Here is a 258,164-nt window from a genome sequence, read left to right as displayed (position 1 = left end):
CAGGGTCTCACTATGTTGCCTAGGCTGGTCTTGAACTCCTGGGCTCAAGTGATCCGCCTGCCTTGGCCTCCCTAAGTGCTGGTGCTGGATTACAGACATGAGCCACTGCCCTCAGCTCTACAAAAAAAAATTTTTTTTTTTGAGTCGGAGTCTTGCTCTGTCACCTAGGCTGGAGTGCAGTGGCACAATCTCGGCTCACTGCCACCTCCACCTCCCGGGTTCAAGCAATTCTCCCTGCCTCAGCCTCCTGAGTAGCTGGGATTGCAAGCACCCGCCACCATGCCCAGCTAATTTTTATATTTTTAGTAGAGATGGGGTTTTGCCATGTTGGCCAGGCTCATCTTGAACTCCTGACCTCAGGTGATCCTCCCAGAGTGCTGGGATTACAGGCATGAGCCACCATGCCCGGCCAACAAAAATTTTTTTAAAAAGGTTAGCCAGGCACCTATGGAGGAGACCGAGGTGGCTATGGAAGCAAAATTGGAGGAAGAAATGACTACAGAAATGATCAGTGCAATCGACCATACTGATGACTGTTTTGAATGTTCGTTTGTCTCTGACATGATCCATAGTGAAATTGCCAGAGTTTTGCCTGCTGCTTTCCTCGTGGCCTCTTCTTGGGTAGTGAAATTAAGTGACATTTGGAATTTTTTTTTTTGAGACGGAGTTTTGCTCTTGTTGCCCAGGCTGGAGTGCAATGGCGCCAGCTCGGCTCACCGCAACCTCAGTCTCCCAAGTTCAAGCGATTCTCCTGCCTCAGCCTCCCAAGTAGCTGGGATTACAGGCATGCACCACCACCCCGGCTAATTTTGTATTTTTAGTAGAGACGGGGTTTCTCCATGGTGGTCAGGCTGGTCTTGAACTCCCAACCTCAGGTGGTCCACCCGCCTCGGCCTCCCAAAGTGTTGAGATTACAGGCATGAGCCACCGCACCCGGCCGTGACATTTGGATTTTTATTTGAGTGGGAGGGCTGGGACAATTTTTCTTTTAGAAATGTTAATTGAGATTTCCCCTTTTAGTTTCCAACCTTCTCCTCCTCAACCCTTAGAGCTAAATGTGTTGTAAAATATTGCCAAAATGAAAAGTGTTTTGTAATACTGCAATAATGGCTGCTTGTTTTTGTGGAAAAAAGAAATGGTTAGCTGGTGACATGTGCCTGTAGTTTCAGCTACTCAGGAGGCTGAGGTGGGAGGATCCCTTGAGCCCAGGGGTTGGAGGTTGCAGTGAGCTATGATCGTGCCATTGCATTCCAGCCTGGGCAACAGAGCAAGACCCCATCTCAATAAATGAGTGAATAAATAAATAAAAATTTAAACATAAATAAATAAAATTTAGCAATTTACATTTCAAAGAACAACCATCAGTTTGGGAAAAGGCCAATTTTCTCCAAATAATTATTTTACAGTATGGGCAATTGTTTCTCATCCTGCTTCAGTGTTTATCATGACAAAAATAGTTTTACAAAAGATGTAGAGATTTGTATTTTTAGTAGAGACAGGGTTTCACCGTATTGGCCAGGCTGGTCTCGAACTCCTGACCTCAGGTGATCCACCCACCTCAGCCTCCCAAAGCGCTAGAATTACAGGCATGGGCCACCGTGCCTGGCCCATTCTCCATTTCTTCTGATCTCCTTAATAAACATTGCTGTGAACATACCTCTTTCAGTTGATTTCATCATTTCACCAACCTGAACACAAAATCCATTAGGCTGGTATTACAATAATATCCTCTGACAGATAGCACAGTGCCACTGAGCAGATGTGTTGGGTTGTGTGGGAGGCAGAAGATGTACCTTGGTCGGGGTAGGAGAGGGCTGTGCATAACAAAATCAGAAATGAAAATGAACTGAAAGGGGTGTCAAGTGCAACTAGTCTAAAACACAACGCGCAACCAAATCCTTGACAATAGTAGGAAATTACTTACAGGGAGAACGTTCAATTAAGCCACTATTTTCAGGAACTAGTTGAAAAAGGACTAATAAGCATCCAACTGCTGAACATCATCTTGAGAAACAGCTAAATGACAGGTGCATCACCAAAGTGGGTAATGAACACATGAATAAAGATGTAAGTGTTTTGTGTGTCTGAAGTTATATTGCTGTGAGTAAATTATTAAAGAGTTTTATACTTTAAGGCTCAGCAAGAAGAAACTCTTGTTAAGTAGCTCTTTAGGGGACAGTGGGTTTCTACTGATCATGTAGTCGATCAACATGGCTATGTTCTTTTTTTTTTTAATTTGTGTGTGTGTGTGTGTGTGTGTGAGACATAGTTTTGCTCTTGTTGCCCAGGCCAGAGTGCAGTGGCACGATCTCAGCTCACTGCAACCTCCACCACCTGGGTTCAAGTGATTCTCCACAGCCTCCCGAGTAGCTGGGATTACAGGCGCCCATCACGATGCCTGGCTAATTTTTTGTATTTTTAGTAGAAACAAGGTTTCATCATGTTGGCCAGGCTGGTCTAGGACTCCTGACCTCAGATGATCCACCCACCTTGGCCTCCCATAGTGCTAGGATTACAGGCATGAGCCACCGGGGCTGGCCAAGGCTCTCTATGTTCTATGGTGCCTGCGCTGCTACAGTTGCTGAAATCCTTGTCTTACTTGCCTGGGGCACACACAGTCCCCACATACCAAGCATATATGTACACACAGTACCTCACCTCTTACTGTAAAGAACAGCACAAAATCCAGCTCAAGGCATGTTGCATGATTGGAACACCTGAAAGCTTGCTGCTTCTTCTTCCTGGATTGACTTTATTAAAGTCAGCCTCCCTGGGCTACCTTTAATTCTGCAGCTTGTTTAGACCCAGAGATCTGACAAGACTTTCCGTAAATCCAGCTGCTTTGGTGCTTCCCAGGGGTCAGCCTGTGTGGGCCTGGTACACAGGTGGCCATGCTTGTGAGATCGATTGAACTTATCTTTAAAAAAAAAATTGTCTTTTTCATTTATGCTTCTATAGGGGAGAAAAGTAATATCTTTCCTCACTCATTGCTAGGTTCATGGCTGACCCCCCTATAACAAAAGATAGATTAACAAGAAAAGGGAGATAATCTTTTCTGTTCTATTTTACCAGGTCCTTAGGAGAATGTAGGAGGTTTGCGATAGAAATGCAAGGAGGAGAGAAGGAAAAGTTTCAAGAGTTTTACGGAAGTGTCTTTAAGAAAATTGAAGGGGGCCAGGTGCTGTAGCTCACGCCCATAGTCCCAATATTTGGGAGGCCAAGGAGGATGGATCACTTGAGGCTAGGGCACCTGTAATCCCAGCTACTCAGGAGGCTGAGGCAGGAGAATTGCTTGACCCCAGGAGGCGGAGGTTGCAATGAGCCGAGATGGCGCCACTGCACTCCAGCCTGGGCAACAGAGTGAGACTGCATCTCAAAAAAAAAAAAAGAAAGTTGAAGGGAACATATTTCCTTCAGTCTTGGCTTCCTGGCAGGGCCCCAAGGAGGTGGCAAAGCCAAAGGGCCCCAAGGAGGTGGCAAAGCCAAAGAGAGGAAAGGAATTGGGGCCCTCAATCTTGCAAACAAGTCTCATGTCCCAGGTGGGCGTAGAAACGAAGGTGTCAGCAGATCTGAAGGGGCTACTGGGAAAGGGACAATGTCTCCGCAGGGATCTTCAACAGCCAGGCAGGACTCAGTGTCAGAAGGCCACATTCAACTTGGAATTGGGTAAGATTGTGGAATCTTTACCTGATTGCAAAGTGCCAAACATTAGGAATGACCAAAGTTAAATATTTGCCTGCCTGTGCGACTAGGGCACAGAGGCAGAAACTCAATTGATATGGAAAACAAAATACCTGTTCTGCAGGTCTGGCCCTGGGTACTGAGACTGGTTTTCTCTGTGCATTCATCAGTGAAGTTATGTAGATATAGCTCAACTGGAACTACATTTCCCAGAATTCCCTCCCACATAGTGTATGAGTTAGGCTTGGCTACAAGTGAAAGATTCCATGCAATTTGGACGGCAGAAGTGAAGCAGTGGCCATAATGCTCTGAAAGCCTCACATACATCGTGACTGCCCTGCTGACTTCCCTTGTTGGTGTGGGGCAGCAACTTGGCCCACCATTCCTCCAGTTCCCATCTCAGGGATGCTTCCTGGGATGCTTCCCAAATAAACTACTTGCATTCAAATCCCCCCCGCTCCTTTTTTTTTTTGAGACAGGGTCTCTCTCTGTCGCCCAGGCTGGAGTGCAGTGGCCGGATCATGGCTCACTGCAGCCTCGACCTCCCGGGCTCAAGCAATCCTCCTGCCTCCGCATCCCAAATAGCTCGGACTATGGGCATGAGCCACTACACCTGGCTGATTAAAAAAAAAAAAATTGTAGAGACAGGGTCTCCCTATGTTGCCCTGGCTGAGTCTCAAACTCCTGGGTTCAATCAATCCTCCAGCCTCAGCCTCCCAAAGTGCTGGGATCAAATCCTTATCTCAGGGCTGGCTTCTGAGAAAACCCAAACTAAAACAGACCTCATAAGATGGAACAATGGACTGAACTTGATTAAGTTAAATTTATTTATTTATATTTTATTTTATTTTTTGAGACAGGGGCTGGAATGTCAGTGATGTCACCCAGGCTGGAGTACAGTGGCGTGATCTCGGCTCACTGCAACCTCCGCCTCCTGGGATTACAGGTGCCCACCACCACGCCTAGCTAATTTTTGTATTTTTAGTGGAGACGGGCTTTTGCCATGTTGGCCAGGCTGGTCTTAAACCCCTGACCTCAGGTGACTGATCCGCCCACCTGGGCCTCCCAAAGTGCTGGGATTACAGGTGTGAGCCACCGCACCTGGCTGGATAAAGTTAAATTTAAAGATCTGACCAGCTGGGTGTGGTGGCTCACGCCTGTAATCCTAGCACTTTGGGAGGCCGAGGTGGGCAGATCACAAGGTCAAGAGATTGAGATCATCTTGGCCAACATGGTGAAACCCCGTCTCTACTAAAAATACAAAAATTAGCTGGGCATGGTGGCACGTGCCTGTAGTCCCAGCTACTTAGGAGGCTGAGGCAGGAGAATTGCTTAAACCCAGGAGGCAGAGGTTGCAATGAGCCGAGATTGCGCCACTGCACTCCAGCCTGGCAACAGAGTGAGACTCTGTCTCAAAAAAAAAATAAGATCTACCCTTAGATTCAAAAACTAACTTCACGTATAACAAGGAGATACTCACACCCGAGCAGTTGCCGGTCTTAGAGTTGGAGCAGGCCTCTGGCTGTGCCTGTGGGGAAGCTCAGGGGTGGTCCCAAGGGTCCCAGGTTTTCAATAACTTTACATCCTGTTCAGCTATACCAGATGAATAATTGTTGTTTGTGTTTAAGATGATGCTGAGCAGATAAAGAGACGCACACCAGTGTCACCCTAATACATCTGAGCCCCCATCTCCTTCCCAAAGCCTACATCAGTGCTGCATCTTGGTCAAAAGAAACGCCAAACAACTTTGAAAGTAACAAAGCCTGTACTAAATCTCTTTCAGGCTGGGCGTGGTGGCTCCCTCTGTAATCCCAGCACTTTGGGAGGCCGAGGCAGGCAGATCTGTTGAGCCCAGGAGTTCAAGACCAGCCTGGGCAACATGGCGAAACCCTCTCTCTACCAAAAACAAACAAGCAAAAAAAACCATATATATATAACCATCCATTTATATATATATATAAAAATTAGCCAGGTGTGATGGCATGTGCCTGTAGTCTCAGCTACTTGGAGGCGGAAGAATCACTTGAGCCCAGGAGGTTGAGGCTGCAGTGAGCGTTGATGGCACCACTGCACTTCAGCCTGGGTAACAGAGTGAGACCCTGTCTCAAATAAAATAAAAATAAATCTCTTTCAGAAGGTTGATTGATGAAATTGAGAAAGGAGCTACCTTACTGAACCAACAGCAAGTTCTCTAGCTTCAAAATTCCACCCTTAAGGAAATTGTTTAAATCTTTCTTCAGTTCCCCAAAGGCTCCAGCGCCCCTGTGGGTGCATGCCCCCAAGTCCCAACCCCAAGTCCGCACTGGTCCACAAATGTTGGAGTCTCAATGACTCACAAACCAAGAGTTTCCTCAAGAGGTTGGGGTTGGGGAAAGAATGGGATTGGGAGGGGACAGGGAGAAACTGACTAATTATACCTCAAAAATTATTGTCCCTGTCATATGCAAAAATTAATAGTTTAAATGATCATAAATTCAGGATCCACCACTCCCTCCTTACCAGCTAAGCCTCCTCTCAGGGAGAATTAGCATAGGGTAATAGGAATGGACTATTAGAAACAACTCAGTTACCCCTCACTTCCTGCTGGGAGCCAGTCCCTTATTCAGATAGGTATTTTAGGCAGGGTTGCTAATGACCTCCAAGCCCATTAGTGACATTCTTTATGTTGGCTTCACATGCTGATGCAGGTGATGTGACTGCCCCTGGCAAGATGAGAACTCCTCTCTCTGCCCTGGCACAGCTGCATTAATGTTCTTAGGTAGCCTCTACTATTGTGTTGTAGACTTAAAATCCAGGCTAGTAAAAAGGGCTTCAGAAATTGGCCGACCACGCAGTCCTTTCCTATTTTGTTCTTTTCTGCACTGATGTATGAGTAAAAGTTTACGTGGTTGACACAGCGCCCAAACTCCATTTTCTCTGCTAATGGAAGAGAGTAGAAGGGAAGAAAACACAAAACAGGCCCTGTGTGCACAGCACACACACTGTCATTCTCACAGGGGCCTCCCTGGCTTCCTGGGCAGCTTGCCTCTTGAGGGGAGAGCAGGGCCCCTGGTCGTGGTGCCAGGAATTCCTAGTTGCGTCAGAAAGGGCAGCCGCTGTCCATGAAGGCTGAGCAAATTCCCCGAGGCACCCAAACAGTGGGCAAAGGAAGTCGGAGGTGGTGGGCCCCTGCTGCCTCCACCCCTCCCACTTATAAAAACACAGGCAACAAGCCATCAAAAAGACATTTTCAACCAGCAAAGCCCTAATATCCAAAATGCATACTCCAATGAATCAATAGGAAAAAAAAAGCAACCCACTAGAAAAAAATAGACACTTCACAAAAGAGGAAAAATATATTTAAAAGACGCTCAACTTCATTAATTAGCAGGAAAATGCAACTTAAAACAATAAGATGTCTTTACGCCTGATGATATCAAATGATAAAGAGGATGTGTAACAATGGGAACTCATACATGGTTGGGGAGGGAATACACTGGATTCAGTCACTTGGAAAACTATTTGGCAGTATCTAGCAAAGTTGATTATTCACAGATGCTATGTGCCATTTGTCCCAAAAACCTGACCACTTCTCTTCCAGGTCTCCCAGAACCTTATCTGGATTAGCTATACAAACAAATGAGGTCTGGATCGAGGAGCTGGCATTCCTTTCCTTCCTTCCTTTTGTCAATCCCTCTTTCTTTCTCCCTTTTCTTCCTTCCTTTCTTTCTTTTTACCTTTTGCCTTCCCTCCTTTTCTTTCTTCCTTTATTTTTGCTTTTCAAAATAGTAAAATACAACATACATATAGAAAAATACATATAGAAAAATGCATAGAAAACTTTGAGCACTTTGGGAGGCCTAGCTGGGTGGATCACCTGAGGTCAGGAGTTTGAGACCAGCCTGGCCAACATGGTGAAACCCTGTCTCTACTAAAAATACAAAAAAATTAGCCAGGCATGTTGGTGCACACCTGTAGTCCCAGCTGCTCGAGAGGCTGAGGCAGGAGAATTGCTTGAACCCTGGAGGCAGAGGTTGCGTGAGCTGAGATGGAGCTACTGCACTCAAGCCTGGGTGACAGAGCGAGACTCTGTCTCAAAAAAAAAGAGAAAAAAGAAAAATGAATAGAATATATTTGGACAGTTTAAAAAATAATTACAAAGCAGTCCCCTGTGTAACCAACACTCAAGTCCAGAAATAATAATGGCCAAACATGGTGGCTTATACCTGTAATCCCAGCACAATGGGAAGCCGAGGCCAGAGGACTGCTTGAGCCCAGAAGTTCAAGACCAGACTGGGCAACAAAGTGATGTCCCATCTCTATGAAAAATTTTAAAATTAGCTGGGCATGGTGGCACACGCCTATAGTCCTAGCTACTTGGGGGGCTAAGGTGAGAGGATCACTTGAGCCCGGAAGGTCAAGGCTACAATGACTTGTGATTGTGCCATTGCACACAAGCCTGGGTAACAGAGCAAGACCCTGTCTCAAAAAGAAAAAAAAATAAAAGAAAATAAAAGAAATAGTAATAATCAGCACCCAAGAATTTCCCTGTGCATCCCCTGAGTGATCACAACCATCTCCCTCCTATCAGAATTACTATTATCCTAACTTTCATGATGTTAATCCCTTCTCGTTCTTTATAATCTACCACCTGTATTTGAATTTTATATGTGTGGATTCCCATTGTGTACATTCTTCTGTATCATGCTTCTTTCCCTCAATGTTATGTTTGTGGGATTCAAACAACTAACTCACTGGTTGTCACCGTAGCTCACTCATTTTCATTGCTGTATTGTATGAATCCACTACGATGCATCTCTTTCATTCTTTTTCTACTTTTTTTGGGACGTAGTCTCTCTCTGTCACCCAGGCTGGAGTGCAGTGGCTCGATCTCGGCTCACTGCAACCTCCGCCTCCCGAGTTCAAGCAATTCTCTGCCTCAGCCTCCCAAGTAGCTGGGATTACAGGCACCCGCCACCATGCCCAGCTCATTTTTTTTTTTGTATTTTTAGTAGAGACAGGGTTTCACCATCTTGGCCAGGCTAGTCTTGAACTCTTGACCTCGTGGTCCACCCGCCTCAGCCTCCCAAAGTGCTGGGATTGGTGGCAGGCGCCTGTAGTCCCAGCTACTGCAGGGGCTGAGGCAGCAGAATCACTTGAACCTGGGAGGCGGAGGTTGCAGTGAGCTGAGATTGCGCCACTGCACTCCAGCCTGGTGACAGAGCGAGACTCCGTCTCAAAAAAAAAAAAAAAAAAAAGATAGATAGGATTGTTTCTGTTTTGAGTCTATTATGAACAATGCTGCCAAGAACATTCTTGCACCTAAATCCTGATACCCTTGTGCAAGAGCTTTTGTAAGGTGATGGCATTGGGGGCTTCCCTTTAATCAGGGCTTAGTGCATTCACGCTTTTCCCCTGTCTCCTCTTCCAAAACCACCTCTCAGGAAAGGATTAGAAATTCACTCATGTTAAGGTATAAATGGCTGAGAAGGATTAATATGTAGTCTCTCCCATATAACTGTGAGGTGGGGACAAAGGAATTAATTTCTAGTTGTGGAATTTTAGTATCAAGCCGGGCACGGTAGCTCATGCCTGTAATCTTGGCACTTTGGGAGGCCGAAGCGGGCGGATCACAAGGTCAGGAGATTGAGACCATCCTGGCTAACACAGTGAAACTCCGTCTCTACTAAAAATACAAAAAAATTAGCTGAGTGTGGTGGCACGTGCCTGTAGTCCCAGCTACTTGGGAGGCTGAGGCAGGAGAATGGAGTGATCCCAGGAGGCGGAGCTTGCGGTGAGCCAAGATTGGCCACTGCACTCCAGCCTGGGCGACAGAGCAAGATTCCGTCTCAAAAAAAAAAAAAAAAGAATTTTAGTATCAAGAGATTGGTGGAGAGAAATCCATTACAGTTAGCCCTAAAAAAAGCATCACATGGTTGTAATACCACGAACCAAGAAAATGAAAAAGAGAAAATCCACATAGACAACAACAGCAAACCAGCCAAGGTGTTATACTCTACTTGAAAGGCCAAAACCCACATACAAGAAACGAAGTCCTGCTGGGCACGGTGGCTCATGCCTGTAATCCCAGCACTTTGGGAGGCTGAGGTGGGTGTATCACCTGAGGTCAGGGGTTCGAGACCAGCCTGACCAACATGGTGATACCCCATCTCTACTAAATATACAAAATTAGCTGGGCGGGTGGTGCGTGCCTGTAATCCCAGCTACTTGAGAGGCTGAGGCAGGAGAATCGCTTGAACCTGGGAGGCAGAGGTTACAGTGAGCGAAGATCACACCATTGCACTCCAGCCCGGGCAACAAGAGCTAAACTTCGTCTCAAAAAAAAAGAAGAAGAAATGAGGTCCTGTCTCCGAGGATCAGTTGGTAGTTAATGGCTAAGCTAACTGGTGATAGAGTGGTCAAAAGTAAGTCCTCAAGGCCAGATACCTGCACTTGAACCTCAGCTCCATCAGCTAGATGAGTCACGTTCTCCCAGCCGCAGTTCCTCTTCTGAGAAATCGACATAATGAGAGTACTGACCTCATCAGGCTGTTGTGAAAATAAAATAATGACTGAATCACATTTCACACAGCGCTTTCTGTTTAGTAAGTGCTCAAATAGTATTGGGCATCCTTCTTATTTGTATTATTTGATGCTGAGTGCAGGCACTTTCTGTGTGTCAGGGTAAGCCAATGATCTCAGTAGGGCTTGATGATGCCATTGGAGAGTCTGACAAGATCAAAGCGTAAATGGGAGAGAAGAGGAAAAGAAGGAAAGAAATGGAGCCACATATCTGCTGGGCAAGAGGAAAAGTGCAAAATTTCCAGGGGCAGGCTGCTGAAGGCCTGCCAGAGCGGGTAAGTGGAGAGGCTGGGCCAGAGAGGCAGAGGGGCTGCTCACCTAGATCGGGCCCAAGAAGCGGTTTGAGTGGGTCTCACTGCGTCAGGATAGAGAGGTCAGGTGTAGCCAATAGATGAATAGGAAGGTGCAGGGCAAGAAGTAGGTAGACAACAGCAAAGGTGTGCATCCCCACAGGATTGCTGTCGATCAACTGGAACTGAGGCCTGTGGCTTGTGATGCAGCTGTGGCTAACAGCTCCTATGCATGCTGATGGCTTCACGTCTCAAGCACCAGTGGAGTCTCTCAGCTTTTCTGCCTCAGAATTTTCTCCTCAGCTTGGAAGCTTGCTCAGTCCTACTTGCAGGTACAGCCACAGAAGAAAGGGGCAGGAGCTGGGTGGTAGGGAGCGGGAGATTGGCAATGGAAGATGAAGGTTGCTGGATAAATGTCCCAACCTCTCACACTTCAGCAGGACAATTTTGGGTGGTTTCTATATGGTTCTTCAAAGGTGTGCAGGGAGATTGAGCCAATTGTCCACAGTGACAACCCAGCTCAGTAACGTACCTTTCATTGGCTTTCTGTCCTTCCTGTATCACTCTCTCCCTCCCTGTCTTCCTTGGATATCTTCCCAAGTAAACTATTGTCACCCAAGTTCTTGTCTCAGGGTCTGCTTTAGGAGGCATCAAACCTAAGTTGTTTTATTACTAACACAAATCTGAAGCTGAGATTCCAAAAACTGAAGCAAAAACTAACTTAAATAGAATGTAGTCTTGATGTGGAGGCTCACACCTGTAATCCCAGCACTTTGTGAGGCCAAGGCGGATGGATCACTTGAGTCCAAGAGTTCAAGACCAGCCTGGGCAACATGGCGAAACCTCATCTCTATAAAAAAATAGAAAAATTAGCCAGGTGTGGTGGTGCAGGCTTGTAGTCCCAGCTACTTGGGAGGCTGAGGTGGGAGGATTGCTTGAGCCTAGGAGGGTGAGACTGCAGTGAGCCGCCATCTTGCCTCTGCACTCCAGCCTGGAAGACAGAGCAAGACACTGTCTCAAAAAAATAATTAATAATAAACTAAAAATAAATATAATAGAATGTTGAAGAAACATGGTCTAAATGGAAATTAGGAGTGTTTTTGCCAATGGAAAATTTCAAGAACTAATAGATCCTGTTCCAGCAGGTGTAACCAGAGAAAGAGGGGAAAAAAAAGAATAGAGTAAAAATCATTGCATAAGCTAGATGTGCTCAGATAAACCAAATGTGGGCAGGCATATGAATAGAAAAAACAAACTGCAGGAGTATTAGAAGAAAATGTAAGCAATCCTGGGAAAATAGTCCTCAGAAATTCTCACAAAGGACCATACGTGAGGTTGTTCATTACAGGGCTGTTTGTGGTAAGGGGAGTTGAAAGCTCCAGGGGCTCAATGCTGGGGGAAGGGATGAGGGTAGCAGTTAGAATCAAGAAACTGAGGGTACTATGGCTATGGGGAAGGGCTGTAAAACAGTGTTGAGAGAAGACAGAATAAGGCCTGTGGCACAATATCATTTACCTAAATACATATATATAAAAAATATTTTATTTATTTATTTATATGCATATATATGTATATGTATATGTATATATTTTTGAGATGGAGTCTCGCTCTCTCGCTGAGGCTGGAGTGCAGTGGCATGATCTCAGCTCACTGCAACCTTCACCTCCTGGGTACAAGTGATTCTCCTGCCTCAGCCTCCTGAGGAGCTGGGACTACAGGCACGTGCCACCACACTCAGCTAAGTTTTGTATTTTTAGTAGAGATGGGGTTTCACCCTGTTGGCCAGGATCGTATCGATCTCTTAACCTCATGATCTGGCCTCCTTGGCCTCCCAAAGTGCTGGGATTACAAGCATGAGCCACCGTGCCCGGCCCGAGAGCCACCGTGCCCAGCCACATATTTTATAAGGAAACATGCAAATGCTATAAAACCTATCAAATGCATTACTGTGTTGTGTATGGTGTATTGGGGGGATGGGAATGGGAAATGGGATAAAAGGGAATAAACAGACAAAGATATGTCTCACACGGACCAATGCTGACCATGAGGAATGTGAGCTGAGGAGCTGAGGAGCAGATGAACTCGACTGAGGTCCAAAATGAAAGAAAAAAAAAATACAGGGAGATAGTATTATAACCTTAAAGTATGGAAGGCCTCAAACCAGGTATAAAATGCTAAATACAGCTGGGCGCAGCTACTCATGCCGGTAATCCCAGCACTTTGGGAGGCTGAGGCGAGAGGATCGCTTGAGCTCAGGAGTTCAAGACCAGCCTGGGCGATTTATTGAGACCTAATCTTTAGTAAAAAAAATAAAAAAAATTAGCCAGGTGTCGTGGTGTAAACCTGTAGTCCCAGCTATTCGGAGGCTGAGGTGGGAGGATTGCTTGAGCTGGGGAAGTCAAGGCTGCAGTGAGCCATGACTGCATCACTGCACTCCAGCCTGGTGAGGGAGCAAGACCCACTCTCCATTTTAAAAAAGTAAAATAAAATGTATACATGCTAAAGTAAAAATTATAACTACTACATGCATAAAAAGACATCTGGCTGGGTGCAGTGGCTCACGCCTGTAATCCCAGCACTTTAGGAGGCCAAGGCGGGAGGATCACTTGAGGTCAGGAATTTGAGATCAGCCTGGCCAACATGGTGAAACCCTCTCTCTACCAAAAATATAAAAAATTAGCCAGGTGTGGTGGCGTGCACCTGTAATCCCAGCTACTCAGGAGGCTGGGGCAGGAGAATTGCTTGAACCCGGGGGGTGGAGGTTGCAGTGAGCTGAGATTATGCCACTACACTCCAGCCTGGGCGATAGAGTGAGACTCCGTCTCAAAAAAAAAACCAAAAAGACATCTATTAGGGTATCAACACAGCATTTTAGTAACAGCTAGAAATTGAAAACGAAATGGTTAGCAGTGTTCCATTTCTACCATAAAATACTATGCAGGAGTAACAAGAATGAGGTGGACCTGCATGTACCGAGAAAGGGTACAGAGTGCTAGGAGGCCATTCTCAGGGTCACAGAGGGTTCTGCTTGCCTCATCCTGGTCCTGACCCTGCCAGGGTATATCTATAGAGGAAGAAGCAAGTCAAAGAATAAAAAAAGTGACCAGGCGCAGTGGCTCACGCCTATAATCCCAGCACTTTGGGAGCCCAAGACAGGTAGATCACCTGAGGTCAGGAGTTCAAGACCAGCCTGACCAACATGGCAAAACCCCATCTCTACTAAAAATACGAAAATTAGCTGAGCATGGTGTGCACGCCTGTAATCCCAGCTACCCGGGAGGCTGAGACAGGACAATTGCTCGAACCCGGGGTGGGGAGGCCAGAGGTTGCAGTGAGCTGAGATCACGCTACTGCATTCCAGCCTAGGTGACAGAGCAAGATTCCATCTAAAATAAAATAAAAATAAAAGAATAACAAAAGTCTGGGCAACATAGGGAGATTTTAAAAATACAAAAATTAGCTGGGCATGGTGGCACATGCCTATGGTCCCAGCTACTCGGGAGGCATAGGCAGGAGAATCACTTGAGCCCAGGAGGTGGAAGCTGCAGTAAGCTGTCATCGTGCCACTGCGCTCCAGCCTGGGTGACAAAGTGAAACTCTCTCTCAAATAAAATAAAATTAAAAAAAATAAAAGTACAATTAGTACAATACAATATAATTAGTACAATACAATATAATTTGTACTATAAAAATGGCAGGGATATACCTACTATGTATCCACAGTTTTTTTTTTTTTTTAATGGCAGGGAGACACAAAAAGAAATTTATAATTTGATCTGTACATTCTACACATACATCAGTGTCTAGAACGAAGTGTGCAAATTAAAATAAATAAATATATGTGTTGAAAACGAGTGTAGGGAGTATGAAAGGATTGCTGCATGATTAGTTGCTCCATTTTAAGATCTTCCAGAACAGTTTTGAGCAGTGAGGCCAGTTTTTCCAAATGTCTCTGGGTTCTGAAATACTCATCTCTCCAGGGTCCCATCCCTGGAGAAACGCTCAGGCCAGAGCCTGCACTTTCCAGAGCTGCCCATTGGGGGGCAGAAGCACCTATGAGCCGGCTGCCCTGGCAAACTACCCTGTGACCTGGAATTTAGGGCTGGGCCCCGCCTGCTTCATGGCCATTAAGGCTGATTATTAAGTTTTTCTGCAGAGCAGCAGATTCAAATATGTGCTCTTGGCTGCATGTTTTCAAAATTCTGAACATGCATTTGAGTTAAAAGTAACGACCTAATTTTTTTTTTTCAAAATAGAATTACCCTACTTTCTTTCTTTATGATTATAAAAGTAAAAATATACTTACTATAAAAACTTTTTTGGAAAAGTATAAAATGAGAAAAACACATTTTTATTACCTGGATAAAACATTTTAATGTATTTCTTTTTGTATACAAACACTTTACTAAAAGATTTATTCATACTACACATATCATTTTATAGCTGCTTCATTTCAACTGGATCAATAAGATCTCATGGGTATCTTTTAAGGGCTCAATGGTAAATAAAATTTACATACATGTTATTAACCTAGTTATTTCCATTAAAGCATCCTAATACTCACTGAGATGGGCCAAGGCCAAGACCCATGCCACTGTTTGGGCTTTAGATCTGGTAATGCTATTCTGACCAGAGGGCCTGGCATTTCTGTGAACAAATCAACAGTGAAGGGACCAAGTGCTTCCCTGGATCCACACTTCTGAATGGCTGTGGAGTTTTGACAGCCAAGTGCTTTGTGGTCTTTTGTAGGTTCCCTCACACAGTGACTTTCTTTTTTTTTTTTTTTTTTTTTGAGACAGTCTCACTCTCTGTTGCCCAGGCTGGAGTGCAGTGGCGCGATCTCGGCTCACTGCAACATCTGCCCCCGGGTTCAAGCAAGTCTCATGCTTCAGCCTCCCTAGTACCTGGGACTACAGGCGCCAGCCACCACACCTAGATAATTTTTGTATTTTTAGTAGAGATGAGGTTTCACCACGTTGGCCAGGCTGGTCTCAAACTCCTGACCTCAAGTGGTCTGCCTGCCTTGGCCTCCCAAAGTGCTGTGACTGCAGACATGAGCCACCGCGCCCGACCACACAGTCACGACTTTTTGAATAATGAATGTTATTTCAATTTATTAGATAACAGAAAATAGATGCACATCAGCTTCAAAAATCTCCCTTGAAAAAGTGATCAAGCTGTCTATGTATTGTGTGGAGAGATTTACTAGAAAATTAAGTCTTTGGATTGCCAGATTTTAACTGCTTCTCCCTTAGGGGAAGTGATTATCTCATTATAGAAATGTATAAATGTAGCTCTTGCTAACTACATTGTTTGGGGAGGTTTGATTCAAAAAAGAATAAAGCAATGGCTTCATATGCAAAGACATGTCAGATTTAAACTGTCTTTCTTTCTGGCCCTGTTCTTCCAGGAGTGCCTAGAAAACTTAACCAGATAAAAAATAGTTCGGGCTGGGCACAGTGACTCACACGTGTAATCCCAGCATTTTGGGAGGCCAAGGCGGGCATATCCTTGAGCCCAGGAGTTCGAGCAACATGGCAAAACCCTGTCTCTAAAAACAAATACAAAATACAAAAAAATTAGCCAGGCATGGTGGCATGCACCTGTAGTCCCAGCTACTCAGGAGGCTGAGGTCAAGGCTGCACTGAGCTGTGATCATGCCACTGCTTTTCAGTTTGGGCGACAGAGTGAGACACTGTCTCAAAAAAAAAAAGAAGTCTGATTTTTTTTTTTTTTTAAAGTGAATTGTTTCTTGTTTTGGAAGGGGTTCAGAGAAATAAAAAGTTAAAAGATTTGCCAACAAATATGAGAACAAATACACCATTTGGAGGGGATCAACTACCATACATATCCAATGCCCAAGGAAACAAAAACTAATTTTGCCACCAACTTACAAAGATCAATGAATACAGAATTCAGCGAGAAAGTGTGATATTATTTTCTCAAAGGCATAATGAAAAATTTCCAAACCCAAACATCTTGGCAAACAATGGCTGAACTGAATAATCAAAACCCCAGGAACAATGGGCCACAGATGCAGAAAGGGCCCTGGGTGGTCAGGCTTGTGGTGGGGTGACAGCTTGCCAAGCAGCAAGGGCCCCTCTGAAGAGTTCTGCAGTTGTATTCCTTCTTCCTCAGGATTTAGGTCACAGGAGATTGTCCTGCTTTAAACCACCAACCTTCAAACCACCTCCAAAGTTGTCAATGCCTGGAGGAACTCCAGTCTTTGTCTGTGGTAGGGCAGACAAAGCTGACTGGAAGTTGGAAAGCATATTTTATTACATATGTGTTTGTTTTTTGACAGGACGGAAGGAAAAGGTTGTTGAAGTTATGAATGTCTGTTTCACAGAACTAAATATGAACAGCTTTATTAAGGACATGGCTCATCCCAGGGTAAAGATGGCAACAGATGATATAGAGATTACACCAAACAAACCTGCTGCAAACTGCATTTACCCTTAGGAGATGATAAACTAAAAATGAACGGAAGGGATAATGAATGAATGTTAAGAGCTAAAAACTATAAAATTCTTAGAAGAAAATATAGCAGTAAATCAACAAAACCTTGGATTATGCAACAGTTTCTCAGATATCTCATCAAAACACAAGTGACAAAATAAAAAAAATAGATAAATTGGACTTCATCAAAGTAAAACTTTTGCATTCCAAAGAATACCATCAAGAAAGTAAAAAGACAACCCACAGAATAGAAGAAAATATTTGCAAATCATATATCTTAAGAGAATTGTAGCCAGAATATAAAAACTCTCACAACTCAACAATAAAAAAACAAATAACTCAATTTTGAAAGTGGACAAAGGGATAGACCTACAAATGCTCAATAAACACATGAAAAGATACTCAGTATCATTAGCCATCAGGGAAATGCCAATCAAAACCACAATAGATACCACTTTATGCCCACTAGAATGGCTATAATAAGAAAGATAGATAATACTAAATTTTGTCAAAGATTTGGAGAAATCAAACCCTTACACATTGTTGATGAGAATGTAAAATGGTACAGAATTTTTGGAAAACAATCTGGCAGTTCTTCAGAGTTAAAACAAAAAGTTACCTTGTGACCTAGCAATCCCATTTGAAGAGAGTTAAAAACATACATTCCAACAAAAGCTTGTACATGAATGTTTATAGCAACATTATTCATTATGGCCAAAAAGTGGAAACAACCCAAATAAATGTTCCTCAGCTGATGAGTGGGTAAATAAACATGGTATGAACTTATGTTTTATTTATTCATTAAATCATAAAAAGCAATGAAGTATTGATACAGGCTACAACACAGATGAACCTTGAAAACATTATGCCAGCCTGGGCAACATGGTGAAACCCCGTCTCTGTCAAAAAAATACAAAAGTTAGCTGGGTGTGGTGGTGTGTGCCTGTAGTCCCAGTTACTCAGGAGGCTGAGGTGGGAGGATCGCTTGAGCCTGGAAGGCAGAGGTTACAGTGAGCCGAGATCACACCACTGCACTCCAGCCTGGGCGACAGAGTGAGACTCTGTCTCAAAAATAAAAAGAAAAAAAAAAAAGAGAGAGAGAGAAAACAGTATGCTAGCTGGGTGCAGTGGCTCATCCCTGCAATCCCAGAGCTCTGGAATCCCAGATGGGAGAATCAGTTAAGCACAGGAGTTTGAAGCTTCAGTGAGCTGTGATCACTCCACTGCACTCCAGCCTGGATGACAGAGACTCTGTCTCAAAAAAAAAAGAAAAGAAAAAAGAAAGAAAGAAGAGAGAGAGAGAGAGAGAGACAGAAAGAAAGAAAGAAAGAGAGAGAGAGAGAGACAGAAAGAAAGAAAGAAGGAAAGAAAGAAAGAAAGAAAGAAACAAACAAAGGAAAAGAAAGAAAACTTTATGCTAAGTGGCTAAGTGAAAGAACCCAGGCTGGATGTGGTGGCTCATGCCTGTAATCCTAGCACTTTGGGAAGCTGAGGTGGGTGGACCGTTTAAGCCCCGGAGTTCAAGACCAGCCTGGACAACATGGTGAGACCCCATCTCTATTAAAAATTTAAAATCTGGGTGAGCATGGTGATGTGTGCCTGTAGTGCCAACTACTCAGGAGGCTGAGGTGGGAGGATCGCTTGAGCCTGGGAGGTTGAGGCTGCAGTGAGTTGTGTTTGTACCACTCTACTCCAGCCTAGGCAGGCTAGGCGACAGAGCGAGAGACCCCGTCTCAAAAAGAAAGAAAGAAACCATACATAAAAGGCCACATATTGTATTATTCCATTCATATAAAATATCTAGAATAGGCAAATCCACAAAGACGGAAAGTAGATTAGTGGTAGCCAAGGCCTAAGGGGAAGTGGGAATGGAGAGTGACTGCTAATGGATATGGGGTTTCTCCTAGGGGGTGATGAAAATGCTCTGGAGTTAGGAAATGCTGATGGTTGCACAGCTCTGTGCATACACTAAAGCTACTATATTGCACACTTTAAAAAGGGAGATTTTATGGATATTTGAACCATATCTCAATAAAGCCATCAAAATAAATACATAAATTAGGAGGACTTCAATAAATAAAAAAATAAAGGGAGGTCACAGACTGTCTGATCCCATCTCTCAGCTGAGCAGGAGCCCGGAGTGCTGAGTAGTGAGTTGGGTGGGGTGACCAGGCCTGGCTCATGCACCAGCTGCCAAGGTAGGAGTGAGGACAGTCAGGAGGAGGCACCCACGGGCAGAAATGGAACCAACACCCATTGTCACTGTTCACTGGGAAAACTCCCGGTAGGTGGCAACCCAGGGAAACTGAGGCAACTGGAATTGAGCAAGAAGGATGGGCAGGAAGGTGGGAGCCAAGGTATTTCCCGAATTAAAGAGCACAGCCAATTCTATAGGTTGCCTGGAACAAGGTGTGAGCAGACAGGAGCTATTAAGGGCACTAAAGCAGAAATTGTGTAGCTTTTAAGGAGACTGACTTGTGTAAGTAGTCATCGACTATCTCCAAAGTGATTCATGATATGACATTCATTTTATTCAGTAAGCTTGCGTGCCTACTGTGGTGCTAGACTGAGGCAATAAAAAGGAAAGTAAGGCCAGGAGTGGTGGCTCACGCCTGTAATCCCAGCAATGTGGAAGGCCAACGAGGGCGGATCACTTGAGGTCAAGAGTTCAAGACTAGCCTGGCCAACATGGTGAAACCCCATCTCTACTAAAAATAGAAAAATTAGCCGGGCGTGGTAGCATGTGCCTGTGGTCCCAGCTACTCCAGAGGTTGAGGCAGGAGAATCGCTTGAACCCAGCAGACGGAGGTTGCAGTGAGCCGAGAACCTGCCATCACATTCCAGCCTGGATGACAGAACAAGACTCCATCTCAAAAAAAAAAAAAAAAAAAAAAAAAAAGTAAAGTAAGAGCCAAGACTCGCAGCCTGATAAAAATGACAGATGGTAAGTTACTCTATAGTATGACAGGTGCTATGATGAAAGTAGGTACCAGAGTACAGAAAAGGGTCATCAGATTCAGGTGGAACACAGTGACCAAGCAGGTAACAATTTGATTCTCTTTGTCAATTGAGACACTGAATTCAACTCAGTTTTAAATGGAGCATGTTCCTCCAAATGTCTCTTGTTATGAATTAAGTTATGATCCCCTCAAAAAGATATGTTAGACCAGGCGCGGTGGCTCACGCCACTGCAGGCAAGGCTGGCAGATAACCTGAAGTTAGGAGTTTGAGACCAGACTGACCAACGTGGCAAAAAGCCATCTCTACTTTTTTTTTTTTTTTTTTTTGAGACAAAGTCTTGCTCTGTCACCCAGGCTGGAGTGCAATGGCGTTATCTCGGCTCACTGCAACCTCTGCCTCCCGGGTTCAAGTGATTCTTCTGCCTCAGCCTCCCGAGTAGCTGGAATTACAGGTGCCCACCACCACGCCCAGCTAATTTTTTGTATTTTTAGTAGAGACGGGGTTTCACTCTGTTGGCCAGGCTGGTCTTGAACTCCTGACCTTGTGATCTGCCCGTCTCGGCCTCCTAAAGTGCTGGGATTACAGGCGTGAGTCACCACGCCCAACCTGTCTCTACTTAAAAATACAAAAATTAGTTGAGCGTGGTGGTGCAAGCCTGTAATCCCAGCTACTTGGGAGGCTGAAGCAGGAGAATCGCTTGAACCTGGGAGATGGACGTTGCAGTGAGCCGGGGAGATTGCACCACTGCACCCTAGCCTGGGCAACAGAGCAAGACTCTGTCTCAAAAAAAAAAAAAAAAGATATATTGAAGTTTTAACTCCTTGACCCAGTACCTCAGAGTCTGACCGTATTTGGAAATAGGTCACTGCAGATGTAATGAGGTAAGGTTAGGTCACACTGGAGTAGGATGGACCCCTAATCCAATGTGACTGGTGTCATAAGACGATGGCCATGTGAAGACAGAGACCCACAGGGAGAACGGGACGCGGGGAGCCTGGACTGCTTCTGCAGCAAGCCAAGGCAAACTACCAGCAGCTAGGAAGAGGCAAGGGAGGGTTCCGTGACCTCTATCAGAGGAAACACAACCTTGCCAACACCCTGATTTTGGACCTGTAGCCTCTAGAACTGCAAGACAATGAATTTCTGTTGTTTTACGCCACCCAGTTTGTTGTATTTTGTTATGGCAGCCCAGGAAAACTAACACAGCCTCCCAAAGCTGAGGCTCTATCAGCTTGCACACAAAAAAAGTTTGTAGTCTTTACTTGAAGGGTTGTTTCCATTAAGAACAACAACAACAACAACAACAACAATAATAATAATAATAATAATAATAATAATAATAATAATACCTTCAAATCCCCTGGGATTCCAATGCTGTTCCCGAGAGTGCTGGTTTCCTGATGGAGTCTGGTGCTGGCTCTAGTACCTCTTACTCTGGTGAAATGGACTCAGCTTCCTTGAGAAGCACCTGGAAATGTCATTTTCAGGTCCTATGTGAGACTGAAATAATGGATGAATTGGGCTTCCTTTTTCTAGGGTTTTGTTTTTTTTTACTTTTTTTTTAGAGACGGAGTCTCGCTCTGTCTCCCAGGCAGGAGTGCAGTGGCACAATCTCGGCTCACTGCAACCTCTGTCTGCTGGGTTCAAGCAATTCTCCTGCTTCAGCCTCCTGAGTAGCTGGGATTACAGGCGCACGCTGCCACGCTTGGCTAGTTTTTTGTATTTTAGTAGAGACGGGGTTTCACTGTGTTGCTCAGGCTGGTCTCAAACTCCTGAGCTTAGTTAATCTGCCTGCCTCGGCCTCCCAAAGTGCTGGAATTACAGGCGTGAGCCACCATGCCTGGCCTGTTTTTTTTACTTTGTTAAGAAATAAATTATTATTATTTTTTTGGGGGGGGGGTGGTGCCTGGGCGCCATGGCTCATGCCTGTAATCCCAGCACTGTGAGAGGCCAAGGCCGGCGGATCACTTGAGGTCAAGAGTTCGAGACCATCCTGGCCAACGTGGTGAAACCCCGTCTCTACTAAAAACATAAAAATTAGCCAGGCATGGCGGCGGGTGCCTGTAATCCCAGCTACTCTGGAGGCTGAGGCAGGAGAATCACTTGAACCTGGGAGACGGAGGTTGCGGTGAGCTGAGATCACGCCACTGCACTCCAGCCTGGGTGACAGAGGGAGACTCAGTCTCAGAAAAAAAAAAAAAAGAAAGAAAGAATTTTATTTTTTTTAAATAGAAATAGAGACAGGGTCTCAATATGTTGCCCAGGCTGGTTTTGAACTCTTGGGCTCAAGCAATCCTTCTGTCTCAGCCTCCCAAAGCCTCCCAAAGTGTTGGGATTACAGGCGTGAACCACTGCAGCCAGTATATATATACACACACACATACACACACATATACACACATATACATATATATATATACACATATATATATTTTGGAGATAAGGTTTCAGTCTGTCCACCCAGGCTTGGGTATAGTGAGGTGATTACAGCTCATTGCAGTGTCAAACTTGTGGGCTCGAGTGATCCTCCCACCTCAGCCTCTCGAGTAGCTGGCTGGGACTACAAATGTGCACCACCACACCCAGCTAATTTTTTATTTTTTTTATAGAGATGGGTCTCAATTTTTTGCCCATGCTGGTCTTGAGCTCCTGGCCTCAAGCAATCCTCCTGTTAAAGGAGATTATAGGCGTAAGCCACTGCACCCAGCCCTTTTTTCTAGTTTTTAAAAGACACTGAAGAACTTACACTTCCATATATGTGATGGTCTTTCTCTTTCTTTCATTTATTCATTCAACAAACTTTACAGCACACCTACTGTGTGTCAAGGTGGATGGTCTCTGCCCTCACGGAGTCTGCAGCCTGGGGCGCCTTCTCACTCCTGCACCTGTGCTGCTGCTGCCTCTATGCCTTTCTAGGCCTCCTCACTGAATAATGCCTGCCTAACTCATAGCATGTCCCCGGTGGTTACAACCTCCACCTTTGCAGGCGAATATGAGTTTTTGGACCATCCAGAGTCCTTCAGAACCATGTCTGGGGAATAAAATGTATGATTAAGCAGGAAAAAAAAAGATTAAGTCTTGATTTTTCCTCTAAAAACCTCAGGAAAAAAAAACCCAAAATATTTTAATGGCAGTATCAATGGGATACATTTATAGATCATAAGATGATGCTGTAGAAGAACAATGTCATTCAGATATAAAAAATGACTTATTACATCATGGTCATAGAACGAGAACCTTTTAAGTCAAGCCCAGAGTTCTCACAAGGCAGCCTTTCTCTCATGTTTTTTTTTCTTTGTGTTATTCTTTCCTCCAGATAGAGGTGTGGAGTGAAGGGAGCGGTATCTTTCATCTCTTCTTTCTTTCTCTTGAGTACATAGATGGTGACTGGTGCATGGCTCAAACCTTTCATAGCTGCCAGGGCTTTCCAGACTCTTGATTGCCCTCATTATTTTTCCTGCCTTGTCCAGGGTTCTCCTTCCAAGGTCATCTTCTGGTTGTGATGTGAGCGTCATCACAGCTCCCACAACACATCACAAGACACGTACACTGCAGACACTCACAAAGCTGAACTGCAAGAGAAAACAGGACGCAGGCTGGGCTTTCCATTCACAGAGGAAAGCGTCTCAAGATGCCTGGGAAAGTGACTCCAGGGCTTCTGACCCAGTGAACTGAACCTTCTTTTCTTTTCTTTTTCTTCTCTTCTCTTTTCTTTTCTTTCTCTTTCTTTTCTTGAGACAGGGTCTCACTCTGCCACCCAGGCTGGAGTGCAGTGGTGCAATCATAACTCACTGCAGTCTTTAACTCCTGGGCTCAAGCAATCCTCCCACTTCAGCCTCCCCAAGTGTTGGGATAACAGGCGGGAACTGCCACACCCGGTCATTACTGTTTCTTCACTCAAGTGTTGTTACACAGAGAGCTGCTTTGTAAGTATTTGTTAAATTGTCCAAATATGTTCTATGCATTTTTTCTTTTCTTTTCTTTCTTTTCTTTCTCTTTCTTTCTTTTCCTTTCCTTCTCTTTCCTTCTTCTTCCTTCCCCTTCCTTCCTTCCTTTCCTTTCTTTCTTCTTCTTTTTTTTTTTTTTTGAGACAGGGTCTTGCCCTATTGCCCAGGCAGGAGTGCAGTGGCACAACCACGACTCACTGCAGCTTCAACCTCCCAGACTCAAGCCATCCTCCCACCTCAGCCTCCCAAGTTTCTGGGACTACAGGCACATGACACCACACCCGGTTAATTTTTTATTTTTTGTAGAGACAGGGTCTTGCCATGTGGCCCACGCTGGTCTCAAACTCCTGGGCTCAAGTGATTCTCCCATCCCAGCTTCTGCGAGTGCTGGGATTACAAGTGTGAGCCACCATGCCCAGCCCGAGCCTAGTTGCTAAGTCTAGAATATTCCTTCCTGGTGTGTGGACATAGCAAAGGTTAAATTCAGTGTTCCATAAGTCAATTGTATATCTGATGACCACAATTTGTTATATCAGAAGACCACCATCTCTGCAAATGAGGAGGCTTCATTCACTCATTCATTCATTCATTTATTCACCAGATATGTATGAAGTGACAGACACTTTAATAGGCAGTAGGAAATCTAAAGCTGGAAACACAGTCTGTGCCCTTGAGGGGTTCATGACAGGGAGACAGATCTAAATAGAATCCGGCGTGATATGGCCTGAAGGTAGCCATGACTTCTTCGTCCACCCTTCTTATTGTTTTTTTTTTTTTTGATTGAGTCGGAGTCTCGCTCTGTTGCCCAGGCTGGAGTGTAATGGCACGATCTCGGCCCACTGCAAACTCTGCCTCCTGGGTTCAAGCAATTCTCCTGCCTCAGCCTCCCAAGTAGCTGGGATTACAGGCGCCCGCCACCATGCTCAGCTAATTTTTGTATTTTTAGTAGAGACGGGGTTTCACCATGTTAGCTAGGCTAGTCTCAAATTCTTGACCTCAAGTGAGCCACCTACCTTGGCCTCCCAAAGCACTAGAATTACAGGCGTGAGCCACCACACTCGGCCTTCAACCACACTTCTGAGCCCTGTAGATCCAGCCCAGCATCCAAATTACCTGCTCCAAAGGCATGAGCAGGAAAAGGAGGGGCAGACATCACACATCACCAACAAAACTTCCCAATCACCGCCTTTTAAAAACATCTCTGCTCCTTCCCCAAAGTGCCCTCTTGCATTGCAGTTGCTGCACCTCAGCTCTCATCTCATCCTACCCCAAAAACTAGGATCTTAGCTTTTTCTCCCCTCCTTACATCACCCCTCCACTTGTAATCTGGTTTAGTGAAACAAGACTTGGCCCCAAGCATCTCTCAAGATTGCCTCTAAGGGGCCTCAATTTAAAGTGGTTTGGTGTTGCTGCACTATGATGTGAAAGCCCAGGGGAAGCCTGGAGTCAGAGGAAGAGGGATTCTCAGAAGCCAGACTGATTTTTGTAGTGGCTGCACCTACCCTTGATTTACTGAATCAGAATCTAAACAAAATTCAGTCTCTTTTTCTCTCTCTCTTTTTCTACTTGTTGAAAAAGTTGAGTGGTCTGTTCTGCAGGACAAAGTTTCTCACAGTCTGAATGTTGCTGATTACAACATTGCTATATTTCCTAGTAGTTAGATTTTGAGGTTAAAGTGGGTTCACGTGTGATTATTTTGGCCACACTACTTCTAGGGTTGCCAGGCTTAGTAAATAAAAATACAAGATGCCCAGTTAAGTTTTAATTTCAGATAATGAGCTTTTTTTTTTTTTTTTTTTAATAGAGTCTTGCTGTGTTACCCAGGCAGGAATGCAGTGGCGATCTTGGCTCACCACAACCTCCACCTCCCAGGCTCAAGCGATCCTCCCACCTCAGCCTCCCAGGGAGCTGGGAACACAGGTGTGCACCACCTCACCTGGCTAATTTTTTAATTTTTTGTAAAAATGAGGTCTTGGTATGTTGCCCAGGCTGGTCTTGAACTCCTGGGCTCAAGCAATCTGCCTGCTTCAACCTCCCAAAATGCTGGGATTATAGGTGTGAGTCACCGCGCCCGGTCCCTGAACTATTTTTTTTTTTGTGGAGGGGGGGCAAAGTCTCACTCTGTTGCCCAGGCTGGAGTGCAGTGGCGTGATCTCAGCTCACTGCAACCTCCAACTCCCTGGTTCAAGCGATTCTCCTGTCTCAGCCTCCTGAGTAGCTGGGATTACAGGCACGCGCCACTACACCCAGCTAATTTTTGTATTTTTAGTAGAGACGGGGTTTCACCATGTTGGCCAGGATGGTCTCAATCTCCTGACCTCGTGATCCGCCCGCCTCAGACTCCCAAAGTGCTAGGATTACAGGTGTGTGCCACCATGCCCAGCCTGGTCCTTGAACATTTTTCAGCATATGTATGTCTCATGGAACGTTTGGGATATATTTATACTAAAATTTATTTGATATTTATTTGAAATCCAAATTTAACTGGACATTGTGTATTTTATCTGGAAACCCAAACTACTTCACAAGATGTATTGTGTCCATTCGTCAGGAGCTGAATATCTGGCCCTCGCTCTTTTTGCGATGTTAGAAGCTGTTGATGATCATGGCCTAGACTGATTATTTCCCTAGAGGATGTAAAATGATGATATTCTAATTCTATCTTTTTTCTTCATTTCTTAGCTGGAATATGTCTATAAAGAGGAACTTTTCCTCGTCAACTATTTGGTTTCCTTGGTTATTTTCATATAGAGAGCAGGCTACATGCTTAACTCTGTCCTTTTCTTTACCAGTTTTCAGAATAATTAATCGGTTCCTTAGAACTTGCCAAAGGTGACCAATGGGTTGTGTTCTTGACTTTAAAAGTATCATTATGATCTCAGATTTTTTTCATTCTTTTTTTTGAGATGGAGTCTCACTCTGTCGCCCAGGCTGGAGTGCAGTGGTGCGATCTCGGCTCACTGCAACCTCTGCCTTCCGGGTTCACACCATTCTGTAGTCCCAAGTAGCTGGGACTACAGGTGCCAGCCACCATGCCTGGCTAATTTTTGTATTTGTAGTAGAGATGGGGTTTCACTATGTTAGCCAGGATGGTCTCAATCTCCTGACCTGGTGATCTGCCTGCCTCAGCCTCCCAAAGTGCTGGGATTACAGGTGTGAGCCACCGTGCCAGGCCGAACTCAGGTATTTTGACATGTATATATTTTGACCCACTGCAGTTGTTATTCTTTCAGACACTCAAATTGTTCCATATCTGGCCAATGAGAGTCTCCTGAACTTGGCTACTGGGTCCTTTTGATGCCACCCTAACGGTCTTTGTTAGGTTCTTTGCTTTCTGGTGTAACAAGATATTCCAGAATCATCTTACGCATTTCTTAGCTCTGGCATGGAATTAGACATTTCTCTTAGGAACTCTTTTAGTAGGAAATGATATTTAGAGATCAAACATTTCCTACTCCCCTATTTAAAATTACAACCCCCTGCAACAAACACATAGACCTATGTTCCCTGAGATCCCCTTACCTGATCTACTTTTTTCCATACGGTTATTACCTTCTAACATATGAATTTAATTATGTTTATTGCTTGTCTCTCACCATGAGACTGTAAGCTTCTCAAGAGCAGAGACTTGTTCACTGTCTGATACGTAGCACAATAGCAGACACTCAATAAATACTCCTTTAATGAGACAATGACTATATATCACCAAATTACTTTTTTTTTTGAGACAGAGCCTCGTTCTGTTGCCTGGGCTGGGGTGCAGTGGTGCGATCTTGGCTCACTGCAACCTCCGCCTCCCGGGTTCAAGTGATTCTCGTGCCTCAGTCTCCTGAGTAGCTGGGATTGCCACCATGCCCCGCAATTTTTTGTATTTTTAGTAGAGACAGGGTTTCGCCATGTTGGCCAGGCTGGTTTGGAACTCCTGACTTCAAGTGATCTGCCTGCCTCGGCCTCCCAAAGTGCTGGGATGACACGCATAAGCCACCGCACCTGGCCCCAAATTACATTTTTGAAGTGTTCACTCTCACTTCTGGTGGAGAATGTATTTGGGAGGGACTGTTGTGAAGCAGGGAGGCCACTAAAGAGGCTTTTTCAGTTGTCCAGGGGAAAAATGAGGGTGGCTTAGACTAAGAATGTGTCTGCGGAAATGGAAAGAAAAGTGAGGTAGAGACAAGAGGTATTTAATAGAACTGACTAAACATGGTGATGGGCTGGATGTGTGGGATGAGGGAAAAGAAGAATGAAAGATGACTTCTAGAATTTGCCCGGTGCAAATAGACGGATAAAGAAGCTAAAGGGGTGAAGGGGAGGGGAGAGGAGAGGGAGAGATTTTGAGGATAAAGAGAATGAAGAGCTCCATTGTGGAAATGCATGATTTGAAGTGCCTGTTAGCCAGGTGGAGACATAAAGCAAGAGGAGGATGCATGAGTCTGGGCTCAGGCATGGAAATGTAACATTGGGCGTCATCAGTATTTTGGTGGTATTTAGAGCTCTGGAGTAGATGAGATCATTCTGAGAGCTTTAGACAGCGACTAGATGCTATTTCAGAACCAAGCCCTAAAGTACCCCAACACTAATGGTCAGGTAAAGGAGAAGCCTGCCAAAGAGACCGAGAAGAGTCTACCTCTATAGCCATAGAGGTAGAGGAAAACCAGGAGAGAGTATCATCGTTCAAACGAAGAAGGAAGAATGCCTCAAGAAGGAGGAAGTGGTCAACTGTGTCAAATGCTACTGAAGGGTCAAGTTTTATGATGGCAGAGGTAGACCCATTAGATTTTGCAACATGTAAGTTGCTGGTGACCTTTACACGGGAAGTTTCAGTGGAACAGTAGGGACAGATGAGTGAACAGGAAGAATGAAACCAGAGAGAGCAGACTCTTTTCCTTTTTTTGAGACAGGGTCTCGCGCTGTCACCCAGGCTGGAATGCAGTGGCAGAATCATAGCTCATTGCAGCCTTGAACCCCTGGGCTGAAGTGATCCTCCCACCTCAGCCTCCAGAGTTACTGGGGGTACAGGTGTGCGCCACCACGCTGGGCTAATTTTTAATTTTTTTTTGTGAAGACAGTGTCCAACTATGTTGCCCTGGCTGGCCGCCAACTCCTGGCCTCAAACGATCCTTCTGCCTCAGCCTACCAAAGCATTAGGATTACAGGCGTGAGCCTCCGCACCTGGCCCTGTCTACTATTTCAAGAAGTTGGAAAGAGATGCAGAGGCGAGGAATGGGTATAGTCAAGATGGGAGATGCTGTGTAATAACGAGACGCCCCTGTGTAGTAGGAGAGCCTACTGACATAGGACTGAGAAGAAACCGAAGACTGTTGGCAACATCCATGCAAGAAATAAGAAGGACCTTCACGCCTGTAATCCCAGCACTTTGGGAGGCCGAGGCGGGCAGATCACGAGGTCAAGAGATCGAGATCATCCTGGATAACACGGTGAAACCCTGTCTCTACTAAAAATAGAAAAAAAAATTAGCTGGGCGTGGTGATGGGCTTCTGTAGTCCCAGCTACTCAGAAGGCTGAAGCAGGAGAATGGCGTGAACCCGGGAGGCGGAGCTTGCGGTGAGCCGAGATTGCGCCACTGTACTCCAGCCCGGGCGACAGAGCGAGACTCCGTCTCAAAAAAAAAAAAAAAAAAAAAGAAAGAAATAAGAAAGACCTGAACCAGGACAGGGAAAAACAGCTAATGGAATTTATGAAGCAGGTTGACCTCGGAGTCCCCCAATTCCAGGCCAGGAGGCAAATGCCAGGGTACATCGTTTCTCGGGATCCAAACCTACCTGCCGAACAGACTATCTCTCCCCACTGTCACCCCAAATCAACACACAGACAGAAACGCCTACCCTTTCAAAAAGCACAGAAAGCAGGATGCACACTAGGATCCTGAACAAATGCCCAGCTCCACATAGGGTGGCCTGATTTGGGTTCAAAGGCAAGAAAGCACACGGGGTTTCCTTGCTCCCCCACTAGATTTAAGTAGGGTTTTAAAGCACTCTTCTCTGGCTACCCAGGGATTAACCATGTGTTTCAGCAAGTAATTTAAAATTACTCGTCTCCTTTGGTTGAACCCCAGACGTTTGAAATGTACACAGCTTGGCAGGCTGGACAGTGCAGCTGAGCATCAAGAGGCCATGTCCCAACCATCTGTTGCCCCACTTAATTCCAGCTTTCTGCCCTTCCCGCGGCTGGGGAGCGCTGGGCTTGACAGGCAGATACAGGACAAAGACAACTGCAGCCTTGGCTTCGAACAGTTGCTCATACAGTGTCTTGGGTGGTGGTGGGAGGGATGGGGAAATCATTGAGTTGATTTTAAGTGCTTTGCCTTGACATATGGAGTTTTTCCTCCACCTTAGAGATCCAGAGAGTTTTAGAGACAAAGACTAAGGACCTTATCTTTTCTTTCCCTTCCATCAGGGTGGATCAGTGGATTTCAAACTGTGCTCAGCTACTCTGAGGTCATTCAGCAGTGCCAATGGAAAGATTAGAATCTCATTACAATTATATTTAATTGTTTTCTTTTTTCTTTTCTTTTTTTTTTTTCTGAGACAGGGTCTCACTCTGTCACTCAGGCTGGAGTGCAGTGGCATGATCTTGGCTCATTGCAGCCTTGACCTCCCCTAGGTCCCATCTCAGCCTCCAGAGTAGCTGAGAATATGAGCGCATGCCACCATGCCCAGCTAATTTTTTTCGTATTTTTTTATTCCTTAAATATGGGCTTTTGCCATGTTATTCAGGCTGCTCTCAAACTCCTGGGGCTCAAGCAATCCTCCTGCCTTGGCCTCCCAAAGTGCTGAGATTACAGACGTGAGCCACCACATCTGGCCCTATTAAATACGTTTTAAAACAGCTACTAAAACGTTTAGGGGACAGGTTTGGTGGCTCACACCTGTAATCCCAGCACTTTGGCAGGCTGAGGCGGGAGGATAGCTTGAGTTCAAGACCAGCCTGGGCAACATAGCAAGACCTTGTCTCTATAAAAAAATGTGAAAAATTAGTCAAGTATGGTGCCATGTGCCTATAGTCTCAGCTACTTGGGAGGCTGAGGTGGGAGGATCACTTGAGCCCAGGAGTTTGGGGTTTTAATACACTGTGATCATACCTGTGAATAGCCACTGCACTCTATCCAGCCTGGGCATCATAGCAAGACTCTGTCTCTATAAAAGTATATGAAAAAGTTTAGTCCATAACAATATAAATGCATTAAATACTTACTTTTATCATGTCAAGACCTTGGTGATTTAAGTTGCATCACCAGGTAAACTAATTTTTTAAGAGGGCAGCCATTTTTTTTATTAATAGATTTTATATTTTAGAAAAATTTTAGGCCGGGCGCAGTGGCTCACACCTGTAATCCCAGCACTTTGGGAGGCAGGGGCGGGTGGATCACGAGGTCAGGAGATCAAGACCATCCTGGCTAACACAGTGAAACCCCGTCTCTACTAAAAATACAAAAAATTAGCCAGGCGTGATGGCACCTGCTTGTAATCCCAGCTACTCAGGAGGCTGAGGCAGGAGAATCGCTTGAACCAGGGAGGTGGAGGGTGCAGTGAGCCTAGATCACGCCACTGCACTCCAGCCTGGGTGACAGAGTGAGACTCCATCTCGAAAAAAAGAAAAAAGGAAAGAAAAATTGTAGATTTGCAGAAACACTGAGCAAATAATAGAGTTCCCATGTTACCTTCCAGCAGCCACTTTCTCCTATTATTAACATCTTAAATTGATAGGGTACATTTGTCACAATTGATATACCATGTTGACACGTTATTAACTAAAGTCCATAATTTATTCATATTTCCTTAGTTTTTACCTAAAGGCCTTTTTCTGTCCCCAGATCCTGTTTAAGATAATACCTTACATTTTGCTGTCGTATCTCCTTAGGCTTCTCTTGGTTGTGACAATTTTTCAGACTTTCCTTGTTTTTGATGACCTTCTGAGTTTTGAAGAGTACTAGCAGAGAATTTTGTAGGATGGCCCTCTAGTGAGATTTATCTAATGGTTTTCTCACAAGTAGACTGGAGTTAAGAGACTTGGGAAGGAAGATCACAGAGATAAAGGTGTCATTTTCATGATATCATATCAAGGGTATGTACTATCAACGTGACTTATGAGTGCTGATGTTGACCTTGATCACCTAGCTGAAATAGTGTTTGTTTTTATTCTTTCTTTCTTTTTTTTTTTTTTGAGATGGAGTCTCACTCTATCACCCAGGCTGGAGTCCAATGGCACGATCTCAGCTCACTGCAACCTTCGCCTCCCTGGTTCAAGCAATTCTCCTGCCTCAGCCACCCAGGTAGCTGGGATTACAGGCACCTGCCACCCCACCTGGCTAATTTTTGTATTTTTAGTAGAGATGGGGGTTTCACCATGTTGGCCAGGCTGGTCTTGAACTCCTGACCTCAAATGATCCCCCCGCCTTGGCCTCCCAAAGTGCTGGGATTACAGGTGTGAGCCACCACACACAGCCTGGTGGTTTATGGGTCATTTATTCTTTTTTAAATTAAAAATTATTTAAGTATGGATTCACAGATATTTATTCTACACTTTGGGTTGTAATCCAATACTACTTTATTTTGTTGGTGACATTGTTCCAACTTTGACCACTGGGACAGAGTTAACTCCTGTGCCTCTCTGACATACTCCCATCTGTGTAATATTTTTTTCTTATTGTTTTAGATGGAGTTTCGCTCTTGTTGCCCAGGCTGGAGTGCAATGGCATGATTTTAGCTCACCACAACCTCTGCCTCCCAGGTTCAAGCAAGTCTCCTGCCTCAGCCTCCCAAGTAGCCGGGATTACAGGCATGTGCCACCATGCCTGGCTAATTTTGTATTTTTAGTAGAGACGGGGTTTCTCCATGTTGGTCAGGCTGGTCTCGAACTCCCAACCTCAGGTGATCTGCCCGCCTCAGCCTCCCAAAGTGCTGGGATTACAGGCGTGAGCCACCGCGCCCGGCAGTAATTTTTTCTAAACTCAATTTTGTGCAGACTTTGGCACAAGCTCCTCCCAGCATCTCTGAGCCCAGCTGGCGCCGAGATGGGTATGTCAAGCAGATGTTGCAGTGCTGTGCCAGCCTGGGCACGTCTGCTTGTGAAGAGCAAAGCAATGAAGAGCCAAGAGCTTCCTGCAGTTGGGTGTACCAGGCTCCATAAACCACCAGGCCTATAACAGGGAACACCACCGGCAGAGTGATGAAATTGTCTTGTTTGTTTAATATTTGTCATAAGTTTTAGTTGTTTATTGCCTGATTTTTATGTTTATGATGACGAAAAGCAGTTGTTTAATATTTTGATAGTTACTCAGTTTTTTTTTTTTTTTTTTTTTTTTTTTTTTTTGAGACAGAGTCTGGCTCTGTCACCCAGGCTGGAGTGCAGTGGTGCGGATCTGGGCTCACTGCAAGCTCCGCCTCCCGGATTCACGCCATTCTCCTGCCTCAGCCTCCCCAGTAGGTGGGACTACAGGCGTCTGCTACCGTGCCCAGCTAATTTTTTGTATTTTTAGTAGAGATGGAGTTTCACCGTGGTCTCCATCTCCTGACCTCATGATCCGCCCGCCTCCACCTCCCAAAGTGCTGGGATTACAGGCATAAGCCACTGTGCCTGGCCTCAACTTTGAAACAAATACTTCTACTACTTCTCTTTCTAGCTTCTAGATTGGTTTAATTGAAGACATTCTAATCTCAAAAGATAATCTGAAAAAAAATCCTTTAGCAGGAGTTAAGAGCACAAATCCTGGATTGGGACTGCCTAAATTTAAGTCCTTGACCTCGGACAAATCACTCCTCTGTCCTTCAGTTTTCTCATTTACAAAAGGGGGATGTTAATGATAGACTCACTTCAAAAGGTTTGTTAAGTGAATTAATATATGCAAAGTGATTAGGACAGGGCCTGGCATATAGTGAGTGCTATGTAATAGTTTTTTTGTGGTTGTCGCTGTTGTGTCTCACTCTGTCACTCAGGTTGGAGTGCAGTGGTGCAATCACGGCTCACTACAGTCTCAATTTCTTCCTGGGCTCAAGCAATCCTCCCACCTCAGTCTCCCAAGTAGCTGGAACTACAGACATGCACCACCATGCCTGGCAATTTTTAAAATTTTTTTTTGTAGGGATGGGGTCTCGCTATGTTGCCCAGGCTGGTCTTGAACTCCTGGGCTCAAGTGATCCTCCTGCCCTAGCCTCCCAAAGTGCTGGGATGACAGGCATAAGGCACCATGCCCAGCTAGTAATAGTTGTTATCATTATTATTTATAACCATCCATCTGTATGATTAGAATTTTCTCAGAACTGTGTGTACCAAAGCAAAATACAAAAATAAGTTGGATGCGGAGACTGAAATAAGACTGTGAATTGGTCCGAACTCTGACTTAAAAATGCAACAGAAACTGGCTCTGGATGATTTTAAGCAGAAGAGGGATTTTTGGGAAGGATGCTGGGCTGCTGGGCAGCCCACAGAGTCTCTGGGAAGGCTGAAGACCCAGGTTCAGGGCATGAATGACAACAAAGGTTGCCAGACAGCAGCCAGGAGCATGGCCAGAACTGTGGTGCACAAGCTATCCAGAGAGTCCTGCTCTGTTCTCAGAGCCCTGGGCAGCTGTGCCACAACCATGGCTGGGGTCTGAACCATGACCCTGCTGCTGTTGCCCTGGAATCTAGACAAGGCTGCAGTAGCCATGGCCACTTCCACCAGAAAAGTTTCTGTGCTGGGCTCTGGCTTGGTCCAGGCTCCTCAGTCCACGGCACCTGATTGGCCCAGCCCAGATCACATGACTAAGCCCTGCAGCTAAAGGAGGCTGAGAAGCATCTGACATTTTCAGCCTCTATGTTGACAGCTAAGCAATAGGCTCCAGCTTCCATGAAGACTCCTAAGATGGCATCTTCCACAAGCCTGGGAAGGGACTCCAAAACTGGGTAGCCAAAAAGGAACAAATATTACTCATCACCCTGCTTTCAAATTTTGTTCCATAATATTGGCATCATTTATGGACTTTATTTTTTTATTTTTTATGTTATTTTATTTTTTTGAAACGGAGTTTTGCTCTTTTCACTCAGGCTGGAGTGCAGTGGCGTGATCTCGGCTCACTGAAACCTCTGCCGCCGGGGTTCAAAGGATTCTCCTGCCTCAGCCTCCCAAGTAGCTGGGATTACAGGTGCCCACCACTATGCCCAGCTAATTTTACAAAAAACTACCAAGTTTTAGTAGAGACGGGGTTTCACCATGTTGGCCAGACTGGTCTCGAACTCCTGACCTCATGATTCACCCACTTCGGCTTCCCAAAGTGTTGGGATTACAGGCGTGAGCCACCGCGCCTGGCCCATTGATGGACTTTATAACAAGCACTGGCCCGGTGCTCTGGTATCCCTTGTATTTTTCCTTTTTAAAAAAATAGAGATGGGATCTCTCTACGTTGCCCAAGCTGGAGGACAGTGGTATGATCTTGGCTTACTGCAACCTCTGCCTCCTGGGTTCAAGCAATTCTCCTGCTTCAGCCTCGTGAGTAGCTAGGATTACAGGCGTGTGCCACCACACCCAGCTAATTTTTGTATTTTTAGTAGAGATGGGTTCCGCCATGTTGGCCAAGCTGGTCTCTACCTCCTGACCTCAGGTGATCCTCTCTCCTCAACCTCCCGAAGTGCTAGGATTACAAGCATGAATCACCGTGCCCAGCCGTATTTTTCCTTTTTTTAAAGACTAGAGATGGAGTCTTGCTATGTTGCCCAAGCTGGACTGCAGCAGCTATTCACAGGCAGACCACAGCTCACTGCAAACTCAAGCTCCTGAGCTCAAGTGATCCTCCCGCCTTAGCCTCTCAAATAGATGGGACTACAGATGAACACCACCATGCCTAATTTTCTATATTTGTTTTTAATGGAGTCTTGCCCTGTTGCCCAGGCTGGGGTGCAGTGGTACAATCTCAGCTCACTGCAACCTCTGCCTCCCAGGTTCAAATGATTCTCCTGCCTCAGCCTCCCGAGTAGCTGGGATTAAAGGCATGTGCCACCAAGCCCAGCTAATTTTTGTATTTTTGGTAGTGATGGAGTTCCACCATGTTGGCCAGGCTGGTCTCGAACTCCTGACTTCAGGTGATCCTCCTGCCTTGGCCTCCCAAAGTGCTGGAATTACAGGCGTGAGCGACTATACCCAGCCTAATTTTGTATTTGTTAAATCAACAGATGCCAAAATGAACACTACTGTCATGTGGACTCTTTGAAATGTTTTGCTTTTAAAAATAAGTCTTCAAGTTAGAAGGTTGCAAACCCTTAACATCGTCCCAGCACTGCTTTCCAAAGTGGAGAAATGGAGGCCTGAGGGATTAAGTGACTATACAAGTCCACACAGTTGGTTTAGTAGCAGGACTGGGCCTCGTGTCACAGTTCTCAATGTTGCCTCATTGCTGTGCTGCCAGCAGCCAGCTCAGGAACAGGCCCAGCCCTCCAGCCCCACAGCCACCTCCTTCTCAAAGCAGGTCTTGACAGGAACCCGAAGCTGCTCTGGAATACTGGCCTGTGGCTGCTGCTGCTGCTTTCCTCACCTTTATCTTCTGGGATGGGAAGTCCTGAGTGGCTTTCTCTCTGCCTTCTAGCTCCTCCCTGGAGACAGGAAGAAAAAAAAAAAGAGCAAGTCCGACAACAACCCCTGCACTGGGAGCGCTCTCCTTCCTGATGGTGCTGGGCCTGGGAGGACCTCGCCTAATAGACTCTGACCTCTGCCGGTCTCCACTCAGCCTCCTCTCAGAGCCGCTCACCTCCTGCCCTCACCTTTGACTTGCTCTAGATCCTACAAACCAGAGTTCCTGGTCTTGCCTTCCTGCCCTGGTTCCCGGTCCCATGCTTTGGTCACATCCTGACATGGGCTGTGTGTGTCCAGCACTGGGACTGCCTGTCTCCTTGCCTGGCCAGCCCGATCTGGAGCCAGCCACTCCTCAGGAAGTTCCAGAAACAGGGCTCATACCCTACCTTCCCTGGCATCCTCAGCACCCAACAGGGCCTGGCCCTGCAAACCCTCATTGAAAGGAGGAATGACCTGTTCTGTGTGAGTGCTGCCCATGCCTCATCATGACAAATTAGAGCAAAGGGAGGTGGAGGTGCTGAGAGGGCATTTCTACCAAACTATGAGTGACTTCTCTTATACACTACCTGCGGGGATGTCTGTCTTGTGTTGAGACCAGTTATTTAGATCTGAAATCAAAATGTCATAAACAAGATCTGGGCTGTGACCTGCCCAGGCCAGAGCAAGGAAAACTGGTCTTGGGAATCCAGAAAGAACTTCAGGATTAGGCAAAGTCTGCTGAGCTAAACCAAGAAGTGAGATATTCATTCATTCATTCATCCATTCAATAAATATGTATTGAGCACCATGTGTGTCAGGTTCTAAGAGAGGCACCCAGAGATTCAATGCTAAATGAGATATACTCTCTGCCTGCAAGGAGCTTAGAATGAGGAAGACAAAGCAGGGAACTGGTATCTACCATAGATTATGATGTAGGCTAGAATAATAATAGCTAACATTTATGGAGTGTTCACTATATGCCAGAAGCTGCACTAAGCTGTTGAGGCTGCATTGTTTCATATAATCCTTACAGAAACCGTATTAGTAGATATTATTACGATTCCATCTTACAGATGAGGAAATGGAGGCACAGAGAAGTTAAGTGACTTGCCCAATGTCACACAGCTGGGGCACGTAGCATACCAAGAGTTTAAATCCAGGCTGGGTGCGGTGGCTCATGCCTGTAATCCCAGCACTTCGAGAGGCCAAGGCAGGCAGATTGCTTGAGGCCAGGAGTTCAAGACCAGCCTGGGCAATATGGTGAGACCCTGTCCCTACAAAAAATACAAAAAATTAGTTGAGCATAGTGGTGCACCCCTGTAGTCCCAGCTACTTGGGAGGCTGAGGTGGGAGGATCGCTTGAGCCCAGGAGGCAGAGGTTGCAGTGAGCCCTGATTATGTCACTGCATTTCAGCCTGGGTGACAGAGTGAGACCCTGTCTCAAAAATAAACAAATAAGTAAGTAAATCCAGGAAGCAAGACTCCAGGGCCTGTGCTTCCAGAGGAAAGCACAGTGTATTATTGTAGCACAGAGAGATGTACCCGACATGGGAGGGCAAGGAAGGCTTCCTTGAGATCATATGTGAGCAGAGTCCAAAACAATCAGGCAGAATTGGGAGAACAGGGGAGGAAAGGGCATTCCAGACTGAGGGAACAGCACGTACAAAGACGGGCGGCAAGAGGCCATAGTGCGTTAATTACTATTTAGTGAGTACCAACTGTGTGTCAAGGACATCTAGAAGCCTTCAGGGACTGTAATCAGTATCAAATGACTGGCTTGTCTGGGATGAAGAGAAGACTGGGGAGAGAAGCAGCTGGAAGGTATAGGAAGTACCGGTTCACAAAGGTCTTAAAAATCCAGGCTAAGGAGTCAAGACTTTATCCACAGGACAGTGGGGAGATGCTAAAGGATAAGCAGAGAGTTTCCTAATCAAGTTGTACCTCGGTAAACTCACTTTGAACCATACTAGTTAAAGGAATGGAGGCACGGAAGGCTGGAGGGCACACTAGGTGCCCAGTCAGGAGATGATGGTGGCCTGAAGTGGGGATTGGCAGTGGCAGGAGAGAGAAGTAGCCTAGGTTTGATTACTTCATTGGAGGGGAGCTCACCATCAAACCAGAAGACTGGTGGGGACCAAGATACTAGCTGAGCCTCAGAGGGTCAAGGGTCAGCAATGGCCCAATGCCAAGCAGTTGGCCAAAGTCTGAACAGGTGAGTAGATGGGAGGAGAAAAACCCAGCAGGAGTTGGCAGGGACCCTGCAGCAGGAAAGGACTCCAGCCCCTGGGGGACTGATGAAGAAAGAGAATTTTCCACCAGACAGCTGGAGACAGGGGAGACAATGGAAAACCAGAACCAGGAAGGTGGGTCCCTCGGGCTGGCAGCCAGACTGAGGATGCTCAGCTTTGAGAAAGGGATGGAGTTCCTTTTGTGTGCCTCCTCCTCCCTGGTCCTAAACACCCCCTTCCATGGCAGGTGGATTCTGTTGTTTTTTTTTTTTCTTTTTTGAGATGGGGTCTCACTCTGTCACCCAGGCTGGAGTGCAGCGGCACGATCTCAGCTCACTGCAACCTCCACCTCCCAGACTCAAGTAATCCTCCCTCCTCAGCCTCCTGAGAAGCTAGGTCCACAGGCATGCACCACCACGCCTGGCTACTTTTTGTATTTTTGGTAGAGACGGGGTTTTTCCATGTTGCCCAGGCTGGACAGGTAGATTGTTTAATCAGGTCGGGTGAAGAGGGGGCAATGTGGTAAAAGGGAAAGAGCAGGAGCTTTGAAGTCAGAGTCTGAGTTGAACCTCATCCTTGAGCCACTCACTAGCTCTGTGACTTCAGGCAAGTTACTTAACCTCTCTGAGCCATAGCTCATCTGTAAAAGGAGAATAAACAACAACTACTCCCCAGGGCTTGCTGAATGGGAACAGCACCACTAGCTCCTGCAGTGGAGTTATTGTGAGGATGCAGAGTTAACATTTGAAAGCCCAGGGCCTGGCACCAGGGTGGGAGCTCAGTCAATTCATCAACCATCCCTTCATCAGAAGCCATCCATGTGCAGGACCTTGGGCTGAGGGTTCCCCGTACTATGTTATCTCCCTTTTAACAAATCCAGGGAGATATCACCATTTCATTTGGTAGGCCAGGAATCAGGGTCAGAGACTTAAGAAACATGTCCAACATCACATTGCATTGTTTCTCCAAACTTTAGTCTTGCATCTTCCGCACAACTTTTTCGATATCAACTGACCATCTACACTATTTTTTGCTTAATATTTTATTCAAATTAGTCCCTTTTTACATTAATCAATGTACTCTTTTATTTAAGAGATGGGGCTAGACACAGTGGCTCACGCCTGTCATCCCAGCACTTTGGGAGGCCAAGGCGGGCAGATCACTTGAGGTCAGGAGTTTGAGACCACCCTGGTCAACATGGTGAAACCCTGTCTCTACCAAAAATACAAAAATTAGCTGGGTGTGGTGGTGCATGCCTGTAATCCCAGCTACTAGGGAGGCTGAGGCACAAGAATCGCTTGAACCCGGGAGGCAGAGGTTGCAATGAGCCAAGATTGCGCCACTGCACTCCTGCCTGGGTGACAGAGCAAAACTCTGCCTCAAAAAAAAAAAAAAAAAAAAAAAAAAAAAAAAAAAAAAAAAAAAAAAAAGATGGGGTCTCACTATGTTGCTCAGGCTAGAGTGCAATGGCTAGTATTTACAGATGTGATCATAGCACATTACAGCCTTTTCAAGAGACCCACCTGCCTCAGGCTCCCAAGTAGCTAGGACTACAGGCACATATCTGGTTCCAATGTATGTTTTACTTTTTCTTTTTTTTTTTTCCACATCAGATAGGTAACGTGCTGACAATACAACAAGGTTTGAGTGAGGCACATCTCACACATGAAAGTGAAAAGCCAATCGTCATGCTTATGAACTACAAAAGGATACCAATTTAATTTTTTTTTTTTTTTTTTGAGACAGGGTCTCACTCTGTTACCCAGGCTGGAGTGCAGTGGTGCAATCATAGCTCACAGCAGCCTAGACCTCCCAGGCTCTAAGTAAGCCTCCTGCCTCAGTTTCCTGAGTAGCTGGGACTAGAAGAGTATGCCACCATGCCTGGCTAATTTTTTTGACTTTTTGTAGAGCCAGGATCTCACTATGTTGCCCAGGCTGGTCTCAAACTCCTGGGCTAAAACGATCTTCCCACCTCAGCCTCCCAAAGTGCTGGGATTATAGGCGTGAGCCACCGTGCCTGGCCTCAATTTACTTTTTAAAATGGCTTTTTTGGGATGTAATTCACATACCATCCAACTCACCCATATAAAGTTTACAATTCAGTGGGCCTTATTTTTTTTTTTAAGGTATATTCACAGAATTGTGCAACATTACCACAATCAATTTTAGAACATTTTCATAATTAATTTACTTTTAAAGGAAACTTTGCATCATTCTCATAAGTGGAAAACTTGAATTATTTGCCACAAATGGAAGGCAAAACAAAAATAAAGCAAAGAGAGCTGGGCAATGTTATTAAATGCTATCTAGCTAGCGCTGCCTGTGAAGTATCTGAGCTTGAGACTTCTCTCTTTGCCAAAAAGGGAGGATGGGAGGTATTGAAGAGTTGTTGAAGACACACCAGCACTAAACTGAGACTCTCTCTTTGACATAATCAGAAAAACAAAAAGAGAACTGAAAAGAAAAATTACTTTTTCAATATATAATTTAATGCCACATCTCTGAGCCATCCAAAATCATCTTAAGTCTACGTCCCCACCTGCCTCCTCCAGGTAATTTAAGTGGGTTGCCCAGTGTCACACAGCTAGGTAGTGGCAGACTAAGCCTAGAATTCAGGCTTCTTAACTGCTAATGCTATGTCCTTTCCACTACGTCATAGTCCTCTTTGCAATCATTATTTTAAATTAGGTCAAGTGCCTAATGTGCATGCTAGGCAGCCCTGTTACAGATTTATAAAGCACAAATTTTACAGCACATCAGAAACAATCTAATCTAACTCATTTCACTTTACAGATGAGAAAACCAATAAGTTTGTTCTCTTAAGCATGTTTAGAATTGCCTGTCAGTCAATTGGCTGGAACATACAACCAACAATATAGCTATAAACAGCCCAGAATTACAATGATCTTTCTCTGGTCTCAGCCTTAAACCAAACTTCCGGATATCTCAGCCCTGTCACCAGGTCCTGGTTTAGCTTCAGTCTTGCTCCTTAATTTGGTCTGTTCTCACTTCTACATGAGTAGTTTCCCCTTGACCTAAACTGCCTAGGTGGCTTTAAGGATCACAGGGGTGAGGGGAATTCGTTGGTGGATTGAAGGAGTGTGTTATATGAGAAAGAAATGAGAGCTTGTCAGGAACTGCGGAGGGTTTAAGATTTTATCCTACTTGCAAGCTAACAAGTGAGCCTGTCGCAGTTTCATGGATGCTGGCAGAAGACACAAGACTAATAGGTGTGTCTGAAACAAAAGGTCTTATTTGCTCATAGCAATAGCAATAGCAAAAATACTGACATTTTCTTGTGCTCATTTCCTGAGTCCCAGTTCCCAAAGACAATGCAAAGGGGGCCAGGTGACATCTGTACACACAGCAAAGCATATCACAAGAGAGCACAGCTTTAAGCTTGGGGAACCAGAATCTTTTTTTTTTTTTTTTTTGAGTCAGCATATTGCTCTATTGCCCAGGCAATCACAGCTCACTGCAACCTCAAACTCCTGGGCTCAAGCAATCCTCCCACCTCTGCCTAGGTGTGAGCTGAAGCACCCTGCTCGGAATCTTAGCTAATGGACAGTAAGCATGCTTTACTTTGCTCTGGGAAAGCAGCTGTGTTAAAAAGTTGGTCTGAAACAAAGGGCAGTGACTCTGCTCGCAAGGCATGCAGACATGGGAGAGACCCAAGGAGAACTGTCTTCCAACAAGCGTTATGTACGTGCAGTCTATGGAAAGTGAGCTCACGGTTCTCTGCCATACTGGAAGGCACAGGGTGAGGAAGATGGAGAACCAGAAGCCCAAGTCCACTAGTGCTTTCTGTTCTTTATTGATTCTTATCGGTTTCAGTTATGGAAAGAGCATTTGGAGGCTTGCTTGTGGATTTTGGCACATGCCTTATTTTTTGATGTATACAGCCCTCAATTCACAGCCTTGACTGGGTTTAGACAATTCAAATCATTCCTTCGCATAGCTATTAGAAAACCCTAGAAGCTCCATACATTCACAATTGGGAGAAAGAATATAACCTTCCAAATGTTATCTGCTTCCGGAAAATAATGCATGCTGGGAGAACCCAGGGTGGCCACACTGCAGTTGGTTTTGGAATGTTCACTCATCTCTTGCATCATGTTTATCAATACCTAAATTAAATGTGGTAAGATCTAACAGTCACTATGATGCAGTCACCAAGATTCCTGACTTCATCTAGTCTCTCATCTGAAATGACGACTACATGAGCCATGAAGTAAGATGTTATTTGTTATGTGGGGTCCACATCTGAGGCAGATATTTTGCGTCTATAACCAAGACCTTGAATCCAGGCCTCTGGCTGTCAGGAATAATGGCTGTTTGTTTTATTCCTCTGCCTGGAGAAGAATAAATTCCTAGGCTAAAGAAAGGCCAAAGCAACTGAGGACAGGAGCTCATACTGCTGGAACCATACCAGGACCTGGGATGTGGTCCACAGAGGAATTCTATGGCATTCCATGGGTCCTCAGGCTCTTTGCAACCAACTCAGATGGGAGTTGACCTGTTGACTGGACTCAGGCAATGAGTTCCTGGCAGGTGAGTCAGTGGCCACACCCTCCAACTGGGGGCAAAGGGCAAAAATTATGTCAGTAAAACAAGGCCAAGCACAATGGTACAGGGCAAAGGCCATTCGAGTGGGATATCTTTAGCTGGTGATTCTAAAAGAGTGATATGGGAACCACAGATGTTCCCGCAGATGTGGTGGGCTGCTCTAGATATAAATATAAATATAAATATAAATATAAATATAAATATAGAACTGGCTATCCAAAGAGGTCCTTCTAGCTCATTGCTTCCTGGAGAACTCTATTTGGAATTGGGAAGTAAAAGGGGATAAATTAGAGGGATCATGGAGTCTTTTGCTCTGTCCAAGCAATCCATAAACTACTGCTTTTATGCACCATTCCTTGGTGCTATCATGAAGAATTTCAGTTCATGAAGATCCCTGAAGATCTGCAGCCCCTTATGGACTCTATATACTGCCACACACCTGGTTCTGTAATCCCCAGATATTACCACACCCAGAAGAGGAAGAAGACTTCCTTCTTCCTGGAAGAAGCTGTGGGCCCTAAAGTAATCTCATGAATGCCCAGCAACCTCTTGGCCTATGAACCCAAATGACACCTCCCACATTATGCTAAGACTGATGTCCAAGGACCAACATTTATTACTAGCAGAGAACTGTGAAAATACTTCCTCCCCACTGTGTGGTGGGCTCTAACCTTTGAGCTGTGCCTGCCAATAAATATTCACCTATCTCAGACAGGAAAGAAAGCACCCTGTGTGGGGTGAAAGAACTGGGATCCGTGGCCAACCTGGGTCCCAGAAATGCCATGCAGGTTGCGTTGATGCTTGGGTTTGTGTTTTTCTATCCATTGTGAAACACTGGTTTACAAACTCTGGGTGGTTGTACAGGCTTGCTGGGCTCCTGTGGTCGTCGAATGCACAGAATTTCCACAGCAGCTTTGGACAGCTGACTCCGCTTTAGTTTTGTTAACTATTTCTACACTTGGCCTCCACATGGTGGCCTGTGAGGCTAACAAGTCTGAGAAGAAGCTTCAAGAAAGAATGTGTGAATTGGAGTTCATCCCTAAGCCAGGGGCCCGCAATCGGATTGTACTTTCAAGATACTGTCTCAGGGCCAGGCACGGTGGCTCACGCCTGTAATCCCAGTGCTTTGGGAGGCCAAGGCAGGCAGATCACTCAAGGTCAGTTCGAGAGCAGCCTGGCCAACAGTATGAAACCCTGTCTCTACTAAACAAACAAACAAAAAAAACTAAAAAAATTAGCTGAGGCAGGAGAAGCACTTGAACCCAGGAGGCAGAGGTTGCAGTAAGCCAAGATTGCATCACTGCACTGCAGCCTGGGTGACAGAGTGAGACTCTGTCTCAAAAAAAAAAAAAAAAAAGGAAACTGTCTCAGAGTTTGGGACTCAAGCCATTGACTTTCTAGTGGCTTGTTACTTTGGAAACCTTCTGGTGACCCAGCATCCTGGGACATTGCTTGGCCCACCTAATTTGACTTTCTGCTCAGGCTCTTATATGAAACCCAGGGCTTCTAATACCTGGCATAAACACTTCACAGAGAACACCACATTTAGAAGACATCCCTGCATTAGTTTTCTATGGCTACTGTAACAAATTACCACCAACTTGTCAGCTTAAAACAACACAGACTTTTTACCTTACATTTCTGTAGGTCAAAAATCCAATGCAGGTTTACCAGGCTAACATCAAGGTGCTGGCTAGATCGTGTTCCTTTCTGGGGCTCCAGGGAATTTGTTTCCTTGCCTTTTCTGGCTTCCAGAAACTATCTGCATTTCTTGGGTCATGACCCCTTTTCTCTGTCTTCAAAGCCAGCAATGCTGTATGTCTTCAACCATTCATTCTTCCATAATCACATCTCCCTCTGACTCTGATTCCTCTTCTGCCTCTTGGTTCCAATTTTAAGGACCCTTGTGATTACGATGAACCTACTTCGATAATCCAAGATAATCGCTTTATTTTTTATGCATTTATTTTTTGGGGAAGGGAAGTCTGGTTGAATAACTGCCTTATTTTAAGGTCAGCTGATTAGCAAATCTTAACTGCCTCTGCAACCTTAATTTCCCTTTTGTCATGAAACCTAACATATTCATTAGGATATGAACATTTGGGGGAAGATCTTTATTCTGCCTACTGCAGTTCCCTTCTGAATTACTTTTGGACAATTGGAGGTAAGTAAATGTAAAGACTTGCTGTGTCTGTCTTCCCAGCCGGACTGTGTTTGGGGAGGGTCAAGCCTTTTAATTTAGATTATATATATATTTTTGAGATGGAGTTTCACTCTTGTTGCCCAGGCTGGAGTGCAATGGCATGATCTCGGCTCACTGTAACCTCTGCCTCCCAGGTTCAGGTGATTTCTCCTGCCTCAGCCTCCCAAGTAGCTGGGATTACAGGCATGCACCACCACACCCAGCTAATTTTTTGTATTTTTAATAGAGTTGCGGTTTCTCCGTGTTGGTCAGGCTGATCTCCAACTCCTGACCTCAGGTGATCCACCCGCCTCAGCCTCCCAAAGTGCTGAGATTACAGGCACGAGCCACTGCGCCCGGTCATAATGTAGACCACATCTTAAATGTGCAGTCTATAACTGATCCAGTCCTCCCCATGAGCTGAGCTGATGACGGCTGGGAGAATTTTTTTCTTTTTTTTTTTTTGAGATGGAGTCTTGCTCTGTCACCCAGGCTGGAGTGCAGTGGAGCAATTTTGGCTCACTGCAACCTCCGCCTCTCAGGTTCAAGCGATTCTACTGCCTCAGTCTCCCAAGTAGCTGGGATTACAGGCGCCCACCACTACGCCCAGCTCATTTTTTGTATTTTTAGTAGAGACAGGGTTTCACCATGTTGGCCAGGCTGGTCTCAAACTCCTGACCTTGTGATTCGCCTGCCTCGGCCGCCCAGAGTGCTGGCGTGAGCCACCGTGCCCAGCTAGTTGTGGGAATTTTTAACTGACAGTCCAATTTGAGGGTGTGGGAGACGTGATGTTGCTATCCATGTAGAATCCTATTGTCTGGTGAATGATTTACTTGTTTGATGCTTATAGAATGCTTATATGTAAGAACTTTACAAACTAATTTAATTATCATAACAACCTTATCATATATGTACAACTGTTACTATCATCCTTGTTTTACAGATAAGGAAACTTAGGCATAAAAAGATTAGTAACCTGTCCAAGGTCACACAGATAGTATGTGGCAGAGATGGGCCTTGCAGCCAGGCAGCCTGTGGGCCATCCTGAATCCTTGTTCCTACACCCCCATACCCTGCCTTGTCCTCTTGGTTTCTGCTTACTCTTCAGGCCTCACTGCTCTGGTAGGCAAACTTGCGGTCCATTCTTTAGCAAAGCCGACCCCCTCCCTCCAACACTGGTTCCTCCCCCTTGCAACTTGATGCTCATTTCTCCCTCTGTTCTCAGTGGCACAGACCCCTGACCTCCTCTGAGCTTGCTGTAGGGTCACCTTGCCCCATCAGGGCCATCCCACACACAGCAGGCTGCTGGCTCCCAACATGATATCCATGCCATGCAAGAATCAGGGGGACTCAGGAGAGCTCAGCCTCAGAGCTTCTCTCTGCCTACTCAGGTTTTTTCACTGCCAGGTTCACTTTGGTATGGCTGCCCTGGTTGGGCATAAAACAGCCTTGGATACAGGTTCCTCCCAGAGTCCCTAGTGGGGAGCTGGGTGAGAGCCCCCTCTGTGTACGGAGTACCACTCATTAGGTAGTGCACCTGTCCAGACCCCATCCAAGACCTGGAGAAGAGGAACAAGCATGAGATCCTTCTGACCCTCTTCTCTCTCCTTACCCTTCCTACCCCCCAGCAGGCCAGAAAGGGAGTGGGGCTTTCTCTATCTTAGGTTCTCTCTATCTATCTTAGGGTTTTCTCTGTCTTTACATTAGAGTTGGCCTTGCTGTTCTGGTGGAAACGGCCTCTGCTTTGCTAAGAGAAGACTCCATGAGCTAGTCATTCAGGCATGGCCTTTGCTTTACTAAGGAGGGAGAATCTGGAAAGATTTGGAAAATCTCTTAAGTCATAGCTGACCTCTTCAGCTATACAGTGGGACACCAACACCCTGATGCCTGGCCTATCAAAGGTGTTCAGTGTGTGGTAGTTATTTATCACTTTATCTTTCTCTCTCCCTTTTTTTTTTTTTTCCTTGAGATGGAGTCTTGCTCTTGTCGCCCAGGCTGGAGTGCAATGGCGTGATCTCAGCTCACTGAAACCTCTGCCTCCTGGGTTCAAGCAATTCTCCTGCCTCAGCCTCCTGAACAGCTGGGATTATAGGCATGTGCCAATACGGCCAGCTAATTTTTGTATTTTTAGTAGAGACAAGGTTTCACCATGTTGGCCAGGCTGGTCTCCAACTCCTGACCTCAGGTGATCCACCCGCCTTGGCCTCCCAAAGTGCTGGGATTACAGGCATGAGCCACAGCACCCGGCCTTCTTTATCACTCTCTAAACCCAGAACTTTCACACTTCTTTGTCTGAATGTAGGAAATCTGTTTTACATTCTGACACTGCACGAATGTATACATATAGTACATAACTGAAACAAATGCTACACAAAACAATACTTATTATTACCTAATGCAATACATCCAGTTAATTTTTAATATATTCTCTTTTTGTCAAAAGAAACACCCTGGTGGTGACCCATAACCCCTCTCCTCAGACTTACTTTCCCCCTTCTCTGAGATCTCATAGTGCTCTCTGCAAAGCTCAACTCGAATACTTCTCATACTGCATTGCAATGTATGTCATTCTCTCCCACTAGGGACTTTGTCCTTTTCATCTCTGCATCCCTAGCATATGCAGTAATAGACACCCAGCGAGTGTTAACTGAAGGAGTGAGTGGAAAACACCTCTCTGGGCTGAGCGCGGTGGCTCACGCCTGTAATCCCAGCACTTTGGGAAGCTGAGGTGGGCAGATCACCTGAGGTCAGGGGTTCAAGACCAGCCTGACCAACATGGTGAAACCCCGTCTCTACTAAAAATACAAAAATTAGCTGGGCGTAGTGGCGGGCACCTGCAATCCCAGTTACTTGGGAGGCTGAGGAAGGAGAATTGCTTGAACTCAGGAGGCAGAGGTTCCAGTGAGCTGAGATCATGCCATTGCACTCCAGCCTGGGTGACAGAGTGAGACTCCGTCTCAAAAAAAAATAAATAAATAAAGACAATGCCTGTCTGTGTGCTCAACACAACAGGAAAGGATGGTGCTTCCTTCTATGGTGGCACACGACGCCTAGTGTGATGCTGGAGAGCTCAGACCTTGGCAGTGAGCAACCTGGGCTCAGGGAGGAGTATATATACCTTCTGCAGAGAGGACCTAAATGCATAAAGAATTAGGACCAACGACTTTAACCAGTTCCCCCTCCTTGGTTTTTTTCCCTGAAACGATGTGTTTGCATCCCCATGCTAGAATGCCTTTCTGTCCTCCACAGTAATTTAATTATATAAAACTGACTGTGCAGACTCAAAATTTGGGGCATTTGGCATTCTTGCAAAGCCAGACTCTAGGAAACATGCCCATTGCTGAACACATTGGATGTGGTTTAGGGAGCAAAGCAAATGACCTAACAAGGAATATATGTGCTGAGCCTAGTTCCTGTTAAATTAATAGATTCACATTCTGGCACATCTACAACCTCACAAGTCATAGCAACCGGATGACGGCATGGCAACACAGCAGCTGTGGCCACTGCACATGAGAAAAATCAGAGCTTAGTGTCTCTGGAGGGAAAACAGAAACGGCCTCTACAATTGCTGGCTTGTACTTGATTGACTGAAGGGAGGGAGCCATGGGGGCAATCACAAGTAGATGCCTGCCCTGGTCAGGGATAGAGTATGACATCTCTCCTGCTTCCTGAAACTTTGTTTTATATTTTAAAAGTAAATAATTTGTTCCAGCCAGAGAGGAAATGATGCTGAGAGAAAGACCACATCACGTGGACAGAATGTTCTCCCTCGCCCTGGCAGCAGTGTGGAGGTGATCCTTATCAGAGATAGTCCACAACTTGCTCTTCAACAGCAGGACCACAAGCCTTTCTTCCTAGTTTTTTGACCCTCCACCCCAACCAAAATCGCCTACCCCTTCTGGCTGCCAGGGTTGAAGGCCCTTCTTGCCAACTGTCCTTCTAGGACGAAGCCCTGACTCCACAGCCACTGTTTGGGCCAAGCCCTCAGGGATCAGGGTAAATGCCTGGAGGAGGAGGAAGAGGATGCCTAGACAGATGTCAATTCTGGTGACACAAAGACATCTGCATGTGCTGTCAGGTAGGTGACACCCAATACCAGGGCTGCCTGGGACCAAGCAGGAGTCCACACCCCCTGACCTACTTTAAATTCAAGAATGACCCTTGCTCTGCAAAAGGACTGAGAGCCCAGCCTTCTGTTCTTGGGGTTTGTGTCTTACGCTTAGATCTGGCTCTGGCCCCTGCTTTCCTTTCCATGGCCGTGCAGGGTTGTCACTGGATCCCCACGAATTTTCTACTGGTCTCTGTGTTATTTGTGGCCATGTAATGAATTCCTCAAAACACAGCAGCTTAAGAAAACATTTATTATCTTATAGTTTCTGTGGGTCAGGAATCCAGGCAGCTTAGCTGGGTGCCTCTGCCTGAAGGGACCGAGGGAGGTCCTTCAGCTGTTGGCTGGGGTTGGAGGTCTTATCTGAAGTCTTGATTAACATGGGGGGAAGGAGAAGCATCCCTTTCCAAGCTCCCTCAAATGGCGGTTGGCAGGCCTAGCTCCCTTTCTACCAGGCTGCCTTATAGGACGTGGCAGTTAGCTTCCCCTACAGTGAGTGTTCCGAGAGAGTGAAAGGCATAGACAGGACCCAGTATGGAAGCCGCAGTTTTTTTTAATAACCTAGTCTCAGAAGCAACATCACATCACTGGCCATATTCTATTTGTCAGAACTCAGTCAATGGATTCAGCCTACACTTAAGGAGAGAGGATTATACAAGGGTATGAATACCTGGAGGCAGAGATCATTGGCAGGGGGCACATCTTAGAGGCTGTCTACCACATCCTCCACTTGGTGCCCTGGTACTCCAGCAACTGCCACCCTATATAGAGAAAAAAGCAATGTATGTGTAAGTGTCAGGACTTCACACATTTACACTGTCTGCTAATTACTCCTGGGCATGCAGAAATACTGAATATTCATGAAATTGTGACTGAAAATTTGGAATTGCATACGGAACAAAAAAATATTCAGCTCTTGTTTTAGCAAATATGGAGTATCACATGATTGCCTTTAGAAGCCTGGCTAACATATTCTCTCATTGGTTGCCTTAAGCAGAATGCACTGAGGAATTACTTCTATTTATTCCAAAATTGAAATGGGCAATCCCTTCACCATCTCCCCACAATAGCGTGATGTAAGAAGAATTTCAGGGAAGTTTAATTATTGAGTCTAATGATGCACTTATTTCTCAAAGCAGTATTATTTTTCTTGCATTGCACATTTTGTATTTATAATGTGCTATTAATGTCTTAGTAAAAATCAGAACTAGGGCGTAGCAGCTGCAACGTGGAGGATTTCATGTTGCTAGGAGAGCTTCGATCTTCATACTGCCTATCTTTGGGTGAGTCTGTGGCTTTCCATGAGGGATTAACACAGACCTGGGGATCATTTCCCAAATGTCATTTTCCATCAGTCTTACATCCACCTTTCTGAACAAAGCCTTCACTCAAGTTTATGGTTTCCTGTGTTTTCATAAAAAGATGAAGCATTGAAAGGGGGAAGGTTTTATCTGGCCAATGTGCTAGGAGAAGCAGTATTTGGGGAAAAAAGGAAAATTGTTGAGCCCTAACTGATGCTTTTGAACCACCTATTAAAAGGTCCCTGTTTTCCACGACAAGCTACAATGAAGCTAATGTTTCTGTTATGAAAGCCCTTCACTGCAGTTTCGAATATCTTTTTTTTTTTTTCACCAGCAAAGGCTAACCCCGTTTTTTCTCCAGGCTTGTGAGATCAGGAGTTCTTCCTTGAAGGCTGCTGTTTAACGACTTGGTTGCTACTTATCCTAAAGGTGGCTTTCCGTTGCACTTTTTAATAAGGTGAGCACATTTATTTTGAGCAATGATAAATTTCAGGATTACTATTGCCTGAAGCTGCCCTTCTCAGGCCTCCACCCTACCCTCAAAGTCACTTTTGACCGGTGATGAAACACAGAATGCATCAGACTCCATTCTCTGAGTTGAGTGTAAAGGAAGAGGTGGAAATCGCGGGGGTGGATTAGAACAGAAACCATTCTGCAGCCCCAGCTTGGGCGCTGAAATAGCCCCCAGAAATGTGATACGTGGTAAACGTCTTGCTCACTTATAACCCGTAGAAATGACGAGGGACATCATGCAGACTTTTAGAGATAACGTGGGGACAGGGACCCTTGTTTTAAGGCCCACTTTAGGCATTAAGAACACACAGAGCACACTGCTTTCTGACATGACCGTTTTAGCCCCAACACCAAACGGAAAAACTTTTTCTTTCCCCTCCCCCACCGCTTTATTTGTGTACTGGTGTTTACCCTGGAACCCCAGCTTTCTGGGGACCCTGAACCCCACCACCACCTTCCAGACCAGCCTGAGAGCAGGGGACTCCAGCGCGGGGCCCCGGATCGCACTTCGGCGCTGAAACGACGCGGCTGGAGCGAGCCTTCCCTCCCGGGGCGGGGGGTGCAGGCTAGGCGGCCGGCAGCGCAGGGCTGCCCGCTACCCCGCAGCCGAGGGCACGCAGAGCGGGGAGACGGCGCCTGGGGCCAGGGGCGCGCGGAGCCGGGGGCGCGGGCGGGGCGGGCGGCTGCAGGGCCCGGCGCGCCACCGCGCGAGCGGCTGGGTCACAGCCCGGGCCGCGCCGCCCGCTCCGCGAGGAAGTGACGACTGCGCCGTCCCGAGAGCAACAAAGTTTGAGTCTGCGGGCCGCACTCGCCTGCGCCCCACACCCCTCCGAGCAGCCCGGGGATCCAGCACGCAGGTGAGCCGCGGGCTCGGCGCCCCCTCCCGCCACCGGGCGCTGGCGTGGGGCTCGGAATCGTTCTAGGGCTCGGGCTGGGCCGCGCGGACGCGGATGTGGCGGGCCGGGTTGGGCCGGGCGCTGGGGTGCGGGGGTGCTGCAGGGAGGGAGCTCGGCGGCCGGGATCGGGGCGCCGGGCTGCGCCGGTGTTGTCCCCGCTTTGCCGCGGGACTTCAAACAGCAAGGGCTGCAGCGGGGCCAGCTCCTGGCGCCGTTGGCCTGAGGTGGGGTGGGGGGAAGGGGCTTTCCGGGGCCTACGTCTGCAGCCAGGCCTCCGCCCAGCGCCTCCATCCCTGCAGGCTGGGCGCAGCTCTCGGCCCCCGCCCGGTGCTTCCCTGGGAAATGACCTCTTCCTCTTCGCAGCCCTTGTCGAGGGCGCAGGAAGGAAGTTAAAGGAACTTTCGCCGGACTTATATTTGCTTGGCCTTCCTGGGACGAAGAGCAGAGCAGCTCGGAAGTTTGGGAAAACAACCCTACGCATTTCCAGAAAACCAAACCCGAATTTGCCCCAAGCCCCCTTGAAATGAATCGCTCCTGGCTCCCGCTCTACCCTCCCCAACCATGTCCCAAACCTGACAGTGATCGCTAAGGCCTAACACTTTGCAATTTAGCCATAAAAACTGTCAGCACACCCACGTACATATGTGAGTGTTTTCTATATAAAACTCAGAAACCCGCTTCCAGCGGACTCTGTGGCATCTCGTTCTTTTCTGTTTCCTAAAACTGCAAGGGCTGCAGCAATGTGCTGCAGGAACTTTGACGGTGGTTCCCGCCGCCCTCGGTAGCCTCGTGGCGCAGGGTTTTTTAAAGAACAGCTGAGAAGTTTGGGACGTCCCTGCAGAGTAACTCGGGGCTGGCGGCCCGGGCCAGTGGCGAGACTGCAACTGTAGCGGCGGCGGCGGGGACACGTTGGTGTGTGCAGGAAAGTGCGTCCGAGCCGTGGAGACTCGAGATGGGGTGTCCTAGAGGTTGAATGGTGCAGTTCCTAGCAGCAGCTTCCTGCCGGCCTGTAATTACAGCGTGATTGCACAGTCAGGCATTGTTGGCGTGGATGTTTATACACAGGCTATTGTGCAAGACCTCGGTGGTGGCGAACAAAACGCGGCTTTGCATTGCAAATGCCCAGGATAGATCTGGGTCTGAGCTGCGGTCTCCAAATTCTTTTTGCCCTTTAACCCTAGCTGGCTGATTTATTTCTTTACCTCTCTCTCACTTTTGACGACTTGTCCAAAGCCTGAGATGTGGGGTGGACTTGGGAGGCCACTACACTCCTATCTTAGGCAGCCTGAAAAGTATCCCAGGAACTGTACCCTTATTTGTCTCCGGAGAAAATGTGGGATGACGTCAGTAGGAAAAGGAGATGGGAGATGGCTATCAATCTCTCTAAACGGGAAAGCTGTTTGAATTAGCAAAATTGCACGGGTGGCTGGGTTGGGGCTGAGTTGCAAAGAGGACTCGTCAGACCATGTGTGACTGAGCTGGCGTGCTAGACTTTAAGCCTGGAAGTGTCAGCTGCAGAAACTTAGTAGGTGGTGGGTCCTAATTCCTTTATTGTGTTCTGGGCAAAGAGGAAACGTGCAAGTGCCGACACTTTTGTCTGTGCTGGTGGTCTGGGTCTGGGAGGGGCAGAGGAGTGACTCCTCCTTCTCCAGAGGAGCCCTAGGCCCACTTTCTTAGCAGGGACTGTGGCACATACCAGAGCAGGGATCCTTCCATCTGCCATGCTGCCTTGCAGGAAGGGAGCCAAGCCTGCAAGTATGGAAAGAAGGCAAACAGTTTCTTGTTGAGGGCCTTACAGGGGGATAATTGTATAGAGAGATTTAAAACACAGTAAAAAAAGGCGTGTATTGGATTTGTGCAGGGCCATCGTTTTCACATTCTAAATCTCAACCTGATAACTCCCTGTCCTAGGCAGAAGACATGGGGAGCACTCAGCCCAGGTAGGTTGCTGTGTGGCTAGGTGGTACCACCTTATGCCGGGCATGGGCAGCCTCTCTGCTCAGAGTGGCAGGTACTGATGATTCCAGTGCACTGGAGTTTCTCCATGCTTGGCCTTCTTTCCAGCCAAGTATCAGGTTCACCTGGAGGAAAAATGCTGTTTTGCAGCCTCGTGCCAGGTGTGTGTCACGGGCACAGTGACCGTTTGTCAAACCAAAAGATTAGGGCACAGTCCCTGGCAGGTACCTGTGTGCTTCCAGAAACTCGAGGACAAACATGTAAAATCAGGACAGTTCTGGAAAGTCTGGCATGTATGGTTACAGTTGCCACAGGGGAATGAGGTTTGAGCAAAAGCAGCACTATGGTAGGAGTCACCACAGGTTGCACAACCCTCTTTTCTAGAGACATTTGGTTTTTACTGATCTTGACTGTGAAGGTCCTGGTTAGCTGGATCACCTGACCAGGACTGCCATAATGAAGGCCTGCTGGTGCCTGGCGCTAGTCTTGAGGGGCAGGAGAGGGAATCGTTCCCTTCTGACCCCAAAGCTTTGAGTTTTCAGTCCTTTGTGTTCGTGTAGAATTTACAGAGACTAAGAGTGCCCCAAAGCCCTCCAGAGTGTGGCTGGGAGAGTGGAGGGGAGGGGCCTCTTGTAAAGGCCAGAGAAAGAAGGAAGCCAGGCTCCAGGGAGCTGCGGAGCCACATGCAGGCCCCGCACCTTCAGTTCCCTCTGGCAGATTTTGGTGCATAACTCAGGCCCTTTCCCTGGCTTGCTCAGCTTTGCCTCTGCATTCAGGGAGCTTGCCCCGAAGTTGTTACACAGAGACAGAATCGTAACCCTGACTTCCTCCTTCACCTTAACTAAATGGTGGTTTATAACTTCAAGTTGCTGCCTAGTTCACGGCTCCAGAGCAGCTCTGCCTGCTGCCTCGCCATGCACAACTAGGAACAACAGTGAAAAAGCTCTGATTCAAAACTTGACAAGAGATTTTAAAAACAGTTTTATTGTTCTAAGAGGAAAAAATATTGGACGTAATTAGGGAACCCAGCAACTCTGGCAGAAACCCCGAGGTGCCACTGAGAGAAGCCCATGGAGGAGTCTCCTGGAGAGGGTGGTCTTCAAAGGGAGGCTGCCCAGGCCCAGCATTGCTATTTCCATTCATCTGCCCCTTCCTAGCTGCCCCACTTCCTATACCACAACCCAGTGTTTTGACATCACAACTCACCTCCAAAAAAGGAGGCTGAACACCCCCAGCTAAAGAGAGCATTCCAGTCGTGTAAGAACGCACTACAGTTTTCCAGACACCACGGCTGGCAGTTCTGTCCTGCAGATTTGTTTCCGTCTTTAAAATGTGCCCCTCTTCATTTCTTGTTCTCACTGAAGCATCTCTTTGTGAGCCCCTTAAACCTTCTTTTTTCTCGTCTGCATGACACAGGGCAAATGCTTTACGACTTTCTGTCTCAAGTGCCACTTGAAATACACACAGGGCTTTGAATAAGCTTCGGATAAAGGCCTGCTCTGTAATCTCACTTAAAATGCCTCTTTGCAAGGGTCACCTTCCTGCTCAGCAACCTTCAATGGCTCCCCACTGTCTGCATGGTAAGGATCAAACTTCTAGGCCGGCAGTTAGGGCCCTTCTCCACAGGGGTCTGACCTTTGCTGCTCTCCCATCCTAACCCTCGGCTCTGACCCGGTGACCCACTCTGTGTGTTTGTCCAAACCACTGGTGGCAAGAATTCCTACCTCCCATGCTTCCCCAGAGGACTGGAATGCCTCCTTCCTCTCATCTACTTGGCTCAGTCCTGCTCCCTTCCAGTCCTGTTCGTGTCCTCCTCCTTGAGAATTTCTCCCTGTCTCACCCTGTGGGCCTCCCCCTGGGACTCCAGCAACATCACCCTGGGCCCTGTGCTGAGGAAAACCTTGAGTCCTGGTCTAAGAATTTTCACTTTCTGTTTTGGGCCATGACTTTGATCATATCCCCTGTTCAGCAAATTAAATGAGCCTCTGGGTGAATAAATATTACGATTCTTCAACTAAACTGGAAGCCCTGTTTTATATATCTTTGTATGCCCAGGCCTGGTGCCCCACTCATAACAAGTCTCAATAAATGTTTTATGATGCTGATACAAAGAGCAGCGGCCATCAGATTTCATCCACTTGGACACCCAAGCCAAGCACCAAAGGCCGTGGTTCCTGGTCTGAATTCTGAACATTAAGCCAAGCCTGCCTTCTCTGCCTGTTAGCCACCCTCAGGCTCCTCCTGGCTTTGCACCTCATTGTTTTGCTCCATTTCCAGCATCTCTTTCCTGACTGTCAGTATCTTCCCAGCTTTGGCCCTGGCTCCTTTTGTCCCAGTCAGCCTGCCCTGTGATGCCCTGCGCCTCTGCTCTGGCTCTGAGGTGGGATGGTTTGTTACTAGGGTTGGCCTGACCTTCTGAGGAACCAGTTTGATAGAAGGAGGTAGGACCAACTTGCAGGCAAGACTTGTGAAGACAGCCAGGCGCAGTGGCTTACGCCAATAATCCCAGCACATTTGGAAGCTGAGGCGGAAGGATCGCTTGAGCCTAGAAGTTCAAGACCAGCCTAGGCAATGTGGCAAGACCCCTTCTCTGTAAAAAAGTGCAAAAAATTAGGCATGTTGGCGTGTGCCTGTAGTCCCAGTTACTTGGGAGGCTGAGGTAGGAGGATTGTATGCCACTGCACTCCAGCTTGGGTGACAGAGATTCTCTCTCTCTCTTCATATGTCTATATATATATATATATATATATAGACTGTGAGGAGGGCAAAGTGAGGCTTCCTGGTTGGCCGGATGCTTGTTTTGCCCAAATAGGTGTTGAACTTACAAAACCAGGCTAAACTATAAAACTGAGTTTTTGGGGAGATCCTGGCTGAACTCTAGCATTGGACTTGGCTAAGAGGACTGTGTTGCCTTTAGCCAGTCCTCATGCTGTTAATCACAACCTTGCCTCATAAGCCAGATTCTTTCTTTTTTGAAAAATAATTCACATACTATAAAATACACGTATAAGCTAGATTCTTTTAAAGTTTTGTTTTATTTAAAAATAGAATCTGGTAGATTCTTGTTTTTTATTCCACCCAAGCTGGTGTGAAGTGGTGTGATCTTGGCTCACTGCAACCTCCACACCCCAGGTTCAAGCGATTCTCCTGCCTCAGCTTCCTGAGTAGTTGGGATTATGGACGCCTGCCACCACGCCTGGCTAATTTTTGTGTTTTTAGTAGAGACAAGGTTTCCCCATGTTGGCCAGGCTGGTCTTGAACTCTTGACTTCAGGTGATCCACCCGCCTTGGCCTCCCTAACCTCAAAAAGTGTTGAGATTACAGGTGTGCGCCACCATGCCTGGCCTGAAGTCAGTTTTTTTTTTTGTTTTGTTTTTTGTTTTTTTTTGAGACAGAGTTTCGCTCTTGTTGCCCAGGCTGGAGTGCAATGGCACGACCTTGGCTCATCATAATCTCTGCCTGCCGGGTTCAAGTGATTCTCCTACCTCGGCCTCCCGAGTAGCTGGGATTACAGGCATGTGCCACCACACCTGGCTAATTTTGTATTTTTAGTAGAGACAGGGTTTCTCCATGTTGGTCAGGCTGGTCTCGAATTTCCGACTTCAGGTGATCTGCCCTCCTTGGCCTCCCAAAGTGCTGGGATTACAGGCATGAGCCACCGCAGCCGGCCTGAAGTCAGTTTTAATTGAAAGTTCTTAATAAACATAAAAGGGTGAAACTGGGATTTACGTATTTCTGAAAAGTTATGTACGAACTGAATTTAATAAATCAACATTTTTTCAGATATGCTATTTTACAAAATAATCAACTTTTAGAACTGGATAGGATCTTATGGACTATTATCATCCAGCCCCAGTTTTATAGTAACTGTAGTAACAGCATCTCCAATAATCCCATGGTTAAGGATTTAAAGCTTGGAAGGAAACCTGTGCTAACTCTCATTTTAACTGAGGCTTCGAGAGGATAAGTTCCTTCTCCCAAGTTCCCACAGCTGTTGAATGGAAGAGTCAGGCACAAACCCCATTCTCCATTTCCACTGGCCATCCTGCATTGATAATTAGTCATCATAATCGTCAGTTTCAGCAGGTCTCTTTGTAAACCAAGGACTCCATCTTCTCAGTTTCCCTAAGGCAGTACTCAAAGATTTAAAAAGATGAAACTTCAACAACAACAACAACAACAACAACAAAAAAAAAAAGGGGGTGAAGAAGAGGTCTTTAAGAAGAGAGTGGGATGCGTATTTAATAGCTTTTACCATTGTATTATCTCATTGTAGTCTTAGTGGATCTTAATTGCTATCAAAGCCCCCAGAGTTTCCTACCCAGGCTCAGTTGGCCAACAAGATTACTTATTGTTTTCTAAGTGCAGAACATGGGTTGAACAACACCAAGAAGACAGAGGAATGCTCCCAGTTCCCAAGATACAGGCAGGAGAAGGCCCAGGAACACAGACATGGCACTCTTTGAACAGCCAGTTAATGCAGGGCCAACTGTCCTCACTGGCCATTTGTGGAACAGCTGCAGTGCTGTCAACCATGTGTGTGGCACAGTGAGTGTGCAAAGCAGAGTGCCACATGCTCCTTACCCCCAGGAGGCTTCAAGCCTAGCTCCTGAGATAGGTCATACCCATGCTGAGTGAGTGAAAGAATGAAGAACCCAAGGAAAAGTCCCCTATAAATCATGACAGGGAAGGTCACTACTGTTATGGCTATGGCCACTTTTCTTTTTCTCCGTAACTGGGGAAGTCAGATCCTCAATGCATGTGGTCAGCACAGCTTCCTTGGAGAGATGGAGGAAGAAATCCTGAGCCTTTCCACCACCTCTAGAGCAAGTGGAAGAGGGTGGGATGGGGGAAGAACTGAGAGTGGATCTGTCACTGGGAGAGTATAATTTGATGGAGTGGTGTTTTCTGAGGTTCAGATTCTAAAGTCAGTGTGCAATATGAAATATAAGTATATAATCGGCGGGGCGCAGTAGCTCACGCCTGCAATCCCAGCACTTTGGGAGGCAGAGGCTGGTGGATCATGAGGTCGGGAGATCGAGACCATCCTGGCTAACACGGTGAAACCCCGTCTCTACTAAAAAATACAAAAAAATTAGCCGGGCGTGGTGGCAGGCACCTGTAGTCCCAGCTACTCGGGAGGCTGAGGCAGGAGAATGGTGTGAACCTGGGAGGTGGAGCTTGCAGTGAGCTGACATGGTGCTGCTGCACTCCAGCCTGGGCGACAGAGCGAGACTCCGTCTCAAAAAAAATAAAAAATAAAAAAATTAAAAAAAAAATAAAAGAATATAATCAAGATTAACCTTGATTATATATTAGGAGGGCACCAGGTAGGCAACAGACACACTGGCTCTTGATGCGTCAATTCACCTTAGCCTGCTCCTCTAGTTCTGGAAAAAGTTGCACTTTTTTTCTTTGAGATGGAATCGTGCTCTGTCGCCCAGGCTGGAGTGCAGTGGTGCAATCTAGGCTCACTGCAACCTCAGTCTCCCTGGTTCAAGTGATTCTCCTGCCTTACACTCCTGAGTAGCTGGGACTACAGGCACCCGCCACCACACCCGGCTAATTTTTTAGCTTTTTTATTTTTAGTAGACACGGGGTTTCACCATGTTGGCCAGGCTGGTCTCGAACTCCTAACCTCAAGTACTCCACCTGCCTCAGCCTCCCAAAGAGCTGGGATTACAGGCATGTGCCAACCATGCCCAGCTATTTCTTCTTGTTCTATTCTGTTTTTTTGTTTGTTTTCTTTTTCCTCCTACCTCCCTAACTTCCTCCTTCCTCCTGTCTTCCTTTGTCTTCTGTCTTCTGCTAAGCTTGACCATTTGAATTTGCATAAGTTAAATGAACATGTGGACAGATTCCATTGTCCTGTGTCTCATGAGAAGGTCATGGGTGCTGTAAGTTAGGAAATCATCATATGAGATTGAGCATGAAAGGCTCTTAGACTAAATGGGCAGAGTGTGATGGAGAGGAGATCCATGGAGTAGGTTTTAAACTGCAGTTATATCATCCAGGGTTGCAGATGAAAAACTTGTGCTTGGGTTGACCCAGCCCTGGTGTGGGGCTGGGAGAGGGCAGTGCCCATGTGCAGCAGACACTTTACACTAAGGGCCTAGCCCTCCATGTCCCCTCCTCAGCCTCCCCATTGCAGGCCACTATAAGGAGCTTGCAAGGAATCGACCAGCAAGATGTATCTGCTTCCTCTGTGGCCTCCCCATAGCACATGCTCTGGAACAACTTAGAAGCCAATAGCCACTCCGTGACTCCCTCTTCCACTTGCACTAGAGGTGGTGGAAAGGCTTAAGATTTCTTCCACCATCTCTCCAGGGAGGCTGTGCTGACACGTGGCATTTAGGATCTGACTTCTCCAGTTATGGAGGAAAAGAAAAGTAGCTGTAACCACAACAGTGGTGACCTTCCCTATCACGGGTTTTTTTTTTTTTTTCGAGACAGAGTCTCGCTCTGTCGCCCAGGCTGGAGTGCAGTGGCGCAATCTCAGCTCACTGCAACCTCCGCCTCCCAGGTTCAAGTGATTCTCCTGTTCTCCTGCCTCAGCCTCCGGAGTAGCTGGGATTACAGGTGTGTGCTGCCGCGCCCAACTACTTTTTGTATTTTTAGTAGAAATGGGGTTTCACTATGTTGGCCAGGCTGCTCTTGAACTCCTGACCTCAGGTGATCCACCTGCCTCGGCCTCCCAAAGTGCTGGGATTACAGGTGTGAGCCACCACGCCCGGCCCCATCATGGTTTATAAGGTGCGTTCTGTCAGGTTCTTCATTCTTTCACTCACTCATGCATTTATTGAGCCCTTACTGTGTACTTGGCTCTGTGCTTGGTACTGATACAAAGATAAAGAAGCTTCAGGTCCCCACTTTAAGGTGCTCATGGTCTGTGAGGGAGACAAACATCTACAAAAGTCAAGAGCAGTTAAGTGCTGCAGGTATCAATGTCAAGGTGTTCAGGGGGCTCCTGTGCTCAGAGGAGAGGACTGGCCACTTATACCACGGCCAGGGGAGAGAGGCATGTCAGGAAAGGTTTAGGACAACCCCAGTGCCTTGCACGGTACTTGTGCCTGGTGAATGCTGTGGAATTAACGAATGAGAGGCGTCCTGGAGAAGCTGTTTGAGCTGAGTGCTGAGAAACGAGTAGGCATCCACCAGGTGGCAAAGGGAGTCAGGGCATTCTAGGTACAGGGAGCAGCTCAGACAAGGCCTGGAGGCACAACATGACACCATTTGCTGAGGGGACTGCAAGTGGTGGGGCAGTGGAGCACGGCTGAGAGGGGTGCAGAAAGGGGCAGGCAAGGCTGGGCTGTGAGCCAGAGGAGCCCGTGTGCAGGTAGAAGGAGATGCTAGCATAGTTCAGGTCTCAGGTCTCAGGTCTCAGGCCCACAGCAGAAGCTGACTGTAGCTAAATTGAGGAGAAAAGAAATGTATTGGAAGGCTATCTGGTGGCTCACTGAATGTCCAAGAAGGCTGGAGAATGAGGCTCAGAAATTGATCAGGACTTGTGGAAAGTTGGGTGGCTGGAACCAAAGCCATGGTGACGATGCTGCTGACCTGGCATCACTGCTGCCTGCAGACCTGGATGCTGCCACTCCTTCCAGAATGGGTACTGAACTCTCCCCACTTTTTTGTGCCACTCGCTCCAGAGGCAAAGCCTAGGCTGAGCGTGTGGTTGACCCTGCTTAGGTCATGTTCTTGCTGTTATGGTTCTGAACTTTTTTAAATTTTTTTTATTTTTGAGACAGTCTTGCTCTGTTGCCCAGGCTGGAGTGCAGTGGCGCGATATTGGCTCACTGCAACCTCCGCCTCCCGGGTTCAAGCTATTCACTGCCTCAGCCTCCCGAGTAGCTGGGACTACAGGCACCCGCCACCACGCCAGGCTAATTTTTGTATTTTTAGTAGAGATGGGGTTTCACCATCTTGGCCATGCTTGTCTTGAACTCCTGACCCCGTGATCCACCCGCCTCAGCCTCCCAAAGTGCAGGGATTACAGGCGTGAGCCACCACGCCTGGCTGATGTTATGGTTCTGCAGAGCAAGGCTCTGGAGGCTGCAGCCTCCCCAGCAGAGAGTGGAACTCTGCCTCCTGTCAGGACTCACAACCACAGGTGCCTGAAACCAGGGGAGGGGTGCGTATGCCAGGTGGACAGGTGTCTCCCATAGAGCTTGGAGCCCATTCTAGCCTTCAAACTGGGATGATGGGGCCGTTCTGGATGTGGGAAGAGGAGACAGGGCATCCCCCTTGGGCCACTGAAAACATCCACATCTTTTTTTTTTTTTTTAAATTTAAACAGAGATGGGGTTTTGCCATGTTGCCCAGGCTGGTCTTGAATTCCTGGGCTTAAGCCAGCCTCCCACCTTGGCCCCCCAAAATGTTGGGATGACAGGCATGAGCCGCCATACCTGGCCAACATCCACATCTTGAGCTTAATCTGTTTGAACATCTTTCTGAATCCTTAGCCTCCCGCTGAGCTTTAGGAATGTTATATGCCCAGAAGATCTGAGTGTTTCATTAGTAATTGGAATTCTCCTCTGGAATCTGACTATTCCAGTGGAAAAGGGAGATCATCCCGGCATCTGGATCCTCCCTGCACATTTGATTCCACTTGGAAAACTTCGGTGCTGCCTTTCGAGGACAGAGACCAAGGGTTGGCTCTCTCCAACAGGCAGTTACAGCTTGAATTCTGTTTCTTCCCCAAGGTTGGGTGAGACTCTCGGGGCCACAGGGTGTTTGCGAGGTGCCACTTGGCTTTTCAGACTAGAAGTTGGAGTTCTGGTTTCAGGCTTGGTTTGTGGAACAATTGAGGCCCCTGGTGTCTAAGCTGCCCAGGTGATCTCTCCAGTTCTGAAGATGTCACCCTGGTTGAGATGTTCTACATATCTCCTTTCTGAGAGCACTAAAGGAGCTACAGCTTTGTTTGCCTGGGGCTGTCAGCCTCACCTGGTCACATCCTGCCCAGTTTCCTCATCCAGAAAAAACAAGAGGTGTCAGATAAGGTGAGCTCCAGCTCCCGTCTTGCCCTCAGATCTTCTGGGTATAACTCTTTGAAGCAGGGGCACCTTGACTGGAATCTTGGTCATTCAGTTCCATTAATCTTAGACAAAGGAATTAATTTTCTTTAAAAAGAAAAATGCAGTTTTGAACTTACTGGCTGTTTTATGCCAGTGTTCCAAGACTTCCCTGGGAAAGCGGGAAGCCGCTGCCCCCAGGAAGCTGGGAGTGTCATGAGCTGGGCTCTGGACTGGAAGCGATTCCTGATCCTGAGGCTTGGTAAGCAATGCATGGCCAGGTTGGCTCCCTGAGGGAGGGAGCAGGGGCCTTCCTAGTTCCTGGCCAGTGTTGGTTCTAGCCTAGTTTACACTGAACTTGCTCATTTTTGTCCAGATGAAATGAAATTGTGCTAAAAGCAGCCTTAAAGTGGAAAAGAAGTCTTGAAGAACCTGAATTATTTTACTAAAACACAGCTTTGGTCATATCACTCCCTCTTAATCTTTGAGAACTGCCCAAGTTCTGCAGAAGGAGCCCCACACTCCTCAGAATGGCACTTGTACCCTTGTTTGAGCCCTGGCCCACCTTTCTGGCCTTTTTCTTAGCACTACCCCTTCCCTAGCATGGCCCTTTTTGTTCCAGCTGGCCTCTCGTTGCTCCTGGACGCACTTCTCTCGCCTTGTTCTATGCTCTTGGCCTTTGCTTATTGTTGTCTCTTCCACCTGGAATGCCCTCCCTGGCCTTTTCCTCCTGGCCAATGCCCACAGGGTCAGCATGGAGTCACCTGCTCCATGCTGCCTTCCTGAGTTGCCACCATGGCATTTCTGCAATTGAACATCCTCGCTGCAGGACGCTGGGGTCAGTTACAGGAGTGCCTGGCTCCCCACCACCTTGGACCTGTGGCTGGCACACAGTAGGTGCCCTGTGACAGGAACGAGAAGGGCTACCTGAGGGGCTGTGAGGGAGCATCGGGCAGGCCCAGGACCTGGCCTATGTCTGGTGGACTGTGTGCTTGGTGAGCTGGCTGTCTGCATGACATCCCCAGCCTCCCTTAGCGCCTGCTGGTGGGGTTGCCACCTTGGTGCCTCTGCTGTTTGCTTGGGCCTGTCAGCAAGACCCTGGTGAGAGTAGGAAGGGGATTTGGGGGTATAAAACCTGTATCAGGGCCCCACTCACCCTGAAGAAGCCTTTGAGGGGACACTGAGGAGATGTCTGTGGTGAGGAGCTGGTTTAGAGGTGGCAGAAGCATCTCTTCCTACTGGCCCTCCTTGAAGAAGGATAAATATTAATACCAGCTGCTCTTAGAGGACCCTTTTGTTTCTCATGCTCAGCACTGTCTGTTGGCTTCATACAGAGACAGAGCTGGGGAAAGCAAGTCTGCAGACCATGGCAGCAGAGACTGGGGCTCTTTAAAATGAAAGTCCTGTCCCACCTGGTCATGAGGCAGTCAGGACAGGCTGTGGCACTTCCTGTTCCTGTGAGGAAGAACGCATCCTCCTAACAGTGATTGCAGGATTGCAGGGTGCAGTGGGAGCCCCAAAGCAGGGATTGCAGTCTCCGTTTGTCTATGAAATGAGGGGATTAGACTACAGGGGGACCTTTCCTGTTCGAAAATTCCTGTGAATGGAGCCTGGCAGGCGGTGTCTTTATGGTGCCTTATAGTGGGACCCAGGGTTGTCACTCAGAGGCTTCCTGTCGTTATCCCAGGTCTATGTGCCACTCAGAGAGACCTGTGGAAGAGCGGCTTTCTCGCCATGGCTGATTAGTTGGACTTGCTTTTCTTTTCTTTTTTTTTTTGAGATGGAGTCTCACACTGTCACCCAGGCTGGAGTGCAGTGGTGTGATATCAGCTCACTGCAGCCTCTGCCTCCCAGGTTCAAGTGATTGTCCTGCTTCAGCCTCCTGAGTAGCTGGGACTACAGGCGCCCGCCACCACGCCCAGCTCATTTTTGTATTTCAGTAGAGACAGGGTTTCACCATATTGGCCAGGCTGGTCTCGAACTCCTGACCTCAACTGATCCACCCGCCTCAGCCTCCCAAAGTGCTGAGATTACAGGCGTGAGCCATTGTGCCTGGCCTCTCTCTTTCTTAAAGACTTTTCTTTCTTGAAGTTGAGCCACCCTTAGGGCTGAGCCTGCATGCACATGGGCCTGTGGGACCACTGGTGAGCACAGGGCTTATATTGTTTGCAGAGTATGTTTCTAGAACCTAGAAGCACATGGTATTTCCAGAATCCCCTTTAGGAACCCATGAATGTGTGTGTTTGTTCCGGGCCCCTGGAAGATCAGCTTGGAGAAACCTGAGTGGTGGAGGGAGTGGGTTGATGTCCAGGGAGGGGTGGGCTCATTTTGGAAAGGACAGAATGTGGGATCTGTCTTTGTTTCTGACTCCACAAGGCCTGCTCTCCCCTCCTTACTCATCCCAGTCTCTACCTTCCTACCCACACCTCTCTGTCCTCCTTCCTCGTCCCTCCCCGGCAAATCAATTGTATTACCTCCAACATCCACCAGTCATAGGGTATGTATTCCGAATACCAGGGATGCTGAGGAGTTGGGAAAAGTGCATTATAAGAGTAGACCCTGATTGGTGGGATTGAGAGGTGTTGCTAGGAAAACTACTTTGGAAAATAGATAATCCGGGTGACTCACAAAGAACAAATATACATTTAAAATGTATGAGAAGCCAGACGTGGTGGCTTACACCTGTAATCCCAGCACTTTGGGAGGCCGAGGTGGGTGGATCATCTAAGGTCAGGAGTTTGAGACCAGCCTGGCCAACATGGAGAAACCCCATCTCTACTAAAATTAACAAAATTAGCTGGGTATGGTGGTGCGCACCTGTAGTCCCAGCTACTCAGGAAGCTGAGGCAGGAAAATCACTTGAACTGGGAGGTAGAGGTTGCAGTGAGCCGAGATGGCACCATTGCACTCCAGCCTGGGCGACAGAGCGAGACTCTGTCTCAAAAACAACAACAACAACAACAAAATATACACACACACACACACACACACACACACACACACAAGAACTTGAAGCTGTAAGAAAATGTTAATTTCCTTTGATCTATTAGTGTTGCTCTTGAGAATTTAAGAATAAAGAATTTATTCTAAAAAGGAAAAGAGCTCTAAGTACAAAGATATCTATTTATTATTATTTTTTTAATCTCATACCTTCCTGCACACCGAACAAAGATATTTATAGCAACATTGCTTAAAATAGAAAAAAAAAAAAACCAAAACTGTAAACAGCCTCAGTGTTTCATGTGGCTGTATAATTCATGATACCTAGAGTCAGTGAGTATTTTGTCACTGTTATGTTAATATGAAGATAATGTTGATTCTTGGGAAAACGTTGATGAATTTAGATGAAAAAAGTAAAACACAGAATTGCATGATAAGTGCATAAAAACTGATTACACTGCCCATAGTAAAAACTGACATAATGCTGATAACTGGATTTGGGCAAAGAAGTTATGGGTAGAACATGTGTGTGTGTTTGAAATTGCTTTAATAATTTATATAGCATCTTTTTTTTTTTTTAATAAGACAAGGCCTTAACTTCAAAGACTTTGGATTTGGGTGGGAAGGAAGCCAGGGGGAGGGACTCCCATCTGTTACTACCAGGAAGACCAAACAGCTCTGTCTTTATCAGCTACCGGCACTGCATGCAGGGGCTGGATGATTCAGATGGGCCTGACTTCATAGACTGGCTGAGTAACTCTGGGGTTCACAGCGTGGACTCTCCCTCCAGCTCCCAGCTGGCTCAGGGCCCCAGACGATTTTCACACCTGCGTTTTCATGGAACCAGCCCAGTGAGCACGTGAGGCTTTCAGCCACCCGCCCACTCACCTCTGGGCTGCCTTGTGCTGCAGGCCCTTGCCACAGCAGGAGGAAGCTGAGTCTTCTGCAGTTCCAACTGGCAGCAGGGAGGGTGTGCTTTGCTAATTGACCTCCTGCAGCCTTTTCTAACCCAGGTGGGGCCCTAGTGAGGTAGTGTCTTGCGCACTTACGTTGTTGCACATATTAATTGAAGTGTTGAATTTAGTTGCTCTTCAGTGCTAGCCACATCCATCCAGTTCACATCTGACCTAGCAGGCAGGGCCGTCTGACCCCACGTCTTGCCGTGAGATCCGCTGTGACGTGCAGCTGCAGGTATGGGAGTGGTGCTGAGCAGCTGACTGTCTTCTGAGCACCTTCTCATATCTCTGTGGCATCTCAGAATCTCTGGACATCTGGTGAATGGCCTTCTCACCCACCACTCCCCTTGTGTGTAGTAGCCTTTTCTTCTGAGTGGGGAGCCTTATTTTCTTAACACGTGGAGTTGTCTATTTGGAGGGCCCATGATCATCCCCTCACTGTGACCAGCCCAGGAATGTGACCAGGGCAGGACAGGGAGACTCCTTGGTGTTGTGCAGAGTCCCCAGGTGGGTGGTAGCTGGAGAGCCCCCGGCGTACCTTGAGTTCGCAGGTTGGAGCCTGCTGAAGCTCCGCCTGACAGAATGCGTGTGGAGGGACGCCCAGACCCAGCTGGGGCCCTGGTTATCTCCAGTGTATATTTGCTAAAACCAAATTCCAGAACTGTGAAAGACTGGAGTTTGTTGTTCTGTGATCAGATTGAAGTAGGACTTTGTGGCTAGAGGTGTGCCAGGGTCAGAGGGAAAATGGAGAGTATGGGCTCAGGGCACGCCTGGATGCTCATTAGGGGTACTCAGGCCAGCTTCATGTGTTCCATGACAAACGGTGGCTGTGTGTGTGTGTGTTTGGAGGTGGGGGTGGGGACTGTCTCTCTGCTTTTCTAGAATATTGTGTTTATTCCTAGATGCCCCAGCCTCATCTTCACGCCCTACAGTGGCATTGAGCCTGGTTCTGATCATTGCTGGTCATGTGAATATTAAGTGCCATAGTGTCTAAGGAACAAGCTGCCTTCTCGAGCCCAGGCCCCAGCAATAACTGTTCCTCTCAGTTCCCTAATTTAGAGACCACGTGTGTGCCCCAGGGTTGTCAGCAGCTCGGGTTTTTGAAGCTTGAAACACATTTCCATAGAAACAATGCTATAAATGGTGGTTGGGTACCTAGGCTAGCCCACAAAGAGCCCTGGTGTCACCTCAGAAGTTGCTGAAATAAGGTATTAGTGAAATTGAGAGCCCAAATGCAGCAGTCAGAGTTAGTACCCAGGACGCTGGAGGTTAATTGGTGTGGGTTTATTTGTGTAATTTTCTTTCTTTGGTGAGAGGTGTTTCAAAGCTCTCCAGATAAGGGATGCTCTGGAGGCACTCCCCCGCACCGTCCCCACCCAGTCACAATCCCTCCTCTCTCAGTTTACATTCCTTCTTCTTTCCTCATCAAGCCAGGGGCCTGGGCCTACCTGCCCTCTGGTATGTTTATGATGAGGAAATTCTTTTCAGTGGCCCTTACATCATCATCGTCATCATCATCACCATCATCATAATCGTCATCATCATCATCACCATCATCGTTATTGTTATATAAATCATCTCGATCAACTTAACAGAATAAACATGACACCTATTTAGAATTCTCTTCTGATTGCTTCTAATGTTCCTTTGCAGTTTTAACACAGCTTATAAGTTCACCTGACATATTTTTTGGTGCTGATTTTGTCACTTAACATGACTTCACCAAATGGTTTCATCAGATAGTTTCCCTCTGTCCATCCTTTCATATTTCATTCTGTTGCTCTTCCTTACCATACCATAATCTGAATGGGCTCTATATACAGGTGCTGTGGAGCATCTTTTGTAAAAACTTCCTTGTGGTGACATTTTAGATTATTTTTATGGGATATAGTCCACCAACCATAATTACCTGGTCAGTGTTTTAAACTCTTGCAACACTAAATATATACACCTACGATATACCCGCAAAAAAGAAAAAAAAAAAAAAAAAAGAAAAAAACCCAGCCGGGCACAGTGGCTCACACCTGTAATCCCAGCACTTTGGGAGGCCGAGGCAGGCAGACCACCAGGTCAGGAGTTTGAGACCAGCCTGGCCAATATGGTGAAACCCCGTCTCTACTAAAAATACAAAAATTAGCTGGGCGTGGTGGTGCGTGCCTGCAGTCCCAGTTGCTCGGGAGGCTGAGGCAGAAGAATTGCTTGAACCCGGGAGGCAGAGGTTGCAGTGAGCCAAGATCGCACCACTGCACTCCAGCCTGGGCAATAGAGCAAGACACCATCTCAAAACAAAACAAAACAAAAACCCTCTTGCAACACAATGCCAAATCACATTCTAGAAAGATTTAAACTGTTGATGGTAGCACAGCAACGTATATGCAACTGCCCTGCCAACAGCAGCTTTCCTGTTTTATTTATTTACTTATTTTCATGTTGGGGTGGGCCATAATGGGGCCTTAATGATATTCCAATTTGCATATCCTAAATTGCTGCTGATGTAGGTTTTTCCTCTCAATGATTTACTGATGTGTTTCCTCATGTGTCAAACCCTGCTCATGTCCTGTGACTGCAGAGCCTCCCACTTCATTTATCTCCCTGAACCACTTTCCTGTTGGGAAACGGCAAGTCCTCTCTTCCTCACTGGCCCCACCCCTCACCTTGTCTCACTCATCTCCACACCTGCCCAGCTCACCACCTCAGTGACTCTGGGGAGGGAGTGAGAGGGACAGACCCTGGAAGCCCTTGTGATGGAGGGCACAGGGCAGGAGGTAGATGCGAGGGAGACCCTGGGAGGAGCCACAGGCTGTTAGAGCTGGATTGGGCACTGGAATGCATCTGGCCCAGGAGTTACGCACTAGAGGCCAGCAGGGAACAGAAGGGATGAAATGACAGAGGCTGGCAGAGTGTGATGATAAATGACAGTGACTTGTGGCCTAGGAAGGGGTGGGATCTTTGGAAAATTGGAAAGTCTGTCCCACCTAAGCAACCCTCCCTGGCAGTGCTACTCAGCTCCACCTCCAAGAAGGAGGTTTCCAATTTTTTTTCCACGACAAGCTGGAAGTTCTGATTTTTAGTTTGTTTTCTGATTAAAAAAATATTGGCAATAGGCTGGGTGTAGTGGCTCACGCCTGTAATTCCAAAACTTTGGGAGCTGACACTGGCAGATCACCTGAGGTCAGGAGTTCGAGACCAGCCTGGCCAACATAGTGAAACCCCATCTCTACTAAAAATATAAAATATTAGCCAGGCGTGGTGGTGCACACCTGTAGTCCCAGCTACTCGGGAGGCTGAGGCGGGAGAATCGCTTGAACCCGGGAGGTGGAAGTTGTAGTGAGCAACAGAGTAAGACTGTGTCTCAAAAAAAAAAAAAAGTTGGCAATAAATTCAGTTAAAATAAAACATAATATGTGAGTCAAATAAAACACATCTGTGAGGGAGAATGGCCCATGAGGCTCCAGTCTGTAATCCCTCATTTTATTAAACTTCTTATTGGGAAACACAGGCCCAGAGAGGTATCCTCATGTAGCAGAGAGAAAGCTTCAGAGGGTCCAGAGGTCAAATGCCATCTGTATGACCTTGGCAGAGCTGTTTAACCTTCTTGAACCTCAGCTTCCTTATCTATAAAATGGGGAAAATGGCTTCCTTCCAGGGTGCTGGGGTGGACTCAGTAGGCTCATATCATCTCAAGCACGTATTTTTTATTTTTTAATTTTTTTGAGACAGGGTCTCTCTCTGTCACCCAGGCTAGAGTGCTGAGTGCAGCGGTGTGATCTCGGCTCACTGCAACCTCTGCCTCCCGGGGTCAAGCGATTCTCCCACCTCAGCCCCCCAAGTAGCTGGGACTACAGGCACACACCACCATGCCCGGCTAATTTTTGTATTTTTTGTGGAGATGGGGGTTTCACCATGTGGCCCAGGCTGGTCTTGAACTCCTGAGCTCAAGCAATCCACCCACCTTGGCCTCCCAGAGTGCTGGGATTACAGGCGTGAGCCACTGTGCCAGGCCAATGTCAAGCATGTAGTAGCTGCTCCACAGATGGGAGAAAAATCCTGTGTAGGTCATCCAGAAAATTAGAGGAAGAACTAGGCTTAGAACTTTTCTCTCGTGACTCCCAGTGCAGAGCTTGTTCCATATTACATGGGCCTACTTTCATGGGAGTTTCCAGAGGTGTCTGGACACAGGGGTCCTTCTTAACTGTGGGAAATTGTAGGTTATTTTATGAGAGCCTTTTTTTTTCTCCCCCCTTGAGACAGAGTTTCCTTCTGTTGCTCAGGCTGGAGTGCAGTGGTGCAGTCATAGCTCACTGTAGCCTCAAACTCCTGGGCTCAAGCAATCCTCCCACCTCAGCCTCCCAAGTAGCTGGGACTACAAGTGCATACCACCACACCTGGCTAATTTTTTTTATTTTTTTTTGAGACAGGTCTTGCCGTGTTGCCCAGGCTGGTCTCAAACTCCTGGCATCAAGCACAGTCCTCCTGCCTTAGCCTCCCAAAGCGCTGGGATTACAGGCATGAGCCACCATGCCCAGCCCCTATGACAGCTTGTTTGCCCGACAGCTACTGAGCTCAGATAATGGGCATCATAGCTCTGTGGGCTTTGCAGTGCAGGCCTCAGAATTTAGGAGACTGAGCCTCAATAGTTATTGATAATACTAATACCATACACCACTGAACCTAAGAAGCCATTGATTAGAAGATGTAGTGTTATTTTATATACAGCTAAGAAAGAGGCCAGGAGTGGTGGCTCACGCCTGTAATTACAGGCTCACGCCTGTAATCCCTGCACTTTGGGAGGCTGAGGCCAGCGGATCACTTAAGTTCAGGGGTTTGCGACCAGCCTAGCCAACATGACGAAACCCCGTCTCTACTAAAAATACGAAAATTAGCTGGGTGTGGTGGCGAGGCCTGTAATCCCAGCTACTTGTGAGGCTGAGGCAGAAGAATCACTTGAACCCAGGAGGTGGAGGTTGCAGTGAGCTGAGATCATGACGCTGCACTCCAGCCTGGGCGACAGAGTGAGACTCCATCTCAAAAAAAAAAAAAAAAAAAAAAGCCGGGTGCAGTGGCACACGCCTGTAAACCCCGCACTTTGGGAGGCTGAGATGGGCAGATCATGAGGTCAGGAGATCGAGATGACCATCCTGGCTAACACGGTGAAACCCCATCTCTACTAAAAATACAAAAAATTAGCTGGGCGTGGTGACAGCCGCCTGTAGTCCCAGCTACTGGGGAGGCTGAGGCAGGAGAATGGCATGAACCTGGGAGGCAGAGCTTGCAATGAGCCGAGATTGTACCACCGCACTCCAGCCGGGGCAACAGAGCTAGACTCCGTCTCAAAAAAAAAGAAAAGAAAAGGAAGAGGAAGTGCTGCTAATTAAACTATACAGGCTATCAATTGTAAGATGCATCCTGATTTCAGAGATGTTAAAATGGAGGAAACGTGTATCTTAGAATCAATGAAATAGAACAGTAATAAAAGTAACAGCAATCTGTTACATTGTATTGCTTACTTTAAATATTCACATATACTGTTTTATTCATGCATTTATCAACAGGCATTCACTGAGCACCCACCATGTGCAGGCACTGTATAGATACCAGGGATACTAAGGTGAGGAAGATCTAGGCTGTGCCCTTCAGGAGCTCCCATCCTAGTAGATGGCACTCTGATTCCAGATATGCTGCAATAAGCAGGTGTAGAACAATGTGTAGGTGATGGAGTAAAGATAAACAGAGGATGCCATGGGAGTTTAGGGAACAGTGGCTGTCTGGTCCTTAGGAGCAAAAACAGAAGTTTGGGTGCATGGGATTTATTTAAGAAATGGTCTCTGGAGGAAGGGAGGAAGGGACAGGGTAGAGCTGGGGAAGAAGCCAAGTAAGGAGGTGTGTGTTGCTGCTGGAGCATGAATTGCACTACTATTGAATTGGTCCCACCAAAGGCCCCTTTTGAGAAGGGGGTAGCTGTGAGTCCTTGAAAGCCAACACTCAGAGCACCTGGGGGACATTGCACCAACTTTACAAAGTAGATCTGGGAGGGCTCCAACAGTATACACTCCAGTGTCCTTCCTCTGCTTGGAGGAGTCAATGAAGGCTTCCTGGAAGAGCTGCCATTAAGGTCAAGTCTGGTGGGAGATCTAGGTGTGGGATAATGTGGGGATCAAGGTGGCGAGAGAAGGAGCATGTGTGAAGATATGAGGGTGAGAATGCAGGAATCTTGGAGAACTTCAGGTTGTTTAGCCATGTGGGCTGAGGCTGGGAAGTGGGGCAGAGCCAGATCGTGTGGGAAAGGTGCCTAACAGTCTAGCTAACAGTCTCAGCTTTATGCAGTAGATGATGGGAGCTACTGAAGAGAGGTGTGATCACTCTGATGGCAGTGTGGATGGTAAAGTGTGCAAAACTAGAAGCAAGGAAATAGATGAGAAAAAATGATAGCCAACACTTATAAAAGACTTAGTGTGTGCCAGACACTGTTTAAGTAAGGTCTTACTATCATTCCGATTTTGCAGATGAGTGGTTGAGCAACTCGCTGAAGGTCATCAAGCTAGTGTGAGCCAAGGTCTGGACTCAGGTCTCAGCCTGTGCTCTTAACCTGTACAACCGCATGAGCGTGAATGTTGGATTCTAGTCCGTGATGTATCAGTATTTGTTTTCATTTAAAATCAATGCTTTAAAGCATGCCCTGTTGCACACATTGGGTCTCTGGAGTTCCTGTTTCTCCTGGCGAATTGCCACAACACAGGGAAGCCAAGCTCCAGTGAACAGCCAGTGAGGAAGTCTGTCCGGGACTAGTTCTGCAGAGGGCATGGAACTGTGCTGAAGGGAGGCCTTTGAGAAGTTGGCAGCTCTTGGTCTGTGAAGAAAGGGCGTTTCTGTCCTGTGGCTCTGCTGGCCTGCCCTCCCTGGCAGCCACACCTGTTTTGTCCTTCTCCCTACACCCGGCCAGACGTCTCTCCCAGAGTGACAGCAGCAACTGGGGACACGTACAGAGGCTCCCTCTCAGGCCTGACAAAGGCACTCAGGACCTGGCCCAGGCCTGCAGGGCAGGGAGGCTGGGGAGGGGGCAGGTGGGAGGGCCAGGGACACAGACAGCTGTGGGCTGGTGTGGCAAGCATGGCCCTGCCCCAGAACAGGTGAAGTCAATGTGAGTGGAGGAGGAGGGTCTCCTGGGGTTTTTTCCAAGGATAAAAGAGAAGACAGTACAGAGACATCTCAGCACACAGTGGCTTAACTTCATGACTGGGGTGGTTGTGAACTCCCGGTTTGCTCAGAAAAGACCTGGCAAAAAGGGCTGAGAAGACACAGCTGTTGGAGGGGTGTTCCTACTCAGGCTGGGAGGACAGCCCTGTGGAAAAGTGTGGTGGAAAGGACACAAAGAACAGGCTGGGAGAGAAGCGTTGGAGGACACCCTGGATGAGACACTGAGTCAATGCTGGAAAAAGTCTCTCTAGGCAGAGCCCATGAGAGGGTTACCTGAGGCCCATGGGGTCTTTTCAGGGAAAAGAACTAGGTGTTTTTGTTTGTTTGTTTTTTTGAGACAGGGTCTCCCTCTGTCGCCCAGGCTAGAGTACAGTGGTGCAATCTGGGCTCACTGCAACCTCCACCACCTGGGTTCAAGCAATTCTCATGCCTCAGCCTCCCGAGTAGCTGGGACTACAGACGTGCGCCACCACACCTGGCTAATTTTTGTATTTTTGGTGGAGACACGGTTTTACTATGTTAGCCAGGCTGGTCTCGAACTCCTGGACTCAGATGATCTGCCCACTTTGGCCTCCCAAAGTGCTAGGATTACAGGCGTGAGCCACGATGCTGGGGCTGGAACTAGGTTCTTAAGAAGGGATAAGCTAGGTTGGGGAGGAGATACAGGGTAAAACAGTAAAAATAATAATTGTAGCCTCATATATACATAGCATGATTGAGTTATAAAGCAGTTTTTTGTCCTTTTGATCCTCTCAAACCCCTGGAAGGTGGGCATCCTTTCATTTTTCATGCAATGAACACTTAAACAGTGCATCTGTTATGGGCCTAAAAAGTGAGGCTCAGGGAAGGTCAGTGGCAGTTTTCCTAAGTTCCCTGTGTTTTCTACGCCCTTCTTTTTTTTCTGTCGTAATTGTAGGTAATGAGGTCCTCGAGGTTGTACTTTAGTTCTCTAGAGGGAAACCACAATAGGGACACAAGAACACAAGGGACATAGGGACCTGGCTGGCATCGTGGACTTGGGATGCTCTCAACAATATTTGCACTCCCAGTTCCCCAGGCTCTGGTAAAGGTTGGTTGTTTACTTAAACACACCATGTGTGCTGGCCTCATTGGAGGAGGAACAGTGGGAAAAGGACAGCAATGCAGTATGGAGCCTGGGGAGAAAGACACTTCTCTTTTAAATAGTGATGATGGCTGCAGACTTATTGGAGGAAGGTGGCTGGGAGGTGAGAACCTGGCTTCCTTGGAAGCTTTCCCCTAACTTCGTAACAGCTTTATTGAGATATACTTCACACACCGTAAAATCCACCTTTGGAAGATTTTCTTTTTTCTTGAGACAAAGTCTCACCCTGTCACCCAGGATGGAGTGCAGTGGCGTGAACACAACTCACTGCAGCCTTGACCTCAACTCACTGCAGCCTTGACCTCATGGGCTCAAGCAGTCCTCCTACCTCAGCCTCTTGAGTAGCTGGGACCACAGGCATGTGCCACCACACCTGGCTAATTTTTGTATTTTTTTGTAGAGACTGGGTTTTGCCACGTTGCCTAGGCTGGTCTCTAAACTCCTGCACTCAAGCAGTCCTCCTGCCTCAGCCGCCTAAAGTTCTGGGATTACAGGTGTGAACCACTGTGCCTGGCCTCACCCTTGGAAGACTTTAATGGTCTAGATACTGCTGATGAAACACAGGGCAGTGACAGACCGTTCTGAGTGGAGTCCAGAGAGCTGATGTGGCCCTAGGAAGCCTCTCAAATTTGCCATATTCTACCTTCATTGGGAATCACAGTTTAGGATTCTGTCTAGGGTGCTTTATTTCCTGGAGTGTTTCTCTCTTGTCACACTCCCTGGCAACTGGAGCTCTGTACTCCTTTTTCCTGCAGTTTGTAAAGAGGGTCGAGGGTGGAGAAAATCCCACTCTGTGGATAAGGTCTCCAGAACACCTCCCCATCTCCCTGAAAGGTCAGCCTTCTTGGGTGCCCCAGAGACTTGTAGCAGGGGCTGGAGCTTCTAAAACCAAAACTTTCACTTCACACGTCAGTGATTCTGCACCGTCATATCTGCAGCAAAACTGACCTCCAGGGCTTTCCCAGAAGCGCTGCAGCTTTCTTTACATAGCCTCATCTGCCCGCCTTTTCGAGGTAGACTTCTCCTGCCAAGCGGGGGCTATTTGGTATAGTCTTGAGCCCTCCTCCCCTGCACACATGTGTGCCCCTTTTCTTCTCTCTCCTTTCTTAGATGGCCTGAATTTGGAAGTTTAGCTGTAGTGAAGGGCGGTGCCGCTCCAAGGTGAGCAAGGCTCCTTCAGGGCCACTGACTTCTCTGTTTCCCCTGCCACCTGCCTCCACTATGTGTGCTGCTTCCTGGGCCACTCCTTTGGAGTGGCTTTCACCTGTTCCCTGAAGGCTGGGCCCTGGCTCCATGGTGGCAGGCTCTTCTAGGAATGTGCTTCCCAGCCAGGTTTTCTGGTTGGTTGGGAACATCCCTGGGCTGGTCTGCACAAGCTCCTAGGGGCTCACTCTGGGCTGGCCTAAGGCCAACTGTTGGGGCTGGGCTGTCAGGGGAGGTGAGGATGACCGCAGATCTACAGAGGAACTTGTCAGCAGTGGGCACTGGAGACCAAATGGCTTTGCTTTTGCTTCCCTCACTTGGATGTGTTGTCAGTGGGAGGGAAGAAATTAGGCAAATGAAAAAAGTAAAAAGGCTCTACCCTGATCCTTTGCCAGGAGCCCTGAGAGTCTGGCCTCTGCTTGGGGGTCTGCAGGCCTGAGCACTGCAGTTCCTCAATTGCTCACTGCCTTCCTCTGGGGGGGGGGGGGGGAGCAAAGAGGTCACAGATGCTTGGCTTGCCCTGTGGCCTGGTGCAATTCACTTAACCTCTCTGAACCTCAGTATTCTCATCCACAGATTGAGAGGGATAAAACTCACATGCAGGGCTCTTCAGGAGACTGTATGGAGAAGTGCTCCGAGAGCTGCCAGGAACAATACTGTCATCACAGATGCTAAATCGGGGAGCCTGGGCTTTTTTTTGGTAGAAGGTGGTTTCCCTAGCTCCTCTATTCACTTACTGTAATCACAGAATCATGGATCTTGAACTGGAAGGGATTTCAAGAGGTCCTCTGGTCCAATCCTGTGGCATAATTATCTGTATCTTGTAGATAAGATTGTTTTAAGTGTTCCTTATTTTGACATATCTATCATAACATGGTGCAAATAAGCCCTTCTCCTCTTGGGGAGGTGTGACTTCCAGGTGTACATGTACGCAGGTGCTCCAGCCAGCAAAGAGGTGGAAGAGGACAGGAAAGCCATGCCCCCTTAGAAGCAAGTGCAGGTTTGGCAGGATTTCTGGGCAGAAGATCCAAGGCAGAAGATCCAAGTTTTGCCTGTGTCCTCCACACCCCACCCTGGCCCTGTAGGCCCAGTGAGTGTGTGAGAATCATATTCTGCTGCCCCTCCCTCCTCTTCTCCCTGAGAAAGTGAGGGATGCACCTGGTTCTCAGGTCTGGCCACAGTGTTTTGATAAGTGGCTGCCAGGACACACGGTATTCTTCCGTGGTTTTTCTTTCAAAGGAAAATCTCCTTCTGACCCATCTCCTTGAAAAACAGCCACCGCCACCACCGCCGCCACCACCACCACCGCACCACCAGCAAAAAACTTGGAAGGAAGAATAGGACACACTCCCCTGAACTTCCCCTGGCCCTAGAGCCCCATTGAATGTGGGGGCCAGAACCAATCTCTTGAGCTGCAAAAATGTTTTCCATCTTCCCACCAGTCAGGCAAGGAGGCATCAAGACTTGGACCTGAGAATTGATCAGGGGGATATTTGGGGAAGGCAGGGGAAAATGTGAGTATGGAATGAAAAGCCGCTCAACTCTGGCCTGAGTTGCTAGAATTAAATCCAGGAGATTTTCCTCACCTAAGTAATGGAGATGGTGGGTCCTTTTTAGGGACTGAGGCCAGTTTCTCAATAACCTTTACACGCACCAGGACGCTGTTGAGCCAGAAAGTGAAACCCGGAGGGTCTGTTAATAAAGTGCCATGGAGAGGATTGTGCATGATTTACCGTATCCAAAACCAGAGAAAGTTTCTTTGTGGAAGCAAGCGACTTGTGCCTTCCCCAGCATCACACACACACTTTCCTGGCAGGCTCGATGGGTTTCCAAACATTTCGTCACCGTCTCCTCCTGACCTTGGTGTGAAAGGAACTAGCAGCGTGGCCCGCCAGCAAAGCCATCGGGGGCGCCACCCTGGGCGGGGGATGGGGACGGCGACCGACTCGTGAGTGGAGGTGAGGTCTGCTGGAAATCCCCAGCCCCGGCCGCCGCCTGAGGTTTAAAGACGCCTTCCCCGGCCTTATTTGGTCGCAGGAAGTGGGCGGCGCCGGGCCTGCTGGCTGAGGCCGCCCCGAGACAGTTGTGCTGATGAAGTGGTAGAGCTGGTTCCTGCTCGCCGCGGTGCCGCGCGCGCCGGCCGGCCGCTGGGCGCTCCGCGCTCCCAGCCTCGAGTTGTGCAATCCTTTGTAGCACGCCAGAGTCCTCCTCCTTCGCTGTTGCCTCTCGCCCTCTCTCTCTCTTTTTTTTTTTCAAGCTGTGAGCTCAACCGATGAGTCAGAGCCGTGCAATCCTGACACTGCATCGCAGGACTGGGGGTGACACGGAGGGAGGCAGAGCGCTCGCGAGGCGGACGGCACGGGTGCGGGGCGCGCCGAGGCTCCTGCATCGCAAGCCGGGGGTGACAGCCCGCGCGTCCCGCCCGGGCCCTGCCAGCAAACTTCTCAGCCTCGGGAGGCGCGGGCTGGCGGAAGCCCCGTGAGCGCCGCGGGGAGGCGACGGCGCCTGTTTGTTTTTAAAATCGGGAGTGCGTGCAGGCGGCTGGAGTCCCGGAGGCGACCGAAGGCGGCGGCCCGCGGCGGAAGGGGGACAGTCGAGCCCGGAGCCCGGGCAGGAGCTGGGTAAGTGGGGCTGCCCGGCCGGCGGCCGAGGCCTGCACGCGGCGGGGCCGGCTAGGGGACCCCAGGCGGCGCGCGAGCTGTGGCTGCTCGCACGGCGGGTTGCAGCTCTGCAGGCGCGGCCCGGAGGGGGGGCCGCGGGGGCCGCTGCGCTGGAACTTCTGCGGCCTGGGCGGCGGTGGAGCGGGCGCGTGTGTCCGTGCGGGGGCCGCCTGCAGCCCGCCGCCCCCTCCCCCGCGGCCCGCGCCCTCGGCCCGCAGCTGCGTGTGCAGCGCAGCCCCGCGGTGTTTGTGCAGCTACGCAGCTTGCGCGCGGCCCCCGCCCACCCGGGCGCGGCCCCGCCAGGAAAGCCCTCCCCACCCGGCGGCCCGCGGCGGCTCGGGAATCCGGCTGCTCCTCCTCCGATGGAGAGAAACGTGGTGTCCGTGGGGACCGGCTGACGTGACGGAGCCCAGGCCCGGAAGGCGCTGCGAGGGGCTCGCCAGCTGAGGGAACTTGGCGCGGGAGCCCCTTCCCCTGCCAGCGTGCACGGGAAAGTGGGCCTGGACGCGGCGTCCACGCCGGGAGTTTGGGGGACAGAGGTGCAGGGGCGGCGGGGAACTGGGGCAAATGCAGTCAGCAGAGGCCTAGGCTGGAGCGCTTCGCGTGGGCGGGCGGGCGCACCTCAGACCTGTCATCCTCCCGCGCGCCCCCGCACGCCCGCGCCGCCGCAGCCCTCCCAGCCCGCGCGGTGCCTCGCGGGGAGCTGTGTTCCCTGGTGCCTGGCGGCAGCGCCGAAACCCGGGATTCAGCCGGGCCCTGCATATGGCCGGCTTGGTGGAGCTGGTCACGTCGCCTCCCAAGTCGCACATGCAGGAGCATGTGTGTCAGGTTGCCCCCAAGGCCTCTGGGTAAAGGTCTAGGGGAGAGAGGGGAACCTCGTGTGCCCTGGGGCCTTCAGGCTTCAGCCCCAAGGCGGGCCGACATGGAGGAGGTACCTGCCACCCAAAGTGGAGGCCGGGTGTCCGTCCCAGCCCAGCCTCCAACGAGAGCTGGTGAGAAGATGAAAGGGGAAGTTATATGCCCCATTTAAAACTTTGTTGGTCACAACTACGGTGGCTGCTTCCTGTTTCCACCATCCCACGTGGGACCTGTGTGCCAGCCTGTGGAGCCTCGCGCGGGGGGCGGTGGGATGGGAGAAGAGAGGCTGGCCACGGAGGCCCCGGTGGCACGAGTATGGAGGGGATCCCTGTTGGCAGCTGCGGCTGGGGGAGGGGATGTCTGGCTTGCCCCAGCAGGGGGAGCCTGGCCGGGTGGTCTGGGATCTTCTTGTTCCTGTAGCTTCAGGGTTGAGACTGAAGGTCTGGTGAAGGTGGACTGAGAAGCCAGTCCTCCCTAGGGGGCCTCAGCTGAGGGGAGAAACCACCCTGTCTTGCTCCGGAGCCTCCCACCAAAGGTGTGGTACACGCCCCTTTTCGATCAGAGAAATGCACCCTTTCCTCGGGTGTTAAGTGGCTTCAGAACCCAGGGAAAAGGAGAAGCCTTCCTGGGTTGAGAATTCGTAGGTCTTCCTTTTCCAACTGCTCTGGACAGTGAATAATAGGAGCGTAAACATTCAATTACTGTGATAAACCATCTCGTTGCATGGCCCTGGTCCAGTCTCCACTCTAATTGGATTGGCCTCTGGCTGGTTACTCTGGTCTGTGTAGCTCCCGGGGGGACAAGGGGGTGAAGAACCTGGAGGATGCCCCCAGGTCATACAGCTTGCCAGCTTGCTCTGGAACAGCCTACCCACTGCCAGTGTGGCCTCTCCAAGTGCCAGCAGAACCCCCACTCCCGTGACTCTGTCAGCTCCTCACCCCACCCCAGGAAAGAGCACCCTGGAGTGCCCATGGGGATGAGAATTTAATTTTTACATGTGGGATTTTAAAATAGCCGCAGTGTTTGACCCTGTGTGCTGCTGCTTTCAATAAGTGGAACACAAGAAAAGACAACATGCAGTTGTGGATTCAGCTGAGGGCCTTCTGTGGCTAGAGTCCCCAGAGAAAGGCTGCCCAGGGGTGCCAAGACCTCCGACAGAAGAGGGGAAGGGGAATGGGCCCAGTCCAGGAGTCTTCAGCCTTGAGAGCCCCTCTCTTGCAGTTGGGTCTCCCAGAAGAAAACCTTGCTCATGCTGGGGTGGGGACAGCCACAAAGTGGCTGGGGGTTTCCAGCTTATCCTTTTAGTCCTGTTTCAAATGCCACTTCTGAAGGCTGTAGCCATGTTCTGAACACTCATTTCCACCTTATGTACTTGTGTACATACTGTAGTATGGTGGTCAAAAACAAAGACTCTGAGCTAGAGTTCCTATACAGTATCTCCTTCATAGAGCTGCTGTGAGGATTCTGTGAGTTAGTATACGTAAAACGCTTAAAGCACATTTCAGTATTTGGTAGCCTCTGCTTGAAGGGGTCCCACAATGCTTGGCATCTAGTAAGTGTTTAGTGTTTTGTTTTTTTTTTTTTTTTTTGGTTGTTAGAGACAGGGTCTTTCTCTTTCGCCCAGGCTGGAGTGCAGTAGTGCGATCTCAGGTCACTGCAAGCTCAGCCTCCTGGGCTCAAGCAATCCTCCCACCTCAGCCTCCCAAGTAGCTGGGACTACAGGTACACATCACCACACCTGGCTAATTTTTGTATTTTTGTAGATACAGGGTTTTGCCATGTTGCCCAGGCTGGTCTTGAACTCTTGGGCTCAAGAAATCCACCCGCTTTGGCCTCCCAAAGTGCTGGGATTACAGTCTTGAACTACCTCACCTGGCCTTAGTGCATGTTAGTTGAACAAATTAGTGAAAGATCTCCATCAAAAAAAATCTGTACTTGTCATGTGTTGGGCCCAGTGAGTTCCTGCTCCTGGAACCTCCTCGCATTGCATCACTGGTTTCAAAAATGTCAGTCCACTGTGGGTGATTCTGGGGCTGGTGAACCCAGTTTCCTGGCACTGCCCTGTAGCTGGCCTTGTGGAGTGCATGTGTTGGTCATCCTGACCCTAAGGGGACCTCAGGGTGAAAGAGTTGTGGAGCCATCTCCCTAGGGATCTGCTAGCCTGGGCACTTCCTTTGGTCAGCCCAGGTTGGCACCCTTCCTGTGTGTGTGCAGGCGCGCATGCATCAGTACAGAAGCAGCCTGGGGCTCCGTTCTTCCCTGACTCACTGCAGGTGGCAGGAAGCAGAGCCAGTGGCCGCATTCTGTTGGAGGAATTGCTTCTTTCTGCACATGAGAACTCTTGACTCTGGGACTGAAAAATTGCCTGCTGGGCCGGGGCTAGGGTGGAGTATGCTGAAATCCCCAGTTCTTACTAAGGGACCTGCATTTGCATTTGAAGCAACATTCAGGATACTGTGAGACTATGAGCTCATTTTATGAATCAGAAGCATTACAGCATAACTTTAATGTTGGAAACTGCAATTTGGAATCCAGATCACCCTCCCTCCACCTCAGTGCGCGCGCGTGTACACACACACACACACACACACACACACACACACACACACACACACACACACACGGGCTCTCGCAGTCACACACTTGGGAGCAATAATAGTCGGAGCATCAGTTCAGATTCTGGAGCCCTCCAGCAAAATTCGTCCACACTGACTTCTGCTTCCACACTCAGAACGCCGTTCCTGGGTGGTGTGTGGACGGTCACTTGGGCAGTGACTGAAGGAAGTCTGATGGGTGCGTGGGAATGAGGCCTGGGCAGACCTGAGTTCATACCCCAGCATCTCCTCTTGCTGTGTGGTTTTGGGCATTGCTTAACTTCTTGGGCCTCAGTTTCCTCACCTGTAAAATGTGGATGATATTAGTACTTCATAGGCTGTAAAGGTTAGACAGGATTATGCATGCAGAGTGACTGACAACACACTAGGTATTCAATAGATGGCAACTCTCATTTCACCAGTTCCCACTGGATCCAGTGTGTTTGCCTTTGGCTCCTATCAAGGAAGAGAAAATGAAGGGTGTCCTGTTTATAGTAGGAAAGCAATCTACCAGGCCACTGAAGCTTGTATAAATGAAGTTCATTGTGCCCTGGAAACAACTGCTTGATCCACTCCGCCCTAGACCCGATGTCTGTGTGCCTTTGAGAGGGACTGTGGCCCTGCAGCTGAGGGTTGAGGGCCCAGCTTCCCAGAGATCAGATTGTGCTCTCAGGAACCTACCCGCCCAGGCCCCAGGCTGAGCTGCTCACGTGGGTGGGCAGGAGGAAGGCTGCTTTCTCAGCCAAGGAAAAAAAGTCCCCTGTTTGCTTCACCTGAAGCCTCGCACTGTGACCTCACCGGAGGTTTGGGTAGAGCCAAGGGTGGGAGTTTTTCCTTAAAGACTGCTTTGGCTCTTTTACCCATTAAAATTATGTGCAACGGTGAAGGAAACACCAAGAATTATATAAGAAGAAAGTTGCCACTGTCAGAGGAGAGCCGGAGTTGTGCTGGGGTGGAGCTGGGGGTCTCCCTGAGGGTTGCAGTTGCTGGCTGTCATTCTCGGCTGGTGGGGAAGAGCTGGTGGGGAAGAGCCGGGGCTTGGGGCTGAGGCTTCCCTGGCAGCCGCCCTTGCTGTTGCTCTTCCTGGAACACAGCCTCGTGCTGTGGCCAGCCAGGGAAGGTGCTCCCTGTTCCCTCTGCCTTTCTCCCAGCCGCAGGGAGCTTTCGTGGTGAGAGCATTTTTTCCAGGCAGTGCTTCTTCCTCCAGGAGTCCTGGAAAGGAAGGAGAGTGGGGAAAGCACAGGGCAAGGTTTATCCCGGTTAAAGCTTGGATGGAGAGAGTGAGCTATAGTAAGTAGGCTTGTAGCTGGCCAGAAGGGGCTTCTCTCTAAAGCCGCTCAGCTTCTCTGGGGAATTGGAATCCAGACAAGAAGGAAAATGGTGAGAGATTTTGATCCCCCACTTTTCCCAGTAGTTGGGCAGACAGAGGACCCTATCCAGCTTACTGTTGCCAGAACTTGCCATTTCTTTAGTAGGTAAGGCCCCCATAGCTCAGAAACGGGCTTAAGTGATAACTTGCAACCCCGAGACTGCATGTGAGCTGGCAGCTCCTGGCTGTGGCACAGATCCTCCTCCCAACCTGGCCTTCCTCTGTCTGAGGCCCCAGCTGGTCTCGGGTCATAGTCCTAATTCCAGAGCTGGGAAACCATTTGGGACATCTAGTCCGAATCCTTCATTTTCAAATGGGGAAGCCGAGAGGTGGTGAGATGCTTGAGGTTCTGAAGACTGTCTCCACTTTCACTTTGGGAGGGTAGAAAAGGGACTGCTCATGTGTCCTGCGCCTGGTCGCTGCTCCTCCCAGTTTGGAAGCTGGGAGGGCAGCTTGAGTGCAGGAAGAATCCAAAGGAATACTGTCTTGGCTTCTGGGTGTGGCTCAGTCCTCAGCTGGCTCCATAGTTATTTATTTGTTTGCGTGTGCGTGAGTGAGTCCTGTGGTTGGGAGGCTGGATCTGAGTGAAAGCAGAAGTACCCACACTGTCAGCTGTGCAGCGCACAACGGGGGACAGTTGGGAGGGGAAAAACGGGGCAGAGGCCTGTCTGCATGGAGGCTGCTAGTTGTGCTTTCTGTCCCTGTTGCAGTGCTTGCACACTTGAGTGTAAACAGCCCTTCCATGTTGCTAGCAGCTGCCTTTCCTTGCTGGCTTTGGGCAGAAGAGGCGCCAAAAATAACCAGGCGGGCACTTCCACTTGTGGGACATTTACTGTGGTGGCCTCTGGGCAGGCTTGCTTGCTTTCTGCAGGCCCTGTGTCTCTGCCACACTGGAGTCCCTTCTACTTCCTGCAGCCCTTCCTCAGCCTCCCTCTGGCCATTGCACCTTCCCCTTTATTGCTCTTCTTAGAGTGAGTCCAGAAGGGTGGCGGCTCATGCTTTGGGCCTGGAAGCTCTGCCGGTATTATCTGGGAAATACCCTCATCCCCCTGTATCCCTATAGGCAGGCCCTGCTGGCATAGCTGAGTTTAAAGGAGGCCTGTGCTGGGTGCCCTCTGGACTTTCTGGCCAGACCTCTCTCTCCTGGGTCTGTAGGCCAGAAGCTCTGCGTGCCTGCAGAGCCCCACACTGTTGCTAGGACTTTGAGTCTCCCTGTCCCGCCCCTGCCTGGCCAGCCCTGCTCTCAGCCAGCTGTGGAACTGGAAGAGTTGGACTATTCATTTCCTCCAAGGTGTTAAAGACTGATAACGATGTCTGAGCCACCCCTACCCAGCAAGGGAGACAGGAATCACATGTATTGAGTGCGTACCCTGTGCCAGGTGGCACTTCATCTATGTATCACCTCATTGAATCCCATAATAATTAAGATGAAACTGTTGTGCCCATTCACCAATAGGGAACCCCAGGCTCACCGAGGCTGGTGATTGGAGAAGCCAGCACACATTGCCCCTGACTACTTTTACCCTGCAGCTCCTACACTTTCTCCGGCTATTTTCACGTGCACAAGGAACAACGCTTTGATCCTTGGTATGAAGTGCTGATAGTAGGAATTCGGGCACCGTTAGACTGGCTGATAGGGGAGATATTTTGGGCTGGGAAGGGTGGGGAAGACCTCCCTGCTGCCTCCTTCTCCAGATGCTTCACAGGGCAGCCAGGAGCCCAGCCTTGAGCCCTGAGGCCCTTCTGTGGAGGACTAAGCTGTGGGCCTGGGGACTGCCCGGCCAGGCACATGCACAGGAAGAGGGGAAAGGCTTGGTTTCAGCTTAGTGTGGGCTTCCTGGGGACCTCCCAAGTGTCTCCTCCCCCCTTAAAGATATCCCAGCCTCTGAGGTACTAAGAACAGCTCTGGGGATCAAAGGCTGGGGCTAGGTGGGATATTTGGTCTGCCTTCTTGGCTGCTGGGTCTGACCTGGGGCCCATCATTCCAGCTGGCTTGGCCCACGTCCCAGAGAGTCTGGTTGGTGTGTACTTGGGGCTTGGGCTGGATGCTCTGCTGTGCCCGCATGCTGTGCCAAAGGCCTCTGGGTGTATTTCAGGAACAATAAAGAATAAATCAACATAGGAGAAAAGGCCCTGCAGCAGCTGCTCAGAGACTGGAGAAATGCAAAGAATGTGTGAGCCTTTGGCAAAAGTCTTGCATCTTGACCAGGGCCTGAGGAAGGGCGTGAGGCTGATGTGATGGCTCTGGAGTCAAATGGGTGTCTCTCTGTGCCCACTTTGCAGCCCTTCTAGGAGGCCCCAGGCAGCCACACTGAGACTCCCCCCTCTGCTGGTGGCAAATTTTTGTGCTTCCTGGTCACTAGCATGTACTAGGGAGCCATATTGCCCCCATTCTTTGCTCTCACACCACACTGCCAGACACCGACCCATCCAACCCCCAGGCACCAGGTGGGTCTTGGCCCTTTCCAGCCCTGACCAGTCAGGAGAGCCTGGGTTGATGAAGACTTGGTAGGCTTGACACACATGCTACATCCCCTGCTTTACCTCCCCCAGGCGAATGTCAAGGACCTGGCAATGCCAGGTCTGAGGGGTGCTAAGTGGGAGAACATCTACCTGGGAGGCCGTCACTATAGCTCCGCTCAGGTAGTCAGCCACGTGTCCTTAGGCAGGTCATTTTACCTTTGAGGTCTTGGTTCTATGAGCCATGAAATTGAGGTTTGAACAAATGATCTTTGGAGTGAGTGGGCACCTCTGTCTCCTCTACTGGGGATGTGCGATGAATAGATTTTATTTAGGAAGTTAAGTTATTGGGAGAAGCAACACTCTGAGAGCACCATGCAGAGATGTGGGTGGCTGTGGCTGGGGGCTAATGCTCAGTGTCCTGAGTGGGGGAACCCAAGCAGAGACCTGATTTGACCCAGAGCTCAGGGTGCCAGAAGGGATAGGAGCCTGGACTCCATGGGGACTCAGGTTATCTGACAAGCAGGGGAGAGGCAAGACTTTATTTATTTTTTTGAGACAGAGTTTTGCTCTTGTCGCCCAGGCTGGAGTGCAGTGGTACGATCTTGGCTCACTGCAACCTCTGCCTCCTGGGTTCAAGTGATTCTTCTGCCTCAGCCTCCCGAGTAGCTGAGATTACAGGCGCCCGCCACCATGCCTAGCTAATTTTTATATTTTGAGTAGAGACGGGGTTTCACCATGTTGGCCAGGCTGGTCTTAAACTCCTGCCCTCAAGTGATCCCCCCGCCTCGGCCTCCCAAAGTGCTGGGATTACAGGCGTGAGCCACCGTGCCCGGCCGAAGGCTTTATTTATTTATTTATTTATTTATTTATTTATTTTTGAGATGGAGTTTTGCTCTTGTTGCCCAGGCTGGAGTGCAATGGCACAATCTTGGCTCACCGCAACCTCCACCTCATGGGTTCAAATAATTCTCCTGCCTCAGCCTCCCGAGTAGCTGGGATTACAGGCATGTGCTGGGTTCAAGTGATTCTCCTGCCTCTGCCTCCCGAGTAGCTGGGATTACAGGTGTGCGCCACCATGCCTGGATAATTTTGTATTTTTAGTAGAGACAGAGTTTCTCCATGTTGGTCAGGCTGGTCTCATAAACTCCTGACCTCAGGTGGTCCACCTGCTTTGGCCTCCCAAAGTGTTGGGATTACAAACGGGAGCCACTGCATCCGGCCTGGCTTTATTTTTAAAGAGCTGTTGGCTAACCTCAGTTGTGGGGTTGGAGGGTGTGGAAGGGGTGTGACTTCCTCTTAGGCAAAGATGCCGAGCCCTCCACAGGTTGGCCCACTGGAGGTAATCACCCGTAGCCTCTTCACCTTCAAAGCCACTCACCTGCCCGACCACCACATCTCAGAACATCATGGTGGTTTTCAGGGGCTGAAGCTGCTCTCCAGGGAGCAGACGTGAGCAACCCAGAGGCTGCTGCTGTCTATCCCAGGCAGCCTGGTGTGATGTCCAAGTCTGAAATCTTGGGGGAGGAAGTTTGCAGAACAGGCAGGTCTAGGTGCCAGTCCTGGCCTTGCCTCTATACTGCTGTGACCTTAGGCAAGTGATTTGACCTCAGGTCTTCTCAAATTTCTTGTTTAGAAAGGAGGAGTAATAATACCTACCTTGATAGCCTGGTGTGGTGGCTCACGCCTGTAATCTCAGCATTTTGGAAGGTTGAGTTGGGAGGATCCCTTGAGGCCAGGAGTTCAAGACCAGCCTGAGCAACAAAGTGAGACTCCATCTCTACAAAAATAATAATGATAATATCTACCTTTCTGTGAGACGATTACACAGGATACTGTGTGTAGTGTGCTTAGCACCATGCCTGGCACATAGTAGCACCTTCAATGGAAATGTTGGAGGTACTGATGAAGCCTTGTTTATGTGATGTTGGGATAAACCTCAGCTCCATGCTTTGCCCAGTGTCTTGCCAAGTGGTGGGGCCTGCCTAAATGGAGGCATGAAGCATTGTTACTGGAGTCCTTGATTTTGCTCCTGGCTGTGTGTCCTCGGGCGAGTTTATTTCCTTCTCTGGACTGCTCTGTGGAACGAGGAATTGGAGTAGGTAAACATTGACATCCCTTGATATTTGGAATCTGTTCAGCTTTGCCAGCTGGGCCCTGCTTTGCCAGTTGGCTCTGAAGAGAGGCCCAAGCCACCCTTCTCCATGTGGCATGGAGGCTTTTATTCCAGAGTGAGATGGTGCTGAGCCTGCAGCCTCCAGCTCACCTCTACATTCCCCCACACCTCAACACCCTTTGGGCTCTCTTGGCTTCCAGGGGCTTTTACAGATACCCCAAGTCTGGAGGGGAAACTGTTTCTGGCTGACTGGGGCCAGGATTATTTCTTAAGAGGAGTGTTAATAGACCATGCTGTGCTTGGAAATGCCCCCAGGGAAGAGCAGCAGCTCCGGGAAGGAGCTGGCTTTGTGAAGTTCTCAAGTGTAGCATTCCTTCTGAGGCCCGCAGGTGTAGATTTCAGATTTTTCTGGGAGGGTGGTGGAAAGAGCAAGGACTTGGAAGACACAAGATAAAGATTTGAATCTTGCTTCTGGCTCTGTGACAGCAGAGCCTCAACTTCCCTCTGGAGAATGGGGACATAAGACTCCTCCATAGGAGGTTTATAAGCCTGGATTCGAATTTGTAAAGGACCCAGCCCAGGGAAGTACTCGTTAGCTCCCTTCTTTTGGGAAGGATCTGTCTTTTGGATATTTTATAGATTGCCCATGGAAGTGGAAATATTCGCCTGTGGCCATTTTTCCTAGGGAAAAGCAGGGCTGCCTGACAAGCTGTTGCAATCCCAAAGGCCTCTCCATCCCCTAGTTGTTTTGATGTCGGGATCAAGCTTGGGGTCAGGTTCAATGTGTGTCTGGGAGAGGGGCTACCCAGGCCTTTGCAAGTCTGAGCTCTGCGGCTGCCTAGGACTGTGACACCGAAGGTGTGGAGAACATGGGCTGAGGAGGGAGGGGCCTTTCTGAGCTGTGAGAACTTGGCAAGTTACTTTTAACCTTTGTTTCCTGTAAGTTTCCCAAATTTCCTTCGGTTATTGATTTCCAATTTCAACCCGTTTTGATTGGAGAACATACTTTGAGTGATTTTAGTCCCTTTAAATTTGTTGAGACTTGTCTTATGGCCTAATGATGATCTATTGTAGAGAATGTTCCTTGTGCTATAAATATATTTATATTTTATATATATTTATATATTATATTATATACATAAATATATATATTTTATATATATTTATATGTTATATATATTATATATTTATATATTATATTATATATATAAATATATAAAAAATGTATACTTTTTTTATTTTTTCTGAGACTGGATCTTGGTCTTTCACGCACGCTGGATTGCAGAGGCATGAACATGGCTTACTGCCTCAACCTCCTGGGCCCAAGCAATCCTCCTGCCTCAGCTTCCTGAGTAGCTGGGACTATAGCGGCCACCACACCCAGCTAATTTTTTTTTTTTTTTTTTTTTTTTTTTTTTTGTAGAGACATGGTCTTGTTTTGTTGCCCAGGCTGGTCTCGAGCTCCTGGGCTCAAGTGATCCTCCTGCCTTGGCCTCCCAAAATTTTGGGATTACAGGCGTGAACCACTGTGCCGGGCCTGCTCTTTTTTAAAAAGAAACAAAAAAAAAACAGTTCACCTACAGCTGCAGTATCTGTGTGCTCTTGAGAAGAGTGTGTATTCGTGTGTATTTTGCTGTTGTTAGGTGGAGTGTTCTATATAGGTCTTCTAGGTCTAATTGGTTTATAGTGTCTAAATCTTCTATTTCCTTGTCGATCTTCTATTTAGTCGTACTGTTCGTTGTTGAAAGTTGAGTGTTTTCTCTCTCTCATGTGTATGTATAAAATAAAATGAAAAAAAGTAGAGTATTGAAGTTTCCTACTATTATTTGAGTTGTTTATTTTTTCCTTTCAATTCTGACAGTTTTTGCTTCATGTATTTTGGGGCTCTGTTGTTAGGTACATGCATGTCTATAACTGGTATAGCCTCCTGAGGGATGGACACTTTGTTCATTATAAAATATTCTTTGTCTATAATAACAGTTTTTGTCTTAAAGTCTATTTTGTCTGATTTTTTTTTTTTTTTTTTTTTGAGACGGAGTCTAGCTCTGTTGCCCAGGCTGGAGTGCAGCGGTGCGATCTTGGCTCACTGCAGCCTCCACCTCCCAGGTTCAAATAATTCTCCTGTCTCAGCCTCCTGAGTAGCTGCGATTACAGGCGCCTGCCACCACATATTTTGTCTGATATTAGTGTAGCCATTCTAGCTGTCTTTTGGTTACTGTTTACAATGGTATCTCTTTTTCCATCCCTTGCTTTATTTTTTCTTTTTTGGTACAGAGTCTCACTGTGTTGCCCAGGCTGAAGTGCAGTGGCACAATCTGGGCTCACTGCAACCTCCACCTCTTGGGTTCAAGCGATTCTCCTACCTCAGCCTCCCGAGTAGCTGGGACTGCAGGCGTGTGTCACCATGCCCTGCTAATTACTTTCAACCTATTTGTATCTCTGAATGTAAAGGGTGTTTCTTTTTTTAACGAAATTGCATCTTTTTTTAAAAAGTCTGTTCTGCCATATAATTGCATATTTTTTTAAAAAGTCCATTCTGCCAACCTCTGCCTTTTAGATATTTAATCCATTCACATTTAAAGTAATTATGGATAAGGTAGGATCTATGCTGCCATTTTGTGATTTGATTTCTGTATGTCTTATGTCTTTTTTCTTTTGTTCTTCTATTACTGTCTTCTTTTATGTTAAATAGATATTTTTGAGTATACCATTCCTGGCCTGTAAATAATGAGATACAGAACAGTAAGGGCTAAATAAAACGCTGCCTGCAATGGACTTAGCACAGTGCCTGGCAAATAGTAAGTGCTCAGTAAACATGGGCACTCAGTTGGGTCCCAGGCGTGGTAAGAGCCACAGTTAACCCTAGGACTGGCTGAGAGCAAAGTCCCCTCAGGGCTGTGTGCGACCCCTCATGTCTCCTGGGCAGGCCACAGCACTCTGACAGGTAGTGCCTTTGGGGAATGGGGAGTGGTGGGTCCTGGGAAACTTCACTATGCCAGGCTGTGGCCCTTTAGCCCTTCCCCTGCTCCAGTGCCTGGGCACCACCTGGCTGCTTATGAAGCATTCTAGATTCCCCATCGTACTCTTCCCACCCCCGACCCCCACCCCACCAGACCCATGAACTAGTCTCTCAGGGTGGGTTTTATTGCATACACTGAGGTTTAAGAAGCACTGCTTGACATCCACACAGACAGGTACTGACACAGTGACAGAGAGAGACCTGGTTTGGGGTCAGGAGGCTTAGATTTGAATCTTAACTCCTCAGTCATGAGTTCTGTGAACTGGGACAAGTTACTTTCAGAGCCAGCCTTTCTCGTTTCTCAGTTGGAAATAAGTGGTTATGCAGATAACCAGTACTCTCGCACATTTGGCATGCAGCTAGTCCTGGTGGTTGCTGTTCCAGCGTGGCACTTGCTTTTTACAAAGGTGTTTCTTTGGTCCCTGGATGCAGGTCTCTTCCCGCCCCAGGCTCTTAAGCTCCTCAAAGGCAGGAACCAGTGAGTGGCAGCTCCTGGACCAGACATCTGGTTGGTTACCTGACAAACAGTCCACTGCCCTCCGTCTTGGATCATGTTGTCTTCAGGCCCTGCTGCTCCCAGGCTCTGTGCAGGAACAGAAGGGAATTGAAGAAGCATTATTGGATAGTGGTATAAGAGCATGAAGATTCAGAATGGGTGACAACAATATGTGCTGGAGGGCCAGCTGGAGGAGGTAGGCCTTGAGGGAAAGCAGATTGTGAGAGTGGAGGCAGAGCTTCCAGGCAGAAGGAACAGCTCTAGGGGAGGCTCAAAGTCAGGGAGCTCCCCCAGGGGTTGCCTGTCCCCAGGGGTCGCTTACCCCTAGTCCCTGCACGGGCTTCTTTGCATTATAATTAGCATGTGTTTCTGTGTCTCTGTCTCCCCATCAGCCTGGAAGCTCTGTGTCTCCTGTGTCTCCCAGAGCCTGGCTTGCAGCAAGTACTCAGGAAATGCTTGTGGAGCGGATGAAGGGGCAGCAGGCCCACCTGCAGAGCTGCAGCAGGGAGGGTGTGTGGTGGGGGAGTGGGCAGGACAAGGCAATGGCAAGGGAGGCCCCTGTGAGTGGCCTCATCTCTTGGCCCAGGGCAGAGTCTGGCACTGGAGTGCTCAGGCACAGACTTCAGAGAGCCCTGCTCTAGCCCTGCTGGGGAGCCAGGCCCTTCCAGAAGGGGAAGGAGGAACTGCAGCAGCCTCCAGTTGTGGGAGCTGTATAGGGCATAGAGACCATTTTGAGGAGACAGACCAGGGACCCCCGCGGTCCCAGGAGGCCCTCACCAGAGGGCCTCAGGAACATCTGTTGAGTCTCCCGTGGAGGAAGCCTAAACCTGCCTGCTTCTACCCTACTCCTGCTGGGATCCCTGGATCCTGTTGGAAGGGGTTTTCCAGGGCTGACTGTGATTCTTCATGGCCTTTGCCTAGGAGGAAGGCAGGCAGTCCCTTCAGCGCAGGCAAAAGCTGAGCCTGGAGGCTTAATCCTTTTCCGGCTTTGCTCATGACTGTTTTCTCTCTGCATTAGCAGCCCCCCACCTCCCCCACCCCTGGCAAAACAAACCTGGCTATCCCAGCTTCCCATGGACACCCTGTGGGCATTTGTGGGGCTATGGGGGAGGGAGGCAATCAAGGTGGAAGCCTGGATGGAGCCCTGAGAGTGCCTCATAAGCCCTGAAAGGATTCCTGTCTTACACATCCCTTTAAAAGCATCTCAGTGTTGGCATTTTTACTGTGTAAGCTCAAACTTCAGGTAGCTTGAACCAACCTGGCCAAGCTTCTGATCCTGAGCAGCTTGATGGCTGAGACCCCTGGGACTCGTGACTCTCTGGCCTGTTGGCCTGGGCTCTGCTTTTCAGAGCTGAAGTTCAGTCCTGAGAAGTGATGGTCCAGGGACTGTCTGGATTGGGAGTGGGCCGACCATAGGGCCTCTTGCCTGCTCTCTCATGCTCCCAGGGAAAATGACGCTTGTGGGAGTCAGATCCACGTCTGTTGTATCAGAGCCTCCTTGTTTGCAAACTCCTTGAGAATAGTGCTTATGTGTCCAGTGGCTTGCAGAAATGGGGTACACTGGCCTGTGTGTGAAGTCCCGGTTGGTGGGGGTGCATGTAGCATTGCAGATGGGCTCCAGAGGGAAGGTTTGTCTAGGGCCTGGGCAACTCTAGCTGGCCCGAGATGGCAGTTCCAGGCCACTTACCCAGTCTGGCTGTAGCTGGAGACCCCAGAATGTCTGAGAGAGCTTTTCAGGATGTGAGCCCAGATGAGGGAGCCAGCTGGGCCATGCTGTGCTCTTCTGGTGGGGGTGGCAGGGACTTGTTATGGCTCCCTGACATCCTGGCCAGACCTTAGCGTCTTGGGGTCCAGCCATGTCAGGGCATGAGGTAAACAGACCCACAGGCTTGTGTCCCTGGCCACTGTCTAGGTGGGGGTAGAAGCCTAGAAAAGTGGGGTGGAGGGCAACAGTGGAGCTGGCACTTTTCCAGTTGGCCTGCATGTGTTGTGGGGCAGCAGGTGACAGTCAAGGGCAGGTGGCTTGTGGGCCAGCAGGGAGAAGGACTTGTGTTCCACATAGGTGTAGAGGGCCTGGGGCCAGGGGTAGGGTGGGATCGTGGGCTGGGCCTTTTCACTTCATCCCAGCATCTTGAGGAGCTCTCATGTGCACCAGAGAGCCCAGAAGTCAAAAGCAGGCAGGAGCCCAGGGCAGGAATGCGGGCTGTGTCGCCTCTGCCCAGGTGTGGCTGTGACTCACCTTGGGCGCAGTCTTGAATGAGCATCCTGACAGGCAGATACAAACCAAGTGCCAAGGTACAACGGTCTGCCAACCCTGCCCCGTGGAGCCTGCTGTCTGCTGGGGATGACGAAGCAGGCACCTGGGATTTAGTGTGCCATACACAGTGTGTTATAGGGGCTTGTAGTTCAGCTCCTGTCTCAGCTCTGGGGTCAGGTTTCCCGGTGGGAGCAGTGTCTGCAACCTGGAGGATGAATAGGACCTGGCCTGATGAAAAGAGTGAGAAGGTGTCCTAGGAAGGGGTACAGCCTGGCCAAAGACCTGGAAGCAAAGCGAGAAGAGCACGTTGGAGGCCCTGGCTCAAGCACAGACTGTCGAGAGAGGTGGCAGGAGTCAAGGTCTGCAGGGACTTGTGGACAGGGCAGGGAGTTTAGACTTTGTCCTAAGACAGCTCAGCGAACTGACTCGCCTGGAGACTCAGTTTGGGCCTGTCTTGCCCTTGGGTGACAGACACATGTTCTTTGACTCCCCTCTTCCTAGTGCTGAGCTTGTGGGGCCTGCCCAGGCTATAAGAGTGGGAGCTTGGAGCATTAGCCTCCAAGGGCAGGGGGCCCTCGGGTCAGCTGTCACCCCCAGGTCAGAGCTGAGCCCCTGCAGCTGCTGAGATCAACTTGGCATCTCCTCCCTGGCCTGTGTGGCCTCGACTCACAACAGTCTTGTTTCTCAAGTGGACACACTGATTGCCCCAAGCAGACTGGTGAGTGGCCCTGGTCCTGCAGTGGCCACAGTCTGGCCCCTTGCCCTGTGGTGATAGCTCACTGGCTTCTCCTGGGGTCGGCCAGCCAGTGTTGGGTGTGCAGCTGGGCTGCCGATGGCATTTGGGGAGCAGTGTGTGTTTGAGCTGACATCCCAGGAGAGCTGGTGTCACCATCAGCACTGAACACCCAAAGGCCTTTCCAGCACCTTCCCCTCATGTGTCTGCAAAACATATATGTGGGGTCAGCACTGTTTTTTTTTTTTTTTTTTTTTTCTTGGTGCGCACTGCTTTCTTCTATAGAGAGTAAGTGCTACTCACCATAGAACTAACTGAAAGTCTGCTAGGTCCCAGGCCTTGGTCTTGACTGTTGCCTTGTCTTTGGCCCAGGGGTACCTGTCGGTCTGGTCAAGGATTGGTTGCTGCAGAGAGGAGCCTGGAGGAAGGGAAAAGTGAATAGAGCGTGACAGTCAAAGAGACTGACAGGGCGGGTTGCAGTGTCTGGGGCCCCGTGGTGACTGTGGGTTTCCTTTTGCAGTGTTCCTGCATCCGTTGTCAGAGGCCCTGCAGCTGGTCCCAGGGCTGAGCTGCTGGCAGGAGTTCCTCATTACATCCTCTTCCCTGCAATCTCAGGGACTAGGCCCACAGGTCAGCAGCCTTTGGAGGTGTCGTCCTTCCTCTTCCTCACTGTGAGGAAGGGCAGTCTGATTTCCATCTGAGGGACAGGGCAGTGGGGGTGGGGTAGAAGAAATGAGAGGAAGTGGCGCAGTCCTGACCCCGAGTTGCAGGCTGGGAGGAGCCCATGGGGTCTGAGAGCTGGAGGCACCACCAGCAGCAACTGAGCCTGGGGTGGGGTTGCAGGAGCTGGAGAGTCCAGGCCCAGATCGGGGGATAGAATGGCCAGTGCAGGAGGAAGTGTTTCAGGCCTCCCTGCAGGTAGACCTCACACATCTGCTGACCCCTCTGTGGTGAGACCCTTTCCTGCCCTCCCTTCCTGGAGGGTCAAGGGTCTCAGCTGTATTTGGGGAGAATGGGAGAGAGTACCCGCCAAAGGTTCAGGCGGGGGTAAGGGGCTTCCCAGTGCCAATGAGAAGGGATATCTGATATCTGTGTCTAGAAAATCCTTGCTTGGAGGTGGTGTGGAGTGTGCTGTGGAAGGGAGGTGTATGAAGAGGGGTCTGGGGTCTTAGTGGCATATCTTGGGGATAAGGAAGAAGAGCTTGATCTTAGAGTCAGACAGACCTGGGTTCCAGTCTTGGCTCTGCAACATAATGACTGTGTGACCGTAGGCAACTTACTTAGCTCCTCTGAGCCTCATTTAGCTAACCTGTAAATAGAGGTTAAAATCACAACTCCTGCCTTATAAGGCCGTGGTGGGAATTTAAAGGACATAAAGCACGTAGGATCTGCCTGGCACGGGTGCACCATCACCATCATCATTACTCCTATGACTACTTAGTGCCCTGCTGCCTAGGTGTGCCCCTTCACCCTTCCTCCCAGGCTGCCAGTATCTTCCACTCTTCTCCCCACCCCCAGCCGATGACCTTTCTTCTCTGAGGGTCCCAGGCCTGAGTGTCTGTGCCCCTGGCACCCTTAGCTCTTCGGTGAGGGTGACAGGGAGGCCTCTGCAGCAAGAAGCTTCTGGGGTGATTCAGCCTTCCCCAAACCAGGCCCCTTGATTTCTTCAAAGCAAGTCCCTGTCTGAGCTTCGGAGGCTGCTGTGGTGTCCTGAATGATGGCCCTCCTTGATGTGCAGGGTGGCAGTGGGGGGCTTCCCAGCTGAGCTCAGCTCCTCCAGGGCTGACCATACAGCTGTGGGTAAGCCCCTGTAAGACCTGCATCTGGCCTCTGGCCCCTGCCCTGGGCAGAAGCAGGTTTGTCCTGGAGCCGCAGGCCCCACCTCATCTCCTTCTGAGCAGCCATCCCCATGGAGGGGGCGCAACCCTCCATCAGGTTCACACTGGCACGTGCATCCGGGCCCACCCGCCACGTGGACCTTCCCTTGCTCCAGGCCTCAAGCCCGTGCTGTGGCTCACAAGGAGACAGGGCTGTGATGAAGGGAGGCGTGAGTGTGTGTGAGCGCCCACTGGAGGGGCTCGCAGCCCCCTGGAGGCAGGTGGGCCTGCCAGGCTGGCGCACATTCTTCCTTCCTCTGTCTTGCTTCTGCAGACACGCACTTCTAGTTCTGTGGGCTTGATGTTCCCTCGGAGAGGCGGAGCCAGACGGTCCCACCCTGCAGCTTCATGGGGGTGCCCAGGGTGATTTTCAGTGTAGAGGTTAGCTTTTGGGTTCCTGCTCTGAATTAGGTTGGCTGTCAGGGAATGCGGGTTTAAAAGCAAGAGAAAGGTTGTTTCTCCAGCCCCCAGCTCTCCACTTCTTGTCCAAATCCCCCCACTCCCCTCTTGCTGGGGGTCAGGGTGACTTGGATGCCGTCCTAGTCTCTGTGCCTCTCCCTCCCTCCGGCTTCATATGTGAAAAGACAAAGGCTGCACACGAGGAGGGTCTTTTACTCTCTTCAAGGCCCAGGAGCTGAGGAAGGAAATGGAGGAGGAAGTTACTCCCCTTCTGGGTGCTGGGTGAAAGTGAAAGATAGGGAGGGGGCCCTCAGTGAGTCACGCAGGCGGGCAGGAGGCAGGCAGGCTCCAGGAGCACAGGGGCTGGGGAGCTGCGGAAGCCTGCAGAGGAGCGATAGCCTGGGAGGGGCATTCCTGGTGCTGGGGGCGGGCCAAACTGCGAACTGGGTGTAGTCGGGACTCTGTGCCCGCCCAGCCCTGCCCTCCGCTGCTGCTGGCTGGTTTCCTGGGAGCTGCTGGGGTTGCTAACAATGACCTGTAGCATCTAGGGCCTGAGATTTCCTCTTCAGAGCCGCCCAAGCTGTTTTCCCCTCTTCCTAGGGACCAGAATCTTACTGGGGAAAGAGGTGGGCCATGTAGCTCCCACCCCCACCAACTTCCCAGGAAAAAACAAAACCCAAACAGCACTCTGAGGGAAGGGAAAAGTCTTGAAAAATATATGCAAGCAGCTATGTTGTAAAATACAGGTCTAGATTCTGTTTTGTAGCGATTGTTTTAAAAAATCAAGTTACGAAACAAAAACGGAAAAACTGTGTACTTTAGTCATGACATTATCATGGAGAAACCTTCTGGAACTGAGTTCTAGCAATCCGCACCCTCTACGATCTGAGTTACACTATTTGCCAGGGGGCTCTTCGGCAGTGGAAGGGGCAGGGGTCAGGCAGGGGCGGGGTCAGCTGCTGACCAGCTCTTGGCCTGGATCCTGCCTCCACCCTGCCAGGGTTGCAAAACAGGTTCTGTGCTAGTTTGGGAAAGACTCTGGCAGCCACAGCCCCACCCAGCAGCTCTTCCCAGGGGTGGGGCTAGGACTCCATACACCCTTCTGGGGCCTTACCTGCAGGCCTTGGTGAGCCTGACCCTGGGCCCCTGACTCTACAAGGGTCTGTTGGGGCTCCCGACTCTGGGGCTGCACAGGAGGAGTGGCCATATTGGGAATGACCCTGTCCTCTCCACTTCCCGAGCCTGAGATGTGCTTCGAGTGTCAGAGGAGGCACTAGCTGGACAAAGATCCTTCTGGGTCTGGTGGGAGGCTCCTGCATAGACAGATGTGTGCCAGAAGGACTAGGCCTGGCTGCCCAGGGGGCTGGGGCCTGGGTAAGAGGAGAGGGGAGCCAATGTGGCTTTTGCTGCCCCTTTTTTCAGCTGGGCCGGAGGGGCTTGGGCTGGATGTCAGCTCCACCTGTGCCTTAGAATGTGCCTATGCAGTGCACAAATAACACAGCCAGATGCAGGCAGTCCTGGAGCCGAACCAGGAGGGTGAGGTGATGGGACAGGAGAGTCACAGTGCCCTGGGAGATGCAGCTGATTCTCCTGCCCTCCTGGCAGCTCCCCAAAAGTCCTGGCTCCTGCCTCACCAATGCTGCTCTGTGACTTGGGGCCTGTCCCTGTGATATGAGGTGGTGGGACCGAAGGCCCTTGGAGCCCCTTTTCTTACACTTGTGCTGATGTTCGGGGCATCCTGGGAGGCTGTGGCTAACACTGTCACTGCTCTTTCCTCTGCAGGTGCCAGGACCCTGTGGAGCATCATGAACTGGGAAGAGTAGCTGAGCCCCAGAGCCTCTCTGGAAGAGAAAGGAAGAGCCAGCAGTTATTTCTCCCAGTGCCCGACCTCACCGTCTGGCGTCTTCCTCTGCCCCTGCTCTGCCCTGCCCGGCTCCTGGACTAGAGCCCGGCTTCCAGCAGGACGTTTCCCCAGGGGATGGGCGACTGTTGAAGGGGATCTCACCGCCAGGGCTCAGTTGGCCACATCATGAACCTCCAGGCCCAGCCCAAAGCTCAGAACAAGCGGAAGCGTTGCCTCTTCGGGGGCCAGGAACCAGCTCCCAAGGAGCAGCCCCCTCCCCTGCAGCCCCCCCAGCAGTCCATCAGAGTGAAGGAGGAGCAGTACGTCGGGCACGAGGGTCCAGGAGGGGCAGTCTCCACCTCTCAGCCTGTGGAACTGCCCCCTCCCAGCAGCCTGGCCCTGCTGAACTCTGTGGTGTATGGGCCTGAGCGGACCTCAGCAGCCATGCTGTCCCAGCAGGTGGCTTCAGTAAAGTGGCCCAACTCTGTGATGGCTCCAGGGCGGGGCCCGGAGCGCGGAGGAGGTGGGGGTGTCAGTGACAGCAGCTGGCAGCAGCAGCCAGGCCAGCCTCCACCCCATTCAACATGGAACTGCCACAGTCTGTCCCTCTACAGTGCACCCAAGGGGAGCCCGCATCCTGGAGTGGGAGTCCCGACTTACTATAACCACCCCGAGGCATTGAAGCGGGAGAAAGCGGGGGGCCCACAGCTGGACCGCTATGTGCGGCCAATGATGCCACAGAAGATGCAGCTGGAGGTAGGGCGGCCCCAGGCACCCCTGAATTCTTTCCACGCAGCCAAGAAACCCCCAAACCAGTCACTGCCCCTGCAACCCTTCCAGCTGGCATTCGGCCACCAGGTGAACCGGCAGGTCTTCCGGCAGGGCCCACCGCCCCCAAACCCGGTGGCTGCCTTCCCTCCACAGAAGCAGCAACAGCAGCAGCAACCACAACAGCAGCAGCAGCAGCAGCAGGCAGCCCTACCCCAGATGCCGCTCTTTGAGAACTTCTACTCCATGTCACAGCAACCCTCGCAGCAACCCCAGGACTTTGGCCTGCAGCCAGCTGGGCCACTGGGACAGTCCCACCTGGCTCACCACAGCATGGCACCCTACCCCTTCCCCTCCAACCCAGATATGAACCCAGAACTGCGCAAGGCCCTCCTGCAGGAGTCAGCCCCGCAGCCGGCGCTACCTCAGGTCCAGATCCCCTTCCCCCGCCGCTCCCGCCGCCTCTCTAAGGAGGGTATCCTGCCTCCCACCGCCTTGGATGGGGCTGGCACCCAGCCTGGGCAGGAACCCACTGGCAACCTGTTCCTACATCACTGGCCCCTGCAGCAGCCGCCACCTGGCTCCCTGGGGCAGCCCCATCCTGAAGCTCTGGGATTCCCGCTGGAGCTGAGGGAGTCACAGCTACTGCCTGATGGGGAGAGACTAGCACCCAATGGCCGGGAGCGAGAGGCTCCTGCCATGGGCAACGAGGAGGGCATGAGGGCAGTGAGCACAGGAGACTGTGGGCAGGTGCTACGGGGCGGAGTGATCCAGAGCACGCGACGGAGGCGCCGGGCATCCCAGGAGGCCAATTTGCTGACCCTGGCCCAGAAGGCTGTGGAGCTGGCCTCGCTGCAGAATGCAAAGGTGAGAGTGGCATGCGGTGGAGCCAGACCTGGCAGAGGGCATCAGGCTGATAGGTGGAAGGCTGCAGGATTTGCTTCTTGCAAATCCTGCCAGACTTTGCCCTAGCCAGCTGCCTGTGGGAAAATAGTACAAAGACCACCCTTTACCTTGCCACAGGGTTCTTGCTTACTTTCTTTTGCAGAGATATTTTTTGAATAATTAGATACTATTTCAGATACAGATAGATACAGATCACTGAGTTGAAGTGATTCTCCAGCCTCAGCCTCCCCAAGTAGCTGGGATTACAGGTGCCTGCCACCATGCCTGGCTAATTTTTGTATTTTTAGTAGAGACAGGGTTTCACCACGTTGGTCAGGTTGGTCTCAAACTCCTGACCTCGTGATCTGCCTGCCTCAGTCCCCCAGAGTGCTAGGATTACAGGCGTGAGCCACCGCGCCCAGCCAGAAGCACTGTCTGTAGAAGAGAGGAGTGTGAGGCTGGGCGTGGTGGCTCATGCCTATAATCCCAGCGCTTTGGGAGGCCAAGGTGGGTGGATCACTTGAGGTCAGGAGTTGGAGACCAGCCTGGCCAACACAGAAAAACCCTATCTCTACCAAAAAACACAAAAATTAGCCAGGCGTGGTGCTGCACGCCTGTAATCCCAGCTACTGGGGAGGCTGAGGCGGGAGAATCGTTTGAACTCGGGAGGCAGAGATTGCAGTGAACCAAGATCGTGCCACTGCACTACAACCTGGGTGACAGAGTGAGACCCCCGTCTCCAAAAAAAAAAAAAAAAAAGTAGTAGGAGAAAAGATGGTCAGGGAAAGGTCAAGTTGTGAGCCACTGTGGGTGTTTGAGTCCCGTGACTAAATGGGAATGAGGGTCCTAGATCAAATCAGAATTTATCTTTTATTTGTTTGTTTATTTATTATTGAGACAGGGTCTCACTCTGTCACCGAGGTGGGAGTGCAGTGATTCGATCTCGGCTCACTGCAGCCTCAACTTCCTGGGCTCAGGCAATCCTCCCACCTCCGCCTCCTGAGTAGCTGGGACCACAGGAGTTTGCCACCATGCCCAGCTAATTTTCTTTTATTTTCTGTAGAGATGGGGTGTCACTGTGTTGCCCAGGCTGGTCTTGAACTTGTGGCCTCAAGTGATCCTTTCATCTTGTCCTCCCAAAGTGCAGGAATTACAGGCATGAGCCACTGCGCCTGGCTATGACTTATCTTTTAAATTGCACTTCTGTTCCCATCTTGTCCAGGATGGCAGTGGCTCTGAAGAGAAGCGGAAAAGTGTACTGGCCTCAACTACCAAGTGTGGGGTGGAGTTTTCTGAGCCTTCCTTAGCCACCAAGCGAGCACGAGAAGACAGTGGGATGGTACCCCTCATCATCCCAGTGTCTGTGCCTGTGCGGACTGTGGACCCAACTGAGGCAGCCCAGGCTGGAGGTCTTGATGAGGACGGGAAGGGTCCTGAACAGAACCCTGCTGAGCACAAGCCATCAGTCATCGTCACCCGCAGGCGGTCCACCCGAATCCCTGGGACAGATGCTCCAGCTCAGGTATGAGAGGCGCCCCTTCTAAACACCTCCAGCACCTGAGTGCTCCTGGGGCCCAGGACCCTATGGGGAAAGGAGAATATGGCAATGTAGGAAGGTATCAGGGAACCTGTGGAGATACTATTTTTATTTTCCAAACCAAACTTCTGGACAGATGTCCAGAAGGGGCATTTGGGGATGTCCCCCTCCTAATGGGGGATGAGACAGTTTTATACTTGAAATTGAAACTGCCTGGGAAATTCTAGGATGTGTACATCTCTTTTTCCAGATCAGCAAATTTTGATTTGGCCCGTGCTGGGTGCTGGGAATTAGAGATGTTTGCTTGTACTGTCACTACTGAGATCTTGACATCTCTTTCTTTTTTTTTTTTTTTTTTTTTGAGGCAGAGTCTCGCTCTGTCGCCCAGGGTGAAGTGCAGTGGCGCGATCTCGGCTCACTGCAACCTCTGCCTCCCAGATTCACACCATTCTCCTGCCTCAGCCTCCCAAGTAGCTGGGACTACAGGCGCCCGCCACTGTGCCTGGCTAATTTTTTGTATTTTTAGTAGACACGGGGTTTCACCATGTTAGCCAGGATGGTCTCGATCTCCTGACCTTGTGATCCGGCCGCCTCGGCCTCCCAAAGTTTTGGGATTACAGGTGGGAGCCACCACACCCGGCCAACATCTCCTTCTAAGATTGAGGTTTTGTCTACTTTTTCTTTAAGTTCTGTCATCATTTGTTTTATACATTTTGATGCAATGTTATTAGGTGCTCATTTAGAGCTAGGTTAGATACTTTACAAAGTTTCTGTTTATCTTAAATATTCTTTTTGCCTTTTATTATTATTTTATTCTTATTTATTTTATTTTATTTTTTTGAGACAGAGTTTCGCTCTTGTCCTCCAGGCTGGAGTGCAATGGCGAGATCTCAGCTCACTGCAACCTCATGGGTTCAAGAGATTCTTCTGCCTCAGCCTCCTTAGTAGCTGGGATTACAGGCATGCATCCCAGCTACTAAAATTAGCCCGGCTAATTTTCGTATTTTTAGTAGAGACGGGGTTTCACCATGTTGGCCAGGTTAGTCTTGAACTCCTGACCTCAAGTGACCTGCCTGCCTTGGCCTCCCAAAGTGTTAGGATTACAGAGGTGGGCCACTGCACCCGGCCAATTCTTACTTTACATGAGTAAAGTTATGAGATACAAGTGTGATTTTGTAACATGCATAGATGGTATAGTGAAGTCAGGGCTGTCAGGGTATCCATATCTATTCCCCAAATAATGCAGATTGTACCCATTAAGTAATTTCTCATCATCCACCCTTTTTGCCTTTTAAAGTCAGCTTTGTCTGATATCTTGCTTGCTTTTGGTTAGAATCTGCAGGGTGCATCTTCTCCCATCATTTACTATTATTTTTTCTGTATCCTTCTACTTAAGGTGTATGTTTCAAGTGGCATACATTGGGATTTGTTATTATCCAGTCTTTTAGAGAATTGATACAGTTTATATCTTTCTATTTATTTAAAAATTAACATAAAGTCTGGGCACAGTGGCTCACACCTGTAATCCCAGCACTTTGGGAAGCCGGGGCAGGTGGATCACTTGAGGCCAGCAGTTCAAGACCAGCCTGACCAACATGGCCAAACCTCGTTTGTACAAAAATAGAATAAAATAAAATTAACATAAAAAGAATACATATTTATGGCATACAACATGATGTTTTGATATAATCAAGCTAATTAACATACCCATTACCTCAAATACTTATTTTTTTGTGGTGAGAACATTTAAAATCTGCTCTTTTAGCTATTTTGAAGTGTATAATACACTGTTACTAATGATAGTCATCATGTTATACAATAGATTTCCTGAACTTATTATTTTTTACTAACTGAAATTATGTATCGTTTGACCAGCATCTCCCCAGTCCTCGCCCCATCCCCTAACCCTTGGTAACCACCATTCTACTTTATGCTTCTTTGAATTCAACTTTTTAAGATTCCACTGATAAAGTTTGCATTTAATGTAATTACTTAAATACTTGGGTTAAAAGTTGCCATCTACTGTTAGCTGTTTCCCATCTTGCCTTTCCCATGTTCTCCTTTGGATTGATTTGATTTGTTATCCCATTTCCCCATTTTGTTGATTTATTAGTTATATCCTTGCATATTGCTCTTTTCATGATTACCCCAGCATTCTTCTTACCTGTATTTCTTCAAGAAAACTAAGCCCTATGTAGAAAGGGATTTGAGCAACTATTTCCTCGATTATCTGAAGGATGGGACATAGCTAGTACCATTTAAAAATGCACAGGAGGCCAGGTGCAGTGGGTTATGCCTGCAATCCCAGCACTTTGGGAGGCCAAGGCAGGAGGATCGCTTGAGCCCAGGAGTTCGGGACCAGCCTGGGCAACACAAGGAGAGACCCCCATCTCTACAAAAAAAACAAAAAACAAAACAACAACAACAAAAAATTAGCTGGGTGTGGTGGTGCACACCTGTAGTCCCAGTTTCTCAGGAGGCTGAGGTGGGAGGATCGCTTGAGCCCAAGATGTCAAGGCTGCAGGGAGCTGTGATTGTGCCACTGCACTCCAGCCTGGGTGACAAAGTGAGACACCTTTTCAAAACAAAACAAAAAGCAAAAACAGAAACAAAAAACCCAAACCCTATTAAATGCATAGGAAAGAATTTAACTTATTATGTATAGTGAATGCCTTATGACATCAGGATTTAGCTCTTTGGTCAAGAAGGGTTGCTAGATATTAAAACATGTATCCTGGGCCAGGGGTGGTGGCTCATGCCTGTAATCCCAGCACTTTGGGAGGCCAAGGTGGGCGGATCACGAGGTCAAGAGATAGAGACCATCCTGGCCAACGTGGTGAAACCCCATCTCTACTAAAAATACAAAAATTAGCTGGGCGTGGTGGTGGGCGCCTGTAATCCCAGCTACTCGGGAGGCCGAGGCAGGAGAATTGCTTGAACCCGGGAGGCAGAGGTTGCAGTGAGCCAAGATCATGCCACTGCACTCCAGCCTGGACAACAGAGCGAGACTCCGTCTCACACAAAACAAAACAAAACATGTATCCTGCCTCACGCCTGTAATCCCAGCACTTTTGAAGGCCAAGGCAGGTGGATCACAAGGCCAGGAGTTCAAGACCAGCCTGGCCAACATAGTGAAACCCCATCTCTACTAAAAATACAAAAATTAGCCGGGCATGATGGTGTGTGCCTGTAATCCCAGCTACTCAGGAAGCTGAGGCAAGAGAATCGCTTGAACCTGGGAGGTGGAGATTGTAGTGAGCCAAGATCGCACCACTGCACTCCAGCTTGGGCAACAGAGTGAGACTTCGTCTCAAACAAAAACAAAAACAGAAAAAACATGCATCCTTGGCTTTTTGAAATCTGTTAGTACTTTTAGCTCTTCCTGGACAATGCAAAGTTCTTGTTTTTGTTTCTGAATTTTTTGGGCGGGGGCGGGGGTTTGAGATGGAGTCTCACTCTGTTGTGCAGGCTGGAGTACAGTGGCATGATCTCAGCTCACTGCAGCCTCCGCCTCCGGGGTTCAAGTGATTCTTCTGCCTCGGCCTCCTGAGTAGCTGGGACTACAGGTGCAGGCCACCATGCCAGCTGATTTTTTTGTATTTTTAGTAGAGATGGGGTTTCACCATGTTGGCCTGGCTGGTCTCGAACTTGTGACCTCAGGTGATCCACCCGCCTTGGCCTCCCAAAGTGCTGGGATTACAGGTGTAAGCCACCACACCCAGCCCTGAATTACTTTAATCAGAGGTTGAAATGAGATGATTTGAAGCTAGGCTTTATTCCATATAGGGACCAGCCTATTTCTGATTCATCTTTATTCTGAATGAAAGTGAGTATCAGCCCTTTTTGGAGTCCCAATCCAAAGCCTGGGGGTTTGCCAAGCTCTCCTTCCTTGGCGAGCCCTAAACTTCAGCTTTGTTTTTTATTTCCTTTTTTTTTTTTGAGATGGAGTTTCGCCCTTGTGGCCCAGGCTGGAGTGCAATGGCTCAATCTCAGCTCACTGCAACCTCCGCCTCCTGGGTTCAAGCAATTCTCCTGCCTCAGCCTCCCGAGTAGCTGGGATTACAGGCGCTCATCATCACGCCCAGCTAATTTTTTGTATATTTAATAGAGACGGGGTTTCACTATGTTGGCCAGGCTGGTCTTGAACTCCTGACCTCAGGCGTTCCACCCACCTCGGCCTCCCAAAGTGCTGGGATTATAGGCATGAGCCACCGCACCCAGCATTTTTTTTTTTTTTTTTTTTGAGAGGGAGTCTCACTCTGTCACCCAGGCTAGAGTGCAGTGGCGTGTTCTCCACTCATTGCAACCTCCGTTTTCTGGGTTCAAGGAATTTTTCTGCCTCAGCCTCCTGAGTTGCTGGGATTACAGGTGCCCGCCACCATGCCCGGCTAATTTTTGTATCTTTAATAGAGATGGGGTTTTGCTGTGTTCGCCAGGCTGGTCTCCAACTCCTGACCTCAGGTGATCCACCCACCTTGGCCTCCCAAAGTGCTGAGATTACAGGTGTGAGCCACCGCACCTGGACAAACCTCAGTTTTTATTGTGTCAGTTCCTTAAATTTCTTAAAAGCTCTGCTCAGTTTCTCAGCCTCTCAGTTGCCTTTTCCAGTAATAGCATTCACCTCTAGGGAAAATGCAGCTTCAAATACTGGGCTCACCTCTTTAGCTTTCTTTTTTTCCCCCTAGATCTTGGCTCTTTAATTCTTTGCCAACCTATTTGCTCTCTGATATCTTCAGAAATGTGTTTTGCACATCGAGTCCAGATTTTCTGGTTATTCTCAGCTGGAGAGTTGGCCTGCATGCCTCTGTAATAGGCAAGGGAGCGCCACAGTCTCTGCTCTCTGGGTTCCTGTTCTCTGGTTGAGGAAAAGTTTGTGGTAGAGGCTGGAGGCCTGGGCAGCTTGTTCTGAGACAGGAAGGAGCCTGAGCAGCTACACAGCTCAATGCCCCTATTTTATAGATGAGGAACTAGGTCCAGAAAAGACAAGAGACTGACCTGAGGTCATATAGCCAAGTAATGGTAGAGCTAGCCCTAGAATTTGGATCTCCTGAATCCCTGCCTGTGAGTACTTGTACTACACCAGGCTTTGGGGGGAGGTTTGTGTTTTGTTGTTTATTTCATTCATTATTTATTATTCTTTGTACTACAGATACTTTCTTTCATGCATAAAAGTAGAGAGGGGTATAATGAATGCCAGTGTTTAGCCATCACCCAGATTTCACAGTTATCAAAACATAGCCAATCTTATTTCACCTGTACCTCTGCTTCTCCATGCCACTGGGTTATTTTGAAGCAAATCCTGAACATCGTATCATTCCATCCATATACTTCAGTTTGTATCTGAAATACGTAAGGACTCTTTCTTCTTCAACATTATCTCAATAGCACTACCACACCTAAAAAATGAACATGACTATTTTTGTCAAATATTCAGAATAGTTTAAATCCCTTATTATAAAATTACAAATCATTACAGCTAGCTGATTTTTTGTGAGATTTCTTGTCAAGAAAGTTTGGGGGGCCTTTGGCTCCTGCATTTTTTTTTTTCTGTGCAATCATATTGTCTTCCTAAGGGAAGAAGAATGAACAGTTTCATTTCATCCCAATTTGTAGAAGGGAAAAGAGGGCACAGATGGGTGAAGGACATGGCCAGAGCCTTAGAGGGTGTCAGGGCCCTCTGCTGGAAGGTGTTTATGGGAGCCAGAACCTTGGCAGGGAGACAGCTCATTATTCTAAGGCCCACTCGGTCAACATCGCCAACCTTACCTGTTATACTGAGTACGCAGAGGGATAAACTGGGTGCTGCTCACCCTGTAGGGCTCCATTCTCTGCCTTTGAGATTATAGGAATCCAGCAAGAGAAGGCCTCTGTTCTCTTACAGTCCTGCTTTCTATTCTAGATAGAGGCCCATGAGGCATACCTAGCAGGGAGAAGTAGGAGGGCTAACCTTTGCCAGCGGGCATGGGCTAGACTTTCCTAATAGGATTAATACTATGAGAACAAAAGTTCTGCAAGGACAAGGATTGTCCATTCGATTTTTTTTTTTTTTCTTTTTCCTTTTTGTTTTTTGAGACGGAATCCAGTTCTGTTGCCCAGGCTAGAGTGCAGTGGCACGACCTTGGCTCACTGCAACCTCCACCTCCCGGGTTCAAGTGATTCTCATGCCTCAGCCTCCTGAGTAGCTGAAATTACAGGCACCCGCCACCATGCCCAGCTAATTTTTGTGTTTTAGTAGAGGCAGGGTTTTGCCATGTTGGCCAGGCTGGTCTCGAACTCCTGACCTCAAGTGATCCCCCCACCGCGACCTCCCAAAGTGCTGAGATTACCACGCCCGGCCTTGTCCATTCCATTTTGTAGTCCCAAGCCCAGCTCAGGTCTTAGCACGCAGCAGGAGCTTTCATCTAACACAGAGCCTGGAGTTTAAGTAGTGATAACAGCCAATATTTACTGAGGTACCAGGTAATGTTCTCAGTGATTTCCTCGTATTAATTCATGTAGTCCTCATAGTTACCCCATAAAGTAGACACTTACTAGGTAGGCACCATGTTAAAAATGAAGATGCACAGAAAAATTGAGTAATTTTCAGTGGCAACAAAGGTGGTAGGTCCCAACCCAAGCAGTCCAGCTCCAGAGCCTGGGCCCTGAACTACTGCACTCTCCTGCCCTATCACACACTTTACAGCAGAGGTGGGGAACTGTGGTCTGGGGGCCAAATCCGGAGCTAAGAATGGTGTTACAATTTTATATGATTAGTTTTAAAAAGAAAAAGGGAAAGAAGAGGAATATGTAACAGAAATCACATGTGGCCCACAAAGCCTAAAATATTTACTCTCTGGCCCCTTACAGAAAAAGTTTGCTGACCTCTGCCCTAGAGGAGACGATAAGAAGGGCTTTTGGACCTGCTCCTTTTTTCAGGCTTGCCTTGGTGGGTGTGGTGGGCAGACTAAGTTCCAAAGGTGAGACTGGCAAGCTGTGGTTAAGACTTCACTTTCCCTGGGACGCGGGGGGCTGAGCCATCTTTGTTTTCTTTCCTTCTCCAGGCGGAGGACATGAATGTCAAGTTGGAGGGGGAGCCTTCCGTGCGGAAACCAAAGCAGCGGCCCAGGCCCGAGCCCCTCATCATCCCCACCAAGGCGGGCACTTTCATCGCCCCTCCCGTCTACTCCAACATCACCCCATACCAGAGCCACCTGCGCTCTCCTGTGCGCCTAGCTGACCACCCCTCTGAGCGGAGCTTTGAGCTGCCTCCCTACACGCCACCCCCGATCCTCAGCCCTGTGCGGGAAGGCTCTGGCCTCTACTTCAATGCCATTATATCAACCAGCACCATCCCTGCTCCTCCTCCCATCACGCCTAAGAGTGCCCATCGCACGCTGCTCCGGACTAGTGAGTGACCTCTCTCCACGGCCCTGGCAGGAGCGGGGCTGGGGCACTGGGCAGGGAGGCATCTCAGCCTATGGGGCTGCTGGGGATTGGGCTGGAACACTCTGGGAGAAGGAGCTCTGCTCTGTCTTCTCTGAGATTGAGAAGGAGGTTGTCCTGTTTCAACAAGGAGGTGGGGGGTGGCCTGCCCAGCTGCTTGGATTCAAATCTCAATTCTACCATTTACTATTACATCCACTTTTGCAAGTCACTTCAACTCCCTGGGCCTCAGTTTTTTCAGTATTAGATGGGGATATTAGTATTACTTGGTTGATGATGAAATTGCCAATATTCAACTATTTCTGGATTCACAAATAGTAGTTTCCTTTGGTTCAACCTAATAGCCACTTCCTAGGCTCATGTGCATTAGCACACATAAAGCTGGAACATCATGCCCAGGCCATCCTGTTTGCTCATAGTCCTTTGTGGCAGATCTGGTCTCTGGGGCTCTCGAACAGTCTTTTTGGCCAAAAGCAGACATTCTGGAAATATTGGGCTGGCTTTGGGTGATGTACTGTTGAAAAGTGTTGCCCACTCCATAAAGAGATCCATTTCCTCTGCAAAATGGGATAATCCAATCCCTTAGGGTGGTAGAAAGGATTAAGTGGAAGTAGCTAGCTCATAGATGCCTTTGGCCAATTAACCTTTGACTGCGATCTCACCCATGGTGTAGCTCTCTGGTGCCCCCTGGTGTCTGTGGATGCAAAATGTTTGCCCTAGGCTGGCCAGCCTTCTGTCCTGCTTCCTGGGGAGGCTTCTCCCTGGCTAGGCTGTGTAGGAAGAGGAAGTCGTTGTACAGATCAGACAGGCAGCCAGCGAGAGGTCAGTCGGTCCACGAGTATTTACCGAACACTCGGGCGTAAGGCCTTGAACTGGGTCCTGTGAGGGCTCCAAGAATGTACAGGACACCATGGTCTGTTCTATAGAGAATGCAAGGTCATTAGGGAGTTGACATGAAAGCCTGGGAGTTGAACAAATAGAGGTTCCCGGCAGTGTGGGATCTGCAGCCAGTGAGTGAAGCCCCAGCAGCTAGCCCGGGATGGTGAGGACTGTATTCAAGAGGGGTGGGGCCAGAGCTGAGCCCCAGCGATGGAGGAGGGCGGGGGCAGGGAGGACACACCAGGCGGAGGAAATGACTGGTGCAAAGGCCTGTAGATGGGACCGTGCAGGGAGAGTGAGGGGTCGGGAGGTAAGCAGTCAGCTAGGATGCAAGTCCAGGCACATGGGTGGTGGGAGGTACAAATGGAAGTGGAACTGCCTTGAACCCTGAGGGGAGGGTTGCAGATTTTATTTCACATTGCAGGAGGGAGTCAGTAAAGAGCAAAGATTTTTTTTTTTTTTTAAGCAAAGGAGTGTTTTGATCATTTGGGGCCTTAAGAAGACCAGCTTGGGGCTGGGCACAGTGACTCACACCTGTAATCCCAGCTACTTGGGAGGCTGAGGGAGGAGAATCGCTTGAACTTGGAGGTTCACCTCCTTGAGCCAAGATCACACCACTGCACTCCAGCCTGGGCGGAGACAGAGTGAGACTTTGTCTCAAAAAAACAAAAACAAACAAACAGAAAAAGCAAAAAAAAACAACAAAAAACTAGCTTGGGAGAAACTGAGGCAGAAAATCCAAAGAGGAAGTGAGACAATAACTATAAAACAGCGATCCCCTTCACCACCTCCCTAGTGTGCTCAAAGTTTCAGTCTCTTTACTAGAAAACCACAGCTTTATGTTGGAGTTAGTGCTGGAGCTTCTGGGGGCGAGGATATGGCTTTAGTAGTAGAAGCAGTAATAATCTTTATCGAGTGCCAGGCTCTGTGCGTTATTTTATCCAGTTCTCACATTAACCGTAGGAGACAGGTAGTGATAGCTAGCCCCTTTTGGTGAGTGTGAAAACCGAGGCACCCAAATATTTAGTGAAGGGCCTGCGTTTTCATAGGTGACAGGCTGCAGAGCCAGGACTCGGGTGCCTGTGTTCCCTGCGTGAGCTCTGTGTGTCACCACTGTGACTCTTGCACATACAGGGCAGCCACTAGGATTGGGGGTGCTTTGCTGAAAGGAGGGTACTGTTTATCAACCTGCTCTTTGTCCCATAGACAGTGCTGAAGTAACCCCGCCTGTCCTCTCTGTGATGGGGGAGGCCACCCCAGTGAGCATCGAGCCGTAAGTGCAGCCCTGCCCCTGGCTGAGGGGTGTGGGTGGCCACCCTGGTGCAGTGTGTGCAGGTGGGCCCTGGGAGCAACAGGAGGGTTCCGTGGGGCCTGCAGAGGGCTGAGAGGGCCTCCTTGCGCTTCTGTATTTGGCCCTGGGCTTTGCTGTCCCCGCCCTGCCTCTGTGTGGAAGTTGCAGGGAAGGGCAAGGACCGGCTCAGCTTGAACTTATCTCTAGGAGAGTTGGAAGGGGGATCCAGAGGCTCTTTCCCATCTGTAAACCTGCAGCTGCTTCTCCCCTCTCCAGCCTCTGGACCTTGCCTTTCTGGTGGTGCCAGGTCAGGCTGTCCTCCCAAGCTCCTAGAACCCAGACTCCCTACACCTAGCTGAGGCCTTGGTCTGCCAGCTCCCCCTCATCTTCTTCCCACCCTGAGGGATCATCAAGTTCTCCGTCCCCGCAAGGTGAGGCCTCACTTCCTGCCTTTTTCACTCCTCTAGACGGATCAACGTGGGCTCCCGGTTCCAGGCAGAAATCCCCTTGATGAGGGACCGTGCCCTGGCAGCTGCAGATCCCCACAAGGCTGACTTGGTGTGGCAGCCATGGGAGGACCTAGAGAGCAGCCGGGAGAAGCAGAGGCAAGGTGAGGAGGGCCCTGGGGGCAGCAAGTGAGGGCAGGCACATGGGTGGGCCAGGCCTCACCCGGGCCAGGCCTCACCCTGCCCAGCCCCGCCCTGAACGTGGTTTCCTCCCCTCCCTCCTCACGCTCCTGTGGATCCAGTGGAAGACCTGCTGACAGCTGCCTGCTCCAGCATTTTCCCTGGTGCTGGCACCAACCAGGAGCTGGCCCTGCACTGTCTGCACGAGTCCAGGGGAGACATCCTGGTGAGAAGGCACCCCCAGCAGAGGGAGGGCCCCTCAGTGGGGGCTGGCTTGGATCCATGTCTGCTGCTCAGGAGCTAGGGCTGCTGGCATGCACATTTGAGGCCAGTAGGAGGGTCTGACTAAGGAAGGGGCTGTAGGGGCTTGACCCAAGGGAGCCCTAGTTTCAGACCCAACGTTTTGCTGTGCAGTGTCCTCCTGTCCATTCCCATCCCTGATTCTGGGTCAGTGGACTCAGACTGGACGGTTGCTGAGAGCCTTCTCCAGCAGTGCTGCTTCCCTTGGGGCCATGGTCTCTCCTAAGAGGACCTGAGGCCTGTTTTCTGGGCAGCCCCACCCCCTGTGATCTCACCACCCCACCGGCCCCATTATCTCTCAGCAGTTAAGGGGAGCAAGAGTAAGTGCCCACCCTACTCGGGATTTTATCAGGGCCTAGAATGCTCCGTCCACCACCAATACTCCTGTGAGTGCCCTGACCCTTCCCTCACTTCCCCTCCAGGAAACGCTGAATAAGCTGCTACTGAAGAAGCCCCTGCGGCCCCACAACCATCCGCTGGCAACTTATCACTACACAGGTGGGCCTGGCTGTGGTGGGCATGGTGCCTGGAGCCTCGAGAGGTCTCCAGCATCCATGGGGCCCTGCTCAGTGCTGAGTCACAGCCCTGGGTGGGGGTGGGAGGAGGAGGGTAGATAAGCCAAGAGTCAGAGTGAGGGAACTGCCACCAAAGCTGGGGTAGCTCTCCAGGGGTTTCCTGTGCCCTGGAGGGGAGGGGAGAAGGGAGTGGGCAGGTGGGAGACCATCCAGGCAAAAAAGCCCAGGCCACAAGGACAGGAACCCATGGAGAGCCATCCAGATTGGCATTAGGTACCTGGAACTTAGCCCCAGGAGTGCATGTCCTGTTCTGGGCACTTTAAGAAGGACATGGACCGAGTCACATAATCCTAGCAGCCAATGTTTTCCATCCACGTTAGTGCTACATTTCATCTGCACCAGGCAGAGCACCAAGGGTTTCACATGCATTATCTTATTTAATCCTCACCACAGCTGGTGAGCTAGGTGATCGATATTAGTTTCCATTTCACAAGCAAGGGAGCGAGGCTGTGAGCGACATGGAAGTGGGACGAGGAGCCGGCTCTGAGGCCTGCAGAGACCATGGGCGGATGGCCTCACACTTTTTTGCTGGTCGGAATTGCCCCGCAGTGGCCAGGGCCCTGCCCACCTCACTCCCTGGCTGCCTCTTTGCCCCATAGGCTCTGACCAGTGGAAGATGGCCGAGAGGAAGCTGTTCAACAAAGGCATTGCCATCTACAAGAAGGATTTCTTCCTGGTGCAGAAGCTGGTGAGCTGGGCTCTGTTTCAGGGTCAAATGAGGGCCAGGAGCTGCCTGTGTGACTTTGGGGCTCCCTCTGCCAGTGACCAAGCCCTCTTAAAAAGCAGTCAGGTCAATGCTACTGAGTAGCCTCAGAGAGAATTTCCTAAAAAATACAAGAAAGAGAAAGATTAGGTCTCTTTTCCCTGTTGGTTCTAAGCATCCTTTCCTCACTTCAGGGTAGTGTGGCCAAGCTCTGGGGTCTCAATCCAGAAGGAGGCCTAAGTGGGCATCAGACTTAAAATAGGCAGGAGGAAGATGGGGAGGAGGGTGGCAAGTAGAGGTGAGCCATTCCCCAGAGGAAGATGCAGGGGGAGGGTACCCTGGGGTGAGGGCAACTGAGAGCCAGCAAGTGCCTGCAGAGCTGACCTGGGGGCCTCTGCCCACTTCCTTTGACCCAGAGTTGCCTTCCAGTAACTCAGCTGTTCAAGTCCACATTCCCTAGATTTATCTTGTCCTTTCTCCATATTCTTCTGGAAAAGCAGATGCTTTGCTAATCCAAGGAGTTGCATCTTTCCAGCCCTGTCTCACAAAATCTGGGCTGTGGGGAGAGAGAATTGTGTGGACTGCCAAGGCAAAAGAGTTTTTAAAAAGAGCATGCCCTTTCCTCTTGGGATTGTAGATTGTATTGGGAACAGCCCTGGGGACTAGACAAAGTGCTGATGATGAATTCCCCTACAAGGGCCCTGTTGTGAGGAGTCCTTTGCTGTGTTTTAGTAACACTTTGTTCCCTGATTGGGCAATACTGACGGGAAGTACACGCCCGTGAAATTCACTGAGGCGCCCCTAATGCCTAATGAAATGAGCAGACCTTTAGTCAGTCAAACAAAGGGTCAGAGAGAATTGACAGTAAATGTGTAAATGGCCTAATTAATACATGTGTGACTTGGCCATTTCTGTGAGATGAAACATGTCTGTTTCCTCCTCAGACACAAAGGGCCCACACTGACCCCTGGCCTCTCTGGACAGATGCTCCCAGCCCAGCGATGGCTGAGCAATGTGGGAGCCTGTGTGGTGGTGTCAGAGAAAACAGCCTCTGCGTGTGGGAAAGTTGCCCAAAAACTAAACCCAGTGGCCAAATAGATTTATGCAATGGGAGAGCTAGAATTTCAGAGCTTGAGAGGCAGGTCCCTGGAGATCATCTAGTCTTACTTAACCCCGTTTGCTATTTACAAATGAAAAACTTGAAATTAGAAATGTGAGTGACTTGCCTAAGCTCGAATAGCTGTGCGGTAGCAGAGGCAGGACGAAGACTTAGGCCTTTCGCTTCCTCCTCAGGTTTTCCAGGGCTTTCTTGTGAGTTTCCCTTGAGTTCCTCCCCCGACAGGGAACACTGTGACATTTCTGTATGCTCACTTGTCAGCCACTGCTCCCTGGAGATAAATGAAATTGTTTGCCTGGATTAATGAAAAGCGTCTGTGTTGCCAGGTCAGGGCTGGCTTTGGATGTAAATGGTGCCCAGACCTTTTCTCTCAACTTTTCAGTTTGAAAAATGTCAAACTTAGAGGAAAAGGGAAAGAACAGTAGAATGAACACCCATCTACCCCTGACTTAGATTTAGCAATAGTTAACATTGGCTATATTTGCTTTCTGTTTCTCTATGTCTAAACATAGACACACACATATACAGCTCTTTCTTGTTCTCTGATTCAGCTAATCATTAAAAGTAAGTTACAGTCATCCTGTCACATGACTAAAACCTTTCAGCACGTATCTCCTAAAAACCAAGATATTCTACAAAACCACAGTACCATTAGCATGCCGAAGAAATTTAACCTGATAAAATAATTCAGGCCAGGCAAGGTGGCTCACCCCTGTAATTCCAGCACTTTGGGAGGCAGAGGCAGACGGATCACTTGAGGCCAGGAGTTTGAGACCAGGCTGGCCAACATGGCAAAACCCCGTGTCTACTAAAAATACAAAAAAAAAAACTAGCCGGTTGTGGTGGCACACACCTGTAATCCCAGCTACTCAGGAAGCTGAGGCACGAGAATTATTTGAACCTGGGAGGCGGAGGTTGCAGTGAGCCGAGATTGCATCACTGCACTCCAGCCTGGGTGACAGAGCGAGACTCTGTCTCCAAAAAAAAGAAAAAAAAATACAGTAATGCCCTCTGATATGCAATCCATGTTGCCATCTCCCGGGTGGTTCCGACATTGTCCTTTATAGCTTGTTTTATTTATTTACTTATTTTAAATAGTGCTGAAGCATTGATTAATTGATCAGTGGTTTGTTGCAGAGCAGGCATTGGAAAAATGCTTGTATTTCCTGGGTTGGCTGGGATTCATTTTGGCTTGAAGTTAAGGGAAAGATGCAGGGATGAGAAAGGCTGGATTCTCCCCAGGCAGATGAGCCAAACCAGAGGGTTCTGACCTCAGTTTTGACTTCAAACCAGATCCAGACCAAGACCGTGGCCCAGTGCGTGGAGTTCTACTACACCTACAAGAAGCAGGTGAAAATCGGCCGCAATGGGACTCTAACCTTTGGGGATGTGGATACAAGTGATGAGAAGTCGGCCCAGGAAGACGTTGAAGTGGATATTAAGGTGACTCCTTTTCCAACCTCAGCTGCATAGAGCCTGGGCTGAGTCTGGGACCAGGCCTGAGCTGGGAGCCCGAGCCCAAGCTCTCCAGGAGCCTGCAGAGGGCAGGTTGAGGAAGACCGTGTCCCTGACAGCTGCAAGGAGCCCTGGACCGCTGGGTTCTCCTCTCTATACTGCTGGTGTCATAGTAATAATACATTGTGTTGATACACAGGGTAATTTTCCCACAAGATTCACACCAGCATCATCTTCCTATCTCCGCATAGCAGACCTCTAACACTGTTTCTCAAACCTCAGTCATTCTTGTATCACCTTTTTGATTTCTGCTCTATCTGCATCCTACCATGTGTCGCCATTAGAATTTTTGTCATATTCACGTACTACTTGTGCCATTACTTAATATTTTCCTTTAAATCAACTCATTTTTTACTCAGAAGGGAAGTTTTATATCACAGTCATAAATCGAAAACCAAGGTTGTGTGCTATAAATAGAAGGTACTGGTAAAAATATATGTGAAAACCAGTGTTACTGAATTCTAGCTAGATGCTGTGTTACCTGCCAAGGCTGAGACTGAGGCCTGATCTTGCTTTGTTAAAGAGATTATCAAGTCTAGAGAAGTATAAAAGACACATTAGTAGCAACCAGAGACTGAGTCCTTGGCATAATCAGGATTGAAAGAGAATGAAAAGGGAAGGTTACTTAATTCTATGTCCATGTATCCACCTAGCATCATTTTTGGGATTGCAGATCCATGCTTGGTGACATGCTACTGTAAGACAGGGAGTGGTTTGCTGCCCATTTTGCAGGCAGGAAGGTAGTAGAGCTACAGAAAGCATTACAAAGATAGTTTGCAATCGGAACTCAAGGCTCCTGCCTGGCTCACCACATCATTGCCGACGATGCCTTCTGGTCATCTGTCCAGGAGGATGGGTGGCAATGGGGAGCGACTGGTATGTACCCTCCCTGCCCCTTGCTCTCTCTCAGGTGCTCCCAGGGCTTGAGACTCTCTTCTGTCCCCATGGCTACTATGCCATGGGGACAGAGTCCAGAGTCCTAGTACAGAAGGCTATGCTGGGCCAACCAGGCGAGCAGGACTAGCTGGGGCTGGTGAACCCCCTGGCCGGGTCAGAATCTGTGCTACAGCAGTGAGACAGAGCTCTAGGCTTACTGCCCTTGTTCTTGTTCCCCATAGACTTCCCAAAAGTTCCCAAGGGTGCCTCTTCCCAGAAGAGAGTCCCCAAGTGAAGAGAGGCTGGAGCCCAAGAGGGAGGTGAAGGAGTCCAGGAAGGAAGGGGAGGAGGAGGTGCCAGAGACCCAGGAGAAGGAGGAGCAGGAAGAGGGGCGAGAGCGCAGCAGGCGGGCAGCGGCAGTCAAAGCCACGCAGACACTACAGGCCAATGAGTCGGTGAGTGTGACCGCCGTGGGCTGAGCCCAGGGCAAGCAGGGTGGAGCTGGGCCTGGGGGCGTGGGAGGGAGGGTAGAGCCAGGACTGTGATCCTCATTATAATCATAATAGCAGGAAATGTGTGAAGTACTTTGTGCTGTTAACTCATTTAATCCTCACTACCCTATGTGGTTAGGTATTACTGTTATTCCCATTTTATAGACGGGGAAATTGAGGCCCAAGATAACACAGCTAGGAGGCAACCTGAATCCAGAGTCTGCGATAATTTTTATACTCTACTGCTTCTGTATCTGAGATTCAGAGGGAAAAAGGTTTTGTGAAAACCCAGTAGGTATGTGGATCACTGAGGGAGCATTGGTAGGTTGCAGACAGGGCTCCCCTAAGAGGGCCAGAGTCCCTGACAAGAATGAGACTGAGCTAAGACCATGGGAATGACAATCATAGGCCCTCAGGCATGATCTCTGCAAAGTGCTTTCATTTCCGTTATCTCATTAGTTCCTCACACTGCAGAGTTAACCTCTACTCTGCAGATGAGGGAAAGCAGTTCAGAGATGCTAAGTGACTTGCCCCAGGTCCTTGGACTCCTAGTGCAGTGCTCTGTCCACCATATCACAGGCGAAGAAGCAAGACTACCGGCCATAGTTGCTCCTTACCAGGGAGAGTTCCCCCAGAAAGGGGTAAGGAGGGGAAGGGGTTTATTGGGGAGCTGCTGCTTTTTTAGAGTCTTTTTTTTAGAAATGTGTGTAGTAGGCCAGGCGCAGTGGCTCACACCTGTAATCCCAGCACTTTGGGAGGCCAAGGTGAGTGGATCACCTGAGGTCAGGAGTCGAGACCAGCCTGGCCAACAAAGAGAAACCTCATCTCTATTAAAAATACAAAAACTAGCTGGGCATAGTGGTGCACGCCTGTAATCCCAGCTACTCCACAGGCTGAGGCAGGAGAATTGCTTGAACCCAGGAGACGGAGGTTGCAGTGAGCCAAGATCGTGCCACTGCACTCCAACCTGGGTGACACAGCAAGACTCCATCTCAAAAAAAAAAAAAAGGAATGTATGTAGTACACTCATGCTCCCATAAACTGTAAACACACGGCTGTGTGCCCACTTCTGAGCCTCGACCACCTGCACCGAGAGCTGTGCTCTGTGTAACGCTCTGCAGAGTTCTTCTGACTTTTGTGAACACTTTCCCATGAGGGTGCCACTTCTGATGGCCACCCGGGGCTTCCCCAGCCGAGGTCCCCTCTGCTCCCTCTGCTCTGCACTCTGACCCCTGCCCTTGCCCTGTTTGGTGTCCCTGCAGTGCGCTGTCCTGAGGTAGCTAGCTACCTGCGCATCTGTCCCTTCCACCAGATCCTCAGCTCTGAGGGCAGGGATGCCTGCGTCAAGCTCTCTGTCCCCAGCACCTGGCCCATCACAGGGGCCTGAATCTCATTTATAGAACAGGACATGAGCGGACTAAATGGCAGAAAACATCAACAGGTGCTTCATTAACCCAGAGACCAAGATCCCCTGTCAGGCGCATCAAGGCCTCTAGCAGCTCGGGCTGCCCCACAGAATTACTCTAGCAGCAACTTTGTAAACGATGGAGCTGACCAGAGATGCAGAGTTGGAGGAGGCAATGGTCGTCCTATCCCTGGAAGGACCCAAGTGCATGCTACGTGACTGGCAGGAGTATATATGACTTTTCAGGCCCCCGGTTCCCTGCGATTCTGGAATTCCAGATCTGCGCACGCTCAGATTACTCAACTCTCCTTGTTTGATTTTCTTCAGGCCAGTGACATCCTCATCCTCCGGAGCCACGAGTCCAACGCCCCTGGGTCTGCCGGTGGCCAGGCCTCGGAGAAGCCAAGGGAAGGGACAGGAAAGTCACGAAGGGCACTACCTTTTTCAGAGAAGAAGAAAAAAACAGAGACATTCAGTAAGACCCAGAATCAGGAGAACACTTTCCCCTGTAAAAAATGTGGCAGGTAAGGTGGGCAGCCCTGTCCCCGCTGGGACCCCGCGGGCGGGTGCGCGGCGGGGGCGGGGGCGAGGGTGGGGGGGAGGGGGAAGAGGTACAGGCGGTGTCCGCCTCGTTTCTGGTTGGCTCAGCGGGTTTCTAGGGCTGTGACGTCATGGGACAGCTTTCGGAAAATGACGCGAGCTGGCCAGCCCCGGCTGTGCAGCGTGGGGGAGAAGGTGAAGGCTGGGGCTCCTCGCGCACCCGCGCTGGGGTCCCCGGGGTGGGCTAGGCCGGTCCTGAGCAACCCCCACCCGGCCGCAGGGTGTTTTACAAGGTGAAGAGCCGCAGTGCGCACATGAAGAGCCACGCAGAGCAGGAGAAGAAGGCTGCAGCGCTGAGGCTGAAGGAGAAGGAGGCTGCTGCCGCCGCCGCTGCCGCCCACCAGCAGGCCCTGCGGGAGGAGAGCGGTGTGGGTGCGGGCGACAAGGGCTGAGCGCGGGAGCCAGGCTGGCCCAGTCCTGAGCCCCGGCCCTTCCCGCACCGCCGCCAGCGCCCGCAGACCCTGGCATCTCAAGAGGGAGTGAGGAGAGGATTGCAGGGATTTTTCCTTGCGAAACAAATGAGACAATGAAATAAATGGCTCTTATTTATGAAGGCCCTGGGAGCAGCGTTAAGGGCTCCAGGATCCAGCTCTTTTTGCATTTGGTCTGTCGGAAGCTGTCCTCGTGCTTTCCTGGACCGGGAGAGTCCCGGTCCCCTTGGGAGGGGCTCCACCGCCTCTCACACTCCGATTTCTGCTGCTCTGCTGCCCCGCAGTCTCTTCCCTTTATTTGCTTCCCCCTCCTCCCCTCGGCCTCCAGGAAGCCACCGTGGCCGGCCAAGCACAAGCTCACCCACTTTGGAGCAGCATTCCCCCTCCCCAGAGGACCTCGAAGGCTGCAACGGCCCGGCCCCAAGCCCCAAGCCCCAGAAAAAGGAACTCTCGGAGGGAGTCTGCGGGCTTCTCTGAGAAGGGGCGCAGCCTGACACCTGTGCTGTCCCTGCAGTCTCCAGGCCTGCCTGAGCTGCTCCCGTGACCGTGTCCTGAGTGGCCACCTCCTCCTTGGGAGGGAGGCTGCGACAGGTACTCTCCCTTTGCTGCTTGCTGGCGGCGCTGCTAGGGCTAGAAAGTTTTCTCAGCGTTGGGGGAGGGGCTAGTGTTCTTGTCCAAAGCACTCATCCTGCTGCAGGGAAGGGGGCTGTACGGAGGCTGGAAGCTGCAGGGTTAGGCCCGAGAGAGCTTTTGACAAGCCTGGCTCTTCCTGCTTCCCACCTTTTTGGCCAAATACCTTTGGGTCCTGGAGGCTGCCAAGGGCGCTCCGCCTTGAGCAGGTCCCGGAGAGGCTCAGCCTGCCCCTCCTGGCGGCCAGCCTCCTTGCCTCTGCCCTGACCTCAGCAGCTATACCTAACCCCACCGCACCCCACCCAGTGTCGATATCCACAACCCAGCCCCCAGGCCTGCACGTTGGAGATTTCTGGATCCTTCCCTGGGAGGGAGAGGTCTCCTAACTCTATTGGACAGGATCCTTTATTCCTTGACTCGTGTCATTTGGGAGCTATTTATTTATTCTTAGTATTTAATTTTTAACATCCTCTCAGGGACCAGGGGCCTCCTGCTTTTCAGAGGCCCAAGTGCATTTATCCCAAAACGAGGCGTCTTGACATCCCCTATCCCCACCCTCTGAATTCCCAAGGCCCTAAGGTCCCTCACCTGGTTGCTCTGGAAGCTCTTGCCGATAGGAATGATAGCAACACTGAAAGAGGGTGGGAAGGTGGAGGGTGTCACCAGACCCACACAGAGCAAGGGAGATCAAAGGCCGTTCTTGCTGCCCCTTCTCTGGCTGTGCTTTGCCTGAGGGAATTGGCAAGAGGCCAGAATTCTAGTTTGGTTTATGGGGCCTGGATTCTGGCTTGAAGAGGCCATATTCGGCATGGGTGAAGTGAAAGGGCCAGGAGGTTCTGGAGGCTCCTTCACTTCCAGTCCCATAGCGGGGCTCAGCTATTTTTCTGATCTTATTCAACTTTAGTTGTGCAAAAGAAATTCTAAGTGAATGCGCGTATGACAGGTCAACGTATTAGGAAGGAGCCAGAAAGTATTCATACTGCTACTCCTTATGAGATAGCCAAGAAGCATCATGTCAGTAACTGGGAGTGGAGAGGGAGTTTTGTTTTGAAACTATGCACTGTCAGGTATTTTTCAGCATCCATTTATACATTAGTATGGTTCTACAGGACCCCGGCTGTGGAAGTAACAAATTTCTTCTCCCTCCAGACTCTTGGATGACTACCTAGATCCCCAGCTTACTGGTTAGTTTCCTCCACAGGCTTCCATGAGCTCAGTGTCCCAAGACAGCAAAAATCTGGTATACCCTGTAGAAGCAGGGGGGTAGCAAATTTAGGCTCTCTTCGAAATTACTTGTATAATACGAGTGCCTTCGCAGCTTAGCCCCAAAGTGCTACTTATGTTTCCCAAGGTTTTTTCTATTCAAACCATATTTGGTTTCAGGCCCCTTTATGGACATACGGTAACAGAAACCTCCGTCATTCACATGAGACCCTTTTGTCAGTGGTAACATCTTGTACTTGGAAAAAAAATTTTTTTTTTTTTTTTTTTTTTTTTGAGACAGAGTCTCATTCTGTCGCCCAGGCTGGAGTGCAGTGGTGTGATCTTGGCTCACTGCAACCTCCGCCTCTTGGGTTAAAAGGATTCTCCTGCCTCAGCCTCCCGAGAAGCTGGGATTATAGACACAACCACCACACCCAGCTGATCTTTTTGTATTTTTTTTTTTTTAGTAGAGACGGAGTTTCGCCATGTTGGCCAGGCTGGTCTTGAACTCCTGACCTCAGGTGGTCCACCCGCCTCAGCCCCCCAAAGTGCTGGCATTACAGGCGTGAACCACTGCGCCTGACCAGAAGTTTTTAAACAATAAAGTGATTCTACTCTTCTAAGCTTACAGAGACCAGACCAGGTGAATGTAACTGGGGAAAATCAAGATGGTACCTCTCTGCATTATCCCGCCAGACACCGTATTTTATGCATTCATGTCTAGGATACAGTGTGAAAATTAAAAAGTTTAGAGGGCAGATGCAATCGTGGCAAGTGACCTGCCAATAAAGCAGGTGCAGCTATAGAAGCTGGCATAGGTATATCCTTAATGGTGCTTTCTCCCTGGGCTTGTCTTTTTGTTATTTTTTTCCCCTATATTCAGAGCTCCTTGAGAAGTGATAAACACCTCCAGCTTTCTAACATCCTCCCCACACCATCTCACTATATCCATCTCCCAGCATCCATCTGCATTCCGCTAAGGGCGGGAAACTGACCTAGTGCCTGTGTTGCAGACCATTTCTGAGGTCTCCACCCATCCAAGGAGGCACAGCTGTCATTACTGTCCTCCATGCCTTCAGCAGCCCCCCTCACAGCTAAGGTACATACCACCCCTTCTGCCGCGTCTCCACCCCTGGCACCAAGGTCTTTTGCTGCTTATGTCTAAAGGGATCACCTATATTTAACTGCCTCAGTGACCTAACCTTTCTTCTCATGTGCCAGATGTTAAGATGAAGGAGGAATACAACACATACTCAAGCCTCAGCTGTTTAGTTGTTTTCACTGGGGCTCGCTTTTCTGGGACGGTATTTATTATCAGACTGGCAAGCCTAACTCCATAGGGTTACAGGAAGTAGGGATATTTTTGTAAAACAATTGTGTCCTCCCCACATTTTGCTATGTTAATATTTGCCTCTAACAATTTGCAGCTGTTTCACTTTTTCCTCATTTGTCTCTAAGTTGAAGGCCTTGTTGGAGGGGACAGAGCACAGGAACAGCCTTGACAGTCTGTAATTATTGTACAAATATTTTAATAGCATATAAATAAGTATATTCCTTTTATTTTGAAACAAAAATGATCAGACACTGCCTTTTGTGTGTTTGCTGCCTGTGGCACCCTTTTTTAAAAAGACTGTTACATATTAAAATAGTGTACATATATATAAATATTACCTCTTTTGCTGTACAGTTGTGATAGAGACTGAAGATTTTATTTTTTGTGTGCTTTTTATAAGAAAAAAATTAATACACTAAAGAATCTTGCTGATGTGATTGTAATGTACCTATGTAACTTATTTACTTTTGAATGTTCTTCTGTATCTTTAAACCTTTTATTAAATAAGGTTTTAAAAATTCAGAGTCGAATGCTTTGTTCTCTTGGGATTTTCACCATTTGGGGTTGATGTAAGTGCGCCTTGTCTTGCTTGCAGGGAGATTACTTGACATTTTTGAACCATAAGGATTCTCTTTTAGCAGCCTATTGTCAATGATGCCAGTCAGGAAAAGGAAAATAATACACTAATGTTTGCCTGGCTAAAAGATGACTCAGTAGACACAGACAGATTTTTACAAAATTTTAGACAAGAAAAAGTCTAAACTCAGTATCTCACACAAATACACATAAATGGCGCACTCCGACATTTTGGCTTCATTGGGATGAAATATGCAGGGTGCACAGTGTGGTCAGGGGCAACGGGAAGCCAGGGTTCTGAGGAGAGTATTTTCACGTGGAGGGTGGACTGGCTGAGCAACCCGAGTAGACGAGTCCACCATGAGGGATGCATTTCCAACAATATCATCTTAAATCCACTCCAGGATTGGGTTATTTTTAAAACACGGTGCTTAGCAGTATTTGTTTACCGTTAAAATGCAAAATTATGAAAAAGGAAATGCGCCATCAGAGAAACAAATGCCCGAGCCCCTCGCTGGCTCCATGGCAACCGCTCGACCCCCGCGGGCCGCCGGAGCAGTTGTGCCTCGCGCCGGCTGGGACACCGTTGCCATGGCGACGCCCGAGCGGCTCCGCCGCGGGGCGGTACGGGGCGGGGCGGACGCCGCTCGCCGGCTGGCCCCATCCTCCACTGCAGCAGTAACGTCGCGGCGGGTAGCGGGTAGGACCGGACGCCAGGGCAGCCGCGCAGCGCCTGAGCCGCTGCGGGCCGCCGCGGCCGCGCCTGCCCACCCTCGCCTCTGCTGTCGTCTCCAGCCTCGCTTCTCCGGCTTTCCTGCTCCTCTGCTGCCTTCGTTTCTGGTCCTCGGCCGTCCTCGCCGCCCGCCCAGAGGAGTCCCCGCGCCCGCCAAGAAGCCGCTCTCCGCTGGCCCGCAGCCGCCGCGACTTCGGCACAGTCTCTCCCTCTGGGTAGTCTCCCAAACGGCCGCTCCTCGCCCGCGGGAAGACCAGGCTGCGACCGCGAACGCCCGGTCCTCCGAGCGCCCGGCGGCCACGCCCCGCGACCACACCCCGGCGGCTCTCGGCCCAGCGCGCCTACCTTCGCCGCCCGCCGTCGCTCCTCGCCCGCTGCACGACTACGCGACGCGCCTGCTGCAGGCGGCGGACCCGACCGGACCCGGACCCAGACGCAAGATGGCGACGGCCGCGTGACTGCCTCAGCGTCCCCGAACTCGGCTCCGAGTGCACCTACGGACTGACTGTGGGGGCAGAGAAGGGCGAGATCAGGACTCTGTGTCTTTGTTAATCGTGACTGCATGAAGGTCGCCTCCCTCGGGCCTACTTGCTGGGAGTGTCTGGTATTGTTCTAAGGCCAGGAGCACGGTGAGGCACAGTCTGTCGGTAGAATTGGCGTCTTGATAGTTGAGAAAATGGCGATGACACTGTTGGAAGACTGGTGCCGGGGGATGGATGTGAACTCCCAGAGAGCTCTGTTGGTCTGGGGCATCCCAGTGAACTGTGATGAGGCTGAAATCGAAGAGACCCTCCAGGCTGCGATGCCCCAGGTCTCCTACCGAATGCTTGGGAGAATGTTCTGGAGGGAAGAAAATGCGAAAGCAGCCTTATTAGAGCTCACTGGCGCTGTAGATTACGCCGCGATCCCCAGGGAGATGCCGGGCAAAGGAGGGGTCTGGAAAGTGTTATTTAAGCCCCCAACTTCTGATGCTGAATTTTTAGAAAGATTGCACCTCTTCCTAGCTAGAGAGGGGTGGACCGTGCAAGATGTTGCCCGTGTCCTTGGGTTTCAGAACCCTACTCCGACCCCGGGCCCAGAGATGCCAGCAGAGATGCTAAACTATATTTTGGATAATGTTATTCAGCCTCTTGTTGAGTCCATATGGTACAAGAGGCTGACACTTTTCTCGGGGAGGGACATCCCAGGGCCTGGAGAGGAAACCTTTGATCCCTGGCTGGAGCACACTAATGAGGTCCTAGAGGAGTGGCAGGTGTCCGATGTAGAAAAGAGGCGGCGGTTGATGGAGAGTCTTAGAGGCCCCGCCGCTGATGTCATTCGCATCCTCAAGTCCAACAACCCCGCGATAACCACTGCCGAATGCCTGAAGGCGCTTGAGCAGGTGTTTGGGAGCGTTGAGAGCTCTAGGGATGCCCAGATCAAATTTCTGAACACTTATCAGAACCCGGGAGAAAAATTGTCTGCTTATGTCATTCGTCTGGAGCCTCTGCTACAGAAGGTGGTAGAGAAGGGGGCCATTGATAAAGATAATGTGAACCAGGCCCGCCTAGAGCAGGTCATTGCCGGGGCCAACCACAGCGGGGCCATCCGAAGGCAGCTGTGGCTTACCGGGGCTGGGGAAGGGCCAGCCCCAAACCTCTTTCAGTTGCTGGTGCAGATCCGTGAGGAGGAAGCCAAGGAAGAGGAGGAGGAGGCTGAGGCCACCCTTCTGCAGTTAGGCCTGGAAGGGCACTTCTGAGTGCCAGGAAAGGCAGCTTTAGTGCAGACCTAGATCACAGCTACTTTTCTTGTCCCTGTGGGGTCTTACAGATGTGTCTCTGAGTAGTAAAGGCTTAGCCCTGTTCCGTTGTGTTGTTTTTTGGAGGGGAAGGTTAGTCAGGCCTGAGTATACATGTAACATTCTAAAATTGTGCAAGCGAGCACCGTGAGCTACTACAATGCAAGCGGGTCTTGCTGGCTAAAATGCCAGGTACAGGGTTGGTTGGACACAGCGCTCAGTGCACGCTGTCATCATGGACATCATAGTCAGTTGTGAAAAACGCGAACCCATGACACTTCCTATTCCACACTGAATGTGAAATTGCATGTTCAGATGTTTACTCACAGGAAGTGTTCAGTAAAAGTATGAACTGTTAGATTACTGATAACGCGGATAGATTTTTGTTTACCATAAATTGTTCCAGATTTATATTAATGGAAGGAAATGTGCATTTATTAGCTATTACTCAACTTTACAATGCAAACATCTTATTTCTCATCTTTAAACATGTTGACCAGTTTAACTGAAAAGTATGAGACTGCAAAATGGGGTGTTAAAAAATACTGCAGTTATGGAGCTGTGTAAACCAGTTTCTCATTGCATTAAGATACAGATGTAAATTGCATGGAGAGGTTGATAAGCACCTGTACAGTAATTCACTCCCCCATTTCAAATCTTTGTCAGAGAATAGTTCTTGTTCATACTGAGTGTTCTAAATTTGAAGTTATATATACAAATTAAAGTATTTTAAAAATTCTGTTGTCTTCTCATTTTTCTGGCATGTATAAACATTTTTAGCCTAAGTAAACTCTGTCCTTTTTTCTTATGAAGACTTTGTCATTAAATCAAACCATTTATTTTACTTTTAAGCTTTGTATGATACTATGTGAATTTAAATGGCAGGTCCTTTTTTTCCTTCCCCTCTTGCTGTCATCTTAACAGTTTTTTGTTTTGTTTTTTAACTTTTAAAATTTTTTTATTTTTATTAGGGGCAGAGAGGGTGTTGCTCTGTTGCCCAGGCTGGAGTGCAATGGAGCGATCTCAGCTCACTGCAACCTCTGCCTCCCGGGTTCAAGTGATTCTCCTGCTTCAGCCTCCTGAGTAGCTGGGATTACAGACATGTGCCACCACGCCTAGCTAATTTTGTATTAAGTAGAGACGGGTTTCACCATGTTGGTCAGGCTGGTCTGGAACTCCTGACCTGAAGTGATCCACCCACCTTGGCCTCCCAAAGTGCTGGGATTACAGGCATGAGCCACCTTGCCATGTCTACTAAAAATACAAAAATTAGCCGGGTGTGGTGGTGCGTGCCTGTAATTCCAGCTACTTGGGAAGCTGAGGCAGGAGAATTGCTTTGGGAGGTGAAAGTTGCAGTGAGTCGAGATTGCGCCACTGCACTGCAGCCTGGGCAACAGAGACTCCATCTCAAAAAGAAAAAAAAATTTAGAGACCAGATTTGGCTCACACTTGTAATCCCAGCACTTAGGGAGGATTGCCTGAAGCCAAGATTTTGAGACCAGCCTGGGCAACATAGACCCAATCTCCACCCAAACTTAAAAATTAGCCAGGCATGGTGGTACACGCCTGTGGTCCCAGCACTAACGTGGCCACCCAGCGGCTAAGGTGGGAGATCGCTTGAGCTCAGGAGGTTGAGGCTGCAGTGAGCCATGATCGCCCCACCGCACTCCAGCCTGGTGATAGAGTGAGACCCTGTTTCTCAAAAATTTTTTTTTAGAAAATCTTGAAATGGGTTCAGGAGGTTATCTGGCAGTGTTTTTCTCTTAAGATCACTTTTCAGCTAAACATTTTGTTTCACTGAAGAAATAACTATAATTCATCACACCTGTGTAAAATGAAGGCTTATTTTACAGCAGCCATTTTACAGCAGGAAGATATAAAAAGGGAAATACAACTTTAAAACATGTTTATTTTGCTGCAAAGTTTCAGTGATTGAAGATGTCCATCTTTTGAGATCCTCAGTGAATCTAAAGTTATTACATGAATAGTGTGTTCAGTGAGCTTTTCCCTGATAAGGTTTTAAAATTATAGCTGAGCCATTCGACAAGTCTATAAGGGGTAATGTATGTTCTTCCAGATTTTTCGGTACACGTATTCGCTTCATGTCTGTACATCCCTTTCCTCCTGTCACAAACACATCTCCACATACTTGCCTTGGTTCCCAACAGATATGCTCAGCTTCACTTACCACAAACACTCGGCATGTCTTCACCTGTTACCCATCATTCACATAACTTTCCCCTCCATTCCCACCAGCATCAGGCACACACTCACCCCACCTCTTACACTCTTGACACACTGTCATCTCCCCGTCAGTACTCCCATCATAACATACACCCTCCTCCTGCTCCACATGTACACGATGTCAGTCTCCCACCCCCAACATATATTCCCATTTCTCCTCACACCAACATACACTCCCACCCACCACCAAACACCAACCAGCCACCACATATATGTCCACACTCCCACTCCACACATATACACACATAACTACATTTTTTTTTGAGATGGAGTCTCGCTGTGTTGCCCAGGCTGGAGTGCAGTGGCGTAATCTCAGCTCACTGCAACCTCTGTCTCTTGGGCTCAAGTGATCCTCCTGCCTCAGCCTCCCAAGTAGCTGGGATTACAGGTGTGTGCCACTACGCCTGGCTAATTTTTGTATTTTTAGTAGAGACGGTTTCACCACGTTGGCCAGGCTGGTCTCAAACTCCTGACCTCATGCTTTGAAAGTACTCCAAAAGTGCTGGGATTACAGGCGTAAGCCACCACAACTGGCCCACATACTACATTTTTAAAAACGGGCCAGGTGCAGTGGCTCACACCTGTAATCCCAGCACTTTGGGATGCTGAGGTGGGAGGATCGCTTAAGGACAGGAGTTTAAGACCAGCCTGAGCAAAATAGTGAGACCCTGTCTCGACAAAAATAAGTAAACTTAAAAATTAGCCAGGCTATTTAGGAGGCTGATGCAGGAGGATTGCTTGAGCCCAGGAGTTCAAGGTTGCAGTGATCTATGAACATGCCACTGCACTCCAATCTGGGGTGATGGAACAAGACCCTGTCTCGAAAAAAACAAAACAAAACAAAACAAAATAAAAAACAAAAGACCACGCACACAGATGCACCAAAAAAACAGGTATATAAGGATTCTTTGGGGGGGGGGGTTGTTTGTTTTGTTTTTTTGGTGTGTGCTTGGGGTTTTATTTTTGGCCCAATATGTTATGGACATCCTTCTATAGTTGAAACATAGGGATATACCTTCTTTTCATAGATGCAGAGTTGGCTGCATTCTTAGGAGGGAAGTTATCACCTAAGATTCTGACTTTTAATTATATATAACAATTGTATATATCTACATGCATACATATATATTCAATGCAATACATATATATGACATAAATCAATGTCAGGATCCTAAATGTCCATCCTTTGTTCTAGGAAACAATGAACTAAAAATGACAATGGGATATTTATGATCTGAATTAAGGCTTTCTTTTTATAAGCTCAGAAATTGAAATTTGTCTTTTGTTTTTCCTTTTTTTAGGGACAGGGTCTTGCAGTGACATGATCATAGCTCACTGTAACCTCAAACTTCTGGGTTCAAGCAATCCTGCCTCAGCCTCTCCAGTAGCTAGGACCACAGGCGGCATTGCCATGCCCAACTGATTTTTTTTTTGGCAGAGATGGGGTCTCACGATGTTGCCTAGGCTGGTCTCAAACTCCTGCCTTGGCCTCCCAAAGCACTGGGATTACAGGCATGAGCCACCACACCTGGCAAATTGTCTGCTGTTTAGTGGAGGACAGCAGCAAGAAAGGTATCTTCATAATCAAACAACTGGAATAAGAAGTAGAAACTACACTACAGCCCTATTTTGTGACCAAAATTACGTTTTAGCTGATAGCACAGAAAATGTGCTGGCAAAATGTGTAATGTTACTGATATTGCTTGGTGATTCCTTTTTCTCAATTCAGGGCCTATCAGCTAACCTTTACCTTGCATACCTTCTGGTAATCAGGTGAGGACTAGGAATGGTCAAATGCAGTAGTAACTCGCTGTCCCTGGAAGCACTCTTTCCAGGAGCCTAATAATTTGAAATAGTGCCCAAAGAACTGAGGAAGAGTTACAAGCCTGGGAGAAAAAAACCTACTAAATAAAAAAAACTTAGCTAAAGAAATGAACGCCTCTGGCCGTGCACGGTGGCTCATGCCTGTAATCCTAGCTCTTTGGGAGGCCGTGGCGGGCAGATCACGAGGTCAAGAGTTCAAGACCAGCCTGGCCAGCATGGTGAAACTTCGTCTCTACTAAAAATACAAAAATTAGCCAGGCATGGTGGTGTGCGCCTGTAGTCTCAGCTACTCGGGAGGCTGAGGCAGGAGACTCGCTTGAACACGGGAGGTGGAGGTTGCAGTAAGCCGAGATTGTGCCACTGCACTCCAGCCTGGGCAACAGAGTGAGACTCCGTCTCAAAACAAACAAACAAACAAAAACACCTCTCTCGCTCTCTCTCACGCACGTGCACACACACACACCCCACACAAACTGCATGGTATATGTTATCCAAAGGCTGAATTTCTTTGGACTGAATATCACTAGAAGTTTATATAATTGCTCTATATTAGCTAAAACTAATAATCATGTACCAAAAATATACTTTTTTTTACAAAATAACACAATTTATTACTATTTTAAAAAAAATCTCACAAAATAACATTCAGAAACTCAACATTTCTAAATAACTTAATTCACAATAAGTTTAGTCATAAAGCCATGCTACAAAACTCCTGTGTATAAAAGATTATTACCAAAGTATTCATAGATGTTAAAATGTTCTTCAGAATGGAGTTGGTTCTAGAAGCCAAAGATTCTGGAATGATGCTCGTAATCATGACTGCCAGCCTGGGAGAGGAGCTGGCTATGCGCATGTGCTCTTAGCTTCCAACTCACCAGTCTTTTGATGGGAGTGATCCCTCTAGGCAGTAGCACCTCAGAGGCAGGTACCCTACTGATCACAGAGGCAAAGAGCCTCCCACCCATATAATGTTAGACAACTCTACATTCATTTAAAATCTAGAGGTGGGAATGATAATTCGCAAAGCTTCTATTCTGAGTAGGAGAACTACTTGACACATCCCCCAGAGGGATGATCTTGGATGTAACAGACATGGAAGACGACTCAAGTAGGGAAAAAGGGAAATCCTGACTCTGATTATGTCAAAAGACAGTAACTACTCATGTGGGTTTAGAACGAGCAAGGGTGAGGTTTGATTCTCTAACATCCAAGTGCAGGCTAGATATTTACCCATCTGCCCTATGGAAGTCCTTTCCACCAACATCCAGTTCCTAAGTTTAAAGTGCAAATCTACTGAAAAATAGTTTACTATCCCTCTTCCCCCATGTTAAATTTGCTAGATCGTAATTTGGTTGGCTGGGTCTCCTCTAAACTGCCCAATATGGGAAATTAACTGGAATCCAGTTAATGAGTTCTCCAAATACCAAGTAAAAAGTTTTATCAGTTTATCTTAGGTCAGAGAAAGGTAAGACTCAGTCTAGTTCTTCCTTTCAGTTTTCTTCCTTTACAGATTTATAAAATGCAGGAATAGAGATACAGATATGGTATTTCTAAAAGTTCCATGATTTTAAAATATGACCCTTGATTTTTGGAAGTTCACCCATTTTATGGTTTACAAAAAGAAAACAATATGACACATGTTAGAGCAAAGATAAAGAAATATGGTCAAGTTAGCTTGTCAGAAGCAGCACCAACTCTGCTACACTGAATCTTGCTTTTATATTTCATTATTTACAGACACATTAAACAGCCCCAAATAAATAAAATCTGTGCCAAAGTAATGAATTTCTAGTAAAGGGTAACATGCAATTTAGCAGTTTTCTTCCTTTACCAACACTTACAGTGTATAAGGTCTTAGTGAATTGATGGTCTGACTGTAGTCAGAGAGACACAATCTATTCACGACTGATGCTTTGACACTTCCTCCTAATGCTTTTAAGTGAATGATTAACTCCAACATTTCTGGGCCCTATGCTTTTCCATTTAGCCCTGAGAAAAACCCAGGTAGAAGATTCCAACTCTCTTTACATATCACCAATTCTCAGAATAAGTCAACAGTCAAGATTCATTTTTTATTCTTCCTTATTCTGCTTCAGACCACTGGTAAAAGGTGTCAAAAGAAGTGCTTATTCAAGTTCAAATTCCTCTTTCCACAAAAGAACCACATTTTTTTTTCTTTTTGAGACGGAGACTCCCTCTGTCGCCCAGGCTGGAGTACAGTCACACGATCTCGGCTCACTGAAGCCTCTGCCTCCCGGGTTCAAGCAATTCTCCTGCCTCAGCCTCCCGAGTAGCTGGGATTACAGGCATGCGCTACCACACCCGGCTAACTTTTTATATTTTTGGTAGACACGGGGTTTCACCATGTTGTCCAGGCTGGTCTCGAACTCCTGACCTCAAGTGATCTGCCCACCACGGCCTCCCAAAGTGCTGGGATTACAGCCATGAGCCACAGTGCCCAACCAGGAAACACATTTAAGTGCCTTATACCACCATATGTGGAATGAATCCAGTAACCATACCAAGTTATTGACCAGTTATCTTAAGCAGACATTCTTCTGATCACATCCAAAATTGATGTCTACATCAGCTAATTTTCCTACAAGATTATCAAATTTTACACAGTATTTTTCTGGATTTAATGACTGCCATGGTCTGCAAAATTATGTGCATTATTAGACAATGAATGACGCTTAAAGAATGATGACCTATTTTCTAAAGTACACTCAAAATATTAAACTTTTAGAGACAAAGCAAAATCTATCATAAAGTTGGCTTCTGTTGATAGAAACAGAGAGGTAGGTTAATAATCACTGTCCTAAGATAAGCAAGAATGCTTAGAAATAAAAGTTGAGACCCTGCTTCAAAAAAGAGAAGTTGAACCTTCCAGCCCTGAGTTTCTAATATTACATGAAAATTATAAAAATGAGCATTACAGCTGGTCGCAGTGGCTCACATCTGTAATCCCAGCACTTTGGGAAGCTGAGGCAGGCGGATCACGAGGTCAGGAGTTTGAGACCAGCCTGGCCAATATGGTGAAATGCCATCTCTACTAAAAATACAAAAATTAGCCAGGCATGGTGGTGCGTGCCTGTATTCCCAGCTACTTGGGAGGCTGAGGCAGAAGAATTGCTTGAACCCAGGAGGCAGAGGTTGTGGTGAGCCGAGATTGCGCCACTGCACTCCAGCCTAGGTGACAGAGCAAGACTCTGTCTCCAAAAAAAAAAAAAAAAAAAGAGCATTACAAAAAATACCAGTGACCATTTCTTTCCATCCATGATTATTGAATACATCACCTTCTCTCATATAACAATTCAAGTGGCACACGGCTACAGGCTGAAAATAAATGGACCCTGGACACAAGTGATGTTGGTATAAAAAGTACAACTAAGGGAGAATTTGTTCCCACCCTCCTACCCAAGGGACAGATGGCAATGTCTGGAGATATCTTTGCTGTCATGGCTGAGGAGGGGGTCTACTGGAATCTAGTGGGTAGAGGCCAGGGCTGCAGCTGAACATCCTAAGTACACAGGACAGCCCCCAACAACAATGAATTATCAATCTCCAAATGTTAATAGTTCCAAGGTTGATCCTCTGGTTTAAAGGAACAAATTCTTATTAACAGAGAACACCACAAAAACCTTTTTAAGGCCTGTCTAGGTAATACAGCCCTAATCTTAGAGTTAGGGAACATAGAAAAGTTAAACTCCTTGGTAGACTAAAATCAAATTTGCTGTGAAAAACTAAAATACTGGACTGATTCCAGAGTTTTACCATCACTTACAAGAATAGAAGAAATTTGGCCAGGCACAGTGGCTCATGCCTGTAATCCCAGCACTTTGGGAGGCCGATGTGGGCAGGTCACCTGAAGTTAGGAGTTCAAGACAAGCCTGGCCAACATGGTGAAACCCCATCTCTACTAAAAATACAAAAATAGGCCAGGCATGATGGCACGTGCCTGTGGTCCCAGCTACTCGGGAGTGAGACTCTGTTTAAAAAAAAAACAAAAAAAACAGAATAGAAAAAATTTAAATGATCTACTAAAATGGCTTAATGTCTTAAACCAGAAGCACAGAGATAAACAGAGATAATCTATTCCACATAGGTCAAATAACTGATCCAAGAGGCATAAACCAAAGGCATTTATATCAGCTAAATTTGCAGCAGTAAAGGATAATTTAGGGAATGATTTGAGAGAATATCCTACATTTCTTCATACATCCCAACTCCCATTTTCTAATGGCATGGGTTCCATGAACAGGGATGCATAGAAGTCATTCAAAGATTTGTTGAATGATACTGAATATTAATTTTGCATGAAATGGACAGAGAAAAGTATCTTACATTTGTCTGAGAACTACTTGTAATTACAAGTCATTGAGAAACAAGGAGAAAGAGAACCAGTTTCTATATTACAGAATTCAGAAAAAACAAACACCAAAACTCTAAGCCATTTTACAAACAAATTCAATATGAAATCATTTACTTCCTGTTATATTCACTTCCAGGGTTACTTTTAGAAAACATATCCATATCAACATGGCTTCAAGCTTGCCTACTGGAGGAAGTGCAAACTTTAAGAAGATCATCTTCCCTCTCAGTTTATGGAACTTAAACATCACCAAGGAGAATGAAGGCTCATTGCCTATGGTTCATAAAAGAAATGTCCAAAAGCTTTGAATGCATAAACCAGCTAGAGTAGAATAAGGTTTCTTCCTATCAGATTGAAAAGAAGAGAGAAAAGAAAACTAAAAGGGTGTTAGACCAAGTTTTCCTCTTTTTTTTTTTTTTTTTATATGGAGTCTCGCTCTGTTGCCCAGGCTGAAGTGCAGTGGCGCAATCTCGGCTCACTGCAACCTCCGCCTCCTGGGTTCAAATGATTCTCCTGCCTCAGCCTCCCGAGAAGTTGGGACTACAGATGCCCACCACTACGCCCGGCTAATTTTTGTATTTTTACTAGAGATGGGGTTTCCCCATGTTGGTCAGGCTGGTCTTGAACTCCTGATCTCAGATGATCCGCCCGCCTCGGCCTCCCAAAGTGCTGGGATGACAGGCATGAGCCACCGCGCCTGGCCTCTCTTGTTTGTATTTAGAGTTGATTGTCAAAGCAGTGGTCCCTTTTGATCAGAGTGACTTAGAAAAATCAAGTAATTCCTATATAAATGATAGCTGAAATCTTCTGAAACCCAGGACTACTTATGCAATCACTTTTTAAAGATGATTCTTCCCTCTTTCACTGTGATTTTATGCAAGTAAAATCACACAAGTAGATGGGGAAACCAGAATCAACAGTCTCTGAGGGACTTTAGGCACAATTTGGCAGAGGGTCCCTGACTTCTTTTCTGCAATCTAATAGTGATTCAGCCATGGCCTCCTATGACTTCATCTGCTTACTGACTACAATGTCTTACATTTTCCTGAAAGATTTTTTGTTTACATGATAAATTCTAACCTCTGCATCTAACTATTGCTTTGCAATTTTGAGGTTAAATCACCTACACTGCTTTATGTAGGAGACAATCCTCAAACATATTGCCATTTGCCTGGGATCTCATAATGAAACATCTCCCTTCCCTCCACAACCACGTACATAATACATTTTAAGAGCTGTTTAACTTAGAACTTCTCAAAAAATATATTTTGAAATACTAAGTTTCATTATACCCTTACTTATAGCCATGATAGTCACTTTTCCCAACAATGAGGGTCACCAGACCAAATCATTAGGGTAAATTTTGACATATATATCAATGGCCAGCATTTAGTCTAGGAATTCAAATATAACTAATGCTTTAAACACATAAGAAACTATAAAACCAAAGTGTGTGCTTAAGGCTAGGTCCACATGAGTAACATGGCCACATTATCAGTCAAAGAAATGCTCACGCCAGTCATTTTAACCACTGACTGAGATAACAGAATGACGGACTGTGCACAATGACTCAAGTGGCTATGCATATAAAAACAACCTAAATTCCAGTTGACAATGTGCACATTTTTGGAAGAACAAATAAGTACAATATAGACTAGAAGGTCTCTGAGATACTACTTTTTGCTTTTTTCACCATATCTTTTCCAATGGAACTTTGGAGTCTTGGTTCCGGACCTGCTGTATTTCTAAGAGGAACTCTTCCCATCACCATGCTGCCTTCTGAGCTAAAGGCAAGATATATTTGTGCTTCTGAATTGTACAGAGACAGACCTTCAGGAAAAATGTTCTAAATTTTCAAATGTACATCTTTTAAAATGTCTAACCTAAAAAAAATGAACAAACTGAAAAAAACATTTGTTCCTTTGTTATTAAAAATGACTGGTCTACAAAGGTTTTGTTTTCGTAGATGGGGCTACACAGTACGTAACTGAGACTGAAGACAAAAATTGAAAATTTGTGGTTTCTAAAAAGAGGAATAGGATATATAAGGTTGGCATTACCAGTTTTGGGGAGAAACACTGAATAAGTTAAGGGAAAAAAAAAAAGATGAGAATGAGTGATCTGTTTTATCTTAAGAAACTTTTGTTCCATACAGAATCTTTAAAATAGACAATTATATAAAATTTATCTATTATTCTTATGACATTTAAATAAGTTAACACACAGTGGAAAGAGTGGCATTAGTTATCTTCTTCCTCATCCCCTTTAATTACTGGAGCACCTAAAATGAAAAAGAAAATTATTACTGGTTATTCTCAAAAAATTGCTAAAATTCTAGATGAAAATATTTTCCTGGCAGGGCATGGTGGCTCATGCCTGTAATCCCAGCACTTTGGGAGGCTGAGGCAGGTGGATCACCTGAGGTCAGGAGTTCGAGACCATCCTGGCCAACATGGTGAAACCCCGTCTCTATAAAAATACAAAAATTAGCTGGGCATGGTGGCGGGTGGTAGTAATCCTAGTTACTCGGGAGGCTGAGGCAGGAGAATTGCTTGAACCTGGGAAGCAGAGGTTGCAGTGAGCCAAGATTACACCATTGCACTACAGCCTGGGTGACAATAGCAAAACTCCAACTCAGAAAAAAGAAAAACCTGAGAAGCTCTGAGATACTATGAAGTGTGCCATAATAAAAATAATTTCACAAAATAATATCTTTAATTTCAAATTATCTGAAAAGCTTCTCAGGAGAATTCTCAAATGGTTTAGTATACATACTTATGAATATTAAGCCCCCTAACTGCTAAATCACAAATAAAAATGCCTATGGCCAGGCATGGTGGCTCACTGCCTCTAATTCCAGCACTCTGGGAGGCCAGATGAGAGAAGCGCTTAAGCCTAGGAGTTGGAGACCAGCCTGGGCAACATAGCGAGACCCCATCTCTACAAAAAATAAAAAAAATTAGCCAGGCATGGTGGTGTGAGCCTGTAGTCTTCAACTACTTTGGAGGCTGAGGTGGGAGGATCACTTGCGCCTGGGAGGTCCAGGTTGTGGTGAGCTGTAATTATGCCACTGCACTCCAGCCTGGGTGGCAGAGTAAGACCCTGTCTCAAAAAAAAAAAAAAAAAAAAAAGCCAAGAAGTACCAAGTAGAAAAATAAAGTAAGTTCTGTACACGTTAAAAGCTTTCTATGGGCCGGGTGCGGTGGCTCACACCTGTAATCCCACCACTTTGGGAGGCCGAGGCGGGTGGATCACTTGAAGTCAGGGGTTCAAGACCAGCCTGGCGAACATGGTGAAACCCTGTCTCTACTAAAAATACAAAATTGGCTGACCATTGTGGCGCATGCCTGTAATCCCATCTACTCAGAAGGCTGAGGCAGGAGAATCGCTTGAACCCGGGAGGTGGAGGTTGCAGTGAGCCAAGATTGTGCCATTGCACTCCAGCCTGGGTGACAGAGCAAGACTCCATCTCAAAAAAAAAGCTTTGTATGTTAAGCATAAAGAAATATTCCTCATTTCCCACAATGAAATGTGTAATCACAGTACTGCCAAAAATCTGAACTCCTCTAATTGTCGTTTTATATGACCTCCCCCAATTGCTGAACATTGGGGATACACTGAAAAAAAAAATCACTGTAGAGGAAACAAAGCACATCTCTGGCTCTCACTGGGCCAAGGGCTACCCAACTGAGCTTTAACATTTGAAGCCAGTCTGACCCCAGCTGAGTATTCAGTCTTAACTCTTCAGCCATTTACCCTGCACTCCAGCTAACCTGATCAGTCCATTGTCTCCCAAACTCATCTCGCACACTTTTACCTCTGGCCTACTGGTTAACAAAGTTCCTTCATTTTTCCTTCCCTTTTCTTTTCTCTCCCCTTCTCTGAAGACTTTCTTTCTTCTTCTTTTATTTATTTATTTATTTATTTTTAGACAGGGCTTGCTATGTTGCCCAGGCTGGACTTGAACTCCCGGGCTCAAAGGATCTTCATGCCTCAGCCTCCCAAGTAGCTGGATCTACAGGTGCATGCCACCGTGCCCTGCTTAAAGTTCCTTCATTTTGTAATGTCCTCCTCAACTCTCCTCCCATCTAAACCCTACCCTTTATGAAGAACAAACCCCAGTGCCTCTCTTCCTCAGTAATGCCTTCCAAGAGGGACATGTTCTTTATGGCAGTGAGCATAGTTTGACCTCTCTGTACACCCCCAAGCATTTGCTTGTGGGACAAGTGAACTTTTTGTTGACACGCAACATACAAAGTGTACAAATTATAATGTACAGATTGATAAATGTTTATAAAGTGAACATGAGCTAGTTACCAGCACCCCGATTTAAGAAAGAAAAGATTATCAGAACCCCCAAAACTGCCTCAGGCCCCCTGCCAGTCACTATACCCACAAAAGATATATTCTATCCTAATATCTAACACCATAGCTTATTTTCCTTGTTTTTTGTTTGTTTTTTTAAAGACAAGGTCTTGCTCTGTTACCCAGGCTGGAATGCAGTGGTGTGATCACAGCTCATTACAGCCTCAAACTCCCAGACTCAAGCAATCTTCCTGCCTCAGCCTCCCAAATAGGACCACAGGAATGATACAGTATGTTCCCTGTGTCTGGCTTCTTTTATTCAACATTATGTTTGTATGATTCATCCATGTTGTGTAAAATTGTAATTCATTCATTTTTACTGCTGTTTAATATTCCATTGTATGATTATGCCATATTTTATCTATCTATTCTATTGTTTGTGAACATTTAAGTGGTTTCTAATTTTTAGCTATTAATATACTGCTACTATGAACATCCTCATATGTGTCTTTTGGTAAACATTCATACCCTTTTCTTTGGGGTATGTAGTTAGGAGGGAAATTGCTGGGTCACAAGAAATGTACATGTAGAGCTTTTGTAGATGACGCCAATTTCCCAAAGTGGTTAATACCAAGTTACATTACCATCCTACAGGGTATAAGAGTTGCTTCACATCCTCACTAGCATTTGGTATTGTCCGTCTTTTTTATTTTAGATTTTTAACATCCCTCAGCTTTAGGCTGGGCGTGGTGGCTCACACCTGTAATTCCAGCACTTAGGGAGGCTGAGGTGGGTGGATCATGAGGTCAGGAGTTCAAGACCAGCCCGGTCAAGATGATGAGACCCCCGTCTCTACTAAAAATACAAAAATTAGCCGGGCGTGGTGGCGGGTGCCTGTAATCCCAGCTCCTCAGGAGGCTAAGGCAGAGAATTGCTTGAACCTGGGAGGTGGTGGCTGCAGTGAGCTGAGATCGCGCCACTGCACTCCAGCCTGGGTGACAGAGTGAGACTCCGTCTCAAAAAAAAAAAAAAAGATCCCTCAGTTTTGCTTATGAGCAACAGAAGAGAAACAAAAACGGGCAAGTTTGCAGCTGTGGCCATCTCTGTTCTGGTCTATCCCACTGGTTTAGAATAGACTAAGGTGTTCTTCTAGGGGCTGTTCAGATTGACATGAAGTCAATACATGGTCCAAAAGGCCATAATGTAGCTTTGTCTATTCAAGTTCTACATTGGTGGTTCTATTTTATTCTTTTTTTTTTTTTTTTTTTTGAGACAGAGTTTCACTCTTGTTACCCAGGCTGGAGTGCAATGTTGTGAGCTCGGCTCACTGCAACCTCCGCCTCCTGGGTTCAAGCGATTCTCCTGCTCTAGTCTCCCAAATAGCTGGGATTACAGGCATGTGCCACCATGCCTGGCTAATTTTATATTTTTAGTAGAGACGGGGTTTCTCCACGTTGGTCAGGCTGGTCTCGAACTGCTGACCTCAGGTGATCTGCCCGCCTCGGCCTCCCAAAGTGGTGGGATTATAGGTGTGAGCCACTGTGCCCGGCCTATTTTTTTTTCTTTCTTTCTTTTTTTTTTTTTTTTTTTTTTGAGCCAGTCTTGTTCTGTTGCCCAGGCTGGAGTGCAGTGGCACAATCTCAGCTCACTGCAACCTCCGCCTCCCGGGTTCAAGTGATTCTCCTGCCTCAGTCTCCCAAGTAGCTGGGATTATAGGCGCCTGCCACCACACCCAGCTAATTTTTGTGTTTTTAGTAGAGACGGGGTTTCACCAGGTGGGCCAGGCTGGTCTCAAACTCCTGACCTCAGGTGATCCACCCACCTCGGCCTCCCAAAGTGCTGGGATTACAGGCTTGAGCCACTACACCCGGCCTCTATTTTATTAAGGGAAGAGGTTCGCTTTCTACGTACAACCCTGAAGGAAGTAAAGACAAATGATTTGAAATCAGGAGGCTGAGGCAGGAGAATCACTTGAACTTGGGAGGCGGAGCTTGCAGTGAGTTGCGATGGCACCACTGCATTCTAGCCTGGGTGACAGAGCAAGGCTCTGTCTCAAAAAAAATAAAATAAAATAAAGGCTGGGCACAGTGGCTCACACCTATAATCCCAGCATTTTAGGAGGCCGAGGTGGGCGGATCACGAGGTCAAGAGATCAAAACCATCCTGGCCAACATGGTGAAACCCCATCTCTACTAAAAATACAAAAATTAGCTGGGGGTGGTGGCACGCGCCTGTAGTTCCAGCTACTCGGGTGGCTGAGGCAGGAGAATTGCTTGAACCTGGGAGGCGGAGGTTGCAGTGAGCCAAGATTGCACCACTGTACTCCAGCCTGGGCAACAGAGCCAGACTCTAAAAAAAAAGAATGACAGACTGAATTTCTTAACAGCCCAGCTGAATTGAATTGGGGAGGTAGTGTTCAAAGTCAAAATGAGGTCGATTTATACTGAAATATTTCTTATACACTTGCATTTTGGGATTGAGTTAAAATCTAAAATAATTATAACTCTTTATTTTGTTTCTGAGACAGAGTCTCGCTCTGTTGCCCAGGCTGGAGTGCAGTGGCATCATCTTGGCTCACTGCAACCACCGCCTCCCAGGTTCAAGCAATTCTCCTGCCTTAGCCTCCTGAATAACTGAGATTACAGGCGCCCACTACCAGGTCCAGCTAATTTTGTATTTTTAGTGGAGATGGGGTTTCACCATGTTGGCCAGGCTGGTCTGGAACTCCTGACCTCAAGTGATCCTCCCACTTCGGCCTCCCAAAGTGCTAGGATTACAGGTGTGAGCCACCACACCCAGCTAATAACATATATTTTGAATACTTACTTTATGTTAAGCACAACATTTAGCATAGATTATCTCCATGTGTTCAGTGTTTCACATAGATTATTTCAATTAATCCTCATAATAATACTCTGATATATGTTCTAAAATGATTACTAATGATACTATTATCATCTCCAGTTTTTAGATTACAAATGAACAAGGTTTGGTGAGATTAATTAATTAGCACAATTTCACAGACTATTAAGTGGAGGAGCTGGGACTTGATACAGTTAATCAGGGTTATCTACTGATGCTGACACTGATCTTAAGATATTGGGAAACTAAGACTGGGGATGAGGGGAGAGACAGAGAGAGAGAACACCACAATTTTGATCAAATTGTAAAAAAGCAACTGCTTACCATGTATTTCTGATTATTCTGCAGAATCAGAATTTTTGATTCTGATCAAAATTTGTGACCTTTGTGTCACCTTTCTGACTTGAGAATAAGCCTAACTTTTCTTTTTTTAACTTGCTTAAATGAGCCAGAAGTTTATTTTCCTTTTACATAAAAGTACAAGTAGATAGTAGATAGACATGGAACTTTATGTTGTCTGGAAGTGAAGATCCTTCTCTCTCTCTTTTTTTTTTTGAGATGGAGTTTCACTCTCGTTGCCCAGGCTGGAGTGTAGTGCCACAATCATGGCTCACCACAACCTCCGCCTCCCAGATTCAAGCGATTCTCCTGCCTCAGCCTCCCGAGTAGATGGGGTTACAGGCATGCACCACCACATCCGTTAATTTTGTATTTTTGGTAGAGATGGGGTTTCTCCATGTTGGTCAGGCTGGTCTCGAACTCCCAACCTCAGGTGATCTGCCCGCCTCGGCCTCCCAAAGTGCTAGGATTACAGGCGTGAGCCACTGCACCTGGCCAGGATCCTTCTCTCTTACTGCTTGCATGGGTGACCTCTTTGTGATACAGGGAAGAGTGAGAAAAGGAGGAGGCTCAGCACCAAACCCTGAATAATTCCAGCTTTAATCCAACATAACAGAAGGAAATTTATATTAGGAAAAAATAAATATACAATTTTAAAAAAATAAATACAGGGTTTTTCTCACTATATTGCGAAGGCTGGACTCAAACTCCTGACCTCAAGCAATTTTCCTGCCTCATTGAATAGCTTGGGACTACAGAAACGTGCCACTGTGACTGGCTCCACGTAGATTTATAAGGTCTAGCTTTCTTTCCTTTTTTTTTGAGATGGAATTTCACTCTTTTTTGCCCAGGCTGGAGTGCAATGGCACAATCTCAGCTCACTGCAACCTCCGCCCGCCGAGTTCAAGCGATTCTCCTGCCTCAGCCTCCCGAGTAGCTGGGATTACAGGTGCCCGCCACCACGCCTGGCTAATTTTTGTATTTTTAGTAGAGATGGGGTTTCACCATGTTGGCCAGGCTGGTCTCAGACTCCTGACTTTCGGTGATCCACCTGCCTCAGCCTCCCAAAGTGCTAGGATTACAGGCGTGAGCCACTGTGCCCGGCCAGGCCTAGCTTTCTTATAAGCTTTTGGTCTAGGGAGAATCTTGTACCGGTCTAAATATCCTAGCAGTTTTTCATCTCACCTTGGCTCAAACCTAGACCATTCAATTTTATATAGATAGAAATGACCTGGAAGATCAGAGGTATTTTTTCCTTAGTTTTTCTCCTCTTCATGATTCCATGCCACAAATTCCATTTTTATGCCTAGAAGACATGTCTAAGCCAGCTCAGAATCACTCACCATCCAGCTTTTTCAGTTTGGGCACTCTCTTGGTTGCTTCTTCAATCCAGTTATTCTCAGCAGAATGTTTCTCTTCCAAGGGATTGCCTACAAACACCAGGTCTTCCAGGCATGGCAGTTCTGCCAGCTTCACAAACTCAGCTACAAGTAAAAGAATATTTTCCATATTAAAACAGCAAGTTTTGGCCAGGTGTGGTGGCTCACGCCTGTAATCCCAGAATTTTGGGAGGACAAGGCGGGCGGATCACGAGGTCAGGAGATCGAGACCATCCTGGCTAACACAGTGAAACCCCATCTCTACTAAAAATACAAAAATAAGCCAGGCGTGGTGGCGGGCGCCTGTAGTCCCAGCTACTCAGGAGGCTGAGGCAGGAGAATTGCTTGAACCCGGGAGACAGAGGTTGCAGTGAGCCGAGATTGCACCAATGCACTCCAGACTGGGCAACAGAGCAAGACTCCGTCTCAAAAAAAAAAAAAAAAAAAACCAGCAAGTTTTACTGTTACAATTTTGGGGATTAAAATCCAATATCATTAACCCTCAGTTTGTGACTATTGATGACAATTAGTTGTTTAAGATTTTGAAGGAAGCTAGGAAAGTTATACCACATAAAGTCATTCTCAGAAGACATTACAGGATGGGAGGGTAAAAGAAGACATACCTCTCTACTTTAAATGCTAGCATAAGGATAAAGTAAGACGAGATGAGATTCAGTCAAAAAGAACAAATCACTCTCCAGTGACAGGTCTTCTTCATGCTGTGCTGCATCAGTGTAGGTTAAGCCAACCTGCCTTTGTCTGTACCCATTCCCTCATCTTTGAATTCTTAAAACAACTCATTCAAATCTCTATTGCAGAACTTATCACACAGTTTTGCTTTTTTTTGTTTTGAGAAAGAGTCTCCTTCTGTCACCCAGGCTGGAGTGCAACGGCATGATCTCCACTCACTGCAACCTCTGCCTCCCAGGTTAAAGCAACTCTCATGCCTCAGCCTCCCAAGTAGCTGGGACTACAGGCATGTACCACCACACCTGGCTATGTTTTTGTATTTTTGTATTTTTACAAAAAAAATTTTGGGTTTTGCTATGTTGGCCAGGCTAGTCTCAAACTCCTGACCTCAGGTGATCTGCCCACCTTGGCCTCCCTAATTGTTGGGATTACCAACAAGAGCCACTGCGCCTGGCCTCTTATCACACAGTTTTATAATTATCAGCTTACAAACTAATTTTCCCGACTAAGCTGTGAACTCCTTGAGGGCAGGGATAATGTCCTATTCAACTATGTATCCAAAGAGACTGGTATAGTTCATCGCATATAACTGAATGAATTATGTACAATAAAAAGCGAAGTAACATAGATATCAAATAAGTCTTCTACCTATGAAGTATTAAATTTAAACTGATTACTTCAGCCTTTGGATAATAGCTTAAATTTTTTTCATGACTAATAGGACGAGGACCTATCAGATTATATTCATCCTAATTTTTTTTTCAAGTTCTTTCACTTTTTTTATTTTTATTATACTTTAAGTTTTAGGGTACTTGTGCACAACGTGCAGGTTTGTTATATATGTATACATGTGCCATGTTGGTATGCTGTACCCATTAACTCGTCATTTAACGTTAGGTATTTGAGACGGAGTCTCGCTCTGTTGCCCAGGCTGGAGTGCAGCGGCGCGATCTCGGCTCACTGCAAGCTCCGATTCCCGGGTTCACGCCATTCTCCTGCCTCAGCCTCCCGAGTAGCTGGGACTCCCGAGTACGCCCGGCTAATTTTTTTGTATTTTTAGTAGAGACGGGGTTTCACTGTGTTAGCCAGGATGGTCTCGATCTCCTGACCTCGTGATCCACCCACCTCGGCCTCCCAAAGTTCTGGGATTACAGGTGTGAGCCACCGCGCCCGGCCCATCCTAAGTAAATATTTAAATATAAATGTTAACCATTTAAAATTTAGAAACTCCTATAGCTATTTCTCTCTGAGCTTAGACATAAATGTTCCCACTTTCTCTCTGTGCTTAGAAATAAACGTTCTCGTTTTGCATCTTTTCCCTCTCGGACTATTTTCTATAAACAGGCGGTAGAAGGTTAGCAAAGGGCCACTCTCAGCTTACCCCAGTCTTTTACCAGGTTATTAGACATGTAGAGAATCTTCAACTTCTTCATTACGTGGATTCCTTTCAACTTCTCAATAAAATTGTAGGAGATCCACAGTTCTTCTAACGTGTCCCCTACTGCCTCCTGAAAAAGAACAAAATTTGATTTATGTTTATGTTTAACCTTTTCTGTCTCCTTCTTTATAAAGATATACATAATGACTTTCAAAGTGAACTTAGACCCTGCCTGTCTACTTGTAGAAGAGCTAGTAGTTGTGTGGGAGTTTTTTTTTTCTCATTGAGGGAGCTAAGTAGAACATTCCATTCCCTTCTTCAAACCAATCTGAACTCTTCCTTCTCTGATTGCTCCACTAAAAAAAAAAAATAATAATAATACGTTACTAAGAATAGCTACTGAAATTACCAAGAGGGGAAATAATGGCACTATCTTATCACATTCATTAATGGTACGGTTTTCAAATTACATTCCTATAGAGTATATTACTTGGTCCTTACAACATCTGCTTTAAAGCAGATAAGGCAGGTTATTTGATTTCTATTATAGGGGGATTAAGGGCTTTTTCTAAGAACACACTGCTATTAAATAATAGAGCTAGGTCTAAAATTCAGGGTCTTCTCCAACATTTATTATGATAATTTTCAAACATAAAAAAGTTGTTTTTTGTTTTGTTTTGTTTGAGACAGGGTCTCGCTCTGTCACCCAGACTGGGGTGCAGTGGCACACTCACAGCTAACTGCAGCCTCAACCTCCCCTGGACTCAAGGAATCCTCTCACCTCAGCCTCCCTAGTAGCTGGGACGACAGGGGCACACTACCACATCTGGCTAATTTTTGTCTTTTTGGTAGAGATGGGTTTTGTAGAGATGTTGTCCAGGCTGGTCTTGAACTCCTGGACTCAAGGGATCTGCCCGCCTCGGCCTCCCAAAGTGCTGGGATTAAGGCATGAGCCATTGTGCCCAGCCAATAATACAATTTCCTGTAAGTATTTGTTAAGTAGATAATAAAGACAAGATTTTTGTGAAGCAGTCTAGTGAATATCAACGAGGAAAACCTGGCAAAGTTTGAGTGAATCAATTCAGTGAAATCTGTCATTAAATAAGCTGACTCTTTCGAGAATTGGATAATAACTGAACAGTCATTTAGCAAACTGGTCAGCTTCTGCATGTAAACAAGCCATTTCTCCCCTCAGTTTCTTACTCTGTAAAATGAGGAGATTGGAGCAATGAAATACCATCTGATACCCATTAGGATAGCTACTATCAAAATCACAGAAAATAGTAAGTATTAGTGAGGATGTGGAGAAATTGGAACCCTGTACACGGTTGGCAGGGAGGTAAAATGGTGCAGCTGCTATGGAAAACAATTTGGCAGTTCCTTAAAAAATTAAAACAATTATCATATGATAATTGATATCACTTAACAAGGGATCCAGCCATTCCACTTCTCGGCACGTATTCAGAAGAAATGAAAGTGGGATCTCGAGATATTGGTACACCCATGTTCACAGTAGCAAATTCACAATAGCCAAAAGATGGACGTGACCCAAGTGTCCACTGATAGACAAACGGAAAAACAAAATATGGTATATACATACCGTAATAGAATATCATTTAATATTAAGCAGGAACGGGCTGGGTGCAGTGGCTCACATCTGTAATCCCAACACTTTGGGAAGCCAAGGCGGGCGGCTCACCTGAGGTCAGGAGTTTGAGACCAGCCTGGCCAACATGGTAAAATCCCATCTCCACTAAAAATATTAAAAAATTAGCCGGGCATGGTGGCACATGCCTGTAGTCCCAGCTACTTTGGTGGCTGAGGCAGAAGAATCACTTGAACCTGGGAGGTGGAGGTTGGAATGAGCCGAAAATGCGCAACTGCACTCCAGCCTCAGCGATACAGCGAGACTCAGTCTCAAAAAAAAAAAAAAAACAAAAAAAAAAAAACTAAGCAGAAAGGAAATTCTGACACATGCTACAACATGGATGAAACTTGAGGATATTACACTAAGTTAAATAAGCCAGTCACAAAAAGATAAATGCTGTATGATACTACTTATATGAAATACCTAGAGTAGTTAAATTCGTAAAGACGGAAAGTGGAATGGTGGGTGCCAGGGATGGGGGAAGAGGCAGTAGGAAGCTATTGTATGCTTACAGAGATTCAGACACGCAAGATGAAGAGAGTTCTGGAGATGGATGGTGATGGTTGTGCAAGTCTACTTACTACCACTGAACTATACACTTAAAAATGCTTTAGATGGTAAACTTTATGTTATGTATATTTCACCACCATAAAAAACATTGGAAAAAATAAGGAAGTTGGACAAGTTCTTTAAGGTTCCTCTCAGCTATTAGAATTTGATTTTTTAAGGTCAACAAACCATTGTAAGTATTGAAAACAAAAAAGTAAATGTCTACTCTGTAAATAATATGTTGGAGGTTACAGAAGTGGGAGAGCTTTATGAAATGCCATAAAATCTCTCTATTTTTTAAATTTGTTTTTTAATTTAGAGACAGGGTCTCGATCTGTTACCCAGGCTGCAGTACAGGGCACAATCAGCTCACTGCAGCCTTGAACTCCTGGGCTCAAGTGATCCTCCTGCCTCAGCCCCCTGAGTAGTTAGAACAGGCACATGCCACCATGCTTGGCTAATTAAAAAAAAATTTTTTTTTTTGTAGAGACAAGGGTCTCACTATGTTGTCTAGGCTGGTCTCAAACTCCTGGCCTCAAGCAATCCTGCCTCGACCTCCCAAAGTGCTAGGACTATAGGCGTGAGCCACCATGCCCAGCTGACCTCTATTTTGGACTATATGTAATGATGAATGATGATGATGATTATTGCTCTGTATAAAGTAATGAATCCAGGTAACACAATGTTGCTTGAAAATTCTTGTGGGGATGTGATTTGTAAACAGTTAAGAATTGTTGGTAGGTAGTTGATTACATGTTAAGTATGCAAAAATAAATGGCTTTTATATTATTTAATATAAACAGGAAGGGTGTTAAAGAGAAATGCATCATAGCAACAAAAACTATAAATTACCCAGGAAATTAAAAATAGAACTACCATATGATTCAGCAATCTCACTACAGGGTATATAGCCAAAAGAAATGAAAATAGTATGTCAAAGAGATAGCTATCAGCACTCCCATGTTTACTGCAGCACTATTCACAATAGCCAAAATATGGAATCAACCTAAGTGTCCAATAATGAATGAATGGATAAGGAAAATATGGTATATCACACAATGGAATACTATTCAGCCATAAAAAAGCATGAAATCCTGTCATTTGCTACAATGTGAATGAACCTGGAGAACATTATGTTAAGTGACACATCAGACACAGAATGACACGGCATGATCTCACTCATATGTGGAATCTAAAAAAGTTGATCTCAGCCAGGTGCGGTAGCTCACGTCTGTAATCCCAGCACTTTGGGAGGCCGAGGTGGGTGGATCACTTGAGGTCAGCAATTTGAGACCAGCCTGACCAACATGGTGAAACCCCGTCTCTACTAAATATATAAAATTAGCCAGGCGTGGTGGTGGCCACCTGTAATCCCAGCTACCTGGGAGGAAGAGGCAAGAGAATCGCTTGAACCTGGAAGGTGGGGGTTGCAGTGAGCCAAGATCACACCATTGCACTCCAGCCTGGGTAACAAGGGTGAACTTGTTATTCTCAAAATAATAATAATAATAATAATAATAATAATAATAATAAAAAATAAAAAAAGTTGATCTCATGGAAGTAGAGAGCAAAACAGTAGTTACCAGAGACTGGAGAGGGGGGTGGTGGGCTGAGGGGAGGATGGGAATAAGTTGGTAAATGAGTACCAAGTTACAATTATATAGGAGAATAAGCTCTGGTGTTCTATTGCACAGCAGGTTAACTATAGTTAACAATAATGTATACGGTCATGCAATGTACAACATTTCAATCAATGATTGACTCTATACACAATGTGGTCCCATAAGATTATAATAGGGCTGAAAAATTCCTATTGCCTAGTGATATCACAGCAGTCATAATGTGGTAGCACAAGGCATTCATGTTTGTGGTGATACTAGTGTAAACAAACCTACTGAGCCACCAGCCATACACACACATAACACATACACTTATGTATAGTACATAATAATGATAGTAAATGACAATATTACTGGTTTATGTATTTACTATACTTTTTATAGTTATTTTAGATATACCCCTTCTACTTATTAAAAAAAGTTAACTGTAGGCTGGGCACGGTGGCTCACGCCTGCAATCCCAGCACTTTGGGAGGCCGAGGTGGGTGGATCACCTAAGGTAGGGAGTTCGAGACCAGCCTGACCAACATGGAGAAACCGTCTCTACTAAAAATACATTAGCTGGGCGTGGTGGCACACGCCTGTAATCCCAGCTACTCGGAAGGCTGAGGCAGAAGAATCGCTTGACCCTGGGAGGCGGAGGTTGCGGTGAGCCGAGATTGTGCTGTTGCACTCTGGCCTGGGCAACAAGAGCGAAACTCCGACTCAAAAAAAAAAAAAAAAAAAAACTAACTGTAAAACAGCCTCAGGCAGGTCCTTAAGGAGGTATTCTAGAAAGAAGGCACTGTTGTCGTAGGAAATGGTGGCTCCATGTGTGTTACTGCCCCTGAAGACTTTCCAGTGGGACAAGATGTGGAGGTGGAAGACAGTGATATTGACTCTGGGTAGGCCTAGGCTAATGTATGTGTTTGTGTCTTCATTTTTAACAAAAATGTGTAAAAAAGATTTAAAAATTTAAAGATAGGAAAAAGCTTATAGAAAGCTTATAGAATAATGAAATAAAGAAAATATTTTTGTACTGCTATACAATGTGTTTGTGTTTCCAGCTGTTATTACAAAAAAGTCAAAAATTTAAAAAAATATTGAAAAGTTTTTAAAATTAAAAAAGTTGGCCGGGCGCAGTGGCTCATGCCTGTAATCCCAGCACTTTGGGTGGCCGAGGCGGGCAGATCACTTGAGGCCAGGAGTTCGAGACTAGCCTAGCCAACACAGAGAAACCCTATCTGTACTAAAAAAAAAAAAAAAAAAAAAAAATTAGCCAGGCATGGTGGTGAGCACCTGTGATCCCAGCTACTCGGGAGGCTGAGGCAGGAGAATAGCTTGAACCTGGGAGGCAGAGATTGCAGTGAACTGAGATTGAGCCACTGCACTCTAGCCTGGGCAACAGAGCGAGACTCCATCTCAAAAAAAAAAAAAGTTACAGTAAGCTAAGGTTAATTTCTTATTGAAGAAATAAAAACATATTAATATTATTATTTTTGAGACAGAGTTTTGCTCTTGTTGCCGCTGAAGTACAAAGGTGGGATCTCGACTCACTGCAACCTCCACCTCCCAGGTTCAAGCGATTCTCCTGCCTCAGCCTTCCAAGTAACTGGAATTACAGGCATGCACCACCACGCCTCGCTAATTTTGTATTTTTAGTAGAGATGGGGTTTATCCATGCTGGTCAGGCTGGTCTCGAACTCCCAACCTGAGGTCATCCGCCTGCCTCAGTCTCCCAAAGTGCTGGGATTACACACATGAGCCACCACACCCGGCTAGACATATTATTTTTATTTATTTATTCATTTATTTAGAGGCAGGGTCTTGCTCTGTTGTCCAGGCTGGAGTGCAGTAGTGTGATCACAGCGCACTGCAAACTCTAACTCCTGGGCTCAAGCAATCCTCAGTTTCCTGATACCTAGGACTACAGTGTGCATCACCACACCCAACTAATATATATATATATATATATATATTTTTTTTTTTTTTTGTAGAGATGGGGTCTCGCTATGTTGTCCATGCTTGACTCCAACTACTGGCCTTAAGTGATCCCACCACCTCAGCCTCCTCAAGTGCTGGCATTACAGATGTGTGCCACTGTGCCCAGCTAAAACATTGTTTATAAATTAAGTGTAGCCTGTGTACAGTGTTTTATAAAATCTACAGTTGTGGACCGGGCGCGGTGGCTCATGCCTGTAATCCCAGCACTTTGGGAGGCCAAGGCGGGTAGATCACCTGAGGTCAGGAGTTCGAGACCAGCCTGGCCAACATGGTGAAACCCCACCTCTAGTAAAAAATATAAAAACTAGCCGGGCATGGTGGTGGGCTCCTGCAATCCCAGCTATTCAGGAGGCTAAGGCAGGAGAATTGCTTGAACCCAGGAGATGGAGGTTGCAGTGAGCCGACAGGGTGCCACTGCACTCCAGCCTCAGTGACAGAGTGAGACTCCGTCTCAAAAAACAACAACAACAACAACAAACCAACAACAACAAAAACCAACAACAAAAAAAATCTACAGTTGTGTACGGTAATGTCCTAGGCCTTCACATTCACTCATCACTCACTCCCTGACTCATCCAGAGAAACTTGCAGTCCTGCAAGCTCCATTTATGATAAATGCTCTATACACCTGTATCATTTCTCGTATTTTACACTGTATTTTTACTGTACTTTTTCTATGTTTAGATATACAAATACTTACCATTGTGTTCCAACTGCCTGCAGCACTCAGTACAGTGATATGCTGAGCAGGTTTGTGGCCTAGGAGCAATAGGCTAAACCATATAGCTTATGTATGTAGTAGGCTATACCATCTAGGTTTGTGTAAGCACACTCGGTGATGTTCACACAACAAGATTGCCTAATGTTGCATTTCTCAGAATATATCCCAGTCATTATGTGATGCATGACTGTATTTCAAAATAGCTAGAAGATTTTTAATGTTCTCACTACAAATAAATAATAAGTGTTTGAGTGATTGATATGCTAATCACCTTGGTTTGATCATTATACAACGTATATATACGTATCAAAACATTGCATTGTACCCCATGAATAAGTATAATTATAATGTGTCAATTTAAGAATTACTCAGAAATAAATCTTTGTATATGAAATATACAAGGTCTTATAGGAATTAAAACTATGGAATTCTACTGAAGGACATAAAAAATATGAATACATCTTTTCATAAGATTCATTATTATAAAGATATAACTTCTCTCCAAATCAACCCACAAATTTAATATTTAGGAGTTTTTTCATACATGGACAAAGATGGTAGAGCAACACAGCTTGTACAAAAGACTGCAACAACCTAAGTGTCTGTCAGCTGTGGACTAGCTAAATATATTAATACTATGCATTGAGGAAAACAACAAGGTGGAACTTACCTGTATGTGCTGAAATGGAATAATTTGCAAGATATATTAAGATAATTTGATAAAATGATTCTCAAGTTTCTCTGAAGAGTAAATGCCCATAAATATTTTGAAAAAGGAGAGAAGATTTTTCTTGATATCAAAATAAATTCTAAAGTTAAAGAAAATTAAAGCAGCATGATATTGAAGCTGAAATTTATAGAAAGAACAACAAACAGAAAGAAACTGACCATCCAGGAACCTACCCATGCATATCCAGGAGTTTAGCAGGTGGCATTTCCAAACAGTAGGAAAAAGAGACTTTTCAATAAATGGCTAACCAATTAAAGAAAGAAAAAAAAGAGACATGATACCTGCACCTCGTGATACATGTAAAAATAAACTCCAGATGAATTAAGAGTATAGACTTAAAATTTTTAATTAAAAAAGAGAAGATAAGACTATTTTTACAATCTAGTACCTAGGACCTTCTATGTAAAATACAAAACACTGAAATCATAAAGATTTGACTAACAAAAATTTTTAAATACCATTTGGCAACCACGAATAAGGTAAAAAGACAAGAAACAAACTAAGAGAAAATATATTAGTAGTTTTGAAAACTGCATTAAATTTCAATATGGAAACTAAGATCAGATTGCCAGGGTCTGACTAGCAATCTTCCTCTTCTCTGCCTCCCCTTTCCTTCTGCCCTTCTCCTCTCCTTCATTAGCTTCTTTTTTGTTTGTTTATCCAATTATCTCTCAGTGAACACTTAGGTTGCTTCCACCTTTTGGCTATTATAAATAATGCTGCTACAAACATGAGTGCATTTTTTTGTTTGTATTTTTTTAAGGAGAAGATAATCAGTATTTTAACAGAAAGAGTATTAATAATGTACACAAGATTTTAAAAAATCAACAAGTATAAAAAGAAAAGTCTTGGCCGGGCACGGTGGCTCACGCCTGTAATGCCAGCACTTTGGGAGGGCGAGGCAGGTGGATCACAAGGTCAGGAGTCCAGACCAGCACGGCCAATATGGTGAAACCCCATCTCTACTAAAAATAGAAAAATTAGCCGGGCGTGGTGGTGGGTGCCTGTAGTCCCAGCTTCTTGGGAGGCTGAGGCAGGAGAATCGCTTGAACCCAGGAGGCCGAGGTTGCAGTGAGCTGAGATCCAGCCACTGCGCTCCAGCCTGGGGGATGCAGCGAGACTCTGTCTCAAAAAAAATAAAATAAAATAAAAATAAAAAAGAAAAGTCTTTCTCACCCTATACCCCAGGTCCCTTGCCCAGAAGTAACAACTATCACCAGAAATACTCTATGCATATATGTACATATAAATATTCACTTTGCTTTTTCTATACTTAATATATCTTGCAAATTATTCCATATCAACACAGAGGGAAGTTCCACCTCATTGTTTTTCCTCAATGCATAGTATTTATTAATATATTTAGACGTCCGCTGCTGATAGACACTTAGATTGTTGCAGTCTTTTGTATAAGCTATGTTGCAGTGAAATACTTGCTCCACCATCTTTGTCCATGTATGAAAAACTCCTAAATATAGAATAGATGGGACAAAGAAATACACATTGAATATTGTGATAGCTATTGACAAACTGCCTGTCTCAGCAACAGTGTTTAAGAATGCCTGTTCACAATTGCTACTCCAGGAACACTGCCTATGGGGTAGCACTGCTCAAAAAAAAAAAAAGAATACCTGCTCACTATATTCGAAAACTTTACATAACTGAGCCTCAGTTTCTTTACCTTAAAATACAGATAATAACATTATCTACTTGTGAGCTGGAAATGAGATAATGCATGTAAAGAGCCTACTGTGTGGTTAATAAATGATAATTACAACAACAATATAATAACATTTTCAATAATCGATAATTATTAGGAATATTAAAGAGTACCTATAATTCAGTAAGAAAAAGATAAATCTAGTAGAAAAACGGGTTAAAAATGTGTTTGGTCAATTTCCAAAAGACGAAACCTAAATGACTAGTATATAAAAAGATGTTCAGCGGGGCCCAGTGGCTCATGCCTGTAGTCCTAAGCACTTTGGGAGGCTGACATGGGCAGATTGCTTGAGCTCAGGAGTTCAAGACCAGCCTGGGCAACATGGCGAAACCATGTCTCTACAAAAAATAAAAAATATTAGCCAGGTGTGGTGGTGCGTGCCTGTAGTCCTAGGTACTTGGAAGGCTGAGGTGGGAGGATCACTTAAGCCCAGGAGGTCGAGGTGGCAGTGAGTTGAGATTGTGTCACTGCACTCCAGCCTGGGTGACAAAGTCAGACCGCCATCTCACACACACACACACAAATATATATATATATATATATGTTTATATATATGTTTACAAAGAAAAGACATTCAAAGTCAGAACTGAATAGATAATGGAAATTAAAACAACATGGTACTTGCCGCGAACAGTGGCCTGTAGTCCCAGCTACTCAGGAGACTTGAGGCAAGAGGGTCACTTGAGCCCAGGAGTTTGAGTTCAGCCTGGACAACATAGCAAGACCCTGCCTCTAAAAAAAAAAAAAAATCAACACCACCACCAGACTCCATTTTGCCTATCATACTGACAAATGTTAAAGATATGAATACCACTGGCTGGGCGCGGTGGCTCACGCCTGTAATCCCAGCACTTTGGGAGGCCGAGGCAGGCAGATCACGAGGTCAGGAGATCGAGACCATCCTGGCTAGCAAGGTGAAACCCAGTCTCTACTAAAAATACAAAAAATTAGCCAGGCGTGGGGGCAGGCGCCTGTAGTCCCAGCTACTTGGGAGGCTAAGGCAGGAGAATGGCGTGAACCCGGGAGGCAGAGCTTGCAGTGAGCCGAGATCGTGCCACTGCACTCCAGCCTGGGAGACAGAGCGAGACTCCGTCTCAAAAAAAAAAAAAAAAAAAAAAAAAAAATGAATACTACTCACTGATGTTGAGGGTGGAGGGGATAATCTTCATCCATGTGCCAGTGACGGAAATAGAAACTAGCATTAGCCTTGTGGGAACAATTTGAGGTACCTATCAAAAATTTAAATGCACAAAAATATCCTCAGCTTTTCTACTTTTAGAAATCTATCCCATCATATGTAAATACACAAATAACTGCTGCGGGACATGTGTGCAAAGATGTTCACTGCAACATGATTTGTAATAGCAAGAAAAGAAAGAGGAAGAAATCGAGAGAGAGAGAGAGAGAAAACCCACACTCCTCACCCAAGGAAAAAAACCCTGGAAATAATCAAAATGCCCAGCAGTATAGGAATAGTTAAACACATGATTGTATACTGATACTGTGGAAAACTACGCAGCTATTTTTAATGTATTAAATCTGCATGTATTGACATTGAAGGATATTATTGATATATTGTTGAGAGAAAAAGTTAAATTACAGGAAAAACTGCCTTGTACACTATCAGAACAAACAATATGACACACATACACATATACACAGAGCTATTTATTTGTATATCCACAGAAAATATTTTAAAGTGCACAAAACAATAAAATTTGTGTTACTTTATGGAGCTGGTAGGGAATAGGAGGTAGAAAGACCAAAGATTTTCACAGCATATTTCATACATTTATAAATTGCTTGATTTGTTTTTGCAATGAACATATGGTACTTATAGAATTTAAAAAAAAATTTTTTTTTTTGAGACAGAGTCTTGCTCTGTCACCCAGGCTGGAGTACACTGGCGTGATCTCGACTCACTGCAACCTCGGCCTCCCAGGTTCAAGTGATTGTGCCTCAGCCTCCCTAGTAGCTGGGATTACAGGTAAGTGCCACCACGCCTGGCCTAGAATTAAAATTTTGACTCCATCTCAAAAAAAAAAAAATTATTTTATTTTATTATTTATTTATTTATTGAGACAAAGTCTCACTCTGTTGCCCAGGTTGGAGTGCAGTGGCGCGATCTCGGCTCCTGCAACCTCTGCCTCCCGGATTCAAGCGATTCTCCTGTCTCAGCCTCCTGAGTAGTTGGGATTAGAGGCGCGTGCCACCAGGACTGGCTAATTTTTGTATTTTTAGTAGAGACGGGGTTTCAACATGTTGGTCAGGCTGGTCTCGAACTCCTGACCTCATGATCTGCCCGCCTCGGCCTCCCAAAGAGCTGGGATTACAGGCGTGAGCCGCCGCGCCCAGACTAAAATTTTAACTTAATAGTTGTGTAACTGTAATAAAACATGTTGAGTCACTGAATAAACACTTACAGAGTGTCTACTATATATATCAAGCACTATTGTAGATGCTAATTAACAAAACTGAAATGGCCAGGCCATCACAGTGGCTCATGCTTGTAATTCCAGCACTTTGGGAGGATGAGGCAAGAGGATCACTTGAGGCCGGGAGTTCAAGACCAGCCTGTACAACATAGTAAGACTCCACCACTACAAAAAAAAAATTTTTTTTTTAATTAGCTGGGCGAGGTGGTGCACACCTGTAATCCCAGCTATCCACCTGTAGTGCCAGCTTCTTAGGAGGCTGAGGAGCAAGGATTGCTGGAGCCCAGGAGTTCAAGATTACAGTAAACTATACTAGTCTGAGATTACAGTGAGCTGTAATCATGCCACTGCACTCCAGCCTGGGTGACAGAGTGAGACCCTGTCTCTAAGCAAACAAAAATCAAAACTGAATGGTCATTAGGATTTGTGTGTGTGTGTGTGTGTGTGTGTGTGTGTGTGTGTGTATGTGAGAGAGAGAGAACAAGAATAAAGAATTTCAGGTAATAATGAGTAACGTGAAAAAATAAAATTACGACTGGTAAGAGTTACTTAGCCGGGCGTGGTGGCTCAGGCTTGTAATCCTAGCACTTTGGGAGGTCGAGGCACGTGGATTGCTTGAGCCCAGGAGTTCAAGACCAGCCTGGGCAACATGGCGAGACCCCTACTAAAAATACAAAAAAATTAGCTGAGTGTGATGACGTGTGTCTTTAGTCACAGATACTTGGGAGGCTGAAGCAGGAGGATTGCTTGAGCCCAGGAGACACTCCAGCCTGGGCGACACAGTGAGACCCTGGCTCAAAAATATAAAGAGTTACTCCACCGGGCATGGTGGCTCACGCCTGTAATTCCAGCACTTTGGGAGGCTGAGGACAGAGCATTACTTAAGCCCAGGAGTTTGAGATCAGCCTGGGCAACACAGTGGGACCCTGTCTCTACAAAAATTAAAATATTAGCTGGGTATGATGGCACACACCTGTGGCCCCAGCTACTCAGGAGGCTGAGGTGGGAGGATGGCCTGAGCCCAGAAGGTCAAGGTTGCAATGAGCTGTGATTGTACCACTGCACTCTAGCCTGGGTGACAGAGTGAGACCTCGTCTAAAACAAAAACAAAAAGAATTACTGCTTAGAGAGCTGCTTTAGATATACGGTGATTGAGTCACCTTTGAGGAGGCAACATCTGAGCTGAGGTGTGAAGATTAAGAAGGAGCCCGCATCGTGATTGGGTCACCTTTGAGGAGGTGACGTCTGAGCTGAGGTGTGAGGATTAAGAAGGGCCCGCATTGTGGAAATCCATGGCAACAGAGTTTTTAAGACACAGGGAACAGCCAAGTACAAAGATTCTCAGGTGAGAATGAATTGTGCATGTTCAAGGAACAGAAGGAAAGCCAGTCACTAGAGATTACCAACTAGGAGAAGAGAAACATGAAATGAGATCAGAAAGGAAGGCAAAGGCCAGATCATATACACAAATGGGCTTATAATGTACCTCAACAGTTTTCCTGAGTAGTTATAAATAAACCCCTTTCCTTCAACTTAACATTCCATGTTTCACACATTACAGTAATCATTTGTAATTTATTGAGACAGCTATTTAAATCATGCTATGAGGCAGGTGTGTCTAGATGAATAAGTCATCTAGTATGTGAACCTATTTGAAGCCCAGTATCTGCATCCCAATGCAGCTTTCTTTTTCTTTTCTTTTTTCCCCTCTGTCACCCAGGCTGCAGTGCTATGGCACAATCATAGTTCACTGTAAACTCAAACTCCTAGGCTCAAGCAATCCTTCCACCTCAGCCTCCCCGAGTAGCTGGGACTATAGGCATGTACCACCATGCCTGGCTAATTTCTTTTTAAATTTTCAGTAGAGATGAAGTCTTGATATGTTGCCCAGGTAAACTCCTGGCCTCAAGGGATCCTCCCACCTTGGCCTTCTAAGTGCCTGATTACCGGCATGAACCACTGTGCCCAGCCATAGCTTTGTTTTTCTTTATTCTGCACATAAGCAATAAAGCTTTTGGACAAAACCCCACATTACACCCCGGAAAGAAAAACAACTATTGGGTATCATTGATAGGAGTGTACAGAAAGTGAAGATATCTAAAACAAGTGATAGTCCAGCCAGATAGCATCTTAATACACAATACATGCCTTTAATCCTATATTTATAATTTATTTGTGGTCTCTGGGTATTTATTACATTTTATGGAAGAAATTACATACTATAGTAATACTTGAGAATTCGGGACTCTATAAGGGATTCTATAAATACATGGGGGAACATCAAGTATATTGACACTAAAAATTCTGGAGTACATTTATCTGCAAACTATTCCTTTAGAGATAACTCAAAGTTACATTTAGCCTGAAATATAATAATTCTGAATTTCTGTATTACAATTTAATATTTTACCCATTATGCACAATGTCTCTATATTTGAAATTTTTACCATCTAAGACTCAGAAACTGGACAGAAGGTTAAATATCCTTAAACTTAACAATTTATTTAGAACATCAAAAATATCAAATTTTGCCCAGGTGTGGTAGCTCACGCCTGTAATCCCAGCACTTTGGGAGGCCAACGCAGGTGGAGCACTCTAGGCCAGGAGTTCGAGACCAGCCTGGCCAACATGGTGAAACCCCATCTCTACTAAAACAACAAAAATTAGCTGTGCACGGTGGCTCGTGCCTGTAATCCCAGCTATTCAGGAGGCTGAGGAGGGAGAATCACTTGAATCTGGGAGGCGGAGGTTGCAGTGAGCTGATATTACGTCACTGCACCCTAGCCTGGGCGACAGAGCAAGACTCCCTCTCAAAAAAAAAAAAAAAAAATCAAATTTTTATAGATCATTAAGAATTTTACTCACCATATCCAATTAGAAAACAAATAATTCATCTGATGGTTATTATTTTGGGTGAGGAAACTTCCTTTATTTAATCCCAGAATCTGACCCTTAAGAATTTCTTTTTTTTTTTTTTTGAGACGGAGTCTCACTCTGTCACCCAGGCTGGAGTGCAGTGGTGCAATCTCAGCTCACTGCAAGCTCCGCCTCCCGGGTTCATGCCATTCTCCTGCCTCAGCCTCCCGAGTAGCTGGGACTACAGGCGCCCACCACCACACCCGGCTAATTTTTTTGTATTTTTTTAATAGAGACGGGGTTTCACCGTGTTAGCCAGGATGGTCTCGATCTCCTGACCTCGTGATCCGCCCGCCTCGGCTTCCCAAAGCGCTGGGATTACAGGCGTGAGCCACTGTGCCCGGCCTGACCCTTAAGAATTTCCAAGCATTTTATAAACTCATCAGTACCTCTTTATGCGGGTAAATAGAATCACAGAGGTGGAAATATAATTCAGAGTTTGGCTAACAAATTTGAGATAATTCCAAAATGGCACCTCTGAACATGACTCCTATTCAGGGTTACCACTGTTTCTGTACTGGGGATGGTCATATTAGCCTGTTTGGTCTTGGGAGGTTACTGTTGGAAACCACTGCAATTTCAGTTCCCCACTGCCTCTTACGAAGCACAAGCTAGATTTATTGGGAGGGGAAAAGGATCCAGGGCCATACAAAATTTCAGTATGTTTATGAATTATTTAACAATAAACATATCAAAAATTATTGTCTTTTTGGGAACAGATAGAAGAAATATTCACTTCATCTTTCCTGAAATTGCCTAGTTTTACGTTATTGTTCCATCTCACCTTCTTTGGAAGGAAATTCAAATGGCCAATAAACATAGAAATAAGACATGTCAAAAAAATTTTAAATGCCCAAGGCTGGTATGGGAAATTGGGAAACCTCACACATTACTGGTGGGAGTACACGTTGTTGCTAACTTATTGAAGGGCAACTTGAGAATATGTCACAAAAGTCTTAAAAGAAACTGATACCTTTTGACCTAGTAATTCCATTTCAAGGAATTTATCCAAGAAATTATTCATGGATGTGTGCAAATTAAATAAATAAAATAATAATAAATAACAACATACCAGTCCATTTAAGTTCTTTATGTTGTTTCTTCCTAAAGATAATATCCTCAAGTTTTCTGTAGTGAAAAGAAAACATTTTTTTGTTTACTAGAATCATATTACACAATTGTTGTAAATCTACTATAATAAAGCTTTAATAAGTTTTATATAATAGATATCCTTATACAATGAGTAAGAAAGGTTGTGTTAACAAAAATGGGTAATCAAGTAGAAAATAACATTGACCTATCATCTAAAGTAAACACTACAGATATAATTTCATAACATATCAATATTAAATTTAAAAATGGCTAGCTATCTGGAACACATGGTCTTAAATTGCTGGCTAATAAAAATATTACAGGATAAAATAGCAGTAGAGAATATTTTGAGTTTGGGAACATATATATTTCAAATCTCTTATGAGAACTCATACTAGAAAATAAGAACATATATTTATATATTGTCCACCTCACTCCATGAAGGATGAGAAGTGAAAAAAAATAAATTTGGTATTTAAAAAATCATTTGCTTTCAAGTTTTTAAATAATTAGACTGTGATTTGGTTAAAAAATAAAATGCCTGGCCGGGCGCGGTGGCTCACACCTGTAATCCCAGCACTTTGGGAGGCTGAGGTGGGCGGATCATGAAGTCAGGAGATCGAGATCATCCTGGCTAACATGGTGAAACCCTGTCTCTACTAAAAATACAAAAAATTAGCCGGGCATGGTGGTGGGCGCCTGTAATCCCAGCACTTTGGGAGGCTGAGGCGAGTGGATCATGAGGTCAGGAGATCGAGACCATCCTGGCTAACACGGTGAAACCCCGTCTCTACTAAAAATACAAAAAATTAGCCGGGCATGGTGGCGGGTGCCTGTAGTCCCAGCTACTCATGGAGAATGAGGCAGGAGAATGGCGTGAACCCAGGAGGCGGAGCTTGCAGTGAGCTGAGATCTCACCACTGCACTCCAGCCTGGGCGACAGAGCGAGACTCCGTCTGAAAAAAAATAAAAATAAAAATAAAAATAAAATAAAAAAAATAAAATGCCTATCTTTATTTTTTAAAGGTTATTTCTATTTGTATATCTATAGGCTATTTCTGGAAGAGAAAAAAGAAAGTAGAAACCGTGGTTGTCTTTGGGGAGGAACTAACAGTCTATGGTTAGAAGTAGACATTTCCCATTGTAACCTCTTTTGAACCATTTGAATAAAACCAGGTACATATATTATTTTTCCAAATTAAAAATAAATTTATTTTTTAAACACCCAGGAAACCTCATTTCTGTTCCAAGAAACTACTGTGATTACTTTTGCTTATTACTATATTTAATTTTCATAACTTAAACATCTATAACTTCTTTGACTAATATGGTGGTCACTAGCCACATGTGGCTCTTCAATTCAAATTAATTACAATTTAAAATTCAGTTTCTCAGTCACATTAGCCACATTTCATAGTGCTTAATAACTATATGTAGCTAGTAGCAACTGTATTGGGACAGTGCTGACAGTTCTGTTGGTTGACATTGTTCTATAACATCCATAATTGAATAGTAAGAACTCAAATCCAATTAACTGAGTTTCAATCCCAACTCTCTAGGGAAGCAGCCAAACCTCTTTGAATCTGTTTTACCATATATAAAATGGGGAAATATAATTTCTATCTTATAGGAATTTAAGGATGAAATGAGGTAATTACCTAAAACATTCAGTGAAATGTGTAACCCATGGTAAGTACACAATATATGATGTGTGTGTGAATGTGTGTGTGTGTGTGTGAATCAGGCATATATAACTTCGACTTTAATTTATTTAATAAATTATTTTAAATTGTCTTATAAGAAACAATTAGCTTTTAGAGCAAGGTATTTTAAGAGTGGTCTAATTCACACAAAATGATTTAACTGTTGAAGCAAGACCCCATGTTATGGGCTGAACTGTGTCCCCCGGAAAATTCATATCTTTAAATCCTAATCCCTAGTATCAGAACGTGACTACATTTGGAGACAGAGCCTGTAAAGAGGTAATTGGGCCAGGCATTGTAGCTTATGCCAATTATCCCAGCACTTTGAGAAGGTGAAGTGGGAGGATCACTTGATGCCAGAAGTTCGAGACCAGCCTGGGCAACATAGAAAGACTCTGCCTTTACAGAAATAAAAATAAAAAATAAAAAATAAAAAATGTAGGCCGGGCGTGGTGGCTTATGTCTGTAATCCCAGCACTTTGGGAGGCCGAGGTGGGTGGATCACGAGGTCAGAAGATCAAGACCATCCTGGCCAACATGGTGAAACCCCATCTCTACTAAAAATACAAAAATTAGCTGGGCATGGCAGCACATGCCTGTAATCCCAGCTACTTGGGAGGCTGAGGAAGAAGAATCGCTTGAACTCAGGAGGCGGAGGTCACAATGAGCCAAGATTGTGCCACTGCACTCCAGCCTGGTGACAGAGCAAGATTCCCTCTCAAAAAAAAGTTTAGCTAGGCATGGTGGCACATGCCTGTAAGCCTAGCTACTCAGGGAGGCTGAGGCAGGAGGATGGTTTCAGCACAGGAGTTTGCACCACTGCACTCTAGCCTGGGTAACAGAGTGAGACCCTGTCTAAAAGAAAAAAAGAAAAAGGTAATTAATTGGGCCATTTAGACACTTAAAAAAAAAAGGGGGTAATTAAGGTAAAATGAGGTCATTTGGATGGGCCCTAATCCAACGTGATCGGTATCCTTGTAACAAGAGGCAATTTGGACATAGACACAGAGAAAAGAACATGTAAAGAGAGAGGGAGGGGCCAGGTGTGGAGGCTCACACCTGTAATCCCACCACTTTGGGAGGCCGAGGCAGGTGGATCACTTGAGGCCAGGAATTCGAGACCAGCCTGGCCAACATGGCAAAACCCTGTCTCTACTAAAAATAAAAAAATTAGCTGGGCTAATGGTGGTGTGTGCCTGTAATCCCAGCTACTCGGAAAGCTGAGGCAGGAGAATTGCTTGAACCCAGGAGGCAGAGGTTGCAGTGAGCCAAGATTGTGCCATTGTACCCTAGCCTGGGTGATAGAACAAGACTCTGTCTCAAAAAAAAAAAAAAAAAAAAAAAAAAGACAGAGGGAGAAGACGGCCATCTACAAGCCAAGCAGAGCGGCCTCAGAAGAGAACAACCACGCTGACATCTTGATCACAGCTACAGGACTTTTACCCTCCAGAACTGTGAGAAAATTTCTATTGTTTAAGCCACCCAATCTGTGGGACTTTGTTACGGCAACCTAGCAAACTAATATATCCCATATAACTATAAATTTATGAAAATTAAATATTTAAGAAAATCACATAATTATTCTTTAAAGCTTCTTGATATGAAAAAACACCATTTTCTTTTTTCTATTTCATGAAGAATTAAATGTTTATTCAATAATTTATTCACTCAACATATAAGTTATTGATCATCTACTATACACCAGGAACAGCAATAAGCACTTGCAATATTACAGCAAATAATACAGATAAAAATTCCTGCTATCAAGGAGCTAACATTTGGCAGATAAACAAAATAAGTAAGTATATTAGATAGTGAAAAATGTGAAGGAGAAAAGAAATAAGCAGGTAAAAGGAATGAAATATCAGGAGGTTGAGAACAGTTGATTTTTTGATAGGACATGATGTTAGGGAAAGACCCAAAGGAAGTTAGTAAGGGAGTTCACCGTGCAGATATCTGGAGGAAAAACATTTACAGGCAACAGAACTTCAAGTACAAAGGCTTTGAGGCAGGACCACATAAGCTGAGAGAATGAAGGAAGAGTAATAGGACATGAAATTAGAGGAAATATTCTTGGTTGTAAGTCCATATGTATAATATGAAAGAAATTAGAGGAAATAATAGGCTTTAGAGAGGATGTGAGAGAGAGGAGTCAAGAAATTGCCAAGAGGTTTGGCTTGAACAACTGGAAAAATGGACTTGTCGCTATCTGAGATAAATATGGCGCAGCAGTGGCTCACTCACGCCTATAATCCCAGAACTTTGGGAGGCCAAGGCAGGCGACTGCTTGAGCCCAGTAATTCGAGACCAGCCTGGGCAACATGGGGAGACCCCAACTCTATAAAAATACCAAAAAAAAAAATTAGTCGGGCTTGGTGGTGCACACCTGTAGTCCCAGCTACTCAGGAGGCTGAGGTGGGAGGATCGCTTGAGCCCAGGAGGTAGAGGTTGCAGTGAGCCGAGATGGCATCATTGCACTCCAGCCTGGGTGACAGAGCAAGATCCTGTAAAAAGAAAAGAAACACACAAGGAGTTGGTTTATCTGGGGCTAGGGGGAAGATATCAAGACTCAGTTTTGGACATGTTAAGTGTGAGATGTTGGCCAGTCACTGTGGCTCATGCCTGTAATCCCAGCACTTTGATTCACACTTGATTCAAGAGATCCTCCCACCTCAGCCTCCCAAGTAGCTGGGATTATAGGCGCATGCCACCACGCCCGGCTAATTTTTTTGTATTTTTAGTAGAGACGAGGTTTCACCATGTTGGCCAGGCTGGTCTTGAAGTCCTGGCCTCAAGTGATCCACCTGTCTGGGCATCCTAAAGTGCTGGGGTTACAGGTGTGAGCCACCGTCCCCAGCCATAAAATTAAATTAAAAAAAAAGAAAAGAAAAATCAATTAAAAAAAAGTATGAGATGTCTGTTAGATATCCCGTGGAAATACCACCCAATGGAATGTATGAATCTGCAATTCAGAGGACACAGTTGTTCTAGAGATCTAAATGTGGGAGCCATCAGCATACTGATGGTGAGGCCATGACTCTAGATGAGATAATCTAGGGAGTAAATGAAGAAAAAAAAGAGAAGGGATACAAGAACTGAGTCGTGGGGCCTTGCAATATTTAAAGGTTATGGATGTGAAACTGGGGAAAAAGTGGCCAAAAAGACAGGAGGAAATCAAGGGGGACAGTATCCTAAAGCCAAATACTGAAAATGCTTTAAAGAGGGAAGAGAAATCATCTGTATCAAAAAATACGCTGATTCATCAACTAAGATGAGGACTGAGAAATGACCTCAGCAATTGGAGATAACAAATATATGCAACTTTTCCTAAGATAATCTCTAACTCCTTTTTGAAAAACTGCACAATGAAAATGGTAACAAATGGCTAAAAAGACCATATTTATTACTGTATAAGGAAATAAATTATGATATCCAAAATTAATAGATTAAGTGTTCTAACATAGCACAATATATATTTTCCATATTTTGTGTGCTGCATAAGTAGGGTACCACTAGAAGAAAAGTACTATTGTTTTCTTCATACAGTATCCTGATGAAAATCAAAACTGTGCTTTCAAGTTTTATGCTTATTTGTAACCTGTAACCTGAAGGAGTAAAGTATACTTTTTCACCAAAGATAAATGGCAACAAAATTTATTTTCTAATATTTAAGATTATTATTCATATTATACAGCTTTTTAGTCGTGATTTGAACATAGTCATATCAAGCAATTTTCTAGTCACAATTCTGGTACAATAAATATAAATTGCTATTAGGGTTGTTCTGCCTGATAAATCACCTGTTAAATAGGAATACCTATTTATTTCAGATCGTCTCATGATGACATAATAGGTAAGACTATAGTGTTCATGAAAGGAGATGGGTAGGAGGCAAGCTAAAACATAACTTAAATCCTCATATGGATCAATTGGCTTCTTTTTGCTTCATAGTCACAGATAAAATGTATTCGCTAGCCACAGACTGCATAAATTGTATTTGTTACTAGCAGAACTAAAATGAAATGAGCCAAATATAGCAAATACCTATACTCTCTGATTTCGTGTCTACAGCAGACATGAATAATTGATCAGGGTATTTGTTCCACTAAGTTTTTGGAACTCTTATTATTATAATTTTCCTGAGAGTCTCTACCAACTGACCCAAGTTAGAAAGTGATTTAAAACCCATTGCCAGCCCTACATAGAAGGTCATCCATTTTCACTATTATCATAGTCATTTTTTTTTTTTGAGATGACTCTCACTCTGTCACCCAGGCTGGAGTACAGTAGTGTGATGTCAGCTCACTGCAACCTCCGCCTCTCAGGTTCCAGCTATTCTCCCGCCTCAGCCTCCCGGGTAGCTGGGATTACAGGCGCATGCCACCACACCTGGCTAATTTTTGTATTTTTAGTAGAGACGGGGTTTCACCACATTGGCCAGGCTGATCTCAAACTCCTGACCTCAGGTGATCCACCCACCTCGGCCTCCCAAAGTGCTGGGATTACAGGTGTGAGCCACCGTGTCCAGCCCATAGTCATGTTTTTATATAAAGAAAACCATGTAATCTGTCATGATAAATAATATGTTATCAACTTGCTTAGTCACATTTAAGCAAGTTACTTCAATTACAGAGAAAAAAACTGAGGCAGACAATAAAATGTAATAGCTTAAATTGTTTAATGAGTGAGTCAGCAAAAAATTAGAATAGACAGGCATCTCACACACAACTCTACTAGTTAACACTATGTAAATACTGAAGGCCAACTTTCCAGCACCGTGTAAGTACTGAATGCCAACTTTGAGTAAGGTACGAGGGGTGGGGGTACTGAAATAGAAGATTAAAAGATTAATAAGATGATGCTTTTCCTCAAGGAATTCACCACCTAAAAAGCAGAACATATTCCCAAGTAACTATAATAATGGTTACTGAGCATTTTATATGCACCAGGCACAATTCTAAGTACTCTATATATACTAATTCAATCTTCACAATAATTATATGAGATAGGTAATTATTATTATAATCCAAGTAGACTGTTATGAATATTTCCAAAGGAGCAATTAATTTTGACAATGGAGATGAGGGAAGTCTTTAAGGAGGGGGTGACATTCACACGTGGCATTCGTAATTTTTTTTTTTTTTTTTTTTAGACAAGGTCTTGCTCTGTTGCACAGGCTGGAGTGCAGTAGCACCATCATAGCTTGCTGCAGACTCACTCTCCTGAGCTCAAGCAATCCTCCTCCTAAGTAGCTGGGACTACAGGCAAACATCACCATGCCCAGATAATTTTTAAAATTTTTAGTAGAGACGGGGTCTCGCTATGTTGCCCAGGCTGGTCTTGAACTCCTGAGCTTAAGTGATCCACCTGCCTCAGCCTCCCAAAGTGCTGGGATTATAGGCGTGAGCCATGGTACCTGGCTGCATTCTTAATCTTAATTTGTTATAGGATTTTCCTGTTACAGGAAGAAGCTGTTCTCTGTGAAAATTATTGCATTAATAAATGCTACAAAGTCATTTTTAAAATAGTATATTTGGGTGTAAATTGGATAGTAAAAGCTTTTAGATGACTTTTAATGCGACATCAAGGCATTTGGTCTTTACTAGGCAAAGAGGTACCATTAAAAGGTCTCTGATATAATGATATTCAAATGATATTTTTAGAAAGAAAACTCTGTTATCAGTGATGAAGGTCACCTGAAGGGCAGAAAGACAGGAGGAAAGGAGATCAATTAGGAGGCTATTGAGGGAGAAGAAAAGGAGAAATCAGTTAAGTAAACAGTTAAGGCTAGTCCTTGGAAAAGCAGCCTGCCTGAAAAATCACAGCTACAGGCAAAAATATAACAGTCTGTGGAAAACTCAGGCTGCACCTGCACGGATAAGTATGTAGGGTCCAGCATAGATTGTTCTTTGTGTAATTGGCGGGCTCCCAGGAAAGTTTCTTCCCCTTTTCAGATATGTACACAGTAGGCTCCCTGGGAACCTGTACAGGGAGGAGAGGGACTTACCTAAAACAAACCCACAATTATACAAAGAAGAGAAGCAGTGCTTTGATGCTTGCCTAGAGATACACCCACAACTACATAGATAAGGGGGAGTTGTGCAGACAGCTTTTCAAATAAGAGAAGTTACTCAAACAGCTACAGAGGTGAAGAGTTTCTTATAAAAATTTTTGAATTCAACTGTAAAAACAGCAACTCAGTTGGGGTTCCCTCTCCACTGCAGAGAGCTTTCTTTTTTCACTCATTAAACTTTCACTGCAACCTCACCCTTTGCATCCACATTCCTTAATTTTCTCAGTCATGAGGCAATGAACTCGGAAAACACCTTAGAAAATGAGACCAGTGACCCTGACCTGTTTGACTATCACAAAAGTTGTAAGATAGTGTTTTTCAAACTATGGGTCATGAGCCTAAATTAATAGGTTATGAAATCAATTTAGTGTGTTGTGATCAGCATTTAAAAAAAAGAAATAAAAATTTAAAAATACATACTGGAACTGGCCAGCTGTGGTGGCTCACACCTATTAATCCCAGCACTTTGGGAGGCTGAGGTGGGTGGATCACTTTAGGTCAGAAGTTCGAGACCAGCCTGGCCAACATGGTGAAACCCTGTCTCCACTAAAAATACAAAAATTAGCCAGGCGTGGCGGTGGGCACCTGTAATCCCAGCTACTCAGAAGACTGAGGCAGGAGAATTGCTTGAACCCAGGAGGCGGAGGTTGTAGTGAGCTGAGATTGCACCACTGAAATCCAGCCTGGGCAACAGAGTGAGACTCCATTTCAAAAAAAAAAAAAAAAATTACTGGGACCTATGCTATATAAGGGTAAATACTATCTTGCAAATTTTATTCAAGTTTATATGTGTATGTATATATTTGATATGCATATTCATATGAATGTATAATACATTCAGATGTATTTCTTACAATGGAAAGTGGTCAAAATGTTTGAAGAACATGACCTAAGGGGAAGATGATGAGGGTCTAAAAAGTTGTAACTCCTGGAAATGGAAAAGCAACACTTTATTTGAGAGCTCGTTCAAAGAGTAGAGTTAACAGGATTTAGTGATAAATTTGCATATAGGGCTTGAAGAGAGACTGTGGTAGGCTAAACAATGGCTTCCCCAAAGATACCTACATTCTAATGCCTGGAACCTGTGAATGTTAACTTATATGGCAAAAAAAAAAAAAGTGCTTTGCAGATATGATTAAGGATCTTGAGAGATAGGGAGATTATCCTCAAGATCAGGGTGTGCCCTAATGCAATCACATGTATCCTCATAAGAGGGAGGCAGACAGAGATTTGACATAGAAGGAGAAGCCAGTGTGACTACAGGCAGAGACTGGAGTGATGAGTCACAAGCCAAGGAATGCAGCAGCCACCAGAAGCTGGAAGAGGCTAGAAAAAGATTCTCCTCCAGCCTCCAGAGGGAGCATGGCTTGATTTTCTCCAGATGAAAGTGATCTCAGACTTCTGGTCTCCAGAACCATAAGAGAATACATATCCATCATTTTAAGCCATCAAGTTACAGCAGCCGTAGGAAACTAATACAGAATCAGAGGCCTTGGCAACTGGGAGAGAGGGAGGCAATGTCATTAACAAGGATAAGGAGCACAGGAAAAACAGGGATGATGAATTAAAATTTAAATATAACAAGTTTGAAATACAGACAATACAAATCTGAACAAAGAAATACACAATTAAAAATCTGATATTCTATTTAAGACATCTCAATTCTAACTCTATAAAAGCTTTTAAATGTCTTTAAAATGTCCAGAGCTCATGCTATCTCTACTTTTCTTTGGATAATCAAACTTAAGACATAGTTTATGTATTCTACTATCTGACAACAAGTATGGCTAAAACAGGTGCCAGCTTCTGGAATTACATATTGTCTCTGGAATGTTTATTAAAATAACTAGGAAATCCATGAACCATCTGTTACTGTGAATCACTTACTTAAGCCATTCAGGTTGGCAATTTTTTCAATGCAGTTTGTAGACAGTGAAAGCTTCCTTTAAAAGAACAAAGAAAAAATTTAAATTAATGTGAAAAACGTAAATGGCAAATCAGAAATTATTCCTTAACACTAGTGCCCATGAAAGATAATATTTAAGTAATATTTTCCCCACTCAATCATAGCATTTATTACTTCATTTTGAAATCATTGTTTTTCTCTGATCACCTAAGTTTAACACTCATTGAAAATTTGAAAAAATCTTCTTGAGGGCAATATAGTATTAACAATTTTTTTTTCTTCTTAAGACAGAGTCTCACTCTGTCACCCAAGCTGGAGTGCAGTGGCACCATTTCAGTTCACTGCAACTTCCACCTCCCCAGTTCAAGCAATTCTCCTGCCTCAGCCACCCAAGTAGCTGGGATTACAGGTGCCTGCTACCATGCCTGGCTAATTTTTGTATTTTTAGTGGAGACAGGGTTTCACCATGTTGGCCAAGCTGGTCTTGAACTCCTGACCTCAAATGATCCACTTGCTTGGGCCTCCCAAAGTGCTGGGATTAGAGGTGTGAGCCACTGCACGTGGCCCTGGTATTATCAAATTTTTTAATGCGTACATTTCTTGATCAAGTTTTTCACTTCTAGAAATACATCCTACTGAAATATTAATATAAATGCCAAAAGATATATGAACTAGATTATATGTATTACTGGAATAGCAGAAAAATTGAAAAAATCTATAAACACCTGTTAACTGAGGAACAAATAGTGAAATACTAAGCTGCCACTAAAACAAAGGAGATTGGGCTATAGATACTGACTTGGGAAGATGTCTATGATACATAGTTTAAAAACCATCTAGCAGAACAATACTTTTTTTTTTTTTTTTGGGACAGAGTCTCGCTCTGTGGCCCAGGCTGGAGTGCAGTGGCACGATCTCAGTTCACTGCGACCTCCGCCTCCCGGGTTGAAGCAATTTTCATGCCTCAGCCACCCAAGTAGCTGGGATTATGTGTGTGCGAGTCATGTAAACGACTGGCCAAATCTGTATATTTTCTAGTCATCCCCCACTCCTGAGAACTCCCAGTGAATAATGGAGTGCCTTTAAATCTAGGAATATGGTTGGGAAATAATTCTTTAATTCTTGTTAAGGCAGCTAGCACAAAGAAACTGTCAGCAAAATACGAACAGATTGACTCGAGGTGATATACAAGGTGCTTTAGTATGAGGTATAAAACTTTCTCAAATTTGTTTGCCTTTGAGACAGCTTTATGATAAAAAGATATTTGACCACTTTGAAATCATGCTTGATGCCAAAAAAGCATGTGGTGGTGGATTTTTATGTGACACACTGTGTTCTCATCACAAAGAACAAGCTGCATACAAAAGCTAAATATGTTTGCTCTCCCCTTTGATCCCACAGATGGATATTAGTCTAATGCATGGGTTCACAAATATGTGTCCTAGAATTACCCAACTTGCTTACTGTAAATGCAGATTCCTAGGTTTCATCAGCAAATATTCTGTTTCTATAAATTTGGGATGGGGCTGATCTCCTGCATAAAGTGCAGATGATCAAGGAATCACACTTAGACAAACACAGGGTGAAGAAATCAGAAAAAAACCCAGTGATTCTATGGTATACTATAGCCCTGATGAGAGACACTTGTAGTCTAAAAACATGGTTTCAAGGCAACGTGGTATAATTGCCTCAACTTAGCCACAGAATCCTGATAAAATACATGTATTGAGAAAATAAATTAAAAGAAATTACTATAGATCTGATATTTAAAGTCACAGGAGATAGGATTACAAAATAAGTAGGCCAGGCATAATGGCTCATGCCTGTAGTCCCAGCACTTTGGGAGGCTGAGGTGGGTGGGTCACTTGAGGTCAGGAGTTCAAGACCAGCCTGGCCAACATGGTGAAACCCCATCTCTACTAAAAATTCAAAAAAAATTAGACGGGTGTGGTGGCAAGCGCCTGTAGCCCCAGCTACTTGGGAGGCTGAGGCAGGAGAATTGCTTGAACCCGGGAGGCAGAGGTTCCAATGAGCCGAGATCATAGCACTGCACTGCAGCCTGGGTGACAAAGAGTTTCTCAAAAAAATAAAGTATAATTTGATCCCAATTAGAATTTGTTTTTAAAAGTTAGAAGGCTCTACAAAAATGCTAGCACTGGTTCTCACACAGTGCTGTGATTTTGGTTGATGTTAATTCCTTTCCTTTTTGCTGCTTATATTTTCCAGATGTTTTACAATGTGTCTTTTATAATTTTAAACGTTTTTTTTTTAAGGGGTATCTCTTAGGCATGTAGTAAGAAAATACAGTTCTGACTTTGTGGATAATTTTACAAGAGAAAGTAGTAGATTTCATAAGAGTCATAGTTTATTGTGGTGCTCACTTCAGCAGCACATGTACTAAACTGGAACAATAGATTAGCACGGCCCCTGCACAGGGATGACATACAATCATGATGCATTCCATATTTAAAAAATATATAGTTTATTGTGTTATTTAGCTTCTCCCAAAAGACTAGATGTATATTTTCAAACACATTATAAAAACTGTACTAAAAATATTGTACTGATCGGCTGGGCGTGGTGGCTCATGCTGGTAATCTCAGCACTTTGGGAGGCCGAGGCGGGCGGATCACAAGGTCAGGAGATCAAGATCATCCTGGCTAACATGGTGAAACCCTATCTCTACTAAAAATACAAAAAAATTGCTGGACGTGGTGGCATGTGCCTGTAGTCTCAGCTACCCGGGAGGCTGAGGCAGGAGAATTGCTTGAACCCGGGAGGCGTAGGTTGCAGTGAGCCGAGATCGTGCCATTGCACTCCAGCCTGGGCAACAGAGCCAGACCCCACCTCAAAAAAAGAAAAAAAAATTGTACTATATTGTTCAATATTTTCTATTAATAATCCTATAAATCAGTCATTTTTCATGTTTGACCTTGCCAAAGAGAGAATTACACTAAGCAAACAAAAAATAAATGAAGACCACAGAAAACAAACATATTTTCCTACTTTGTGTGTTTAAGAAAAGAAAGGGAAACCTAACAGCAATACTGGAATGATGAAAAGAGAACTTACTCGCAATTAGCAAGCATGGACAAGGATGCATCCATCTTCTCTATAGGGGGAATCTGGGCATAAAGTTTTATCTCTTTGGCTTCAGATGGCCTCTGGCCAGTTTTCTCTTCCTATGAGAAAAATACATTTGGAAGAAATAACCCATGATTGTAACGTGGAACCAAAAGAGGCCAGAATTTCCCAAGGCTTTTCCATGTTTATTTCAAGACAATTGCTAGAATTTAGCAAACTGTTTAATAATTCTTTACCATTAACTTATTGAAAACATTTACCTACTCACCCTGATAATCAGATTTATATGTGGCTGAATCAGATAACTATTAGGTTCCTACCAAATGAAAATGAGGAGAAAATAAAAAAACTTTTATTTTTGTGGTATTTAAAATTTGAAAAGGACACAAACAAATGCAAAGATATCTCATATTTATGGATCAGAAGAATATAATTAAAATGACCATACTTCCCAATGCAAGCTACAGATTCAATGTAATTCCTATCAAAATACCAATGTCATTTTTCACAGAAATAGAAAAAAAATCCTACAATTTATATGGAACCAAAAAAGAACACAAATAGCCTAAACAATCCTGAGCAAAAAGAACAAAATTGGATGTTATCACACTACCTGATTTCAAGATATATTATAAGGCAAACACAACCCAAACAGCACGGTATTGGTATAAAAGCAGATACACAGACCAATAGAATGGAATGGAGAATCCAGAAATAAGTCCATGTATTTACAGTCAACTGATTTTTGACAAAGGCACCAAGAAAATACATTGGGAAAAGGATACCCTCTTCAATAAATGGTGCTGGAAAAATTGGATATCCAAATGCAGACAAATAAAACTGGACCCCTTTCTCTCACCATACGCAAAAATCAACCATGATGAATTAAAGGCTTAAAGGTAAGACTCAAAACTATAAAGCCACTAGAAGAAAATACAGGGAAAACACTTCAGGACATTGGTCTAGGAGAAGATTTTATGGCTAAGACCTCAAAAGCACAGGCAACAAAAACAAAAATAAACAATGGAACTAAAACTAAAAAGCTTCTGGGCAGGTGTGGTGGTGCACGCCTGTAATCCCAGCACTTCGGGAGGCCGAGGCGGGTGGATCACCTGAGGTCAGGAGTTTAAGACCAGCCTGGCTGACATGGTGAAACACTGTCTCTACTAAAAATACAAAAAAGTAGCCTGGTGTGGTGGCACGTGCCTGTAATCCCAGCTATGTGGGAGGCTGAGGCAGGAGAATTGCTTGAACCCGGGAGGCAGAGGTTGCAGTGAGCTGAGATCGTGCCATTGTACTCCAGCCTGGGCAAGAGAGCGAGACTCCATCTCAAAACGTAAAAATAAAAATAAAAAGCTTCTGCACAGCAGAGGAAACAATCAACAGAGTGAGGAGAAAACCTGTTGAATGGGAGAAAATATTTGCAAACTATTCATCTGACGCAGGAACTCAACACAATGGTAAAATGACAAATAGGCACAGTGGCTCATGCCTGTAATACCAGCAATTTGGGAGGCCAAAGTGGGAGGACTGCTTGAGCCCAAGAGTTGGAAACCAGCCTGAGCAACATAGCAAGACCTCATTTCTATAAATAATTTAAAAATCAGCTAGATGTGGTGGCACATGACTGTGGTCCACCTACTTGGGAGGTGGAGGCTGAGGTGGGAGGATCACTTGAGCTCACTGCACTCCAGCCTGGAGGAACAGAGACCCTGTCCCCAGAAAAACAAACTAATTAACAAAACAAAACTAGAAGCTCAGGAGCCATTTCCTTTGTTTTCCTATGTTTTTTATAACCTACTGCAGTGTAAGACACACAAAACTCCTTTAAAAAACTTAGATCACCACATGTCAATAATAGAAAATAGACTGGGCACAATGGCTCATGCCTATAATCCTAGCACTTTGGGAGGCTGAGCGGGGAGGATCACTTGAGCTCAGGAGTTTGAGACCAGCCTGGGCAATATAGTGAGATGCCGTCCATACTTTAACAAAATTAAATTCAAAGAAAAATAAAATATATTCAAATAATAATAATGATAGAAAATATACAATCAGTTGTAAGATTTAATACACATCCACTCAGTGCTTATTTTTATGACATATATTTGTAGGTTAGAGGAGGAGAAATTGACATCTAGTAGATCCTCAATAAATGTTGGGTAAAATCAATGAAAAAGTGAGACTGATGTCTTTGAATAATCTTAAAGTCAAAAATGCATGGGCCAGGCACAGTGGCTCATGCTTGTAATCCCAGCACCATGGGAGGCTGAGGCAAGAGGATCACTTGAGCTCAGGAGTTCAAGACCACCCTGGGCAACATAATGAGACTCTGTATCTACAACAACAGCAACAACAACAAATTAGCCAGGTGTGGTGATGCACACCTGTAGTCCCAGCTACTCAGGTGTTTGAGCCTAGGACACTGAGGCTGCAGTGAGCTATGATTGTGCCACTGCACTCCAGCCTGGGTGACAGAGCGAAACACTGTCTCAAAAAAAAAAAAAAAAAAAAGTCAAAAATGTATGGCCATAATGTAATCTAGAAATAGACTCTACCAGCCAAAACAAACAAAAAAAACCACTAGTTATTGTAAGTAAAATAAAATCTCAAAATCCAATTCAAGGAAAATGAAATCTGGTACTAAGTCTACTCCATATTCTTTTTTTTCTTAAGATTTTTCATTAAATATTTAACAAAACAAATAAATTATAAAAATACATTTAAAGTAAATGAGAGATTTATAAGCACTAAAACAAGAATTCAAGTATTTCATTATTTTATTGACTTTTGTCTATTTTCCTCAGACACCAAAGCTTCTGAAAGCCTTTTTATTCAAAGCCTACTTACAAAAGCAAAAGGTACATTATTATGCAAAAAAACTACACTAGATCTTAGCCAAAAGGCCAAGAAGTAATGCAAAAAAACTACTGATAACATAGACAAATAAGTTTATGGGCACAGAAATTCAGGAGCCATCTCTGTACTCTATAGAAATTCTGTCTATAATGCTGAATTATAACTGTTCAAACTTTATAGAATGTTATATAATACTGAAAATATAATTTATATATAATGCATGTCTTTTACAATGTAGTTTCCTTTCTAGTATTGCTGCTTGAGTATTCAGGGTTTTTTTCAGTTGTCTATGCATGATTTACATTGTCCACAATGATTGCCTCTGTACTAACCTCCACAAGGCTAAAACCATCTTCTGAAGCCTAGATAATCCACAACTCATATGACTCCAGCATATGAAAATGGTATGTAGCTTAGTGATGATAACAGTTGAAAAAGAAAATGTAGGCCGGGCGCGGTGGTTCACTCCTGTAATCCCAGCACTTTGGGAGGCCAAGGCAGGTGGATCACCTGAGGTCAGGAGTTCGAGACCAGCCTGACCAACATGATGAAACCCCATCTCTACTAAAAATACAAAAAAAATTAGCCAGGCGTTGTGGTGCGTGCCTGTAATCCAGCTACTCGGGAGGCTGAGGCAGGAGAATCACTTGAACCCGGGAGGCGGAGGTTGCAGTGAGACAAGGTCACACCACTGCACTCCAGCCTGGGCGACAAGAGCGAAACTCCATCTCAAAAAAAAAAAAAAGAAAAGAAAAGAAAAAGAAAATGTACTAACAGAGAAATTCCAGCAATTTTATAGCAATAGGTAAAATCGGCCTTCCAGTGGTCAGATTTTTTTAATTGAAATATTTATTATGATATTTAAAGTTTGTCCAGTTCCCCCAAGGGTAACATTTTATGACTACAGTATAATATAACTATGGTATTGCTACTGATACAATCCACTGATTTTATTCAGATTTTCCCAAGTTTGCTTGTGCTCATGTGCATGTATGACTGTGTGTATGTGTGTATTAAGTTTTACACAATTTTATCATCTGTGTAAGTTCATGCATCCACCACCATAGCCAAGATAGCTGAATAGTTCCAATACCAAAAGGATCCTTTGTATTAAATAGCTAGATTTGAATAACTATCTGAAATTTTTCCTTGTACAGTTTCTAAAAGAAGGAAAAAGTCATGTACTCACCCATCTTGCTAAGGCTTCTTTGATTGTTGTTGCTTTGGCCTTTAAAAAAAAAAAAAAAGAAAGAAAAGAAAAAACAAAGTTGTTTATATGTATGTATGTATTTATTCTGAGACAGAATCTTGCTCTGTCGCCCAGGCTGGAGTGCAATGGCATGATCTCCGCTCACCGCAACCTCTGCCTCCTGGGTTCAAGCGATTCTCTTGCCTTTGTCTCCCAAGTAGCTGGGACTACAGATGCGTGCCACCACTCCTGGCTAATTTTTTGTATTTTTAGTAGAGATGGGGTTTCACTATGTTGGCCAGGGTGGTCTCGAACCCCTGACCTCATGATCTGCCTCCCTTGGCCTCCTAAAGTGCTGGGATTACAGGCGTGAGCCACCGTGCCCAGCCCCAATTTGTCTTTATTGGTGTAATTTGTTGATCAACTTTTCAAGCAATAACTATTAGCCTTGGTTTCTACCATTAAAATGATTTCTTTCTTTGAGACTTTATATGCAAAGAGGATGTTTTAATTTCCTGAAATCAGAATGATTTAAATATCTCTGAGAAAAAATAAAGAAATCATTATGTAACACCCATACACTTCCCTCCCACTTGGTTTACAAAAAATATGTAGCTTTCAATACTTGATATTAAAATACATCTTATTTGATTCTAAGGATCTACATCTTTCTTACATTTTAATATTGAAATTTGGATACATCTTATAATCAAGAACAATTTACAATTGCTGTGGGTAGGTGGCAGTGGTGAAATTTTAGAAAAATATTAACCACTTTATTTCATATCATATATTCCTTTTTATGTTTGCAAAGGATGAGGATAAAGGATAGGATAAAAATCTGTATGTCTACATACATTTAAAAGAACTCTATCAATAAGTACAAAATAAAAATTTTAAATGATAAAGTATTTGTCATAGTTCAATTCAAACCATGTTTTTCTTAGTAAAACATAAAATAATGTTGCACCTTATAATTAACAGCAGCTTAGATTCAATTTAATATATTTAAAACTCTAAAGGTACCCAACGGAAGATATCCTTAATGAATTATTGCTGGTGCTCTTTTTTTAAAAAAGAACCCCAAAGAATAATAAAAGAAAAGTTTTTAAACTATGTGAACAAATGTGAACCTGAAAGAATCAATTCTTCAAGACGAATCCTGAGTAGTTAACTGGGCCTAAATTTAAAACAGGGCCTAAGCTAGGCACAGTGTCTCACATCTGTAATCCCAGCACTTTGGGAGGCCAAGGTGGGAGGATCACTTGAGGCCAGGAGTTCAATACCAGCCTGGGCAACATAGAGAGACTCCATCTCTACAAAACAAAATTAAAAAAAAATTAGCCTGGCATGGTGGTGCATGCCTATAGTCCTAGCTATTTGGGAGGCTAAGGTGGGATGATTGATTGAACCCAAGAGATTACAGTGAGGGATAATCGCACCACCACATTCCAGCCTGGGCAACAGGGCAAGCCTGTCTCTAAAAAAATTAAATTAGATTAAATCAAATTAATTAGAGCCAAGCAGCCATTTGCTTACTAAAGGTCACACGCATACTATGAGTTCCCCCCAAAAACACACCTCTGTTCAACTTTGGGACTTCCAGAGTTCATATGAACCAACCAATCAGAACTCACCTGAATCAACCAATCAGCTCACTTGACTCAACCAATCAAGGCCCAGCTGTATCAACAAACCAGAACTGAATGAGTTTGAATCCTTCATTTGCATAAACAGACCTGACTGAGAAGGTGGGCAGGAACTTTTGCTATAAAACTCAAGCCCTCCCTTTGTTCTCTGGAACACACCTTCCTTCTATATCTAAGGCTGCATCTAGCCATATGCAAACTGTTCATTGAAATAAAGTCTCTTCCCTCCATTTCCTTTTGAGAGAATTTTTGTTCACAAATATATACCATTATATCTAGAAAGTAAAGACATACTAATAAGCAACCCTTGGGTTAAAAAGAAAATTATAAAATAATAAAAGAAAAAAGTCAAAATTTGGGGAATATAACACTAAGAAGGAAACTTACAGATTCAAATACATTTGTCAAAAAATAAGAGATAGAAAACAAATGAGATAGGTGTTCACACATTTCGCAAAGTACATCATTACAAACCCAAAGAAGGTAGAAGGAAATACAAAGGAAAAAGTCAATGAAAAACAGTATGGGGGGATAAACTAATTAACAAACTAAAAGTTGGTTCTTAAATCCCTGGCAAGCCTGATTGAGCAAAAAAGAAGGCAATACAAATTGAAAATATAGAATGATCCAGGCATGGTGGTTCATGCCTGTAATCCCAGCGCTTTGGGAGGCTGAAGTGGGAGGACTGCTTGAGCCCAGGAGTTTGAGACCAGCCTGGGCAAGGCAGTGAGACTTTGTCTCTACAAAAAATAAAAAAAAATTAGAGCGTGGTGGCACTGGGTGTGATGGCACATGACTGTGGTGCCAGCTACTCTGGAGGCTGAGGTGGGAAGATCACTTGACCCAGGGAGAGAGGGTGCAGTGAGCCAAGATTGCACCACTACACTCCATCCTGGGCAACAGAGCAAGACCCTGTCTCAAAAAATGTATATAACCTGGACAACATAGCAAGACCCCATCTCCATAAAAAAATACAAATATTAGTCAGGCATAATGGAAGGCACCTGTAGTTCCAGCTACTGGGGGGCTGGGGAACTGGGCAGGGGCTGAGGCGGGAGGACCACTTGAGCCCAGGAGGTCAGGGCTGCATGAGCCTAAATGGTGCCACTGCACTCCAGCCTGGGTGACAAAGCGAGATCTTGTCTCAAAAAACAAACAAACAAACAAAAACCACACAAACACATATACAGAAAAAGAGAGAGAATACAGAGAAATAACTATAGACACCACAGAGATTTTAAAAATAAAATATCATGGCTGGGCACAGCGGCTCACGCCTGTAATCCTAGCACTTTGGGAGGCTGAGGTGGGTAGATCACTTGAGGTCAGGAGTTTGAGACCAGGCTGGCCAACATGGTGAACCCCCATCTCTACTAAAAATACAAAAATTAGCTGGGCATGGTGGTGTGCACCTGTAGTTCCAGCTACCTGGGCGGCTGAGGCAGAAGAATTGTTTAAATCCAGGAGGTGGAGGTTGCAATGAGCCGAGATTGCGCCATTGCACTCCAGCCTGGGTGACAGAGCAAGACTCTGTCTCCAAAATAAAAAATAAATATCGTAAGCAAACATATGGCAATAAGATTTAAAACCTAGACAAGGCATGTATTTCTATAAAAAACATAAAAGTGTCAAAACTGTCATAAGAATCAAGAAAATTTGAATAGACCAATACTATTTAAAATATTAAAATGATAGATTTACCCTTATCCTCCTCCCACAATACTCCAAGCCTAGACACTTTTACAATTGAGTTCTACTAAGCTGTCAAGGGTATTCCCTGTAACAAGTTGTTTCAGAAACCAGAAAAAGAGGGAAAGCTGCCAACTTATTTTAAGAGGCTAGTATAACCTTGATGCCATAACCACATAAGGAGCCCAATTTACTTTTCAACATGGATTTGAAAATCCTAGATACAATATTATATCTTCAAGCTGGACATGGTGGCTCATGCCTGCAATCCCAGCACTATGGGAAGCCAAAGCTGGAGGATCGCTTGAGGCCAGGAGTTTGAGACCAGCCTGGACAACACAGCAAGACCCCATCTCTACAAAAAAAAAAGAAACAGAAAAAAAAAATATTAGATTGTCAAAGCCAATGGTGTTTATTGAACCATGATCAAGAATAGATTATCCCAAGAGTACAAGGAACACAACAAAAGAATCTATAAATATAACTAATTAATGGATTAGAGGGGAAAGTCACATTTATTTCAATAAGCATGGAAAAAGTACTTGATAAAGTTCTACATCTGATGTTAAAAGCTCTTAGCAGCTGGGTTTGGTGACACATGCCTGTAGTCCCAGCTACCCAAGAGGCTGAGGCAGAAGGATTGCTGGAGCCCCATAATTGAAGGCCAGTCTAGGCAATATAGTAAGACCCCAGCTCTTTGAAAAATAAAATAAAAGCTCTCAGCTAAAAATTAAAGGGAAATTGCCTGGTCAGGCACAGTGGCTCACACCTGTAATCCCAGGACTTTCAGAGGCTGAGGTGGGAGGATTTCTTGAGGTCAGGAGTTTGAGAACTGCCTGGGCACCACAGCAAGACTCCCGTCTCCAAAAATAAAATAAAAAATAAATAAAAAGAAAGGGAAATTCCTTGATAAAAGCTATATACCAAAACTCTATAACAAACACCATACTTACTGGAGAAATGCATTTATTTCAGCAAATATTAATTGTCTATTATCTACCAAGCACTCCTCTGTGTTTAGGATATATCAATGAACAAAACAGAGATTCCTGCCTTCATGGAGCTTACATCTATTAGAAGGAACAGATGATAAAAATATATACAGTTGGCCCTCCATATACTCAGGTTCCACATCTGCAGATTCAACCCACCACGGATAGAAAACATGTGAAAAAAATCCACTAAAAAGTAACAATAACAACAATAAAAAATAATACAAATTGTAAAAACAATGGCCAGGTGCAGTGGCTCATGCCTATAATCCCAGCACTTTGGGAGGCTAAGGTCAGAGGATCACTTGAGGCCAAGAGTTGAAACCAGCCTGGACAATACAGTGACACCCCATCTCTACAAAAAATAAAGATAAAAAAATTAGCCAGGCAAGGTGGCATGTACCTGTAGTCCTAGGTACTCAGGAGGCTGAGGCAGGGGGACTATTTGAGTCCAGGAGTTCAAGGTTGCAGTGAGCCATGATTATGCTACTATACTCCAGCCTGGGCTACAGAGTTAGACCCTATCTCAAAACAAAACAAAATAAAAATACAGTATAACAACTATTTAAATAATATTTACATTGTATTGGGTAGTATAAGTAACTTAGAGATGATTTAAAGTATACTGGAGAATGTATGTAAGTTATATGCAAATACCACACCATTATATGTAAGGGACTTGAATGTCCATAGATTTCAGTATCCTAGGGAGTCCTGGAACCAATCCCACATGAATACCAAGGGAGAACTGCATATAATAAGAAAATTATATAGTATATTAGAAGGTAACAATTACTAAGGAAAAAGAAAACACTGGAGATGAGTAAAGGGTATCAGAATGTATGTAAATGTGTGTGGAGGATGTTAGTTTCAAATAAAATGGACAAAGTGGGCCTAACTGGGAAGGTAACATTAAATGTATTCCCTTTAAAAATCTCAAACAGGTGGGGCACGGTGGCTCACGCCTGAAATCCCAGCACTTTGGGAGGCTGAGGCGGGCGGATCAAGAGGTCAGGAGATCAAGACCATCCTGGCTAACACAGTGAAACCCCGTCTCTACTAAAAAATACAAAAAATTAGCCGGGCATGGTGGCAGGCGCCTGTAGTCCCAGCTACTCAGGAGGCTGAGGCAGGAGAATGGCGTGAACCCGGGAGGCGGAGCTTGCAGTGAGCCGAGATCGCGCCACTGCACTCCAGCCTGGGTGACAGAGCGAGACTCTGTTTCAAAAAAAAAAAAATCTCAAACACATCGGCTGGGCGCGGTGGCTCATGCCTGTAATCCCAGCACTTCGGGAGGCTGAGCTGGGTGGATCCTGAGGTCAAGAGTTCAAGACCAGCCTGGTCAACATGGTGAGACCCCCGTCTCTACAAAAAATATGCAAATTAGCCAGGCGTGGTGGCAGGTGCCTGTAATTCCAGCTACTCGGGAGGCTGACGAGGAGAACTGCTTGAACCCGGGTGGTGGAGGATGCAGTGAGCCAAGATTGCACCACTGCACTCCAGCCTGGGCAACAGAGTGAGACTCTGTCTCAAAAAAACAAAAACAAAAAGAAATCTCAAACACATCAAGGATCACTTCTAATCACCACTATGAATAATAATTATTTATAATAATTAATATATATATATTTATTATCCTTCTCCTGGCCGAGAGAAGATATTTTCAATATGAAACCAATGAGGACCAATATTTAGAATACACAAGGAATGCCTAAAATTCAAAAACAAAAAGAAAAATGGAAAAATTGGTAAAAATATGAAGAGAAAATCCACAGAAACTGAAACCCAGATGACTAATAAGAATATCAAGAAGGCTGGGCATGATGACTCACGCTTGTAATCCCAGCATTTTGGGAGGCCGAGGCGGCCATATCGCCTGAGTCCAGGAATTCAAAACCAGCTTGGGCAACACGGAGAACCCTCTCTCTACTAAAAACACAAAAAAATTAGCCAGGCGTGGTGGTGCAGGCCTGTAGTCCCAGCTACTCGCAGGGGCTGAGGTGGGAGGATCCCGGAAAGTGGAGGAGCCCTGATGCAGCCACTGCACTCCAGACCAGGCAACAGAGCGAGATCTTATCACCCCAAAAAACAAAAACAAACAACAAATATATATATATATTTGTTATATATATATATATATATACACATATATATACATGTGTATATACATATATATATGAAATGAGGTGTTGCAACACATCGAGAATCAGAAAAATGCAAAGTAAAACAATGGAATACTAAAACACACCCTCGGATTGGCAAAAGTTAGAAAGTTGGTGAGCACATAAAGAAAGGGGAACTCTTGGCCAGGCACAGTGGCTCATGCCTGCAATCCCACCATTTTGGGAGGCCTGGGTGGACAGATCACTTGAGGTCAAGAGTTTGAGACCAGCCTGGCCAACATAGGGAAACTCCATCTCTACCGAAAATACAAAAATTAGCCGGGCGTGGTGGTGAGCGCCTGTAATCCCAGCTACTCGGGAGGCTGAAGCAGAAGAATCGCTTGAGCCCTGGGGGCAGAGGCTGCAGTGAGCCGAGATTGTGCCACTGCACTCCAGCTTGGGCGACAGAACGAGACTCTGCATGAAAACAAAACAAAACAAACAAACAAGAAGAAATGGGAACTCTCCTGCACTGCTGAAGGAAGTAAACACTGGTCAAGCCATTCTGGAAAGCAGCCTGAAAAGTGCCTAGGCAAATTAAGTATACATAGACCCTATGACAGTACAATCCCACTCCTGGGTGTGTTTCCAAGAGAAATCTTTTGCATGGGTCCATAAAAAGGTATTTTCACAACACAGTTTGTAGAAAAAGAATTGAAGCCATCTAGCTGTTTATTGCGGCAATATAAATTGGTATAAGGTTTAACTGGTTTCCCTATAGATAGAAGGAGTCAAAAACTCAAGTGCCTGAAGGTCCTCATGGACATAACTAATAGGTAAAACTGGCCAACTAAGGACAGGACTAGTGTAAAGAAGATAACCTCTGCTCAGCTCCAGACAACTGTTAGCAGGTGGGACTGGGGAAAAGAGCTACCCTAATACACCATACTTCTTCAAATTTAAAAACTCCATTGAGTAACACCTTTATTTTATGTATCATTAAGTAAGAAAAGATGCTGCCAGTTATAACATACTATATCTCAGTAATACGAAAATGTGAAAAAAAAGTGTCCATTGGTGAAACACGATATTTATTTTTCTTTTTCTTTTTTTTTTTTTTTTTGAGACAGAGTCTTGCTCTGTCGCCCAGGCTGGAGTGCAGTGGCACGATCTCAGCTCACTGCAAGCTCTGCCTCCCAGGTTCACGCCATTCTCCTGCCTCAGCCTCCCGAGTAGCTAGGACTATAGGCGCCTACCACCACGCCTGGTTAATTTCTTTTTTTTTCTATTTTTAGTAGTGATGGGGTTTCACCATGTTAGCCAGGATGGTCTCGATCTTCTGACCTTATGATCCGCCCACCTCGGCCTCCCAAGGTGCTGGAATTACAGGAGTGAGCCACTGCGACCCGCCCTAATATTTATTTTTCAAGAGAAATTGGAAATCTTGGTTTTAATGTGAAATATCATCATTTGAAGACACTGTCCTGAAGTGGCAGGTCATAAGGGGAAAAAAAAGACACTGAAGGATATATTTTTTTAAACTGAAATACTATGTGGGCCAATATTTCTGGAGGGACCCAGGTCTGCTAGTTTGCAGACTAAGCTAGTTCTAAATAGTCATGAGCTGCATAACAAGTTTCAGTTAACAACCAACCACATATAAGACAGTGGTTACATAAGATTGTAATACTGTATTTTTACTGTAACTTTTCTATGTTTGTTTGTTTATTTGAGACAGGGTCTTGCTCTATTGCTCAGGCTGGAGTGCAGTGGTGCGATCTCAGCTCACTGCAACCTCCACCTCCCAGGTTCAAGAGATTCTCATGCCTCAGCCTCCTGAGTAGCTGGGATTACAGGCACTCGCCACCATGCCCGGCTAATTTTTGTATTTTTAGTAGAGGCGGAGTTTCACCATGTTGGCCAGGTGGATCTTGAACTCCTGACCTCAGGTGATCTGCCCGCCTCGGCCTCCCAAAGTGCTGGGATTACAGGCCTCTGGGATTACAGGTGTGAGCCACCACACCCTGGCCACTTTTCTGTGTTTAAATACACAAATACATTGTGTCAACTGCCTACAGTATTCAGTACAGTAAAATGCTGTAAAACTTTGTAGCCTAGGAGCAATAGCCTACATCATCTGGCTTTTGTAAGCATATTCTATGATGTTTGCAAGGCAAAACTGACAATAATGTGTTTGTTAGAATGTATCCCTGTCATCATTAAGTGACTTATAACTGTACTGGTTCTGATTCTCTATTTGAAGATTTTCAACAATCACCATGGTTCATACTTTCATAAATATTTAGGTCTGAGCCTTTCTTCACCTGAATATAAACCTAGGTTCCAGAACTTTTAACTTTCCTTGGCAGTGGTTTTCAGCTAACTGCTTGGGGAACAAAGTAAGGAAAGCAGGGGGGAAACTACTTTTTAAAGAGTGGTATTTCATCTTGTTGAGGGCAGGCATGACTTCCTCATCATTTCCATCTCCTGGGCTCAATTTCTGCCCACTTATATAGCACTGGAATCACCAAAAGAAGACAAGTAATTATGCTTCTTCTTCATAAACATCTCTATCCAGTAGGACATTACATACTTTGCTCAATAGCTCTGGCTGGGTCTGTAATCCTTTTCAAACGACTAGTTAGAACTATCAAGTAAGTAAGCAAGAGAGTGAACACTTCAAGTAAGAGTTGAGGAGCATCTCTAGGTAAAACCATTACTTCATAAAGAGCTCTGATTGGATATACAGCTTGTAGATTTCAAACCTAAGGCAACAGCATTTCTTAGTGTGGTGGGATGCCCCCCAATTTTATAATCACTTGAGGTGTGTTGTCGAAATGCACATTCCTGAAACCCCCAATCATATTAAAAATTCATAATCTGCATTCCAACAAGCCCATACCTATGCATATTGAAATTTGAGAATCACTGCTCTAATATATCCATCAGAGTGTGTTTTACAGTGTCACCTAATAACTGCACTCGTAGTCATTCAGAAGGCAACCTGGGTACATCACAGGTTGTGAAAACTGCTGCAATCCGTGTTATACAGCACCCTCTGGTAACCAGCCCCTCCCTGCATCTCGACGGGGGGGTCACTAAAATTACTTCTATGTAAAGAGATATCTTTATCTACACTCTCCTTCCCATCACCCTTCCCACTCCAATACGCTCTTTTTAGAGAATTTCCTGCTCTTCGCCCTCCCTTTTCTCCTGTCTGAGTCCCTCCACCTTAACCCAACCTCCGATCCACTCCAGGCCGCCCTCACCACAGACCACCCCCAGCCAGGGCTTCTCTTTCGCCTCGGGCCCCTGACTCCACAGGGCTAGCGTCAGCTACCGGCTCCCTTCCGCTGTTCAAGGACCCCCAGACCCTCAACACTCCACAGTCACCCTTTTCCACTCCCAATCTTCTCTCAGCTTTGGCTACGCGGCCCGAAAGGTACTCACCATTCCGGCGGTTGCTACTGTCACTGCTCTGGTTGCTAGGGCCCGCGGGGTCAGTGCGCGTGCGCACTTCTCCGCGCTCTCCGCGGAAGCCCCATCCCCGGCAGCGGTCCTTTCTCTCCGCCCTCAGGGTGGTGCGAGCGGGGCATTGTGGGACTGCGTGGCGGCCGCCGGGGTCCTCCCGTCCGGCTGTTGCTGGCTGCCCTTTTGCTTCCTTAGGTCTTAACCCCGCACAGGAGTGGTCAGGACCGAAAGCAATTTCAGCTGATCTGTAGTGACTTGCCCGCCTAAAGTTAAAAACCTTAAAACGTCCCCCTAACAACTGCCCTTTTCATAAAATAATGTTCTTAATTCCTTTGCCCTACCGATGGCCTTTCCCACCCTTTTCCGGACGAGGGGAGAATAAGCGGCTTGCTGTAATTTATCTCTCCATCCCACTGAGAATACTAGAGCCAAACTCCACCGATTTTATGTTTCTTTACCCCGGATCCTCCAGGGAGCCAGAGGCAGCTGAAAGCTCGGTTCCACATTTTAAATATCACAAATTGTTGGTTTTAATCACCAGGGTGTCTTTTTTTCCCCACCTACCAAATGAGCTAAAAATTATTAACAATAATAATAATTCATAGAGTTGCTAGGGGTATGGAGAAGTAGGGACACACAAATACGCTGCTGTTTATAATTGGTACAGCCTTTCTGGAAGGCTGTTGGCTGTTCAAAAACTTTTGCACCCTTTGTGATCCAGCAGTTCCACTTCCAGGACTTTATCCTGAGCACAGAGATGTATGTTCAAAGCTTTAATAGCAAAAAAAAAAAAAAAAAAAAAAAAAAAATCAACTCAATTATTAACAAAAGAGAATTGGTGGCCGGGACTGGTGGCTCACGCCTGTAATCCCAGCACTTTAGGAGGCTGAGGCGGGCAGACCACTTGACCACTTGAGACCAGCCTGGCCAACATGGTGAAACCCCGTCTCTACTAAAAATACAAAAATTAGCCGGGCGTGGTGGCACGCGCCTGTAGTCCCAGCAATTCCGGAGCCTGAGGCACGAGAATTGCTTGAACCTGGGAGGCGGAGGTTGCAGTGAGCCGAGATCGCGCCGTTGCACTCCAGTCTGGGCAACAAGAGTGACACTCCGTCTCAAAACAAACAAACAAAAAAAAAGAGAGAGAAAATTGTTTAGTAGTATTGAACATCCAATGCAATAATGTACTTCCACTAAAAAAGTACAATTTACTTGCTGAAAGGTATCTAATCACATCCAAAGATAGTCATATTTTAAGTAAAAATAGAAGTTACCAAACAAAATAGTTGGTACGATTTTCTTTTAAAATTATACATAGTGGCCTGGTGCAGTTTGTTCATGCCTGTAATCCCAGAAATTTGGGAGGCCAAAGTAAGAGGATCCCTTGAACCCAGGAGTTCGAGACCAGCCTGGGCAACGTAACAAGACCCTGGCTCTGTAAAAAAATAAAAATTAGCGAGGCGTGGTGGTACACACCCATAGTCCCAGCTACTGGGGAGGCTGAAGCAGGAGGATCATTTGAGGAGTTTGAGGCTTAAGTGAGCTCTAATTGTGCCATTGCACTCCACCCTGGGCAACAGAGCCAGACCCTGTCTCCAAAACAAAAAACAAAACAAAAAAATGGAAAAGTTATACATAGTACACACACGTATATAAACATATATCTAAAAGGATATTATGAGGGTTTAATGTTTGTTGTGGACTGAGTGGTGGTACACCAAAATTCATATGTAGTGATCTGGTGAGTTTAAGTTCTTTGATACTTTCTGAGAGGTCTGGGGGATACCTAAATTTTAAGCTTTAAAACTGGAACGGTCAATTTCTATGTTTATTTAAAAAAAAAAACTGCCTATGGGACTATTGGATAGGTTTCAAAATCTTGGTACACTTCACATAAAGAACATTTTGAGTTCCAGATTCTCAAAGGTTAAAAACATTCACACAGAAAATAAAAGAATTATATAACTTGGACCCTTCTTTTGTTCTTTCCTATCCTACAAAATGACAAAATAGATTCCAAAACCTGTTCACCAGAGAATGTGTGGGTCTGCTTGCTCTTATTTCAGGCCTGGATAAAAGAAGTTGAAAGAAAGTTTAAAAATAGTATTGAAGGCCAGGCACGGTGGCTCACGCCTGTAATCCCAGCACTTTGGGAAGCCGAGGCAGGCAGATCACCTGAAGCCAGGAGTTCCAGACCAGCCTGACCAACATGGAGAAACTCCGTCTCTACTAAAAATACAAAATTAGTCGGGCGTGGTGGTGCATACCTGTAATCCCAGTTACTCTGGAGGCTGAGGCAGGAGAATCGCTTGAACCCTGGAGGCGGAGGTTACAGTGAGCCAAGATCGCACCATTGCACTCCAGCCTGGGCAACAAGAGTGAAACTCTGTCTCAAAAATAAATAAATAAATAAATAAATAAATAAATAGTATTGAAACAGTGTCCCCTAATTCAGAATATCTAGCAGACCCTTTGAAAAGTATAAGTAAAATAGTGTTAAATGATACAAAATGGAATCAAATACAATATGTTAAGAAATCTTTAACTTTTAGGGCCGGGCACAGTGGCTCACACCTGTAATCCTAGCACTTTGGGAGGCCGAGGCGGGCAGATCACTTGAGGTCAGGAGTTCGAGACCAGCCTGTCCAACATAGCAAAACCCCGTCTCCACTAAAAACACAAAAATTAGCAGAGCATGGTGGCTCATGCCTGTACTCCCAGCTACTCGAGTGGCTGAGGCAGGAGAATTGCCTGAACCCAGAAGGCAGAGGTTGCAGTGAGCCAAGATCGCGCCACTGTACTCTAGCATGGGCGACAGAACGAGAACCTGTCTCAAAACAAAACAAGAAATCTTTAATTTTTAAACAAAAATGTGGACCAAACAAAAGAGAAGAAAAAATTGTCACATTTAAGAAATGAGTTAGAGATTAAGCAAAATAGTTAAAGTTACATACTTTAAAATTTTGAAAAAAGAACTTAAACCCTAGGATAGGCACTAATTCTTAAGGTTGTTTATATAATAGAGAAGTTTATCAATTCAAATTAGAATTAGCTGACTGGGTACAGTGGCTCATACCTGTAATCCCAGCACTTTGGGAGGCCAAGGCAGGAGGATGGCTTGAAGCTGGGAGTTCAAGACCAGGCAGGGTAACATAGCGAGACCCCATATTTAACAAAAAAGAAAAGAAAAGAAAAGAAAAATTAGCTGGGCATGGCGGCATGAGCCTGTAGTACCAGCTACTCAGGAGGCTGAAGTGGAAGAATCACTTGAGCCCGAGAGGTCAAGGCTGTAGTGAGCCATGCTCATGCCAGTGCATTCCAGCCTGGGCAACAGAGCGAGACTCCGTCTCAAAAAAAATAAATAAATAAATAATAAAAATAAAATAAAATAAACCTTGACCAGGCATGATGGCTTGTGCACTGCATTGCAGCCTGGGCAACAATAAACCTCTTTTTAAAATCTTACACAAGGGCCGGGTGTGGTGGCTCACGCCTGTAATCCCAGCACTTTGGGAGACCAAGGCAGGTGGATCACAGGAGGTCAGGAGTTTGAGACCAGCCCGGCCAACGTGGTGAAACCCTGTCTCTACTAAAAATACAAAAATTAGCCGGGCATGGTGGTGCATGCCTGTAGTTCCAGCTATTCAGGAGGCTGAGGCAAGGTAATCGCTTGAACCCGGGAGGTGGAGGTTGCAGTGAGCCGAGATCGCGCCACTGCATTCCACCCTGGGTGACAAAAGCAAGACTCAGACTCAAAAAAACAAAAAACAAAAAACAAAAAACTTACACAAAAACCCCTGAAATCAGGAAGTGGTGTGTGTGAGTTTATACACACACACACACACACACACACACACACACACACACACCTTTTTTTCATTTTTTGGAGACAATGTCTCACTTGCCCAGGCTAGATAGGCTGGCATGTAGTGGTGTGATCACAGCTCACTGTAGCCTCAACCCCGCAGGCTCAGACGATCCTCCTGCCTCAGCCTCCCAAATAGCTAGGACTATAGGCATGTGTTACCACCCCCAGCTAAATTTTAAATTTTTTTTGTAGAGACTGGGGTCTTGCTAGGTTGTCCAGGCTGGTCTTGAACTCCTGAGCTCAAGCAATCCTTCCACCTTGGCCTCCCAAAGTGCTGGGATTACAGGACTAAACCACCTCACCAAAGCCTGTATTTTTTCTTGATGTTAATAATTTGAAACTTGTATTCAATTTTAAAAATAATGTTAATTTGGGGGAAACTATTTAATAATACTATAAATTAGGGCAACAACTCTTCAACCTCTGCCAACAAGACCCCTCGCAAACCACTTTTTTTTTTTTTAGATAAGAGTCTCACTCTATCACCCAGGCTGGAATGCAGTAGACCAATCACAGCTCACTGCAACCTTGGCCTCCCAGGTTCAAGCGATCCTCCCACCTCAGCCCCTCAAGTAGCTGGAACCACAGAAGTGTGCCACCACGCCTGGCTAATTTTTTGTATTTTTGGTAGAGACGAGGTTTTGCCATGATCCCCAGGCTGGTTTTGAACTGCTGAGCTCAAGCGATCTGCCTGCCTCGGCCTCCCAAAGTGCTGGGATTACAGGCGTGAGCCACCATGCCCAGCTGCAAACCAGTCGTAAGCACAAGATTACTGATCAATCAAAATCAAAGTCTAGTAATTAATATCGTTACCTTTCCCTTCAAATACGTGAAAACAAATGGCAACTGCAAAACTAAAACTAAATTATAATGAGGACCAGAACTTTTAACATGTTTCAATCCTATACATTTTAAGTGTTTAGAATAAAAACTCATAACTTCATCTAAGATTATTCTAACAAGTTAAAGCTCACCCACAAACTGTTATTAAGTTTTTGGTGGAGAAGGTGGAAGGTGGAAGGGATAAACTCTGTCTTTCCCTCAGATAATTACATTGTCTACATGTGTAATTATCAATTTGCAACTAGAACCTAGAACCTGCCTGTTTTAAAATATAATTTTAAACAAAAGTGTGAAAGTTTTTAAAATTATACCGAGATAAGGGAACTTTGGAGAATCAAAGCAAGTGTTTCTCAGTAATTAGTTGCCATTCTAAAGACAAATATCTTAGAGTTCTCAACTTTCTCTAAAGATCCTGGAACAGGGTGCAGCTAGACACATATCAAAATCTGATTAACAGCAGAAACTATTCTGTGACTTCGGTCCACCACCAACTAGCCTCTGAGTCATCCTATTAGAATTCACTCTAGCCTCTGACTATTATGAGAAAATTATCATAACCCAATGGTTCCTCATCACAAAACCAGGGGCCTATATGCATGTATTCACCCCTGGTCAAAACATATCTAAAACGGCTAGGCGCGATGGCTCACACCTGTAATCCCAACACTTTGGGAGGTGGGTGGATCATTTGAGGTCAGGAGTTTGAGACCAGCCTGGCCAACATGGTGAAACCCCATCTCTACTAAAATACAAAAATTAGCTGGGCATGGTGGAAGGCACCTGTAATCCCAGCTACTTGGGAGGCTGAGGCAGGAGAATCACTTCAACTCGGGAGGTGGAGGTTTCAGTGAGCCAAGATCAAGCCACTGCACTCCGGCCTGGGCATCAGAGCGAGACTCTATCTCAAAAGAAAGAAAGAAAGAAACACGTATCTAAAACTTCTGGGACAGATATAGCAAACAAATAGTCATACACCGGTTTTTTAGATCTTTGGATGTACAGAAGGTGGCAGGAAGAGTAGGTGGGAAAGGTGGGTAAGTGGCAGCTTGAAAGCTGGCTTTCAGTTAGCAATCACCTTGAGTTAAAGCTCAAACAAACCAAACATGGAGAAATATGGATAGTTCCAAAGCTGCAGGCTGTGATGAACTTAAATTTAGCATTTTTATTTCTTTTAAAAGCTTGCAGATGACCATGAAAAGTTCAGATCTCAGTCATTTTTTGATAAAAATATTCAGTCTGTCTCTGAATTTGCTCTGAAGCATAACTAAATTTAAGTGTCTAGCCCAGCGAGGCTGCACATTCCTTTAATCTTAGCACTTTGGAAGGGTGAGGTGGGAGGACTGCTTGAGGCCAGGAGTTCAAGACCAGCCTGGGCAACAGAGCAAGACCCCCCTGCCTCTTAAATAAATGAATAATAAATTTAATTGTCTAGTTAGCCTTTACCCTAAGTGCAACTGCAAAAACTCCAAGATCTTCCAAGACTCAATCTGAGCAATAGCATGAGCTTTGAGCTGCCCCCACTCCCAAAATAGGCACCCTCAATACAGGATCCAGGGCTACAGAGAAAAAAGGACTACAAGGGGGAATCTATTCTGTGGCCAGCATTGGAATAGCTTAAAAGAGTAAAATTTGTCTTCCCATGTTCTTTGAGACACTTCACAGCTATGTCAGTATAAACAGAGCTCTTCCAATGCCTGTTATCCTCTCCAACACTAAAAAGGAAATGGGCATTGGCTTTTTCTTTTTTCTTCTTTTTTTTTTTTTTTTTTTTTTTTTTTGAGACAGAGTCTCGCACTGTAGGCCAGGCTGGAGTGCAGTGGCACCATCTCGGCTCACTGCAACCTCCACCTCCCAGGCTCAAGCAATTCTCCTGCCTCAGCCTCCCGAGTAGCTGGGATTACAGGCATATGCCACCATGCCCGGCTAATTTTTGTATTTTTAATAGAGACAGGGTTTCACCACGTTGGCCAGGTTGGTCTCAAACTCCTGACCTCAGGTAATCCACCCATCTCGGCCTCCCAAAGTACTAGGATTACAGACATGAGCCACTGCGCCCAGCCGGCACTGGCTTTTTTGAGGGATACAGCTTTTTTGATAGGCTTGTCCAAGGGGTCTTCCAGTGCTTCTTTAACCGTATACTCCTCAATCAGTGGCAGAGATTCTGTCTAGGTTAAAAGGCAGTCCTAGCAGGATCAAGCTACCACAGGTAGGGCGTAGTTGTGTTTGAGATGCAGCCACTGATGGTCACGACCACAGCTATATTTGGGAGAAAGCTAGCCATGGAAAATGCCAACTCTGCCCCTTTACCTGAGCCAATCACTCCAATGTTTGGACCTTTGACCTGCAGATTGAAGAAAAAGAAGGCAAACACGGAAAGAGACAAAGGAAAAATGAAGTATAATTGTTAATGGGATCACCAAAGTCCTCAATAAAGGAAAGTCTTTTTTTTTGAGATGGAGTTTCGCTCTTGTTGCCCAGGCCGGAGTGCAATGGCGCAATCTGGGCTCACTGCAACCTCTGCCTCCCAGGTTCAAGCGATTTTCCTGCCTCAGCCTCCCAAATAGCTGGGATTACAGGCATGCGCCACCAAGCCGGCTAATTTTGTATTTTTAGTAGAGATGGGGTTTCTCCATGTTGGTCAGGCTGGTCTTGAACTTCCGACTTCAAATGATCCGCCCGCCTCGGCCTCCCAAAGTGCTGGGATTACAGGCGTGAGCCACTGTGTCTGGCCAGAAAGTCTTTTATGAAGTTATCAGACAGTTCTAGTATTTATTTATTAATTCAACAGGTATTTGTTACAGGTATTTTCCAACCCATTAGTAACACTTCCTTTATTCACTCTCTTCTGGAGTAATTCGTTCATTTCTCTACCACTCACCTTTGGGTGACTTTGCACAAATTTAACTGCCTCTTCAAAGTAATCTAAGTTTAAGTCTTTCATGACTGGAGGTAGATCTTCATAGCCAAAAAATGGCAAAGCAGAGTAGCAAAACCTCAACAAGCCAAGAGACTTGCTCGAGATTCACTTAATCCTCCATCACCAAATATATCAATGAGACCAGCAAAAGGACCATCACCTCTAACCCAGGAAAGGGAATGAATCTTGGGTTAGATGATAGAACATTTAATGGACTATAGTACCTAGCCAACATTTTCTAAATAAAAATTCGATTGTATAATTTATCTTTTTTTAAAAAAACTACCTACTTGCTTTGAAAAGAAAACAACTGTTTTGGTGGAAATGGATTTATTATTGTGGTTGAAATAGACATTTATTTGAGCTATTTTGATGCTATAAATGTAAAAATATTTTTATATTTTTTTCCCTGTGAGTTAATCACTGGTAAATGGAAAAAAAGAAAGAAAGAAAAATCGCACCAAATATATGGAAAGTGTTTTGGTTTGAAGTACAAGTCCTGATAAGTCTAAGCAAATAGTTCTGCAAGCTTTGAGTTATGTAAGAATAAAAATCTCCTTTTTTTTTTTCTTTTTTTTCTTTTTTGAGACAGGGTTTCACTCCCATAGCCCAGGCTGGAGTGCAGTGGCATGGTCTAGACTCACTGCAACCTCCACACCTCCTGGGCTCAAGCAATTCTTGTGCCCCACCGCACCCTGCTAATTTTTGTAGAGACAAGGTTTCTGCCATGTTGGCCAGGCTAGTCTTGAACTCCTGACCTCAGGCGATCCACCCACCTCAGCCTCCGAAAGTGCTGGGATTACAGGGGTAAGCCACCATGCTGGCCGGATGTCTGCTTTTGTTTGTTCATTTGTTTGTTTGAGAGACGGAGTCTTGCTCTGTTGCGCAGGCTGAGGTACAGTGGCGCGATCTCAGCTCACTACAACCTCCGCCTGCCAGGTTCAAGCGATTCTCCTGCCTCAGCTTCCCAAGTAGCTAGGACTACAGGCGTGTGCCACCACGCCCAGCTAATTTTTGTATTTTTTAGTAGAGACGGGGTTTCACTACATGTTGGCCAGGCTGGTCTCAAACTGCTGACCTCAGGTGATCTGCCCGCCTCGGCCTCTCGAAGTGCTGAGATTACAGGCGTGAGCCACTGCACCCGGCTGGATGTCTGGTTTTTAGAATGAGATTTTTAAAGCCAGGTGCAGTGGCTCATGCCTGTAATCCCAGCACTTTGGGAGGCCGAGGTGAGCAGATCATTTGAGGTCAGGAGTTCGAGACCAGCCTGGTCATAAAGGTGAAACCCCAAAAACCTGTCTCTACTAAAAATACAAAAAACTAGCTGGTTATGGTGGTGTATGCCTGTGATCCCAGCTAGTCGGGAGGTTGAGGTGGGAGAACCGCTTGAACCTGGGAGACGGAGGTTGCAGTGAGCTGAGATTGCACCAATGCACTCTAGCCTGGGCAACAGAGTGAGACTACGTCTCAAAAAACAAACAAATAATCAAAAAACAAAAACAAACCCAGACATCCAAATTTAAAGGGCCCTTTGATTTCTCAATAAATTTGAGATATAGTCAGAGTCACCAAAATCCATAATTCGATAGGGATTAAACTATTTTAAAGGTCTAATGAAGGTGTACTATAAAATGAACTACATGTGTGAAGAGACAGTAAAATGTCAAACTAATATCCTCCCAACGTTGTTCTATTATTTCTCTTTCAACATTCCTGTTGGGGATGTTTTATTCCTTCACTATTCCAAAAGAAGAATTTATCGGCCGATTGTTTCCTGGTATTTTTCAGATATATTCCTTTGTTATTCCAATTAAAGTAAAAGTGGCTGGGAAGGGTGGTGAGATCCTGTAGTCCCAGCTACTTGGGAGGCTGAGGTGGGAGAATCGCTTCAGCCCTGGAAGGGAGGTTGCAGTGAGCCGTGACAGTGCCACTGCACTCCAGCCAGGGTGACAGAGTGAGACCCTGTCTCAAATAATAATAATAATAATAATAATAATAATAATAATAATAGTAATAAAGCCAGGCTCAGTTGTGTGTGTCTGTAATCCCAGTACTTTGAGAAGTTGAGGTGGGAGGACTGCTTAAGGCCAGGAATTCAAGACCAGTCTGGGCAGCATAGCAAGACCCTATCTCTAAAAAAACAAAAAGGTTAAAATGAGGCCATGTACGCCTGTAATCCCAGCACTTTGAGAAGATGAGGTGGAAGGATCACTTGAGCCCAGAAGGTCGAGGCTGCAATAAGCTATCATGATGCCATTGCACTCCAGCCTGGGTGACAGAGCAAGACCTAGTCTCTAAAAAAATAAGAATTTAAAAAAGAAAGATGGCTGGGTGTGGTGGCTCACACCTGTAATCCCAACACTTGGGGAGGCCGAGGTGGGAGGATCGCTGGAGCCCACTAGTTCAAGACCAGCCTGGGCAACGTAGGGAAACCCTGTCTCTACAAAAAATAAAAAAAAAAATTTACCTGGGTGGCACATGCCTGCTATCCCAGCTACTCTACTCTGAAGGCTGAGGTGGGAGGATCGCTTGGGCTCAGGAGGTTGAGACTGCTGTAAGCAAACAAAAGCATTTAATGCTATAAACTTTGCAGCAATTTTATGCTTAATATAGCAAACACGCAGGATGTATGCTCCTAAGGAATAGCGTATGCAGCACGAGGACTCTGGTGGGTGAGCAGCTGGCAGAAGAAAGGTGCATGAGCAGATGAAATTTAGATCCTAGCCACCATTTAGGGGAATGAATGTTCCACTTGAAGTCTAGGAGACAAAATAAAGGGATTAAGGAGCTCGCTTTGTTTTCAGATGACAAACCAGCTAGCAAAGCAAGCCAGTCGATTCCCTCACTCTGCTGTCAGGCACTCTGCGGAAAAGGGCCCCGCAGCTGATGGCAGAAGGAAGACCCCCGGCAGGCGGCCGGCTCGCAGGCGCGCGGCGCAGCTCGTGGGTGGAGAACCAGCGCTGCACCTGGGCCGAGGCCAGCGCCGGACTCAGCGGCGCCGCCTGCTGCAGCGGCGTTAGGTGGATGGTCACCTCCACCTGAAGGGATTTTTCAAGGCGGCCCTGGGCATTCGACTGAGGCATGGATCCTTCGAAGCGGCCGCCATGAGGCTCCACAGGAGGCCCATGGGCCCCACGCCCGTGAAGTGGCCGCCCAGAGCCAGGTCCCTGGCCAGGTCCAGCCCCCCGCCGCTGTCCACCTCGTAGTGGGCAAGGGAGTGGAAGAGGCGGCCTCGGTGGCTGACGCCCGACACCTGCAGGGTCACCCGCTCCCCCGAGCCCAAGCCTTCTGCTTTCATATCCAGGCACTTGTCGGCCAGCCCAGTCTTGGGTGTGACGGTCAGGATCGCGGCCTTTGGGGAGAAAAAGGACGATGTGGATATCGGCCTCCAGGCCTGGAGGGGGACCCCAGAGACTCGGAGCGCTGCCCGGGCCGCCGGCCACATGGTCCGGGACTGCCGCGGCTTTGACCTCTGCCAGGGTCGAGGCGGCCTGGCACTGGCGGCCGAGGTTCCGCGCTGAAGAGGAGGGACAGGGGGGCCCGGCCTGGCAGGGCGTGGCCCTGTGGGGCAAAACTCTGCAGGGCCACGTGATGGGACCTGGGCTGGTCCCTGCGGCGCCACTTAGCAACGGGCTGCAAGAAGAGACGACTTCGGAGGGCCCAGGGTCCTTTGAGCTCCTAGAGGTCCCGTGTGGAAACATCTGGAAGAGGTAGGATCCCCTCGCGAGTTTACCCTGGACGTGTGGCGAATAAAGTTAAGCATTTTTAACAGAAAGTGCCGGCCTCTGGCCTCCTCTGAATTCCCTCACTGGCCACCAGGGGTCACTATTCCCTAAGCCTGATTGAAGGAGGCCAAGTGTGCTAGGGTCCTAACAAATTCCTTTCCTCCGTTTTAAGTAATCTTTGTCCTTGATTAAGAAAGACTATCAAAGTTAAAGTTTAAACGTTTCCGATGAGATACTGAATTGAACATAAAATAGTAGAGAAACTGGTGGAGAGACACTTCCCCAACTTGAATGCCAGCAAAGACCTAAAACGAGCCCAGCGGGGACATAGGGGATGAGCGCAGGAGGGAGCATAAATTTTGCTTTTTCATTCAGAAAATGGAACTACACGGCAGCCCGCAGTGGCTCACGCCTGTAATCCCAGCACTTTAGGAGGCCGAAGCGGGTGGACCACGTGAGGTCAGGAGTTCGAGACCAGCCTGGCCAACATGGTGAAACCCAATCTCTACTAAAAATACAAAAATTAGCCAGGCGTGGTGGCAGGCACCTGTAATCCCAGCTACTCAGGAGGCTGAGGCGAGAGAATCGCATGAAACCGGGAGGCGGAGGCTGCAGTGAGCCGATATTGTGCCATTGCACTCCAGCTAGGGGGACAGAATGAGACCCCATCTCAAAAAAAAAAAAAAAAAAAAAAAGAGAGACAGAGAGGGAAAGCTGACTACAGATATATACCCTAAGGAAATAAGTTCTATTGTCCTGTGGCCTGGAACAAGTGTTAACAATGTATATTTTTTGTATGCAGAAAAAAAGCTTACAAGTATATTACATTTCTTCTTTTTTTTTTTTTTTTTTTTTGAGACGGAGTCTCACTCTGTCGCCCAGGCTGGAGTGCAATGGCGTGATCTCGGCTCACTGCAACCTCCACTTCCCGGGTTCAAGTGATTCTCCTGCCTCAGCCTCCCTAGTAGCTGGGATTATAGGCGCAAACCACTGCATCTGGCTAATTTTTGTATTTTTAGTAGAGATAGGGTTTCACCATGTTGGCCAGGCTGGTCTTGAACTTCCAACTTCAAATGGTCTGCCCGCCTCGGCCTCCCAAAGTGCTGGGATTACAGGCATGAGCCACTGCCCCCAGCCAAGTATATTACATTTCTGTTTTTTTAAGAGAGAGAAAAGGCCTTGAACCCACAAAATAAAACCATAGTTTTTCATTCATACATATGAATATTGTATTTTGTATATATATACAAAATGGTTCTGGAATGGTTCTGGAAGGAAACACTTCAAATTGGTAATAGTAACTACCCTTGGGAGAAGACTGAGATTGGGTACTGAGTTAAGAGGACCTTTTATTTTATCTGTATTACTTGAATCTTTCACAGAGAAGAAAGTATTGATATATGTAATTTAAAATTTGTTTTCTGGCTAGGCATGGTGGCTCATGCCTGTAACCCCAGCATTTTGGGAGACAGAGGCAGAAGGATCAATTTGAGACCAGGAGTTCAAGACCACCCTGGGCAACATAACAAGACCCCCATCTCTACAAATTTTCTTTTCTTTTCTTTTTTTCTTTAAACCACCACAGCACTGAGCTTTATTAGGGATTTCATTAAGGTTAAATTTCTAGGAATGAGGGAGTCCTAGTTAGAGGGCACAAAAGCCCACAGAGCCTCCTCGTATCTCATAGTCAACCACTGGCTCAGGTTCTTTGGAGGGATCGCCACCTTGTTCCAGGTACAGATTATTGCAAGGACACTGTTTTGGTCCCACAGGCTGATAGACAGGGTAAATCACCCCCACCCAGAACATGAACATCATGAAAGCCACAGAGCCGAAGAGCTGTATACACATGATATTCCAAGAAACAGGTGCGGGGGACATATCTACATAGTTCCTGATATACATGTCTAGGTGTCATTGTGTCCCCAGTTCAACCTCAGGCCAGGTGGTCTCAGTTATACCACAGATCCCTCTTCTGCTATAAGTGGTCAGAGAGCTTCAGGTAGTCCCCATACCCCATGCCATCATCCAAATAAGGCTCATAGTCTTCCACACGCATATTATACTTCTTGGTGGCAGTGACCCGTTCTTCTGGGGTCTTAGGTTAGGGCCCCAGGAGCATGCCCTTGGTAATGTGGGAGGCTGTCTGTGCACCCAGTGGCATCACATTCTGGGATGCCCTTTGCGGCCACTGGAGTCCCAGGACCCCAGCCCTGGCCGCCACTATCTTCACCTACTACAAAATTTTTTCAAATAGCTGGCCGTGGTGGCTCATGCCTGTTGTCCTAGCTACTCAGGAGGCTGAAGCGGGAGGATCACTTGAGCCCAGGAGTTAAAGGTTGCAGTGAGCTATGGATGGCACCACTGCACCCCAGCCTGGGTGACAGAGCAAGACCTGGTCTCTAAAAATTAAAAAAAAAAAAAATCGTTTTCTACTATTCTATCTTAATTAAAACGCATGTGTAAAATGAGGTGAATTAACCCAGGTGAACGTATTTTATTAAACTGCTTGTCAAGGAAGAGGGGTATGTATATAAATCCTAAATTTGGGGAGAAACAATCCCATTTTCAAATCTTATCCCACTTACCTATAAATAATTGTCATGTGTCATATTTCTGGATAGAATGTATTTGCCACTGAAAACACATGGCCATTGGACCAAGAGTTTCTGGTTTAGAGCCATCCAACAACCCTGTTTTCTTTGAAAAGTAAGTACCTGCGAGGTACTTTTCTCTGAAAAGCAAGGACTTGTTAAAGTCCTGTCTTTGGTCTTTTAGCCATAAATATTGTTGGGGCTCAGAGAACAATACCCCAAAATGAAGGCCTCAGAAGTAAAAGTTTTTCTTTGACCTTCTCCTGCCACCCTGCTCTGAGTCCCATTCTTCCCTGAGGCTAGCCATAAAAACTAGAATCCCTTTTCTTCCAGGCAGATCATAGAAACCAGAACTCCTTTTCCCTAAAGCCAGTGATAAAACCTCAAAATATTACTGTAATTTTCCCTGTGCCTTTCTGTGTAAAAATTGGCCATAAACAAATGATCTGATCTACCTTATTTGACTGTAAGTCATGCTTCCCATTCTGAAGAGGGACCTGCCCCACACCCAGAAGGAAGGAATGAAGCTCAGAGAAGCCAAGAAGAATCTAGACAGACAGGCCTTGCTGGGTTTCCCCACTCAGCTTAGTAGCATTTTATTGGGGGAGCACACTACCCAGGTCGGTGGCATGGGGTAAAAGAATTTACCAAGACAGTTGTAGGGAAAGAAAGGCAGATTTATTAGAGAAAGTAGGAAAATACGTTGCGAGAACGTTGCAATAGGCAGGCCAGCAGAAGAGAAGTTGAGTGCAAAGAAACAAAGGCTTGCTGGGGACTTTATAGAATAATGTTTATGCTGTCTGTTGAAGAGGGATTTGTGCAGTAGCGATAACACCAAGGTTGCAGTGAGCTAACTTGGAGGGGTCTGGTGATAGTTGGGCGGAGGAAGATTATGAGTTATTTGTGCAGGAGGGCTGTGTCCTGGACCATGAAGAAAGGCAGACTTGTAGCTTCCCTGCATCTTCTTTTTGCTCTCCCCTGCTCCCACGAGCCTGACTCCCTTTGTCTAATTAGGACTCCATGTACCCTTTTTGTCCAATCATATTTCTCTTTTTTTAAATTTTATTTATTTATTTATTATTTTTTTTTTTTGAGATGGTGTCTCACTCTGTTGCTCAGGCTGTAATGCAGTGGAGCCGATTTAAAATGATAAGAAATAAGTAATCTGGGGCCGGGCGCGGTGGCTCACGTCTGTAATCGCAGCACTTTGGGAGGCCAAGGCGGGCGGATGACGAGGTCAGGAGATCGAAACCATCCTGGCTAACACGGTGAAACCCCGTCTCTACTAAAAAAATACAAAAAATTAGCCGGGCGTGGTGGTGGGTGCCTGTAGTCCCAGCTACTCGGGAGGCTGAGGCAGGAGAATGGCATGAACCCGGGAGGTGGAGCTTGCAGCGAGCCAATATCGCACCACTGCCCTCCAGCCTGGGTGACAGAGAGAGACTCTGTCTCAAAAAAAAAAAAAAAAAAATCTAAACTTTTCACCTTGGGTTATGAAGCCTGCATCATGTGACCCTAACATACCATTAACTTTCTTGTAGTCCCCTTCATGCAGCTCTGCACTCTTCCAGTCTCTCCTCAAGCTGGAAGGCACTAGAACCAAGTGGTCAGTGAAGGCATGGGCTTTGGCCTTGGACTGACTTAGCTCTCCCACTAACCAGGCATGTTTCTTAATTCTCTTGGATCTCTGAAATAATAATTGTTAATACAGGGATACCTGGGAGATATTGCAGATATGCTTCCAGACCACTGCAATAAAGCACATATCGCGATAAAGTGAGTCACATGAATTTTTGGTTTCCCAGTGCATATAAAAGTTGTATAATATACTGTAGTCTATTAAGTTGCGATAGCATTATGTCTAAAAAAAGTACATACCTTAATGAAAAAACACACCTCTGCTAAATAATGCTAATGATTATCTGAGACTTCAGTGGGTCGTAATCTTTTTGCTGATAGTTTTGCCTCCATTTGAAGGCCACAGATTCACTAGGGTGGTGATTGCAGAAGGTTGCTGTGGCTGTGGCAATTTTTTTTTTCTTTTCTTTTTTTTTTTTTTTGAAACGTAGTCTCACTCTTGTTGCTCAGGCTGGAGTACAGTGGGGTGATCTTGGCTCACTGCATCCTCCGCCTCCCGGGTACAAGGAATTCTCCTGCCTCAGCCTCCCAAGTAGCTGGGATTACGGGCACCCACCACCATGCCTGGGTAACTTTTTTGTATTTTTAGTAGAGACGGGGGTTTCACCATGTTGACCAGGCTGGTCTCAAACTCCTGACCTCAGGTCATCCACCAGCCTCGGCTTCCCAAAGTGCTAGGATTACAGGCATGAGCCACCGCTGTGGCAATTTTTTTTGTTGTTGTTGTTGAGATGGAGTTTCACTCTTGTTGCCCAGGCTGGAGTGCAATGGCCCTGTCTCAGCTCATCGAAACCTCCACCTCCCAGGTTCAAGTGATTCTCCTGCCTCAGCCTCCCAAGTAGGTGGGATTACAGGCATGCGCCACCACGCCTGGCTAATTTTGTATTTTTAGTAGAGACAGAGTTTCTCCATGTTGGTCAGGCTGGTCTAGAACTCCTGACCTCAGATGATCCACCCACCTCAGCCTCCCAAAGTGCTGGGATTACAGGTGTGAACCACCACACTCAGCGGCTGTGGCAATTTTTAAAACTAAGACTATAGACTGGGCACAGTGGCTCATGCCTGTAATCCTAGTATTTTGGGAGGCTGAGGTGGGAGGATTGCTTGAGGCTGAGTTCAAGACCAACCTGGCCATCCTAGCAAGATCCCATCTCTATCAATTTTGTTTAAATTTTAAAAAAATGACTATGTGATATTGTGAAATATATATTTGGTCGTAATCTCGTTTTGCGACATACAACTCCTAAAAGATTTAGAATCTCCAACATGTTGTCTTTTGTGTGCTAATGAGTTGATTTATGGCTGGCAGCCCCTAAGTAGCTTCAGTATGGGGGCTGGTAACCAGAAACACCAAGGCAGGATTAAAGAGTTGAAGGTCAGACACAGTGGCTCATGCCTGTAATCCCAGCACTTTGGGAGGCCAAGGCGGGCAGATCACTTGAAGTCAGGAGTTTGAGACTAGCCTGGCTAACATAGCAAGACTCTGTCTCTACTAAAAAAAAACAAAAATTAGCCAGGCTTGGTGGCACCCACCTGTAATCCCAGCTACTCAGGAGGCTGAGGCAGGAGAATCGCTTGAACCCAGGAGACGGAGGTTGCAGTGAGCAACACTGCCCTCCAGCCTAGGCAATGGAAAGTAAGATTCCGTCTCAAAAAAAAAAAAAAAAGATTGTTGGGACTTTCAGCCCCACTGTAACCCTACCAAACCTTGGGGAGGAGGGAAAGCGTTAAGGTTAAGCTGATCACCAATGGCCAATGATTTAATCAATCGTGCCTAGATGATGAGGCTTCCATAAAAACCCAGAAATGGGTTCAGAGATCTTCTGGATAGCTGAACACATGGAGGTTCCTGGAGAGTGACATGCCTGGGGAGGACATGGAAGCTCTGTGTCTCTTCCCCCTATGCATCTCCTTATCGGTATCACTTGTAATATCCTTTATAGTAAACCATTAAGTGGAAGTAAGTGTTTCCCAAGTTCTGTGAGTCACGCCAGCAAATCAAACCCAACGAGGAGGTCATTGGAACCCCAATGTGAAGCCAGTTGATCAGAAGTTCCGAAAACCTAGACTAAAGACTGGTGGGAAGAGACTGGTCTTGTGGGACTTACACCTCAACTTGTGGGATCTGATGTTATTTCCAGGTAGACTGTGTCATAGTTGAATTGGAGGACACCCAGCTGGTGTCTGCTGCAGAACTGTTTGCTTGCCTGGTGTGTGGGGAGAAACCTCCCACATTTGGTCACAGAAGTATTCTGTGTTGATTGCTGTGTTGAGTGAGAGAATTGCACCAGGGATAGATTTCTCCTTACTAACTATGAAAGTCCTAGATGACTGGGACTTTCATAGCTAGTGAGGAGAAGTCTACGCCTGGTGCAGTTCTCCCAATAAAAGGCTATTTTGGCTGGGTATGGTGGCTCACACCTGTAATCCCAGCACTTCGGGAGGCCGAGGCGGGTGGATCACCTGAGGTCAGGAGTTCGAGACCAGCCTCACCAACATGGCTAAACTCTGTCTCTACTAAAAATATAAAAATTAGCGGGGTGTGGTGGCGCATGCCTGTAATCCCAGCTACTCGGGGAGCTAAGGCAGGAGAATCACTTGGAAGCAGAGGTTGCCGTGAGCCGAGATCGTGCCCTTGCACTCTAGCCTGGGCAACAATAGCAAAACTCTGTCTCAAAAAAAAAAAAAAAAAAAAGGTGGTTTGTCTGTTGTTTAGTGGTTTAGCGTAGCCACCTTCATCAGTTTTCTCAGCTAGGTTTTCTGGATAACTTGCTGCAGCTTCTACATCAGCGTTTGCTGCTTCACCTTGAACTTTTTTTTTTAAGACAGGGTCTCACTATGTTGCCCAGGCTAGTTTTGAACCTCTGGACTCAAGTGATCCTTCTTCCTCAGCCTCCAGAGTAGCTGTGACTACAGGCATGCACCATCACACCTGGCAAACTTGCACTTTAACGTTATGGAGATGGCTTCTTTCCTTAAATTTCATAAGCCAACATATGCTAGCTTCAAACTTTTCTACTGCAGCTTCCTAACTTCTCCCAGCCTTCATAGAATTGAAGAGAATTAGGGCCTTGCTCTGGATTAGGCTTTAGTTTAAGCTTGTCCACTCTACAGCTTGTGAGCTCCATGCAGCCCAGGATGGCTTTGAATGTGGCCCAACCCAAAATTGTAAACTTTCTCAAAACATTATGAGATTTTTTTCTGCGATTTTCTTAAAGCTCATCAGCTATTATTAGCATTGTTGTATATTATGTGTGACCCAAGACAATTCTTCTTCTTCCAGTGTGGCCTAGGAAAGCCAAAAGATTGGACACCCCTGCTGTTTAGCTTAAGGGAATGTTGTGGCTAGTTTGATCTTCTATCCAGACCACTAAAACTTTCTCCAAATCAGCCATAAGGATGTTTTACTGTGTTCACTTAAGTAGGACTTTTAATTGCCTTCAAGAACTTTTCCTTTGCACTCACAACTTGGCTAACTGCCTAGGGGAAGAGGCCTGGCTTTCAGCCTATCTTGGCTTTCTATATGCTTCATCATTTCTAGCTTTTGATTTAAAGTGAGAGACCTGAGACTCTTCCTTTCACTTGAACATTTAGAGGCCATTGTAGGGTTATTAATTGGCATAATTCCAATATTGTTTTATCTCAGGGAACAGGGAGGCCTGAGGAGAGGGAAACAGATGGGAAAGGCCAGTTGGTGGAGCAGTCAGAACACACACAACATTTATTAAATTCACCATCTTATGTGGGTGCAATTCTTGGAGCCCCAAAACAATTACAGTGGTAACATCAAAGATCACCGTAACAGATATAATAATAATGAAAAAGGCTGTACATGGTGGCTCATGCCTGTAATCCCAGCACTTTGGGAGACCGAGGCTGGTGGATCACCTAAGGTCAGGAGTTCGAGACCAGCCTGGCCAACATGGTGAAACCTCGTCTCTACTAAAAATACAAAAATTAGCTGAGCATGGTGGCGTGCACCTGTAATCCCAGCTACTTGGGAGGCTGAGGCAGTAGAATTGCTTGAACCTGGGAGGCAGAGGTTGCCGTGAGTCGAGATTGTGCCACTGCACTCCAGCCTGGGCAACAAGAGTGAAACTCTGTCTAAAAAATAAAATAAATAAAATAGGTTGGGCGCGGTGGCTCACACCTGTAATCCTAGCACTTTGAGAGGCCAAGGAGGGTGGATCATGAGGTCAAGAGATCGAGACCATCCTGGCCAACATGGTGAAACCCTGTCTCTACTAAAAACACAAAAATTAGCTGGGTGCGGTGGTGCGCACCTGTAAGTCCCAGCTATTCAGGAGGCTGAGGCAGGAGAATCGCTTGAATCCAGGAGGTGGAGGTTGCAGTGAGCCGAGATCACACCACTGCACTCCAGCCTAGCAACAGAGCAAGACTCCATCTCATAAATAAATAAATAAATAAATAAAATAATGAAAAGACCGAAATATTGTAAGAATTACCAAATGTGACACACAGACACAAAGTGAGCACATGCTGTTGAAAATGGTGCTGATAGACTCTCTTGACACAGGGTTGTCACAGACCTTTAACTTGTGGAAAATTTAATAAAGCAAAGCCCAATAAAACAAAGTATACCTGTATTTGAAAATTAAAATATGTTAAGTACTTTACACAGATTATCTAATTTAATCACAATAGCCCCATGAAGTAGTTACTATTATTATGCCCATTTCATAGATGAGGCATATAGACAGAAACCCCAGGCTGCACTACTTACTAAACTGTGTGAGCCTGGATTAGGCTGGGATTTACGTCTACTATATAAGCATCCTTGAAGATATTACCTGTCTTAGTGCATTTGTGTTGCTATAAAGAAGAGTTATTAAAAAGAGGTTTTTTTTGTTGGGGTGGAGGGGAGCAGTCTTGCTCTGTCACCCAGGCTGGATGGAGTGCAGTGGTGTGATCGTGGTTCACTGTAGCCTTGTCCTCCTACACTAAAGTTATCCTCCCACCTCAGCATCCTGAGTAGATGGGACTACAAGTGGGTACCACTGAACCCGGCTAATTTTTATTTAAAAAAATTTTTTTGGGCGGGGCGTGTTGGCTCACGCCTGTAATCCCAGCAGTTTGGAAGGCCGAGGCAGGTGGATCACCTGAGGTTAGGAGTTTGAGACCAGCCTGGGCAACATGGCGAAACCCCATCCCTACTTAAAAAAAAATACAAAAAGATTAGCTGGGTGTGGTGGTGTGTGCCTGTAATCCCAGCTATTCGGGATGCTGAGGCAGGAGAATCGCTTGAATCTGGGAGGCGGAGGTTGCAGTGAGCCAAGATTGTGCCACTGCACTCCAGCCTGGGCAACAGAGCAAGACGCTGTATCAAAAAAAAAAAAAAATTTGTAGAAATGGGGTTTCACTATGTTGTCTAGGCTGGTCTTAAACTCCAGGTTCCAAGCAATCCTCCCACCTCAGCCTCCCAAAATGTTGGGATTACAGGCATGAGCCACTGGCCCTGGCCAAAAAGAGGTTTATTTGGCTCACGGTTCTGCAGGCTGTACAAGAAGCACAGTGCCAGCATCTGCTTGTGGTGAGGGCCTGAGACTGCTTCCACTCACTGCAGAAGGGACAGAGGCCTAGCGTGTGCAGATCACATGGTGAGAGAGAAGCAGGAAAGAGGGGAAAGAAGTGCCAGGCTCTTTTTCACAACCAGCTCTCAGGGGAACTCTTGTGGGAACTCACAGAGAGGACTGCACCAAGACATTCCTGAGGGGTTGGCCCTCATGACCCAAACACCACCCATTAGGCCCCACCTCCAACATTGGGATGCAAATTTCTCTTTATTTTTTAGAGACAGGATCTTGCTCTGTCACCTAGGCTGGAATGCAGTGGCATCATCATAGCTAGAATTCCTGGACTCAACCAATCCTCCTGCCTCAGCCTCCCAAGTAGCTGGGACTACAGCTGCTCGTTACCATGCCTGGTTAATTTTAAAAACATTTTTAGTAGAAACAGGGTCCTGCTACTTTGCTCAAGCTGGTCTCAAACTCCTGGCCTTGAGCAATCCTCCTACCTGGGCCTCTCAAAGTGTTGGGCTTACAGGCATGAGCCACCATGCCCACCTGGGGATCAAATTTCAACATGGGATTTGGAGAGGACAACATCTAAACTATAGCACTACCCTGTATATCACTTAATGTTTCTTAGTACGACTATCTTTGGAAGAAACTGACTTCAAAGTTTGGCTTTTAGTTTATGAAAGTTGTAAATTTTGTGTAACTAATTAGGTTTCCTTCTTTGCATAAACCACTATAAGACTGGGCGTGGTGGCTCATGCCTGTAATCCCAGCACTTTGGGAGGCTGAGGCAGGTGGATCACCTGAGGTCAGGAGTTCGAGATCAGCTTGACCAACATGGTGAAGCCCCATCTCTAATAAAAAAATACAAAATTAGCCGGGCACGGTGGTGCATGCCTGTATTCCCAGCTACAGGGAGGCTGAGGCAGGAGAATCGCTTGAACCTGGGAGGCGGAAGTTGCAGTGAGCCAAAGTTGCACCATTGCACTCCAGCCCAGGCAACAAGAGCAAAACTCCGTCTCAAAAAAAAACCAAAAACTAAACAAAAAAAACCACTATAAAATACATGACTGAATGAGTGGTCAATCCAGGCAAGGGCATAGGATTCCATAATAAACACTATTATATTAGCCTCATTTCTGGCTCAACTTTATGGATAACTTTTCTCTTTCTCCCTTCTACTTCATATTGCTCTACTCCATTTCAAATGGCTTGATAACAACCTGAGATTCTTTTTGAAATAAAAATCTCAAGCCAGGCGCGGTGGCTCATGGCTGTAATCCCAGCACTTTGGGAGGCCAAGGCAGGCGGATCACCTGAGGTCAGGAGTTCGAGACCAGCCTGACCAACATGGAGAAACCCTTTCTCTACTAAAAATACAAAATTAGCCAGGTGTGGTGGTACGCCTATAATCCCAGCTACTAGGGAGGCTGAGGCAGGAGAATCACTTGAACCTGGGAGGTGGAGGTTGCGGTGAGCCGAGATCGCACCACTGAACTCTAGGCTAGGCAACAAGAGCGAAATTCTGTGTCAAAAAAAAAAAAAAAAATATATATATATATATATATATATATATATATAGGAGACAGGTGGCCACATACAGTCACCTCTCAGGGAAAAGCAAGCAAATATCTTCAGTCAGTGTATGCCATTTCTAGGTTGCTTTATCTGTAAGGAAGAAATCGAGGTCTAGGGCTGTCCTGCCCTAGTGCTTTAATACATATAGATGTGGAGTCATTCTCCTGCATGACTTCTGGGACTACCTTTTTGGCCTTCGCTTTCTCATCCTCCCTGCCACTTTCCTCATAACTTCCTCCTGTGGTCTCCCACCCCAAGAGCATCTCCACAGTAGCAGGTCCACCTGGGAGTGAGTTAAAGCACAGGCTCCCAGAATTCACATCATAGAAAATTATACTACACAGGCCAGGCGCAGTGATTCACGCCTGTAATCCCAGCATTTTGGGAGGCCAGGGGGCAGTTCCCTTGAGCCCAGGAGTTGGAGACCAGCCTGGGCAACGTAATGAGACCTCATCTCTACAAAAAATAAAAAGTTAGCCAGGTGTGGTGGTACATGCCTATAGTCCCAGTCACTTGGGAAGTTGAGGTGAGAGGATCACTTGAGCCCAGGGAGGTTGAGGCTGCAGTAAGCCATGATCGTGCCACTATACTCCAGCCAGGATGACAGAGTGAGACTGTCTCAAAAAAAAAAAAAAAGAAAGAAAGAAAGAAAAAAGGAAAATTATACTACATGGTGAATGACTATGCTCAACACAGAGTTTAACAACTGATCAAAATTAAGTTACCTCTAAGGAACTTTTCATTGTTAAGATCTAATGGGCACTTGCTTGGATAGATTAAAATTGGTGAAGGATTTTGTACGTACTCAGAAAATCATGGGATGTGCCGTGACATCACAGAAAAACTTTCTTATGCTCAAGGAAGACTCTCTGCTCTGGTCTGTTATGACTCTAGATAGTGCCCAGTATATTGCAGTAGGTTGAGGCAGACAGGTCCCAGTCCTCAGTAGGAGGGTAATTGGACTAGATGGTTGTGGGAGGAAGTCCGATTTGGTAGGTATAACATGACATCAGAGATGAAGGCCATGGCGTACAAGGTGTTGCCCTGAAAATCTTGGCATCAAGGCATTCCTCCAGGCAGGCAATGACCATATAGTGACTGGGAATCCCCTGGCAAACATAAAGTATATCCACAGATATAATGCTCCTGGTCCTCAGATTGGGGTTCAGAGACAAGTGTTTTTTGAGACACAGTTTTGCTCTTGTTGCCCAGGCTGGAATGCAGTGGCACGATCTCGGCTCACTGCAACCTCCACCTCCTGAGTTCAAGCAATCCTCCTGTCTCAGCCTCACAAGTAGCTGGGATTACAGGTGCCTGCCACCTTGCCTGGCTAATTTTTTTGTATTTTTAGTAGACACTAGGTTTCATCATTTCATCATGTTGGTCAGGCTGGTCTCAAACTCCTGACCTCAGGTGATCCACACGCCTAGGCCTTCCAAAGTGCTGGGACTACAGGCGTGAGCCACCGCGCCCGGCCCAGGGAGAAGTCTTGAATAAACGTTCAGCAATGTGTATGGGCAAGAATGAGGTAGAGCCAGGCATGGTGGCTCAGGCCTGTAATCCCAGCACTTTGGGAGGCTGAGGTGGGTGGATCACCTGACATCAGGAGTTCGAGACTAGCCTGGCCAACATGGTGAAACCCCGTCTCTACTAAAAAAACAAATTAGCTGGGCATGGTGGCGCGAGCCTGTAGTCCCAGATACTCAGATGGCTGAGCCAGGAGAATTGCTTGAACCTGGGAGGCGGAGGTTGCAGTGAGCCGAGCTCGTACCATTGCACTCCAGCCTGGGCAACAAAAGCGAGACTCCGTCTCAACAACAACAACAAAAAAGAATGAGGCAGAGTCCATTCCTTAAGGCAATCAAGTGGGCAGGTTCCCAAGACTCAGACGTGGTTAGTTAGGGCCAAAGGGGAGAAGAGACTCCAGAGCAATACCAAAGGTCAGTCCTCAGAAAGGGGACACGAGGCCAAAGCTGGGCCAGCAACTAAGTTGGGAAAGCACTTCTTACATTTCTCTTGCTAAAGGTGAAGACCGGTCCTACAAATAAGATCAAGGTTAAGCCTATGTGGACCCAGCGGTGAAGAAAGGCAGGTTGCAAAAGTTGAGAATCAGGGAGGACCTGACAAAGAAGCTGAGCCGGTTGCTTTGTCACAAAAAAGGTTGCTACGGGCTCTGGGAAACCCAACACAGGCTGGGTGTGGTGGCTAACACCTGTAATCCCAGCACTCTGGGAGGCTGAGGTAGGCAGATCACCTGAGGCCAGGAGTTCAAGACCAGACCTGGCCAACACGGCGAAACCTTGTCTCTACTAAAAATACAAAAATTAGCTGGGTGCCGTGGCGTGCGCCGGTAATCCCAGATACTCGGGAGGCTGAGGTCGGAGAATAGCTTGGACCTGGGAGGCAGAGGTTACAGTGAGCCGAGGTTACAGTGAGCCAAGATTACGCCACTGCACTCCAGCCTATGTGACAGAGTGAGACAGAAAAAAAAAGAAAAGAAACAAAGAAAACCCAACACAAGTTGTATGAATAGGATTTTTATTAATGGTATCTGGTCTGTGGCTACAATGTTATATTTTGCTGTGCTTGACAGATTTTTTACCATTGAGATGTTTATGGAAGACAGTTTGAATTTGCTGCCAGGCATCTACCTGTGCCTTTGAGTGAGCCTTTGGCTCACCTCCATAGAATATTGCCTCACCCAGAACAGCATGCACAGAGGCTCTAGAAGGAGGAAAATAAGGTGGGTCAATACAGTGACCAGTTTCTGGGTAACAGATTATCTGGGGTCTTTCTTTCCCATGAGCTTGTAGCCTTTCAGAGGCTATCTGAGCGTAGAATTCACTCTTCCAGCTTTGATCATCCATGCCAACAATAAACAAGAAGGGCCCCTGGGCCTTTTCCAATGGAATAAGACTTTGGTGATTGCGTTCCTCCAGTGGATTGCTCCAAGTGTCCATAAAAGTGAGAAATCCTGACTTAGTGATTTTTACTTTTCCTACATCATCGACAAGTTTAGGAATAATCATATCCTTGTAATGTAGAGGAGCTACTGTGTTGGCTACACAGGCATTGATAAGTACAGTGGCTGTGATGCCCTTCAAGAAAGAAGCCATTGAGAGACACAGGTCACCTCCTTTGGAAAATCCAAGAAGCCCAATACTAGGACCTTTCACCTGTTGAGGAAAAAGAGAAGGAAAACAAGCTTAGAATTCATAAATGGAGGACACAGACAGTGATTTTACATTCTCCAAGTAGCTTTCCTTTTTTTTCTTTTTTGAAATGGAGTCTCACTCTGTCACCCAGGCTGGAGTGCAGTGGTGCAATCTTGGCTCACTGCAACCTCCACCTCCCGGGTTCAAGCGATTCTCGTGCCTCAGCCTCCCGAGTAGCTGGGATTACAGGCGCCCACCACCACGCCCGGCTAATGTTTGTATTTTTAGTAGAGACAGGGTTTCACCATGTTGGCCAGGCTGGTCTCAAACTTCTGACCTCAAGTGATCTGCCTGCCTTGGCCTCCCAAAGTGCTGGGATTATAGGCATGAGCCACTGTGCCCCGCCAGTAGCTTTCTTAACTATCATTTGCTTTCCTTCCTTATCCAACAATCTGCAAAGTTCAAATATGTCTTCTAATAAGCAAATCAACCGATTTCCTAGTAATGGGTCATCCCCTAATATTTATGAGGACTGGGTCAGGAGTATACACAGAGGCCCAGACACCCTATACCTAAATATTTCAAAATTATAAGTCAAATGAACAAACTGTTAAATACAGTATATTATTTTCTCCTGCCTTGATAAATATAGCACCATAACAATTCATAAGGTCAGGCTCAAATTTAAAATCTTGGAATCCACTGGAGTTCTGTACTGGAACGTGACATAGGGGAGAGGCCAGCCCCTGGGCCCTGCACCACACTCCTTCTCTTCCATCACTGGCTCCTTCATGGACCTTAAGGGGCCTCTCACACATGTGTGTGGACACCCCAGCCTGCATGTTTAAGGCCTAGGTATATATACACTGACGAACCCAGAAAAGAGGCTTAGGGCCTGGAAGCAGGATCAGAGCTGTTTGGCAGAGAATTCTGGGGTGCCGGATCCCAAGAGCACTAGGGGTTGTGGGGGAGAGAACCCTGCAGAACATCTTATATCTTAACATTAGAATGTCTGGGTCTCTTTAAACCTGGATGATAACAAAGAGTGTATATCATTCCATTTTTAATTATACCAAAATTTGTTGTTGTTGTTGTTGTTGGGTTTTTTTTTGAGATGGGGTTTCACTCTTGTTGCCCAGTCTGGAGTGCAATGGTGTAATCTCGACTCACTGCAACCTCTGCCTCCTGAGTTCAAGCAATTCTCCTGCCTCAGCCTCCCGAGTAGCTGGGATTACAGGTGTGTACCACCACGCCCAGCTAATTTTTGTATTTTTAGTAGAGACAGGGTTTCACCATGTTGGCCAGGCTGGTCTCAAACTCCTGACCTCAGGTGATCTGCCCGCCTCGGCCTCCCAAAGTGCTGGGATTACAGACGTGAGCCACCGCACCTGGCCAAAATGTTTTAATTAATTAATTATTTCTGTTATCAGATAAGGACTTTCTTTACAAAACCATAATACCATTATCATACCCAACAAAATTAATGATTACTTCATATAATCAAATACACCATTCTTATTCAAATGTCTCCAGTTGTCTCAAAAAATATCTCTTTATAGTCATTTTCTCTATATACATTTATGTTAATCTTATTAAGGAGGAAAATTGAACTCCGGAGAGAGTAACTGCCTTATTCAGAATCATAAGGCCACTCTGGTAGACGCAGAGCCAGAACTTTTTTTAGTCCTGTGCTCTTTGAATTTTGGTCCACAATTACAAAGACAACTAAATAGTCAAGTCTTAAGGGATTAGAGAGAGATGGGAGAAAATGGAAATAATAATCCTAGTATAAAAACTTTTTTTGAGACAGGGGTCTCACTAAATGTTGCCCAGGCTGGTCTTGAACTCCTGGGGTCAAGCAATCCCCCAGCCTCAGCCTCCCAGGTAGCTGGGACTACAGGTGCACATCACCATGTCCAGCTTCCATCCTAGTAACTTTTGAAGGAGATTCGGTATCTCCTGGCATGTTTCTAGTTCCCAGTGTTCTGGCAGGGCTTTTGGATTCAGCCCTGCGTCAGCTCTATCCCCTCTCTTCTGCACTAAGGTGATCACCAGAACCCACCTTTGGATGCTGCAGCATAAAGTCCACGGCTTCTTCAAAGTACTCCAGATGTACACCATTCAGATCTTCGGGGAGGTCTTCAAATCTGAAATAAGCCAGGGCAAGCACAGCAAAACCATGTCCGGCCAGGAGGCTGGCCCTGTATTCACAAAGGCCCCCGCCGCTCCCAAACAGATCAATGATCCCAGGAAAGGGCCCCTTGCCTGGAGAACATCACAAATCACAAGGAGCTTTAGATTCCCAAAAGACAGTAAGCAAACAAGTTTTTGAAGCCAAGGAGATTGGGGGTAGAGAGATTGGCAGAGAAAGAACAAAATGTCTTATTTTCTCAAACAATAATAATAATATAGAGGGATAAAAAACTACATATTGGGTGCAATGTATACTACTCAGGTGACAAGTGCACTAAAATCTCAGTGTTCATCACTGTATAGTTCATCCGTGTAACCCCAAACCACTTGTACACCAAAAGGTATTGAAATTAAAAAAAAATTTTTTTTTTTTTGACAGTCTCACTCTGTCGCCCAGGCTGAAGTGCAGTGGCACAATCTCGGCTCACTGCAACCTCTGCCTCCTGGGTTCAAGCAATTCTCCTGCCTTAGCCCCCCAAGTATCTGGAATTACAGACATGCACCAGACACCCGGCTAATTTTTTTGTATTTTTAGTAGAGACGGGGTTTTGCCATGCTGGCCAGGCTGGTCTTGAACTCCTGATCTCAGGTGATCTGCCCACCTTGGCCTCCCAAAGTGCTGGGATTACAGGCGTGAGCCACTGCAACCGGCCTAAAACTTTTTAATGATATAAATTATTATCACACCACTGCACTCCAGCCTGGGTGACAGAGCGAGACTCCATCTCAAAAATAATAATAATAATAATATAAATTATTTTCACAAACAAAAATAAACCAAGTTCGAAATAACATAATGAGGCCAGGCGTGGTGGTTCATGCCTATAATCCCAGTGCTTTGGGAGGTCAAGATAAGAGGACCACTTGAAGCCAGGAATTCACGACCAGCCTGGGCAACATAACAAGACCCCTGTCTCTACAAAAAAGCTTAAAAAACTAGCTGGGCATGATGGCACATGCCTAGAGTCTTAGCTACTCAGGAGGCAGAGGCGGGAGGATCATCTGAGCCCAAGAGTTCCAGTTTGTGGTGACCTGTGATCACACCACTGCACTGTAGCCTGTAGATCACTGTAACCTTGAATCTCTGGGCTCAAGTGACCCTCCAGCCTCAAGTAGCCACCCTCCCAAGTAGCTAGGCCCCTATGCTTGGCTAATTTTTAACTTTTTGTAGAAATAGGGTCTCACTATGCTGCCTGGGCTAGTCTCAAACTCCCGGCCTCAAGCAATCCTCCCACCGCAATGCTCCCACCTTGGCCTCTTCAAGTGCTTGGATTTTAAGTGCGAGCCACTGCAATCAGCCTGTTTGTTTGTTTGTTTGTTTTTTGAGACAGGGTTTCACTCTTGTTGCCCAGGCTGCAGTGCAATGGTGCGATCTCGGCTCACTGCAACCTTCGTCTCCCCCCAGGTTCAAGCGATTCTTCTGCCTCAGCCTCCCGAGTAGTTGGGATTACAGGCATGTGCCACCACACCTGGCTAATTTTGTATTTTTAGTAGAGATGGGGTTTTACCATGTTGGTGAGGCTGGTCTCAAACTCCCGACCTCAGGCGATCCGCCCACCTTGGCCTCCCGAAGTGTTGGGATTATAGGCATAAGCCACTGCGCCCAGTCTTGTTTGTTTTTTTTTCGTTGTTGCTGTTTTTTTTTGTTTTTTTATCAGACAGAGTCTCTCTCTGTTGCCCAGGCTGGAGTGATGTGGCGTGGTCTTGGCTTACTGCAACCTCCGCCTCCTGGGTTCAAGCAATTCTCCTGCCTCAGCCTCCTGAGTAGCTGGGATTACAGGCGCCCGCCACCATGCCCGGCTAATTGTTTGTATTTTTAGTAGAGACAGGGTTTCACCATCTTGGCCAGGCTGGTCTTGAACTCCTGACCTCGTGATCCACCCACCTTGGCCTCCCAAAGTGCTGGGATTAGAGGCGTGAGCCACCGCGCCTGGCCGCCTTGTTTTTTTTTTGAGATGGAGTCTTTCTCTGTCCCCCAGGCTGGAGTGCAATGGTGCAATCTTGGCTCACTGCAACCTCTGCCTCCTGGGTTCAAGAGATTCTCCTGCCTCAGCCTCCTGAGATTACAGGCACCCACCACCATGCCTGGCTAATTTTTGTATTTTTAGTAGAGATGGGGTTTCACCATGTTGGTCAGGCTGGTCTCAAACTCCTGACCTCAGGTGATCCACCCGCCTCGGCCTCCCAAAGTGCTGGGATTACAGGCATGAGCCACTGCGCCTGCCTCCTTGTTTGTTTTTAATGAAAGGTTTTAGTTGATTCTTAGGCAGTATGATTTTTTTTTTTTTTTTTTTGAGACAGGGTCTTGCTCTGTCGCCTAGGCTGAAGTGTAGTGGTGCAATCTTGGCTCACTGCAACCTCAGCCTCCCAGGTTCAAGCGATTCTCCCACCTCAGCCTCCCTAGTAGCTGGGACTACATGTGTGAGCCACTATGCCTGGCTAATTTTTTTGTATTATATTATTAGTAGAGGTAGGGTTTTGCCATGTTGGCCAGGCTAGTCTTGAACTCCTGGCCTCGAGTGATCCACCCACCTCAGCCTCCCAAAGTACTAGGATTACAGGTGTGAGCCACTGCACCTGGCCCAGTCAGTATGATTTATTGAGCTCCTACTATATCCTTGCGAAAGCCTCTAGGAACATGGATATTTAGAAATCTGTAAGACCCAATTCCAGCCCCAGGAATTCACAGTGTAGTGGGAAGCCACGAGTTAAGGCTAAGAATTGCTGAAGAGCTGTAAAAATAAAGCAAGTTTTCTTGTTTTGGAGAATAATCACAGAATTCAGTTTAAGGATTCTGTGTGCTGTTGCAACTCTAGAATTTGTTGTTGTTGTTGTTTGAGGCAGGGTTTCACTCTGTTGTCCAGGCTGGAATGCAGTGGCGTGATTTCAGCTCACTGCAACCTCTACTTCCTGATATCAAACAATCCTCCCACCTCAGCCTCCCAAGCAGCTGGGACTACAGGCATGCACCATCATGCCTGCCTAATTTTTTTTTTTTTTTTTTTTTGTAGAGACAGAGTTTCACCATGTTGCCCAGGCTGGTCTTGAACTCCTGGACTCAAGTGATCTGCCCACCTCAGCCTCCCAAAGTGCTGGGATTACAGGCCTGAGCCACTGTGCCCGGCTCATCATTTTTATATGGTAGAGGTTTAAGTCGGGAATTTAGTTAGAAGGGATTAATCAGGAGTCTTCTTTCTGGGCTACCTTTACCTAGCAAACAGCCTGTGTTTACTTAGACTAGGGTTCCTCAACCTCAGTAGTACAGACATTTTGAGCAAAATAATTCTTTGTTCTGGCGGTTGTCCTGTGCATTGTGGAATGTTTAGCAGCATCTCTGGCCTCTGCCTGCTAGATGCCAATAGCACCTCTCCCTTCAGATATGACAACCACAAATGTCTCCAGATATTGCCACATATCCCCCAGGGAGGGCGGCTAATCACTGCAGGTTGAGAACCAAGTACAGCATGTTTATGATAGAAGGGAGAGGATTGTCAGGCAGTTTTGTGTGTGTTTTTAAACAATTAAAGGGCATTGCCAATACTGTGGATTTTAGCTTCTTTGGAAGTTTGATGTGAAAGGAGGCAAAAATCATTCTTGCACATCAGCTTAAGGTTTTGCCCATATCGTATTCAAACAAAACCACATGGCTGGCACATAGCGGCTCTCAATAAATATATAATAAGTTGAATGCACTATTCAGCACATAGCTAAAGTGGTAGTGCCTCCAGGGAGGGACGTGAAACTTAAAAAGGAAAGACTGGAGTAGCTACTCAGGAGGCTGAGGCAAGAGGACTTGAGCCCAGGAGTTCGAGGCTGCAGTGTGAGCTACGATCCAGCCACGGCACTCCAGCCTGGGCAACAGCGGACACCCAGAGACTCAGAATCCATGACAGACTCTGGAGCGAAGGAACAAGTTCAGGGATGTTCCACAATCACGCGATTCCCAGGACAGGCAAGGGGCCGGTGGGGGTCGCAGAGCTCGACCAAATTCTGGGCAGACTACTCACCCGGCGGCAGGAAGAGCGCGGCGCGCACCGGGCCCGCGCGCACCGGCTCGCGCCGCACCCCCGGCCGGAGGAAGACGCGCTGGTTCTGCGCCCGGCACAGCAGCCGCCCGGGCTCGGGGTCGTGGCCGTCCAGTACTTCCAGCTCCACGGCGAAGGGCGTCCGCACGTCGCGCTTCACCAGCCGCACCAAGGCTTTCTCGGGCTCCAACGCCCAGAGCAGCCCCATGGGCTCGAGCCCAGCGAAGCTGCCTCCCAGCGCGGGCGCGCGCTCCAGGTCCAGCTCGCCGCGGGCGTCGGCGCGGTAGCGCGCGTGGGCCTGGAAGAGCGCGCCCTTTTCGTCGCGCAGGGACGTGCGCAGCGTGACCGGCTGCTTCGGGGCCAGGCCGCGCACGGCGATACGCACCGGCTCGTCCCAGCAGCAGCGGCCCGCGGGCTCCAGGATCAGCGTCGCTGCCATCCCGATCTGGGTAGAACAGGGGCGACCCAGCTCCGCGGAGTCAGTGGGCGGGCCTGGCGGCTTTGCCCAGCGCTGGAAAGTAGTCGAGGGCGGAGCCCTTAACACTACTCCCATTGGTTGGACTTGGGGACAGGCTCCAGGCCGCTGCGTGGGGCGCCTAGAATTTGTGCAAATACACCAGTGTCCCAAATGAAAGAGTATCTGCTGAAATAAGAGTTAATGACCAATCCGGCCGGGCGCGGTGGATCACGCCTGTGATCCTAGAACTTTAGGAGGCCAAGGTGGGTGGATCACACCTGAGGTTAGGAGTTCGAGACCAGCCTGACCAACACAGTGAAACCTCATCTCTACTAAAAATACAAAATAGCCAGGTGTGGTGGCGCATGCCTGTAATCTCGGCTACTTGGGAGGCTGAGGCAGAAGAATTGCTTGAACCCAGGAGGCAGAGGTTGCATTGAGCCAAGATTGCACCGTACTCCAGCCTAGGCAACAAGGGCAAAACTCCGTCTAAAAAAAAAAAAGAGTTAATGACTATTACTGCAATCCAGTGTGGTGAGTGTCGAAATAGAGGCACAAAAACCACTGAGAGCTAAAGGATTGAGAGAGATACAGTCCAACAATCTAGATTTTGAAAAAGCATCCCAGGTGATTGTACTCAGGTGACCCCTTGGAGAAACATGGTCTTAATCCGTCCTTTACCCCTCAGTCCCTTACCAAGCCTTTTTTCCAGGGCTAATGGTACCTGGAGCAAAGCAGATGTTTAGGGAGGCAGACCTAGCCGAGTTCCAATCTGACCCTGATCCTTAATATTAATACCTGGTGATCTTTAGCAAGAAACATAACCCTCTAAATTCAGTTTTCTTATCTGAAAAGGCTTATTGTGACCATTAAATGGGCTAACGTGTAAAAACACTACACTGACACACCTGTAGGTTAGTACCCAGTGAAAGTTTTGTTTTGTTTCTTACCTCACAAATCTAATCACTGGCAGAGTCCCTTTTGGGTTGTATGCATACAGAGTTCTGGCAGTAAGCAAGTGGCACTCTCAGCCTGTGTAATTGAGGAGAGTTTTATAAAGGTATTATCTACCAAGGCATGGGCAAGATTTAAAAACAAAAACAATGAAACAAGATTCGGTGTAGAACCTTGAATCTGAAGGTTCAAGGGAAGGGGGCAGTCTGATAGGAGTTGTACCTTTTCTAGAAGGAACCTATGGTTTGTGGCAGGAAGGAGGAGACTATAAGTCCCTTGACTCTCCTCTTGTTTTTCAGTATCTTGCTAATGCCTCTCTTTGGCCAAACCCAACCACACAGCTCAACCCTAGCTGGGAACATAGCAGGATGGAGAAGGCAGAAGAGCATATAGTGATGCCCAGCTCAGTAAACATGTATAAACTGAACAAAAAGGTATTAGACTCTATGAAGCAAGTTCACTGTATGCTGGTTACCAACTTGTCTGAGTCCAGTGAGAAAACACATTCATATATTTAATACAACAATTTACATGAACTGGATTTATTACTTACAGATAGACAGCAAAGAATGACAGAAGCCTAAGAATCATTGGAAACCAGTCCCCCAAGGCTCAGGAATGCTGCATGGGTGATGGAGTCTCATGTGCGTGTGCCCCACTTGCACTGCAGCTGCCCTGAGTTTTGTACTCTGGGGTCATGTGACTGCTGGGCTAAAGCATTGGAAGACATCCTGTTTGTAGGGAGGGGCTGGAATAGAGCCAGGGCTATTCCAGCCAGTCTGTCCCTATCTCAGGATGTTACATTCCCAGCACATTCTATGCTTGAGAACTACTAGTGAGAAAGAGGGGAGAACTGAGTCAGTCCAAGGCCAACCAGAGAACTGCCCTGCAGTCCATCCCCAACCCAGATACCTCCTTTAGTAAGCCTAGTACGTTTCATATGCCCTCCAGACCCCCAGGATCTGGAGGCAGAGGTTTGTCTGATCATATTAATACGGCACCTTGGTCGGGCACGGTGGCTCATGCCTGTAATCCCAGCGCTTTGGGAGGCCGAGTGGGGGCGGATGACTTGGGGTCAGGAGTTGGAGACCAGCCTGGCCAACATGGTGAAACCCTGTCTCTATTAAAAATACAAAAATTAGCTGAACGTGGTGGCACGCGCCTGTAATCCCAGCTATTCAGAAGGCCGAGGCAGGAGAATTGCTCGAACCCGGGAGGTGGCGATTGCAGTGAGCTGAGATCTCGCCACTGCTCTCCAGCCTGAGTGACAGAGCAAGACTCCGTCTAAAAGAAAAAAAAAAAAAGCGACACTTGACTGACACAATCTCGGTGCAACATTGTTAAGCCATGGCCAGAATATATTGCATTAGGCCCAGGAGACTACTATAATAAGCGGGATGATCAGGCTTGCTTGGAGCTGTGGCCTACCCCCAAGTCCTAGTGATCCAGGTAAGAAGTTTTGAGGTCCAAGAAAGATTCTTTAGGTAGCCACTCTGACTGCAGCCAGTAGACCTGCTTCCAGATCCTCTACCTATGTCTCCACCATGCCTGAGGTGTTTATCCAGGTACACCAGGAGGTGTTGGCAGTGGCACACACTCCTCCCAATTAGTCTAAAAAAAAAAAAAAGGCTAGAGGAATTCTGTTGTTTAAAACAACCCGGCCAGGCGCGGTGGCTTATGCCTGTAATCTCAGCACTTTGGGAGGCCGAGGTGAGTGGATCACGAACGAGGTCAGGAGTTTGAGACCAGTCTGGCCAACATGGTGAAACCCCGTCTCTACTAAAAATACAAAAATTAGCTGGGCATAGTGGTGCGTGCCTGTAGTCCCAGCTACTCGGGAGGCTGAGGCAGGAGAATTGCTTGAACCCGGGAGGCAGAGGTTGTGGTGAGCTGAGATCACACCACTGCATTCCAGCCTGGGTAACAGAGTGAGATTCTGTCTCAAAAAAATAAAAATAAAAATAAAAATAAAATAAATAATAGAACAGCCTTCCTCCCAAGGGAGTAGAAGGATGTCCCTGTGCTGCCAAGGCAGTGGCACTGGAAGCAGCAATATCAGGCACAGTTTTCTTATTTTTTTCATGAGCACTGACTCCTATGTATGGTACCAAAAATTTCACAGAGGACCTAAACCTAGAATCAGCCACGACCTGGCGGGTTCCTAATAAGCATGGCGCATACTTTTAGGTTACTGGACCAATAATGTTTCCTGTACCCAGGTGTGATATGCAGGAGCACCCCCAGCATGCCCAATGTCCAGGATCCCATCATCTGCCAGCTTTCCAGGTATGACATTGTCCATCCCATGTTTGGCTCACTCCCAGATCACCCACAGAGGAAGAGGCAGCTTTTGGATGCACACTGCATCATTTTATTCAGCGACCCAGTCATGGCTATGGAGGATTGGTATTCACCAGCCAGTTCTCATTGATGGCACAGTGACATGAGCTCAGTCTCCCCCATACAATCAATATCGTTCACGAAACCTGTACACAGAGGGTTAGCATTACACCCGATATGGTTTGGCTGTATCCCCACCCAAATCTCATCTTGAATTGTAGTTCCCACAATCCCCATATGTCCTGGGAGGGACCTGGTGGGAGGAAATTGAATCATGGGGGTGGTTAGTCTCATGCTGTTCTGGTGATAGTGAGTGAGTTCTCATGCGATCTGATGGTTTTATAAAGGCTTCCCCCTGTTGCTCAGCACTTTTTGTTGCCGCCATGTGAAGAAGGGCATGTTTGCTTCCCCTTCTGCCATGATTGTAAGTTTCCTGAGGCCTCCTCAGCCATGCTGAACTGTGAGTCAATTAATCTCTTTCCTTTGTAAATTATCCCATCTCAGGTAGGTCTTTATTAGCAGTGTGAGAACAGACTAATACAGTAAGTTAGTACCACAGAGAGTGAGGCACTGCTGGAAAGATACCCAAAAATGTGGAAGTGACTTTGGAACTGGGTAACAGGCAGCGGTTGGCACCATTTAGAGGGCTCAGAAGAAGACAGGAAAGCGTGGGAAAGTTTAGAACTGCCTACAGACTTGGAGGGCTCAGAAGACAGAAAGATGTGAGAAAGTTTGGAACTTCCTAGAGACTCATTAAATGGCTTTCACCAAAATGCTGATAGTGATATGAACAATGAAGTCCAGGCTGAGGTGGTCTCAGATGGAGATGGGGAACTTGTTGGGAACTGAAGTAAAGGTCACTCTTGCTATGCAAGGAGGCTGGTGGCATTTTGCCCCTGCCCCAGAGATCTGTGGAACTTTGAACTTGAGAGAGATGATTTAGGGTAACTGGCAGAAGAAATATGTAAGCAGCAAAGCGTTCAAGAGGAAGCAGAGCATAAAAGTTTGGAAAATTTGCAGACTGACTATGCTATAGAAAAGAAAAACCCTGGCTGGGAACAGTGGCTCATGCCTGTAATCCCAGCACTTTGGGAGGCCAAGGCAGGTGGGTCACAAGGTCGGGAGTTTAAGATCAGCCTGGCCAAGATGGTGAAACCCCATCTCTACTAAAAATACAAAAATTAGCCAGGCACAGTGGCAGGTGCCTGTAATCCCAGCTACTCGGGAGGCTGAGGCAGGCGAATCGCTTGAACCCAGGAGGTGGAGCTTGCAGTGAGCCGAGATTGCGCCACTGTACTTCAGCCTGGGCAACAGAGCAAGACTCCATCTCAAAAGAAAAAAGAAAACCCTGCTGGGCATGGTGGCTCATGCCTATAATCCCAGCACTTTGGGAGGCTGAGGTGGGTGGATCACCTGAGTTCAGGAGTTCGAGACCAGCCTGGCAAACATGGTGAAACCCCATCTCTACAAATAATACAAAAATTAGCCAGGTGTGGTGGTGCATGCCTGTAATCCCAGCTACTTGGGAGGCTGAGGCAGGAGAATTGCTTGAACCCGGGAGGCAGAGGTTGCAGTGAGCCCAGATCGCACCATTGCACTCCAGCCTTTGTGACAAGAGCGAAACTCTTCCTCCAAAAAAAAAAAGAAAGAAAAGAAAACCCTGTTTTCTGGGGAGAAAATCAAGCCGGCTGCAGAAACTTGCACAAGTAACAAGGAGCCTAATGATGATCACCAAGACAATGGGGAAAATGTCTCCAGGGCATGTCACAGACCTTCATGGCAGCCCCTCCCATCACAGGCCTGGAGGCCTAGAAGGGAAAAATGATTTCTTGGTCTGGGTCCAGAGCCCCCCTGCTGTGTGCAGCCTTGTGACTTGGTGCCCTGTGTCCCAGCCACCCCAACCCTGGCTAAAAGGGGCCAAGGTACAGTTCAGGACATTTCTTTTTTTTTTTTTTTTTTTGAGACTGAGTCTCTGTCACCCAGATTGGAGTGCAGTGGTGCAATCTTGGCTCACTGCAATCTCTGCTTCCCGGGTTCAAGCAATTCTCCTGCATCAGCCTCCCGAGTAGCTGGGATTACAGGCATGTGCTGCGACACCCAGCTAATTTTTGTATTTTTAGTAGAGACAGGGTTTCACCATGTTGGCCAGGCTGGTCTCAAACTCCTGGCCTTGTGATCCACCCACCTCGGCCTCCCAAAGTGCTGGGATTACAGGCGTGAGCCACAGTGCCTGGCCTCCATCTTGTTTTATGTCCTTGAGAGCTTGACCTTGTAACCACAAGGTGGTACTTCCTCTTGGTCTTCACCTTCCAGTGAACAGGAATTTGGGGGATCATGTTATAGTTAGCTCTAAAAATTATTGAGTAGTTAAAAGCCTTTGCAAGCTCAGAATCAACTACTCTAGACTCCTTCTGGGAAGGTGAATGAAGACTGCCCAGTGCTGTAGCTCAGTAGCTAAGGTTTTGATCTCTCACACAGTGGCCTAGGTTCAATTCCGGGCTCAGGGAAGGAGTCCTGATTGGTTTGATATCTGTGTGACATTTACCATTTGTTGATTCTCTTCCCCTCCACGAACCGTTTTGAATTTTCCTTTCTCTGTGCACCTGGGAGGTTACCTTTGGTAAGGCTCAAAAGCCAGACATATTGGCAGTTTTGTAACCACCCAATGGGTTCACCTTGCCTGCTTCCTAGAGAGAGCTGATTTTGTAACCACCAAATGGGTTCACCTTGGCCACTGCTAGATAGACCCTATTTCTCAAGATTTGCAATAGAGAAAGAGTAATTCACACAGAGCCAGCTGTGTGGGAGACCGGAGTTTTATTATTACTCAAATCAGTCTCCCTGAGTGTTTGAGGATCACAGTTTTTTGTTTTTTTTTTGAGACAGAGTTTCACTCTTGTTGCCCAGGCTGGAGTGCAATGGCAGGATCTCGGCTCACCGCAACCTCCGCTTCCCGAGTTCAAGCGATTCTCCTGCCTCAGCCTCCCGAGTAGCTGGGATTACAGGCATGCACCATCATGCCTGGATAATTTTGTATATTTAGTAGAGACGGGTTTTCTCCATGTTGGTCAGGCTGGTCTTGAACTCCCGACCTCAAGGAGGATTACAGTTTTTATGGACAGCTTGGTGGGTGGTGGGAAGCCACTGAGCCAGGAGTGCTGATTGGTTAGGTAGGAGATGAAATCACAGGGAATTGAAGCTGTTCTTTTGCACTGAGTCAATTCCTGGGTAGGGGCCACAAGATCAGATGAGCCAGTTAATCGATCTGGGTGGTGCCAGCTGATCCCTGAAGTGTAGGGTCTGCAAAGTATCTCAAGCACTGATCTTAGGAACAGTTTAGGGAGGGTTAGAATCTTGTAGCCCCCAGCCAGGCACTGTGGCTCATGCCTGTAATCCCAGTACTTTGGGAGGCCAAGGTGGGTGGATCACCTGAGATCAGGAATTCAAGACCAGCCTGGCCAATGTGGTGAAACCCTGTCTCTACTAAAAATGCAAAAATTAGCTGGGCATGGTGGCAGGCGCCTGTAATCCCAGCTACTTGGGAGGCTGAGGTAGGAGAATTGCTTGAGTCCAGGAGACGGAGGTTGCAGTGAGCCAAGATTGCACCACTGCACTCTAGCCTGGGCAACAGAGTGAGACTACATCTCAAAAAAAGAAAAAAAAAAAAAAAAGAATCTTACAGCCTCCAGCTGCATGATTCCTAAACCATAATTTCTAATCTTATGGTTGATGTTAGTAGTCTAGTTCCCAGGCAAGGAGGTTTGTTTTTGGGAAAGGGCTGTTATCATCTTTGTTTTAAACTATAACCTATAAACTAAGTTCCTCCCAAAGTTAGTTCAGCCTACACCAAGGAATGAACAAGGACAGCTTGGAGGTTAGAAGCAAGGTGGAGTCGGTTAAGTTAGATCTCTTTCACTGTCTCAGTCATAATTTTGCAAAGGCAGTTTCAATCTTGCATGGCTAGAGTTGGGTAATAAGACATTTAAAAGGACTTTTTTTAAAAGAGCACTATGGTTAAAAGTCAGCTTAATTGAAAGTGGATATCCAAACTATAGGTATATCTAAAGGGCCCTTATGTTTTTTTCTTTTCTTGGATCTTGTTTTGCTGGAAAAAGGTTTTTTTTTTTTCTTCTCAGTTAACTGAATTATTTTTCTCCGTTTTGTCTTGCTACTCTTAATGCACACATGAGAAGCACTAAGATAACTTCTGGTAGCCTGGGACTCGTTGGGAAAAACAGGAGGTGCCACAAGACCCTGTTTTGGGAAACCCTCTGTTTTCCTCATGAAACTCCAAGAATTAAAAGTGGATAGATACCTCTCAAAATCTGTTTTTGTCTTCCAGCTCTGCCTGCTTATTAGACCTTAGAAACTGCATGTTTTCCTTGCCCCTGTTTCTTGAAGGGCTCCACCCTGAGGCCAGTAATCCAATTAAGAAACTGGCTGGCTGGGCATCGTGGCTCAAGCCTGTAATCCCAGCACTTTGGGAGACCAAGGCTGGTGGATCATTTGAGGTCAGGAGTTCGAGACCAACCTGACCAACATGTTGAAACCCTTTCTCTACTAAAAATACAAAAAAATTAGGTGGGTGTGGTGGCGCATGCCTGTAGTCTCAGCTACTTGGGAGGTTGAGGCAGCAGAATCACTTGAATCTGGGAAGCACAGGTTGAAGTGAGCTGAGATCACACCATTGCACTCCAGCCTGGGCAACAGAGCAAGACTCCAGCTCAGAAAACAAAACAAAACAAAAAAACAAGAAACTGAGCCAGGTGCGGTGGCTCATGCCTGTAATCCCAGCATTTTCAGAGGCCGAGGTGGGTGGATGACTTGAGGTCAGGAGTTTGAGACCAGCTTGGCCAACATGGTGAAGCCCTATCTCTACTAAAATTACAAAAATTAGCCAGGCATGGTGGCAGGCGCCTGTAGTCCCAGCTACTTGGGAGGCTGAGGCAGGAGAATTGCTTGAACCCAGAAAGTGGAGGTTGCAGTGAGCTGAGATTGAGCCACTGCAGTCCAGCCTGGGTTACAGAGTGAAACTCCATCTCAAAAAAAAAAAAAAAAAAAGAAACTAGCAAATGAAAAATGTTACAACTACTGGATTTTCTTCTGTCTGTTTGTGTAGTTGTATATATGTATTATGTGTGTGATGTTTGCATAAAAGGACTCTAATTAATTGGCTTAAAGAAAAATAAGCACCTGCCAGGCATGGTGGCTCACGCCTGTAATCCCAGCACTTTGTGAGGCCAAGGCAGGCACATCATGAGGTCAGGAGATCCAGACCATCCTGGCCAAAATGGTGAAACCCTGTCTGTACTAAAAATACAAAAATGAGCTAGGTGTGGTGCTGCGCACCTGTAGTCCCAGCTACTCAGGAGGCTGAGGCAGAAGAATCACTTGAACCCGGGAGGAAGAAGCTGCAGTGAGCGGAGATCGCACCAATGCACTCCAACCTGGCAACAGAGCAAGACTCCATCTAAAAAAAAAAAAAAAAAAAAGAAAAGAAAAATAAGCACTTCGATCAAATGTTTTGAAAGAAAAATAAAAACTATAATGCCTTTTAGTTCACGTGGCTTTAGTAGTCTTTGGGAAATAAAAAGTTTTAAAGATTATTAGTAAAATATGGGAAGCTGAGGTGGGTGAATCACGAGGTCAGGAGATCAAGACCATCCTGGGTAACACGGTGAAACCCTGTCTATACTAAAAATACAAAAATTAGCAGGGCGTGGTAGCGTGTGCCTGTGGTCCCAGCTACTCAGGAGGCTGAGGCCAGAGAATCGCTTGAACCCAGAAGGCAGAGGTTACAGTGAGCCGAGATCGTGCTCCTGCATTCCAGCCTGGACGACAGAGTGAGACTCCGTCTCAAAAAAAAAACAAAAAAAACCCCAAAAAACAGATTATTGGTAAAATACAAATGTCTTCAAAATGTAAACGTGTTCTAAATTACGTTCGAATATTAGGTTTGCCAAATTATTTAAGGTCATAAACTGCTTCTTTGGCTTTTGAAAATTGTTCAACTTGCCTGCTTTACAGCTTGGTAAGGCCTGGGGACATATGAAATTAACCCCGCCCCCAGCTGTGCTGGAAAGAGTCAGACCGTATTTGCACCTAATACATAATTAAAATAACTTACCAGGTTTTACATTAAAATTAAAAATTGCTAAGAGTCATCATTGTAACATATAATTAAGACTACTAAAAATAGTTATACATGCAAGGTGTGTGAGGAGAGTGAAATGTGTTTTTGGTAAAAGATTATAAGAAGGCATGGGAATGTAAAGTTTTGTAAACCTTTAACATATTTAACAGACTTCCCAAAATCAAATTTCAGCTTCAGAATTGTCTTTTCTCATCTCTAAATTTGAGATGCTACAGAGGGCCCCTGAAGCATTTAAAAGAGAGGTAAACAGGATTATTTGACATGTTTAGTTACACGGGAAGCATTGTCAAAATAAAAAAAAAAATTTACTCTTCTTCAAGTTATATTTTAGCGAATGATATTAATATATGTTCCAAAATTGTATGGAATTTCTACGTTCTAATACATCTGAGTATATGGTATCAATCATAATTGTAGCCTGCCAGGATCCCTGGGGGGACTGAACAAAGGGGGGCGAACGCGGGAATAAAGAAAACAGACAAAATAATATGTTTGGAAGAAGGGGTCAGGAGGCAACTTACCTCTAGTGGACAAGGGCCCTGAGCTTTACACATCCCTCTGTATTTATTAGGCAAAAGAGACAGTGAGAAGCGGGGTGGAAGAAGGGGCCAGCTGCTTGGTCTAGAGTAGTCTTGCAAGACTGCATTCTCTAGATGTCCCAGTAAATAACGTCAAGGAGCTCGGAACCAGGAAGAGATTGCCCTCAGCAAACCTTCTGGGACAGGCACAGAAGCGAGTTTGCCCACATCCTGTATTCATGATAAACAGTTTGCTGTTTGATCATATAGCCTCCAGTGGAATGCTAGGTTGGTCATGATCCCTTTGACCTTTTTGGCTCCCAACACATAATTATGTTGTTAAGCCAGGTGCAGTGGCTCATGCCTGTAATCCTAGCACTTTGGGAGGCCAAGGCAGGAGGATCACAAGGTCAGGAGTTCGAGATCAACCTGGCCAACATAGTGAAACCCTGTCTCTACTGAGAATATGAAAATTAGCCAGGCATGGTGGCGAGTGCCTGTAGTCCCAGCTACTTAGGAGGCTGAGGAGAATCACTTGAACTCAGGAGGTGGAGGTTGTGGTGAGCTGAGATTGCACCACTGCACTCTAGCCTGGGCAACGGATCGAGACTCCGTCTCAAAAAAATGAAATAAGATTAAAAAAAAAAAGCATAATTATGTTGTTATTGTAGACCACAGAAATAACCAGCTCTCCTTGTCAAAAGTGTTTTAACTATCACTATTTAAAATAATTTGAATTCCATTGTCTAAGATAAATTACCTGTAAAAACCCATTGGTTATCAGTGCTATGCACCTAAATTAGAGAAACAACTGGTATCCAAGAGGACATACGTCCAATGTTAAGCATGGACTCATGGAAAACCAGGATGGCTGCCTTGTCCTTCCTGAGTCCCTAAAGGTTTTGTTATTAAAGGTTATGCTTTCTATGACTCATCATGGAAAAGACAAAATGATCCAATTTAAATATATATTGGTGTGCTGACTTACAAATTGCTAAAGTAGTTCTTTTTTGAGACAGAGTCTCGCTCTGTTGCCCAGGCTGGAATGCAGTGGTGTGGTCTCTGCTCACTGCAATCTCCGCCTCCCAGGTTCCAGCAATTCTCCTGCTTTAGCCTCCCAAGTAGCGGGAATTACAGGCATGCGCCACCATGCCCAGCTAATTTTTGTATTTTTAGTAGAGACAGTGTTTCACCGTGTTGGCCAGGCTGGTCTCGAACTCCTGACCTCAAGTGATCTGTCCGCCTTGGCCTCCCAAAGTGCTGGGATTACAGGCATGAACCACCACACTGACCTGCTAAAGTAGTTTATAACCAACGTTTGGTTTGTCAAATCCATATTTTTGGGAAGACATTCAAAGCTTCAGGTACATTTACCTGATGGGTCATTTAAACATTTACAAAAATATTTCATTTAATTGTCATTTTCTTTTTTTTTGGAGACAGAGTCTCACTCTGTCATCCAGGCTGGAGTGCAGTGGTACAATCTTCGCTTACTGAAATTTCCACCTCCTGGGTTCAAGCAATTCTCCTGCCTCAGCCTCCTAAGTAGCTGGGATTACAGGCATGCACCACCACACCCGGCTAATTTTTGTATTTTTAGTAGAGATGGGGTTTCGCCATGTTGGCCGGGCTGGTCTTGAACTCCTGACCTCTCAGGTGATCCGCCCGCCTTGGCCTCTCAAAGTGCTGGGACTACAGGCGTGAGCCAGCACGCCTGGCCAAGAAGTTCTTAAACAGATTTCTAGAGGTGTATTTTGTCTAGTGGAGTGAAACTCACTGAGATTTTTAGAAAACCCCACAATGTTTTTAAGAAAATTGTTCTGGCTGGCTGGGCGTGGTGGCTCATGCCTGTAATCCCAGCATTTTAGGAGGCCTAGGCAGGTGGATCACCTGAGGTCGGGAGTTTGAGACCAGACTGGCCGACATGGTGAAACCCTGTCCCTACTAAACATAAAAAATTAGCCGGGTGTGGTGGTGGGTGCCTGTAATCCCAGCTACTTGGGAGGCTGAGGCAGGAGAATCGCTTGAACCAGGGAGGCAGAGGTTGCAGTGAGCTGAGATCACACCATTGCACTCCAGCCTGGGAAACAAGAGCAAAACTCCGTCTCGGAAAAAAAAAGAAAATTGTTCTGGCTGAAGAATAATTCCAGTTCCACTATGAGCTGGAACTTAAAAGGTAGAGAATACAAAATTAAAAGAGAACTTTGAACTCCCCTTTTCCATCTAGGAGGCAGGTTAAGTTTAATTGCTAACTCATTTTCCTATGGAAAATAAAGGTTTCAACTCAGGAGGTAGAACCAAAAGCTACAGAGAACAACTCACAGAGAGTAAATTGAATACTAATGAAGGAATTGGCAGCGTGTTCTCAGGTGTGTTTCAGAGCTGCTACGGGCTAGCGACAGCTGTGTGCCACATTTTCCCCATTTTTGAACACGACTGTCTACAGGAGTTATCTTATACTTCTCCCACTGTTGTATTATGGACATGCATCTGTGAGGATAGCTAACTTGTTTGTTTCAAAGCCGTTCAGATTGATAAGAAGGATATTCAAGGAGCTATACCCAAGGGACTGTTCTGAGCCTCATCTATACCTGGATCTGATATAGATGATGAAATATTGGACCTTCAGCCTGAGTGTGATGCTATAATGAAATGAGATTTTTTGGGGAGAGGGTATAGAAGAGGGATGGGTGTTATTTTACATGTGGAGGAATGTATGGCCAGAGGGCAGACTGTATTTTCCAAAGATGGTTACAATTATTTCCCATTCCACATGCTCTTCTCCAGAACCTTGCCACTCTCCTTTCAAGAGGCAGACTATGCTCTCCTTGAACTTTGGTTAGCCTTTGACTGCCTTGTTCAACAGAGCATGGGAGAGTGATAGTATGTATAATAGCTTCCAAGACAAAGCTGAACAAAGGTCATGCAATTCTGCCTTGCTTGGTAGGCTCACTCTTGGAGACTCTACTTTTACGGCAGGCAGGTTGGTGCTGGCTGTCAATTGGGAACTCAGGAAGGGATATGATTTAGGGGGTTCTCAATTTCTCTCCATCTGGGCCTTCTTGCTAATTACTTGGGCTGAGTTTCAACCCCTCAGTCAAATTGCCCCAGCCCGTGCCACTTGGAACAGTGGTGATCCATTCCTACCGAGTCGTGTCCCATTTGCAGACTCTTGAGAAAAATACATGGTTAGTGTTTTAAGCTGCTGTTTTAGGGTGGTTTGCTACACAACAATAGATAACTGAAACACACCTGAAAACACAGTCACATAAAATAAAAACAATCTATTTTGCTCACAAATCTGCAGTTTGGACAGGGCTTGAGAGGGACATCACTGCTCAGTGGAGGTTATGTGAAGTCTCCACCAAGATTTAAATGGCTGGGGGCTAGAATGATCTGGAGGTGTTTTTCACTCACATGTCTGGCACTTGGGCTGAGATAACTGAGATGCTGACCACAATTGGGACTGTCACAGGAGTGCCTGTGGTTGGCTTATACATGTATTTTAAGCTTCCTCACAGCATCGCAGCATCACATCCTCAAGGGAGTCAAACTTCTTTTTCTTTTTTTTTTTTTGAGACAGAGTCTCGCTGTGTTGCCCAGGCTGGAGTGCAGTGGTGTGATCTTGACTCATTGCAACCTCTGCCTCTCGGGTTCGGGAGATTCTCCTTCCTTAGCCTCCTGAGTAGCTGAGATTACAGGCACCAACACCACACCTGGCTACTTTTTTGTATTTTTAGTAGAGATGGGGTTTCACCATGTTGGTCAGGCTGGTCTCAAACTCCCAACCTCAGGTGATCCACCCGCTTTGGCCTCTTGAAGTGCTGGGATTACAGGTGTAAGCCACAATGCCTGGCCTAATTTTTGTATTTTTATTAGAGATGGGGTTTCACCATGTTGGTCAGGCTGCTCTCAAACTCTAGACCTCAGGTGATCTGGCTGCCTCAGCCTCTCAAAGTGCTGGGATTATAGGCATGAGCCACAGTGCCTGGCCCAGACTTTTACACAGTGGCTCAAGCTCCAAAGGCAGGTGTTCCTGGCAAACAAGGTAGAATCCTCATGGTGTTCTATGGCCTCGCCTGCAAAGTCACTGCCGCTCTACTCTAGTGACTGAAACAGTCACAAGTTCATCCAGATTTGAAGGGAGGGTACATAGGTCTCCCATCTCTCTTTTTTTTTTTTTTTTGTTTTTCGAGACGGAGTCTTGCTCTGTCGCCCAGGCTGGAGTGCAGTGGCATGATCTCGGCTCACTGCAAGCTCTGCCTCCCGGGTTCACACCATTCTCCTGCCTCAGCCTCCCAAGTAGCTGGGACTACAGGCGCCCGCCACCACACCCGGCTATTTTTTTTTTTTTTTTGTATTTTTAGTAGAGACGGGGTTTCACCGTGTTAACCAGGATGGTCTTGATCTCCTGACCTTGTGATCCCCCCACCTCGGCCTCCCAAAGTGCTGGGATTACAGGCATGAGCCACTGCACCCGGAAGGTCTCCCATCTTTTGATGAGGGAAATGCCAATGAATTTACAGCTATGTTTTAAAATTACCTTTAAACAGGCCTGGTGCAGTGGCTCACACCTGTAATCCCAGTACTTTGGGAGGCTGAGGTAGGTGGATCACTTGAGGTCAGGAGTTAAAGACCAGCCTGGCCAATATGGCGAAACCCCATCTCTACTAAAGAAATAAAAGGCCAGGTGCGGTGGCTAATGCCTGTAATCCCAGCACTTTGGGAAGCCGAGGCAGATGGATCACAAGGTCAGGCATTTGAGACCAGCCTAGCCAATATGGTAAAACCCTGTCTCTACTAAAAATACAAAAACTAGCCAGGCATGGTGGCAGGCACCTGTAGTCCCAGCTACTCGAGAGGCTGAGGCAGGAGAATCACTTGAACCTGGGAGGCAGAGGTTGTGGTGAGCTGAGATTGTGCCATTGCACTCCAGCCTGGGCTACAGAGCAAGACTCCTTCTCAAAAAAAAAAAAAAAAAAAAAAAAAAAAAAAAGAAAAGAAAAAAGAAAAAGAAATACAAAAATTAGCTGAGCGTGCTGGCACATGCCTATAGTCTGAGCTACTTGGGAGGCTGAGGCAGGAGGATCACTTGAACCCGGGAGACAGAGGTTGCAGTGAGCTGAGATTGTGCCACTGCACCCCAGCCTGGCCAACACAGCAAGACTCTGTCTCAAATAAATAAATAAATAATGGCCGGGCGCGGTGGCTCACGCCTGTAATCCCAGCACTTTGGGAGGCCGAGGCGGGTGGATCACAAGGTCAGGAGATCGAGACCATCCTGGCTAACACAGTGAAACCCTGTCTCTACTAAAAATACAAAAAATTAGCCGGGCGTGGTGGCGGGCGCCTGTAGTCCCAGCTACTCGGGAGGCAGAGGCAGGGAGGATGGCATGAACCCGGGAGGCAGAGCTTGCAGTGAGCTGAGATTGCGCCACTGCACTCCAGCCTGGGCGACACAGCGAGACTCCATTTCAAAAAAATAATAAATAAATAAATAAATAAAATAAAATTACCATAAACAGTTTTACTGTGATAAGCGTGGTTTTTCTTTGTATTTATTCTGCCTGGCATTTACAGTTCTTCTTGAATATGTGGCTTGATGTCTTTGACATCAGTTTTGGAAATTTCTCAGCCATTATCTTTTCAAATACACTTATATTAATAAATGCTATGTAAGCTGGGCGCGGTAATCCCAGAAATTTGGGAGACCGAGGCAGGTGGATCACTTGAGGTCAGGAGTTCAAGACCAGCCTGGCCAACATAGTGAAACCCTGTCTCTACTAAAAATACAAAAATTAGCCAGGCATGGTGACACATGCCTGTAATCCCAGCTACTCGGGAGGCTGAGGCAGGAGAATCACTTGAACCCAGGAGGCAGAAGTTGCAGTGAGCTGAGATCATGCCACTGCACTCCAGCCTGGGCAACAGAGTGACTCTGTCTCAAAAAAAAAAAAAAAAATAATAATAATAAATGCTACGTGGTGTTGATGTCATGGAGACAAAGGAGTGATTCCTCTAGGATTACCACAGTATGATTTTCCAAGGTCTATTCTTTTTTTTTCTTTTGAAACAGGGTCTCGCCCTGTTGCCTGGGCTGGAGTGCAGTGGTGCAGTCACAGCTCACTGCACCAATCTTGACCTCCCGGGCTCAAGCAATCCTCCTACCCCAGTCTCTCTAGTAGCTGGGACTACAGGTGTGTACCATGTTTGGCTAATTTTTGTAGGGATTGGGTTTTGCCATGTTGCCTAGGCTGGTCATGAAATCCTGAGCTCAAGCAATCTGCCCCCCTTGACTTCCCAAAGTACTGGGATTATAGGTGTGAGCCACTGTACTCGGCCCCAGGGTCTGCTCTTAGAGACAGGAAGTGAGAGGGAAAACAGATCGTAGTCATTCACTCTTGGAAGAGAGTATAGACTTAACTATTCTAAGACAGGTCTCATCTCCTCCTGTCAAAGGATTCTTCTCTGACGTTTATAATGAGAAGGTCAGCTGCCTTTCCTCATATTAACACCCCTCTGTATGTTTCTGGCCAAAGAAAATTCTACTTACTACTGATGGTTGAACAGCAAACGTTAAGTGACCATTCGTTCACAGTGATGGGAAAAGTCACCAGCTTTAAAGCTCACCTATGACTCAAAACATTAACGAAAAAAATCTAGAAGGAAACACAAATGTTAACTGGTGGGAATGTTTTTCACTTATACGTGTCATATGCCTCTTAATCTTCTACAACAAGCAAGTTACATTAGTAAAACTAATGACAAAGCTTATTCAACGAAGTTACGTAAAATACACCATTAATGACAAAGACATGGCTTTAATGTTATCCAGGAGACATCTGATTCACATAGGGTTATTGAACACTAGAATCTGATCTTGAATCTCTCATGTCAACAACAGACAAATGCATTACAATTTAGGGACAGCTGTTTTCTGGGTACCTCCCAGGTGTTTGCAGAAGAAGGCTAGAATTTGCTTCCAGGCATCTACCTGGGCCTTAGAATGAGCCCTGGGCTCCCCACCCCATATAACATGTTTGTTCAGTAATCTGTGAAGGGAAGCTGGGCACAGGGGGAAGTAAGGAGGCTCGATGTAATGCCCAGTCCCAGGGTAACAGATGATCTGGGGTTTTTCCTTTCCATGGGCCTGTAACCGTTCAGAGACTGTTTGGGCATACAACTCACTTCTCCAGTTATGGTCATCCTGACCAACAATGAGCAGGATGGGCCCCTGGGCCTTCTCTACTGGAATCATGCTGGGGTTCTCGTACCCTCCTACGAGAGCATTCCTTATATCCACGATGTCCACGAGGCCTGAGAAAGCTACCTTGATTCTCCTCAGGTCATAGCCCAATGGTGGAATGCTATTATGCTTATAGTTGATGGCTGTGTTCCCACTGATCCCAGATCCATTGATGGAAACTGTGGCTGAGACATTCTTCAAGAATGAGGCCATTGAGAGGCAAATATCAGCTCCTAGAGAAATGCCCAAAAGCCCAATGCCTGGGCCTTTTACCTGGAAGAAAAGAAGAGAGAAGAGTTGAGTCAATAACTTATCCAGACTGGGTGCGGTGGCTCATGCCTGTAATCCCAACACTCTGCGAGGCGGAGGCGGGCGGATCACTTGAGGTCAGGAGTTTGAGACCAGCCTGGCCAACATGGCAGAACCCTGTCTCTATTAAAAATACAAAAAAAAATTAGCCGAGTGTGGTGGCGCACACCTCTAATCCCAGTTACCTGGGAGGCTGAGGCAGGAGAATTGCTTGCGCCCGGGAGGTGGAGGTTGCAGTGAGCCGAGATTGCGCCACTGCGTTCCAGCTTGGGTGACAAAGCGAGACTCCGTCTCAAAACATAAATAAATAAATAAATAACTTATCCAATTCAAAAACATTTTTCTAAAATGCAGAGATGCTGCTAGCTTTAATCTGGGAATCATCCACAAGAAAATCAACCTCAGCTGACAGGGGAGTTTCTTCCCATGTAAAGAATATCTGGCTGAACACATGGCAAACAAATCTTAAAATGACTGAAAAACTTGGAAACTGATTATAAGCATTTCAGAGAATTATCCACTAGAGAATGCTGAGCCACGGAGCCCATCAAGTTCAGGGCCACATTCAGGTAGGTCTGACTGAAGTCTTCATGTGGCAATGCATCCAATAGTGTGGAACCAAGTTCTGTTTCAAGGTGTGAATCATTCATCAGATCATTTGCCATATGTGTTGGCAAATGATTACAAAGCAAGACTTCAGAGTAAGTAAGTTTGTTCTTGGCTTCTGAAAGGGGTGGACAAGTTCTGACCAAAATCTGAGAACATACTCTGACATCAGGAAATTAAAATTTAAAAACAAGCATGCAAAGACAATAGATTAGAAATTCAATTTGCAATATACAGATAATATTTAATATTACTAAATAAAATCTCGTGGATTTTACAATTAATTCTATATCACAAATTCATCTGACAGAAAAAGTGGAAATAGGCACCTTAAGCCAAGGAAGTCTCCAGAAGAAATCTTTGTGAAAGAGGAACAGAGCAGCATTTCTGCACGTGGTAAAGGTTACACTCTCTATGGAGATATTTCTAGAGAGACTGATTAAATAAAGGACATGAGGAGAACCTGGGGATGTTGAAGCATGTAGCATAGGGCTTCTTCGAAGTACTCCAGGGATATGTTGTCCATGTTTTTGGGGAGATCTTCAAAGTTATAATAAGCTAGAGCCAACGTGGCAAAGCCATGGCCAGCAAGGAGGCTGGCTCGATATTCCAACAGGCCCCCTCCAATACCAAAGATGTCAATGATCCCTGGGAAGGGTCCAGGTCCTAGAGAACAAAATATTATAAATGTAAGCCATTATACACTTTAAAGAATTTGCTTTCCTGGCTGGACACAGTGGTTCATGCTTGTAATCTCAGCATTTTAGGAGGCCAAGGCAGGAGGATTGCTTGAGGCCAGGAGTTCAAGACCAGCCTGGACAATGTAATGAGACCCCATCTCTACAATCTTTTTTTTTTTATTAGTCAGTGTGGTGGTGCATGCCTGTAGTCCTACCTACTTGGGAGGCAATGGAGGGAGGATCAATTGAGCCCCAGAGGTCGAGACAGACACTGTCTCAAAAAAAAAAAAAAAAAAAAAAAAAAAAAGAAAGAAAAGAAAGAAAAGAAAAAAATTGAAACCAAACTTTATGTTCTGTTGCATCAGCCCTCTGGTTTTTAGTGTACTGATATTTCAGATGTCTAGGTAGAAAGGGAGGAAAGAAAAAGAAATACCCAGAGATGGTTTTAGGAGAGAAAGGCAGTGGAGTCTGAAGTGTGACCTGTGGTAAAGCAGGACATGAAGAAGTGGAGAAGAGACTCAGTGTGCCTAGAACACTAGAGAAGACGACATGGTAATAGCTTCATTCACTGTCATCATTCTGCCTTACACAAGTCAGGCTTATGCCTGTAGAGATCTGTAGGGTAGTGATTAATAGCAAAGTGGATAATGTACCTGACGACCTGAACCTGTTTTTTCATCTGCATAATAACAATACCAACTTCATTGGGATATTATAGAGACTAACTGATAAAACGCGAGTAAAAACCGTAGTACACAGCCTAACAAAAAATCCTTTTTTTTCTTTTTTCTTTTTTTGAGACGGAGTCTCGCTCTGTCGCCCAGGCTGGAGTGCAGTGGTGCGATCTCGGCTCACTGCAACCTCCGTCTCCCGGGTTCAAGCGATTCTCGTGCCTCAGCCTCCCGAGTGGCTGGGACTACAGGCGTGTGCCACCACGCTGGACTAATTTTTGCATTTTCAGTAGAGTCGGGGTTTCACCATGTTGGCCAGGCTAGTCTCAAACTCCTGATCTCAAGTGATCCGCCCATCTCGGCCTCCCAAAATGCTGGGATTACAGGCGTTAGTCACCACGCCCGGTACCAAACCCTCTATTTTGGTAGAGTGGCCACTGACATAGTCAATGCTAGCTTCTCTGACCTTGCTCCGGAACCAAACCAGTGCTAAATCAGCACTGGAAAGCAACGGAGACTCAGGCCACTGACGCTCACACCACTCGCCAGCAGCCCGGCTCACCTGGCGGCAGGAAGAGCGTGGCTCGCACCCGGCCCGCTCGCACCGACTGGCGCCGCACCCCCTGCGGGAGGAAGTGGCGCTCGTGCCGCGCCTGGCACAGCAGCCGTCCAGGCTCGGGGTCGTGGCCGTCCAGCACCTCCAACGCCACGACAAAGGGAATCTGTACGTCCCGCTTCAGGAAGCGCCAAAAAGGCTTCTCGGGTTCCAGAGCCCAGAGCAGCCCCATGGGCTCGAGTCCCGCGAAGCTGCCGCCCAGCGCGGGCGCGCGCTCCAGGTCCAGCTCGCCGCGGGCGTCGGCGCAGTAGCGCGCGTGGGCCCGGAAAAGCGCGCCCTTCTCGTCGCGCAGGGACGCGCGCAGCGTGACCCGCTGCTCCGGGGCCAGGCCGCGCACGGCAATGCGCACCGGCTCGTTCCAGCAGCTGCGGCCTGGGGGCTCCAGGATCAACGTTGCTGACATCTTGGAGCCGGAGCGGGGAATCCAAAGGTCGAGGCCCGAGACCCGTCCAAGAGCGTGGCAAGCGCGCCGAATGTCCGGACGGCGTCCGGCGTCCCCTGGTGCCGGAAGCTGCCGGTGGCTGAGCAGTCCCAGAAAGCCCCTGGGACTTCAGACCTGTTAAGCCGGCGCTCCGGACTCGTCTGAGGCAAAAGTAGCCAGGCTCCTCTCCAGGATCATCTCCTCGGGCCCCGGGGCGCGCAAGGTGTGGCGCCCAACCCACCCCGTAGAAAGCCTCTCTGCCTCACACCACCCTCGGATGTTGGAATGAAAGTTGTTGGATGATCAATTTGTGGTGAAACCAGAGGCCAATGAGATCAAGCCAAATTCCAGCCTTTCATGGGCTCCACGTTTCATGGGCTCCACGGAAGGTTTTGTTTAACTTTTTTTTTTTTTGAAACGGAGTCTCTTCTGTCGCCCAGGCTGGAGTGCAGTGGCGCTTCGGCTCACTGCAACCTCTGCCTCCTGGGTTCAAGCGATTCTCCTGCCTCAGTCTCCCGAGTAGCTGGGATTACAGGCGCGCGCCACCATGCCCGGCTAATTTTTGTATTTTTAGTAGAGGTGGGTACACCATGTTGGCCAGGCTGGTCTTGAACTCCTGACTTGAAGTGATCTTCCCGCCTTGACCTCCCAAAGTGCTAGGGATTACAGGCGTGAGCCGCTGTGCCCGGTCTGCTTTTTTGTTGTTGTTGTATTGGAGACAGGGTCTCTCTCTGTCATCCAGGCTGCAAGGCAGTGGCTCAATCACAGGTCACTGCAGCCTCGACCTCCCAGGCTCAAGTGATCCTCCTGTCTCAGCCTTCGGAGTAGCTGTAATTACAGACAGCGCACCACTATGCCACGTTAATTTTTAAATGTTTATTTTTAGAGAGGAGGTGTCACCCTGTTTCCCAGGCTGGTCTCTAACTACTGAGCACAAACTATCCTCCCGCTTCTGTAGTCCCAAAGGGCTAGTGATAGGTGACAGTGTGCTGGCTGCCCTCGCTCGCTCTCGGCGCCTCCTCGGCCTTGGCGCCCACTCTGGCTGCGCTTGAGGAGCCCTTCAGCCCGCCGCTGCACTGTGGGAGCCCCTTTCTGGGCTGGCCAAGGCCGGCGTGGGCTCCCTCAGCTTGCACGGAGGTGTGGAGGGAGAGGCGCAGGCGGGAACTGGGGCTGCGCAAGGCGCTTGCGGGCCAGCGCGAGTTCCAGGTGGGCGTGGGCTCGGCGGGCCCCGCACTCGGAGCGGCGGGCTGGCCCCCAAGCCCCGGGCAGTGACTGGCTTAGCACTTGGGCCAGCAGCTGCTGTGCTCGATTTCTCGCCGGGCCTTAGCTGCCTCCCCGCGGGGCAGGGCTCGGGACCTGCAGCCCGCTGTGCCTGAGCCTCCGCACCCCGTCCCCCTCCCCGCGCCGTGAGCTTCTGCGCGGCTCGAGCCTCCCCGAGGAGCTCCGCTCCCTGCTCCACTATGCCCAGTCCCATCGACAGCCCAAGGGCTGAGGAGTGGGGGCGCAAGGCGCCGGACTGGCAGGCAGCTCCACCTGCGGACCCCCTGCGGGACCCACTGGGTGAAGACAACTGGCCTCCTGAGTATGGTGGGGACCTGCAGAATCTTTATGTCTAGCCAAGCGATTGTAAACACACCAATCAGCACCCTGTGTCTAGCTCAGGGTTTGTGAATGCACCAATGGGCACTTTGTATCTAGCTAATCTAGTGGGGAGGTGGAGAACTTTTGTGTCTAGCTCAGGGATTGTAAACGCACCAATCAGCACCCTGTCAAAACGGACCATTCGGCTCTCTGTAAAACAGACCAATCGGCTCTTTGTAAAATGGGCCAATCAGCAGGATGTGGATGGGGCCAGATAAGGGAATAAAAGCAGGCTGCCCGAGCTAGCAGTGGCAACCCGTTGCGGTCATCTTTCATGTTGTGGCGGCTTTGTTCTTTCTCTTTTTGCAATAAGTCCTTGGAACTGGTCACTGTTTGGGTCTGCACTGCTTTTATGAGCTGTAACAGTGGACCGCCAAGGGTGGGCAGCTTCACTCTTGGAGCTTGCCAGACCACGAACCCCCCGGGAGGAATGAACAACTCCACACATGCCGCCTTAAGAGCTGTAACACTCACGGCGAAGGTTTGCAGCTTCACTCCTGAGCCAGCGAGACCACGAACCCACCAGAAGGAAGAAATTCCGAGCACATCGGAACAGCAGAAGGAACAAACTCCAGACACGCCGCCTTTAAGAACCGTAACACTCACCGCAAGGGTCCGCGGCTTCCTTCTTGAAGTCAGTGAGACCAAGAACCCACCAATTCCGGAAACACTGGGATTATAGGTGTGAGCTACCTAACGTGCCTGGCCCTCCATGTCAGTTTATTTAAAAAGCTTTTTAATAAAATACAGTGTAGGCGGGGCACAGGGACACACGCCTGTAATCTCAGCGCTTTGGGAGGCTGAGGCGGGCGGATCGCTTGAGGTCAGGAGATCTAGACGAGCCTGTCCAACATGATGAAACCCTGTCTCTACTAAAAATACAAAAATTAGTGGGGCATGGTGATGCGCACCTATAGTCTCAGCTAGTTGGGAGGTTGAGTCAGGAGAATTGCTTGAACCTGGCAGGGAGAGGTTGCAGTAAGCTGAGATCGCGTCACTGTACTCCAGCCTGGGTGACAGAGTGAAACTCTTGTTTCAAAAAAAAAAAAAAAAGGAAAGAGAAAAAAGAATGAAAGGAAAAAAAGAGAAGGAAGGGAGAGAGAAAGCAAAACTATTGGAGATAGTAAAAAGATCAGTAGTTGCCAGGTGTTGTGGGGAGGGAGGGATGAATAGTTGAAACACGATTTTTAGGGCAGTGAAACTATTCTGTATGATACTATAATGGTGGATGCATGTCATTATACATTTGTCCAAAACTATAGATGTAGAACAAACGCCGAGTGAACCCTAAAGCAAACTAGAGATTTGGGGTGATAATGGTATGTCAGTGAAGGTTAATCAGTTGTAACAGATGTACCATTCTGGTGGGGGATGTTGATAGTGGAGATAAGGGAACTATGCATGTTTTGGGGGCACAGGGAGTATATGGGAAATCTCTGTACCTTCTGCTCAATTTTGCTATGAACCTAAAACTGCTTTAAAATATAAGACTTAAAAAAAAAAAGTAAACAACCCAGATAGCTCAGTTGGTACAGCATCAGACTTTTAATCTGAGGGTCCAGGGTTCATGTCCCTGTTCCTTAATTTTTTTTTAACTTTTTAATTAAACACAGAAAAGTAAATGTATTGGATGGAAAGTCAAGAGTGGGTTTGGCTTAACATTTGATCCAATGGCTAAATGATGACATCAGGAACCTCTTCTGTCTTCTCTGCCACTAATAACATCATAAGGTGGCTGTCAGCGTTATTGGGGCCTCATCCTTTTTTGCTTATATTGAGTAGGAGGGAGAAGATTCAGATTTCTAAGAAAGGTCTAAGTCACATATTGTCTCCTGTCATGGAATGCTGAAATTGGCTTAAACCAAATGGAGATTGCCACCATGGCCCCTGGGATCAGGGTGGAGTTAGCATTCCCTGGGACCCATAGCTGCAGGGGGAGGGGCAATGAAATCAGGAATTCTCCGAAAAAGTGTAATATATGCTGAGCAGGTACCTGACAATACGAGTGTAATGGAACTTTTTATGATGGTACTGATGGCTTTTTGAAATCTAGGGCAAGAAAGGACACTTTGAAAATTTAGAGAGATAGGCCGGGCTCGATGGCTTACGCCTGTAATCCCAGCACCTTGGGAGGCTGAAGCTGGCGGATCACTTGTGGTCAGGAGTTTGAGAATAGCCTGGCCAACCTGGTGAAACCCCGTCTCTACTGAAAATACAAAAATTAGCCGGCGTGGTGGTATGCACCTGTAATCCCAGCTACTCGAGGGGCTGAGGCAGGAGAATCGCTTGAACCCAGGAGGCGGAGGTTGCAGTGAGCCGAGATCGTGCCATTGCACTCTGGCCTGGGCGACAAGAACGAAACTCTGTCTCAAAAAAAAAAAAGAGAAATAAAATATGGGTCTAATAGGAGTTATGATTATTCATGGGGCAAATTAAGGAATTTGGAAGTTGGAGACTGACTTTGAGAAGACTGGTGTATTTAGATTTGAACACAGAATTTGACATAAAATATGTGTTGGAAAACAAGAAAATAATTAAGCACATTAGCAGTATTTTGCTGCTAGATAATTTTCCCCCAGTTTATCTTTAATCCTCAAAATCAAGTGGGAATGGGAGGTCCCGTGGAAACAAGTCAGGGGAGACAAATTAAATCCACTTGTGTTCCTAGCAGAAATTTTACTGATAATCAGAATAGTAGTAAGTATTGAAATAAAGCAAAAACAAGTGGATGGGCCAGGTGCGGTGGCTCATTCCTGTAATCCTAGCACTTTGGGAGGCTAAGGCAGGCAGATCACTTGAGGCCAGGAGTTTGAGACCAGCCCGGCCAATGTGGCAAAACCCCATCTCTACTAAAAATGCAAAAATTAGCCGGGTGTGATGGCCCATGCCTGTAGTCCCAGCAATGTCCCAGGAGGCTAAGGCAAGAGGATTGCTTGAACCCAGGAGGCGGAGGTGGTGCTGAACCAAGATGGCGTCACTACACTCCAGCTAGGATGACAGAGCAAGACTCTGTCTCAAAAAAAAAAAAAAAAAAAGTGGATGTTGCCAAAAGGCGGGCGGGGGGAGCAAGAAGTCTGTGTCAAAATATATCCTATTTTTGATAAATCTCCAAACAAGTATGCAAATACTCCTGTCCGTAGGCTCAATCAACAGTCTATCTTGACACCCTGAAGCTAATGCAGAGAAAAAATGCCCCAAGAATGACTGGCGGCTGATTGTGGGGCTGAAGAAATCTTTTTTTTTTTTTTTTAACACCAGGCAGGGAATCATCTATTTTTCTATATTAGGGAGGAAATTGAGTAAACTCAATATTCTGTAGTAATATCACCATAAAACTAAGACAAAAATACAAACAAATAATTGAGCACTCGTGGACTTCCGTATGGAACTAAAACATAAAATGTTTTGCCAGCACTTTGGGAGACCCAGGTGGGAAGACTGCTTGAGGCCAGAAGTTTGAAACCAGCCTGGGCAACAGAGCAAGACTCCACCTCTACAAAAAATTAGCCAGGTGTTGTAGTGCATACCTGCAGTCTCAGCTACTCAGGGAGGCTGGGATGGGAAGATGGCTTGAGCCCAGAAGTTTGAGGCTGCAGGTGAGCTATGATCACACCAATGCACTCCAGCTCTGGGCATCAGAGCAAGACTCTGTCCCTAAAACAATTTTTTTTTTTTTTCAAACAGAGTCTCACTGTGTCTCCCAGGCTGCAGTGCAGTGGTGCAACTTGGGTCACTGCAACCTCCACCTCCTGGGTTCAAGCAATCCTCATGTCTCAGCCTCCCAAGTAGCTGGGACTACAGGTGCATGCCACCACGCCAGGCTAATTTTTTGTATTTTTAGTAGAGGCGGGGTTTTATCATGTTAGCCAGGCTGGTCTCCAACTCCCGACCTCAGGTGATCCGCCTGAGTCGGCCTCCCAAAGTGCTGGGATTACAGGCATGAACCACTGAGCCTGGCCTCTAAAAAATTTTTTTTTTTCTTTTTGAGACGGAGCTTTGCTCTTGTTGCCCATGCTGGAGTGCAATGGAGCGATCTCGGCTCATGGCAACCTCTGCCACCTGGGTTCAAGTGATTCTCCTGCCTCAGCCTTCCTGAGTAGCTGGGATTACAGGCATGCGCCACCATGCCCAGCTAATTTTGTATGTTTAGTGGAGATGGTTTCTTCATGTTGGTCAGGCTGGTCTCAAACTCCCAACCTCAGGTGATCCACTCGCCTCGGCCTCCCAAACTGCTGGGATTACAGGCATGAGCCACGGTGCTGGCCTAAAAAATTTTTAAGTAAAAATAAAAAATAAATGTTTTCCATAAGAAAAGAAGAAATCACACTGGTTTGGCAGTTTACATGTTCTTTTTTTTTTTTTCTTTTTTTGAGACAGAGTCTCACTCTGTCGCCGAAGCTGGAGTGCAGTTGTGCCATCTCAGCTCACTGCAACCTCCGCCTTCCAGGTTCAAGCAATTCTCCTGCCTCAGCCTCCCAAGTAGCCAAGATTGTGCTGCTGCACTCCAGCCTGGGGGACAGAGCAAGACTATCTCAAAACAAACAAACAAAAAAAACACCAAAACAATGGTCTCCTATACTTTTTTTTTCATTCCATTCCCAGTGTATCCTCCACAGCAATACTTTTTATTTAACAAACCTAATACCCAATGTGAAAGTACTTTTTAAATTTTTTTGGAGGTCTAGTCCCGCTCAGTTGCCCAGGCTGGAATGCAGTGGTGTGATCCCGGCTCACTGGACCTCCACCTCCTGGGTTCCAAGTGACTCTCCTGCCTCAGCCTCCCCCGTAGCTGGGATTACAGGTGAGCGCTACCAGGCCCGGCTAATTATTTTTTGGATTTTTAGTAGAGATGGGGTCTCACCATGTTGCCCAGGCTGGTCTTGAACTCCTGAGCCCAGGTAATCCACCCACCTCAGCCTCCCAAAGTGCCGGGATTACAGGTGTGAGCCATCATGCCCAGCCTCAATGTGATAGTATTAAAAGGTGGGGACTTGTCACCTGGGGGAGAAGAAGGGGAGGCACAGGACCCCAGAAAGTGTCCTGAGCAGGAGGCTTGTGTCCTTGGGGGTGGGGCAGCAGCCCTGGTGCTGACCTGTCCTTGCCCTGACCTAGGCCTGTCTTGCTGGGCCAGGCAGGGGCTATGGCAAATGAGCGAGACAAGGTGGCCAGGCCGTGAGCCAGGAACAGTGGGAGTCAGGAATGCCAGACAGTGTGTGCTTGGGTGAGGGAAACCCGGGATAGGGCCCATGGGGGATGGAAGGGAGCTGGTGGGGGAGCTGCCCACACAGACAGGCCTGGGTGGCACCCAAGAGGTGTGGGGGTCAGGGGCCTCAGACTCATGGCATAAGACAGGCATGAGGTGTTGGGGGTCTGGGTGAGGGGGTTGACAAACTGCCAGGCTGGAGCAGGGGGTGTCTGGAGGGCCCAAGGTGTTATGGGATCAGGAAGTGGGGGACACTGGAGTGTTTGTGGGTTGCTAGAATAGCTGTGGGATGCACTGGTCTAAGTTGGGGGTGACAGTGGTTGGCACACGGGGAGGTTGATTTGTGTAGGCACAGGGGATTGTGGGAATGGGGGCTGGTAGGGTCTCAAAAAATGGGGCCCAAGCTCAGAAGGAGCAGGCAAATGAGGATTAGGGAGGGGATGCTGTAGGTTAGAATGAAGGCTCTGCCTCCTCTGAGCTTGGAGCCTGGGAAAGGGGCCAGGGTGGATTTATGATGGTACAGGCAGTGCTGGGGGCTCCCGACAGGCCCCGGGCAAGGAAGAGGCTGCAGAATGCCCGCTCTGCCATTACAGACCAATTACACTGAGACAGCAGGGTTTGCAGCACAGAAAGAGCTTCGTGATCACAGGGCACCTAGCAAGGAGATGAGAGGAGACCCTCAAATCCATCTCCTTGAAGAATTCTGGGCTGGGGTTGTTACCAGTGGAAAGTGTCTGAGTTACTGGTGGCGAATCTGTACAGGTCTGCAGCAACTTCAGTTCTTGCCTCCTCAGAAGAAAGAATTTGACTGAGGGGCATAAGGCAGAAAAAGAGATGGAGGTGAGTTTCAGAGTAGAGTGGAAGTTTATTTAAAAAGTCTTTAGGACATGAAAGAAAGGAAAGTTTACTTGGAAGAGACCTGACCAGGCACCTGAAGGTCAAGAGCCCCGTTTAACTGTGATCCTAGGACTTTATAGGCTCGCCTCTTTCTCATGATTCTTCTCTGAGAGTGGGCTGCCCTCATGCTCTGTGCTCTCTTTACCTTTGGGAAGTGAGCATGCACAGTGTATGTAGGAAGTTGTATACATGCCCATCTGAGGCTTTCTTCCCTTTTCTGGTGGAGTGTCCTGGAAAGGTCATACGTAGCCATTTTGTCTGGTTTTTTTTTTTTTTTTTTTTTTAGACGGAGATTTACTCTTGTTGCCCAGGCTGGAGTGCAATGGCATGGTCTCAGCTCACTGCAACCTCCACTTCCCAGGGTTCAAGCGATTCTCCTGCCTCAGCTTCCCGAGTAGCTGGGACTACAGGTGCGCACCACCACACCTGGCTAATTTTTGTATTTTTAGTAGAGACGGGGTTTCACCATGTTGGTCAGGCTGGTCTCAAACTCCTGACCTCAGGTGACCCATCCACCTCAGCCTCCCAAAGTGCTGGGATTACAGGCGTGAGCCACCATGCCCGACCTGCCATTTTGTCTCTTAATGCACATGCCCAGGAAGTTGCTTCTCCCTGGCACCTGCATTCAATTAACACTTTAATGTTAACAGCTGTGGATCATCAGGAGCTTGTCTCACTCTGGCGCTGTGGCACCAACCGCCAATTTACAGTTTTAGAGAGGCAATGTGATAACTGTCGAACCATCACCTGACATTCCTAGTGGCTGAGGGAGAAAAGCCCTCTCCTTCACTGCTCATGTCTATGTAACTACCTGTAACAGGGTTTTTAAAGGGATCATGAAGGGTAAAGGGCTAGAAAATTGGGCTCATTGATTGGTTGGGGTAAAGGGGATTAAATTTTCAGGAGGTGGAAACTGCATTCTTTTTTTTTTTTTTGGAGACGGAGTCTCACTCTGTCACCCAGGCTGGAGTGCAATGGCACGATCTCGGCTCACTGTAACCTCTGCCTCCCAGGTTCGAGTGATTCTCCTGCCTCAGCCTCTCAACCTCCAAGTAGCTTGGGCTACAGGCACATGCCACCACACTCGGCTAATTTTTGTATTTTTAGTAGAGACGATGTTTCACTATGTTGGCCAGGCTGGTCTCGAACTCCTGACCTCGTGATCCGCCCGCCTCCGCCTCCCAAAGTGCTGGGATTATAGCTGTGAGCCACTGCACCCAGCAAAAACTGCATTCTTTAGTGAGTGAGTTCCTGTGGGGTCCTTCAGAGAAGCCGGAATCAGCAGTTTCACTGGTGGCTGATGTGACACCTCGGTTCTTGTCTTCTTGGTTTAAAAGAATTTAAACAAGAGACACACAGCAAAGAAGTGCAGCATAGAGTAATTTATTGCAAAGGAAGAATATTTTGAAAGTTACGTGCAGAATGGACAGTATACTGTGAGAGAGAGAGGATTCAAGGCAAGCTGCTCATAGGGGTGAGACAGCAGAGACTCGCAGCAGGGGGACTCCCTTTATGGGAGTCTTACATGATTATTCATAAGGTGGTGGGAAGAGGTGTTGCTAGTAAGCATGTTCCGGGTGGTCTTCTGGGTGCACATGCACAGTAGCTGTACATGCTTGTTCATATGTCACATGTCTCACTAGCATATTACATCTCCATGTAGGGCTGTCTTCTTCTATTATAATGAGCAAAATGTCAGTTTGAGGACAGGTAAAATTAAAATGCTCATGCTGTCTATGGGGGAAATTCCCTACTGAAGACAGCTTTGCTTGAATGTGCTCAATGACAATGCGAATGCTGAGGCTCACTGTGTTGACTGTATGGGTGCCATGGTCGCTGCATCCCGAGAACACGGTCACTCCCTTAACTACCTATCCTGCCTCAGTTTCATTGCTACGCAGGACCTGAAAGAATATCTCAAATGGAAAAGTTAACGTTTTATAATGTTCCAGTTGTTATCTATAGAGCAGTGAAGGGGAACTATGACCCTGTGACAGGGTCTATGTGACTCTGGAGCAACAGGCAGCAAACAACTCTGAGCAAGTGGGTCAGAGAGCAGCTGACCTCATGGCCAATGCTGTGTGTGCTGCAAGCTGGGCTGATTTCCATTTCGCCCCTCCCTTCTTCCCTGATTAATTTCATAAAGTTGATAGGGAAGGTTTCAGTGGGATCTTGGCCACTCTCATAAAGGAGGCTGTTCTGAGGGGCTGGGAAGGAGGCCTCATGAGAGGAGGAAGGGCTTGAGCCAGGGTCCCTGATGTTGGGGTGGAGTGGAGGGCAATATTAGCTTCAGCATGTGCGCAGAAGAAGGCTTGGGGGTTCTGAGTGGTTGGGGTGCTACTGTGAGAGGGGGTCACCTTCAGAGAAGGGGCAACAGGAGGTGGGAAGCCCTGGTAAAGATTCAATTCCCCAAGTGGCCCAGATGCTCTAAAAATGGCTTGCCTCAGGGACTGTCCACCACCAAAATATCTCAGCACTCTCTCTTGGTATTTAATCAGATAAAGCCCCAGGATCTGAAGCCCCAGGTTCAGATCCCGCCTTGCCATTGGCTTGCAGGATCTATGACCTTGGCAAATGGCTTTGCCCCTTGCCTCAATTTCTTTTTCTGCAGAATGTGACAGGAGTGTTCTCTACTTCCTGGGGGTGTTTAAAACATTAAATAGTAATTAGCTCTTAATAGCTAACACATTGAAGCCTGATGCCCAGGGCTTGATGCATGATTGTTAATTCCTCCCAACAAGATGGGATTGTTGTTATACCCATTGTATAGATGAGGAAATTGAGGCCTGGTGCTCCGAGATACAGACACACACACACATCATGAGGCATTTGGGAAGTGACTGTCATGAGGGTGGAACCCTCATTAATGGGATTGGTGCCCTTATAAAACAGGTTGAAGAGAGCTGCCTTGCTCCTTCCACTAGGTAGGACACAAGATGGTGCCATCTATGAGGAACAGGCCCTCACCAGACACCAGATCTGCTGGTGCCTTGATCTTGGATTTCCTAGCCTCCAAAACTGTGAGCAATACATTTCTGTTGTTTATAAATTACCCAGTCTAACACATCTTGTTACAGCAGTTGAACAGACTAAGACAAGTGTCCTCACCACCGGGGGGGGGGGGGGGGGGGGGGGGGAAGATGTGAGGTCATGGATAGGTTAATTACCTGGAATTACCTGGTTAATTACCTGTGAATCCTTTCACAGTGTGTTAATATACACATATCAAAACACTATGTTGGGTTGGCACAGTGGTTCACGCCTATAATCCCAGCACTTTGAGAGGTGAGAGTGTAACTAAGCAGGTTAGCAGCTTAGTCTCAAACTTTAAGACTTTTTTTTCCTTTCCCTCTTTCTCCTCCCCCAACGAGTCTCAAGATAGAACTCTGAGACCAGCTGCATATGTGTTTCCTTTCATCGTGAAATACACCCTCGGAATGTGCTGAACCTCCACGCCCTTTCTTTTCCTATTCTATGTTTCCATGCCTTATGCACATGTATTTACCTAGATGCTCGTTAAGTACACACCATTACCTGGTCATATATTTCCTTCAGCTTCAGGGACTGGATCTGGATATGGACCAGACACCTCTAGCCACAGTGATGGCAATGTCTTCTTCACCAGATGAACAATACTTCAAGACAAGCCACTGGAGCAGGTCACGCCACCCGACAACTCCTAGTTCCGCTGCCTCTTCTGCACTCCAAACTCTCTCTTCAAAAACTCCTGGATTCCCTCCACAAATTGAAGAGTGGAAATATTTGCAAATAACTACACTCACTCCTCCCCTTGCTAGCATGGATAATAAAACTCACTCTCTTTATCACACCTCACTCTTATTATATTGGCTTATTTTTACAAGTGGCGAGCAGCTGGACCCTTCTACTGATTACAGGAGGATCACTTGAGGCCAGGAGTTCAAGACCCGCCTGGGCAACATAAGACGCTGTTTCTGCAAAAAATTAAAAATTAGCTGGGCATGGTGGCAAGTGCCTATAGTCTCAGCTACTCAGGAGGCTGAAGTGGGAGGATGGGTTGAGCCCCCAGGAGCTTGAGGCTGCAATGAGTTATGATAGCGCCACTGCACTCCAGCCTGGCCAGAGCCTGTCTCTTAAAACAAAAACAACTCCCTGCCCCACCCATCACTTTGTATACTTTATTTTTTGAGACAGGGTCTCACTCTGTTATCCAGGCTAGAATGCACTAACACAATCTTGGCTCACTGCAACCTCTACCTCCCAGGTTCAAGCGATTCACCCACCTCAGCCTCCCAAGTAGCTGGGACTACAAGTGCACACCACGACGTGGGCCTGGCAAATTTTTGTATTTTTTGGTAGAGATGGAGTTTTACCATGTTGGCCAGGCTGCTCTCGAACTCCTGACTTCAAATGAGCCACCCACCTTGGCCTCCCAAAGTGACGGAATTAGAGGCGTGAGCTACCGTGCCTGGTCCATGTTATACACTTTAAATATGCTTTTAAAAACCATGCCCATTGGACTTGGGTATTGGTTACATGGTGGTTCCCTTTAAAATTATTCATGATGGCCAGGTGCAGTGGTGCCTGCGTGTAATCCCAGCGCTTTGGGAGAGGTCAAAGTGGGAAGATTGCCTGAGCCCAGGAGTTTAAGACCAGCATGGCAACATAGGGAGACCCCATCTCTACTTTTTTTTTTTTTTTTTTTTTTTGAGACGGCTTTTGCCCTTTTGCCCAGGCTGGCATGCAGTGGCACGATCTCGGCTCACCGCAACCTCCGCCTTCCGGTTTCAAGTGATTCTCCCGCCACAGCCTCCCGAGTAGCTGGGATTACAGGCTCCCAGCACCACGCTCGGCTAATGTTTGTATTTTTAGTAGAGATAGGGTTTCACCATGTTGACCCGGCTGGTCTCAGACTCCCGACGTCATGATCCGCTCGCCTTGGCCTCTCCAAGGGCTGGGATTACAGGCATGAGCCACCACACCCGGCCTTTTTTTTTTTATTTTTTTGAGACAGAATTTCGTTCTTGTTGCCTAGGCTGGAAATGGCGTGATCTCGGCTCACTGCAACCTCTGCCTCCTGGGTTCAAGCGATTGTCCTGCCTCAGCCTCCCAAGTAGCTGGGATTACAGGCACATGCCACCACACCTGGCTAATGTTCGTTTTTGTTTTTGTTTTTTGAGAGGAGTCTCGCCCTGTCGCCCAGGCTGGAGTGCAGTGACACGATCTCGGCTCACTGCAAGCTCTGCCTCCCGGGTTCACGCCATTCTCCTGCCTCAGCCTCCCGAGTAGCTGGGACTACAGGCACCCGCCATCACGCCCTGCTAATTTTTTGTATTTTTAGTAGAGACGGGGTTTCACCATGTTAGCCAGGATGGTCTCCATCTCCCAACCTCGTGATCCGCCCACCTCGGCCTCCCAAAGGGCTGGGATTACAGGCGTGAGCCACCACGCCTGGCCAATTTTTGAATTTTTAGTAGAGATAGGGTTTCATCATATAGGTCAGGCTGGTCTCGAACTCCTGACCTCAGGTGATCTGCCCGCCTTGGCCTCCCAAAGTGCTGGGATTACAGGCATAAGCCACCGCACCCGGCCTCTATTTTAAAATAAATAAATCAATCATTATGGAGCATGTTAGTTTAATGAACTTTTCGGTATATTTCACCACGTTCACAGCTTGCATGGGTTGAAAATGAAAAGAAAAATGCCTGTCAAATAACTAATAAAGACTAACTAGGCTGGGCCCGGTTGCTCATGCCTATAATCCAAGCAGTTTGGTAGGCCAAGATGGACAGACTGCTTGAGCCCAGGAGTTTGAGACCAGCCTGGGCAACATGGTGAAACCTTGTCTCTGCAAAAATACAAAAATTAGCTGGGCATGGTGGCATGTGTCTGCAGTCCCAGCTACCCAGGGGGCTGAGGTGGGAGGATCACTTGAGTCTTGGAGATCGAGACTGTAGTGAGCCAAGATCATGTCACTGCCACTGCACTCTAGCCTGGGTGACAGAGTTAGATCCTGTCTCAAAAAAGAAAAAAAAAAAAAAAAAGACGAGATGTCAAGAGGCTGATAGGTAATCTGAACCCCTGTGATGCTTTTTAAAATTTTTCACATTATTAAAACATTTTTTTGCCAGGTGCGGTGGCTCACGCCTATAATCCTGGCACTTTGGGAGGCCAAGCCAGGTGGATCACCTGAGGTCAGGAGTTCGAGACCAGTCTGACCAACATGGCAAAACCCCATCTCTACTAAAAATACAAAATTTAGCTGGGCATGGTGGCAGGCACCTGTAATCCCAGCTACTTGGGAGGCTGAGGCAGGAGAATCACGTGAACCCAGGAGGCAGAGGTTGCAGTGAGCCGAGATCAAGCCATTGTACTCCAGCCTGGGCAACAGAGTGAGACTCTGTTTCAAAAAAAATTGTTTTTATAAGATGGTGTCCCACTATGTTACCCAGGCTGGCTTGAACTCCTGGGCTCAAGCAATCCTACTGCCTCAGCCTCCCAAGTAGCTGGGATTACAGGCATGTGCTTCTACACCCACCGGCTCATCTGTGGTGCTTTTGAATCTAATATTCACCAGCCCGAATTTCTAAGAATGGGGAATAGGGTCCCTAAGGTCTCAAAAGGGCTTCAGCAGACTCAAGTTTGGGATCCAGCATCTACTAAAACAAGTTTTAACTACTGCACTTTTCTAAGAGAGTCATATACTATATAATTGCAAGGGAAAAGATAAAACAATATGACTTGAAATTTTGTGTTGTGGCCTGGCATCTTGGGGTGGGACTTGGCCAGGCCAGCTATGAGGAACTGTCCCAGATTGCATCATCTCTAAGAGTTTTCAGAGCCTCAGGTCATGTGTACTCTAAATGGGGCTCCGTGCTCAGCACCGGCATTCTTGTGGAAGTTTGGACAAAGATGGCACCAGCTGCATTCCTGGGTTGCAGAATAACACAGGAAGTAGCTTCATCTCAGGGTATCATCTCTCTACTGTAGATCTGGTTATATTCTACTGCTACAAGACCATGAATTCCTTTAGAAAAAAGGTGTCGGAAGCCTTTCGGCCAGAACCGCCATCTTCCAGTAATTCGCCAAAATGACGAACACAAAGGGAAAGAGGAGAGGCACCCGATATATGTTAGGCCTTTTAGAAAACATGGAGTTGTTCCTTTGGCCACATATATGCGAATCTACAAGAAAGGTGATATTGTAGACATCAAGGGAATGGGTACTGTTCAAAAAGGAATGCCCCACAAGTGTTACCATGGCAAAACTGGAAGAGTCTACAATGTTACCCAGCATGCTGTTGGCATTGTTGTAAACAAACAAGTTAAGGGCAAGATTCTTGCCAAGAGAATTAATGTGCGTATTGAGCATATTAAGCACTCTAAGAGCCGAGATAGCTTCCTGAAACGCGTGAAGGAAAATGATCAGAAAAAGAAAGAAGCCAAAGAGAAAGGCACCTGGGTTCAACTAAAGCGCCAGCCTGCTCCACCCAGAGAAGCACACTTTGTGAGAACCAATGGGAAGGACCCTGAGCTGCTGGAACCTATTCCCTATGAATTCATGGCATAATAGGTGTTAAAAAAAATAAATAAATAAAGGACCCCTGGGCTATAAAAAAAAAAGAAAAGAAAAGAAAAAAGGTGCCGGAAGCTGGCAGTGGTGGCTCACACCTGTAATTTCAGCACTTTGGGAGGCTGAGGCAGGAGGATTGTTTGAACTCAGTAATTCAAGGCTAGTATGGGCAACACTGGGCAACAATGGGGTCTGGGAGACCCCATCTGTACAAAAAATTAAAAATTAGCCAGGCATGGTGGTGTATGCCTGTGTGGTCTCAGCTGCTAGGGAGGCCGAGGTGGGAGAATAGCTTAAACCTACGAGGTTCAAACTGCAGTGAGCTGTGACTGTTCCACTGCACTCCAGCCTGGGCAACACAGTGAGACCCTCCCTAAAAAAAAAAAAAAAAAAAAAAAAAAGGAAAGGAAAGAAAATAATAATAAATTAAGGTTTTTTTTCCTTTAAATACAACTAATGTTTAAAAAAAACAAGTTTATTGTGGAACTATTTATATCAAGTGATATAAATATTGTCTTTTCTTTTCTTTTTTTTTTTTTGAGACCGTGTTTTGCTGTTGCCCAGGCTGAAGCACGGTAGCACGATCTCGGCTCACTGCAACCTCTGCCTCCCGGGCTCAAGCGGTTCTCCCACCTCAGCCTCCCAAGTAGCTGGGACTATAGGCATGCACCACCAATGTCTGGCTATTTTTTTGTAGAGACAGGGTTTTGCCACGTTGCCCAGGCTTGTCTTGAACTCCCGAGCTCAAGCAATCCACTGGCCTTGGCCTCCCAAAGTGCTGGCATTACAAGTGTTAGCCACCACGCCAAGCCTAAATTGTTATTGAATTTCACATTTGTCATTGTTAAAATCACTTATGTAATTCATCTCAATAATGTTTTATCAGCTTTTGAAACAATTAAATCCTAAAAGTCCATATGTATAAACAGGAATGTAAAATTTATTTGCACTAGGAGAATCCTTATTAATCCAAGGAGAAGATATCAAAGAACTAAATATATATTGGTTTTGAAAATTTTTAGTAGTTTTATATCTAACTAGTAATCAGTTTATAGGCAAGATGTTAACTTCCATTCTTAAAGGAGGAACTCAAATCTGATATACTTTTTATATTATGTGCTTTTCTTCCACAGTAGGTAATCATTTAATTAATTAATTAATTAATTAATTAATTTTTGAGGCAGAGTCTTGCTCTGTTGCCCAGGCTGGAGGGTAGTAGCGCAATCTCTTCTCAATGCAACCTCCGCCTCCCGGGTTCAAGCAATTCTCCTGCCTCAGCCTCCTGAGTAGCTGGGACTACAGGTGGCTGCCACCACGCCTGGCTAATT

The 258,164-nt window shown here is 46.4% G+C and overlaps 5 protein-coding genes, 1 long non-coding RNA gene, 1 other non-coding gene and 3 pseudogenes across 10 annotated transcripts; 5 read left to right on the top strand and 5 right to left on the bottom strand.

The window, feature by feature from the left end:
- Window positions 1–10,277: 10,277 nt before the first annotated feature.
- Window positions 10,278–17,774, top strand: LOC129012273 (uncharacterized). The gene is made up of 2 exons (XR_008493592.1): window positions 10,278–10,517; window positions 16,837–17,774. It is a non-coding gene; the product is annotated as an uncharacterized LOC129012273 (long non-coding RNA).
- Window positions 17,775–40,274: 22,500 nt separating this feature from the next.
- Window positions 40,275–40,378, bottom strand: LOC129013460 (small nucleolar RNA U13). The gene has a single exon (XR_008493933.1). It is a non-coding gene; the product is annotated as a small nucleolar RNA U13 (small nucleolar RNA).
- Window positions 40,379–51,179: 10,801 nt separating this feature from the next.
- Window positions 51,180–124,409, top strand: MIDEAS (mitotic deacetylase associated SANT domain protein). 2 transcript variants are annotated; one of them, XM_054447829.2, is made up of 15 exons: window positions 51,180–51,284; window positions 51,765–52,197; window positions 78,877–79,240; window positions 99,240–100,935; window positions 102,176–102,475; window positions 109,531–109,876; window positions 111,998–112,064; window positions 112,550–112,692; window positions 112,831–112,934; window positions 113,431–113,506; window positions 114,183–114,271; window positions 116,697–116,846; window positions 118,037–118,249; window positions 120,018–120,214; window positions 120,511–124,409. In XM_054447829.2, the coding sequence occupies exons 4-15, from the start codon at window positions 99,487–99,489 to the stop codon at window positions 120,680–120,682; spliced, it is 3,306 nt and encodes a 1,101-aa protein (XP_054303804.1). In that variant the 5' UTR covers window positions 51,180–51,284; window positions 51,765–52,197; window positions 78,877–79,240; window positions 99,240–99,486; the 3' UTR covers window positions 120,683–124,409. The 2 variants fall into 2 exon arrangements, with proteins under 2 accessions (XP_054303804.1, XP_063507893.1); XM_063651823.1 differs by lacking the exons at window positions 51,180–51,284; window positions 78,877–79,240 and having other exon boundaries at window positions 52,037–52,197.
- Window positions 124,410–125,872: 1,463 nt separating this feature from the next.
- Window positions 125,873–127,712, top strand: PNMA1 (PNMA family member 1). Its single transcript, XM_054447831.2, has one exon. The coding sequence runs from the start codon at window positions 125,873–125,875 to the stop codon at window positions 126,932–126,934; it is 1,062 nt and encodes a 353-aa protein (XP_054303806.1). The 3' UTR covers window positions 126,935–127,712.
- Window positions 127,713–131,626: 3,914 nt separating this feature from the next.
- Window positions 131,627–188,622, bottom strand: DNAL1 (dynein axonemal light chain 1). Of its 2 annotated transcripts, XM_063651822.1 has the most exons (9): window positions 188,479–188,535; window positions 178,597–178,635; window positions 174,817–174,864; window positions 174,537–174,646; window positions 171,446–171,501; window positions 161,763–161,818; window positions 146,373–146,499; window positions 144,266–144,406; window positions 131,627–137,697 (listed from the first exon to the last, which is right to left on the bottom strand). In XM_063651822.1, the coding sequence occupies exons 1-9, from the start codon at window positions 188,479–188,481 to the stop codon at window positions 137,657–137,659; spliced, it is 621 nt and encodes a 206-aa protein (XP_063507892.1). In that variant the 5' UTR covers window positions 188,482–188,535; the 3' UTR covers window positions 131,627–137,656. The 2 variants fall into 2 exon arrangements, with proteins under 2 accessions (XP_063507892.1, XP_054303800.1); XM_054447825.2 differs by lacking the exon at window positions 174,817–174,864 and having other exon boundaries at window positions 188,479–188,622.
- LOC129013364 (U6 spliceosomal RNA) lies at window positions 173,838–173,934 on the top strand (annotated as a pseudogene).
- Window positions 188,623–201,496: 12,874 nt separating the features above from the next.
- On the bottom strand, window positions 201,497–204,211 carry LOC134738181 (NADH dehydrogenase [ubiquinone] 1 beta subcomplex subunit 8, mitochondrial-like; annotated as a pseudogene).
- Window positions 204,212–213,720: 9,509 nt separating this feature from the next.
- On the bottom strand, window positions 213,721–222,633 carry ACOT6 (acyl-CoA thioesterase 6). Of its 2 annotated transcripts, none has more exons than XM_063651821.1 (3): window positions 222,537–222,633; window positions 216,417–216,501; window positions 213,721–214,375 (listed from the first exon to the last, which is right to left on the bottom strand). In XM_063651821.1, the coding sequence occupies exons 1-3, from the start codon at window positions 222,572–222,574 to the stop codon at window positions 213,770–213,772; spliced, it is 729 nt and encodes a 242-aa protein (XP_063507891.1). In that variant the 5' UTR covers window positions 222,575–222,633; the 3' UTR covers window positions 213,721–213,769. The 2 variants fall into 2 exon arrangements, with proteins under 2 accessions (XP_063507891.1, XP_054305530.2); XM_054449555.2 differs by lacking the exon at window positions 222,537–222,633 and adding an exon at window positions 220,555–221,060 and having other exon boundaries at window positions 216,417–216,619.
- A 15,167-nt stretch (window positions 222,634–237,800) lies between these two features.
- On the bottom strand, window positions 237,801–243,164 carry ACOT4 (acyl-CoA thioesterase 4). The gene is made up of 3 exons (XM_054449554.2): window positions 241,070–243,164; window positions 239,620–239,822; window positions 237,801–238,514 (listed from the first exon to the last, which is right to left on the bottom strand). Exons 1-3 carry the CDS (start codon window positions 241,524–241,526, stop codon window positions 237,909–237,911), a joined length of 1,266 nt encoding a protein of 421 aa, XP_054305529.2. The 5' UTR covers window positions 241,527–243,164; the 3' UTR covers window positions 237,801–237,908.
- A 13,155-nt stretch (window positions 243,165–256,319) lies between these two features.
- On the top strand, window positions 256,320–256,863 carry LOC134738159 (large ribosomal subunit protein eL21-like; annotated as a pseudogene).
- The last annotated feature ends 1,301 nt before the right edge of the window (window positions 256,864–258,164 follow it).

Source organism: Pongo pygmaeus, chromosome 15, assembly GCF_028885625.2.
Source record: "Pongo pygmaeus isolate AG05252 chromosome 15, NHGRI_mPonPyg2-v2.0_pri, whole genome shotgun sequence".
NCBI lineage: Eukaryota > Metazoa > Chordata > Mammalia > Primates > Hominidae > Pongo > Pongo pygmaeus.
Note: the sequence above shows the minus strand (reverse complement) of the source record. Positions and strands in the feature narration are given on the sequence as shown.

Excerpts from the sequence above, each read along its gene's own strand:
- MIDEAS (XM_054447829.2), top strand. The coding sequence starts at position 99,487 with ATGAACCTCCAGGCCCAGCCCAAAGCTCAGAACAAGCGGAAGCGTTGC. Across the intron at positions 100,936-102,175 it reads CCTCGCTGCAGAATGCAAAG|GATGGCAGTGGCTCTGAAGA; the intron begins GTGAGAGTGGCA and ends CATCTTGTCCAG. Across the intron at positions 116,847-118,036 it reads ACGTTGAAGTGGATATTAAG|ACTTCCCAAAAGTTCCCAAG; the intron begins GTGACTCCTTTT and ends TGTTCCCCATAG.
- PNMA1 (XM_054447831.2), top strand. The coding sequence starts at position 125,873 with ATGGCGATGACACTGTTGGAAGACTGGTGCCGGGGGATGGATGTGAAC.
- DNAL1 (XM_063651822.1), bottom strand. Across the intron at positions 174,865-178,596 it reads AAGAAGCCTTAGCAAGATGG|GAACCTAATAGTTATCTGAT; the intron begins GTGAGTACATGA and ends TTCATTTGGTAG. Across the intron at positions 137,698-144,265 it reads CAAACTGAAAAAGCTGGATG|GTGCTCCAGTAATTAAAGGG; the intron begins GTGAGTGATTCT and ends TTTTCATTTTAG.
- ACOT6 (XM_054449555.2), bottom strand. The coding sequence starts at position 221,011 with ATGGCAGCGACGCTGATCCTGGAGCCCGCGGGCCGCTGCTGCTGGGAC. Across the intron at positions 216,620-220,554 it reads CGCGCTCTTCCTGCCGCCGG|GCAAGGGGCCCTTTCCTGGG; the intron begins GTGAGTAGTCTG and ends GATGTTCTCCAG. Across the intron at positions 214,376-216,416 it reads TTATGCTGCAGCATCCAAAG|GTGAAAGGTCCTAGTATTGG; the intron begins GTGGGTTCTGGT and ends TTTCCTCAACAG.
- ACOT4 (XM_054449554.2), bottom strand. The coding sequence starts at position 241,526 with ATGTCAGCAACGTTGATCCTGGAGCCCCCAGGCCGCAGCTGCTGGAAC. Across the intron at positions 239,823-241,069 it reads CACGCTCTTCCTGCCGCCAG|GACCTGGACCCTTCCCAGGG; the intron begins GTGAGCCGGGCT and ends TTTGTTCTCTAG. Across the intron at positions 238,515-239,619 it reads ACATGCTTCAACATCCCCAG|GTAAAAGGCCCAGGCATTGG; the intron begins GTTCTCCTCATG and ends CTTTTCTTCCAG.